Source organism: Pseudopodoces humilis, chromosome 22, assembly GCF_049639895.1.
Source record: "Pseudopodoces humilis isolate 2021_Gansu_Grassland_sample_001 chromosome 22, ASM4963989v1, whole genome shotgun sequence".
Taxonomy (NCBI): domain Eukaryota; kingdom Metazoa; phylum Chordata; class Aves; order Passeriformes; family Paridae; genus Pseudopodoces; species Pseudopodoces humilis.
In genome coordinates this window covers 4,729,747-5,005,574 of record NC_142221.1, presented here as the reverse complement: position 1 = coordinate 5,005,574, position 275,828 = coordinate 4,729,747, and the positions used below count along the sequence as shown (strand labels likewise).

General features: G+C 51.7%; 9 protein-coding genes across 15 annotated transcripts; 7 read left to right on the top strand and 2 right to left on the bottom strand.

The window, feature by feature from the left end:
* Positions 1–1,228: 1,228 nt before the first annotated feature.
* NCS1 (neuronal calcium sensor 1) lies at positions 1,229–22,731 on the top strand. Its single transcript, XM_005527274.3, has 8 exons — positions 1,229–1,589; positions 14,627–14,651; positions 16,166–16,304; positions 16,777–16,855; positions 16,966–17,054; positions 17,356–17,433; positions 17,754–17,870; positions 18,539–22,731. The coding sequence occupies exons 1-7, from the start codon at positions 1,526–1,528 to the stop codon at positions 17,850–17,852; spliced, it is 573 nt and encodes a 190-aa protein (XP_005527331.1). The 5' UTR covers positions 1,229–1,525; the 3' UTR covers positions 17,853–17,870; positions 18,539–22,731.
* A 2,189-nt stretch (positions 22,732–24,920) lies between these two features.
* Positions 24,921–57,497, top strand: HMCN2 (hemicentin 2). The gene is made up of 79 exons (XM_014256351.2): positions 24,921–25,193; positions 26,109–26,179; positions 27,096–27,254; positions 27,470–27,592; positions 27,687–27,858; positions 28,208–28,314; positions 28,515–28,635; positions 28,722–28,994; positions 29,137–29,281; positions 29,536–29,657; positions 29,741–30,013; positions 30,121–30,262; positions 30,825–30,952; positions 31,112–31,225; positions 31,355–31,504; positions 32,165–32,359; positions 32,557–32,652; positions 33,004–33,128; positions 33,395–33,539; positions 33,648–33,760; positions 34,004–34,160; positions 34,341–34,503; positions 35,789–35,916; positions 36,044–36,152; positions 36,433–36,602; positions 37,150–37,245; positions 37,355–37,531; positions 38,569–38,688; positions 38,852–39,013; positions 39,224–39,505; positions 40,055–40,222; positions 40,387–40,500; positions 40,676–40,762; positions 41,260–41,445; positions 41,830–41,997; positions 42,366–42,479; positions 42,588–42,730; positions 42,875–43,025; positions 43,255–43,473; positions 43,715–43,828; positions 43,895–44,082; positions 44,260–44,356; positions 44,620–44,781; positions 45,158–45,271; positions 45,377–45,502; positions 45,984–46,121; positions 46,222–46,381; positions 46,686–46,810; positions 46,896–47,079; positions 47,224–47,321; positions 47,587–47,859; positions 47,958–48,148; positions 48,220–48,301; positions 48,545–48,681; positions 48,788–48,929; positions 49,133–49,280; positions 49,527–49,654; positions 49,776–49,932; positions 50,050–50,171; positions 50,374–50,538; positions 50,626–50,733; positions 50,811–50,945; positions 51,220–51,354; positions 51,464–51,648; positions 51,922–52,135; positions 52,299–52,433; positions 52,504–52,694; positions 52,782–52,863; positions 52,999–53,268; positions 54,041–54,190; positions 54,402–54,539; positions 54,715–54,836; positions 54,930–55,167; positions 55,292–55,354; positions 55,448–55,576; positions 55,677–55,997; positions 56,201–56,320; positions 56,569–56,695; positions 56,801–57,497. The coding sequence occupies exons 1-79, from the start codon at positions 24,965–24,967 to the stop codon at positions 57,138–57,140; spliced, it is 12,171 nt and encodes a 4,056-aa protein (XP_014111826.2). The 5' UTR covers positions 24,921–24,964; the 3' UTR covers positions 57,141–57,497.
* Positions 57,498–58,588: 1,091 nt separating this feature from the next.
* Positions 58,589–84,379, top strand: ASS1 (argininosuccinate synthase 1). The gene is made up of 15 exons (XM_014256245.2): positions 58,589–58,617; positions 61,050–61,161; positions 61,607–61,675; positions 61,900–62,088; positions 63,996–64,052; positions 64,470–64,544; positions 67,399–67,469; positions 67,832–67,862; positions 71,408–71,498; positions 73,315–73,399; positions 74,421–74,485; positions 78,337–78,468; positions 81,715–81,871; positions 83,509–83,574; positions 84,081–84,379. The coding sequence occupies exons 2-15, from the start codon at positions 61,054–61,056 to the stop codon at positions 84,133–84,135; spliced, it is 1,251 nt and encodes a 416-aa protein (XP_014111720.2). The 5' UTR covers positions 58,589–58,617; positions 61,050–61,053; the 3' UTR covers positions 84,136–84,379.
* An 11,766-nt stretch (positions 84,380–96,145) lies between these two features.
* On the top strand, positions 96,146–135,710 carry FUBP3 (far upstream element binding protein 3). 5 transcript variants are annotated; one of them, XM_088065689.1, is made up of 19 exons: positions 96,146–96,279; positions 103,581–103,686; positions 109,807–109,857; positions 110,336–110,366; positions 111,954–112,003; positions 113,542–113,613; positions 114,317–114,374; positions 116,937–117,099; positions 117,956–118,054; positions 119,991–120,095; positions 120,485–120,587; positions 121,225–121,325; positions 122,571–122,712; positions 127,275–127,435; positions 128,121–128,194; positions 128,699–128,775; positions 132,443–132,514; positions 133,189–133,316; positions 134,338–135,710. In XM_088065689.1, exons 1-19 carry the CDS (start codon positions 96,187–96,189, stop codon positions 134,344–134,346), a joined length of 1,695 nt encoding a protein of 564 aa, XP_087921815.1. In that variant the 5' UTR covers positions 96,146–96,186; the 3' UTR covers positions 134,347–135,710. The 5 variants fall into 5 exon arrangements, with proteins under 5 accessions (XP_087921815.1, XP_005527333.1, XP_087921816.1 ...); XM_005527276.3 differs by having other exon boundaries at positions 110,333–110,366; XM_014256315.2 differs by lacking the exon at positions 96,146–96,279 and adding an exon at positions 103,175–103,250 and having other exon boundaries at positions 110,333–110,366.
* Positions 135,711–145,315: 9,605 nt separating this feature from the next.
* Positions 145,316–152,756, top strand: PRDM12 (PR/SET domain 12). The gene is made up of 6 exons (XM_005527277.2): positions 145,316–145,373; positions 145,411–145,641; positions 146,436–146,626; positions 147,607–147,762; positions 151,341–151,452; positions 152,374–152,756. Exons 1-6 carry the CDS (start codon positions 145,316–145,318, stop codon positions 152,754–152,756), a joined length of 1,131 nt encoding a protein of 376 aa, XP_005527334.2.
* Positions 152,757–154,902: 2,146 nt separating this feature from the next.
* EXOSC2 (exosome component 2) lies at positions 154,903–158,995 on the top strand. Its single transcript, XM_005527278.2, has 9 exons — positions 154,903–155,042; positions 155,122–155,223; positions 155,297–155,342; positions 155,601–155,690; positions 155,800–155,865; positions 156,012–156,080; positions 156,923–157,099; positions 157,270–157,398; positions 158,240–158,995. The coding sequence occupies exons 1-9, from the start codon at positions 154,918–154,920 to the stop codon at positions 158,318–158,320; spliced, it is 885 nt and encodes a 294-aa protein (XP_005527335.2). The 5' UTR covers positions 154,903–154,917; the 3' UTR covers positions 158,321–158,995.
* A 5,085-nt stretch (positions 158,996–164,080) lies between these two features.
* ABL1 (ABL proto-oncogene 1, non-receptor tyrosine kinase) lies at positions 164,081–241,479 on the top strand. Of its 2 annotated transcripts, none has more exons than XM_005527279.3 (11): positions 164,081–164,911; positions 218,695–218,868; positions 219,602–219,897; positions 224,985–225,257; positions 229,069–229,153; positions 229,517–229,694; positions 231,826–232,010; positions 234,143–234,295; positions 234,913–235,002; positions 235,350–235,514; positions 237,844–241,479. In XM_005527279.3, the coding sequence occupies exons 1-11, from the start codon at positions 164,776–164,778 to the stop codon at positions 239,541–239,543; spliced, it is 3,435 nt and encodes a 1,144-aa protein (XP_005527336.2). In that variant the 5' UTR covers positions 164,081–164,775; the 3' UTR covers positions 239,544–241,479. The 2 variants fall into 2 exon arrangements, with proteins under 2 accessions (XP_005527336.2, XP_005527337.2); XM_005527280.3 differs by lacking the exon at positions 164,081–164,911 and adding an exon at positions 209,081–209,637.
* Positions 241,480–246,374: 4,895 nt separating this feature from the next.
* QRFP (pyroglutamylated RFamide peptide) lies at positions 246,375–247,806 on the bottom strand. 2 transcript variants are annotated; one of them, XM_088065891.1, is made up of 3 exons: positions 247,765–247,806; positions 247,151–247,273; positions 246,375–246,760 (listed from the first exon to the last, which is right to left on the bottom strand). In XM_088065891.1, exon 3 carries the CDS (start codon positions 246,758–246,760, stop codon positions 246,389–246,391), a length of 372 nt encoding a protein of 123 aa, XP_087922017.1. In that variant the 5' UTR covers positions 247,151–247,273; positions 247,765–247,806; the 3' UTR covers positions 246,375–246,388. The 2 variants fall into 2 exon arrangements, with proteins under 2 accessions (XP_087922017.1, XP_005527338.1); XM_005527281.2 differs by lacking the exon at positions 247,151–247,273 and having other exon boundaries at positions 247,765–247,805.
* Positions 247,807–250,881: 3,075 nt separating this feature from the next.
* On the bottom strand, positions 250,882–264,000 carry FIBCD1 (fibrinogen C domain containing 1). The gene is made up of 7 exons (XM_005527282.2): positions 263,903–264,000; positions 258,631–259,107; positions 257,601–257,760; positions 256,784–256,920; positions 252,055–252,151; positions 251,714–251,893; positions 250,882–251,446 (listed from the first exon to the last, which is right to left on the bottom strand). The coding sequence occupies exons 1-7, from the start codon at positions 263,972–263,974 to the stop codon at positions 251,187–251,189; spliced, it is 1,383 nt and encodes a 460-aa protein (XP_005527339.1). The 5' UTR covers positions 263,975–264,000; the 3' UTR covers positions 250,882–251,186.
* Positions 264,001–275,828: the final 11,828 nt, after the last annotated feature.

Genomic DNA, 275,828 nt, shown 5'->3' with positions numbered 1-275,828 from the left:
ACCACGGGAGTCCAGGCATGCCCAGGCAGCTCCAGCAGGGCCCCATTGCAACACAGGCGGGAAGAAAACTGTATTTATCGTGTGCATCGGCACAGCTAATGACTGCACAGACACCGAGCTGCTGTGGAGGCACAAAGCCCTGCATGGGTTTGAGGTGGGGAAAAGCCGAGTGCTGATGCTTTTAACACCTGTATGGTTTCCTGGCTGCACCACAAACCTGCTGTAGGTTGAGTTTGTGGGGCTTTTGAAGTGACTGAACTTCATCCCTCTATGTACACGTTGCAGACAGTGAGTGAAGGCTCAGTGGAGCCCTGATGTGAGCGAATGGTAGTATCACAGAAGGGTTTGGGGTGGAACAGACCTTAAAGATCATTTAGTCCAACCCTCTTTCCAGGCAGGGACATCTTCCACTAAACCAGATTGCTCAGAGCCCCATCCATCCCGGGCTTGGACACTTCCAGGGATGGGGCAGCCACACTTGTTTGGGAAACCTGTGTGAGGGCTTCACCACTCTCAGAGAGAAGAATTTCTTCCTGATACCTAATCTAAACTCTGCCCTGTGTCAGTGTGGAGCCATTCCCCCTCTCGCTCCCTTCCTGTCCCTTCATGACCTTGTCCAAAGTCCCTCTCCAGCTCTCCTGGAGCCCCTTTAGGCACTGGAAGGGTCTCTGAGGTATTCAGAGAGCCTTCGCTTCCCCAGGCTGAACAACCCCAGCTCTCAGCCTGAACATCCTGAGTTGAAAGGGACCCACATGGATCCGACTCCTCCACGTGGGGAACAGTCCCCTCTTCATCTGGAGAACCCAGATGGAAAATGCTTCTACAACTGGAGCTGTTGCTGTCCCACCAAGGTCACCCCCGGACTCTGAGCTCAGCCTTTCTCCAGGCTCTGTGCTCCCACCGCCAGCTTCCCTTCTCCTCATCCCCACCCCTCCCCTGCTGTCCATCAGCTTTCCCCCCCCACCTTCAAGGAGGACTCCGATTCCCGGCATTTCCCTCCGCGTGTTCCCGCTGATCCCTGCGGGGCGGCTCGGGATTGGGGGGGAGCTCTGGAATCCCTCTCCTTCCCGGGTCCTCCCGCCATTGGGAGCGGCGGGGCCGTGCCGGAGCCTCATTCCCATCCCCATTCCCATCCTCATCCCCATTCCCATCCCGCTCCCGCAGCGCGGGGCGGGGCGCGCCGCCCCCCCGCCCCTCCGCGCCCCCGCGGCCGCTCCGCGCCCGGCGGCGGAGGGCGGGGAGGGCGCGTGGAGCAGGGGACACGGACAGGGACACGGACACGGACACGGACACGCACACGGACACGGACACGCACACGGACACGGACACGCACACGGACACACAGCGCGGCCCCGCAGCGCAGCTCTGCGGCCAAACCCCGGCCAACAAAGCCCCCTCAGCTCCCCTCGCCGCCGCCCCCCGCGGGATGTAGCCGGGCCAGGAGCCCCAGCGAGGCAGCGGCCCCGCCGCTCCGTGCCCCGCAGCGAGGCCGGGAGGCGGCGGGCTCAGAGGCGCTGCCGCCACCATGGGCAAATCCAACAGCAAGTTGAAGCCTGAAGTTGTGGAAGAGCTGACCAGGAAAACGTACTGTGAGTGCCCGGGGGGCTGCCGGGGGGATGCCGGGGGTGTGATGGGATCCTCACTCCCCTGGGTCGGTGCCGCGGAGAGCGGCGGCTCCTGCGGGGCCGCTCCCGGGGAGGGCGCAGGCTCGGCCGGGCTTTGTTGGAAGAATTCAGGGATTGGCCTGGGAGGAGGAAAAAGCCCATAAGGCAGCAGGGACACGAAGAGGGGCAGCGAGCCAGAAGAAAACGCTGTTTTTTTACAAAATCCATCCTCCGTGGCCTATTTCTGAGCCTCCGGGAACGGCAGGGCCAGGGCCTCATCCTGCCCACCGGAGCATCGCGCCCTCCCTCGCCGCCCCCCGCCCCTGTTCCGAGCATCCTTCCCCCGGCTGCCCTGTGCCAAGGGCCCCCCGCGAGGATTGTCCTCCCCGCGCTGCCTCCCCGGAGCCCGGCAGCGGCTCCCGGAGCAGGGTGCCGAGCGTCTGGGTGGCTTCCAAAGTTTGGGTGCGTACTTGGAGGGGTTCCCTTTGTTATTGCGCTCTGAAGTAGAGAGAAGAGCCCGACACCGGCGAGTTCGATGTTTTTCTGAGTATCTCAGTATCGGTTTAATAACCTGATTTTCTGAGCGAGTGGCTTTCCCGTCTGGACCTCCACTATAATCTAATTAACGTGGCTGGTGCCTCAGCCATCCAGTTTTAGCAAAATCATTTATTTTTCCTGAAGGATGCACAAAGGAAACAAAGGCTTTGCTGGCTCAAGTTTGCTTCCCCGCTTGCTGGCCGCAGATATTCCCCAAACGTGCGGCAGACCTGTGAGCTCTCCCCTCTGTCATTGCTGCAGTCCCACGGCAGCGCTTACCCAAAAAGGCAATAGATTAGGATGCAGCAAGTTCTCCCATATGGAGAAGAGGCAATACTGGTGCATTGCACAACCCTACACGCGGGGTTGCTCTCTGCCGTGGCACAGGCGGGAGGAGGGCAGGTGGTGGGGGCATGTCCGCATCGCCAAGCCGGGTGTGATGGTAGGAGAGGCTGGGGTACGCCGGCTGGGCTTCCTCAAAGTGCTCAGGGGGAGGAAGTAGTGAGAATGTGGCAGTGCCAGGTGGGCACAGCCTGGGCTGGAGCTGAGCTGGGTTTTGGTGTCCTCACTGCAGCTGTCGCCCACGGCGAGTGCAGCCGCGCTGGGCCAGGTACCATTAGTGCTGTGCTGCAATCGCCCGCTCGCTTTGAGCCAGTGACGCCCTGATCTCCGATGGAGCCCCAGCACAGCCTTGTCTGCTGATGATCTCCTGTGTGCTGGGCTTTCTGCACACCTGGGGTGGCTCCTCTGCCCAGGAGGGTGCCAACACCATTGAGTGAACACGGGGCACACAGGCGGTGGTGCCCCATGGCTCACAGCTGAAGCCAGCCAAAGGCAGTGCTGTGAAACCAATGTCTTTGGGCACAGGGATATCTCTTTGCTGGATAAGGCCAGCAGGTCATTGCTTTTTTTGAATCACTTAATTCCCAACTTTCTGCTCCTCTCTTTTGGGTACCCTCCCCTTTCCAGTGTACCCTTTCCAAGAAAGATTGTGGTCCTCTGATCCCTCTCTCAGTGGGTTTCCAGTCTGTCTGGAGCTTTGCCTGCCTGCTCTGGACCTCTTGCTGCCTCTTTTTAAAGACCCCTGCACCTGTGCAGGTGAGGCAGCAGCACCCAGCAGCACCCAGCAGCACGTGGCCCTTTGCGTGGCTGGAGTCTGGTGCAGCATCCCAACGTGCCCCAGCAGTGTGTGGCTGGTGGTGTGGTGCCTGTCAGGGAGAGATGTTGCTAATTCCAGGGTCTGTTTGTTGATCTCTGCTCATTCCTCCTCTTGTCTCTGGGACTAATTACTTTTGCTGAGCACTTCTGCCCCTTTTCTGCAGCTGTCAAGGCGAGAGTGCATTCCCTTGTCTGGTGAAGCACTTCACAGGGCCCTCCCAGGCACGGCTGAGAGCCTCTGATTTATCTTTAGACCATGGGAGATTAAAAGATACCAATTTCCTTCCATGTTTTGCCAGGCAGAGGAGAGGCAGGTAGGAGGGCAGGGCTGTGCTGAGAACGGTGGGAGGAACTGATCCAGACCCCTGTGCTGTGGCTGGTGGAACAGCTGGAGCAGGGGACAGTCATACACACAAATCCATGGCCTGCTCAAGAATTTCAGGGGGCCTGCTTGGAAAAGGTTTGTTTTCCACAGCATGTTGATATTTAGGCACGTTTCTGGCAGACCCAAGAGCATTCCTGGCCTGTGCTGCCCATCCCATTTCCTGGCTGCCACATTACCAAGCAAGTGCTGTCCCTGCCTTGTGTGTGATGCTGTTTCTGCTGTTGCTACAGCACATCTGGGCAGATGTCTCCAGCAGCCCAAACTGATGGGAACCTGCATTTGTCCCAGGGAGGTTCCCGTGGCAGCGTGAGCCGTGGCTGTGGTACGTGAAGGGCTTCTCCCACACTGGGATTTCCTTCCATTGCATCATTTTCTGTTTGTATGAATTTCCATACAAAACAAAGCAAATATCAAAAAGGCCCCTCTCAGTTCTGCAGGATCAGAGAGAAATGTCACCCCCTCTCCCTGCCCCACACAGCTTTTCTGCTAATTTGTCTCATCCATGGGACACAGATGACCTCTGCTTCCCCTCAGTGCTCCTCAGAGCCTGGTGGCTTCTTGTGTCTCTTGTCCTCTCTGAGCTCTCCATCTCCTATTTGTGGTGTTTCTCTGGCCATGCCTCAGTTGCAGCAATCCTGGGAGATGGGAGCAGCCAGGAGAGGAGCATGGGAAGGCTCAGGTGCCAGGGCAGTTGTGGACAGGGAGGTTGAGCTGAGGTTGCTGCAGGGCTGCCATCAACAGCCTCTGTGAGCTGTGAGAAATGATTTCCTGCATGCATTCAGAGCAGGTTGTCCCAGGCCCTGCTGGGAACTGGACATGGAAAAGCAGGAACCTGGAAACCTCATCTCTTGGCTCCCCTCCCCACTCTTCTCCTGACTTACAGTGCTGGGGGCCAGATTTTAATGGTACTTGGACACCTAAAGGCACAGAAAGGCTTCTTTGGAGTGCCAGCTGCCCAAGTCCTGTTGGTTTGGACCTATCTCCTTGTGCCTTTCTGTGTCTCTGGGCACCTGAGTGCCCAGGAATACCTGGCAATGCCAAGCTCCACTGTCTGCCAGGTGCTGGAATAATGCTGGTGGGGACAGCCAGGCTGCAGGGCTGTTTAACCCTCCTTGGAGACTGGGCTGGTGCCACACAGGAGCCTGCAGGAGAAGTCAGTGCTGAGTGATAATAATACTGAATAATAAATTATGTAATTCTTCGTACTTTCATAGATCCTTTCATCAAAAAGCCCTCAAGGTGCTTTATAATAATTAATTTATTAGTCCTCCTGATGCCTCGTTGGGATAGCTCAGGGATGCAGTTTGGTGTTGTGTCCCACACTCCTGAGACTTGGAGGAACCACCATCCACCCTGGATCACATCTTCATCCATGGGGATTTAAACCTGAGCTTAACTTGAGCCAGGTGCTCACATCTTAGGGCCACAGTGGGATTTGGGATTGTGTTTAAGAGCCTTGTGTGGCCTCACTCAGAGGGTTCTGCTCAGCTGGAGATCTGTGAAGGTCCTGAGGCGTGACTGCGGCCTGAATGAAGTGTGTGAGGTGCACGTGTGCAGTTGTGGGTGCACGATACATGTCCTGGGTGGAAATGGTGTGCACTCCTGGGAGAGAAACTGGGAGAGAAATACAGTTCTGAATGTCCCTACTCACAGCAGCACTCCCAGCCAGTAACTCTTAAAATCATGAAGCAGCTTTAAAAATGTGCACTTGCTTCAGAAGAGCACATTTTAGCTCTTCTTTTTTTTCCAGTCATTTTGGGGAGGATTTGCTTTCAGGGTTCCCTTTGCACAGCTGTTGCCCGTGTCCAGAACCAGCAGTGTGTTATTTTTGAGGCTGCAATAGCTGAGCAATCAGGCATGCTCAGAGCTCTGTCGGTGCAGCAGCGTCGCTCTGGGGCCAGGTTGGGGTCAGGGTTGGTAGTCCCGGTGCTCCTGAGGCCACAGAGGGGCTCAGGTGAAGGTGTGGGAGCCACGGTGAGGCTGCCAAAATGACACCCAAGCTGCAGAGTGGGTGCAAGGAAGATGCTCTTTTCCCAAGAACCACATCCCACCCACTGTGATCTATTTTGTGGATTTTAAACTCACTCCAGCATCATCATTTTCTGCTCTTTCACGATAAGCTGCAAAATTGGCTCTGTTGCTCGACAGTAATGCAGGGAATTAATGGGCATTAGTTTAAGAGCAAACTATAAACATATTGATTTGTAGTTACAGGGGTACGTGGTGGCGGGTGGAATCCTGTGGGAAAGGAAAGGAAATTCTACGATTGCAGCATTTGCAGCCAGGATAATGGATTGGTTCCTTGCTGGCTGAGCCAGGCTGGGGCTTTGCTCCATCATGCCACCCCAGTGCTGAGGAAATGTGCTGGCTGGGGCAGTGGGCAGGAGCAGAGGAGGGGCTTTGTTAGCTCCCCCACTGCTGCTGGTTTATTTTTAGCCTCTGAAGTGTTTGGCCCCAGGCACTGGGTTTGTCTGCTAGGTTGGTTTGTGTTGAAATCCCTCCTGTTGCTCATCCAGCAGAAAGCAGGGTGAGCTGGCCGGGTGGCTGTGGACCCGTTATCCCTCAGTGACAAATACTGGATGAAATTGTCAGTGTGGTGACTTTTAACAGGGCTTGGAGTGACAGGACAAGCAGGAATGGCTTCAAACAGAGAGCAGGGTTAGATGGGATATCAGAAAGAAATTCTCCCCTGTGAGGGTGCTGAGGCCCTGGCTCAGGTTGCCCAGAGAAGCTGTGGCTGCCCCATCCCTGGAAGTGTCCAAGGCCAGGTTGGTTTGGGGCACTGGGTCAGGACGATGGGCAGGAGGTGCCAGAGGGATGCCCAGGGGCTGGAGTTTGTTTGGGGCCTGTTTTTGCTGCAGCCACGTGTAACCAGAGCTGTGAAGAGGGTTGCTGTGCTGCAGGCTCACTGCAAGGTCAGTGTGGACCTGTTGTGCTGCCTCTGGAGGGCTGTGGTGGTCTGGAGGCATCCCCAGCTCCTTCTCCAAGGCAACCCCAACCTGCTCCCAGTGAATCCGACCCAGGGCATCCCACACGCACATGGACCTGGGCCTCCATAGGTAGGTGCAAGCAAAACAAGTTCTGGGGTTTCAGAAGCAAGTTTTGAAGAGTCCCTGCAGTCTCTGGGAGATTCTTGCAGTGCCAGGGTGGGAAGGGGGAGATGTGACCGATGCCCTGAGGGTTCTGTCGGTGGCAGAGCGGAGCAGCCGTCCCCGCCAGCCACGCTCACGCTGCTGCTGCTCCAGCATCACAAGAATCACATTTCATTTATCCCCTGACATGTTAATGGATCTGCTTAACCACTCTCCTGACCTTTGCTGCTGCCGCTATAATTAAGGTTGTGAAACAAGAAGCTCTGAAGGCATCAAAGGAAGCGGCTGCTTCAGGGAGGAGCCTGCGGGAACGCTCGCTCTGTTATCAGGTTGACATTTGTGGGGTCACTTTGTTCCTCCTTCCCCTCCTTGTTCTCCTGGATCTTCTTGGGAGCTGGATGCCGAGGGAAGCCAGGGTTTGTGCCCTGGGCAAGGGCGGCCATGGGTTGCTCAGCCCCAGGGCATGGTCTGTGTCGCTTCCATTGCCATCACTGCCATGGGATCCCCAGTCCGGTGGTGCCGGCACAGGGCTCCCTCCCCACGCCTCCTGCTGGCAGGAGAGCTGCCTGTGCTTCAGCCACTTGTTTTCCAGCATCTTCTGATTGATGGCTGGACCTGCTGGAGCTGCTCTGGCCACCCCTCAGTGCACAGTGATCCCTGCAGGAGACGGGGAGGGCAGCGGAGGTGGCCCTGCTGCCAGCAAGGCTTTGCCTTGAGCATCCTCCTGACATTTCCATGGCTCCAGGGAGTGATGGCTGAGCCAGAGACACTTCCTTTCCTACTGCCCACACTGCTCCAGAGGGGAGTTTTCTCCTCTGCCCAGGGCAGGAATTTCTCCTTGCATTGGGGATGGCGCCTTGGAGTGCCAGGTCACACTAAAATTCCTGTGGCCGAAGGATGGATTTGAGCAGGTGGCAGGACACAGCTGCCCCCTGGATGGCCAGGCAGGGGGGCTGCTCCATCCCTGCTCCCAGCAGCACTGGGAATCCTCTGCCCCTCCAGGCATTGCTGCATTGGCTTGTGGGGAAGCTGGGATTCAATCCTAGGATAGACCTGCCACAGCCACCAGCTCCTGCTGCGAGGTGCTTCAGCCTGATTCATTAATTTCCAAATGAAGGCACTGTCCTTTGCCCTTCCTCTCCTGTCTTTGCTTCAAAGAACAATTGCTGCTTTTCCCCTAAACCAAATTTCCAAAGCCTAATGTCGGGTCCTTAAATATTTAATAAAGTCTAAAAAGGATTTCAGCTGCATATTGGCTTTCCTATTGGTACCAGCCCCGGGGGAGATGAGAACTGCTCATGGACCTGTTTATCCAGTCTGGGAGCAAGGCAGACCACTAATGGCAACCTCCGGCAAGGAGAGTGCCGAGCACCCCGGCACTGCTCCGGGAGTTTCTCCGTGTCTCAGAGGAACAAATGACACCAATAATGCTGTCGAGCTCCAGCTCTGAACGTCTTGGAGGCTCCTGCACCTGCCGTGGTGCTGGTGATGTCTGTGTCTGATGGGGAGAGAGGCCAAACTGGGAAAGCTGAGATGGGGATGTCCTGCTGTGACAGGTAGGCAGCCCTGGCTGTGTTAGTGCCCACGCAGTTTGGGTTGCTCCCAAATCCCTTGGGGATGTTGCAAGGATGGGCTCCCACACAGGGACACCCCATGGTGTGGGTGATGTGGCTGGGAGCAGGGATGGCACGGGGCTGAGCTGGGGGAACAGTAGTTGGGGAAAGCTGGGAGCAAAAGAAAATTACATCAGTCATATTCCAGAACAGTTGTTTGCATGGGGGTGACCCTGGTGCCACAGTGGTGTTTTAATGCCTCTTCCCCAGAGCTGTCCCTGTGCTGCCTGGGAGCAGGAGCAAAGCCCAACCAGGGGTGGTCTGGTGGCCCCAGAGCTGGCAGAGAGCATGGGACTAGGGCATCCTTAAGGAATTCAACCTGAATTTTAATGAGACCAGATCATCAGGACCAAACTACCCAAATTTCCAAAGTGTTGACGTGTGGTGTATCCTAAAAGTTACACTCATCAAACTGGGACCTGAGTGAGCTCTGAGTGCCCCAGGATGGGCTGATGGACAGTCCTGGGGGAGGACTGAGCCTGTGGCAGCCTGCAAGAGTTCACCCTTTCCCTCCACTACTTTGCAGCTCCCGTGGGCGCTGGGCTCTGCACTGGGGGATTGTTGCTGGAACTGGGGCTGTGCACTGGGAAGAACCTTTTGCCCGTGCTCCAGCTGTCCCCAGAGTGCTTCCCCCTGAACCCCCGAGCTGCACAAAGCCACCTGACAGCCCAGGCTGCCAGAGGTGACCCCAGCCAGCCCTGGCATACGGGGCATCTTCCTCTCTCCGCAGGGAGGTGCCCGTTCTGCACCGGACAAGTGCTGCCCAGCACCTGTTTGGGGGCTGAATGAAGTCCCACAGCTACTGCACTCACCTGCAACAGCCGCTGCTGTGCTCCTGGCTGAGTGTTTTGTAGGGACAAGGCCTGGAACATGGAATGACCACTCAGGTTGTGATGTGATTAGCCCAGGTAACTCTGCAGCGCCAGGGGCCAGCACTGGGTCCCCCTGTGCAAACCGATGGGCCCTTGCTGTGTCCGTGTTGGCAGGTGTGAAGTCTGCACCGAGCACCTGCTGCACCGAGCCCGGTGATCGCTCTGAGGGACCAGAGGTGAATTCTGCAGGGGCTGTTCACACCGTGATGCCGATGCTGTGATCCAGGGCTGGCGCGGAGCCGGAGCGAGCGCACGCACACGCTGCCGAGCCGGGCGGGAGGGTCAATATTGACATCGTCACCATGTTGAGAGTGGAGTTTGTATCAGATTTACGTTCAGAAAATTCTTAAATACGTGTTTCGCCGAGACGAGGGGCGGAGTGTGTTCGGCATAAATTGCAGGGTGTGCGGGGCTCACCCCGCAGCAGCCGGTGCTGCTCACATGAGGGGCCCTTCAGCGCACGCATGAGCACCCCAGGCTCTTCCACTTCTGCGCCCAATTCCTTCACGCGTCAGCACCCAATTAACACACACATGAGCTCACAATTAATTTACATATGAGCACCCAGCTGGATTTATGCATGGCTGCCCAGTGAATTCCCGCTGGATCGAGCGCTGCTGCTCTGTGCATGAGCACCCTGGTGGTTGATGCATGAGTGCCCAATTAATTTGCGCACGTGCCTGCAATTAGCTCACGCCTGAGTGTCCAATTCTTGCGCCAGCACCTGATGCATTCACACCTGAGTGCCCAATTAGTGTGCACAAGTGTGTTATCTCCTAATTACACTAATTTACACATGAGTGCCCAATTAGCTCGCACAGGAGTGCCCAGCGAATGGGCGTGTGACTGCTCAATTAATCCGTGAATTCGTGAATGCCCACAAAAATGGATGCGTGAGCCCCCAGCTGGTTCGTTCGTGAGTGGCCCTTTCACTCTCGCCGCAGCACCCGGGCAGTTCATGCATGAGCACCCAATTAGCTCACCTGGAGGCGCCCAGATAATTTATGCATGAGTGCCTAATTAGTCCACGCATGATCGCCCGGGGTGTTTTTGCATGAGTGCCCCTCTGGCTCAGGCATGGGTGCGTAAATGCCCCGTTCCTTCACGCCTGAGCACCCACTTGGCTCACGCAGGAGCGCCCATTGTGGGTGTCTGATTTCCCCCAGCCTGGGCGCTGCTCTGAGCGCTCTCAGCAGGTTTAGGCAGCTCCAAACACGATGGGAGCCCCATCTCGGGGTGATGTGCTGGTTCCCCCAGGCTAGGATGCCCGGGGACCCTGTGAAGGAGCCACAGCAGGTCCCTGGGGGAAATAAACGCCGCAGGACTGCCCTGCCATGACCCAGTGTGTAGTGCTGGATCAGTTGCCCGGGGCTGGCACAGCCCATGAGCTGGCATAGCTGGAGTGCCCTGTGGCGGTGAGGGAAGCCGCTTTGTGCCTGGAAATAATTAACTGGTTTCCCTGATAAGGCTGCGCTGCCCACGGAACAAAGGTGCTGTCCTGGCAGATGGGACAAGGGGGGACGTGTGGGGGCTTGGTGGAGACTCCTGACTGCTGCTGCGTGGGGACAGTGCTCGCTGAGCCTTCGGGAGCCCAGCCCCGCATGAGGACAGAGCCGTGCCGTTTTGGCACGCAGGGGCTGGGCTGAGTGCGCACAGTCCTGCCCAGGGATCACCCTGCGCCCGTGGCCAAACCCCTGCCCTTGCACACAGGGGAAGGGATGTCAGCACAAAACAAGCCCCTGTGGGGCTGAAGCATCACGTCGCCTCATGCATCCCACCGTGACCAGGACTCCCTGAACCATTCGAGTGCAGCCACCTCCGGCCCCGGTCCAGCGAGCAGCCAGCTCCCTGCGGCAGGGCGGCGGATGGGGATTTGCAGTCCCGGCTCTCTCCTCTCCTCTCCTCTCTGCCTGGAAAACACAAATTAACAGGCTTGAGCACTGATTAACCAGAGCTGATTCTTGCTGCAGTGGCAGCTGGGTGGTGGGAGGAGAGGGGGCACGCGAAGGGCGGGTGGTGACGGAGCTGTCAGTCCTCGCCTGTGCCACTGGGATTGATGGAGAGGTGGGGGGAGAGGGCTGGGGGGGGAACTTAGGTACCGGCAGCTGGGAGGAGGGGGCTGGGGGCTGCTTGGATGCTCTGCCTCCCTGCGCTGTGTGAGACGTGAGACGCCAAAACCTCCCGGCTGAGGTGGGAGCGGGAAGGGGCCGACCAGCGAAGAAAGAGGGCCCTTGGAAGCGGTTCGGCCGTGTGGGGCAGCTCCTGAGCTGCTCTGGGTGCCTGTCCCTGTCCCCGCAGCCGGCCCTGCCTGCGCTGAGCCCGCTCCCGGCGGTTCCCGGCTCTGTGCTCGGTGCGGGGCTGAGCGCACGGGTCGGCGCCTGCGGGGCTCCGCTGGGGCTCCCGGCTCGGCGATGCCTCTTCCGGAGCTGCGCTTCATAACAAATGACAATACTCTGCCTTTATTCAGCGCCTTTCATCCCCGAGGAAGCCGGGGCACGCTGCTCCTAACGAGCTGCTGCGTGCACTATTTATAGGCGTCCCCGGAGCGGCAGCTGAGCCCGGCTCCCCGCTGGAGCACGGCCAGGGACCCGGCCCTGCTCCGGGGGGCTGCTGGGGGTCATCCGCTTCTTCTGGGGCGTCGGGGGCGCCCCTGGCCGAGGTTTACATCGCTGCAAATTGACGTGTGTCCGCTCAGCATCGCGCCGTAATCGATGCCGCGGGAGGGAGATGCAGCAGCTGCCGCTGCAGGTTCTGTCTGTGAGCTGGGCTCTGCCTGCCGGGAAATGCAGAGCTCAGGGACAGCCTTGTCCCCGCCGTGTGTCCTCTGTCCCCAGCCTCAGGATAGGTGGCTCAGCCACGCAATCAGCATTAGCATTCCTAATTGGTGCCGCTCGGAGTGTCAGCGCCCGGCAGGGTCGGGGTGGCTGGGAATGGCAGCCCTGGAGTCATCATCTGTCCCGCATCGGTAACAGCAGATGCAGGGAGGCAGGGACCAGGGCAGGGATGGTGTGGTTCCCTGCCCTGGGAACGCTGCCCCCGGGCAGAGGGGAGATTTTGTGGCAGTGGAGGGGTGAAGGCAGAGGTGGGTGGTTTTCCAAGGGCTGGGATACGAGGCCGCATTCCCACCTCAGGACAAACCCCACAGATTCCCCAGCACCCAAGGCTGGAGGGCAGGCACCTGTGCCAGTGTCCTGGAGGAGGGATGGAGCTCCGTGTGGCTCCATGCCAGGATGCACACTAACAAATCCCTCATTGGGAGCCCTCTGCTGATTTCCAGCCTGGCAACTGAATGGTTCCCTCCTTAGGAAAAGCCTCTCCTGCGAGCATCACACATTTCTCCTGCGGCACGAGCTGGCTCCGTCCCTCCCTCCTGCCTCAGCCCGAGCGTGTCATTACCAGCATTTCTCCAGTACTAAAAAAAGCACAAATTTCTTAATTGTTTCCTGCTGGAGTTGAAAGGCAGCTCCCGGGCCCAAAATAGCATGTTGGGGGAAAAAGCAGTCGAACGAGAGAGAGCAGAAGGCAATTTGCCTGGAGGGCTGAGATGAGCTCTGACTGCAGCCCTGGCTGCTGCTGCAGTCTGTTTTGCCTGCCCCGAGGGCTCACCCTCATCCTCCTTCTTCCACTTGCTTTCCTTGGTGCTCATGTGTGCTTGGGCCTGCAGAGCTGGTGCCTGGGGGATCCCCTGGGCATCCTCAGGATGGAGGTCACGGCTGATGTCTCCGTGCAGGTATGTGCAGGGAAGCCTGTTCCTGTTGGAGATGTCACTTGAGATCTCTCTTTTAGAAGGATGCTTCTGTGTAGCCCCTTTCTTTCTTTTATTTTTTTATTTTGGGATGGGGAAATCCCTTGGAACTGCTATGACTGATGTTTTAGCCCACCCCAGCTTGGCTGCTGGATGCAGTGTGTCCTTCCTGGCTCCCTCTTGCCAGGAGACCGCTGTCTGCCCAAAACAAACAACCCTCCAAATCCCTCCTGTGGCACTGCCAAAGCCCTCAGTATTCTCCAGCCCAGATGCTGAGCATCCCTGTGCCTGTGTCCCCTCTCCTGGGGAGCTGTGATGGACACCCCACCGTGCTACAGTGGGTGCTGTTTTTGCTGAATCTCATGGGAAGTGGGGGGAATTGGAGTCTCTGTCCCTCCAGTGACCCCTGTGCTGGGCTGGAGGGACCCTCCAATGCATGGGGACAGCTTTGGGCACAGTAATTCCTGCTAGCAGGGCTGCTGGAGAAGAAATTTCACTGGTGATGAGGTGAGGGCTGTTATGTGCCCTCTCGGCCACCCCAGCCTTCACCTCTGAGCTCTGTGCCTTCTGCCAGGCACGTTACAAACATTCCTGATGGAAAACTGCTTACTTTTTCTTTCTTGCCATCCAAGGTAATTGACATCTGTTGGTGTGTCTTTGGTCTCTATTTTTATCAGCCGTTTGCACACTGACATCTCCACTCTCCTCATCATCCCCGCACCGTTCAGACCTGTGGCTTTTTCATCATTATTTAGACGCACGACACAAGGGAAATGACAAATGAGGCTGTTCCCCTCTGTGCCCACCTGCTGGCACCCAGCTCCCCTGTGTGGGGAGGCACAGGCACAGCTCCTGCAGTGGGACACGCAGTGACAAGTGCCAGCCCTCTGCCCGGCATCCCTCAGAGCCTTTCCTCTGCTGAGGACATTTTTCATCTCAGCAGCTGTCCCTTGGCTGTGGACACTTGGGGTTGTCAGTGCTGTTTTCTGGTTTGTCGTATTTTGGGGGTTTTTCCAGAGCCTGCTGAGGCTCCCCAGGGTGTTGGGATGGGTTTGAAGATGTTTCTCCAGAGGCAGCTGGTACATGGGGGGATGCCAGCCCTGGGGCTGTGCCTGTGCCCACGCTCAGTGTGTCAGGGCAAGTCCCTTCCCTGAGCTGCCTCCAAGCAGATGTTTTGGCAGATGTTTTGAGGGATGTTTTAGTTCTGGGAAGATGAAACAGCAGGGCCAGATCCTCCCCTGGCATGATCAGTTTGTCCCCTTCATGGTCCATAGCATCTTGCAGCTGTAGTTCTGCACTCCCTGAGTGCAACACAAAACATCTTGTGAGTCTCCCTGGTTTCAGGGGTCCCCAGCACTTGCAGCTCTGCCCCCATGGACCACCTGGGCTGGCCCAGTCTGTGCCTCAAAAGCAGTTTCTGCCACATGGGGACCATGTGGGGAACACCTGGCAGCTCATGGAGCCAGTGAGGCCTGGGCATCCCCCAGGAAAGTCATTGTTGAGAGCCCCGGGGTGTTCCCCAGGGAATTCACTGATGGGGAGTGCAGAGGAAGAGCTGCCACTGCAAAAGTACTAAATTTCTGTCTCTTTTTTTCTCTTTTCTCCTGTTTTCTCTTGCAGTCACGGAGAAGGAGGTGCAGCAGTGGTGAGTGCCTGCCATGGTGGTGAGCTGGCAGGGGCATGGGGCTGTGGGCAGGGGACAGGAGCTGGTGGCATTCAGTCACTGAGAGCAGGAAGGTGCAGGAGCTGTGGACAGGTGCACCAGTACTGGGGTGCAGGTGCTGCCTCATAGAGGGGAGACCAGAAAATGGATGAGTTTTCTTGCACACCCTGTGTAAGGGCTGGATTCTAGTGGCTCTTCCCTCCCCATACAAGCAGCCAAAGAACATGGGGACATGGGGACTGGTGTCCTGGTGCTCTCCACGAGGCTGGTGCTGTCCCAGCATGTTCCCTTTGGCAGAAGGGCCTGCAGAGGCTGGGGTAGGATCCACAGTTTCTTGCCAGCAGCACGCTCTCGCTCCATCCCCTCCACCCCACCGAACACAGCGCCCTAGAAAAGCCACTGCTTCCCTTTCATCTCGCTATCCCACCAATCAAGGTTTGCTTTCTTTATCTCTTTCTCTCATCCTTCCCCCCCACCCGATGAGTCATAGCTGCAGCATCGTGAAAAAGATGTCACCGGCACTTCGGTTTCCCACCTCACCACCCCCTTCCCCTCCTCCTCCAGCCCTTGTCCCGCTGCAGCGGGCGCCTGACAGATCTGGGCGATGTTGCATAATATTCACGTAGCCCACGTGATCCCCGTGTGGTCCCACATGCTCCCTTCACGCTCCCTGCGTGTGCCCACACCCACGGAGCCACCGAGCCCTTCCCTGCGCCCTCCGGTGCAGCTGCACTTTCCAGCACCCAGGTCCAGTCTGGAGCTGGAGCTGAGGCCTTTTTGGGGTGTTTGAGCATTGATGGGTTTTGGAAGTAACCTGGGCTGTGCCACCTGAGGACACAGGAACCCCGCTGTGCCCCCCCCAGCTCCTTTGAGCAGCTTTCACTTGGGGTCGTGCAAAAATTGTCAGGGAATATCCCGAGTTGGAAGGGACCCACAAACATCCTCATAAGTCCAACTCCTGGCCCTGCACATCCCAAGAATCCCATGTCCCTGCAAGTGTTGTCCAAACACTTCTTGACCTCTGGCAGGCCTGGTGCCATCACCACTTCCCTGGGGAGCCCGTTCTAGTGCCCAACCACGCTCACAGAACTCAGTGGTCATTGTGCCATTGTTTCCTGGCAGGGCATGGCTGCAGCGTGGCATCGCTGTCAGTCCTGGCTGGGCAGTGGGTCCATGTCCCCTTCCATCTCCCACACAGTGCTCAGCACAAGCCTGGTTGTGGCCCTGTTGCCACTCTTGGGCTGGCAGCAGGTTGGCCAGTGCAGTGGGCACCGCTCGGTGTCACTGGTGCCACTTGCTGTTTGTCCCCTCTGCCACCCTCCCTGGGGTGCCCGCGAGGACCTCATCCACAGGGCTGGGGTGCTGTGGTGGGTGATGGGAGTGGCACAGGGAGCACCTGGGGACCTTCCCAGCTCCAGGCCACTGCAGCACTGGGGAGGAGCTCCCATCTCAGGGGGGAGACCCTCCTGGGCCCATGCTCTGCCCTCCATCCGCAGGTACAAGGGCTTTATCAAGGACTGTCCCAGCGGGCAGCTCGATGCCGCCGGCTTCCAGAAGATCTATAAGCAGTTCTTCCCCTTCGGTGACCCAACCAAATTTGCCACCTTTGTTTTCAACGTCTTTGATGAGAACAAAGTAAGTCTGGGATCCAGAGGCATGGGCCAGGGCGGTCAGGGCGGGGCCTGTGGCCATGGTGGGATGGATTTGGAATGTGTCTGCCTGGGACTGGAGGAGCAAAATATTCCAGTGCTTCCTGGGGCGTGAAACTGAAGCAGCGCAGCTGGAGCGAGCCCCCACACTTGTTTCAGTTGAGGAAAGTCACGTGGGGAAGGGTGATGAAGTGGCAAAGCAGGAAAGGGGGAACGTGGTGTTTTGGTGCCGCTGACAAGAGCCCGTCCATGCATTCCAGAGCTGCTCCTGCCGGGATGTTCCCTGGTGGGCTGGGCACCAGCAGCTGCATCACAGTGCTGGAGAAAAATGAGCATCACCCCTCCCTCCCTCCCTCCATCCTTTTTGGATGTGCCCCCTCAGAGGGGATACGAGGGCAGGGAGGACTTTCCTGGACAGGAGTGGCAGCAGCACCTTGACCCCTCCTTTCCTCCCCCAGGATGGGAGGATCGAGTTTTCGGAGTTCATCCAGGCACTGTCAGTCACCTCCCGGGGGACGCTGGATGAGAAGCTGAGGTGTAAGTGCTCCCCAGGGGATGCTGGTGGGCTCAGCCCCACGAGGGTGCTGGGGTGTGTGTCCAGGGCAGGGACCACTGTCCCAGCCCCTTGGTGTTGCTCTGTCTTGCAGGGGCGTTCAAGCTGTACGACTTGGACAACGACGGATACATCACAAGGAACGAGATGCTGGACATTGTGGATGCGATTTATCAGATGGTGGTAAGAGGGGCAGGGGGTGCACGGGGTGAGCAGCCCCTGGGGTTCCCTGCTGGACTGGAGCTGGGCTCTGTGGGAATGCTGAAACACCCCCAGTTCCTTCTTTGGCCTTTTTCAGTGGGGAGTTGTGGCCATTGTGGCCAGGGCAGTGTCTGGACCTGGCTGCTGAGGGTGGTTCTAGTGCCAGCACTGTCCCCTTGCACCCTGTCCTGATGTGGGGCGTGTGGGGACAATCCTGGCTTGGGGACAGCCTCCAGACAGGGCACAGAGGGGTGTGTGACCTGGTCCTGTCCTGCTGCTGCAGGGAAACACAGTGGAGCTTCCTGAGGAGGAGAACACACCAGAGAAGAGGGTGGATCGGATTTTTGCCATGATGGACAAGGTGAGGATGCTTGAGGGTTTTTTCCCTGTGGCCAAGGGATTTAGGAGGTGCTGTGGGTCCCTTTGCTGCATCTTGGCTCCTGTAAGAGATGTCCCACCAACACAAGGTCAGCTGCTGCCAGGATCACTGTGGGATACTCACATCCCTCTGGGATCCCTGTGTGCATTTCAGGCTCTCCAAGGTGGCATTGTCCCCTCCATGGCTGCAGGCATGGGTGGCTCTCTGGGGGAACCGAGGCTGAGGCAGTGGGGTGGGGAGGATGTGTGGGCTGCTGTGGATGTGCCGGGGTGAGGCGGGGCAGTAACAGGAGTGTTTTGCAGAACGCAGACGGGAAGCTGACGCTGCAGGAGTTTCAGGAGGGCTCCAAGGCCGACCCCTCCATTGTGCAGGCGCTCTCCCTCTACGATGGGCTCGTATAGTCCCAGGGCTGAGCGGCGGTGAGTGCAGTGCTGGGGGCTGTGGGGGCCCATCTCCCACCTGCCTCGTGCCCTTCCCACCTCCCCCAGACACAGGCAGCTGATTCTCCTCTGCTAAAGCACCAAAACATGGATATCCCCCCCAAATCCAGCCAGAGGGAATGCTGACCCCATTCTGACAGGTTTCTCCCAGTCCTCCCCCTATCACAGAGCCCCCTCAGACTTCATCCCGTGGAGATGGAAATGTTTGTCTGCGGCACAGCTCACGCCCTCACCAGCAGACCTGGTTGCAGAGGAGGCAGGGAGGCAGCTGGCGAGCTGGGGGCACGGGGATGCTCCAGAGACAGATTATATTAAATGTTTTATTTATCTTACACCTTATTATATTATGCCCTGGAGCTGGGTTTGGCACAGCAGTGTCAGGGACGCTAGTTCACAGCATCATACAGATGCTGGGCTGGGCACCCTGTGGTCTTTGCTGTGCCCTGTGGAGCTGTGCAGGGTCCCTTGGAGCACTTTTGGTTATCACAGTCCAGGCAATGTCCTGGGGTTGGGTTGTTTTTTAACCCCACGGGAGCTATGAGATTTTCGATATTATTCTGTTTCCAGCTTTGCCCTGGTGTCACAGCCACAGGGATTTCTGCCCATCCTTCTCACCCTGTTTCCCTTCTGCCCACCCTCTCCTGCAGATGTCTGGGGGAAGATGCTCTCCGTGCCATCCAACCACCGCCGCGTGAAGCTTGCCTGTCCCTCCCGGCCTTCCTTTCTGTTCCGCGAGCAAGGGATGCCCTCGAAGCGCGAGCTCACTCCCCCTCTCCGCACTCCAGCCGCTGCCATCCGCCAACTTCTGCTTTTCCCACAAAAACCCCGCGCCAGACCCAGTCTGAGCGGCAGCGAACGCCCAGGACTCGAGGGCCGGGGGAACGGGTCGAGCATCGCCGCAGGCAGAGCCCCCTCTCGGCCTCCTCGCCCCCTTTGCTCCCTTCTCCTACATTTTCGGATGGGACTGCGGATGTGCCGGCGGGGTTCTCTCTTGGGAACCGGCCGGCCCGAGACGGAGCCCAGAGGTACCGGGGGGCTGCACCCCCGGGGAGGCCGGGGAGCCGAGGCACCGACGGCGATTTGGAACAGAGTCCTGGTGTCACCCACCATGCCGCTGGCAGCCCAGCTCGGCTCACTAGGGATATATATTATATTATTATTATTTTAATTTTTTTTTTTTTTTTTGTGAGACAGTATTGTGCTGTTTTGTTTTTTGTTTTGTTTTTCCTTTGGTGGAAAAAAGTGAGGCGCTTTTTTTTATATGCCTATCTCAACGATCGATATCCTTATTTATTTGTTGTAAATGTTGCTGCTGTGTTTTGTCTCTCATGTGTGTGTGTCCACCCACCCAGGTGAGGATTTGTAAGGTTTACATGCTCGTACACTATTGCGGGGACCCAGGAGCCTGCAATAACAATGAAGCCAAAAATCTGCCTTCCCCCTCCCACCCCCTGTATCCCAAGCTCTGTGGGCTGGCTGCTGTTTGGAGGGGATGCTATAGCTTCTTCTCCTCTTCCTGTTCCCAAGTTCCCTGCCTTTTTCTGTTCATCCCTCCCTTTGGGAGCTCAAGGAAGGCTCACCCAGCGCAGACTCTGAGCAGACCAAGTTCCATCCCTCAGCTGGGAAGGGTGAGGAAACTGCTGGCCACCAGAACGTCCCCATTTCCTTCCTTTTATTCATTTTCTCACTGCATGAAAAAGTATTAATGGAGCCCAGAGTTGGGTTTTGCTTCCAAGCAGATTCCTTTGCTATGTTCTGCTTTGCCAACAGTGGGAAGTGTTTGGTGGTGGCTGTGAATCATCCTGTGTGCTGGAGGGGCAGAGGGGGAGCCTTGCTCTGTCCTGCTCCCCATCCCAGCTGGGATGAGGTGACAGGGGACAGCCAGGCTGGGCTGTGCACAGCTCAGGGTGTCTCCTACCCCGTCACTCCCACAGGACACGGGAGGTTTTGCTGTGAACCCAGGGCGTGGCCCCTTGGGGAGCCGCTTGCGCCCACCTTGGCTGGGAATACACATCTGGGGACACTGGGCTGCAGCTCCCCCGTCATGAGCGAGGCCTGCATGGCCTCTCCAAACTCCATCAACACCCAGCACCCTCTGGGATGTGTCCCCAGCTCAGCCCCAGCAGCCCCCACACCGTGGGACGCAGTTGGCATCTCTGCTGGAGAGTGAGCGTTGCATGGGTGATGCCTCAGCTGCCTTGGCCCCTGCTCTGGGAAAGGAGAGCCGTGCATTCCCTCAGGAGCAGAGTGCAAGAAGCCTTTGGGGCCCCTAAAGCCACCTTGGGGCCTCACCCTTCCATCTCTGGTCCAGTTGAAGGCAGCAGCATCTTTCCACCCGGCTGCCTCCCAGCTCCTGTGGCTAAGCCCAGACAGAGGAGTGTCCCCACAGCGGTGGGAGGTGACATCTGGATGTGGAGGACAGTCTGACAGGTGTCTCATGATGCAGGAGACAAGGTGGTGCTCAGTGCTCCCTGAATCCTCCCAGCAGGGCAGCGACAGATACCCCAGCCGAGGGATGCTGGCTCTTCACCGTGCAGCCCCACTCCCCAGTTTTGGGATTTTGTGCTTGTGGTACTTCTTGATGCCCATGAAAAACCACCTTTCCCCATCCCCAAGGAGACTGATCTCACGTCCATGTGCAATATTTCTGCCTCTTCTGCAGTTTCTGCCCCTGAGGATCCGCATGTTTCACTGTGGGGGTGCTTCTGGAGGGTGTCCCTCACCCACTCCCATGGAAATCTCCTTTTCTTCGTTGCTCTGTGGCCAAAATGCAACTCTCTGGGGTAGGTTTTTGCAGTGCCTGCAACTTCCTGAATGCTCATCTGCCAGACTGATCCCCTCCTGGTGCCAATTGATGTTCCCAATGAATGTGACACTGCTGTGATCACCTCTGCTGATGAATGATGGGCCCTGCCACGTTTGACACAGTTCCCAAGAAAAGGCAAACCTCATTTGCTCTGACACTTTTCCCCTGGAAAGCTTTTAATTTTTGGAGGACTTGTCATGGGTTGAGCTCCATCAGTGCTCACAGTTGTCTCCCGAGGGAGTCAGCCCTGCCAGGGCTCTTAGCACACTGAGTGTCCCTGAGCAAAGCGCTTTGACCCCAGTGTTCCCTCTGGCTGCAGGTTTGGGATTCTGCCTTGGATGCTTGCAGTCTCCCTTTTGGGGAGCACCGAGGGCCCCTCATTCCTCCTGAGCACCACCAGGATCTGCATCGTCTTGGTATCACTGAAAATAAGGCTTGGAGCATCTTGTGCTTGGGAATGTTGGCCTTAACCTCCTCGTGCCTCAGTTTCCCCATCAGTGGAGGGGCTGGGGTGAGCCATCCCCCTCTGGAAAGCAGTTTGGTGTCTGTGCCCTGGCAAGCATGAGTGCTGGATACAGCTCAGGACTGCGGGCACAGGGCAGGACCCACGTGTGGGAAGCGCTGGGGTGGAATTCACATCAGCGAGTCTTTAATTCCAGCCTCTCTTCACACCTGCTCGTGATGAAACAGCCAGCAAGGCCTGGTTTGTCTCTGTTCGTACTCGGGTTCCTGGTGCCTGTCCAAAGCAGAGCCCTGGCCGTGGGAAGGGGGCCCAAAGCACAGCCAGGCAGAGGTGAGGGTCCAGCCCCGGTGACTGTGGCATGTGCCCCCCTCTCATTTGTCCCTGTCAGTGTTGCCCCATTAAATGCCATGTCTGTACTTTCCTTTCTTTTCACTTTTCTGTCTGTGTGCTGACTGTTGCTGCTTTGTATCCGTCTTTCCTTGAGCTCTGGGGCTGGGCTGGGCTGAGCTGTTTCCCCCAGGAGCAAGAAGGTGGGAGAGGGCTCTGGGGGCAGATTCCCCCTCTGCCCTCTCCTCACAGCACAAACCAGGACCAGAGAGAGAGAGAAGTGAAGGGTTTTTCCTCTGGAGCAGGCTTTTAATTAATTAATGAAATTTATAATGACACCAGGCTGGTCCCAGGAGCACTGTCATGGAAGGGGATGTTTATTTATGGGGGACCCCAAATCCTGTTTGTGCCAGGTACCAGCTGCATCTCACCCTCTTTCACAGAATGCCTGTTGGTTCTTCCTGTTGGATGTTGGATGGCGAGGCTGAGGTCCTGGGAATCCCAGCCCAGTCACTGCTCCTCAGTGGGCAGGGGTGCAGCTGCCTGGAGGGTGGAATTGGCCTGGAGTCTTGGGATCTGGGTTTGAACCCTGCTTGGAGCAGGGCTGGCTTTGAAGCAGGGCCAGGCATGGCACGGTGGCAGCTGAAATCACTGGCAGAGCTGCCCCCTTCCCATGTGTTTGGGGTTGGGGGGGTCATTTGGGGTGGGTGAGTGACCTGCAGCCAGCTCACTGTCCCCCGTCCAAGGAGGAGATTTGGGGCAATTACTGAGAGCATCTATCACCTGTCCTTCCTGAGGGGAGGGTCTGGCTGGGACAGAAGCAAGGGCTGAGGACAGAGGAGGGAGCTGATGGCTCTAGTGTCAGTGCACAGTTTGGGGTGCAGCACTTTTGGGGTCTCAGTTACGCGTGTCAGCCCTGTCCATGCAGCAAAGTCATCCTTCCCTTCTCTCTCTGCTCCAGTGGCCGCCAGCCCCGGGCTGGGTGCCCTGTGCTCCAGGTGTGACCCTGCTCAGGGGGGTGGCCCAGCCCCGGGCTGAGAAGCAGCAGCTCCAGCAAGAGCCCTGTTTGTGAAGATGAAGCCTGTGTGTGCGTCCGTGCCGGTGTCTCGGCTTGCATGCCCCGCTGCCTTGTCTTGAGATGAATTCAAGAGCAAACCAAGCAAATGAAACAATTTAATAACAGAACGAAACAAAACCCAGGAACTTTGTGACAGTGGAAATAAAAGCTTAACGACAGTAACGAAGTGGCAGTGGTCTGTGATGTGCTGCGCCGGGGGGGTCATGGGGGCCCCCAGAGCTGCCCTGGCACCCAGCAGGGCTGGCAGCTGGGCTGGGGGGTGTCACTGTCCCCTGCCCCAAGCACAGGGCTGTGGGGCACCAGCACAGATGTAAATAGGGATGCTCTGGGCTCTGTGGGCAGGCAGGCACTGTGCCCACACCTGTGATGAGCTGTCAGGTCTCAGCTCCAGGCATCCCAGGCACCCTGCACCCCCAAAACGCTGCTCCTCCCACCTCCTTTCACCCAGACACAGTTTGCCCTCTGCCGGGTCCCATCCTGACACAGTGCCTGCATCCCCTTTTCCTTTTGCAATGGAGACACAGCCATGTGCCCATGGGCACCGTCCCTGTCCCCTCTGAGCCTCCTCATCGATGCAGCGGGCTGGGAGCCGCTGGGTCACTTTTGGCACACAGCGGCTGCAGAGGAATCTTGATACGAACATTCCATAATTGTGTCTCGCTGCCCGGACCGGAGGTGCCCCTTGGCAGCCCCCCCTGCCCTGGCAGGGCTCACAGAGGGGCTCACAGCCTGGGCTGGGCTTTTCACGTGCAGCAGGGTCGCGTTGGCCATTCTGCACTGCCAACTCTTCCGGAAACGAGCACTGCGAGGCCTCCCTGCCAGCCCCTGTCCGTTGTGTTTGCTCTCCTAACGAGGATGACTAATTATTTTCGGGAGGCCAGAGGAGATGCCCTAATGGTCCAAACAAGGAGGCTGTGTTTGTGCAGGGGGTTTTGTCCAGAGGTGCTTTGTGCCAGCACATGGTGGGAGCTCCCAGAGATTTCTCCCCTGTGCCATGGAGTGGGCAAGGACAGGCACAGGCTCCAAACCAAGCTGGTTACCCAGAGGCTGTGCCTTAACCTCCAGCAGGGAAGGGGTTAAAGCATAGGTGCTGCTGGGACTGGGAGCACTGGAGAGTGTGGGAAGGGCTGGCTGGGATTAGTTTGGTGATGAGGAGAAGCAGTTGAGGTTTCCCTGTGCCAGAAATGCTGGCGCTCCCTGCCAGGGTGCAGGATGGAGCTGGGATGCAGGTTGGTGGCTGGGGATGCTCTAAGGGAGGTTTTGTGGCACTGTGGTGTGGGGGACTCCCCTCAGCTCTGTGGGGCTGGGAATGCAAAGCCTGGGGGAGCACAGGCCTGCTTGTGGGACAGGAGGGGGACAGGCCACTGGCACAGGGGCAGAAGTGTCATTGCCCTGCTGTAAACAGGGGGATGTCCTTGCCCGCTCTGAGGTTCAGCTAAGCTGAGCCCACGCTTGCAGGGACAAAGGAATGCACAGGATGGTCCCACCGTCCTGTGCGTGGCTCATGATCCCCAGGGTCCCCCAGCTCCCGTGTCTGGGAGGAGCAGGGATGGTGCTGGGGGTGCAGGAGGTGCACAGCTTCACCTGGAGCCGACTTTTGGCCGTGGCTGCTGCCCGGGTCCCGCTGCGGGGGAGTTGAGCAAGAGCAGAGCATCCCTGTGGAGCAGCCATGAGCTCAGCACTCCGTGTCGAGGGGAGCCAGGAACCGCTCCGCACCCCCAGCCAGCGCTCCCGGCCAAGCGCTGCCTGTCCCAGCCCATGTCCTGGGCTCTGTGCTCTGCCTGCCTGTTCGCTCCCTGTTCGTGGGGTGGCTGCGTGGGTGAGCCCAGCCGAGCCCCCCACAGAGCTCTCTGACCTCCAAGCCCCGCTGCAGACCCCCATTTCATGGCCCCCTGCCCAGCAGAGGGGAATTTTGTTTCCTTGGGGCTCCTTGCGCAGCTGTCTCTCCCCCCGCTGGGCTTTGGCAGGGTTTCCTCACAGGTGCTCAGCTGTGACCCCCGTGTCCTCCCCTAACCCCCTGCTCCCCCCAGCAGAGCAGGGTCTCTCTGAGCCAGGGGGTCGGGGCTGGGGAGGGGGCCTGGGCAGCGTTTCTGACAATCCCGTGGGCTGCAGGATCTGCTTCCCAATCCCTGTATCTCCGTCCCGATCTCCTCCAGCTCCCACCCACCTCTCTGCCGAGTCGCTGGCTCCAAAAGTCCGGTTTTTCCTCCCGCCCTCCCTCCTCCCTGCCAGAAGTTGAACGCTGGAGGAGCAGGTCCGCAGCTGCGGAGGGCCGGGCGTTCCCTGCCCGGGGTCCCTTCTCTGCGGCCCCTCGCACGCCGTGTCCCTCCCCGGGCTGCAGGAAGGGCAAGGACAAGGACACAAGGGGGTGATCCTGACACCTGAGCGTCTCCCCCACGATGCCACCCCACGGAGGGGTGTTTGTGGGTCTCTGGATGCTGCTGGCCCTCAGTCTGGCCCAGAGCCCCCCAGGGTGGGCCACTCTTGCCTTTGTCTTTGATGTCACCGGCTCCATGTACGACGACCTGGTGCAGGTGATGGACGGGGCCTCGCGCATCCTGGAGAGGACGCTCAGCAGGAGCACAAAGCCCATCAGTAACTATGCTCTGGTGCCCTTCCACGACCCAGGTACGTCCGGGACAGGGTGAGGATGTGTCCTGCCAGGGATGGGGCTGTGGGGAGCTGGGCTGTGGTTCTGGCTGGGGCTGGGGCTGAAGCATGCACTTCACAAGTGCTTGCACTGTCTCTTCTCCTTGTTCTTGGTGACTGCTGTGATGGGGATGGCACCTCAGCAGCTGGGAGCTGCACTGGGGCTCCTCTCCCCAAGCCACCCAGTGTGGATGGGCTGTTTCCACTGCATTAATCCCAGGGTGCTGACACCTTGTTGTGAGTGGCTCTTCCCCTTCCATCCTGCTCTAATCTCCATGGAACAGTGAGGGGGGATATTTCTGTACAAGTCCACAACGTGCTTCCAGGTCACCTCAATAAAAACATCACTTGCTGAGAGGCTTTGGTAACTTGCTGTGATGCCAGAATAAGTTCTTTCTGCTCCTGTCTTTGTCCTTTTCTTTGTGCACGCCCATAAAAGGGCAGCTGTTCTCCAGAAGAGCCCTGGCCTCCTACAAGGAGAGTGGGACCCAAGCTTTATTTTCAGCAGAAACACTGAGTTGAGTGAAAACCGTTAGAGCCGGACAGGGAAGGAGGCAGAGGCAGCAAATTGATTCCTGCATCGTTTTGCTGGGAGCCTCCCCCAGCAGAAAAGGGCACTGGGTTTGCAGCTCACCCTGGCTGGGACCACCCACCACGTTGGGAGAAATTCCTGGGCGTAGGGATAGTTTGCTGAAGTGGTCAAAGTATGGGCACAGGGGTTGGTCTGCCCAAATCCGCTTCTCTCCTGGTGCCAAGGCAGGCCAGGTGCTGGACCCCAGGTGTCACAGGTGTTTGAGCCAGGGCAGATGCCAGGAGCACAGGCAGCATGGGTGGCATTGGAAGAAGCTGGTGCTGGGTCAGGGGGCTGAGGTGGTGGTGTCCATGTGCTTGCAGAGGTGGGACCTGTCACCCTCACCACGGATCCCCAGCTCTTCCAGCAGCGCCTGCGGGAGCTCCATGTCCAGGTAGGCATCCTCAGCCCCACACTGCTCTGCCAGGCCTGGCTTGGTGCCTGCCCCGTGGGGGGAAGCCTGGCACTGCATGGTGGAGGGTTCCAGGAGCAATCCCTGAACCCCCCACAAGTGTGATGGGGGTTCAGGCTGAGACAGACTGGCTGGAGTGGAGTGGATGGGTAATGTTGATGCTGTGTCCCAGAATTCTGCAACAGAGCAGAGAATTCCCAGTCTACAGCTCTTGTCTCTAATGGAGATGCTGTTCCCAGGAGAGTTTGCACAGACTCTCCATGGAACCAAAAATTTCCTCTTCTAGAACCACTGCTTGATAATTGAGTTTTTAATTTCTGGCTTTTTTTTTTTTCTTTTTTTCTTTTTTTTTTTTTTCTTTTTTTTTTTTTTTAATTATTTCATCTGTTTTCTGCCAGCCAAAATGTTCCCCAGGAGCTTAATCCTGCTTTATCCATCCCCACTTTTGCCCTGCCTCCCATGAATTGCTAAATCCCTGTGGCGTTTCCCTTCGGATGCAGCTGTTTTGGCAGGAGGTGTAACGCTGAGGCTGCAAATGGTTTCTCAGCCCTTCGGGGTGCCAAGCCCTGGGAAAATGAGAGCTGGTCCTCTCTGTGTCAGGAAGTTTCCCGGGAGTGGCTGGCTCTGCAGCCACAGGGGCGGGCACAAATGTGCCCACTAAAGGTATCTGCAGGAAACCAGCGGCTTCTGTGAGCATGGACCCCGAAATTACTGCTTTAATTATCTTTAGTGAGACAGGGACGGGTCTGTGAGATACTGAGGGTCCCTGAAGTTCCATCCCGCTGACTCCAGAAAAATGGGGTAGTTCCTCCTCGCGAGCATCCCCCGGCTGGGATCCTGGCAGGAGCTGAGCGCTGTGGCTCGGTGCCTGTGCCACGTCCCTGGCTGTGTCCCTCAGGGCGGGGGGGACTGCCCGGAGATGAGCGTGGGAGCCATCAGAGTGGCCGTGGAGATCTCGCATCCCGGCTCCTTCGTTTACGTCTTCTCGGATGCTCGGGCCAAGGACTACGAGCAGCAGGAGGAGCTGCTGCGGCTGCTGCAGCGCAAGCAGAGCCAGGTGAGCGGCCCTGGCGCTGCCCGCAGCGCTCCTGCGACAGCGGCTCGGGGGATGCAGCAGCAGCAGCACATCAGTGAGATGCAGCCATAAAAACCCCTGGGCTGGGGGGGAGTTTTGCAGCCCCCGGGCGGATTCCATGTCCTGGGATGCTGGTGGGTGCCAGCTGTGCCCCTCCCGTGGGTGGGTGGGATGTGACGGGGCCCTTGCCGTGGCAGGTGGTGTTTGTGCTGACGGGGGACTGCGGGGACAGGAGCCACCCCGGGTACCGCGTGTACGAGCGCATCGCTGCCACCAGCTCCGGGCAGATCTTCCACCTGGACAAGCAGCAGGTGACAGAGGTGAGTGGGGAGACCTGGCCCCTTGTGCTGAAGTGAGGCCGTGCCTGTTGGTGAGGGGAGATCCAAGTTTAATCCTCCCCCTGCCTGCCTCCAGGTGCTGAAGTGGGTGGAAGAGGCCATCCAGGCTTCCAAGGTCCACCTACTGTCCACGGACCATGAGGATGGTGGGGAGAACACGTGGCAGGTCCCCTTTGATCCCAGCCTGAAGGAGGTCACCATTTCCCTGAGTGGCCCTGCCCCTGGGATCAAGGTCCAGGATCCAGCAGGTAGGAGCTCAGGGAAGAGGGACAGCAAGGGGAGGCAGGGGGGTGATGCTTTGTCCCCCAGAAAGACCTCAGGTGAGGACAAGCAGGAAGGGAGCTCACCAAACCCTGCCCTAAAACTCAAATGAAAAAGTGATGAGCTGCAAAGCCCTCAGTAAACGCCAGCACATGTCCCTGCTCCCCTCCCAGGCTGGCTTTGCCTCTGGCTTTGAGGGTTTTGCCTGCTGCCCTGGCTGTGAGCTGTGATGGGATCTGCACTACCCTGAGCCCAGAGGGAAGCGACTCCTGGCTGCTGTGGGATCCAGGGAATAGACCTGGGTTGCCCATCTGAGACATTCTCTTACTGTTACAGGAAAGGTCCTGGAGAAAGGCCGAGGTCTGAAGGAGCTGCTCAGCATCCCCAACTCAGCCATGGTGGTGGCCCTGGAGCCCTACGAGCCAGGGACGTGGCTGGTCACGGTAGGCTGGTGGCAGACCTGCACATCCTCTGCCTTTCCCTGATGGATGTTTGGCTTGCCAGGCTTTTCCAGCTTGGACTTTCCATCTCCGGCCAGGCAGAGGATGTTTGAGCAGGCTGAAAGGGGCCAGCTGCAACCTGTCCCTTCCCATCTCCTCCCCCTTCCCCTGCCCTCAGCTCTTGGGTCTCAATCTGCTTCCAGACCCGGAGCAGTGGCCGCCACTCACTGAGGATCACGGGCATCAGCAACGTTAATTTTCAAGCCAGCTTCTCCACGCAGCCGGAATTTGAGAGCAGCCAGCCCGGAGAGCGGCCGGTGCAGGGTGAGGGTGGTGCTGCCCGAGGGGCTGCAGGCTGAATCTGGACAGCCGGGAATGCGGCTGGTGGTTTTTCCCTCCCCGCTTTCCAGGTCTGCCCATCTCTGTGCTGCTGAACTGCACCGGTCTGAGGCCGCCTGGGCGCCTGCAGGACATCGAGCTCCTCAACACCTCGGGCCACGTTCTGCTCTCGCTGCCCGCCCAGCCCCTCCTCAACTCCTCCTCGGGCTCCAGCACACAGCTCTGGGTGGGTTCGCCCCTCTGGGTCCCCCCGGGTGACTTTCTGCTGAAGGTGAAGGGTGAAGATGGCCAGGGCCACCCCCTGCACCGCCTCTCAGGGGTGACCTACACCAGCGTGGTCCCCGGTGAGTGGAACCCACGGGTGCTGAGCAGGGACCAGAGGTTCCAGCACTGCCTCTGCTTTGGTTTCTCCTCGGTCATCCTGCTCCCCAGTGCAGCTCCCAGTGAGCTTCCAAGGGTGTTGTACACGTCCCCAACCCCTTCCAGGTCTACCTAAAGTGAACATCTCCAGCAATATCCAGGCTTACAACCGTGAGCCACAGCTCATCTCCTGCTCTGCATGGAGTGAGATCCCCTACCGCCTGCAGCTCAGCCGTGGCAGGATGAAGCTCAGGGAAGAGCAGCTCTTCAGGTGAGCCTCTGGTATGGCCCAGTGAGCCCTAGGAGGGACCCATGTGAGTCCCTGAGCTGTCCCAGCTGAGGGGGTGCTGTGTGCTGGGTGGGTTCTGAGCACCCCAAGAGGAAAATCCTAAGGGGCAGGTCTGCAGTAACCGGGGCTGCACCTCTTTGCCTGACTTAGATGAAAAAAAAAGCCCTGGGGAATAGGACTAGGATGGCAATCCCAAGGTGGGAGTGATCCATATTCTCGTTTCTCCCTTTTTGCAGGGTTTCAGGGAACATCAGCTGGTTGATCCCTGCAGTGTCTGAGAGTGATGAGGGCTTTTACGAGTGCACGGCCACGAGCAAGGTCGGAGTGAGCCGGGCTCGTGCCTACGTCTCTGTCTCAGGTGGGGGCTGCTTGTGCCAAGCCTTAGAGCCCTTTCCATGGCCGGGCACGGGCTCCTTTCACCCAGGCACCCCGTGTTTGTAGAGCCACCACCGCGTCTCATCGCCCCGGGAAACATCACGGCTTCACCAGGCCAAGACGTGGTCATGTCCTGCGTGGTCCTGGGGGACGTGCCCTACAACCTGAGCTGGAGCTGGGATGGGAAGGCGGCACAGCCAGGGGACGGCCGGACCCGTCTGCTGCAGAACCGCTCCCTGGAGATCAGCCACGTGCGCCCGGGGGACGGGGGCCTGTACGAGTGCGTGGCACAGAGCGCCCGTGGCACTGCCACCGCCTCGCTGTGGCTCTTCATCCAGGGTAGGCTTTGCCCCTGTGTGGGACCCTGGCCCGGGGGATATTTTGCTGCCCTGTGGGAGGGTGGTGAATGGCACCCAGGGGCTGAGCCCTGCTCCAACCCCGTGCAGAGGCGCCGTGGGTGAAGGTGGACCCCAGTCCCCAGCGTTTCAGGAGGGGCCAGGAGCTGAGGCTGAACTGCACGGCCGGGGGCCACCCCCAGCCCCACAGCACCTGGAAGCGCTGGGGCTGGGCACTGCAGCAGGATGAGAGGTAACCCCTGGGGACCCAGGAGCCTCCATCCTGCCTGTCCCACAGGGATGGTGCTCCCCTTGCAGGGATGTACAAGTTGAGGGAGGGAGGATTGGGGTTGCCATAGCTCTGGAAAGAGGGAGGCATTGCAGTATCCCAGCCCATGCTCCTGAGATGCTTGGCATGCTGCTGGCCTTAATTTCCTATATTTATTTTTAAGCTTTATCCAGGTCACCGTCCCCACTTTGCACACCTGGTGTAAGCTCAAGTCTCAGAATACTCCTTGTACTTCCCTTTAATATCTTCTGCTTTTTTGCCTTTCAACTCTTGCCTGTGTCAGGCTGTGAGTACCGGAGTTGACTTTGGGGAAGACTTTTGGACTTCTGAGATGAAAAAGCCCAATTCTCAGTGCTTTTCCCTGGTTCAAAGCAAAGTCCTTCCCTGCAGCAGCTGGCTCTAAGAGCTGACCCACATCCACCACATGCCCAGCATGGCCTGAAACCCGCTCGTTTATATCAACTCATTTTCCATCAGTCCTGTTTTCACAGGGCTCATTTCTCCCTTTCTCTCCCATTTGCTACAGGGTTTTCAGGGATGCTGAGGGTACCCTGCACATCAGGTCTGCTGTCCCAGAGGATGCAGGGAATTACAGCTGCTATGCCAGCAGCACATTGGGCTGGGATGAGCAAGTGATCACCCTGGAGTTCACTGGTACCTGCTCCCTGCTGACGGCAGCACACTGGGAATGGGGCTGTGTGTGATGGAGGGCGCTGGGGGACAGCTCCCAGGGCTCTGCGCTCCCCTCGGGCTGGATGGCACCGCACCCAGCGCAGCAGAGAGTGACCAAAAACATCTCTCCCCGTGGCACAGAACCTCCTGCCATCCTGGCAGTGACGCCCAGCCTGAAGGTGCTGGTGGGAGAGGATGTGACCCTGGAGTGCTGGGTTTCGGGGGCACCCCCACCTCACGTCGTGTGGTACAAAGGTGAGCCCGGGAGCACACGCTGGGACCCCTCCGCTGCCCCGCAGGGACAGGCACGTGGGGTCCCCCGGTGTGACATCAGGAGGGGCCCACAGAGGCACACAGGGTGCTGATGTGGGGGTCTCGGGGCAGGGGAGCAGGCCATGGCCACGTTCCCAGCGGGCGCCCAGCGCGCGGTGCTGCGGCTGCAGGCGGTGCGGGAGGAGGACGCGGGGCACTACGGCTGCCAGGCCCTCGGCGAGGCCGGCATCGCCTTCGACAGCACCGTGCTGCATGTGGGCTGTAAGTCCTGCTGGCTCCTACCGGGTGCTCAAGCCTGTTCCACAGCTCTCCCTTCCGGCTCAGCTCCCCTTTGCTGCTTTCCAAGTCTCCTGGGGAGAGATTTTCAAAGTCTCCTCCCCAGCAGGGAGGTGTTGGTGCCTGGTACAAAGAGGCGGAAGCCTGGCAGGATTTTCAAGCTTTGGGAAGATGCAGGAGGCTCAACAAGTGGGAAAAGACAAGGCAGTTGTTATTGCAGCGGGACATGAGGGCTTGGGACACAACTGAGGGTGCAAAGTGCATTCAGTGGGATTAGGCAGAGGTGGGGGCTGACTTTTCTGTGTCTGAAAATGCAGGTGAAAATCTTTTGCTGGAGGCAGAAGGGATGAAAGAGCATGAGGAGGAGGAGGAAAGGTGTTGAGGGCAGCAGGTTTAAAGCAGTTAAAGATGGAAAAGTGCAAGTTATTTTGCTGAGCCAGGGGTCAATGACTGTAACTGGAAGAGATGAAAGCTGCAACAGCTCTGACAACTTTGGAAAAACACCAAGTGCTTTAAAGTCAGTCTTGTAACTTGTCAGGGAACCTGGCTCATTGGTTTTGCAGCCCCATCCCTTCTCCAGGCCCAGCTGGGGCAGCTGGGATGCTGGACTTGCCTGAGCTCTTTCTCTGCTGCTCTCTCCTCCAGCTGCCCCTCACTTTCCTGAGCCCCTGGGCGACATGGAGGTCAAGATTGGGGAGAGTGTGAGCCTGCTGTGCCGTGTGGAGGGATCTCCCCTGCCACAGGTCACCTGGTCCCGGCAGGACGGGAAGCCCGTGGTGGGCTGGCAGGGACCACGGGGTGTTTCCAGCCAGCTGGAGGCTGCCCAGCTCCTCATTGACAGTAAGAGCTGAGTGTGCACTCATTTATTTGTGTTTGTAACTTGTGCAAGCTCAGCTGTGCAGTAACAGCCTGCAAGCACTGAGGGGTCTGTCTCCATTGGAGGTGGCAGTGGGGCAGGACAGGGTGCTCCCTGGCCTGGAGCTTGCCTGGGGCTCTCCGGCCCCACCAGGCTGAGGCTTCTCCCCACTGTGCTCCAGGTGCCTCGCTGGATGACCAGGCCATCTACATCTGTGAAGCACAGAATGAGTTTGGGAAAATCCACGCAGAGGTCAAGCTCACAGTCACTGGACAGGGTTTGTTTCTCTGTGCTTTGGTTGGTGAATCGATCCAGCTGTGCTGGCAGTGAGTGAGTGGCAGATCAGAGCAGCTGTCTCTGGTCCTGGGCTGGCCACAGTGAATGCTCAGCAACCCCAGGGCAGGGTCTGGGCAATGCCCTTTCAAGCCCTCTTTGGCTTCATATGCTGACATGGACCCAAACTGCAATCCCAGTATCCCCAAATTCCCGGGGGAGTGGGATTGGAGCTGGCTTATGCTGAGCCAGGATCTAGACCTTGGAAGAAAGGTGATCTAGATCAATTCTCCTGAGCATTCCTGGCCAGTTTATCACTGATTAGTAGTGGTTCCCTTTCCCCTCTTTCAAGCAGCCCCAGAAATAGCTCTTGCATCCCCCGTGGTCCGTGCGCTCCCAGGCCAGCCCGTGTCCCTGCCCTGCGTGATCCTGGCTGGGAGCCCGTTCCCAGCCCGCCGCTGGCTGAAGGATGGGCAGATGGTGAGACTCCCATGCCTGCCTGCTGGGATGGAGGGTGGGTAGATGGACACCTACCCTCTGGTGGGGCTTCACTGCAGGAAGGGTCCCCCAACCTTTGCTGGGGGAAGAATGCAATGGAGCCTTTGTGTCGGGAAGGTAACGTGGGTTTATCTCCGCATCAGGATGTTGCTCAAGGATTCATTTCTGGATGTGCCCTGAAGATGCAGGGATATGTTGGTGTTTGACTCTGCCATCTGTCCTGCTTTCTGCTCTCTGCCCATGTCCAGGTAGCCCCAGGTGAACACTATTCCATCCGGGCTGATGGCAGCCTGCACGTGGACCAGGCATCACAGGGGGATGCAGGGACGTTCACCTGTGAGGTGACCAATGCCCTGGGCTCGCACAGGCAGGACGTGTCCCTGGTCATCCACGGTGAGTGACAGGTGTCCCCACTCGGCAGTGACACAGGGCAGGTGCTCTGCTCTCTGTGGTGGATGTGGCCCTGGCCACGCAGGATGAGCGGCTTCTTTTCCTTCCCAGTTCCTCCCAGCATCGAGCCTGGCCCTGTTCTCGTCACCGCCACCGAGGGAGCGGCTGTCACCCTGCGGTGCAATGCCACCGGCGTGCCCACCCCTGCTGTCACCTGGGCAAAGGTAGGTGACAGGGACAGGCAGGCTGCTGTGGCCCTGCCAGCCAGGCTTCTTCAGGGCAGTGTGTCTGAAGGGGGTGTAGCTCTCCAGTGTGGCTGTGGCTGCTGCGGGAGGTGGCACTGACTGCCCTGGGGAGCTGGGACCAGGACATGGCTTGCTCTGATGAGTCCAGAGCTCTCTTCTTGTCTTTGGGATGCTCAGCTCGTGGAAGAATCTCTGCCTTCCTCCCTTCCCTTTCCTCTGTAGGGCACGGAGCCCATTTCACTGAGCTCACACTACCAACTTGACCCTGATGGGACCCTTCTGATTCCTTCGTCGTCCCCTGGGGATGCTGGCACCTACTTCTGCACAGCCACCAATGCAGCAGGATTCTCCAGCCGGGAGATGCAGCTCTCCATCAGCAGTGAGTGCTCAGGACAGCTCCAGAGGGGACTGGCAGGGAGAGAACGACCTGGGAACACTCCTGGCTTCCTTGGAGCACCAATCCAGGTGCCAGATGGGTTTGCAGGATGGGAAGAGAAGTGGTGAGGGCTGTGGGGAACCTCAAGTGTCCCTGCACCAGCTGCACTCTCTCTCCATCCAGCCAAGCCCAGGATCAGCGTGAACGGATCTCAGGCATCGGAGCCTGTCACCATCCTGGCTGTGCTGGGGCAGGAGACCACCCTGCCCTGTGAGGCCCAAGGATATCCCCCTCCCCTGGTGGTGTGGAGCCGGGAGTCCCAGCCACTGCCCCTCGCCACCACCAGGTAAGGAGGGCTGTGGGTGCTGGGGGCCACGATCTCCTGGGATTTTGTGTCTCTTCAGAGGGATGTCAGGTCCATGAAGGGTCTCAGCTGCTGGGCAGGGAGATGTGAAGGGCATCCCTGGCATCCTGTGGCCAATGCTGAGTGCAGGAGCTGAGGCAGCCAAGCAGTGCTACATTAGCTCTGTTCTCCTTGGAGAGCACCAGGCTTTTCTCCCATCCTCCAAACACCTGCTGGGACCAAGCAGCTGCTTCCAGTCACTCATGTGCCTACCCTGGACAGAGGGCTGGGGTTGGGAAGGAAAGGCAGCTCCAGCACAGCTCCTCACCCCGCTGTCTGTCTGCCTTCATGCACATTCCTGCCTTGTGCTGTCACCAGGTCAAGGATGTGCCTGGGGATGGTGGATTCCTCTGGGAAGTTCTGGAACAGGGCTTGATGCTTCCTGGGATGACATTTGGCACAAACAGAGTTTTTAGCCCAGCAGTGGCTTTGTCTGTACAGGGATGTGGGGTTTTAGGCCAGTTTTGTTCCAGTGAGTGACTTCTGGAGGGACAAATCAATTTGTTGATGGTGTTGAAGCTGAAGCCATGAGACAGTCATTTAATGTGAGGTGAGGATAAACACATATCCAACCATTCCCCAGATTATCTGGTGTCTTGGTCTTCCAGTGTTTTCTCCATATGTTAGCACCATGTTGGAAGGGACCCCCTAAAGTCACAGGCCCCAGTCTTGGGGTTAAGCCCCTCTTTCTGTGTACCTGACGATTGCTGTGGCCTGGGGAAGCAGGAAGGTGTCTTGGTTTTCTTCTTGGGGGATGTATTGCCTTGTTGTTCATGTCTGATTTGCCATGGTTGTTCCTGGCTGACCTGTGCTGCTCTCCACATCTCAGCTGGCTTGTCTGTGCTGGATGATTTATGGGAGCACACCAGGAGGAATCTGCAGCCGTGGGCTGAGATGATGTTATGTCTGTGGAGCACAGATGAGGCTGGGAATGAGAGCGTGGCCAGCTCCAGCTGCAGGGACTGTGCTCTGGGGGGACCCTTGTGCTCCTTCATCCCCCTGGGCTCATGTGCTGCCTTGTGCTGAGCTCGTGCAGGGGCTGAGCAAAGGGGATTTTCCCCCATGGGCAGCTGTGCCACCCTCTGTGAATGGGAGGTGGCTGTGGTGACCTTCTCTTGGCTGTCCCAAGGTGATGGTGATCCCTCAGCCCTTGGCTCCTGTTCGGGGTTGGGTGATGGATAACACGGCTGTTTCTCCCATCCAGCTTTTCTGTTCCTTCTCCCCCAAGGTACAGGGTCCTCCCTTCAGGATCCCTCCACCTGGCTGAGCCCCAGGTGATGGACACCGGTCTCTACACCTGCACGGCCACCAACGCCGCGGGGAGCACCTCACTCAGCTACAGCCTGCACGTCCAAGGTTCAAACACCCCTCCCCGGGCTTCGTGTGCCTCTGGGATCCTGCACCCTCCAAACCCCTGGCTGCTCTCACATCCCTGTGCCAGGATCCGAGGGTGATCCCAGCCTGAGGTCCCCTCTCCCCCCAGCTCCCCCTCAGCTGTGGATTGGAGATGGGGAAAGGCACCTGACAGCTGTTGCCAACACCTCCCTGAGGATTCACTGTCACGCCGTGGGCAACCCCCCACCCCAGATCCAGTGAGTGCTGCAGAGTGGTGGGTGCTCCCTGTGGTCCCAGGATGGGTGATAGGGGCCTCTGGCTTGGGGTGTCCCTTAGGGTGGGAGGCATCCATTCCTTCTCCTTGTCTCTGGTGTCTTCTGCTCAACAGTCCTCTGCTGGCACTGCCAGCCCCATTCCAGGTGATGAGGGGACAGTCCTTGCTGCCAGCACCCCACTGTTCACCCTGTTGGTGCGCAGACAGGCCGTGGGTGGTGGCAGGACAGACCAAGGACTTGCTGCCTGTCCCCTTCCTCGCAGGTGGCTGAAGGATGGGCACCCTCTGGAAGGGCAGGATGGCGTGGTGGTGTCCAAGGATGGTGGGACTCTCCTGGTCACCCGAGTGGGGCTTGGTCACGAAGGGCTCTACATCTGCCAGGGCAGCAACTGGGCAGGGCTGGCCCAGGCAGAGGTGCATGTTTCAGTGCATGGTGAGCGCAGCATCGGGGGTGAGATGGGCTACCCATCCCATGTGTTAGGAAGAACACGGCTGTCCAAAGGGGTGGGAGCTCTTGGCCCAGTTTTTTGGTAGCTGCAGGGTCACTGGCTTGCACCCTTGGGATCTTGTCCTTTGTCAATGAAGCTGAGAGGTGATGGCCACTGGCACACTGGCAGTAAATCCTTGACCGGTGTTTCAGTCCTCCCTCCTGGGGTCCTCCCCCAGCCCCATCTCCACCAGCAGGATGTGACTCTGAGAGTGCCAGGTGAGAAACCAGGCAGGGAATGGCGATTCCTGCCTGGGAAGAATGAATCTGACTGGGGCAGGGACCAAACCTGCTGGGTGCCTTGGGGAGCAGTGGTGGCACCACGGCGTGTTGTGGTCCCCTCCCAGAGCTGTGGATCTCGGCTGCTGCCCTGCCAGGGCTCGGTGTGTGCCGAGAGCCATCGGTGGCCTGGCTGTGCCCCAGGGCCCTGCACTGTGGTGGCTGCAGACAGCCTGCTCACACTGAGCCGATGACAGAGTGTGCTGGATTGCAGTGCCTCCAAACATCGAACCCAGCTTGGTGGATCTGGCCATCCTGGAGAACAGCTCGGCATCCCTGGAGTGCCTGGCCTCGGGGCTGCCTGCTCCTGGTGAGTCAGTCCTGTCCCTCGGCTCTTGCTGGTGAATCCCTGGGGTTTTCCCTGGCTGAGGGGGGCAGCAGCATCGCTTCTCACAGCTCAGCTCTCTGCCTCCCTCCAGACATCTCCTGGTACAAGGGGCACGAGCTGCTGTCGGCCGGAGCAGGACTGAGCCTGTCCAGGGATGGGAAACGCCTGGAGATCCCACGTGCCCGACTCTCCGATGCCGGCAGCTACCGCTGCGTGGCCTCCAACGTGGCCGGAGTGGCCGAGCTCTGGTACAGCCTGCAGGTCACTGGTGAGTGCAGCTGTGGTTTCCTGAGAGATGGGGGCTTCTCCCCTGCAGTATCTCGCGTGACCATGGCATCAGTGGGGTTCCCAGCCCTCAAGATACATTATGGAAGATGGCTCTAGCAGACCCCTATCCTCTGCTTCATTTGCAGTTCCCTGAATTCATCCCAAATTATGTCCTGGAAAGCCATGGTCCTATGGATGGGTATTGCCAGGTCCCCGTTATGGGGTCACCTACCCATCCTGTCCCTTTTGCATCCTGTGTGCCTGGTGACATTTCTGTCCCCCCTGGACTCAGGGAACTCAGTGGTGACTGCTGGGCTGCCGCCAGGACAGGCACCGGATGCTTTTTCTCATTTGATCCAAGCATCCCTGCAGCCTCCCAGACCACTCAGCATGTCCACAGCACCGGGGGCTGAGCCAGGCTCTGGCTTTTCTCAGGGATGCTCTAGGCCAGTTGGTGGAAGTCCTGCAGGCAGGTGGCCAAGGAGTGGAGAAGGTCCAGTTCTCCTGCTCTGGGCTTGTTCCTGCAATCTCTTCCCAGGGAAATGTTTGCACGTCTGCCGTCCTGGCTCGGGTGGATTGTTTGGGTTCTGCTGTTTTTGTTTTTCAAGGGTTTCTGGGTGTTGGGGCTTTTGTTCTCCAAACTGATATCCCTCATGGGAAGGAGTTACCATTTTCCAGCCAGCTGTATTTAGGAGCAGCTGAGAACAACATCCAATAATGGAAAGACTTGGGTAACCTTCTCAGTGTGCAGGGCTGCCTAATAAGGCTGTGTCTGGCCAACCTGACCTTGGCCTGCTTGTGGGATGCTTGGTCATCCTCTGCAGTTGGCCACATGCAATTAAAAGCATCCCTGGCTTGGCTGGAGAGACAAGATGATTGTTTTCACATGAAGCCAGGGCAGGGGAATGTCACAGAGCTTTTTGTGGCACCCAGCAGGGCTGTGGGGGGTGTGCATCCAGCAGGATGGAGCTCCAGTGAGGACCTGCCCTTCTCTTCTTGTCCAGTGTCATCAATGAGCTGCTCCTCTCTTCCCTGCAGTGCCTCCCTCCTTCTCCTCGCCAGAGCCCGAGACCGTGTCCATGCTAGAGGGAGAGTCTGTCCAGCTGGCCTGCGAGTGCCATGGGATCCCCCTGCCCACCCTGAGCTGGTGGAAGGATGGTAAGGCCCTATTCCTCAGCCTCATCTCTACCCACATGGGTTGAACAACTTGTTGGTCTCCTTGGAGCAAGGAGCACTTTTTGTTGAGCAGCATCCAGCTTCTGGGTGGGAATTTGTCCTGCTGGGAGCCTGAGGGGAAGCTGCTGTCCCCTTCCCTGGGCAGGTGAGCCCCTCTCCACCCAGCCAGGGAGTCCAAAGCTGGTGTCCCCAGGAGGGAACATGGTGTACATGGAGAAGGTACAGCTGCTGGACCAGGGGACATACATCTGTGAGTGCAGCAATGCTGCCGGCAGCAGCAGCAAGGAGCATCACCTGGAGGTGCACGGTGAGCATGGGGGACCAGACACCAGTGGGGGTGGGTGGAGGTGTTGTGACTTCTCTCAATGCAAGGTCCAGCTGGTCCCAGAAGCCATTGCCTGGTGCCTTGGATATTTTGGAAGGGATGCTGCTACCTGTGTCAGCTTTGCCCCTCCACTCGTGCATGGCTGAGGGAGGTGCTGCACATCCCCTCCACCCTGTGTCCCTCTGCCCACAGCACTGCCAAGGCTCCAGGGCAGCAGCAACGTCCCAAGGAAGGTTTCTGTCATCGAGGGCGGGGAGACAGTTCTGGAGTGCGAGGCCGTGGGGACAGCACCACCATGGGTGATGTGGGCGAAGGACGGGCAGCCCGTGGCTGGTGGGGATGGGCTCCTGCTTACAGAGCAGGGGAGGCGGCTGCACATCCCCAGGGCAAAGGTGGCCCATGCAGGACACTACACTTGCCTGGTCGCCAACGCAGAGGGGCAGCAGCAGAGGGAGTTTGATGTTGTGGTCCATGGTAAGGACATGGGATGGGGCTGGTGTGGATGCAGGCAGGACAAGGAGGGTGGTGATCTGGAGTAATTTGATGTGGAGTAGATGCTGGACAATCCAGCCTGTAGCAGGTCTCAGGGTCAGCAGGGCTTCAGGAATAGCTGTAGAACTGTGTCCGTCAGGCAGGAGTTTCTTTCCAGAACCATCACAGCAGATTGTCTCATATAAAGTGCTCTACTACCCAAGGACTTGGGGAAACCTCATGGGTGAAGGTCACTTGAGTTATAAAAGGTTATTCTGAGGTGGCTCAGGCTGTGTGGCCATCCCAGTCTGACACCTGTAAGCCTGGGCTCAGGTGTGCAGGTAAATAGCACATATTTACTGTGGGTCCCATGGCACCTTCAAATCACCATCTTCAGGTGATGCTAATGGTCCTTCTGGATTTGTGTCCTAAAGCTGTGCAAAGCAAGAAGGTGGGAAAAACCAGGTTCACCCACTTCTCTCCTCTTTGCTTTGCTCCTTTGATGTCCTGGCTGCTCTGCACATGGATGTCTGTCTTTTTCTGCATGCCCAGTTCCTCCTGAGTTCATTCGAGGATCAGGATTGACAACCAATGTCAGTGTTTCCCTGCAAGGATCCCTGACGCTGACGTGCGAGGCCACCGGCATTCCCCAGCCCACCGTCACCTGGTTCTGGGAAGGCTCTCCTGTCACCCCCAGCGAGCACACACACGTGCTTTCAGGTCAGGGGTCTGGGTGCTGTGAGAGATGAGTGCTTTGGGAGCGTGTTTTGCCCCAACACTGATGAGTTCAAACTCATGGTGGAGCTACAGCCCCACAGGAGCAGAGCTGGGATGTGCTGGCACCTGGATTAGGGCCCTGAGACCTCTCTGCTCTGTGCTTCCAGGGGGCTGGCTGCTGAGGCTCACCCATGCACGAGCCCAGGATGGTGGTCACTACTCCTGCCTGGCCAGCAACGTAGCTGGGGAGGCCAGGAGGCATTTCTACGTGGAGGTCCTAGGTAAGGAGGGGTCTTCTGTCTGCTGCAGGATTCCTGGTGGGGTTTCAGAGCTCCACCCTTGCAGGACCAGACATGAGTTAAGACTGGACATGCTGGATGTGCTGGAGTCCTTATGATGTGAGCTCAGAGGCCAAGCTGGCCAGCTGCTGAAGTCCCTGGGGCCTTGTGTTCCTAGTTCCTCCCCACATTGAGAATGCGGGTGAAGAACACACCTTCAAAGTGCCTGAGGGTCACCCTGTCACCTGGTCCTGCCTGGCTTCAGGTAAGCATCAAGTGGGGAAGGGAGGTGGCATGAGCAAGTGGGAGATGGGGCTCAGGGACAGACCTGAGTCTCACTTTGGGGTGCGGAGCAAATGGATGGCTCCTGTCAGAGATATGAAAACAGCTGAAATTGGCTGCAGAGCTTTTTTGAGATGATTCCTGGCTCTGCAGTTGTGCTGTCCGGGAAGCGCTGGGGAGGGGACGCCCACATGGGGAGCCTGTTCCACAATGTAAGCTCCAATCTTTCCCAAATGGAGCTAAAATTCCTCTAAATCTCATTTCTCCTTTAGTGATGGGAATAATTAATCACCTCCCACTCAGGACAGTTCTCTTTCTTCTTGCTGGCTCATCCAGCAGCTTCTAAAATCCTGATCCAGATCATGATAATTTTGATTTGGGATGATGTCCCTGCTTTCCAGAAAAGCTCTGACCCCAGGCTGTGCTCACACATGGAAAAACTTCACACGAAGGCCAAAACCTGCTTTCCATCCCTCACAGGCAACCCACAACCTAAGATCACCTGGCTGAAAGACAACCACTCTCTTCCTGGCACGTTCTCCATCTCCCCTGATGGCTCCTTGTTCCACATCCCCCAGGCCTCCCTGGCCCATGCTGGTCGCTACTCCTGCGTGGCCTCCAGCTCTGTGGCAAATCAAACCAAGCACTACCTGCTGGATGTTTTGGGTATGAGATGCCTTTGGATGGAGGCAGGGTCTCAGGTGTGAGCAGACTTAGTGGGTTTCACTGCCCCAGGTAGGTGGGGAGGATCCCTTAGTCCTGCAGCTAAAGCATGGCATGGACCTGTCCCAAAGCCCTTGGGAGTCCTCTTGGAGGAGCAGAAACACCTGCTTAGTGCAGGATCCACCTGTGATGGTGGCTTGTGGGAAGGGGGGATGTGTCTTCTGGATCTCTGTGTTCTTGGAGGGCAGCAGGACAGGGCAGAGTCTGAAGCTGGCACGTGCCAAGTCCAACTCCCTGAATTTGGATCATTCTCTCTGGCGGGGGGATGAAGCACTGGGAAGCCAAAGTGTGCTAGTGCTGGTCTAACACACAACCACGTCTCTGCAGCCAGTCCCACCTTTGCTCAAGATGATGCTGCTGCAGAAGAAGTGACAGTGATCATCAACAACCCCATCTCCCTGGTCTGTGAGGCTCTGCCCTACCCATCTCCCAACGTCACCTGGCTCAAGGATGAGGTTCCTCTCAAAGCATCTAGAAATGTCCTCCTGCTCCCTGGTACAGTGCTGCTGTCCACTGGCTCTGCATGACTGTGGTGGCCCCTTGCTGTGTATGCCTTGGGGATTGGGAGTGGGGCTTTTTCTTGGTCTGGCTGGGGTTCAGCACAGTGGAATGTGAGAAGTCATCATGCTGCAGGACCTGAGGGCTCAGGCCATCAGCTGGATGCTTCTCTTCCAAGCACTGTATCTTCTGATAATAATTAGAGCCTCCTCAGTGTTGGTTTTTATCAGCCTGGGACTGGGCTCTGGAAGAGCATTAGGCTGGCAGGTGCTCAGCAGGTCCCTTGAGATGCCTTCAGGTGCTGCATGGGGAGAGAGAGCTGTGGCTGTGAGCAGCAACCCCCTCAGGAGACCCCCTTTGCCCAGGTGGCCACGGGCTGCAGATCCTGAATGCCCAGGAGGAGGACACGGGCACCTACAGCTGCATCGTGGCCAGCGAGGACGGGGAGGCTGTGAAGAACTACGCTGTGAAGGTCCTGGGTGAGGGAGCTCCCCATGTCCTAATTCCTGCAGTGACCCCAGCACGGTAACTGGGCCAGTGCTGCTTCCTTCTGCTGCCTTTTGCCTCTGTTTGTCTTTCCCCACTAGTTCCTCCTTGGATTGCCAGAGAGGATCCTTTGGGGGAATTTGCTGTGAAAGAGGTAAAAACCAGGGTCAACAGCACGGTGGTGCTGGAGTGTGAGACCTGGGCTGTGCCTGAGCCGACCATCCGGTGGTACAAGAACAAGCAGGTGAGGTCCCAGCTGTGAGCAGGGAGGAGCTGCTGGGTTTGGGGACTGTCCCAGCTGGATGGAGTGGGAAGATATCCTTTATATGGCGGGCTGGGCTCTGCCCCACTCCTGAGTGCAATTTGCTCTTCTCTTTCTCCCCTTCAGCTTCTGGCAAGCTCTGAACACCTCCAGATCCTCAGTGAGGGGCAGGTCCTCCAGATCCAGCCAGCTGGTGTCTCAGATTCGGGGCACTACACCTGTGTGGCCACCAATGCTGTGGGTGAAGATGACAGGGACTTCATCGTGCACGTGCAAGGTGAGCTCTGGGCAGAGAGCCAGCACCCAGAGCAGGGGCTGTCCCAGGTCAGAGGTCCTGAGCAGGGGTCCTCAGGGGTCACTGTGGGAGCAGAGAAGGGTGAGCAGGAAAAAAGTTTAAGCGTGCTGGAAAGCAACATCACCTCAGCTCCAATGAGGGCAGATGCTGTGGATGCACCTGGGGGTCAATGTCCCTGCTCCCCACAGCTGAGCACAGCCTGTCCCCGCAGTGCCCCCCATCTTCCAGCAGCAAACAAGCCCCAAAGAAGCCCTTGAGATCTTCTATCGGGAGGAAGACCAGGACGGGGAGGTGACAGAGCACCGACAGGCTGTGCTTGGCCAGCCCACCGCCCTCTACTGCGACACCAGTGCCATCCCACCCCCCCAGCTCACCTGGTACAAGGATGGGGAGCCCCTTTCCCCTGGACTGGGGGTGCTGATGCTGCAAGGTAACGGGCGGTGGGTGTGAACCCCCACTGTGGTGCTTGGGGGTGGTCCTGCAGCAGCCTTGTGGGCTGAAAGCATCCATAGCATGGAGGAGTTTGGATCCTGTTCCCTCCCTCCTGCCAGCACACACAGCACCCGTGGGACCTCTGAGTCCCTGGGGCTGTGCAGGGCTCTGTGCAGGGCCTGGCTGGGGGGTTGTCCCACAGACCCTGTGGCCTGCCCCAGCCCTGTCCCGTGTCGCAGGGGGCCGGGTGCTGCAGCTGCAGGAGGTGCAGGAGGAGGACAGGGGCAGGTACACCTGCGAGGCGGCCAACGCTGCGGGACGGGACCGCCTGCACTACGAGCTGGAGGTGCTGAGTGAGTACAGGCACGGGGGGACACTGGATTGAGGCACACGGCAGCCCCATAACCACCTGCTTCCAGCTGCCCCGGCCATCCGTGGTGGCACAGAGGAGCTGCTGGAGGAGGTGACAGCCACCATCAATGGCACTGTCCGCTTTGAGTGTGAAGCTGCAGGGCACCCAGAGCCCACAGTGTCCTGGCTCTGGAATGATCTCCCCATAGAGGCTGGCCCACGGCACCAGCTCCTGGAGGGTGGCACAGTCCTGCAGGTTGGTGCTCCCCTAAGCAGGTGGCTGTGCTGGGGAGAGACACAGGGGGCAGCGGATGGAGGGGATGGGGCATTCTTTCCTCCAAGAGGAGGCTGCCCTGATCTCACCAAGGTCCCCATGCGAGCCCCAGCATCTCCCCAGCTCAGGGCAACCCTCAGTGGTGCTCCTCCTCTGCAGGTGGCAATGGTGGAGGTGGGTGACAGCGGGAGTTACACCTGTATGGCTGAGAACCCGGCCGGGTCAGCTGAGAAGCACTTTGCCCTCACTGTGCAGGGTAAGGCATCTCCCCTTCCCTGGGTCACTGATTTACTCCCCTCCTCCTCTTTCTCCACCAACTGGAGTTTCCTGTGGCTCTGGAGCTGCATGGCTGCCTCTGTCCCTTTGTGCTGGTCACGCTCACCCTGTGCCAGGAGGTTGAGGTGCCACATGCTCCGAGCAGGCGAGAGGCTCGGTGCGTGTTTCCTCCTGCCTGGGGAGGCATCGACCTCCACAATGATGGCTCCCCTTCGGCATTGTCTTTTGGGTGCTCTGGAGCAGAAGCTCCTTGGAGTGTGGGGACAGACCCCGAGAACATCGATGGCGTTGTCAATGGCAGCGTCTCACTCGTGTGTGACATCCAGTCCCACCCGGATGCGGAGATCACCTGGTACAAGGACGGCCACGTCCTGCAGCTCAGTGAGGAGGTGACTGTCACCCGAGGTATGTTAGGGTGAGCCAGGATGATTGCCTGTGCCCCAGCTCTTGACAGCAAGCTCTAGGTCCCCATATCTCCCTTTTTGGATGCCTCAGGTGGGTCTTGAGCTCAGCCTTTGTGTTGTATGACACACTCATGACACACTGCTGAGTGACCAAGGGCTGCATCCTGCACAGCTCCATGCTGCTGCTTCCTGGGAGCTCAGCGTCCTTTCCTGCAGGGCACAACAAGGCTTTGGACCTCAAAGATGAGAATTCCATGGTCAGACTCCTTTAGCATGGAGCTTGGCCGGGTGCTGGGGGATCAGTCTGCTTGCTGGCATAGTGGCCCAGACCTGGTTCTGCTCCAGGCTGTTGATTCCCTGCTCTCCACTTCTTCCAGGCTCTCGGGTGCTGCAGCTCCCTCACCTGCAGCTTTCCAGCTCAGGCACATACACGTGTGTGTCACCGAACGTGGACAGCCAGGGTGAGAAGAGCTTCATCCTCACCATCCATGGTAAGCAGTGCTCAGCCAGGAGCTCTGTCCCCCGAGCACACACTGAGGAGCTGACAGTGAGTCCTGGTCTGTCTCACACCCCCTGTCCCTGCTCATCCTCCTCAGAACCCCCAGCCATCCAGGACCCACAGCAGGAGACACTTGAAGCTGACGTGGGGACAGCCCTCACCCTGACCTGCCAAGTCACTGGTGTGCCCACTGTCACCTGGCTGAAGGACGGGCACCCGCTGGGTGTGTGCAGGGGAACGCTGTGCCACGCTGCCACCCCCAGCCTCACTGCTGCTCCCCTCCAAGCAGTCCTGCCTCTGTTTCCCAACTTCTAATCCTGCTGCAAGAAACCCTCAGGGCTGCACAAGGAGGGGATAGAGCGTGAAGGGGCTGGCCTTTTCCCTGCATGCTTTTGAGAGACCTCAGGTTCATTCCTGAGGCTTGAGGCAATGGGATGTGGGCACAAGACGTGATGGAGGAATATGTGGGGGCCTGAGCTGTCTGGGTACCCTTGAGGTGCTTGCTGGGACAAGGGTTTGCCCCCAAACCAGTGGCTCTTTTCTCCTGTAAAGCTCCAGGAGTGAACTCTGCAAAAACCCTGCTTTGCTTTAACAGTGTCCCCAAACCTGGGTCCCGATGGGGGAAGGGGGAAGCATGACAGTGAGCCTGGGGAGGGCTCAGTGGAGGAGCACTGCTCAGCCCCCTTCACTCTGTCTCCTTGCAGAGATGAGCCCAGAGCAGGGTCTGGTGCTGGGGGGGGCCCAGCTCCAGCTCAGCCCCCTCCAGCCCTTCCACCAGGGCCGATACACCTGCCTGGCACAGGGGGCCGAGGCACGCAAGGACTTCATGGTGCTGGTGCGAGGTAGGGCTTGCCCGAGGCAACCTGGTCCCTGCAGGCTCTGCTTCAGAGATGAGCCTTCCTCCCCCTCCTCTTCCTCAGCCTCCCTCTCTCCTCGGTGCAGTGGCCCCCCGGATCAGCAGCTCAGGGGACCCCAGCGAGCACAGCGTGCTGGAGGGCAGCAGGGTGAGGCTGGAGTGCCGGGCAGAGGGACAGCCCACCCCCCACATCTCCTGGCTGAAGGACGGGCAGCCCCTGGGGCTACAGCCCCCCTCCCACGCCCGGTGAGTCTGGGGGGACACCCAGGGCCAAAATTGCTGGATGAGACAGGTTGAGCTGTGCTGCTTCTTCCTGTTGCTTGGTCTGAGATGCACTCGTGCCAGCTCTTTGCTGAGGGAATATCATCCTGGGTTAAACCTTGGAGTCTGGGAGGGTCACTGTCACCCTGGCAGGGTCCCACTTGATGCCTTGACCTTGCAAAGTGCCCCAGAATCCTCATCCTCGGCTGTGAACTGAGCACAGAGCGCTTCTGCCCCACGGGCACGTTCGGGATGAGCACGGAGGTCACTGTCCCATCCTCCCCATCAGGCTGTCCCCGGATGGCAGCACCCTGCTCCTCGAGGGGCTGCGAGCCGCAGACTCCGGGGCTTACACGTGCCTGGCCCGGAACAGGCTGGGCGAGGACGCGCGGCTGCACACGCTGAACGTGCTGGGTGAGCGGGGCTGGGACCTGCGGGACAGCGCCGGGGCCACCCCCGCCCCCGACAGCCCCAGCAGCCCCTCTGTCCCCCCGCACAGTCCCTCCTGCCATCGAGAGAGCTGCCGATGACTCGGAGGTGGTCAGTGGAGCCCTGTCCGCCGCCGTGACCCTGCAGTGCCGGGCACGGGGGTCCCCTCCGCTACACGTGAACTGGCTGAAGGACGGGCTGCCCCTCCGCCTGTCCCCTCGTGTCACCCTGCTCTCGGCCGGGCACATCCTCCGGTGAGAAGTGACCCTGGAGCCCCGGGCTTTGGGGCTGGTTTGCATGAGGGTGCGGCCCTGAAGTGGCTGAGTGTCGCCTTGGGGACCAGGGTCACCCGGAGCTGATGTCTGCTCCCCATCCCCGTGTCCCATCCCTTGCCTTAGGATCTCCCAGGCACAGCTCTCCGATGCCGGACTCTACACCTGCATTTTCTCCAGCCAGGCAGGAGTGGCCGATCGCAGCTTCGTCCTGCAGATACAGGGTACAGGGCAGGGGGCTGGGGAGGGCAGAGCAGGGGACACCCGGACACTGGTTTTGTTGGCAGAACACACGTTGTGCATTGCAGCCCATCCCCAAGCAGGGTCCTGAGCCATTCCTTGACTGCTGGGGTGGGCTTGGACAGGATGGAGCAAAGCAGAAGCAGCCTGAGAGCAGTCCTCAGGCTGAGCCCACTCCAGCTGCTCACAGGACACCGGGGAGTGGCAAAACCCGGCCCCAGTGTCTGGGGATCTGACTTTTCTCCCCAGTGCCCCCTGTCCTGGAGAGCCCAGAGAGCAGTGAGGAGCAGATGGTGGCTGAGGGCTCCGATGTCTCTTTCACCTGCGAAGCCAGTGGGTCCCCAGCACCATCAGTGACCTGGCTGAAGAACGGAGAGCCCCTGGGGCAGCAGAGTGACCAGGTGCCTGGTGGCCAACAGCTGAGCCTGCTGGCCGTGGCACCGGCCGATGCAGGCATTTACTCATGCCTGGTGGTGAATGAAGTGGGAGAGATCAGCAAAGCCTTCCACCTCGTGGTGATGGGTGCGTGTCATCCCTCTGGGATTTGGGAAGGGCAGCTTAACCAATTTTTTGGGGGCAGTGAGGGGATGAGCCCTCCTGCCTTGCTGTGTGCCTTGCAGAGCCACCACGTGTTGAGGCTGCATCCCACCCCACTGAGATATCCATCGCTGTGGGCACCCCTCTAGAGCTGATGTGTGTGGTGACCGGTGTTCCCATGCCCACTGTCACCTGGGAGAAGGATGGACAGCTGCTGGCAAGGCCCTCACTCGTGTCAGGGAATGAGAGCATCCTCCACATTGAGAGCATTGAGGTAGGAGCTCCGCTTTTTTCTCCTTACCTGAGTTTTCTTTTTGTGCCTCAATTTTTGCCTCTCCTGTGCAGGTGGCTGATGCTGGCTTGTACACCTGCCTGGCCACTAACCCTGCAGGGGAGGACAGCAGGAGCTTCCATCTCAGCATCCAAGGTAGTGTGATCCCAGCAGTGCAGTGAGGAGGGGGCTAGCAGGAGCATCTGAAGGATGGTCCAAGCCTTGGGGGACCAGAGAGACAGAACATCATTTTTTGGGGTTGGTGTGGGCTCCAAAAGAGGGATCTGGAGCACAGTGGTGGTCCTGCAGAGTCTGAGCCTATGGATGATTCATGGGGACAGGGACAGAGGTGTCCAACCCACGAGGGACACCCTGACCCCCCTGGCCTATGTCCCATAGGACCCCCCAGCACCGCCAGCGCCGGGGAGATCCCCATCATCACGGCTGTGGCAGGGGGGCAGCTCCTCCTGGAGTGCCCAGTGGGGGCTGAGCCCCACCCCAACATCGAGTGGCACCGGGAGGGCTCCCAGCTGCAGGTACCTGTGACAGGACCGGGCTCAGGGACTGCGATGCACCAGCGGCATGGGGCTGGTGCTGGCCTGATGCTGAGGATGCTGATCCCCGGGGTCCCGGGGGTTTTAGGAGGATGCCCGCAGGCAGGTCCTGGCGCAGGGGCGTTTCCTGCAGCTCCGGGCGGTGGCTGCGGAGGATGGTGGCGAGTACAGCTGCAGGGCCACCAGCCCTCCTGGGGACACCGGCCCGCGCGTCCGGGTGCAGGTTCACGGTGAGTGCTGCCCTGCCCTGGCCCTGAGCGCCGGCTCCTTCCCGGTTAAACCCAGGGTGTGGGGTATCATAGGGTGTCTTTTGGTCGGGTGATGGGATGGCAGCGCTGGACTACGCCCAGCCCCCGGTGCTGCTCTGGGCTGGCGTCCTCCGTCCCTGAGCTTTATTCCACACTCTGGGTGGTGTCTCTGGGTGCTGCCGCAGTGGCCCCGGAGATCCAGGCGGGCCCCGAGGAGGTGAAGGTGCTGCTGAACGCCTCGGCTGTGCTGCCGTGCCTGGCGGAGGGGTGGCCCGTGCCCCGGGTGACGTGGCGGAGGGACGGCCAGCTCCTGCCCCTGCCTGGCAGCGACAGGTATGAGGCTGTGCGGGTTGGTGGTACCAAGAGCTGGCGCTCAGATCATGCCGCCCTCCACAGCAACAGGTGGTTTAGTGTGCCAGTCACCCTGCGAGGAGCTGTGCTCTGTCCTCACACCAGCTCAGTGGGCGTGTGCTGCATGTGGCTGCAAAGGCACTTGTCACCTTCCCAACCCCTGTGCCCTGTGTGATGCAGCCTAGCCATGCAGAGCCCCCACAGGGATCACTTGCTCTTCCTCCTCAGGCTGCAGCTCTTGCCTGGAGGCTCCCTGAAAATTTACCCTGTCCAGGCGCAGGATTTGGGCCATTACCTGTGCATGGCATCCAGCCCTGCTGGCTCTGCCTGGCGAGGCCTGGACCTCCATGTCCTGGGTGAGTGGGAGATGGATCCCTCCTGGGCTCACCCTCCTGCTACCCACCCCTGCTGGGCTTCTCTCATCAGTGCAGTGATGTGTCACTGTCCTCTGCTCATCACTGCTGTGCCCTCCCACAGTCCCTCCTGCCATCACACCTGGGCCCTCCGACCTCACCCTCCTGGCTCAGCAGCCAGCCACGCTGGGCTGTGACGCCTGGGGGTCCCCCGAGCCCCTCATCAGGTGGGAGAAGGATGGCCACCCCCTGAACCTGCACCTCCCACATGGCACCTACAGGTACCTGCAGCACCTGCCACCTTGTACACCAGTGGGTTCCCCTGTAGGGTGGGGTTTGCCCTTCCTGCTGTCCCCCGTGGGACAGGGGTGATCCTGATGTGTGCTCTGCCCACCCAGTTTGCAGTCCTTAGGGTCACTGCTCATCTCCAGCCCGGGTCCCCGGGACGAGGGGCAGTTTGAGTGCATCGCCACCAACGCTGCTGGAGAGGCACGGAAGGTGTTCCTCGTGTCTGTCCATGGTGAGCTCCTGGGGCTGGGGGTCCTGCTGAGAGTGGCTTTCCTAGGATCTGTCACCTGCAAAGGGTTGGATCCCCACTCAAGAACTGGGCTTGGGGGTGGACAAGAGGGGAAGAGAAATACTCGTGCCCATACGAACAGTGACAGAAACCTCTTCAACATTTGCCATTCTGCCGTGCTCACCTCCCTCCCTCCTTTCTCCAGTGCCCCCCACCATTGCTGATGACCTTACAGATGTGGTTGTCACCCGGCTGTCCCCCGCAGTCCTCACCTGCTACACCTCGGGCGTGCCCCCACCCACGGTGTCATGGAGCAAGGAGGGGGCTGAGCTGGGCAGCAGAGGAAGGGGCTACCGTGTCCTGCCCAGAGGTACAACACAGGGCAGCACAGCCCTGGTGGGGACAGGGCATCCCTGCCAGCCCTCCCACCGCCTCCCCTCTGCCTGCCGTTTTCCAGGAGCCCTGGAGATCCGGCAGGCGCTGCCTGCACACACCGGCCGCTACACCTGCACAGCTCGGAATGCCGCGGGCACGGCCAGGAAGCACCTCTGGCTCACGGTGCATGGTACACACAGCTCCAGGGTCCTGCTGCTGGGGGTCCTGTGCCCTCTTCCCAGGGTAACACTTCTCTGCCCTTCACAGAGCCCCCTGCCTTGAAGCCCCTGCCTGGCATGGTGATGGTGATGGTCAACACCAGCGCGGTGCTGTCCTGCGAGGCCACAGGTGTCCCCCAGCCAGAGGTCACCTGGCAAAAAGATGGTGTTGGCATCACTGGAGGTGAGCAGGAGTGTGCTGGGGGCTGACAGAGCCCAGCCTTTACCTAGAGGGAGATTTAGGTGCCAGGAGTTTGTAGGCATCCCAGCATGGTGTGGGATGTCACTGTTCATGGGTTCTCCTGGCTGCTGGCCTACGGGGATGTGGTGGCCACTGGAGCTGTTCCATGGACAGTCCTTGGGAAGAGGCACTTCTGTGGGGGAAGCAGTCCCTGCACATCATCCATCTGTGCCTTGGCTCAGCTGTGCTGCCCCATCCTGTCCTTCATTTCTGCCAGGTTCTGGGCTGAAGGTGCTCCCCAATGGGCAGCTCCGTCTCCTCCGAGCAGCCCCAGAGGATGCAGGTACCTACCTGTGCATGGCTCGCAACCCCTCGGGCACCACTGCAGGGAGAACCAGGCTCATTGTGCAAGGTACAGCAGTGATCAGAGCCCCAGTGCTCACACCTCTGCTCAGCACCTTCCCCAGCTCCTCACTGCAAATGTGGCTGTGAGCAAGTCACTGCCCTTCTGCCCCATCCAGTGCCCCCCGTCATTGCTGCCGGCCCCCTGGAGCTGGTGGTCCTGGAGGGGCTGGAGGTGCTGCTGCCCTGTGCCGCCCGTGGTGTCCCCGAGCCCCGTGTGTCCTGGAGCCGGGAGGGAGCCCTGCTGAGGGGTGGGAAGGCCACTGTCCTGCCCTCTGGGGAGCTGCTGCTCCGCAATGTCCAGGTGAGGCTGGAGCACTGAGGGACAAGTGTCTGCTGCTGCTGAAGAGCATTTGGCTGACTGGGGATGTATCTGGCACAGGGAGAGCCCCGTGCAGTGCTGTGCCACAGGCTGGAGGGTTGGGGCAGTGTGAGATTGTTAATGTGGGCTGGAAAAAGTGGATCTGTCCAAACTGTGGCTTTTTAGATGCACAAAAACCAGCAGAGTGGTAGCTCAGCGAGCCAGGGCTGCAGCTGGAGCCCAGAATCAAGATGACTCCCTCTCATCCTCACACAGGAAAGGGATGCTGGCAGCTACTCTTGCACCGCGGTGAACTCTGCTGGGAGGGCCGTTCGCCGGCTTTCCCTGTCCATCCACACCCTGCCCACCTTCACCCACTTGCCCACAGACATCACCCTGAGCCCGGGCGAGAAGCTGGAGCTGCTGTGTGCCGCAGTGGGCAGCCCCCAGCCCCACGTCTCCTGGATGGCCAACGGGCAGCTGGTCACTGGTACCTGGGCAGGGGCAGAGGATGCTGAACTTGGGGGAGAATGCCATCCTGGTGCCACCTCTGTCCCACCTTTTAGGGTCCCCGGGGTGCCAGCATGTCTGGCTGTGCGGGGTTGTAACCAGCTGATGGCCAACCAGCCTTTTTGGGGGTTTGCACCCTGCAGATGGTGCGTCAGGCCACAGCGGGCGGAGCGTCCTGCGGCGGGAGGCAGTCGCACCCACGGACAGCGGGACCTACGTGTGCCACGCCGAGAACAGCGCCGGCGCCATCAGGGCCACTGTCCTCGTGTCTGTCAGAGGTAGGTGCTGGCAGGGAAACTGGGCTGCCCGGCCAGCCCTCCTCCTCTGCCACCCCTTTCCCTTTCCCAGAGGCGCCCGTCATACAGGGGGATGCCAGCATCTACCAGGTGGAGCACTCCGGAGGTGATGCCCTCCTCGACTGCCATGCCCAGGGTCACCCTGAGCCCCTGATCCGCTGGAGCAAGGACGGGGTGCCGGTGGTGGCCCACGGGCGCCTGCACCAGCTGCAGAATGGCTCCCTGGCCATCCGTGATGTGGGGGTGAGCAGGGCCTGGGGGGTGCTGGCACGTTTCAGGGTGCTTTCCTGGCAAAGCGAAATGCTGTGCTGATGCTGTTGGTCCTCCTAGAGCACCGATGTGGGGCAGTACCGGTGTGTGGCGGAGAACGATGCGGGCACAGCAGCAAAAGTTGTCACCCTGGTTCTGCAGAGTGAGTGTTGGCCCCCTCCGCACCCTTCTTTTAAGGGACTGCAAACCACGTCACCTCTCAGCCCCTCCAACTACCCCTGGTCTGTGGGGGGTCATCATATGCTGCATCACCTTCTGCATCCCTTTCCCTGCCCAGGTGCCCCTGTGGTGACAGTGACACCAGCAGAGGCGAGGGTCCATGCTGGACAGCAGGTGCTGCTGCACTGTGTGGTGTCAGGGGAGCCCACCCCCTCTGTGGAGTGGCAGCGGGATGGGGAGCCACTGCCTGAGGGTCCCCATGCTCGTGTCCTGCCCAATGCCACCCTGGTCCTGCCCTCTGTCACCCACCGTGACGCCGGCAGCTACTCCTGCCTCGCCCGCAATGCGCTGGGCTCTGCTGTCGCCCACACCTCCCTGGATGTCCAAGGTGGGTGCCTGCCCTTGGTCCTGGGGGTTTGGCTGGCTCGGGGGGCTGGGGCTGCCTGCACTGCTGCTACACCCTGGGGCAAGGCCTCCAGCATGGTGGTTTGGAGTGATATCGCCTTGCTTGTTCAAACCCCTGTGATTCACTCTGGTTTGTCCTCTCCTCTCTTCCACCGCTCAGCTGAAGGCCTGAGCCCAAACAGACCCAATCCCAGGCAGCCACCACATGCCAGCCCTCACTTGCCTCTCCTTGACCTTCCTGCCTTAGTTGCCCATGACTGAATTTCTGTCTCCCAGGGGCTCTGCTGAACGCACAGACACATCCTTTCCTGCTGCCCCGTGGGAGCAGAGAGCCCTGCTCTCCTCTTCCAGGCAGGAGCAAGTGCCAGATGCTCTGTGTGCCCTTGTGTGGCTGCTGGCATTTCGCTGCCAGGCACGCTGGAGAAGCAAATAAAAGCTTGGGGCTATGCCAGGACCTTGAGGTTGATACAGTGCAGGGTTTGGGGGTGTCAGTGCCTGTTGGTGTGACGAGGCACAGGGCCACACTCACAACATCCCTTGTCAACATGGCACTGTGCCTGGAGCCACGGGGTCTCTGGGGACTGTGCTGCAGCCAGGCAGGGACCCTGCCTGCCTTGATCTGGCTGCCTTCACCTCCAGAAAACAAGATTATTTTGGACATGCAAGTTAGTGAGAGGGGAGTCAGGCAAGCACCCTGCTCTCCCATGGGAGTGCAGTCCCAGTGCTGCTGCCTGACCTCATCCCATTGGCCCCAGGGATGCTGCAGCAGGTGCGGGGCAGCCTGGTCGGTGTCATCAATGGCTACAAGCTTGGTGTGTCCACCCTTGATGCCAGCATGCTGGGTGACTCTCAGTCCAGCACTGCCACCCTCCAGAGCAGCATTGGGAGCATTCCACCTGCCATAGGTGGGTGGACATTTCTACTCTCACCCTTGTGAGTTTTGACCTCTGTCAAATATGAATCTTGTGGGAAAGGTTTTTATTTCTTTTTTCACCCAAAAAGCAAACCTTTTCCCCCCCAAACCTCCAACTGTGGGCGAGGAGGGATGGGCCAGCCTGGGCACCCCCCAAGGAGGGTGCTGGCTCCATGGTGGCACCCTTTCTTCCCCATTCCCAGGGCCACTGATGCGGGTGCTGGTGACCCTCATTGCCCCCATTTACTGGTCCTTGGCACACGCCAGCGGGGCAGCCCAGAGCGGCTTCCTGCTCACCCAGGGCACCTTCCAGCACGAGTCACTGCTGCAGTTTGCCACAGGTGAGGGGTCTCTGACAGGAGGAGCTCCTGGGGAGCTCCATCTCCCCCATGCACCATCCCTGATCCAAGAGTGAAGCTGAGTCTGGGGGTGCTGTGGGATGCTGTGGGGTGCTGTGGGATGCTGTGGGGTGCTGTGGGGTGCTGTGGGGTGCTGCTCACCGTTCCCCCCTGGCAGGGGAGCTCCTGCGGGTCACCCACCTTGCCCGGGGTGCGGATGGTGCTGGCGCTCTGCGGCTGGACAGCGTCATCAGCGGCTCCGTGCCGGAGATCTTTGGCGATGCTGTGGTGCTGCCACAGGTGCTGCCATTGCCCATTATCCCCAAGGGATCATGGCTCCCATGCTGGGAGCACGGGGGGTCCATGACCTGACCCCTCCCTGCCTCTCCCCAGGACTTCAGTGAGCGCTATGTGCGGACGGGCGTGGGGCAGCTCTCCGGGGGCTCGGTGCAGAGCTTCCTGCGGGATGGGCGCCTCGTCCGTGCCCACTGCAATCACACCATCGTGTTCGACCCCCCCGAGGGGCCACAGCCCCCCCGGGTGCAGCACCTCCGGGCCAGAGCCATCACAGCTTCCTATGACCCAGCCAAACAGGAGCTCCACTTCCAGCTCCGTGCCTCGCTTGATGCAGGTAACCAGGAGAGCTCCCAGGATGGGGATGGAGATCTGCTGTCAGTTCTGGGTGTCTGTGAGGGTGCAAAGGCCATGTCCCTGCAGTGGGACAGCACATCTGATTCTCTCTGTTCAATTCACAGGGGCTGATACAGACCAGTGCCCACTGGGATTCATCCCATCCCCTGGGCAGCTGTACTGCATTGGTACGGACCCATCCTGAAGGGCCGTGAGGATGGCAAGGGGCAACTGGCGCTGCTTCCCTGTCTCCCCAACCCTGTTCTGTCTCTGCTCCCCAGATGTTGATGAATGCACCGAGGGGTCCCATGCCTGCCGCTACAACCAGATTTGCCAGAACACCGCCGGGTCCTACGGCTGCTCCTGTCCCCCTGGCTACAGCACACTGGGTGTTGGCTGGCCGTGCTTGGGTATGAGCAGGGCTCTCAGGGTCCGTGGTCACCCCCCTGCCCTGTTCCAGCCTCAGTTTCCCCCATCCAGCTGCAGCTCCCCACCTCTTTCCTCCCCTAGATGTCAATGAGTGCCTGCAGTTTCCCCCACCCTGTGCCTTTGAGTGCCGCAACCTGCGGGGCTCCTACGAGTGCCTGTGCCCCGCTGGCAAGACCCTGCTGCCGGGCGGGCGGTGTGGCACAGCAGGGATGGAGGGAAGGGACACAAGGAGCAGCGTGCCCTGGGACACTTCCCTGCGCCGGCAGGGGCCCAGCAGCCGCCCACGGGGACGATCCATCTACACTCAGCTCGCCCTGCGCCGCGTGGCGAAGGATGCAGGGATGGCTGCCCGGGCCCCGCCCTGCCCCATGGGCTACATCAGGAGGAATGGCACCTGCACGGGTGAGCGTGCATTGGGGAAGGGTGTTGGAGGCAGTTCAGAGACTACTTTGTCCCCAGAAAGTACCTCATTGTCCACCGCTTTGTTTGCACCCTGTGGTGTTTGCTGTGCTGGGAAAGGGAAGTGAGAGCCAGGCTGGACCAAGGCAGTGGCACCACAGGGGACTGATCCTTCCCCTCTTGCCTTCACACCTCTCGTCCCATAGATCTTGACGAGTGTCAGACACTGAACCAGTGCCAGCACGAGTGCAGGAACAGCCTGGGCACCTACCGCTGCCTCTGCCCCACTGGCTACCGGCTGCTGTCCAATGGGAAGACCTGCCACGGTCAGTGCAGGGGTGCCTGGGGGTGCCCAGTCCCCATGGTGCCCTGGGTGTCATCTTTTTGGGGCTGCAAGTCATTACCCTTTCTTGGGACAGTTGTTCCCAGTCTCAGCTCTCTGCAGTCTGAGTGTTCCTGTCTCGCTGCCTCAGTGTCCAGGCAGATGTAGGGAGGTGGGGGAGCTGGGGATTGAACCCCCATCTCAGCCATGGGCACCCCAGCACCCTCAGACCCGGCCCCTCCCTCTCTGCAGATGTGGATGAGTGCATGGAAGGCACAATCCAGTGTGGCTCGAGCCAGATGTGCTTCAACACCCGTGGAGGTGCCCGGTGCACGGATGTGCCGTGCCCAGCTGGGTACCGGAGAGGCTCCAGCCCAGGGTGAGTCGTGCCGTGGGGCTGGGGGTGCCCATCCCGCTCTCCTCACGTCACCATGACCCCGGGTGTCCTGCCCACCACATCCCACGTTCCCCATCTCTCACTCAGGCTGTGCGTGGGTCGCTGCCCCCCGTTCTGTGGTCTGGCCGGCCCCACGCTGCAGTACCAGGCGCTCCCCCTGCCCCTCGGCATCGCTGCCCACCGGGACGTGGTGCACCTCGCCCCGGCCACCGCCCTGCGCCACCGCCCCGTCTTCAGGCTGCTGGAGCAGGACCCCGACAGCCCCTTCGCCCTCCGCACCGAGCGGGGCCAGGGCATCATCTCCACCCTGCGGCCGCTGCGGGAGCCGGGCACCCACCGGCTCAAGGTGCAGGTGCTGGTCCCAGACGGGCAGCAAGCACCCAGCATCTTCCTCCTCCTCATCTCTGTCTCCCCCTACCCTTACTGACACAGCCCAGGGACAGGAGGGGACTCAGGGTCATTTCTCCTCCTGTCCCTCCCCACCCCATCAGTGGGACACGTGGCTCAGGGAACGCTGAGCTTGTACCTCTTCTGTCCCTCCCAGACCCTCACCTCTCAGCTGTGTTCCTTTCACCCAGGGCTGGGCCCTGACTCAGCAGAGAGTCAGGATCCCGGTGGGGATAAGATGTCCTGCCAACCTCTTGCAATCGGGTCCCAAATCCCAGAACAAACACAGCTCTGGATGGCTGTGGTTGCTATCAGTCCCCAAATGTGACAGTGGCCAGTGAGGGTCTCACCAGGGTGCAGGGAAGGATTTCCTGGCCTGGGGAGGGTGTGGGGCACCCCAGCATTAACCTTGTATTAAATTGAAATAGTATTTTTTTGTTTGTTTTTTTTTAAATCTACTTGGTTTCTGTGCACTCTTATTGATTTATGAAGGTGTTTTGTGACTAAATATTAGCTGTGCCTGCAGAAGGCAGCTTCCTTCAAAGTGTGGGAGAATTCCCATGGCTTTGGACACCTCCCTGCGTGGCCTTGGACCATTAAAGGGAGGTTGTCTGGATGTAGCAATGCCAGAAGGCCAATGTCCAGACCCTGAAGGTCCAATCCTGCCCCAGGGGCAAGTCCCTCAAGAAGCAAGAGCAGGATCTGGCCATGGTGAAGATGGAAGCCATTCCCAAAACACTGTTTCAGTCCTAACTGATGGTGTGGGATGTGGGGTGCTGGCCCCAGGAGACACGAGCCCCCAGGGCTGGGCCATAGAGGCTGATGGTGGCTGTGCACTTTCCTGATCCTGTCACTGGAGCTGGCTCTTGCTGCGCCTGTCTGAGATTCCCCTTAAAGTCTCTGTCCTGTGGGATGGAGCTTTCCTGTCCTCCAAAGCCAGGTCTGCTGTGGGGCTGGGGTGCCCTGGGCATGTGCAAGGGGGAAAGGTGAGTTTGGGCCCATGTACAGCCCCCTGTCCTGTCCCCTCCTGCCCACCCTGACTCCTTTATTGCCTCCTGATGGAGGTTCAGATAAATCCAGCCTTGCCCCTTCTTCCTGGTCCAGGGAGGAAAGACGGGTGCTGCAGAGCACCATCTCTCCTCTGCCCCCATTTTCCCACTCCTCGGGGGCAAGGTAACTCCGTGGAGTCCCCACGAGGGGCTGACACCCGTGGGTGCTCTCTGGAGGTTGCTGAGGAGGTCAGGAGTGGGGGGACAGCTGTGGCAGCACCCAGAGGGGCCATGCAGGGGATGGGGCTGGGCACTGGTTCCAGCCCGGCCCGGGGGCAGCTGCGCCCCCTGTTCTGCCGGGCACCCCGCGGGCAGGAGGAGCGCAGGGCCTCTCCCGGGGACGGTGCCCAAGGGGGGATTGTCCCGCGGCGGCTCCGCCTGCCCACGCCCGGTTATAAAGGAGGAGGAAGGGGGGGATGCTCCAGGCTCCGGACCAGAGTACGGAGGGCAGCCGGACACCGGGAGTGTGTGAGTGCGGGCACGGCACAGGGGGAGAGGGGAAAGCGGGAGCCTTCATGTGCCCTCATCCTGTCTGTCCCATATCTACCCACCCACGGGTGTCCCCCACCCCTGGGTGTTGGAGCAGGGCAGTGTGTTCCCCACCCCTGGGTGTTGGAGCAGGGCAGTGCGGTGCCAGCCCTTTCCCAGCGCTGTGCAGACTGCCCTCAAGCCCTTCCTAGCTCAGTTTGGGATGGGCGGGGGTTTCCAAGCGAGTCCCATTTCCTTGAGGGTCTCCTTGGCCACCCTCAGGGACGGGATCTGAGACCTCAGCCGGTACCACCTCGTGTCCTCTCCGCTCTGCTCTGGGGATTTTGGGGGGCAGGATGAGACCTCCGCGAGGAGGAGCGATGCTGAAGAAAACCCCAGCACTAGTGAGCACATGCCTCTGCTGCTGGAAAGGCTGCTCCTGTCCCTCCTGCCTGCCCTTGCCCCTCCTGCCCGTCCCTGCCTCTCCTGCCTGCTCCATCCCAGCCCACAGGCAGCAGCCCGGCTGTTCTTCCAGCCCGGCTAGCGAAGACAGCTCCTCTCTTTGGTAAAGTTTCAGTCTTTTTATTCTCCTCCCTCTTAATATTTATTTCTTGGTTTTAAAACCGAAAGCGCAGCGTTCCTTTGGCACAGCGCAGTCCCAGTCTCTCCAGTAAAATCCTTGCCCCAACTCACACGGAAATTGCTACGGAATAATAATAAGGGCTGAGAAAGCCCCGCCGCGTTCCCCTTCACCGAGCTTTGTTTGCTCTGATTTATTGCCACGGAACGTTGAAACTTCGGGGCTCTCCCTTCCTGGGCAGGCGGCTTTGGCACGAGCCTTGTTTCCAGAGCTGGGAACTCTGGTGGCCGCACCCCTGGGATGCAGGATGCGTCTCCAGGACAAGGTGCCCCCAGGCCCCTCGGGCATTGCGACACTGGGACATGTCTGAGCTGGCAAAAGCTGGAGGCATTTCCCTATGGCCCTGCTGGGCCACTTGCAGAGCGAGTGTGCCTGGTCCCGGAGGCGCTTACTCAGGCTGGCAACCGCAACAGCGATGCTGGTGGCCACAGCGGGGATGAGTTTGGGACTAAAGGAGGGAAGCTGTCTCTAAAGGAGCGGCAGGCGCAGCGTCGGGGTTGGGCTGGGCCGTTTTGGGAACTGCGACTGCTTTCCTGTAAATGCCCCGGTGAGGAAGGGACGGCTGGACCTCGCTGGGCAGGGACCCAGCTTGGCACAGCCACCAACAGGGAAATGCTGCTTGCACAAGCCTGCGTGGCAGCCCGACGGGCACGGGCAGGCTCGGGGAGCCGGAGGGAAGGGTATGGGGCTGCCAGACCCCTTTGTTCCTCGGCAAGAAGCTGGCAGGAGCAGGGCAGAGCCTTCCCCTGGCTGGCTCCAAGCCTCACCCCGTGGGATGCTGGCTCTGCACCGCGCTGGCAGGACCGGGGTGCTGGGGCACACCCCGGCATAACCGCATCCCGCTGGGAGAGGTGCTGGGTGGGCCAGCCTGGAGCAGCCCAGCACGGCGCCTTCCCGGCCTGCAGAAGCAGGATTGTGCTGACTTGGCAGCAGCGGTGTCAAAGTTGCCCAGGATAGGGTTTGGCCGGCTCCACTGTTCGCCTCTCCCGGCCAAGGGTCAGCTGGCATCGCCTCTTCGTGGGGCCCTGGGATTCACAGCCTGGCCCAGGGACTGCAGGGACAGGCCAGAGCCCCTTCCTGCCCAGGACCCCCAACCCTCCCCTGAGATCCAGGCTGCTGCGTCCTTCACCACCTCCTGCTGTTGGCTGAAGTCCTCGATTTCCTTGGCTGGAGGGTGAGGGGCTCTGAATCCCCACATAGGTGTTTTGTGCTGGCAGAAAACACGTGCAGCATAATTAGAACAGATGCCCCGTAAGCATTAATTAGACTTAGGGCTGGGCTGGGCTCTAGGGGATGCTGCCAAGCCCCCCAGGCCTGCAGCCATCGCTGTCCTGATGGGCACTGGGGGTTGAGCCCGTGGCAGCTCTGCAGACAGCCGGGATGTGCTGGGTCCTGCCAGGGCAAGGCATTGAGCTGTGCCTCTGCCTGCGCCTGAGCCCCGGCTCCCCAGCATTGCAGAGCACGTGCAGAGCGTGGGACAGGCTGTGCTGGGGCTGCCAGCACAGAGAAAAGGTAAGAGCAAAACAGCCCTCCTTGGCTGCCCTGGCCTTCTCTGCTGCCCAGCCAGCACCGGGTGGACAGGTTGGTGCATGGGCAGGGTGTCCTCCCTAGCTGGGAGCCACAGCCCCGCCATGGTAACTGTGCTGTGGCTTTTTCCTCTTGCCCCCAGCCCTGCCCTGGTTCCCTGCAGCCTCCTCTTGCTTCAGCCGATCCTTCCTGATGCTGTGGCTGATGGCTGCAGTAAGGGCAGGGGCTGGTGGTATCATGACCCCATTTTCCTTTGCTTTGGCAGCACCATGGCTCAGTCCAAGGGCACAGTGGTCCTTGCCTACAGCGGGGGGCTCGACACCTCCTGCATCCTGGTGTGGCTGAAGGAGCAGGGCTACGACGTCGTCGCCTACCTGGTGAGCTCTGAGCTGAGGTTCCTGTCACAGGAACCCTGTCCCCAGGGACTGGCAGTGGAGGGGCTGCTGGGCCATTGCTCTGGGGGGGCTGGGCTGGCTCTGGGGTCCTGGTGTGTGTGTAGCTGCAGTGGTGACCCTGCTTGCACTGATTAACCATGGTCCAGCTCACTGCTGCTCTGCTGAGCTGCCAGCCCTGTGTGCCACAGCCTGTCCCTCTGCTAATGAAGACAGGGAATCAGGGCAGAGCCAAAGGGCTTGGCAGAGGAGGGCAGATATCCACCTCAGGGGATGGAACTCCCCTCCTGCCCATCCTGGGTGTCTCAAGCCCAGCCACCACAGGCTGTCATGCCTTTCATGATGCCCTGTGCCGAACTGGGCTTGCACTGGGTTTTGTGGTCTTGTTTCACACTGAGTCTTTTTTTCTTTTTTTGTTACTGCTTCCCAGGCCAACATTGGGCAGAAGGAAGATTTTGAGGCAGCACGAAAGAAAGCCCTGGCACTGGGGGCCAAGAAGGTAACAGTGTCCCTCCCCTTGCTCCCCACCACAGGGATGAGCCAAGGGTCCCACACACCCCAGAGAGGACCGTGCCAATAAGAAATCCCTTCTCCAGAGGTTTTGCCCCAAAGCCTTTTAGCAGCATTTAGGAAAAGGGAGACAAAGAGACTTTTCACTGAAACTCCAGAGGAGCGGGTTTCCCTGTAGGAACCCTTCCATCAGGAATATCCCTCCGCTGGCAGGTTTACATCGAGGATGTCAGCAGGGAGTTCGTGGAGGAGTTCATCTGGCCAGCAGTTCAGGCCAATGCGCTCTACGAGGATCGGTACCTGCTGGGCACGGCGCTGGCACGGCCCTGCATCGCCCGCAAGCTCGTGGAGATCGCCCAGCGAGAGGGAGCCCAGCACGTCGCCCACGGGGCCACAGGCAAGGTGAGAGGGGATGTGGCCACCGGGCAGGGATGGCTGGAGGCGCTTGGATGGGGCAGCTGGTCAGTCTACAGGTCAAGCTCTGGGTGCCAGGAGGGGTGTTCAGGGTGTTTTGTGGGGACTGTGCAAAACTCAACCGTGTTTCAACACTTCCCTCTCACTTCTGGGATTTCTGTGCCCAATTTCGGTTCCGTCTCGCTGTTGGGAAGGCTGGGGTCACAGCTGAAAGCTCTGTTTCTGGCAGCAATTTCAAAATGCTGAGGGTTCCCGAGCCAGGAGCCGGCTGAGACTGAGCCAGCGCAACCCGGTGTGATTAGGGGTGTCCTGGAATAAGTGCCACTGTCCCAGACTTTGTCCCTATTCCTGTACCTATTCCCACTGTCCCGGTCCCCTCCCCAGCTCTCCCGGCCCCTGCTCCCATTCCTGACCCTATCCTGGCTGTGCCGGTCCCTATCTCGGTTGCTCCGGTCCCCGTCCCCGCTGTCCCCGCTGGCCGCAGGGAGGACACTTTGCCGCTAGAGGCAGCCAGAGACCGTGGAAAAGGGATGCTCGTGGCCAGCCCCTTCCTGGAGAGGGGGAATCCCCCTCGGGGAGCGGGGGACCTGCGAGACGTGACCGTGGCTCACCCCCGGCACCTGCAGCCGCTCCCCCGTGGGGACACCTGGGGCAGGTGAGGGCTCAGGGGGTGAAGCCAGGACCTGCCGAGTGCCTCCTTCTCCTCTTCCCACAGCCCGTGCCTTGGGGTAAGGCGAGGTGACTCCCTGGGGGGATCGCAATGCGTTTGGGGGTCCCCACGGTGGGGACTCTGCGAGAAGGGGGACAGGAGGCTGCCGAGGGACTCGCCAGCCCCCGCCCCGGGAGATGGGACAGAGGGGCAGATGGCGGGGCTACGGGACCGGAATAACTCTCTCTCCTGCTGCAATCCTGCACCCCTTTCTGTCCATCTTACCCATCCCCAGCCGGCCTTTCTTGAAAGCTCCGGCTCAAAGGTGCCCTAACACAGCCCCAGTGCGATGCTGCTCCCCCTGCTCCCAGGTGCCAGCAGCCATCCATCCATCCATCCCTCCATCCATCCCTCCATCCGTCCCTCCATCCGTCCCTCCATCCGTCCCTCCATCCGTCCCTCCATCCCCACTGCCAGGGGCACCTCGCTGCCCGCACTCCCCAGGCCATTAAGCCACGGGCACTGGCAGGGACTGACTGCGGGTAACTCGACCCGGCTGAGGAGTCTTAAATGGGACCATCTGGGGTGTCCCCGCTGCCGGAGCAGATGGATGTGTTTTGGGCCTGTGAGGGAAATGAGTGCTTTGCTGGATGTACTTGCCTGTGTGTAATAGTCCATGGGGAATTCCCAGCCCGGGTGTAAATGTATCCTCCAGGCCGATGGGAGGGAAGTGGGGGATCCTTACGCCCCTTGGTAAGGGTGAAAAATAGCTTTCAGTGAGTGTTATTCCCTTGGAAGTGCTTGTAATTCCCAGCTTTCCTACTGCTCCTTGCCCTTTCCCAGCTAGCTGGACTCATTAGTGGCACCTAATCAGCAAGGGCCAATCAAGGTAAAGGGAGGTTCTGAACTATTTAATTATGAGCTGCTGCATCCCTCTGCTCACTCTGGACTTACCCCCACTTTGTCCTCTTCCTTCTTTGTCCTTTGATGTCTTGGGGGGAAAAAAACCACCCAAATCTGGTTTGAGCACACAGCCATCAGGAGCTACAGGAAAGGTGGTTTGGGGTTCAAACCAGCTGTGGAGAGGGACCAGGAACTCCGATGGGACAGAGGATCCTTACCCTCTGTGTCCAAGGTTTGCAATATCAGCAGGGGAGCTGTGACTGGAGCCAAACAGAGGCTGCATGTATGTGTTGTCACACCCTGGGCTGGGGTGACCCCTCAGCACCTCCCACTCATGTTTCAGGGCAATGACCAGGTTCGGTTCGAGCTCAGCTGCTATGCCCTGTGTCCCAAGATCAAGGTAAGGCACCCCAAACCACCCCCTGCCTCCCCACAGGCTCCTGCCTCTCTGCAGCTGGTGGGAATTCTGTTTTAACACCGATGCAAACGGCCCTGCTTCACTTTAACAAGCCACCAGCTGCACACAGCGACGTTTTGGCATTTCAGGGGGCTGTAATGATGCTTAATTGACCTATTTTTACCCCAAACACCATGAGCACACAGAGGAGACAGTACTAAGGCAGCTGCTGCCTGCTTCCCTTTTGCATCCAGTGCCTGGTTAGGGTGGGGGTTTGGTTTACTTCCACCTTGTGCTGGGAGATTAAATTTCAGCTGGGGGACCACCACCCTGTGGGTCTTGGCTCCCAGGGGCAGAGGGGGCCCAGGGGCTACAAGAGGACAGGAGGCTCCTCATCTCATGCTCCTGCCCTGCTGCCAGGTTGTTGCACCGTGGAGGCTGCCTGAGTTTTACCAGCGCTTCCCTGGACGCCGTGAGCTGATGGATTATGCCAAGGTAGGAGCTGGCATGGCCAGAATCCACAGGATGCCCAGGGCAGCAAAAGGTGCTCAGAGTGGCTGTGAAAGCTCAGGGTAGCCATGGGATTCTTGGAGTGACCATGGGGTGCTCAGGGTCACCACAGGATGCTTACCATGACTTGGTAGGTGAGAGCAGCACACCCTGCACAACATCCCTGCAGCACCACTTAGGAGCCTCCTGGTCAGGGTTCCTCCCTGCCCCCCTCCTCTGTTGTTTTTTTTTCTCCTTCCTTTCTAGAAGCCCCCTAATTACCTGGCTGTTAATTGTAACCTGCTTTCCAAGGAAACGGGTCCCAGCTCCCTGACTTGTGTAACAGACAAAGCAAATACATTCACCTTTGTTGTCCCTTCCTTTTTGAAGTACAAGTTACAATAAAACATATTAGAAGTTTTGCATCAGGTTTTTACATGCCCACCAGGGTACCTTTCTTTTTTAGCGACTTCATGGAAATGCTTGACAACTCAGCTCAATCAATCAAAAGGGAAAAGTCAGCTCTGTGCATAAACCAGAAAATTGCTTCAGTTTTTAAATAGCTGCCATCAAAGCTGCCTGGGTAATCTCTGGGAAGGCAAGGTGTGGAGCTGGAAGGATGTGGTGTGGGGTGAGGAGCCCTCTGAGCCCATTAGGGAGGGAGAGAGCAGCGTGTTGAGGATTGTGTTTGCCATCTGCCGTTGTATTATGAAGGGGAGTTTATGAGAGCTTTCCATATGTTGCCAAACAAATTGTCAAATAAGGGAGTTATTAAGAGCACCACGGTTTTATTATATAGAAAATGGAACATGTGTTTTGGGTTTGGGGGTTTTGTTTGGTTGTGGGGATTGTTTCGTTTGTTTGGAAGGGGGGAAAAGGGAAATGAAATGGATTTGGGCCCCATTCCAAGAGCAAAAGGTTGTGGGGTGAGAGTTTGAGTATTTCTCAGTCTCTGGTTATCTGTTACAAAGCAAAAAGGTGGTTCCCCTTCATTTTCATCCTCAGGAAAGGGAGATGCATGGCCAGGTCACTTGAGCACAAACATGTGCTCACCTTGGTGCTGGGGAATTAGAAAATGATGATGTTTGGGGCTCCATTGGTGACAGGAAAAGAGGATTTTTCACTGTGGCACAGCTCTTTCCATGGATTTGCTACCCAGGGGCTGAACCCAGCCTTTCCCTGGCAGCAAATCTGTGCCAGGGGCTGCTTCATTCTCACACACCTTAATGAGAATGGCCAAGCTCTCCTGGATGCTGCTCCAGGATCAGCCTCGTCACAGGCAGAGCCAGGTGGGACAGAAGCTGATAATAAAATCCCTTTCTGGTTTTGGTACCTTTGGATCCAGCAAAAGCTGCCTAGGCTCTGAAGATATTTGGTCTGGACTTGGAGGATCCTCTTTGAAATGGGGTGAGGATGGTTTGGGGAGCACTGGCTTCCCCAGCTGCCAGGAGGAGGCAGTGGCAGGACAGGGCTGGCTGAGGGCACAAGTCAGCTCGAGATTACTGGGTATTCATGTCTGAAAGATGGGTTTGTAGCACCCCAAGTGAGATGGTGGGTCTCTTCTTGCAAATACAAGATAGAAGAAGAGGAAATGGCTTTAAGTTGTGCTGGAGGAGGTCTAGATTAGCTAATGGGGTGTCCCATCAGGTCCAATGCTGGAATTATGGTGGGGAATCAGCAAATGAGAACCCATGAGCCTGAGAGCGTGTCCCCCCAGGAGCAGGGCTGAGTCAGTCCCTCTGCAGCATTAGGAGATGTCAGGTGATGGTTTGAGGGCTGTGATGTAACAACCACAAGCATTTCCTTCTCTGTTCTTAGAAGATGAGGAATGTCTGCTCAGCCCCTGCTCTTCTGTCCCCATCTGAGCCCTTGACTGATGTCCCTGCTGTGGTGACACTGAAATGCCAGAGCTGCCCAACAGCATGGGCTGTACAGACACATCAAGGCTCGGTGGGAGCCGCTGTCCCCATCCCTGTCTTGCCACGGCCACCCCACAGCTGGCACACTGTAGCTCAGTGTCCTGGCAGGGTGGATGACGTCCGTGCTGGCTCCAGTCAGCCTGCTGCTGTCACCTCTCCCACCAATTCCCCCACGTATTCACCTCATCTTCACAGGCAATTTCCCCCATTGAAATGTCAGTGGATAAATGAGCACGCTGGTGACCTTGCTGGGGAGCCAGGCTCAGTGCTGCACATCGTGCTGGGGGGGCAGCTGGTGTGTGGCCTCATGTCCCTGGGCTTGGTGTGCTTGAGGTGCCCAGGTTCAGAGGGACACTGCCACCTGCTTGGGGTGTATCTGCTTCACCATGTGTTTGCACAAGGCTGGGAAGATGTGTTGCTGTCCCCTCATGACAGAGCATTAGTCCTCTTTAGGCTCTAGAGCATCCTGTAGCTTTGGGGACCTCCCCTTGCTGAGAAGCCTGGCTGGGGGAATCATAAAATTGTGGAATATCTTGAGTTGGAGGGGACCCACAGGGTCATCAAATTCAGGTCCTGGCTCTGCAAAGAACAGCCAGGAACAATCCCACCACATACCTGAGACCACTGCACCACCCTGGATCCAGGGAAAGCAGACAACATCTGTGCTGGTGTCCCCATCTCTGGGGTTCATGGGGTGCTCTGGGGCCCTTCTCAGCCTGTGGCATTCTCCTCCCAGCCACACTGTCCCTGATGCTCCTGGTGAGGTGGCCCTTGTGGTGGGAGCTGATGTGGGTCAGGGACGTGGGAGTCCGCCTTGCTCTGTGCTGCTCTGCTTGTGGCCAGGGTTGTGCCTTTGTGTTTTTGGGGCTGATCCTGCTGGGAACCAGTATCAATGAGGTTCCCTGCAGGCTGTCTTACCCCCTCTCTCCTCCTCCCGGCAGAAACATGGGATCCCAGTGCCTGTGACACCTCAGACGCCCTGGAGCACGGATGAGAACCTAATGCACATCAGGTGAGGAGCCCTGGGATCTGGAGCCCCAGTCCCTTCCAACCTACATGTCCAGAGCAGCTCTCTGTACCCCCATTGTCCCAGGCTGCCCCACCACATGCTGACCATGGTTGACTCCAAATCCTCCATCCTCCTTTCTATCTAGCTGTCCGTGTTCCAAGTGGCAGCATTCATCTCCTGGACTCTCCTAAGCCTGGCTCTCCCTTCAGAGTTGCTGCTAAAATGCTCTGGAAATCCGTACCGTGTACTTATGTCCGTCCTCATGGGGTGGGTGGGAGCGAGGGTCTCGTCCCGGTGGGTTTTGGGGTTGCAAGTTACAGGTGCTGCAGTGACTTCTCTCTCCTTCCTTCTCCTTCCTGCTGCAGCTATGAAGCCGGGATCCTGGAGAATCCCAAGGTAATCGATCACGGCCACCCTGCCAGCACGGCAGCCACGGGGCCGGGGGCGTCTCGTGTATTTGCAGCCTAATTGGAAATTTCACGGCGGGGCCGTCCGTGTATGCGGGGAGGCTCCGCCGCTCCCCGGCCCCTCCGCCTCCCCCGGCACGTTAATTACCGCCAGCTCGAACAGGGGAAGGGACAGTTCCAGGGTGACACCGGAGGGGACAGTGGCGCCGGGCAGCGCTAAAGGAGCAATTAGACAGACGCGGTGCTGGTGAGAGTCAGAGCTGGTGGCGAGTGGCAGAGATTCGGGGTGTCCCCTGCCCGTGTCTGCAGCTCGCCCAGCGCTCCTTGCTTTCCCAGCCCGCTATCCGTGGGGGTGTGGGGTAAAACCTCCCCTTGCATGGGTGGTGTTGGGGACCCATGGGGCCACCAGCTCTGGCTACCAACAGGGACTTGCGGAGCGCCAACATCTCCGGCCGCTCCGAGCCGTGCTGCGGTGCCGCTGGCCCTGCCTGCGCTGGTCACCGCTCCCGGCCGCTATTTAAACCATCCATCAGCCCTAATTAGACAGCCCGGGGAGAGGAGGGGAAGGCGGGCAGGCGGGCAGGGAGCGGAGCCCCTGGAGCTCCGTGCCCGCAGCCGGCTCCCGCAGCGGGGCTGACGCGTGCCCGCGGCGAGAGGAAGAGGAAGGTGGAGAGGGGGTCCCGCTCCTCCTTTGTACCCTCCGGAGGGGCGGCTGTGGGTTTGCAGAGCCGGGTTCCCGTGGGGTCTCCTCCTCCGGGACAGTGGCTGGCACCGGGATGGGTGTTCACGTCTTTAGCTGGAGGTAGCATGGGACTGACCCGCACCCAGCACCTCTCCTCTCCTCCCCCGCTCCCCAGGCTCTGCCAAGCCCGTTCCCTTCCCAAATCCAGCTGGAAAATGAGGCTGAGCGGTGCCCTGTCCCCATTCCCGAGCATCCTCTGCCCGGGCACCTATGACAGTGCTGGGAGGTGGCTTTCCGGGGCGCGGTGTCACTGCTGTCCCCGGTCCGGGACGCGGTGCTGGGCACACGGTGGCCGTGGCAAGATCCGGGGTGCCAGGCACGGCGGGCTCCCCTCCCCGAACCCCCGGGACCTGCCAAAGGCAGGGATTTGAAAGCAGATGGTTGAGCTATTTTCTGCCTCTGTGAGGCCCGATTGAAGGGCAATGAGGCAGCTAATGTGGAGAAAGATAGAAATTTACTTGCTTTAACTTCATATGGCACTCTGAAAGAGTTCATTCAGTCCCGGGCACAACAATATCAGCCGGATGAATAAACCATTTGCGGCATCGATAGCTCTGCATCATGGTTTACTTCATGGACCATTTGCTTCCAATTTCTTCTCTTCTTGCCCCGTTTTTCTTGCTTCTTTCTTCCCCCCTCCCTTTCGCACTTTCCACACACTCTTCCTTTTTTTTTTTTCCTTTTTTTTGCCCCCCTTTTTTTTTTCCTCTCTCCCCTTTAAAGATGACATTGCAGGACTAGCCCCCCTGCGGGGAGGGATAAATAGAAGGCATTGATACACTGCAACAAACTATTTGTCATTTGAACTGTGCTTTTAGGAGAGAGAATAAAAAGAGGACAGACTCACACCGTAATGATGGAATGCAAGCCAAATGTCACTTTTATTTCTATTTAGTTATTTTATTTAATAGGGGTTTTCATAGTTGGCTCGGAAAATTGGAAACTACCTGACTTTGACTTTCAATGTTTAGTAAAGAGTTTTTAATACTTTCCAGTATTTTTTCTCCCACCCCCCTGCACCTTTTCCTTTTGAACTCGAAGTTTTTCATCATTTCTCACAGGTTCATCTAGTTAATAAGTGTGATCAGGGCTAGGAAAGGGCAGACGATGTAAAATTGAAATCCACAGCCCGTGTAATCTGTGCGTGGGGGCACAGGGGAGATGTGCCTGCCTGCCAACGCCTCTCCCTTAAAACGAGGGAAAGGGGCAAAAATTACATCAAATGGGAACTGGGGAGGGGTTTGCTGCAGTGAGTGCTTGGGCAGCTATGTCTGTATTCACATGGTTCAGCTGTGGCTGGTGTTGGGATGTGCACCCCGAGGTTTGGGGTGAGGCAAGGGGTCCCCTCCCAGTGTGGAGGGTGGGATGGGATGCTTGCAGCTGTGTGGGGTTCTCTCAGGTGCTGGCAGTGATCCAGCAAATGTAAATACATTTGGACAAAAATAAATGGAATTCTCACTAAAATTCTTATTGCCTGTCAGGAAAAAAAATTAGATTAAAATTTCTCCTGTAGAGAAATTAATTTTCCCTTTAAAAAGTGTAATTTTTAATTTTTTTATATATATTTATTTATATACTTTTGGTTGGATTACTATGGGGCTTTTTTCCTAACTTGCCTTATATCTCATCAGTTTTTTTTCTTGCTGGAAAGCAAGAGAAAGAAGGAAAAGGGACATTTAAAGGTCCCTTCCATTCCCAAACTATGCTATGATTTGATGAAGTGAGCAGAAGAGCTGTGATTTAAAATGGAAAAGAGGAACAGGGAGAGCGTGGGCCAGGCATTGGGCAGGTGGGTGCAAGGCAGGGCCCCCTGCCCAGAGATACCCAAAGCTCCAGCTCTGCCCAGCTGGGTTTAGTGGGGAAATACCAGTTTGCCACCTTTTAAAAGGCTGCTTGACTCTCCATGGTGCTGCACGTGCCTTGGGTGCTCTGTGCCTCCATTCCCCTCCACCTCCTGGAGCTGTGGCTAGGTGGGGAGTCCCTCTGGAGGCAGGAGCTTACAAACACAAATCTGGAAGTATTTTGGGGTCAGCCTGTGCAGTCGCATCATGGGTGAGTGCTGAGGGGCCATGTGAAATTGCAAAGCATTTGCTCTCCGGGACGGAAAGCTTTTTTATATTACATTCCCTCCCCCCCTGCTTCTTCTGGCACGCACTTCAATTGCAGCAATTCACCATCAGCACCCGAGCCTCTGCTGGCCTGGCTCTGATGGAGATAAGATGCCTCTTCCCTATAAATCTCAGAAAAAAAAATATATATATATACATAAAGGTTGATGTGCTCTGAAATGGGTTTTTGCTTTGCTGCTCTATTTTCCCCTGTGTGTATTAACCCCGGGGACACCATGAAAGAGCCGGTGTGCTGGGAGCACCTGCTGGGGTCAGGCCTGCTCATTAGTTTTTTCGGTCAGTGCCGAATAAGCCCGGCCGCGGTGCGGGGACGTGCGGGTGCCTGCCTGCCCTGCCGCTCGCTGCCAGCGTCCTGCTTTTCCCTGCCTGACTTGCTTCTCCACAGCCATCCCGCCTCCAGCTGTGGGGGCGTTGGAGGAAAAGATGAGATCAAGTTGAGGGGAAAAATTGGCTGATTCTGCCAACCCCTTTGTTCCCGGGGCCCCTGGTAAGCGTCGGTGCTGTGCTGTGCTTTGGGATGGGGGGATGCACCCCTGGCAGGGGGATGTGTTTTGGGATGGGGGGATGCACTCCTGGAAGGGGAATGTGCAGGGTTTGGGGCTGCCAGCAATGTTGGCCATGGCAATGCCACTGCCTGTCCCTCTTCTCTCCCTCTCCCTGCAGAACCAGGCTCCTCCAGGGCTCTACACCAAGACCTGTGATCCAGCCAACTCTCCCGACACCCCAGATGTGCTAGAGATCAAGTTTGAGCGGGGTAAGAGCCTCCTTGCTGACAGACCCTTGGCCCTGGGCCCCCAGGACAAGACTTCCCAGCCAGGACAGGGGTTCTCTGGCAGCTGGGAGCATCCCCAGGGTGGGGGCAGGTGGTGACATCAGGGCTGAGGATGGTGCCTGCAGCACACTAGGGCTCTTTGAGGTGTGCAGAGGGTCTGGTTAGATCTCCGGGGCTTTCTGGGACCCCCCCCAGTGAAAAGGGGGTCTGAGCCCCTCACCTGCCATCGAAGTGCAGTGGGCACAAGGACCTCTCTGCTGCAGGTGCCTCTGAGGGCACACAGGTGATGCTGGCCAGTGTAACAGCTGGGGACACATCCGGCACGGTTTGGCTGGTGATGAAGGACACGGGGGTGCTCCATTACATCCCTGGGGACACACGGCAGGGCCCAGCCTCGGCATCATCCCTGAGGAGGCATCTCCACCTCTGCCAGCCATGGCCATCCCCGTGCCACCATCCATCCTGGCAGCAGTGGCGAGCCCAGCACAGGTTGGGGGGAGACCCTGCTGGGAGGGGACACCCCCTCCCCACCGCCAGCCTCCCCGCTCCATTATAATGGTCCCCCTGCAAGGAGCAGCCCCCCTCCCGCCAGCCCATTCAGCCCCTAGTTAATTTATTTGAAGTTTTAATCTAATTATTAACTATTTCAAAGGCTAAGCAGCTTTCAGCAACAACAGCCCCGACAACGTCGGCTCTTGGCTGAGCGGACCCCGGCCAATATCCCGGTGGAGGATGCGGAGAGAAAGAGCCGGGGCGAGGGGAGGGCGCGGGGTGGGGGGGCCCACGCCGAGAAGCAGCTTAAGGTTCATTATTGCCGCGAGTTTACATTTAATAGCAATTTACAACTGAGTTTATAAACCCCTGGAAAATAGGGGGTTTAAGGGGGGGGCGGTGGGGGGGAGCTGACAGCCCCCATCACTAGACAGGGCTCTTGCGGGCGCCTATATAATAAAGACTAGAAAGGGAGGCATTGAGGCTGATTGGCAACTGATAGTGCGTTAAATGGTAATGAGGAGGGCAGATGGAGGGGGGATTAGCCTCCAACTCCGCACCGCTTTTCTCTGTGGGCCCCGCAGCCCCCTTGTCAGCTTCCTAATACATTTATTGCTCATTTCACACCGCTAAAGAAAAATGCCTCTTTCTATTCAGCATCCCCCCCCACCACCACCCCGCTCTGCTTTGCTCCTGCCCGGTGCCCTTAAAAAAAAAAAAAATAAAAAAAAATATATATAAATTAAGCGGGGCATAAAAAAAAAGGTGCAATAATTAAATCATGGCGGGGAGCACCCCGCCGCGGGGTGCGTGTGCGTGCGTGTGCGAGCAGCCGTGCCCCGGTGTGGGGGTCCCCCCCAGACACCCTCCGTGCTGGGGAGGGGAGGAGGGGGGGGGCACACATTTGTCACTCTGTCCCCCCTCCCCGGCAAGGGCTGGTGGGACAGAAGGTGCTGCGCTGTAAGACAATTGCGGAGCGTGAAATTCAATTAGTTAAGGGCCTGGTTGCAATTTCACAGGCCCTAAAAAAAAAAGAGAGGGAGGAGAGAGAGGAAAAGCGGCGGGGGGGGGGGTGGGGTGTGTGTGTGTGTGACGTTTTTATGGCCTTCTTTATTTATTTATTTCGCTTGTCTCCCGAGGTGGGTCCCCCTCCCCTCGCCTCCCCCTCACACCAGCTTGGATATGCCTTTTTAAGAAGTTATTTAGAGTTCATATCTGTCACATCTATTTAACGCCCGCAGGATGATGTTCCGGGGGGATCCTGACGCTGGCTGATCCTGCCCATCCTCTCTCTCCGCCTCTGCAGGTGTCCCAGTGGAGGTCACCAACACTGGGGATGGAGCCACTCGTTCCTCGGCCCTGGAGCTCTTTGTGTACCTGAACGACATCGCGTGAGTGCCACCCTGTCCGGCTGGCAGAGGGGACAAGGGCAGCATCCCCTGGGCACCCAGCATGGTGTGGAAGCAGGATGCTCACAGCAGACACGTCCTGATGAGCCCAGGGATGATGGTCAGCGATGGAATGGCCCCAGTTGGGTCCCAGCTGTGCCACAAATGCCAGCAAGCAGAGCTGGGCACCAAGGCCAGGAGCACGAGGGTATAAATACCCCAGGGTTTTGCTCGCTGTGCTTGAGGAGGATTAAAAAGGCCTCTGAATGTTCTCTGGGCTGCCTGTGTTCCCCAGCTGCCCTCCCACTGCAGGGCTCCCTTGACTTCTTGTCCCAGCTCAGTCCTGGACTCCCTGCTCTGATGTCTTGCCTTGCCCTGTCTCCCCAACAGTGACCTTTCTGTGTGGAGAGTTGACTTTTTTGGGGCATGAAGACCTGGAGCTGGCCAGGTTCATTGCCCTTTCCTATTCCTGTCTCCACAGCAGCATCTCCCTTCGGGTTTTCTTTCCATGTGCCACCCCATGCCTGGTTTCTGCTGTTGATGGCACAGAACCATCCTCAGGAGTTTTCCCAAAAATACTGCAGCCTCCATGAGGGCACCCACTCCTCCTAAGTGCCACCCAGCCCCTGGCCATCCTCCTCTGTGCCTCCGCCTTTATCCTCCTGGTGGTGAATGGGCATGATCCTTTACACTTAGTTCACTTTTTAAATGGTTAATAAGTGGTTTTAAAATTAATTTGGGAATACAGCTGTGGTGTGTCCTGTTTCCTTGCCCAGTTTGTTTTCCAGTGGCCTAAGTGCCACAGCTGCCTGTAGTGCTGGTGGCACCAGTGAGAGACTGGTGGAGACAAAAAGCCATTCTTTGTCACCTGTCTTATCTGGGGTCTCTACTGATGGTCAGCAGTGCTGCTTAGAGGCTGGCCTGCTAAGCCCTGTCATTTGGAGTTTTTCTCTGACCCACCTTTCACAGCCACCTGTGTCCCACTGAGGGACTGGGGCTGCTGCAAGCTCCCTTCTCCTCACAGGGGCAAGCATGGGGTTGGGCGTATCGACATCGTGGAGAACCGCTTCGTTGGGATGAAGTCCAGAGGTGAGCTTGCCCTGCCCTGAAAAGGCAAAAAAAATGGGAAAACCATGGTGGGGTCTGGTGGGTGCTCAGTAATCCTGGGGTGGTTTGGTTCAGGTCACACCAGCAGCCCTCAATCTTTCCCTTCTCATCAGCTTTTGGCAGAGATTTCCCTGTGACAGGGACTCCTTGTTGCTCTCTAATGACAGTGGCTGCCCACTCGCTGCCACTGTCACCAGCCCTGGGGTCCCAGTGCCTCCAGGTGAGACCTGTCCCACAGGAAACACACCAAGCTGTGGGCTTGTGTGGGGATATGCTCATGGAAGGTCCTGGATGGTCCAGACTCTCCAATACCTGTACAAACTACAGGTAACTGATGCAAGTTACTGTTCTGTTTGTTTTTTAAAACAAAGCAAATATTTGATTTATCTACACACTTTTGAGTCCATGCCTCCTAATATTGATCTTCCATTGGGATCAATTTCATTGGAAACCTCTGGAGGCAGTGAGCTGCCCTGTGCAAAACTAAGTAAAGAGGTGACTTAGCATCATTTCCCAACTCCTTGCTCCAACTCTTGTTTTAAATCTCATTAATTTTTAATTAGATGCTTCCTTTCTTTAAACTTGCCCTCTGTTGTCCCCTGTGCAGGAGAACAGCAAATATTTTGGTAAGACTAAGCCTGCGGTGTTCCTCCCCACCACAGGCCAAGAAACAAAACCCCAAATAATTTGATCTGAGTTTGAATAATCAAATTAAAACCACAAGAAGGAAGAAAAATCCCCAACCCGCACACTCGAGCCTAAGCATTTGCATGCAGGATGCTGAGTAATTTGTCAAAATCTATTTTATTTTTTTAAGAGCCGCTGACATGCTCTAGTGACCCTTCCAGCATTTAATAATTTCTCTAAAGCCCATTTAACTGTCACGTCTGTCTCCTGTGTGACATCGCCGAGCGATCACTGCCATGTTTGTGTGCCGGGAGGACCGGGGGGTCTGGGGACAGCACAGCAGGGATGAGACCTTGGGGTAGTCTCCCCCTTGCTTTGAGCAGGATCGTGCCCCTGGTTGGCTTCTTGGGATTAAGAGAAACCTGCCAGGAATCTGCTCTGTGAGATGTTCTGTGGGAGAGATGGAGAGCTGGGATGGGAGCAGGCCGGATCAGGAGGGTGCTGTGGGTACCTGCTCTCTTCCAGGGTTTTTGGGTGTGGAGCAGCTCAGGGTGACTGCACCACTGCCTGAAGCATTTTGGACCCCAAACGGATTTAGGATCAATGGTGCAGGAGATGGGGAGCTAGGCTTGGAGGAGACAATCCTTTAAACCCCAGAAGTGTGAGGCTGCCCTGCAGATTTGGGGTTCTGCGGGGGAAACTGAGGCACAGGCAGCAGCATGGCCAGACCCTTCCCTGTGGTGGAGGTGGCAGTGAAGGTGCCTCCTCTCCCTCATCCCCCAGACCCAGGAAGTCAGAGAAGAGGAAAAATTCATTTGCATTGATTTTTACTAAGCTCCTAATTGGACTTCGTTAAGGCCTAATGGGCGAGGGGCGCAGGGAACACACTCGAACCAGCCTTTTAAGCCCTATTAACTCGGGTTTGCCGTATTTGTTTTAGTGGGAGGAGGGTGGCTAATTACGGGGTGCCAGGGAGTGCTGCTCCAGCCGCTCGGGGGGCAAGGCCTGGCCGGGGGCTCCGGCCTGCAGCAGGAGCACAGCCCTGCCTCCCCCTCCCTTTCACATCCTCATTATCTAATTATCTTTTTAACTCCGAAGGGGGGCTAATTAAGTGAAGTAAATGAAATCAGTGGGGGAGGAAGAGGGAAGGAGGGGGACGCCTGCTGCCAAAAGCCGAGCGCTGCTGTTGGCTGGGCCTTTTCCTCCCCTTGGCTCTCTCCTTTTTCCCTTTCCTCCTCTGGATGCACTGAGCTGATGGAGGAGGAAAGTGGAAATCCCTTTCCCTGCACCAAACACATACCAGGCCGAGCTCGGCCTCCAGGCTCAGCCTCAGCCCTGGAGCAGGGGTAGAAATTTTGGGCAGCAGTTTCCCATGGGCACAGCATTGCCCTGCCCTTTCCCTCGGGAAGGCACCACATCCCTTCCTGTCCCGTGGCTGACGTCCGGACTGACAGCCTGCACTCAGCACAGCAAAATTGCTCGGATGGAGGTGAAGTGACAGCCGAGGTTACAAATTAGAAAATTTTAAGTAGCGGCAGCTGTCTCCTTCGCTGCCTCCCTCCATGTCCCCCCTGCTCCGGTCCCCCCTTCCTTAGCAGTAATTATGGGGTGATTGAAGCATCATTGGGCTGCAGTGCTGACAACTGTCTTTTTCCTGTAAACATGGGGAGATGAAAATAGACACTTGGAGATGTTGCGAGTGTCACTTTGAAGGTGTCTCTTGTCTCCTCGGCAGTGGTGAGGCTGGAGAGTGGCTGTCAGCTGCCCTCCCCTCGGCCCTCGCTGACATGCTCGGGTCCTGTCTCCCAGCACCCGCAGATGGGCTGGGGGTCGAGGCATGTGCCCGAATCTTCAGCCCAAACTGGCTTTAACATCTCCTGAGGGGAAGGAGATGGAGTATTAATTGTGTTAGTGGCTGGCTCAGCTCCACAGTCAGGGGCTGGAGGGGACAAAGAGCAGCTCCCTGTGCCCCCGTGTCACTGCAGTGCCCATGGGGAAAGCTGGGGTTTGGTGTTAACTTGGCTGTCTGCTCCCACAGCCCTGAGGGAATGGATGCTTTGTGAACACCTGAGCTGCCCCAGGGACTGGGCTGCATGATCACTGGGGTGACTGGAGAGCAGGGGTTGGCTCTCCTTTGGGTCAGTCAGATCGTGGTCTGTGCCTGTGGGGTGCTGAAATTATGGACACTACTTGGGATGAGGTCTGATGGAAGAGGCTTGGGCTGCTGGTCCTGTTGTATCGGTGTGACTGTGGCCACACTGGCACAGTCTGAGCCTGTGCCACCCTCTAGGGCGTTGAGAGAGCAGAGCCTGGTGAAGTTCTGAGCCCTGTGGGCTCCCCTCAGCCTCTCTTGGGGTTGGGGACACATTCCCTTCACTGGGGACAGTTTCCTACCAGGTTTCTTTGTGCCCTTTGCCATTCCCATGACTGCACCATGGCAGATGCCCAGCATTGGGAAGTGACATGCTGGTGGAGCAGCCCTGGCCGTGGACAGGTTACAGCCTTTCCCATCACATATTCAGACCAGCTACCAGACCAGCTCAGCATTTCTTCACGATATTTCCACCTGCATCCAGCATGGACGGGAGCGCTGCATGGCCGTACTCGTATTTCAGCACCAAATAACCGTGTCATGCACAAAACAAGCCCCGAACGGCTGGAACAAAGGAGCAGCTTGCCAAAATAATTAAGCATCCTTCATCCTCAGGCCTTGTGCAATGAGGGGGCAGCAGGAAGGGACTGGGGGGGCCCTGCCATTGCCCTCCCAGCCCCCAGGTAGCCTCATTGCTTCCCAGCGGATGTGCGGGGCCCCTTCTCGCCAGCCGAGGGGAGAGCGGGGTATTTCAGGCCCTGCGCTCCCCACGCCTGTGCCCCGCTCGTTCCGTTAATTACAGGTTTTCAGCTGCAGACCGTTGGGCACGGATGGGTGGGGGGATCGGTTCCCAAACCCTGTCATTTAGCCTCGTCAGAGTGCCTCTTCAAAGAGGGGAATCTAGAAATTTTCTCCGCAAGGTGCGGAGTGGACTGTCTCGGCCTCAGCGTGAATATAATGACAGATGCATTTTACAGCGAGCTGAGACTGAATGCGCTCGACCACGGCTCCTTCTGTCAGCCAAGTCATTATTTTTTGTCATTTGCTGACAGTTTTGGTCTCATTCGTTTCTCTCTCTTTTTCTGCTTTTCCCCCTGCCTGGAAAAATGGCTAGGTATCTATGAGACCCCAGCAGGGACGATCCTATACCATGCGCATTTAGATATTGAGGCCTTCACCATGGACCGGGAAGTGCGGAAAATCAAGCAGGGACTCTCCTTGAAATTCTCAGAGCTGGTGTACAACGGTAGGTACAGTCCAGTCCTGCCACAGCAGCTCCTCCCAGCCTCCCTCAATGCTCCAGGTTTCACTTGTTGCAAAATTGAGGTGTGGATTTTGAGGGTGCTCTTTGAGAGAAAGGTGGGTTTGGACTGAGGAAAGCCCCACACCGTGCCTGCTTTCCTGGCGAGGGAGCTCCGTGCCTGCCTCTGGGTGGCAATGCCATATTCCATGAGGGCTTGCTCATGGCATCTCTCCCAGCCCAGTGCCACCACTTCATCCCAACCAGCACATTCAGATGTAATTCACCGTCCTTTTCCCCCCTCTCATATCACCTTTTCCCAGGTCTCACCTCCAACCCCTTCCACCTCTGCCTTTGCCTCATGCACACTGGGTTATGGGGCACCCAAACTTTAAACTTGAAGCCCTGCCACGGTGTTTGAAGCTGGAGAGCCGTCCCTGTGCCCTGGCAGTGTGGCACAGGGGACTCTGGAGGGGTGGAGGGTCCTGGCTGTGCTATGCGGTGCACAGCCCACACAGGGGCACTGCGGGTTGGGGCTCCTGCTCTGGGACAGGACAGCACTGCCTGCAGAGGCCTGGGAGCCATCAGGGATGAGGGGATACTGCCTCACCCCAGCAGTGAAGCCCTGTGTCCTTCCTCCTGTGGAGAGGCAGCAGCACCAGGTTGTGGGTTGAGTTTGAGGGGTCACAGCTCAGCGTTCCCCCTGTGCCACTGGGAACAGCTCCCTGGGCTGGCAGGAGAACCAGCACTGCCCTGGGGGTTGCTGTATGGATCCACCCTGTCACAGCCTCTGGTGCTAAGCTGAAGGAAGTAGGATTAGCCCAAGATGCCCTAAGTGGGCTCAAAACCCCATTGCCCACACCTGGGTGCTCGGTTCAGAGCTGTCATCCCTGGAGGCCCCACACCAGGAGATTCCTGCCCCATGGCCAAACATTTGTCATTTACAGGCCCTGATTTCTCATCCTCCCAGCTCTTCCTGCTATCACTCTTCAGCCACAAGGGCTGGGATGATTCCTATCGGGTCTTCCATGGGAGGATACCCTGGAAATAACCTGATTCTGGGAGCTCAGGCTTTGGGCAGCAGCAGATCCTGGGTCAGGCTTTTCTCCCCTGCAGTTTCTGGTGCCAGTGCTTGTCACCTTCCCCTCCAAGGACATTCCCTCTTGCATCTTCCTCAGCAACTGGCATTTAATGCCTGAGCCCCTTTGCTGCTTAAATCATATTTTAGGGCCCTGGCAGGGGCTGCAGAAGCCTTTGTCACCTTCCTCTTGGATCACAGCCCCTGCCCTCATTCATTCTCTGGTGCCACTCTTGCTTCTGGCCATTTTTATTAGACTTTGACCTGGGCTGCCTGTCTTGGGCTACTTATTTTTTATTTAGTTCAGGCATAAACCTGTTTGTTTGTTTGTTCCTAACTACTCTCTTCTTTTGCAGCCACCAGGTTAAAAAGCCACTCAGGAAATCATGGTTTAAATTCTCCCTCCCCACTGTCTGCCAGGCACAGGCTGCTGTTTCCCTGGCTCCATGTGTTGAATCCCCAGGGATTTCCAGCTTGGTCCTAGACTTCCCTGCCAGCCAATCCCTGGTCCTAGGAACTTCAACAGGGTGCAATAAGCACCAGTGGATCCCCGTGCCGGAGGCCAGGCTTTCAAGCTCACCTTCCTTTAACACCTCATTATTGCAGCTAGTCCAGTTTTTAGGAGAATTAGTGTTTATCTTCCCCCTGTTCCTATTGATCCCATTGTGGAGGGGTGGCTTTGAAGCCAGTTTCCGCCCTTTCCAGGTGCAGAAATGCCATTGTCCCCCTGCCTGTGCCATGATTAGGGCAGGATGGTGGGAAGGTCATTAAGGGGGATCGCTTCCAGTGTCTGCAGTGGGGGGTCGGGAGGGGGGGGATGCTTTCTCCCACCTGGAGCTGTCAGAGTCAGGATTTAAACAGTTGGTTATTATTTTAATGTGTCTGGGGTTTATTTTTACAGGGATTTTTACATCAATCCTGCTATTTGAAGAGTTGAACTTGGAGGGTGGGTAGCAAAAAAAGGAATGTATTTGCCTGGAGCCGGGGTTCCTACTGGCATGGCAGTGCTGATTTCAGGGAAGGGGTCTGCAAGCCCCCTGTGCAGTGGAGCAGCTCAGGAGGGTCAGTTCAGGGAGGTGGGTTTGGTGGTCAGGGGCTGCAGGGCCATGGTGCTGTGCCACACAGACCCCGGGGACAAGGCTGCAGGATACGGCCCTGGTGAGGCCAAACAACAAAAGAAATTGTTTGTTTCTTTAATGGCTTTGGCCCCAGAGCCCAGCTGGGAAGGGAAAGGTGAGAGGGCACCGGTGTGAGATGAGAGAGATAAAACCCGGGATGACTGGAAGGCGGTGAATGGGCTCTTTTTTCTCCACCTCTATCTCCTACATCTCCCAGGCTTTATTCCAGGTCTCGGAGGACTCCCTGGCTAATAACCCTGCTTAGGGACAGGCAGGTCATGGGGGTGGCAGGCAGGGCCACGGCCCCTCCGTGCACCTGCAATGCCAACAGCTGCTCCCCCAGGATGTGTTTTGGGGGTCGTGGTGTGACTGCACATCACCCCAACACCCAGCCTGGGCTTCAGCTCAGGGCATTTGGTCTGCCAGGGGCACTGGAGCCAGAGCAGGCATAGGCTGGTGGGGATTAGATGGAGTTTTCCAGGGTGCCAGCACTCATTCCCTGTGTCCCACCAGCTTCTCAAGCTGGGACCACAGTGGGGACAAGTCAAACTTCCCCACAAGCAGCAGCAGGGACAAGCTGAGCCTCACTGACCCTGGGGGGGGCTGGGAAGGTGGAGAGCTCACCTGGGGCTGCTGACACACCTGTGCCCCAAAGCTCAGCCAGACACAGCCCCAGTGTCAGCCCAGGCTGTGTGATCTGGGGGGAGCACTCTGCTCTGCGTCCCTCTGGGGTGGGGAATGGGAACTGCTGGGGGGACTGCCCCACTGGGACCCCCATTCCTGAGGGGGTTTCCCTTCCCAGAGCTGCTGGGGGGTGAAGTATTCCTTTGGGGCTGCATCCCCCTGAGCACAGGCTGTGGTGGGCCCTTTTGGGCAGACCCCTATCCTGCCCATCTCAGGGGAGAAAGCCTCATCCCCTTCTTGGGGGGCTGGGAGCAGATCTGCCTCCATTTCTGTGTCCATCTGTCTGTCTCCACCTGGCCCTCCCAAGATCGTGGTACCCAGGTCCTTCTGGCTTTCCCCAAGCCCCTTGCTGATCCCATCTCCTGTCCTCAGGCTTCTGGCACAGCCCTGAGTGTGAGTTCCTGCGGGAGTGCATCGGGCGCTCGCAGGAGCCCGTGGTGGGCACCGTCCGCCTGTCCATCTTCAAGGGCCAGGTCTACATCCTGGGCAGGGAGTCCCCACGGTCACTCTACAATGAGGAGCTGGTGAGGTGAGTGGGGCTTGAGGGCATCAGGGTAGGCAGGAGTCAGTATCCCATCCCATCCCACCTTGTTGCATCCCATTGCATCCCACTCCATCCCACCCCATTCCCAGTGGCACAGGTGACACCATGGGCCCAGCCCAGCATCCGGCCGAAGCATGGGCCATGTTTTCAAGTCAATATTGGATTTTTCCCCTCTGGCTTTTCCCTTTTTCTCTGTGTTGTTTTCTCGCTTGCTCGCTCCCCCCTCAGCCCTCCCTCAACTCCTTTCAATCTCTCTAAACACTTTATAAGCCATAAATACACCCGAATGAGTTTAGATCAGTCGGAGTAAATGTCAAATTATCTTCTCTCTTTCTCTTCTCTGGCTTTTTCCCCCCCACCCCCTCCCCCTCAAAATCAACAGCTCCTAATAATCCGTCCCAACCCTTCATTATGCTTCGCACTCTCACTTGGAGGGATTAAATGAATAAAGTATTAAAAAAAAAAAAAAAAGGAAAAAAAAGAGGGAAGAAAAAAAAGGAGGATGGAGGGGGGTGGGACGGAGGAAAAAGAGAGAGGGAGAGAAAAGCAGGGGCACTTATTCTCCCTGCGTCTCCAACCATTTTCCTTTTCTTTTTGATTTCTACATCGCTGGTTTGAAAGCCTTTGAGTGACGGCGTCACAGGAACCCGAGAGAAAGCTGTGAGAGGCAGAGCTGTGTGGAAATGCCTCTGCACAGTAGGTAGAAAGTAACGTAATTATAGAGCAGGTCAGAACCACTCGAATGAGCAAAAATAAAAGCACAGAGGTTTTTCTGTAGCCCGTCAGGGGAGGTAAAATCGTTGTAAACTCTATTTTTATTTTTTTTTCCTCTTCTTTATTTCCCTCCACTTCCTCCTTTAAGGTTTGTGGTTTCTGGGAAATGAGCCGTGTGTTTTGGGGATGTAGGAAACTGTTGGAGTTGGGATTCAGTGGGTGGCTGCTGCCTTGGGAAAGGGGATGTGCTCAGTGTTGCACCGAGGAATCTGCCAGCTCCATAAACACCCTACACCAGTGTGGAGATGTCCCTGCCTGGAGTCCTGTTCGTGCCTGGGGCAGTGTCTCCTGCCCAGGATCCCACCCCTTTTCTAGAGCCTGCCACGGAACAGCCAGACTGTAAGATTACTCTGGACCAGGGTGAACATCTCTGTGGGTGCCAGAGCATGGGAAGGAAGGGTGATGATGCTCGTGAGGGACCAAGAGGGAAATTTGGAGCTGTGTCTGTGGCAGGGCCTGTGGAGCCTGGGCATGGCTGCTCCTGAGCCATGTGCCCCTTCCCCAGGGGCTGGCAGGGACCCTGACCCGAGCCCCCTGCAGCCGCCAGCAGTGGGAGCAGCCAGGCCTGGGGTCCCATCTCCCTTCCCAAAGGGCAGCCCTGATTCCCCCGGGAATCCCATGGCAGTGCCAGTCCCGATTCCCCCAGGAATCCCATGGCAGTGCCAGTCCCAATTCCCCTGGGAATCCCATGGCAGTGCCAGCCATGATTCCTTCAGGAATCCCATGGCAGTGCCAGTCCCGATTCCCCCAGGAATCCCATGGCAGTGCCAGTCCCGATTCCCCCAGGAATCCCATGGCAGTGCCAGTCCCAATTCCCCCAGGAATCCCATGTGCCTTTCTCTCCGCAGCATGAATGTGCAAGGCGACTACGAGCCCGCCGATGCCACCGGCTTCATCAACATCAACTCGCTCAGGTCTGTGGGGCCCGGTGGGACCCTCCCCGATGGGGGGAAAGCCCTCAGCACCCTGGGGATCTTCCCTTTCCTCACCCAGGCTCTGGGGGTGAACCAAGCCCCCTCTGCAAGCTCCCCCTGAACAGTGGGGTGCCACCAGCCCCCCCAGTACCAGCCCTGTTTAATTGCAGCCTTCCCTAGCACAGCCAGCCTCGTTATTTTACTTATTTCTCAGACCCCTCCCAACTCCAGGGCTGTAAAACACACTGCATTTACATAATGGGCTCTTAATTTTTCCATTGCCTGTTAACTGCTTTGTTCTTCCCGGATCCTCCGTGTCCCCCCGACTTCTCCAAGATTAATTACATTATCTCGTGGGGAAAAAAAAAAATAATTAAACTGTACAGGCCTTAACAAACGCCTGCTCTTCACGCCCCCTCATTCTGCTTAAATTAATTGAAAGGAAATGTGTGTTCTTACTGTTAATTTACAATTAATTTTTTTTTTTTTTAAATCCCGGTTTCCAGGCTGAAGGAATATCATCGTCTCCAGAGCAAGGTCACCGTAAAGCAGGATGAATAGCAATCAATCGCACGCGAGCCTCCCGCTCCCCTTTCTAATTTCTCTAAGAAGTAGCACTAATTGTGGTGGCAATTTGTAATTGTAACTCGTCTCCCTGGAGCGGAGTGGCGGCGGAGGTGACGGCTTTGTTACTGGGCTGCAAGTGAAATGCAGTCAGGGGAAGGAAAAAATAAAGGTTTGTCCATCGGAGGAGAAGTGGGGAAAGAAATAAACCCCCAGCCACGCGCGGGGTCTGACATTGAGATCCAGGCTTTATTCCTGCCTCGTTTGTTCGCTTCTCTGGCCCAGCGCTTCCCCCAGCCCAGCTTTGTGAAGTTGGTCATAGATTAAGTGGCTGTGAAGGACGTGGGGGGGTTGGTGGTACCTTGTGGGAAAGGTGGGGAGCGAGGGGCTGCAGGGGTGAGCTGGGTGGTTGAGGGTCCACTGGGCCTGATCCTTTCTGCTGCGTTTTGGTGACTTGGGAAGGACACAAATGCAGGGGATAATCCTCTGATAGTGTTGCAGGAGGCGAGGAGGAAAGGAGTGCTCGCTCCCAGCGTGCCTGAAGGGGTGCAGGTCCCTGTTCCTGATGCTCAGGCTGCACACCTGGCTGGGAGGCAGGGATGGCTCAGCAAGAGAATCCTGGAGCTGTGGGAGCAGAGGGGAAGGAAAGAGAAAAGGAAAGGACTGGGTTTCCTAACCGTGCAAACGCTCAGGATGTGCTGGTGTTCAGCACTGCTGAGACTGGGAAAGGACACGGTTTGGGATGTCCCCACATTGGGTGTCCCCAGGACAGGAGCAGAGATGCTCCCTGGAGCTGGAGTGCACCAACCACACCTCTTCCTTCCACTGCAGGGAGCTGGGGAGCCCCATCCCAGCAGCAGGAATGTGCCACTTCCCAACGTGTTTGGGGAGCAAAAGCAGAGCTGCCATCAAAATGGGGCACATTTTAGTCAGGCCAAGTGGCCATTTGGGGACGTCCAGGCGTGCCCTGCTCACACTGCTGCCGAGCCAGCTAGTGTGACAAGCTCTGACATCACAGCTGGGAAAATAACATGTTATTTTCCCAGCTTGGATGTGAATTTCCCTGCTATTACTGGCAGCGACCATCTTGGGAGGAGAAAGCAGCAGAGGGCTGTCAGGAGAGGTGAGAGAAATAGTTTTCTGGGCTGGTGGAGCCAGTGGGCTATGGGGAGGCAGGAATGCTCTGCAGGGTCACCTCATTCTCTTAATCCCACTGCTTTCAGCTGCAAGTGCAGCTGCACATAGGGGATTGCATGAGCCCACAGTGGGGCTGGTGGTCAGTAGGTTGTGCTGATCAGCCGCCCTGGTACCTAGTGTTGAGCCAGCTGTCTTCATCCCACAGCAGCCCATCCTCAGGTGGGGAGAAGGGTTTGGAACCTCATCAGGAGCCTTCTCCTGGGGAATCATTCAGAAAATGATGGGAACAGAGCTGCTTCCCTTCCACATGCCAAAGATGGATGCTGTGCTGGCCCATGAGACAATGAGTAGCCCTGGAAGCTGTGAGAGTTCCCTCCCATGCCCATCCTTGACTATGGTAGAGCTCTCCATTGGAAAACCGGAGTTTGAAACAACTTGATGCAATGAGAAGCTGATGATGTCTTTTATTTGGGGAGGAAAACCCCAATAAAACAACAACAAAACAAAGTGTCTCAGCAGAAGCTTCTTGTGCCCCAAAGCTTGAGAAATGCTGGAAAAGCTCTGTGAGGGCTCATTGGGCCAGCTGGGTGCTTAAATCATCACCTGAAAAAAGCCATTTAACTCCCAGTCCTGGAATATCCTCCAGCACTCACACCACAGCCCTTTAGAGCCCAGATCTGAGGGGGGTCATGTCTGCCCTGTCTCTCTGCACACTCTGGAGTGTCCAGTGAGGTTTTTGGCTCAGGGTGGAGGATGCTCCACCATGGCAGTTCCAGCTCCTTGGGAAGCACAGGGATGCTCTCAAGAGGCAGTGATGAGCATGACACATCAGCCTTTGGAGGAGCATCGTGTGTCAGCTCCCAGCTGCTGCTTCCAACTGGGCTGCAAGCAGATTGTGCTGCTAAGGCAGAGCTTGGAGTGTTCAAAAAGCCAAGTCAAACCCAGCGTAAGTCTTGGAGAAGGGAAAAAAAAATCTCAGAAATCACGGGTTCAAAGGATAGAAGAAACCCACCAAAGTGCCTGCACTTCCTGTTGGGGCTGTGGTGATAGGATGCTGCGAAACAGACACCACGTTTAATTACTTTGCTACCTTAATTGCCATCAGCCCTTCCAGTTCCCAAGATTTGGTGGTTTCTCAGTTTCCCAGTGTCCTTCCACCCTGTTGTATCTCAGGGAGGTATTTCAAGGACTGGGGCTACCAGGAGGGAAAAGCAGTGGGTGAGGAGCATTCTGTGAGCACCTCCTGAACCACCTGGAACTCCCCAGCAGAGATGTTTTGGGGGGAATATTTTGGCCTTTCAAGGTGATAAGCTTGTTTCTGCAACACCCACCTGGCTGTGAGGAAAATAAACAGCTATAAATGTAGTCCCTCCAAAAAACCAATTCCTGAACGAGTCTGAAGTGATGCTGGGACATCCAGAGCTCTGGTGATGCCTCTTCCTGAGGCAGAAGCACCACCTGTCAATGTCTCCACCCATTCCCAGGGCAGAGCTGCACTGGAAAGAGCCCACAGGGACACTGGGAAGGGACCTGGGTCACTGCTGGGCTTTGAAGCTCTTTTGTGCTTCCCTCCACAGCATCACCCATTGCTGCAGCTCTGAGGCAGCCCCTCGCCACCCTGGGGTCCCTAGGGATGCCTTTGGGGAACTGCACCCCCTCTTTACACCACAGGTTCTGCCGTGGGGCTGCTCTGCCACCCTCCCAGGCTCCCGTGAAGGGCTTGTCCGGGGTCACTGCAATCGATATCTCATCTGCAGGCTCTCCTAGCGGAAGTGATGGTATATTGGAACATGGTAATGGGTCTTGTCTAGTGGAAAAGGCTAATCTTCCCCAGCTGTACAGGATCTCTGCAGGTGTCCTCTGGCTCTCCCCGCTGCCACCAGCCCTGCCAAGGAGCACACATGCTTCTTTAAAGCTGTAGCACTCCAATTTACTGCTGTCCTGGGGAGGGAATGCTGCCTCCAGCCTGGCTCCATGGGGCACTGTGTCTGGGGCTTCCCAGTGAAGAATTGGCACCCCCGGTGTCACCACACAGCACAGGCAGCCACAGCAGCTCACATTGCCAGGGTCAAAGAAGAGAAAGTGGTGTGTTCTCCAGAGTGACATTTCCACAGGGAGAAGAGAAGGATGTGGGGATGATGCCAGGAGAGATGTGAACCCCCAAAGTGCCACCTGCATGCGTGGGAGAGAGACAGGGAAAAGCAAGGGTGGAAGCTTCTTTGGCATCTCACTTGCTGCTTGGTGAGACTCCCCACCTGGAACTTCTCCTGTTTTGCACATCCCTCAGGATTGCTGCAGAGCCAGGTCTCCCCTTCCCCTTCCCATTGTGTGTCACACCCAGATGGGCTCTGGGCCCAGGGGGTCCTGTTTTTCCAAGCTGACCAGCCATCTCTGGCTACCACATCCTGCTGCATCCTGGTGGCATAATCCATTTTCCTGTTTCTCTAGAGGCAGAGGTAATTACCAGGTGTAAGGTTTAATATGCATGTGGATTTTAGCATGAATTACCAAGAAGAGCTCAGAACAATGCACAGGTGTGGGCAGCTCAGACATGGCCATGGTGTGTGGAGCCCCCAGATGTAGGCTGTAAAATGGAAAGCACAAGGGCCCATCAGAGGCTTGAGTGACCATCAGATTCCACAAAAGTCATGCCAAAGGTTGTGCTAACCTTGTTGGGGCAGGGATTTTTCCTGCAAAAGCCTGTGAGGATAGGTGGATTTTAAGAGAAAATTCCTGGAGAGATACAGCAGTTATGGGGCTGCTGATTTTTTTTTTTGCTTAAACTTTATTTTGTTGGGCAAAGAAATGCATCACTAGGTCCATGCAAGGAAAGAACATGATGTTTTGCAGGAGGGAAGCAGGGAGGTCGTGTGTGGCTGTGCCTTGTGGGACTGTGCCCCTATCACATCCCTTCCTGGGGCTCCATCTCCCATCTGTGGGTGTGTAAGAGGGGACCCTGGAACATCTCTCCCAAAGGAGGGACAGAAAACCTTCTCATGCTACCCATCATCGCATCACTTTGTGCAGATGGCGTTCCCTGGCTCTGGATGACGTCCCCTCAGCAGGGACACTGGTGGCAATGGCGCACTCTCGGGAAAACCACAGGATTCCCCAGGATGAGTGTCTGGTTCCCATTTTCCTTTGCAGATGTGGCTTCGAGTGGTTCATGGGGGCACAGAGGGCTCCACATACAGGTCCCAGGGCTGCAGCTCAGCACAGCTGTTAAATGTTCCTGTCTCTCCAAGGGAAAGCCATCCTATCGGTGAGGTTGGGAGTCGCCGGCCCTGAGCTTCCCAGGCAAGGGGGAGATGGTTGCCTTTGTAAACCCCTTAACAAGGTGGCTTTGTGTCTCCATTTAACAAGAAGCTCCCTTGCTTCTTCCCCGGGAGTTTCCCAATGCCGGGTCCCTGAAAGCCAGCTTTATGCTCCGGCCGGGGACGCGCTGCTGTGGGGCCGGCAGGGATCAGAGGGACACAGGGGCCCTTCTGCAGTGCCCTGACAAAGGCTGCCCCGGGGGGACAGAGCGTCAAAGCTCTGCCGGCTCAGGGAGGGACAAGGGACCCACAGAGGAGGCCGCGGTGTGAGCCCAGCGTCCATCTGGTCACTCGATCATGGCAGGCAACGACCCCGCAGTGCTCGGGGAGGGTCAGGGTGTCCTTCTGCTCTGTCCCCCCGGAGAGGGGGCAGGGGGGGTGGCAGGGAGGGGACAGGTAGGTTTTGTTGGCCGCAGGTAACAGGATCCGCAGCCGTTGGTGCCTTCCTGCCCTCAGCTCTGGCTTTGGCGGGGGGGCGAGGGATGGGAGGTGGGAGTGAGGAGATGAGGGCTGCAAACTGAGACCTCCATTCAGCAGGGGTGCTTCTCCTCATCTGGAAACGGGTTTGGAGAAAGCCTCGAGGCGTCTCGGCTCCGGCACCCCTCAGCCCTCTGGTCTGGACCAGGCAGGTGCAGCAGCAGGAAGGGACCACTGGTGATCCTCAGCTATGAGGGCACCCCAGTCACACAGAGGCATCACCCATCCCCGTGTCAGTGTCCAAGCTCCCCTCTCCCACCTCCTCTTCTTTCTCTGGGGGCTTTGCTGGCCTCTGCTCAGTTTGGGAGCTCTTGCCCTTCCCTTGTCCCACCAGCAAGAGCCCTCTCTCACCTCCCCCCTCCAGCCATCTGCCTTTGGGCCCAGATTTACTGTCACGCCTTAAAACCAGGGCTCAGTGCCAGGGTCAGCGTGTCACAGCGGCCCCTCATCGATTTGTTTTACCTCCCCTTGGCTAAAGCACTTTGGCCCTGGCCCCTGCCATGGCGTAAGGGGCTTCCCAAGGCCCTCAGTTCTCCCCTTGCCCATCCTGCATAGCCCGACCCCGTGGGCAGCAGGGGCCCAGCTGAGCTGCTGATCTCCTGACCCTCCCTGGGGCACCTAATGTGTCTCCCTGGTTTATCTGGATCAATATTTCTGCAAGAGCAAGGAAGATCCCTCCAGGGAAAGGAGGGGATGGGGGGATCCCGCTTGTTCACACAGCCCCGTGGCTGGTTTAATGCTTAGCTGGGCTGGGTCATTTCTGGGGACTGGGAAGGGAGGAAGACCCTAAATCAGGGGTGCTCAGATCAAAGATGTTTGGGGTCTCCTCCTTCCAGTTTGGGTGTCACTCTCTGCACTGGGGCACAGTGTTTGGGATATCTTTGTGTTCAAAACCGGAGGAGCTGGGATGGGTTGAGCCTTCGAGCCCCCCCAGCCAGATGGTGTGGGGCTGCTTTGGAGGATCTGCTTCTTGCTCATGGTCTTTCGGCCTGGATGAGGGATTTCTGAACTGTTCTATTTGGTGCTGGGGATGTTTCTATAGAAGTGACAGTAAAGGATGATCATCAACTTAGTAAGTCCAAGCAGTGAGAGACCTGGCCAGCACAACAGCCTCCAGCCCTCCATGCTGCACACTGGGCAATGCCCAAGGCATGAGGGCTCTTGCTTTTATGGCTCGGCTTGGGGAATCCAGCTAAAGAACACATGGACAACACTCCAACGGCACCTGACAGGCTCCATCACCCCTGCTAAAGGCACCATATCTCCAAAACCCCTCCTGTCCCACAGAATCACCCCCAGAACCTCCACAGCCATGCCCATGGGTCCCTGCGCTGGCAGCCGGGGCAGATGCCCAGCAGCTCAGGCAGCCCGAGGAGAAAGCGGGGGGCTCTTGGAAACTCTGCCTTTTGCTTTCAGCCTCGCCCTCTCGCTATTTATTGGTGACTTTTGTCCTTGGCCAGCTTAGCGGCTGAAAGGGGCTGTATTATATCACATGTAGGCAGCTCCTGGGGGGAGAGGGCCGCGCTTTCTGCAGGAACAAAGCGCGGGTTGGCTAATTCCCCTCTCCTCCCGCGGCACCCGGGTCCCATCTGGTTGACACAGTTTGCTCCAGTGTCTCCTGCTATTAAGCCCCCACTTGCCTGCTTGAATCACTGGCGCTCCCCCCGCCCCTGTACCCTCGGCCCCTTTTTCTTGCTTTATTTTTCATTTTCCCTAAAGCCAGGCAGAACTTGCTCCGTGGAGTGATGTCAGATGTGTGCAAAGCAGACCAATAAAACCTAATGCATCCCCTTCTTTGTCTGCCGGCCTCTCCAGCGCCTCACATTTTCCACTCAGAAAGCCACTTTAAACACATCAGCAACAATCCCTCACAAAACAGCCACTTGTTGGCTAATTGTGCCAAGGACCGGCGCGCGCCGCATTGCGCTTTCCTGCCAAGGAGGGTCTAATGCTGCCAGGGACCATGGCTCCCCAACAACCCAAGGGTAATGGGAACCCTCAGCATCCACCAGGATTGGCCCTGGGGGTCTCAGCTGCTCTTCAGGTTGTGGTGGGGCAGGGGTGTGGGATTGGGATGTTTCCATTCTCCACAGCCTTTGGTAGGTCTGGATCGGCTGGAGAGGATGGTCACAGAGCCAGGAGTGGGGCTCTGCTCAGCCCTCACTGCAGCAGGATGGATGAGCAGATGGACTCAGCAGAGCTCCCTGGATTCTGTCCTACCTGCTAATTCCCTCCTGGGAAGGAAAGTGGGCAGGAAGGCAGCAGGCAGCTGCAGTGGAATGGGAGCTCAGGGGGGAATGAGATGGGTGCCACCCTGCCAGACTGGTGACTTTTAGCTCAGTGATTCTGGGCTGATGGCTCTGTGGCTGAAGGCTGGAAAAGCTGTCTGCCCCGTGCTGATGGGAGAGAGCTTGGCTGCAGCTTAGCGGGATGCCAGTGGGTTTCACTGGAGTGGGTGGAGATCCAGGTGTGTGATGGAGGGCTGGGAGGATGCAAGTGAGAGATGCTTCAGTGCTGGAAGGGAGGCAGAGAGGCTTGGACCTCCTCTCAAAGGAGAAGCATCCAAAAGTCCATCCTGAGGAATCCTTTCAGCCCTTTGGGATATGGGAAAGAGATCAGAGGGTGGTAAATCTCCCCCTCTGCAACCAGGGGACCCAGCCTTTCCCCCCAGCAGAGAGACGAGTATGTGCAGTAGCTGCATTTATTTTTCTGCAGAAAAACTTGGACAGCTTCTCCTGCTGGCACCCCCGGCATGCTGGGAGCAGGGCAGAAGCAGCGTGCCTGATCTGGGGGCGGGGGGAACTGTCACGCTTTTTATCTTAAAACCACCCAATCACACCTTGGTTTGGGGCTAATTTGAGGCAGGCAAGGAGGATCAGAAACAGTGCCAGGTAGTGGGAGGGCTCCCTGTGGGCGCTGTGCTGGGCTGGCAGCCCAGAGCCCTCCCTGCGGGCACTGAGCACACCTGCCTGTGCTCACCTGCCCACATTCACCTGCACAGTTAATTGGCACAGGGCAGAGTGGCACAGGGGACAGCACGGAGCACAGTCCGAGTGACCCACGGGGAGTTGTGCTGCTGCTGGCTCGGTGACTAGGCTGAGCCTCTGCCACGCTGCCCCAGCAGCAGCCAAGGAATGAGGCAGTGGATGCAGTCAGCTGCCTCCCATTCCCATTCCCTTTCCCTCGCTTTGCTGCCAGACTGGGCCATGGGGACCCTGTGGGCTGGCTGCACCCCACACCAGCCACACACCTGGCAGAGTGCGGGTGCTGGGGAAGGAAGGGGTTAAGCAGAGCCAGCGGCGGCAGAAATCAGAGGATTACAGGTTTGTTGCCGGACTGTCCCATCTGTCACCAGCACAAAGACGAGCCCTGTCTCAGGCTGGGATGTCAGCGAAGAGCCCACCACTACATTAGGACTCCATTAGGGGAGGCTGGTGGTGGGAAATGGCAGCTGTCAGGGCACTATCATTTCTCCTGTAATTCCTCCTGCTCCTTTCTCAACTGCACTTAAATAGCAGGTCTACCCACTGGGCCAATTTTGCATTTTCTTCCTCCCGCTGCTCCTCTTCTTTCTTTAAAGCTGCAGCTCCTGTGGCCCCTTCCCTGCAGCCTGCTGGTGCCAGTGCCAGTGCTGCCTGTGCCTGGCCATGGCATCTCCACAAGGAGAAGGGCTAGGGAGCATTGGCAGCATCCTCACTATATCCTCACTATCCTCACTCACCAGATGCCAGCCTGGTCTGCAATGGCACTGCTGCCGTGGGACTCACTGGCTCCTGACCTCGGCACAGCGAGGAGAGGAGGTGGATCACAATCTCCAGGGATGGGCAGTGTCCTTCCCATCTCCCATCATCTGGGGCTATCTATGAGCTGGAGAACGTTTCCCAGTCTGTGCTGCCCTCCTACAAAAGGCTGGCTGCTGTTGCAGCCCTGGCCCTGCTCTGCAAAGTGGGACAGAATGACAGGTGGTGAGCGGGGCTGGGGACCATGTCCAGTGATGTGGGCTGTATCAGAACAGAGCTGCTTCTTCCAGCCACAATATCTGTCCAATCTTTCAGCATTTGGCAGAGACTCCTGGGTCACACTGGGGTGTGACAGTCATGGCCACCCTGGGGTGGGATGATCCCCTGGTGCCAGGCCTCTGTCTGACCCAGAGATAAAACCACGGACAGAAACATTTCCTGATGGGACAACATCACCTGGAAACTCTCAGGACCTGCAGAAAGGCAGCTCAGCAAGCTGGGGGACCATGATGGGGGTCTCTGTGTTCACAGCTTTGCCAGGAATCCCTGGGTCCTCCCACACCCTGCCCTGCCCTCAGCACATCTCCAAGCGGACCCGGCACTGCTGTGGCACCGTCACTCCCTGTGGAGCCTCCTTTTCCAGCGGGGGATCAAAACAAACACTTGTGTGGGGAAGTGCATTGCAGTGGTGCTCGAAATAAATAACTAATTTCTCCCTACATGATCTCAAGGAGCAGGAGAGGCGTGAATAGCAGGGCCCAGTGTCGGGCTGACTGGACTCCCTGGTGCGGTAATTCAGAGGATGACAAACATAAGCCAAAGAAAAATGTTGAAAAATGGGCACTTCCCGCAGCCCTGAGCAAAGGAGCTATTGCAGGGTTTGGAAATAACGAAGGCAAAGAGAGGGAGAGAGGGGAATTTTCTCATTGAGACCAAGTGAAGTGCCAAACAAGCTGCTATTACGGTGGCTTTGAGAGGCACAGGGAGGGGGTGGTGGGGAGGAGAGTAGGGGGAAGGAGAGGAGGGAGGTGGGGGAGAAGAGAGGGAGAGAGGGCTGGAGGAAGGGAGAAGAGTGGGAGCTGTGGGGAAGATGGGGATGCAAGGAGCCAAGGTGTGAGGTGACACAGGGGAGATGGAGAGAGGACCAAGGTATGTGGTGGTGGCAGGGCCACCACATGCCAGCACCCCACCCTTCACCCAAGGTCCCCTACATCTCCCCATCCTCATTTCCAGCCACCTTCTACCCCCCACAACCACCATCATCACAAGGGAGGGAAAAAAAAAAAAAAGGAGAAAAAAAGAGATGGAAAGAAGGAAAACAAAATATCTACAGTTGTCGAGACAAGGGGAGAAAAATAGAGGCAAACATCCATAATTTTCTCTGTGGGGCTTTGCAGTAATTGAGCCATTTGGATAAAAATAAAGGCAGCAGGCCCTTTAGGTAAGAGGAGCTTTTGCAATCCAAGAAGCCTGAATTATGCGTCTTGTATCACTTGAAACCCCCCACCACATAACCCCCCTCTGCCTCCCCCATGCGACACCAAACCACTTTCCATTTTCTTCTTCTTCTCCTTTTTTTTTTTTTTCTCCTTTCCTCCTCCTTTCTTAAGTAGCCTGTCAAACAGCATCCGATGAGTGGAGAATTTCAGCTGTCACAACTAATTTCAGCGCGTGTGTGTGCAAAGGTGTGTGTGTGCGCCTCGGGCGGGGGGAGCCGGGGGATGGAGGAGTAGAATCACTCCCTTGCTTTTTTTGCTTTTTTTTTTTTTTATTCCTCTAAAGGAAGATTTACATCAGAAATTTGTTTCTGGACGTGTTTAAGGCCTGTAATTTCCCTCTTTTCAATTGCTGCCTGATGTCTTCTTCTTGCCAGCTCCAGTGCCGAGGCTGGCTGTCACCCTCCCAGCAGCCGGGTCCCTCAGCTGGTCCTGCCCAGTTGCCAAGGAGGCTTTTCTGTTTCTTGCCAGGGCTTGGGGCTTCCAAAATTCAGTTCTCACTGCCCTGAGCACCACACTGGGTCTGGTAAGGAAGGTTCCAGCTTCTCCCTGCCGGTGTCCCAGCACTGGTGGCTTTAGGCTTCAGGTTTGGTCACCTCTTCAGCCACTTTGAGATTGGCATTGGAGGGTCAGGGGGTGGATCCTGCTCAGAACAGGGTACCCCTGAGAGCCAAGTGGGGTGATCCCCCACCCAAGGTATGCCTGGGGAAAGGGGCAGCTGGAAAGAGGCTGGTGCTCAGCACACTGAGCCTTCCCAGCCAGAGTCAGGAGGGGAAAATTCCCTGAATCCAAAGTCTCTGGGCTGTTTCCAAGAGAGGAAGAAGCAAAGCCCTGGGCATGGCTGGAGATGTTGCCTCTGCCATGTCCAGAAGATGATGGGATGGCTGTGGTGATAGAGATCATCTCAGGTGATGAGGTGCTCCAGGCCAGGCTGGATGGAGCTCTGAACAACCGGCTCTAATGGAAGGTGTCCCTGCCAAGGCAAGGAGGTGGAACCAGCAGAGCTTTAAAGTCCCTCCAACCCAAACCAGTCTGTGATTCTGTGGTTAAAATATTTCCCCCATGAGCTGTGTCCCTTTTCCTAAAATAAATGGACTTTTGCTTAAGAAAGAAAAGAAAGAAAACTGGGCACCTCCAGAGCTCTAGTTCTTGGCAGAGCTTCCCAAGGCACTCTGTGGCCAGAAGCTTTGTGAAAAGTGTCACCAACACCATGGCAGTGTCCAACCATGGCCATGTGAGTCGGAACATGGTCCTCAAACACACGGACTAAACGAAGCAGGAAACGAGCGCCGTGGGAGGTGTGTTCCAGGGAGGGGTTAAGTGAGGATTCTGGTGGAACACCACAGTAGGGATGGAGGGGATGGCACAGCCTGGCTTGGGATGGCACAGGCAGGGATGGAACGGCACAGACAGGATTGCATGAGCAGATAGAGGATGGCCACAGGTAGGGATGGAATGGAACTGGCAGGGATGGAACTGGCAGGGACACGGCAGTGCGGACAGGAATGGGATAGAGCAGGTGTGGATGGGATGGCACGGCCAGGAATGGGATAGAGCAGGTGTGGATGGGATGGCAGGGTCAGGAATGGGATGTCACGGCGGGGAAGGGGTGGCAGGGGCAGAGCACGGTCCGGCACAGCGGCGCTCCCGGTCCCCGCCGTGTCCCCAGCCCCGTCCCAGGGGCGGGCGCGGGGTCTCGGGGGGGCGTGGCCTGTCCTGGCCCCGCCCCTCTCCCCATCCCCACCCCAGGGGCGCGCGAGTGGCCCCGCCCCGCGGCGCGAGCCCCCCTGGCCCCGCCCCTCCGGGGCACTTCCGGCGGAAGCGGGGGGCTCCTTCCCTTTCCGGGCGCGGGCCCCGGGCGGAGCGGCGGGACGGGCGCGGGCCATGGCGGAGCTGGCGCAGGGGCAGAGCCAGAGCGCGGCGCCCGTGGGAATCAAGCCCGAGGGTTTCGTGGACGCTCTGCACCGGGCCCGGCAGGTGAGGCGCCGGCCGGCGGGCCGGGGGCGGGCGGGAGGAGGCCACGGGGCGCCGCTAGGCCGCGGAGCGGAGGCGGGGCAGGGCCGCGGCCCCGCTGCCCCTCTGCCGGGAGAGCGGAGTCCCGGGGCTCTGCCCTGAGGAGGCGGCGGGGCTCTGACAGTCGCGGCCGTGGTTGGTGTCAGGTTGGCAGCGCTGCTGTGCGGGAGGGGGCGGCCCGCGGCCGTCTGGCCCTGGGCTCTGGGTGGGTGTGAGCTGGTGCCATTCGTGTTTCAGACGGGGCCTTGTGCGTGGGCTGAGCGATTCATCGGCCAGAGATCGGCAGCGGAGCTGGGGAAGGGTCTGGTGTGTCCTATGAAGAGCGGCTGAGGGAGATGGGGCCGCTCAGCCTGGAGGAGTCTCGGGGGGGCTTTATCACGTTGACCAAGCACCTGAGATTGTAGCCATGTGCCGGTAGGACTCGTCTCCTAGGCAACCAGCGACAGGACAAGAGCGCTCAGTCTTAAGATATGCCATGGAAGGTTTAGGTTGGCCATTGCAAGGAATTTCTTCACTGAAAGGGTTATTAGACATTGGAATGGGATGCCCAGGGGGGTGGTGGAGTCACCATCCCTGGAGGTGTTTAAAGAAACACTGAATGTGGCACTCAGTGCCATCCTGTGATTGACAAGGTGGTGATCAGTGACAGGTTGGACCCGATGACCTCAGAGATCTTTTCCAAGCTGATTGATTCTGTGAATACAAATTTTGGCAGAGCAGGAGCTTGGCATTCCCTCCAGGGAGAGAGGGAGGGGGGAGCGAGGTGCTCCCCAGAGGAATCCATGAACTTACACAGTGCTAAAATGGGAAGTTTCAGTGAAAGTGCCCAGACCTGCCGGAATCAACACCTCACCTTCAGTACAGGATATTCCAGGTGTTTATGTGCTCCTCAGTTGGTGGAAAGTGGCTGCAGAACAAGAAGTTGCTGCTCACAGCACAGATATGTGGCTGTTCTTCACATCTCCTGTTCCATGTCTGTCACAGGTGTTTGTTTCATCTCTGAACAGGTTGCACTTGTGCTTAGTAACTGCACATTAAGGACCTGTAACACAGCTGAGTACCAGGACCAGAGCCCACCTGGTGCTCAAGGACCCTGACTTTATTCTCTCCAGTTTTACAGGCCAGGTGGAAGAAATCCCTTTCCGTTGTCAAGACAGATATTTCACTGACAAACTTCAGAGGAAACTAAGCTGAACCCTAAGACCTCTCAAGTGCTCTCTGTAGTGGAACTGAGCTACTCTCTCCTCACTCTCAGCTTGCTGGGGAATCAGTGTGGCAGCCACTCCATGTTCTGTGCAGTCTGCAGTGACCTGCACAGAGGCACCCGGCAGTGTAGATCCACAAACTGCATCTCCCAGGACACCAGGAGCTGCTCTGGGGCCATTGGTTTCCTTCTCAGCATAGTTTGGTGGGGTGTGAGCTGCTCCAGGGTGAGCCAGGCCTTGCTTCTTTCAGTCACTGTGAAAGTGCTGTGTTCTTGAAATGTGACGTCTGAGCACCCAGACAGGGTTATGTGCTTGACGCAGTTAAATTGAGAGGTGCTGCAGCTGTGTGTTTGTCTTGACCTGGTTGTATCTTACTGAAGGCCTGTCATTGCAAGAACATCTTATTTAAATATCTGATAATGCTGCCACCTGTTAGCAGTTGAATAAGCCATTTATGTAAAAGAAAATAATTGTTGTTGAAGTGCAGCTTGTTGAAATTATTTTGTGGGTGTTTCAAGTCCAGAAAAGGCCATGAAGAAGATCAGGGGTCTGGAGCAATTGCCCTGTGGAGACAGAGTGCTGGGGCTGTTCAGCCTGGAGAAGAGAAGGTTGAATGGGGACATCACAGCATCTTCTGGGATCTGAAGGGGCTGCAGGGAAGCTGGAGAGGGACTGGACTCTTCATCAGGAACTGTAGTGACAGGACAAGGGAGAATGGGTTTAAACTAAAAAAGGGGACATTTAGGTTAGATACTAGGAAAAAATTCCTTCCTGTAGGGGTGGTGAGGCCCTGGCTCAGGTTGCCCAGAGAATCTATGGCTGTCCCTGGATCCCTGGAAGTGTCCAAGGCCGGGTTGGATGGGACTTGGAGCAGTCTGGGCTGGTGGAAGGTGACCCTGACCATGGCAGGGGGTGGAACAAGATGATCTTTGAGATTCCTTCCACCCAGACCCTTCTGTGTTGAAAGTGCAGCTGTGTGTACCACTCACGATCAGTAACAGGTTAAAGGGTTGCTTCTGAGGATCCTGGGATTAAACACAGCACTGACTGCAGATGGATCTGAACTGGAGCTGGCTGACTGCTGTCAGCATGTTTGTAGGGGGAATCTGTGGGGCCCCAACACATGCATGAGATGGAATAATAAGTAGTAAATAATCCTGTGCCCTGACTGTGGTCACTTACTTGGTTTTGTTGTTCTTAAGTTCATTATACTTGCTGCAATTATTCTGTACGTGCTGGGTTTCCATAAGCCTAAAACTTGTGTTAGTCTAAACTGGAAGATCCCAGCAGCAACCTTCTGGCTGTCTCTCACCCTGGAAACAAGTGTGTTGGGAAATGTGGGCTCTACATGTGTTTGTGAGAGAGCAGTGTCCTACATTTTTGTGCAATGAGTTGTTTGCTGCCTCTTGAATGTGACTTTTTCCCATTAGTGTTTGTGGGATGAAAAGGGCTGTTGGAGTGCTAAAATATTTCCTTCCCCTGTGAAAGTACTTGTTTTAATTGAGTTCTGTAAAGGCTGGGTGAGAGAGCAGGTGGTCTTCTGTTGTACAGAACTAAATTGTCACTAATGACTTGTTGCCAAATGTCACTGGAAATGCTGTTCATCACTCAGGTGATGGATATTTGCCCCACCATCCAAGCAATCTGTGATGGAACTTCCTGGTTGAGAGTCAGGGGAAAATGAAAAGGCAGCTACACCTAATATTTCTCTGGAGGTGATGGCAGAGCTTTCACCAAGGGTGTTTGGCGTTATATTGTCCTGGGCTGTACTGATCTGGTACAACTTTTGTTCTGGCTTTGGCCTTTTTGGAGTATTCCTTTTGCTCTAAGGGAATGAGGGAGTGGAGGAAAGAAATTCAGCCATAGTTCTTACTTTATGGGTTGATCATCCCTGGCTTGACATTTGAATCTTTCAAGGTTTTGTGTCACATGTAAGACCAGTAATCAAATTTACTGAATTCAGTTCTCATGAGAGCCATAACATTATAATCAGGCCGTAGAATACAGTGCTTGGTTCTGAATATCTAAACAAGGACATAACTTCAGGACAAGGAAGACTTTCCTGATTAAAGGAAAGTAGCTGCATTCCTCAGAGCCACTGGGATGTGAGATAATATAAGACTAGGAAACCTGGAATATCTTTGAAAGGAATTACTTTACAGTGCTTTCAGTGTTTATGCTGGACTTGCATGGATTTTTTGTGGACTCTGAAATATTTAGGATTTATGAATAATTACTTTTTCAAGGCAGTGCTGGGACTTTGAGTTGCTCTGTCCTGCATCTTCTGCACCACATCTCAAGTGGATTGGTGGCTCTTAGGTGAGGACTGATCTTTCCAGCTGCTCCCAGGCAGGGTGGCTTTTCTATGGCATTTTGGAGTGAGTGAGAGTGAGAGAGATGTTTGCTCCCCTTTTGAATAGTGGGGTCAGAAAATAAGCTGAGCTGCTTGTACTTTGGACTAAAATGAATTTCTCTCAGACCATCCTTACGTTTTGTTCTTACTGTCCAAGCAGTGTCTTGCTGGGTGTTCTGGGAATGCTCTGGAGAGGAAGGGCTGAGGCTTGGTGAGCCTGTGATGTGCCATCCTGGCTACCTCAAAAATGGGGAATATCCTGAGACTGACAGAGTCAACAGGCTGTCTGTTCGAATCACTTTCTATATCATGCTCTAACTACTATTTTCCATGGTGATGGAGTGCTCTTGGGCAAACTTTGCTCCCTTGCAGAGTCCTTTTTCAGTTCTTCCTCAAATAGATTTAGGCTTTGCCAATTACTCTGGTATTTAGGAAAAACCACTTGTGATATGAAGCTTAACTGGTTGTGGATGGTTTTATTGCTTTCTACAGAGCTCTGGAGAAATGTGTGTCACCCCAGCTCAAGTGTTCTGAGTGAATGAGAGAAGCAGAACAAGGACCAGAATAGTCTGAAGGGTCAGATGACAGTGCCTTATTTTTTAATTTTTTTTTATCCTGCTAATACCTAGAATTGGTGATTTTTATCTGTTGCTGTTCTTTGCAGGGCACCATGGAGAGGTTTTTCGTAGAAGCTGGGCCTGTTCTCTTGAAAGCTGAGTTCTGCAGATATTGGTGTTTGAGTGTGCTTAGCAAAGAAGCTTCATGTATAGAAGTGGTTTTGTATTACTTTGTATTTTGTACTGTCATTTTTCTGCCTGTTAAATGTATATGAAAACAGAAGTGGAAGGTATAGAAAAACTTGTATCTCTCACACAACTTAGTGGATTCATTTGTTTTTCTTGGCTTTGCCATTGCAATTTTTAGCTGGGGCTTGTGTTGTGTCCTTTAAAGTCTTTGCTTTAAATTTAAATTTGGGGAATTTAGGTGCCAAAACAGTGATGCTTTTTTCCCATTGTATTTTAAAGCTTGACAAAATGGATGTATTTGGTTTGGGGAGTGGGGGGAAGGAGGAAAAAAAACCTAAGGCTGACATAGAGCAGGACAAAAGCAGTGGCTAACAGCGGTGTATTACTCAAGGTCATTTAGGCTGATAAGGGCTGGGTCTGCTTGCTTTTGCCATGTCCTAATTTTTTGTGCTTACCTCCCTGCTGAACCTATCATAAAAACTGTGTGTCCTATTTTAAGCTGAACCTGAGATGCTAAAATGTATTTTAGCTGTTATATGTACTTTAAAAGCTCAGCTCTTAATTTTGCAGGTTGTTTTTTCCTGCTGTGGTGAGGTGGCACCGTTATCTGCCTGTAATCCACTGGCAGCTGGGAGGCTTTAGAGATAAGGGTACAAGTTTAAATAAAAGGGGGGGAGGTGTTGGGGAAAGGAAAATATCCTAAAAGCTGATAGTGTAAAAATTGCTTTAACACTCCTGCTTTCCCCTTTACTTGGAGGATTCTATGCCAGGGTGGTCATTGTGTGCTCAGTATGAGCAGGGGTTCACAAAGCTCCCCTGAGTTGGGAGTAGACAGCCTTGATTCCAGCAAACTGTTCCTGAACACCTTTGTACTTCAGGCTGCCTTCCTTCCCTAAGCCAGCTTCTGCTATCTACAGACTGTTTTTTTTCTTTTCCTGGAGTTTGTGGTGGGTGATTTCACCTCTAAAGGATCATCCATAACTTGTAAGTCACAGTAAATAACAGAAAGAGAGTTCTTGAAGAACTTGTTAAAATCACATGTCCCAGAATATGTCAGGGTATGTTATACCTGACACTGTTCCTTTTGGTCTATGTTGCAAGTTACTATAAGAAAGCTGTTAATAGATTGCTGTAAAATATATTTTAAAGTTGATTTTTCAGTATTGAAGTAGTCAGAAAATATCTCTGCTCTTTGTATTTCGTTAAAATTCTCTTCATCCCAAACATAAGGGGAAAGTATGTGGGCAAAGGGCTGAACCCATGGATACAGAACAATTTAACAAAAGAGTAAAGCATCACCTGGCCCTCCCTCCTGGAGAGAACAAGGTGTGCTAATGCTTTCAGAACCAGCTTTCTGGAGACTTATTGGAGATGTTGGTCTACAAAATGCTCGTCATGGAAGCTTCACTACAGGATTACAGCTGGTCCCAGAGGAAGATTTTATTCTCTAGCTCTGACATTTCTAACACAACAAAGTTACTGACTTTCCAAAAGGAGACAGGACAGAATGGACTATAAGGAGAAAATGGTCCAAACTTGGAGCCCTTTCCACAGAAGTCATTGAACAGAATGTTTACTGTTCTCTTTCTAAAAGCAGTACTCTCAATCTTTCAAGGTTATTTCAAATAGCTTTATTGCAGTACCCTGTGGCTCTGCATCTTGGGCAGTTGTTTGTTCCACTGCAGCAGAAGATAGTAACAACAGCCAGTTACTGTAGATGTCTTTCTGTTGCAGTGAAACACAAATTTTAGAAATCTTTAGATATACTGGTCATTGAAAGCATATCTTTGTAAAATGCTTTTTCATCTGCTCCTGTTGCTTATTCTCTGGTGAAATCCATTTATAATGGAGTGAGATCAGTCTCTTGGTAAAGATTCAATTCAATGATTTTCTTTTTGCTGGAAAAGGCAGCAAATGCTCTAGCATACAGTGTACTCTATATTTGCTCTGTAACTACTTACGTTCTGCACTTGCTTATTACAGCAAAATACTTTATGTAGGCAATGGGAGCTGTGAGACTGCAGTTTGCCTGTCCCTGGGAGGCTGTTAAGTGGGGTGCAGGGAATGCACCTGGGTGTTTCTAGGATGGGTTTCCATCAGTTAGCTCAGACAGCAGCTGGAAGAGCTCATGTTGTCAGCACCCACCTGTACAGCTGTCCCCTAAATGTCACTAGAGATGATCTTAACTTTTCACTTGTATTAAGTGATGTTACTTAGTGTATCACACTGCTACTGTGATACCTGACTGTCTCCTCTTTCCTGTGAATAGACTCCTTTTATCCTGGCTTGGCAGGGAATGGCAGTTTCCCCTCTGGAAGGGTTGGAAGCAGAGGCACAAGGCAGCATTAGTCGTGTTTGTGCTGTACTGACCACTGCAGGAAATGGAAATGCGTTCTGGACTGATAGTTTACCCACCGGCTTATACCTCACACAGTAAACAAGCGTGATCCAGTGTCTTTGACAGGGAGTTCCCAAACCTGTCCTTGTGCTGTGTGTTTTCACTCTTTCCCTCTGCTCCCTCATGGATGTGTGAGTGTGCATTTCTGTGTGTCTGGATCTGCACAGATGCAGGAGGAAGCACATGTCCTCCCACACAGCTCTGGTGGTGCCAGCTTCTCCAGAACAAAGTTGGTGGGTTAGTTTGAACCCTCCTCCTAGCAAGATTTAGCTTGTCAGCTATCCATCAAGCAGATAGTCCTGAATATCATGTCCCAGAGAGTAAATGTCTGCTTATGATCAGGAAGAGGAACTGGGTGAATATAATCTTAATTAAGCAAATATTAAAAGCAAGCAGAAAATTGTTTGCTTTACAAGTGAAGCACCTTGTTACAAATCCACCTATATAGTAAATACCTGAGAGGAGATTGGCCTGGGGTCAATGCTTTATTGGGAGAAAGAGTGTTTAGTTGTGGTGGCTGAAACTTCAACTTTGCTGATAATGCTTTTATTATGTTTTTATAGATTGCTGCTAAAATTGGAGATATTCCTCACTTGAATAATTCTACAACGCTTGTGGACCCGTCAGTCTACGGTTATGGAGTGCAGAAACGGCCCCTGGATGATGGAGGTAAGCTGGCTGTGATTAGTCAGCCTTGTGGATGTGGCTCCTGAAATTCATCTATGGAGGCAGTTGTCTTATTTTAAGGATGGAAAATGCAGATTTCTGTGTATAGAAATATTATACAAGATGCCATGTGCTGTTTACTCTTACCTAGATTGCACAGTGTTCTTAGGCATTAGTATTAATGTGAAGCAATTCTTTGTTAGTTCATGACCTTTGGGAATTAGCAAACAAACTGTGTCATTTAAATCTTGGTCTATGGTAGTTGAGGGAGGGAGGAGGATTTGCTTATCAGGCCTGTGCTGGAGCCTATGTATAGAGCACCAGGTGTACACAGTACACAGTACATGTTATTCCCAGTTAATGGGTAGGGACAATATTATATGTGTTCTTTCCATCTGTGACAATAGTCACAGCCCAGGAGCCGAGTTGCTGTCAAGTTCTGGTTGATTTATACATGAATTCTAAGGAGAAAAGGTATTTAAGGAAGATGATGCAAGTTAGAAGGAAACTTCCTGTATTAGCTCAAGCTTTCTCCATTATTATTTGAGAATTCTGAAATCTCTGAAGAATTTAAAGTTGGCCATAACCAAAGGATAGTTTATTGCATGGACCATAGCTGGTAACTGTCAGAAAATATTGTGTGAATCGTTACAATTTTAAAATAAGCCACTAGTTTCTTATCTTTGGTAACAACAAAAATGTTAGAACAGGAGTTTTTTAGGTTTTATAAATCTAATTATATGTATTGTTACAAGAAGTGTTTAAACTGTATTATCTGCTGCTGTATAAATGCAAAGAGTTTATCTTTTCTTGTGAAGAAATAAAAAGCATGATTGTGTCTTCTTTTTTTCTATTTCCTCCGGTATTTTTCCTGACACTCACAGCCCTGCAGGGTGATTCTCTCCCCCATGGATATGTTCATGAGTACTGAGGAGATAAGCCAAGCTGCTGCCTAGCACTTCTTTTTGAAAAGAATTTTTTTCTGTCTGATACAAAGGCTGAAAATAACTGCACGTCTGCTCCTCAGTCTGAAAAAACCTGCTGGTGCATGGGGAGAAGTTTCATGTGGAGCCTCTGCTTGCTAACGTTACTGTTTTCTGAACACATGCCACCACCCACTTCTGTTCTCTGCTCTTGGCTCTATTTGAGCAGCAGGTTGCTGCTGCTCCTTTAGTTTGGGATTTCAGGAGAGAATGTATTTATCTGGGTGAGCACCCACACCTTATATCTTGGACTGGAGCATCCTTTTGTTGGAAATCCAGAGATCTGGCATTGCTGGTGTGTGCTGGTTCTGCAGGGGAAGGTGCTGGGCTGTCACAAGCTAGGCAGTGTTTGGGAATGCTGGACAGCTCTGGTCTGAATAGCTTAGGGTTGTGGCTGTATGTGAAAAGGAATAAAAATAGCCTTCTGAGAACCAGTCATTCACAGCATTTGCCCTGCCTGTATTTTTCATTGATTCATCAGCCTGAACTTGAGATCTGACCTCTTGACAAAATGGTTTTTAGGAACTAAGCATGTTAGGAGCTAACACGTGAAATGGTCATAGTGCTTTAGTGACAGGTCGGACTTTATACTTAAACTTGTACCGACAAGCCCTAGAACTTGGTGAGCCTTGTTTGTGTTGACACAGACCAATGTGTCAATACAGCAGTCTGGGCTATAAATGTGCATCACTGCTGGTTTCTCGTGCTGGCAGATAACTCCATGGAGTGGGTATTGTTCCTGGGAGACCCTTCCAGAGTGGCTGTTCCTCAGTCCTTGTTCAGCAGTTGTTCTGCTCACCCTGTCCTCAGCACTGGACCTTGTCTGTAAATGTTTTTAAAGTAGCTCCAATGCTGTGTTTGCATTTGGGTTGTTCATGTACATCTGTATATAACTTTGTCAATTCCCCTCGCAAAAATTTGTCTGTGAGATCTTTGAGGAGAGGTGACAGAAGTAATGTTTTAAAGGGCTGGAATGTGATGAAGAAGCAGGAATACTCAGGGCAGGGTTAGGGTTGTAGCACTTCTTTCAGCTTGGGTCATGTTGGGTTTTATTTCTAATGGTATTGGTAAGTTGTGTACTGAGATGCAGCCATGTGATGAGTTCCCCCCTTCACGTGGGATCCTCCTGCACTGTTCTTTACCTGCAGCCTGGCAAAGCAACTCCTGAAGCTGTTGGTGCTTCTGGCTCTGGATCTCTTTGTAGTGTGATCCATCTCTTAGTATTTGGCTACCTGCTCTTGCTGCTATATAGTTAAATGTCTATAATGCAGCTTTAGCTTTAAACATCTGGGAGATGGAAGTTGCTTTTAATAGGACACTTAAATTAGGAAAGCATTTCATATTTGGATGATTTTTTAGTTCTCTGTTAGCTGCAAGCAAGGGGTGTTGGAATTGCATGCCCACACTTTTCTCCACTTGTTTGTGAACTACAGTTTGGAGATGTTGTCAAGAAGTGATTATGTTGTTACACATGCTCTAGAAATGTTAGTGTGTTGATTTGGATATACTGTACTGCTCTGGATGGGTTGGAAACAAATCTGGTGGGAAATTTCCCTCCTATACTGAATGCTCACAGCTGGGTGCAGGTCTCACTGCTTCCTTATCCCCATGCAGCTCTTGGAAAATTAATGTTCTTCCTAATACTGCTGAAAAAATTGTCTCCAGAGGAAGTATTTAAGGTGACAGAACTATCTGTCTTTCAGGACGATCTAATTCTTCCCATCTGATTTTATAAACAGCTGCTGCTGTGGCTGCCTGATGCCAGCTGAGGAAGTGGTCTTAAGACAGGTGTCAGTACATTGACCAAAACAAATTTATCTGCTTTTAAAGCATTTCCAGGAAAAACTGGTTTGTCGTAGTTTGGAAACCAGGATGTGAGTGCTTTTTGCACTTTCCTTAACATAACCCTCATCTGAACTGAGGGTCAGCAGGATCAACCCTGGTAACTTGGCTCTTTGGTGTTAGATGTAGCTTGAGACTGATTATTTCTCTTTTCCCTGGCTTTCCCCCCCCCCCCTTTTCTGGAAACAACTTGAAAGTAATCCTGCAAACATAGCTGTAGTGCAGGGGAGAGATCAGGTTTATTTGTACTGCTCCTGGGAAGTCACAGCTGGCATTTCTGTGGCCACTTGCAGGGGTTAATGTTTCTCAGTGAAGGGCAGCACTGGGGACAGGTGAGTCTGAACTGGAGAGAGACCTGGTGCCATCTTGCCTGTGGACAAGGACAGACCCCAGCTCTCCTGTTCAGGGCCAACTGCTGCCCCTGGCCTCCATTCTAAGTAAAACATCCCTCTAATTACCAGCACAGATTAATAAGTTTGTTTAATGCTCAATAACCTTTAAAGAAGCAGCCTCCTTTTGTTCAAAGGAAGCAGGGTTCTAGTCTGCTGCAGTGGGACTGATGGACAGAACATAACCTTTGTTTGCCTTGCTTTGGGCTGCTTTAAAGGAGTGTCCTGTGAGATCTATAGGATTAAGCAGCAGCATTGCAGCTGAAGGCTGGGGCATCCTTTGAGTCTGGGAAAACAAAAGTGAGAGACCTTGGAGAAGCCTCACATCCCCCTCTCTCCACTCCTTTCTCCTCCCGAAGCTCCTGTGGTACATCCAGATCTGAAGATGACCTGCTCTGGTGTAATAAAACTTGACTGTAGTAGAACTAAGGGCTTAAACACGACATGATCCTGGTGTACAGAGTACTTTATACTTTTCCTCCAGTGTGTTTTCAATGAAAATAGCAGTGGGCAGAAGGGAATTTTAGCCTTGTGTGATGAAAGTCATTACTGATGCTCTTTGACACATCTGCAGCAGCAGTAGGACCAGGGCAAAAGTCCAGCTCTCTTGGCAGAAAATTTCATTTAATACACAAAATGCCACTGTTCCTCAAAATTATAACTTTACAGATGGCTACTTTTTTAAATAAGGCAGTTTAGGGGAGAGGAAAAAGCCTCCAAAGATTTGCAGTGGAGTCACACACAAAAATTATGAGAGTTTGACTATTTAATTCAAGGAAAAACTATATTTAATGATGGAGAATTAGGATAACGTTCTTTGTAGCTTTCTAAAATTTATGATGATCCCATTTTGGCTCTAAAGTATGAAAAGTAGCCCTCCTTCAGTGTTCCACTGCTCTCAAGGAGATGTGTTGATCTGATTTTATTCTAGCCATGAAGGTATTCCTGAAGAGATTGTATATTCCCATCATGCACATTAATTTAGTGGGAGGCACTGCTCTGTTTTATGGGGTGGAAGAAAAATCCGCGTTTGTTTTGAGTGTCTGTTAGGTAGAATTCAGTTAAGGTGAAGCGTAAAGCAGAATGAAGAGTTATCAACCAGCAGGTGCCATTAATAGGAAATTGTGCTGATTTTATTCAGTATTTTTCCTTATTTGCAGTAAAATGACTGCAGTTACAGTTAAATTATACTGAATAGATGTAAAGGGGGGAAATATGTATGTGGCTTGTCAGAGTTCAGCCCCCTCCTTGGTGTGAAGGGAGACAGTGGAATGGTACATCAGCTTTCAGTATTGTGGCTGCCCCAGCCATGCCTCTCCATTAGTCCCAATTTTTCAGAGAAAAATGGGCATGTTGGAGAAGGAATGGACCTTGAGGTTGGAACAGGGAGTCACATCATTTTTTCTTCCCTAAAACAGAAAGAAATCATAACTGATTTGGAGTAAATAATTTCCATTTCTCTCCATTTGTCCTTCAGTCTCAGTTTTTTGAGAAGTTATCTGTGAACTGTGGAAGGAATAGTCTCTCACATAAGTTATTGTGGCATAATTTTTCCATGCTAATTTGTATAATAAATATGGATTAAGGCTGATATCTCCCTGTGAGGGTGAATGGCTTACTCTGGATAGTACTCAGAATGGGTTGGAGAGACATTGTTACCTACACCTAAAGCATTAATTCCCTGACTGATTTAACTTCCTGTGCTTGTACAGGTTTCCCCTCAGAAGTTGTCTTTTTCAAGTGTAGGATTGTGTTACAGAATGAAGGCTCTTCCCTTCCTTGCATGAACTTGGGGAGTTGATTATAGGATGTGTATCTGTCTCATAATTTGTGGGCAGCGGCTGCAGCGGAACAGATTACTAGGAGAGCTGTTCTGGGGAATTGAAATGCAAAGTGGAGATTTAAATACAGCCTTTGCAGAGTTAAAACCACTCTTTCTGGCATCTTGATAATGAGTGGCCTTGGCTGTGGCAACCCCACGCTACACCAGAACCACCAGACCTGCATGGAGTTAAAATATTGAGTGCAGTTTGGAGCAAGATTCTGAGTTTGGTTGTATTTGCTCAGCTTTGTGGTAGAAGCTTATCAGCTGGAGCAAATATTCCCCGTTACATCACCCACATTTTTTTAACTGCAATATTCATAGTTATCAAATTAGAGCTTTTCACATTCAGGGTGAGAATATGCAAAGACAAATCTAAGGGAGTCAATTAACACAGCAGTTGTCTTATTGCTGAGCTGGGGAGAGTAATAAAATAGATATGCTGTCGATATTTTGGTCCTGAAATATCATGGAGGTATTGACATGCAGCAGAAATACACTATTGACTCTCTTTGTCTATTTTCTTTGAATAAAGTGTTTGGCCACAAACTTGATGCATTTTTCTACCAGATTTAGAGAGTGTGGGATGCATCCACTTTCTATCCCTGCCAGCTGATTGCCAATTTATTTCAGGTCAAAGAATGTGCAGCTTGCTGCAAGGTAGTTTGAAACAGCATCTTTATTATCACAGCTCACATGTTGGCCAGTTTCATTTGTTTTGTTCAGTGCCCTCCAGGCATGCAATATAATCTTTCTACTGGTTGTTAGCACCAAATGGTCTGGTTTTTAGCTGGTTTGCTGCAGGCAAAGTCCAGTCGGAAGCCCAGCAGGGCTCATGTTCCCACTTTGCATGAGTTGATCTAATGATATTTTCCCTATTAACATTTGGAAGAAAGATCTAATCTGTTGGGGCTGGGGGGAGAAGTCTGTCTCAGGGTTGTCAGTAGGGAGATAATTGCTAATCATAGATGGACCACCAGCTAACATGGCAGAAATGCCTGGAATGTGTTCAAGAGCATGTGTTTTGTTGGGTTGAAACACTGTTTGGGTGCCACGAGGTTACTTAACAGCCCTATTCCTTTAACAGGTCTCCGTGTAAGTGGGCTCCATGGAGCACAGATCAGAGACACAGAGAGAAGTATGTGCCAGCGGTGCCTAATGCTTGGACTGAGGGAATCTCTGAGGCTGCTCAGCTTTTATTCTTGTTTTTTAATACACACTGGTCTCCTTCAAATTTCTCTCCCTCCTCCTCCCTCCCCCCCTTTTCCCTTTTTTTACTACTTTGGGCTTAATTTGGGAAGGGGGGAGGTTAGTTGCAGGGATTTGGATTTGGGCAGGCAGGATTTTCTCCCATGACTCTCAGCATGGGGAGGTACAGATCAATTCCCTATCCTGTGTTCAGCTGGACACTGGGCTATGGTGTGTGTTGATCAAGAAATCCCCTCCTGTTTTGTACCACATAATGCATTCATTTCAGCCACTGAACCTAAATTACTGTTTTGCTTTTCTTTCTTTTTTGATGAAACGGTAAGAACTCTTTTTCTATAGGGATGAAGTTAGTTTATCCGTGCTAATGCTTTGATTTTTTTCCCTTTTTTCTCTCTCTGCCACAGTAGGTAACCAGTTAGGGGCCCTGGTACATCAAAGGTAAGCAGTGGGTTATGTTTTATTATTTATTGATCAATTCTAATTGTTTATTGATCCACCATCTGTAGTAGTGTTAGGAAGTCAGAGGTTGAGAATGTGGAAAAACTGTCAGCTTGGGTTTTCTACAGCCTGGGTAGTTTGTTCTGATGAAAAAAGATGAGTTGATCTGAAACTTGGATTTGGTCCCTGCAAATCTGGAGGACTGAAAAGAATAAATTCTTTCTCCTTTCCCTTCCCCTGCCCTGGCAGGGGGCAGGAAAGAAAAAGTGAAAAAAGGTCTTGCATTTTGGCAAAAGGTGGAAGTATCCAACAGACACATGTTGTTGTTGTTGTTGTTATTATTTAGTTTTGTTGGTGTAATATGACCTGTGAGGACTCCTTTGTCAAAGATTGTTTGGGAAGACTAAAGCAAATATAAGTTGTCAACCAGCATGTCTCAGCATCCAATAAAAATGTAAAATTCTCAGTTTTTCTCAAATCCTGCTCTTGAGTTTTCTGTGTTGTTTTGAAGGGAATAGCATTTCTAAAGCTGGATTAGCCTGAAGGTGAATAATAGTGCATTTCCATCCTAACCAGCTGTTTGGGGCCTCAGCAGAAGGGACAAACAATGTGCATGAAGGCTGTAGAACCTTAAATTTTTAATGGTTAAGTTAAAGCTGATGTCCTACTGGAGCATCCTAGAAAAGGGTAGGCAGTGTTAGTACTTTATCTGCAGCTTAGCTAATCAAGTCTAGTGTGTATTTTATATCTTTCCTAACTGACCTAAAGCAAAAAAATGAGAATATTTTAATATACCTCCCCACAAAACCTGCATTGAACTTACTGTGCTGGTGTTCTGTTGCTTTTGAGATTGTTAAACAAAATGTATATAATGCATATTTGCAAATTCCGTATTCATGGTGTTATGTTTTCCACAAGACATAAACAGCTCAAGAAAGAAACAGTCCAAGTTAATTCCTTCTACTTGACTATGGTCAGGCCTTAGGAAACTGCTTGGAGTGATTTGTTTTGAAGCAGATGCATTGAAAATGTCCAAAGAGCAATAGGTATGGAAGTCTTGAGATAAGAATTCAGAGGATAATTGAAGACAATTTTTATTAATTCCAAGGAAAAGAATAATAAGGACAATCAGGGGAAAAAAAAATTCCAAAACACCAAACCTGTGAATATCAGAAGGGGGATTTCATGACAGGACTGACTTTGGTTGGTGTCTCCTGGGAAGATAATATCCAGAAGCACTGGGCAGACACTGCTGCTAGGAAGGTCCAGGCTCAATGATAAGGAAACTTCACACTTTTTTTAGTTAAATCTGTCTGGAGCAAGAATGACAAAAAGAGCTTCTTCCATCAGCTCCATTCAAGATACTGGAGATAGACTGGAAATGGATCCAGCACAGCAGGAATTGTGTGACCATGAGAGGTCCCTTCCAATACAAATGATTTTGACACTGATGTGCTTTTACTTGTGTGTGCAGAATCCCTGTGCTGAGCCCAGGCTCTGTGGTAGGGGTGCTGTTTCTTCCAAATTGTTCTTTGTAATGACTTTGATGGGGTTTTCTTCCTTTTTTTTCCCTTTGTTTTTTTTTAGGGCTGTAATAACAGAAGAGTTCAAAGTGCCTGATAAAATGGTTGGATTTAGTAAGTACCTTGGATGCTTTTGATGCTTCTTGATGTGTTTCCTGTGCAGGAATGCTGTTGATTCTCACACAAGTTCTTGTGCTTATTAGCCTTGGATAAGCCTTGTTTAATGCTGTCTTCATGGGGAACAGAGGATCTATGTTTTAAAATCCAGATGCAAATTTCATGGAAAAGCTTGGTGTCCCAGTAATATGAACAAGAATGTTTGGTACAAGTTACTGGGCATTTTAGTGTTTTTCTCTTAAATTCCCATTAGCATAGTACATAAACAAGTCAAAAGTGAATTTATTTCCCTTCATTGCAGCATTTTGCTTTGCGTATGCAAAACTGTGAGAGTTGAGGAAGAAAAACAACATTTAAATGTTAAAATATGAGTTGACTAAACACAAGTTAAACAGAATTTTAAATTTCTCACACATTTGCTGCAGGGAAACACAACCAGACGGGAGTTTTTCCTATATTTGCATTCCTGATACTGTTCTCTTTCAAACCCTTGATCCTAATTTCTCTCTTCCTCTTAATGATCATTACTCTGGCTTTCAATGGCACCTCCTGCTGATGTGTTACTGCAGTGATTGCATAGACTCTTCCACTGCTGGGTCTCTGTGTATCCCTTCCAATTTGATATATGGAGACTGAAGAGGAAAATAACAGGCCATGGTAATTACCCCATAGTGCGCCAAGTTTTGTCCCGACTCTAAAGACACTGTAAGACTGTAACTCAAATTCCTGCAAAGGAAAGGCTCCCTCCTCTCCTGCCAGACCTCTTCATTTACCAGTGCTGGTGCTACACATAGAGGATGTTGGCCCTGGGAGACAGGAGCTTACAGGCATCATCTGTGTCTCACCCTGATTCAGGGGCAGACAGATACAGGGGGATGCAACCCCATGGCTGAGATGCTTCTTTGGGAACATCCTGAGCCAGGAGTACCTGGTTGACTTGACAGCTTTGCTGGTTTTGCAGTCTGGGAAGGGTAGGAATGGTGATTGGCACAGTCTATGCTCTGGGTGTCTTGTTGTGAAACAGCGATGTGTCAACTCTGAGAGTTAAGGGAGACGGATATTTGTGCTCCCTGGAGGTTGATAGAGCATTTTGGGATGTGGCTCTGTCTTGAGTGCAGACAGACCAATAGCATGCCCATTCAAAAATAGCAGTGAAATAGGAATTATAAAGAAACAAGTCTACCTTTTTTAGTACCCCAAATAACTGGCTTATTCGTTCAGGCTGAACAAGATGTACTTAAATTACTCTCCTAGCATCACCCAGACAAGTGCCTTATTTCTTTTATACTTATTTCTTTCCATTCCTGTGCAAGACAGGCTTTTTTGGTTTGTTTTTCCAAACAAATAGAATAATGTTCAGCAGTGTTTTAATGGTTGTCTGCTATGATAAATTTGGTCATGCTGTGGATGCCTCTTCTGCAATCCTGGAGTAAAACTGTTCCTTTATAGACAGCTGCAGCGGAGTAAAAGGGGGAAGGTGCTCTGCAGTTTCCAGGAAAAACAGTTTGTTCTGATGCTTGTTGAACTCATTTCAGTAATCGGCAGGGGAGGAGAACAGATCTCACGAATTCAGATAGAGTCTGGCTGCAAAATTCAAATTGCTCCAGGTAAGCCCCTCTTTGTGTGGTGGGTGAGCAGGTTTTAATGTCAAAGGGTGTTGTGTCCATTAGATGAGGCACTTCCCATGCTCATGGTGTGTCATCACCATTAACATGGATACAGACAGCCATGGGAGAGCTGTTGTGGGACCCACCTCCCAACCAGGGTGGGAAACAGGTTTGTCAGGTGGTTTGGGGAATGGAACAGTGAGGGAACTAGCTTTAACCAGCAGATGATTGCAGAGCAAATGAATGATCCATGTTGTGCTTAGACCCGAAGCTGTTGGATTTTCTCACTTTGCTCAGCTCTGTGGTTTGCTTCTGACTGATCTGGTCAGCTCTAGCTCCTGGCAGAAGATTTTCAGGAGGATTGGCAGCAGTTCTCCAAACAGCTTGCTTTGCATCATAAAAATGAGACCATTCATCCAAATGGGATCATTTGGTGCCAGTTTGCTTTGGGGAAGACTGTGCAGGGAACTGACAATCAGTATCTGAGTTTTTATCCCTCCTTTAATTGGTGGGGAAGGCTTTAAAAGAATGCAGACATCCTGTAACTCGTTTAAAATATGTTGATCCTGGATGTCTTTGAATTCTTTAGCATGCTATGTGTGCAGGTGGGTGGTGCTTCCATAGGGTGCTTCATGGTCACTGAAATAGCTGCCACATTTTTAATTCCGTGTATCACAAGTTTTTCTCCTTGTATCCTTTGCAGACAGTGGTGGCATGCCTGAGAGGCCCTGTGTACTCACTGGGACACCAGAGAGCATTGAGTGAGTTCTGATTTCATTTCTCTCCTTTTTCCTTCTTTCTCTTCTCCCTAATGCTGTGTTCTGTCAGTGGTGCTACTTGGTTGTTAGCCACACCAGCAAATGTTGGCCTAGAGAAACTTGAGGGTCTCTGGAGCATAGAACCTCTTGGTCTGATGCTTTAAACTGTGCACCTCAAAGGCTTTTTTTCCACTTGCAGTTTGAATCCTCTGCAGAAATTTCCTTGGAATTCCCCTCCGCAGGGTGAGGTTGCTCTTAGGGCACCTAGGATGCAGTTTTGTAACTGCAGCTTTCCAGGATACTGAGCTAAGCTGTTGAGGGGCACTTCTCTTCTCCCCTTTGCTTCCCTACTCCTTTTGAGATGAGCATCCTTCCAGCTGAAGAAGGGCTGCATGAGGCCTCTAAAGCCTGTGGGTGCCACTCCAGGATACCCTGGAGGTGTTGGTGTTGTTGCAGAGCAGCATGAGGCCCACTGGGTGCTTGTTTCTGCATTGCTGCCAACAAGAAGCAAAGGACTGAACCCAAGTCTTGATTCTGCTCCTTGCATGGTAGAGACACGTGGCCAGCCAGCAGGGATTTCTATCTTTAGACCTATAGAAACTTTAGGGACAGTGTTTCCTCCCTCCCCCTTCCCAGGAGCTGAGTTTGAGACTCTCACAAACCAGTTGAGGACCTCCTGCTGGAACTGGATCCAGGATCCTCAGGCTTACAGGAACACACTTAACATATGGAGCTGCTCTTTCTCTCCCCAGCCTTTGGGTAGGTGGGTTTTTTAAAATCCATCTGGAAATCTTTGAGTTGCGTTTGAAAATACATTGGTGCAAAGACTGTCTCTCTAAAGAGAAGACACTCATCATTCTTCCATTCCTAAAGAGATCTAAGGGTACTTAAATCTCCTTATTCTACCATAATACTGCAAGCAGTGAGTCAGAATAAATATAATTGGTAAACTTACATTATAGGGCAGGCAGTGTATTCTTGCTGATATTGAAATGGTTTTTCTCCCCCTTACAAAGGATATTTAAGAACAAGAGCAAAATAGTAAAAAGCTGGGATACCTCATGAGATGCAGTTGTGGGAAAATGGGGGAGAGGTGTAGTTAAGACTTCCTGGTTCTAAAATAAGTAGTTAAATGTACTCGTGTCTAAGGCTGTCTTTAAATAAAACATGAGTAAACTTTAAAAGTTAGACAATTATTAAATTTGTGAAACAGAATGTAGACATAGCATTAAGTGAAATTTAATTTACTTTTGTGATAAAATCCTTGACAAATTGGTTGTTTGAACTGTTTTTTTAAGGCTACTTATGAAGTAAGGAAAGCATTCTAAGTGTCAGACTTCTTTGAGAAGGGTTTTGTGAGGAATATTTTCACTAGTTATATGCAGTGACAAGCTAATAGGGTTAATTTCCAAGTGACCCCTTCTCATCTGAAATACGTTATGTAATAACTGTTGTGATCTCTGTATTGTCACTAAAAGAACTTTGCACAAAATATGAAGGCAGATGGATAAAACCTCTTAAGACTTTTCCAGAATATTTAAAACGGGCTTCCAGAAATTCCACCTTAGCTTTTGTTGTGAGAAAGTCAAGGGCAAGCAGTGCTCTGCTCTGATTGCAGCCTTAGAGTACCACCCCCTGAGACTGCCCTGAGGGAATGTCTGCTTGAAGGGATGACTTTGTACTGATTCCTCAAATCTCCAGACAGAAGTCAGTCATCCTTAGGGTGCCTGATATGGCTTGGTGTGAAGTGGAGAGAGGGGAAGATGCTGCATTAGGCTGTACAGGGAACCAGTGAATTTCTTCTGCTTTCAGAAGGGTTGTGGGACAAGGGCAGGAATGGGATGTGCTAGTATAGGGCTCTTCAAGATGAAGGGAAACCCTGTTAGTTACCTCTGACATGCTAAAGATTTTAGAGAAGGGATCTTTAATCTCCCAAATGCTTCTTTGTGTGTCTCTTCTCACCAGGAGTAGAAGAACCCAGTCTTTCACTGGTGGCTGCTGCAGTATCCCTGCCTCGCTTCGCGGTGTAGCTTCAGCACCTACTGCTTGGAGCAGAGGCTGTGTTAGGACAGTGTTCTGGTGCTGCTGGTAAGAGCAGGTAGAGAAGAGCTAAGCAGTTGCCTGTGACTGATCAGAGAATGGTTAATCCATGGGCTGTGGTAGTATCAGAGCAGTGTGTGTCTTTTTGTCTTGACTGAGAAGGAGAACAGAGCTTGAGTTTTATTATTGTTTATGTGTTAGAAAAGTTATAACCTAGAGCATCTTCATTTGAAGTAAGCACCCCAAATGCTGTAGTTCAGCTGTTGTCCTTAACTTCCTAAGAGGTCAGAGCATGCTGCTGCTCTTCCTTTTCTCTTCCCCTTCAAAAATCAAACTGCTTATAAGTAATCATGATAGGGGAAAATAGACACCAAAGAGTTAAAAAATAGGCAAACATTGTGCTGACTATGGTTTCCTCCATCTTTCCACTTCTCCTCTCCCCGATCGCTCTCCATTCCGATGGGTCCTGGTCTCTTGGTGGAGCAATGTTGTCTAATGGTTGTTTCCCTCGATTCTTTTCCAAAGACAAGCAAAACGGCTACTGGGGCAGATTGTAGATCGCTGTCGGAACGGACCTGGTTTTCACAACGATGTTGATGGCAACAGTACCATTCAGGAGATTTTGATCCCGGCATCCAAAGTGGGTCTAGTCATCGGCAAAGGAGGTGAAACAATAAAACAGTTGCAGGTGCGCAAGATGCATTTCCTTTAGGGCTCTCTTCCCTACTGCAGCTTCTCTAGGTCCACTGGAACAGGCTGAAATGGAGAGCCTTGAATGCTCTAACCTTCTCTAGCAGGGACTACTCTTCTGCCTTCGGAGATTGGACTCAAATCCAGTCTTGTGTTACAAAATCAGTGTGGCCCCAACTACACAAGTAGTGGAGTGTTGCCAGAACTGTGGCAGAAACCTGTGTGCTGTAGATAACACCTGGTGCGTGCTGTTTAGGAGGGGATCTCTGTAGCCAAGGAAGGGCCGTGTCTGCTCTGCTCTGCAGTATTTTTAATGCCAGCCATGCTCTTGTAGAGTGCTCTGCTTCTCTTTTGTTGCTGATCTGTGGTAAAGCTGCCATGTGTCATCTCTTTTTCTCATCCCACCCCTTTCTAATTAAGTGTTGTGTTATGTATAAACTGTGTTCCTGGATGTTCTTTATTCCTCCATCTGGTACAAGTTTTTAAATAATAAAAGGCTATAGCAAAACACCTAGGGTCAAAAATGGAGGGGTTTTGAGTGCCCTGATTAGACCTCTGTCACGTGGATTGGAAGCTGGTCACTTAATAACTGTTACATGCAGACAGCTACAAATTTTGGAAATGGCTGAAAAGTCAGTAGTTGAAGTAGAGGGGGTTCTTCTTGCAAGGATTTCAGCTATTTGAGAACCTCAGGAGCAGCACAATTTCTGGTAATCCCTTACAGTCTAGGACTGTTCCTGAATTTGTGCATTCTGTAACGGTGCTGGTTTGACCTTGACAATGTTTAGTGACCAAAATCTAGTCCCTTGTTTTAGGGACTCTGCTTAGAAAATTGCTCTGTGCTTTTTCTTCAGGAGCGAACAGGTGTGAAAATGATTATGATCCAAGATGGTCCTATGCCTACTGGAGCAGATAAACCTCTCCGTATTACTGGAGATGCATTTAAAGTACAGGTATGTAACAAAAGCAAACTGGTTGCCCAAGAGAACTAAGGAGAAATTTAAACCTGAGTGTATTTGTGAGCATCTAATGGAGTCAAATCCAACTGTAAATGTAATAATCTTTCCTGGTTTTGTTGGTTCTGTAAGGTTGAATAGAGCAAGTTAAAACACCAGAGTAGTTTGTTTTACATCATAACTTAGGAGCTGTCACTCCACATAAATACTGCACATGGGTAGGAGTGGAAATGAGGAGGAGGGTTTGGAGAAAGTACTTTTGAAATGCTTTCCAGTCTGTGTGACAGAAAATGAGAGCTCTGTGTCACTCAAGAGAATGGGTTCTTAGTGAGTGACTGAATCACACATTTGAGACAGCAAACATTTCACAAAACTACCTCAGACAGCCAATCGACGCAGGTAATTAAAAACCAATCCCACAACAACTCCTGAAACCAAGGGGTTTGCTTAATATTGGTGCCTCAGTCTCCTTATGTCAGGGTTTTGCAGATGTGGATGTACCTGCAGTTCAGAGAAAAAACCTCCATCAGCTGGAGCCTGGGGGATTGCACCAAGATGGGAGTGCCTGAATTAGAGCATTCAAGTTCAGCCACAGCATGTTCCACTTCTCAGCAAGTGCTTTTCATACCTTGCTAAGTACCTAAATCTAGCTTAGTATTCCTGTCTCCAATAAAAGTAGTTCTGTTTCATAGGATCTCCCTAATCATGCAGTGCTGCAACAGTTGATGTTGCTCAGGCATAGTGTTTGGATGGTATTTTTCAAAGCACTTATTGCAAGTTTGAATTTTTTTTTTCCACCCCCCCCAAAAAAAAAGTTCTTACTCTGGAGGTGTAGCTGTGCAAAAGGAGTTTAAAGACAGTCTGGCTAATTTTGACCAAATCATGCTCTCAGTGTTGCCACTTCTCAGGTAGTTTCTGCTTTGCAAGATTTGCTGTTGTCACATCTTTCTTTCAAGGAAACATGGAGACTGCACAGGCTGGAAGATCTTTGAGGCACTTAAAGCTGAGCACACTTAGGAAGTGTTTAAGAAGTGTGATGAATCCTTGGGTCTGGTGGGATTCTGTGGATGCTGCAACAGTGTTTCTTAACTCTCAAATCCCTATGAAATCTCTCCATCATATTTCTGTCTTGGCATCTCTGAAATGTCTTTGAGTTGATTCTTTCTGTTAAAAATACCTTGAGGACATGGAAAATACGTAAAAATGAGAGAGATTCACCACTGTCCTCAAGCTTGGAAATAGAACCAAGATGTCAAAAGCTTGACCGGTAGTAGTGAGAAACAAATGCTCGGGTTTGACATGTAGGCTTTTTTTATTTCGTTGGTGACTACTGTTGGCTGATTTCCAGGGTACACTTTCACTAGCTGGGCTACATGGAGGCTTGTGAATGGCCTTGAGTGCTGCCAGTAGGTAGGAAAAATATTCATTTGTCTCAGAAAACGTCTTGCTGGATTGCTGCAGACTTGGGCTTAACTTTTCAGAGTCAGTAAGCTCAGTGCTGCCCAGCACCCTCCTTGGTATGTGCTCTGTAGCTCTTAGTGGGCATGATCTCTTCTGCCATGCTACCATCAACTTCTACCTTACTGTGTTGGTTTCAGTTGTATGAGTAGGAAAGGGCTTTCACTTCCTCTAGTTCAAAAACAAAGCAAAAAAGAAATCAAAGATATTTTAAAAGTTAAAGGGTGCTTTTGAAAGACTGGAGGAAGCAACTGACCCCAAGAAACTGCCACCTTGTGCACCTGGCAGTTTTTGTCAGACATAGAAGATGCCAGTAAGAACAGACTGTGGTAAATCCTAAATCAGACTGCTGTTGCCATTCAGCAGATGGAGATCTCTCTGCCTGAAGCCTGACCATTACCCACAGCTGAGGCCCTAACACCAGGAGGGCAAGCAGAATAATTTGAAGCTAACTGTAACTTCTTTCCCCATGTAGCAAGCGAGGGAAATGGTACTGGAGATCATCCGAGAGAAAGATCAGGCAGACTTCCGAGGCGTACGCAGTGATTTCAGTGCTAGAATGGGAGGAGGCAGCATAGAGGTACGTTTCCTTCACAGTGCTCTGCTAACCTCCCTGTGGGATGGGTACTGGGGGGAGTCATCCAACTGCACTTGTAACCTGTAAGCTTTTCTTTAAATGTGTTGTGTTCTTTTGCCAGAAGAATTGAGTCTGGCTCTGCAAAGAGGAGGAGTTCTCGTGGACTCCCAGATGGCACTTTATAATTGTCCTTTTTTAAGCTGCATTCTTGTAGTGCAGAGTTCGTTTAGTGGGGAAGGAATTTGTGGCCACGTGTTTTTCTCAAGTGATGCAGTTCTGTAGCCTGGAGGTGCCTAACATGGCCTGTCCTCAAAGTTAAGAGCATCTCCTTGTAAAATCAGTCATTCAGTCTAGTTCTCTGCGCTTTCATACTCCTTTGCCTTTCCCATCAGGTCTCTGTGCCCAGGTTTGCTGTTGGAATTGTGATAGGAAGAAATGGAGAAATGATCAAAAAGATTCAGAATGATGCTGGAGTTAGGATTCAATTTAAACCAGGTTTGTGTGAGGATGGAGAGCCATTGCTTTCTGACCAGTGTTTCACTTTTGGGTTCCAGCAGCCAGGCTTTCCTCATTTACAGGTGCATTGTGTCTCTTTCTGAAACCCACTTAAATATGATGTGCTGCCTCCTCATGCACTTCCTGGTTTTCAGAGAGTAAGATTATATACAGCTCATTTGCAAACATTAGATGTCACAACAGTCGTGTCGTGAGTGATAATTATACAGATAAATAAAATAACAAAAATCTTTTATTTCCTGTTAAAGAATTCTCCTTCAGGACATTAAAGCCTTTGGGGATCAGGAGTTGATTAATTCTGAGTAACTTTCTCTGGGTCCTTGGCTGTCTGATCACCTATCAAACCTGCCTTTTTTCCTCTTAAAATTGTATCAGTCTCTTTCATGGTTTTTTGACATTTGAAAGTGTTTTGAATGTTGTTCCCTCTGCAGTGTGGGTTGGGTTTTGTCTTCTTTCAGTCCAGGGAAGAGGGGCTGAAGGTGGAGGGAAGCAGTAGCTCCTGGGATAGTTCTGTGGTGTGAAAATGCTGCCAGCAGTGGTGGTGCTGGAAGGAGGCTTTTGTTGGCAAGTGGATGTTTTCTGCTTTTAATTTAGTCTTTGCCACCTCTCTCCACAGATGATGGGATTAGCTCTGAAAGAGTCGCACAGGTCATGGGGCTCCCTGATCGGTGTCAACATGCAGCACACATCATCAGTGAGCTCATCCTCACGGCTCAGGTGGGTCCTGGAAGTGCTTTTTGGGAATGTAGGCTGCATGCAGGCAGCTGATGTAGAGATGGAAGCCATCTTCTGAAAAGCAGCAGTGTTCAGTTCTCCCCTGGCAGGCCACACATGCTGCTGCCCAGAGCTGCTGGATTTGAGGTTTATTTGTTTATGGTGGAAGTTCTTTTAATGTAATGTGGGCTAACTGAACTGTGGGAAGGTCTTCTATTTCCAGGCCTATGAGGCATCATTATAGCTCCAAATCTATCTCCTTCTTAGTTGTTGTTAAGTTTGGGAACAGTGACCTGATGGAATGGAGTCCATCAGCATCAGACAGTGACTGGAGCCTCTGCTTAGACAGCAGAACATTGCCAGTACCCAGTGGTGCTTCATCTTCCATCTTCAGACTCCCGTCCTTTGGTTTGGTGGAGGCAGAGGAAGGTGCTGACTGCTCAGGTGTTGTGTCACTGTACTCTAAGACACACCAACACCTTGCATTACACAGTAGCAAGAAGTACAAAGATGGGTGAAGTACTGGGGCAGACACTTGAAGGAGGTTGTATATTCCCTTTGTATTATGAGGAATTAAAACTTCAAGCCATTTCAGAAACCTGAACATAATTTGTCCAGCAAGGTCCATAATTTGTTTATCTTGATATCTTTTCTAGCCCCAATTTCTGGTTTGAGTACTTGATTTCATAATTTGCTGTAATGATTCACTTAAATGTTGAAGTCTGTCATGATAGTCTCTGACTGCCCATGGCATTTGCTTTGGGAAAATCACTTACCCAAAATAGGTATGTCCTATAAGTGTCTTTGAACTTAAAAGCTTCCTTTGGAAGTTTTGGAAAATGTGCATTTCTGCTGAGTAATTCCAGCAGGATGACACTTGAAAGGGTTTGAAAGCAACTTTTGTGTGTGTCAGTGCCAAGATCCATTATTTGCTCTAAAGAGATCCCCCCATCACAAACTGAAAGTCTTTTAGTAGTTGATGTTTATTTATAGGTTTCTTTCAGCAGATGTAAAGGCATGCATTTATAAATAAGAATATCTTCCTAAATCAGGAAGGCAACTGTAACCTACATTACTTGGCATTTTTCTAAAGTACTTCAAAACCTTGAATGTGAAACTGAGGTCCAGGAATATCTCAATTTCAGTGCCATTGATTATGAAGCAGTTTAACTGACCTGGCTTTATTTTGTTTTTAATGTGCATTGGGGCCAGCATAACAACACTGATACACATGTTTTTCTTTCTAAGGAACGTGATGGCTTTGGAAGCTTGGCTGTTGCCCGAGGAAGAGGTCGTGGCCGTGGGGACTGGAGCATTGGAACACCTGGAGGCATGCAGGAAATCACCTACACTGTTCCAGCTGACAAGTGTGGCCTTGTTATAGGCAAAGGTGGGTTTGGTGACTCCAGACACCACAGCTTGCAATCCTTCTCTCTCAGGATGGCCATGTTTTTGCTGCCTGACAGAGAAGCTTTGGGGTTTTCTGTGATTGTAGGTGTTTAGTGCCCAGTGAATGCAGCATAGGAATAAGCTGTAAGCACTTGTGGATGTTTTCTTTGTGATGTTTTCACTCATAGTTGTATTCTCCAGGCCCTTGTTCACAAGCTGTAAGAGAGGCTCTTAATGCAGAGCTGTCAAATAAGCTTGTTATAACAAGTAGCTGGCTGAGAAAAGGCAGGTTCATTTGTGGATTCTTTTTGCAGAGAATTTGTTTGAAGGACGGATTATCAGGGACAAACAGAACAGTCATTTCATCATGCTGGATTTCTGTGAGTGCTGTGTGAGGAAACAGAAGCTCTCTGAGTGTGGTAATAACAGTAGCTGCTTCCAGCCCTGTACCTGAAGCGTGTGATGAATGAAGTAGGAGGATTTCTCTGCCTCTGTGCTGGCACCTGACCATGCACAGAAGCCTGGTGCACCTTGTGCCACTTGGCTGAGCATGTTCACTGCCATGGAGGACCCTTGGCTGCTTGGCCAGTGGATCTCTCCATGCTAAGGAGATGAATGAGGAGTCATCCTCTCAACCAGAACAACCCCGTGATGGTTATGAAACTAAGCAGCAGACAGGTTGTCACAGAGCAGGAGCTGCACATGGAGCAGTGGCAGGATTTAGGGTGGAATCAGGAGCAGACAAACTCTCTAGCTCTGAACTGCTGCAATGTGTCTGAGCTAAGGCAGTTTCATTTTTCTATCTGCTTGTTTCAGAAAGAATGACATATGCCTGAACTAGAATTTAAGTAATCAAAGCTGGCTTTTAGCCTCAGCAGAGGATAGAATAGGGATAGATAAGCTGCAGCAGAAAAGGAAGCAGAGACTTGAAGGCATTGGGCCAAGTTTCAGTGGCTTTGAGTGTTCCCAGCAGGAGGGAGCTTGTGGTGACACTTGTTGTGGCCTCTTTCCCTGCTGCCCATCCCTGCTGTTCCCTGCCATGGACCTGTCCCCCAGCACCCTGAGCTCCTGCCCTGTTAGATAACCAGGGACACAGGCAGGTCAGCCCTGTAGCTGCAATTGTTTTCAGATTTTTTTTGCCACAAGCCTGTTCACAAACCTGAAAACTTTTTTCAGTATGAAAAACCACCTGCTTTCTCCATTATGCAGAAATTGCAGTGATTATGCTTGTCCTCACTGAACAGTCCAGTTGGCCAAAAGATCAAGCGAAGTAAATTTTAAGCCCACAAGTGAGACTTATAAGTACAGAAAAATCAAATTATAATGAAACTTTATTGCTGTATCCATTAGTCATCTTTAATAAAGGATCAGAAAAGGTCACTTGTTCAGCAGTGCACTGAAGTGGAGCATTTGTGACTACAGAGAGCACTGTGTGCTGAAAAGATAAATGCAGGTAGTGGAGTGAATGTCCGAGCATTCAAGTGCAGGGCCTGGCACAACCTCACTGGGGGGTGAAGGGTGGCTTTTAACCTTTGTTTCCACAACAGCAAAATAGAGATTCTTACTTGGCCAGATCAGAAGCTTTCTGGAGTGACTAATTACTAGTTGTATGGTGATTTGAGTGCTGGTAGCATTGTAATACCACCTTGTAATCAGTGTTCTCACAGTGCCTGTGCTTTTAGGCTGTTGCAGCCTTCACTTTTGTCAAGTGAGTGATGGCTGTAGCGTTGCCTTTTGGGGTCTGGACCAGCATGGATGTGCTACACTCTCCACACATTGATGCAAGACAGGCGATTCTTGTTATTTCCTCCCCCACTGCCTGTGGGGCAGTGCAGGGCAGAGGGGATCTTAGTGGGGTTTTCTTAACAGTGACCAATTAGAAAACCCCTGTGCTCCCTGACAGTTTCTGAGCAGTTCCCACCAGTTTTTCCTTGCTGTGATACAGGATGGGGCTGTTTGCCTTCTCTGTAGAATCTGGCTGAGGAATCTGGGCCGTCAGCTTGGTCTCGAGATCAGCACCCGAGCCCAGGGTGCTGACCCTGCCCTGGACACCCAGGTGTGGTGTGTGTGATCTGACCTGGTAACTGCTCCTGTGCTCCCAGCTCCCTCTGACCACTCGAGAAGCAGGAAAAAAAAGGGAGGCTGGGAAGTTTCTCACTTCAGTTTCTGCTGCATATGTGACAGAAGAGCTGGTGCCTTTTTCTTGTGGACATCTCAGCTTGGGAACGTGAGCATTTAGGAGCTGGCGGGGCTCCCTGCAGATCCTGCGCGTGGCTTTTTCCCCTGGAGGGTGGGTAGGTGCAGCTTTTCTTTCCCAAAGGCCCCGAGGAAGGGTGGAGGCGAGCGCCATACACATGTCAAAGTCTGTCTGTGTTTGGTGGTGCTTGGAAACAGCCACCGCCTCCCTGGGCCCCCCTGGATTTCCATGATAAATACGGCAATCCTGACAGATACCGCGGCCGGCCTGGCTCTTGTCAGCTCGGCCTTTGAGCAGGTTTGATTAATTGCTTTAGGATTTCACGTCCAGCCGGGAGGCCGCTCCTGGATCGCTCCTGCCCCCCATCAGGTGGAAGAATGGAGCAGGATGAATGCTCTATAGACAGCCACCATGTGCCGAGCTGCTCGCCTCACCGTGGGGAAGAGAACTCCTTCCGGCAGCGGCGGCTGCGTCACAGCATTTGCATGGTCTGGAGGCTGGGTCGGGGTGGCTCGGCTGGGAGGGAGCACTTTGACATGTACCAGGCTGCAGGGTGAAGAGGACAAGGGCACCGAGTCCTTCTGCTGTGGGGGTAGGAGCTTGCAGTCTCCCAGCAAACCTGGAGAGGCAGCTGACTTAATTCTGCTGTGTGGTGTAGGAGGGAGCTGCTGTAGAAACAGGCCCAACAACCCACAGGCTTGGTGCTGAATGCTAAATGGGGCAATGATTTGAAATCTCTATTCTCCTTGCTTCCAGTTTGAGAATGCTTCGATTTTTAATCCCCTTTTGGAAGGAGAAACTAGTCTGCAGTGCAAGTAGCAACCTCTGGTTGTGCCTCTGTCACCCAGTAAAGAAGTTGTGCCACTCCTTCAAATTGTGTTGCCTGAAAGGGTCCTCTGTTTTCACTAAGCAAATGAAATGGCTGTTGATTCAGATCTCACCTCGATATGTAAAAACCAGAGCTTCAAACAAATCTGCAGCAGACAAAAGCATGACACAAAAAAAACCTTCTTGGTTTTGAAACTTCATCTTACTCCTTTCCCATGCTTGACTGAAAGTAAGTGGGTTGGCTTTTGGCTGCACAATACAATCCCAGTTGTCTGCCCAGGGATGTGACATGATTATCTTTTGTTAAATGCATCTTCAAAAATTCATTTAGAAAGAGTTAATTGCCCTTTGGCAACTTTTCCTCCTCCCTTCCTCAGGAAGGCTTTAAAATGTTAAAAAGGTCACAAGTCCATTACAATGAAATGAACAAGTGTCTGCAACATCCACAGTTTGTTTTGAAGTTGTGCTGGATGTATAGAGATGGAAATGTGAGCAAAATGGAGGCGTTTATTTTTGGAGATGCTTTTTAATGAAAACCAAACAAAAATCTCTGATTAGTTTCCTTTGCTGTCTGTCCTGCTTGCTGTCTATCTTTTGAGCTGGTGATTTTTTTGTTTGTGATTTAAAAGTTGTAAAACCCCTTCCTTACCCATACCCTTTAATTTCTCCAGTTGAGTGGAGCTGGTAAGTTGTGTGAGCTTCCAAAAGAAGAATTGAACCATTGTAACATTGGCTGAGGCTTTTGTTAAGCAAATTTCATGAAGAGACCAGGACCTAGCAGGTCTTGAGGAAATCAGATCCACTTTGACTGGCCCTGCTGCATCCTGCTGGAAGTACTCCTGTGCTCTTGTGCATCCAGATGGCAAACGAGCCAGACATGGTCACTGCATGCACAGCTAACTCTGAAATAGCAGGAGACAGCCTGGAATTGTGTGCTGCCATGGCTGTGGAGGGATGTGTGGCTGCAGGGCGAATAGGAAGCCTTGTAAGCAGAGGCTGCTTTAAGGCAATAACCTGTCAAACAGCTCATGTTTGGGAGAAGGCTTAAGCTTTGTTACGTGGCTGGTGGCTTTTTTCCTTAGTGATGGAAGAAAAGAAGAAAAACCAGCATGCTTAGATTGCAGGTGACCTTCATTTCATAGAGGACTTGAACAGCTGTGCAAAAACAATGGAATTCAGTCAGTGCAGGTTTTGCATGTGCTTTGTCAAAGTGTGTCCCAGTCATGCTGCATCTTGTTGGGAGCCTGGCAGTGGGCACTTAGTGGGGCTTATGTGTTCTTTAAGCAGCATCATCCATGACCCCAAAAACTGTTACAGTAGCTCAAGGTTTCAGGTTATGTTTGTGAGGAAGATTAAAGGAGTAGCATGAGGTCAGGTACTGCAGGTTTTTTTTGCTGCTGCCATCCTCTGCCCACCTCTGCTGAGGCACACAGAAGGTGACTGAAACTGTAGTCCATTTCCAGGATCTGACTTTGATATGGTTTTATGGAAAGAGATGCTGAATATCTGTCCTTATGTCTTGGCTTTCTTCTCTTCAGGTGGTGAGAACATCAAGAGCATAAATCAGCAGTCGGGAGCTCATGTGGAGCTGCAGAGAAACCCACCCCCAAACACAGACCCTGGCGTAAGAATATTCACAATCAGAGGGGTCCCCCAGCAAATCGAGCTCGCTAGACATCTCATAGATGAGAAAGTTGGTGTAAGTTCTGTCTCTGCTCTCTTGCTCTGTCCCTTTCAGACGTGCTGTTGTCACTCTTGCGTACATGTAAGCCTGGACTCCAGGATGGCACGGAATGCGCGTGCTTGCATTACTCAGCTTCAAAACCATTTGCCTCTTAGCAGCTGGCTTGAACTTGATAGCCCTCCAGCATCCATTTGGTTAATTTTTGCTGTGGTCCCAGAAGGATTTGACTGTTGACATAGTCCTGGGGAGTGTATACAGCTATGAGAGAGGGAAGAACAGCAATAAAAGGTATGAAAGGGCTGTCAAAAGGAGATTTTTGAAAGGAAGACAATAGTGTCATTGTGTGAGAATGACAGTCCTGGCAGCATCATCCCGAAAGTAAAACACTCAACTCCTTGCTCAGTAAGTTCAGGATGACTTATATTACACTTAATGCAGTGCTGTGGTATTGAAGCTTAGTAAGGTCAGGCTTCAGTACTACTGAATGGGGAGATTTCAGTAAAAATGTATGGAAGATACTGAACTGGGGCATGGCAAAGCTGAAAAGCTGCCTTCATGCTGAATTGCTTGAGAGGAGAAGGCTTAACACCAACTTCAGGATCCACGTGTCCCAGGCTGTTTCTCCTTTCTTACTACTCATAGTAGCTGCCTCCACCCCGTACTTGGAGCTGGCATTAAATGTTTGTGGATTCTGTGACAGGGTACCAGCATGGGTGGACCTGGAGGATTTGGTCAAAGTCCGTTCAGCCAAGCACCTGCTACACCTCATCAAAAGTAAGCTTCTTCATCTCCTCACCCATGGGCTGGGGGGATGACTGGGAGCTAGAAAGTGCTGGGAGAAGAGTGGAGGGCCCTGAAGGGGTGGGGTGTGAGTGGAGTCTTTAAAAGATTGAGCATTCAGAAGCAAAAGCAAGAGAGCTCAGTCCTTTAAGCTTGACTACAGGAAAGATTTCATCTATTAAATGACACACCAGGTAGGTATTGGCATCTCTAGAATTCCTATCTTTAGTGCAGTGAGAGCATGGGAAGAAGCCTGAATTGCATAGAGCACAGAGAGTGCTATTCAGTGTGATGTATCTTCACCTTGGCTTCATGAACGGACTGATACCAAGGCAGGACATTGCACTTCCCACCTGCACAGCTTCCCTTTTGCTCCCATGTTCATATGTTTGTTCAGCAGCTGCTGATTATAAGTGACAGCTTCTCTGGGCAGCTTCGTGTCTGTGGCCTGGTAAGTATTTTATTGTCTACTTGAGCATGGCTTTTTGTCCTCTGCAGTGGTCCTCAGGCGTTCATGACACAGGGCTGGGGCAGTACCTACCAGACGTGGCAGCAGCCTGGACAGCAAGTCCCAAGTAAGTGCCAGGACCTGGGTTGGAGGTGGGGTGGTGTTCCCTTTGTGGTCTCTGCTTTGTGCCTGCAAAAGGCAGGTTCACCCATGAGACCACGTGTGTGAAAACAGCAGAATGATTTCCTGAGCAGAAGAGATGTGTGGAGGCACGTGGTGGTGGCTGAGCTCAGAACAGGCTGAAGGTTGTGGAAAACTTTTGCTTTTTGTGTGTTTAACTGCTTATTGCCTCTTTTTGCTCTTTGGGTAGAAACTTGGTCCTTGCTGTCTGTTCCTCTCTAGCAAAAATTCCTGTCTCCAGCTCTCTTCTCCCAGGATTCTCCGGGCAAGCACTTGCCCACCACACTTGCCCCTAACAGGCACACTGTTGGTGCTGAGCCCTCCCATCTTTTTGTTCTCGACCTTATAGTTTCTTGCTTATTTTCTTATTCAATTGTTCTTTACAAGCTTTTCTCACTGTTCAAATTCCAGACTGATGGAACAACAGGGGAGATGCATGCAGGAAATGGAAGGAAGGTTAGGCAGGGCTCCTGTAGTGATCATTTTTTCCTGAAATCCTGTTGAGTCAAAACTGAGCATTTTGGAATGGAGAGTCACCTTTTCAGAATAATTGAAGTAGCAAATGCTGGTGGTGATGCTGTAGCTGCATCATCCTGTGTCTCCAACAGCCAGAGGAATGGTTTGCCCTGAACAGAGCAGATTTGTGTCTGCTTGGTAATCTCAAAGCTCATATGATGGTGGTAATGTCCTAAGGACCCTTGCAGTCACAGTTTTTTAAGAAATATGAGCTTTTAAATGGTCTGGTCTCATTACCTCCCCCCACACCTTTTGGTGCTTAGCTTTAGTTTAATTTTAAAGTGTTTTAATGGCAGATGCTTTTCACTGCTAAGGCTGATTTAGCAATGAAGTAAATTATGAACTTTGGTATAAATTTCCACGCTTTGAGGTTCCTGAGGTCGGGAAATCATTGGAGGGACAATGCCTGCAATCCCATTTTGTGATTCCTTGTAATACTGCTCACCTTTGGGTGTTTATGACATTGTGAATATGTGAAGTTTGGAAATCTCAGTGCTGCTTTGTTAACTTGGTGCACTTCTGAAATGTGTGCTGTGGTGGCATATGGCAACCCTGCATGGAAGTGTGTGTTAAACTTTGTCTGAGTCCTGTCTCTTAGCAATTACAGTCTAGAAATGATGGCTTTCCCTTTGAGCTTTAAGGTCCTGGAGAAGGTCAGCAGTTGTTCTGGTTTCAGCACGTTAAAATGCACTGGTGGGCTTCAATTGACTTTTCTTCTGTACCAGGAGTGAAATAGTATGGTACTGAAGAAGAGTGTTTTTTCATTAACTCGTTTTACAGGAAAAATTGTTATTCTGCTCCTTTGCTTTGCACCCCCAAGGGCTCTGAATTTCCCTGAGTTTTGGAAAGCAGAGCAGTCAGTGCAGCAGGGAGAGCTCTACAAAAAAAAAAACTTTTATCTTCCATGGAGCCATGGAATAAATGCTTACAAAACTGCATTGCTCTTTGCCTTGCAAGATGGCTTTAAACCTTATCTTGGTAACTTATTTTTCACCTTCCTGAAACATCCCTTCATGCTGCCCACCAGTCCCTGGGGAAAGAAGAATCTCCCTTCCTGCAGCAGATAATAGTGCCTCAGGCTCACCCCTCCTGGCTTTGGAGCCTGGTGTAGGAAGCACAGCCCCCTTGAGCCCCCTGATGACCAATAATTCAGTTCATACTCCAGTGATGACAATTTTACACTGTCAGGTTTCAGGTGGCTCCCAAAACCCCTGGAGCTTCCTGCCTTGCCATTGCCCTTCCCCTGTGTGGGTTTAGCCCCACACTGCCGTCTCTTGGAGGCAGATGTTTTATTCCTGCTGTTGAGTGTGATGGAAAATGCTGGCTCCCTAACTCCATGTGTGCTTAGGATGCTCCCTGTTCCTGTTTGTAGCCAGGCACACTGAAGGCAGGCTGGGTGAGGAGAAGGGACACACACATAATGCTTTAAGAACCTCCACCACTCTCCTCTGCTGCACTGGTGCCCAGGTGGAGCTCACCAAGGTGTAGGAGGAGTGTTGTAAGAAATTGGTAAATACCTGCTTTTGTACTTTTTAATTTGAAAACAGCCTTGTGCAGGGTCCCTTGCCCGAGTGCTGCAGCCCGTGTGTCACAGCTCTGTCAGCCCTGTCACAGCGCCAGCATCCTGGGGACAGCCTCGAGTGCTGTCCTTGTGGGAGGAGGGGCAGACCCCCACCCCCTACACATGTATTTAGATTTTAATTACTTCCCCCATCTTAAATAAATTAACTGGCTGGGGAAACATTTTGCTGTGAAATGCATTTAGCTGCGTGTCCTTTCAGCCTGCTGTGGACTGTAATTCTCCGAGAAGAAAAGGCATTGAAGGAGGTCCTTTGTTGGCATTAGCAGGTGGACAGTTGAGGCAGCCTTGACCTCTGCCAGAAAAGGTCCTGACTTGTAGCGTTGGTCAAGTCTTTTAACCCGCTTTTATGCCCCTGGACAGGACACTGCTGCCCTGTTCCCTCCACCCACTTCACACTTGCAGTGTATTATTTCCCCCTTCCCCCCACTTCAAAGCCCCCCTTGGGCCGGTGTCAGGGCTGGGCTGTGCCTGGAGCTGGGATGGGATAGGAAGCGCTCTGCTCCACGCGTGTCCTCTGTCCTTGCCTGCTCCTCTTGTCTGCAGGGGCTTGTGCTCCCCGCTCCTGCTGTGCCTCTCTGCAGCTCCCAGGTGCTGTTTGCTGCTTGTTTGCCCTGTGTCTCACTGGGGGCTCTGTGCTGCCACTGGGATCCAGGGAAGTGTGGGAAGGGCAGGTATCCTGCCTCTGTCCTGCTGGCCGTGCTCTCCCTGCTATAACACTTGGATGTGTTGGGTTGAAGATGTCTTAGTGCTTCAGAGGTGGGGACTCTGCTGGGTGGAGCCCAAGGTTTGGGATCTGTGAGGGACTGGCACCGCTTCCCTTGGAGCAGTGTAGGAACCTGGAGATGACACCATGAGCTAGCTGTGGCTGTTCAGGGATGTCGAGGCTGCTGCTTCAGTGATGCCTGGGCTGTGCCCTGGGGGCAGTGGAGCAGACTGTGCCCTGTGCAGGGCTCTTGGCACCTTGGGGAGCTGGGAGCTGAGTGGCTGCCCTGGAGTTGTGCAGCTTGTGCACCGGAGGCTCCTGTGTGTGCAGGGTGTATGGAGGGGCATTGCCCACAGGGGTCCCTGAGCTCTGCTCCACTGAGAAGAGCAGGGGTGAAGGATGCAGCCCCTGAGAAACAAGTGAGGTGACTCAAAAGATGGCCATTCCCTTGGCAGCTCTGTGGAGGTGATGGGTCTCGGCTCTCCTGCACTGAGTGCAAGCAGACTGGGAGACCAGGGTGGTTGATTGCAGACCGGGCAGCTCACAGCCACGTGCTTTGGCTTGAGCAGGTCCCAGCAGGGCCACATTTGGCTTCATGCCCTTCAGCAGATGAGGTGAGATCAGGAACTCAAGCTTTTCCTCAGCTTCCCCTGAACTGAAGATGCCCAACAGTGCAGAAAACTGGAAGCTGAAGTGTCAAGTCTGGGCATGTGCGGTAGACCCAGGGCCTGTCTAGTGGAGAGTTAGATGTCACTGGCTGGAAATTGTCACCTGTTCCATACTGACGTGCCCCTTGTTGTCATCTTTGCACAGGCCAACAGAGCCAGCAGCAGAACAGCCATCCTGATTACAGCAAAGCATGGGAGGAGTATTTCAAAAAACAGAGTGAGTGAAACAGGCTTCCTGGAGATGAATCAGCTCTTCTTACAAGGAGTTAACTCTAATCTGATGACTTGCATCTCCATCCCTGCCATTTTTAGCTTACAGTCCTTTGGTGATGGTGCATGTAGTGCTGCCACAGAGAGCTTTCAGTTGTGCTGTCGCGCCTCAGGAGAGCAGCTCCCAATGAGCCGCAGTCCCCTCGTGCCCACGCCTGCAGCCAGCCTGCCTGGAAAAACACAGCATGCAGGAACTGATGCTGGCAAAATCCAGAAAGCTGGAGCTGGTTTGTGAGAGAGTAGGAGAGCTCATGGAAAGTCACAGGCCTGGCTCTCTCCACCGTGTTGCAGAGTGCATGATGCCAACCTCTGGACTTGCTTTGACGTGGAGCTGCTGGAGGCTTTGTGCCTTTGAGGATGAGGAGTGTGCAGGCTGTCAGCCTGTCCCTGCAGCTGCAGGAATGCTCTGGGTGCTTTGTGCCTGCTCTTGGCTTGTCCCTCACAGTCCAGCTTGGAGCCCATCCTGCCATCCCACGCGGCAGAGCCGGCGTTGCTCTGTCAGGTGTCTGCAGCAGATGGAAGGGGGCTGGCTCTTCTTTAAGCTTGACAAAAGGAGATCCTAACCCTGGGCTTGGACTTCTGTAATTGCTTATCTCTCCCTTTTTTCTTCTTTCCCTCTAGGTCATGCTGCCAGTGCTGCTTCTCAGGCAAGTTCCCAGCCGGACTACACGATGGCTTGGGCAGAGTATTACCGACAGCAGGCTGCCTACTACGGGCAGACACTAGGGCAGGCTCAGGCCCACAGCCAGGTCTGTATTCACATTCCCCAAACCCCTCTACTCCTTCTCTTGGGCAGTTGGGTATATTGCCCTTGCCCTAGTGTAGAGACTCTCTGTTGGGTTCACACAGTGAGGCAGAGATATTTTGTGGCTGAGAAAGTGACCACAAAAGCGTTGCCTCAACATCAGAGTCTTATTTTCCTGTATTGGGTGGGTGAGGGGTTTTTTGGGAGAGGACTGGGAAGTTACTTGTTTCTTCTGGGAGCCTTTCTTTATAGTCCCCAGGCAGTTGTTTGGCTTTGGGGAATTAAAGTAAAAGGATGATGAAACCAAGCTGATGAGGCAGCTCAGCACTGACATGTCCCGGAACTGTGAGTGCAGGCACTGCCTTTTATTGTGCTGGGACAGGAGCTGTGTGCTCACCAGCTCCCTGTCCCAAAAGAAACCACAACTGCTGAAAAACAATTTGTATTAACTTGCTTTTGAGTAAAATCTCCCCTCAGCTGTCATTCAGCCCACCTGAGAGTTGTGTGAGATTTATCCTGATGGCGCTCAGTGCTTTCCCAAGCACTGGCTCCATGGAGCAAACAAAGCAGCAGAAACTTTGTGCAGAGCACAGGGGCACCTTGCTGTGGTCTGACACTTGTCCCCACGGCTCCACATTTAGCTGTGGCTCTGGGGAGCAGAGGCTGCTATGGATGCCAGCCCCCAGCAGCTGCTCTCCCCTGCTCTCCCCACTCACACCGGCGAGGTGGAGCCGGTGCCGGCGCTCGCCGCGGGCGCTGGCCAAGTGTGACCTGGACATGATGATAAAAGAGCTTCTCTTCATTCCTCCCCCAGTCTGCCCTGCTAGAAAGAGAGATCTTGTTTGGTGAGGGGCAGGAGAGCTCTGGGACAGCGTTAGGGCAGAGGGCTCCAGTGGCAGCTCGAAGCATCCTTTGAGCTCAGCTGCAGCGGGGACAGACCTGTGTCGGGGGAGGAGGGCTCGGCAGCTTTGATAATTTGCTGCTGCTCAGTAACTTTTCCTTTCTCCCTCTCTCTTTCTTTCCAGGAGCAGTAGAACAAGGTCCTCGTGGCAATTTTTTTCTCTTGGAATCCTTGTGGAAGAAAACCTTTTTGTAACAGAGGTTTTTAGATTTGCAACATTTTGATGAAGACTTTTCTGTTTGTGAAACACTAGCTGTAGGATAATCTATACTGAACTTTTCTAAGAATCAGGAACAATTAGTAATGTACTAAACGTATGGACATGCTGGTAATTTTGTTTCCAAATTTATATCAAAATAAAACCTCCGGGATTCTTTTTGGAGAGAAGCCAGAGAATTTCCAGGCACCAAAACGCACCCCAGAGCTGTGACATTTCAACATGTGGGTTTTTTTGTGTGGTTTTTTTTTTTCCTTTTAGTTTTCCATCTTTTCTGTTGGAACAGAAAGAGTGGCTTGGAAGTCTTAGGTGGTATGTAACAAATCTTAAAAAGAGAAAAAAAAATTTAAACAGTATTTAAATATTCTTAAATATGTAAATTCATTAAATGTTTTACTTCTAATTTCTTGTATCTTGGCTGTCTTTGATTTTATTGCATTTTTAAAAAACTGAACTATGATATGTATTGTAATTAATGATATGATTTCTGTATTTGAAACAGTTACTGTTTGCAAGTTCGGGGGGGCATTTTGTAGGGTTTGTATAATTTCTAGAGTCTAAAGGGGTAATATAAAAACGTGTTAATTTTTTTAGCAATACATGTTTTCATGTCTCCATTGCTAGTTGCATTTATGTATCTAAGACCTCCAAGCTTGTTAAAAAAAAAAGAAAAAACAAAAAAAAAAAGAAAAGAAAAAAACTTCTTCTATGCTCTCAGAAATATAAATACTGTTATTTTTAATATTAAAATGAATCTGCTATTAGTACCTTTAACAAACACTGTGGAACATAAAACCATATAAAAGGTAGTAACTATTTTTTAATTCCAGGGTGTTTTCTGCTTTTTCATTTCTTTTAAATATTTTCTTATCTAATATTTGTCAAATTACCTAGAGAAATAAATGAATCTAGTATTAACCACAGTATGCGCTAAATAATTTTGATTTAATAAAAGGGATAATATGATTTCTGATGTTTACTGTAGTGTTTCTTGTACAGATAACAGTGTATTTTTAAAGGAAAAACGGAATTGAAGCTATTTTTTCTTGCATTTTTAATTGCCCTGCGGGACATTCCGTTTTTAAATGTACTGAATTACTGTTCTTGGGTTCTTTCCTTATTTTTCCTTATGCTTGAAATGTCTAACTATAAAGAACTGCAATTGGATAATGTTGAGCATGGTGTTTAAAAAAAAAAAGTGTTCTTTTTATTTGACTGACAGTTGCATTTTACACTCTATATAATAAAATTTCCACAAGGTGTCTTGTGGGTGAAGTATTTCCCGTCTGTTGGACTCCGTTGTTTCCTCTCCTCTGTTCCCAGGGAGTTTGGGGTGGTCACTGAGGGCAGCATCAACGTTAATTCTGGAGAAACTCCGTTCCTGTCACATCCTCCTGGTGCTGTGACACCCGAGCAGTCCCGTGCAAGTTTCTGTGCTTGTCACTGTTAGGAGGATCCCAGGAGCACCTGTGTGAACACCGGGAGGTTTCCTCTGCAGCCCTGTAAAGGTTTTACTGCTGAGGAGTTGGCAGCCCCTGCTTTTAATACTCTGAACTTGTTGCTCTTTCCCAGCTTTGTGGCAGGATCCATGCAGGATCCATGCCTGCAAGGGGATTGCTGGAGCAATCAGCATCCCGCTCCTGACTGGGAGAGGAATGGGAGGGATGTGGCTCCAGCCATTATCAGATGTGTTAAGGGCATCAACCTTTAGTTGTGCCCAGACCAAGTTTGGCAATAACTGTAGCCCCTTCAGGGATCCTTTTCTCATAAAATGTGAGTTTTTGGCTCCTCCAGCCTCAGCTCCAGCCCCTGCTCCCAGGCAGCCGCGGGGGTTTATGACGGGGGAAGGGAGGAAAGAAGATCCCATCTGCAAAGCCGGGAGCGGGAGGCACATTGAGAGCCGGAAGAAAAGGAGATGTAGCATCTCTAAATATACCTCCAGAGAATCAAGAGAGACATTGAAAGATGGGATAGTAAAAGCCACTTGGAAAGAGGGGAGAGGGGGGAAAAAATGGCTAGAGGAGGGCATAAAGGCTGCTGATGGGAATTGGGAGCGGGCATTACCGAGAAGACTTCCTTCTAATTCATCTTCCAAGCTCTGTGCCAAAACAGCATTTGGCATGGTTCACAGGGAGCAATTGTGTGATAATGAACCCTAAGGTGTCCCTTAATTGAAGACTGAGGATTACAGATTGTGCCAATAGTCGTAAATGGCGCAGGATTGTGGGAGGATGCATTTTCTTAAATGTATCTGTAAGTACAGATGAGTGAGTCTCCCCAGTGAAATGCCCATACTATAAATTATGGAAATATCTCTTTCTGATGCAACCTTTTATTGAGGGGGTGGGGCAGCAGGACAAGAAATAGTTTGCAAGCCTTTGAAATTTGGCCTGTCATTAAGATGGTGCCTGCAAAGCTGGGGTTTCATCAGCAGTCTGGTGTCCTGGAAGGATGAAGTGCTTGAAACGTTCCCAAGTTCACCAATTTGTTTTCCATTATTGCTGCCTGCTCTGGGCGGAGATGCCACTAATGTTGAACTGTTGTGAGCCCGTGATGGGCTGGAGAGGGGCAGGGTTTGAGACAGAGATGTCTCAGCACTTCATGAGGAGCTGGTGGCCTTTGGGTTCCTCCAAGCCCTCCTCCAGCCCTGCTGCTTTTCTGGTCTCTATCCATCCAGGAGGTTCTGGGACTGGTCTGACACTCAGTCCCACCCCAAGGCTGGACAGGCCCCCTCACGTTTCACTCCAGGGTCTGCAGGCAGCTCCTCATGTCCCCTGGCTCGGGCATGTGGTGCAGCCCAGAAGCTGCTGAGGTGCCTTCAAAGCCAAGTCTTGGTGTCCAGGAGAGGAACCAAATCTCCTCCCCAGCTCTGGGCAAATTTAACCCCTGGTAATGTGGATTAATAAACCCTGGCTGCACTGGGTTTTGAGGCAGGAAGGGTTTGTCTGTCCCTTTGGCGGGAGCTGGGTGCTGCATGGAGCAGGAGCAGTCCCTGAGGGCTGTGCAGGTGGGACACATTTGGGACTTTGGGGTCCATGAATGGTGATGGGGATGGTGCAGCCTTCTCCTCACAGGGAGCCAGCTCCCAGCACAGGGGGCATGACAAGACAGTATCCTGATGGGCAGTGAGGTGATCCCATCAGAACACCTTCAGTTTGGGGAAGGCTCAGCCTCCAGAATGTGGCATTTGGGAAGAGCAGGGCTGGAGTCAATGGCCCTGGCAGGAAGTGCCCAGACCCTGTTCTCTCCTACCCTTGACAAAAATGCTCCGTCCCTCAGTCCCTCCCCAAAGTCCTTGGCTCAGGCACACACCGTCTCTGCTCTCCCCAGGATTAATCCATCTCACTTCTACCCAGCAGCACAGCTTTGCTGGGTGTGTGTGGGTGTCTGGACCATGTCCTGCAGGATCCCCCAAGCTGGCAGCCCCCACCCCACTCTGCAGGCAGAGCCTGAATCCTGAGCAGACATTAACTGTGGTCCTTCTGCAAATGCTTTCTGAGCAGCAGCCCTAAAAACACCGTCACTGAAGCATCTCACTGAGCCCAGGATGACTCTGATGCTCTCCTGTGCTCTCTATTCAGTGAGCCTGAACAGGAACAGCTCTTTTAGGAGTGGGAGACTTTGAGATAGTCTAAAATACTTTCTTTAATTTTGCATGATTTGAGAACAAACTACATTATGGCCATTGTGAGTTAGACTGAAATGACTGTTGAAAGAGACAAGAAGATGTGGGACCTTTTTTTCCCCCTTCTCCAAGTATTAAATATTTAATTGCATTAAAGGAATGCTGTATTTACAGTAATAGGCAGTGTGGTCAGAGAGAGAGCTCCTGGTGTTTAACATGGAACTTTCCAACAGGATTTGAATGTTCACAGGGTCCCACCTGTGCTGCTGCTTCTCCCTTAAACCCACCTGGTTCCTCCCAGTCTCAGGGGGGATTTCAGGACTGTTGGTGTTTGTAGGATTGTGGTGCAGGGCGAGGAATGAGGATCTTGCAGTGCCAGTGTATCCTGTCAAGCACCACGTGGGTGTTTATTCCATGCAAGGAGCTGTTTATCCTTCGTTTGGCTGGTTTGGAGGTTTTTCACTGGATTTGCTGTGGGTAGCAGCAGTGCAGGGTGCCCATGGCAGACAGGAATTCTCTGTTCTCATAAGGCTGGAAAAGACACAAAAACTTTCCAGAATTTTAATGGTGGAAATGAGCAGAAATTGGTGTTATGTGATGTGAAGATGAGTTGAAAGAGCCACAGCTCCCGGCTCTGCTGGCAGGAGGAGACAGTGGCCCCCAGAGCTGAGTGGGAGGGCAGTGAGCCCCATCTGTGTCTGGGCAGCTCCTCAGCGGCTGCTGGGGATGGAGGAAGATGGCAGAGGGGAACCAGCCATCCCTGGGATTAAGGATTTGGGACAGTGGATGTGCAGATCTGCCCTGCCGCTTCCCTCCAGGTCTGGGGCACCACCCTCAAGGCAGGTGACCCAAAAGAGCATCTCTGGGGATGATCTGGGGGCAAGTACCAACAGCCCCCCCGATTATCTTCCCACCCTGCCCCTTATCACTGGAGGAAATCCTATTTCAAGGCCACTCTAATGAAGCCTCTGATCTTTGCAGAGCCCGACTTGCTCCCCTTTAATCCCGGCCGGGCCGGGGTGCAGGTGCCGCGGTCCCGGGGATTAGACGGTCCCAGCTCTTTGTGGGAGCCGTCACTCAGCGCAGCCTCCTTGTTCCGACCATTCGCCAGGGAATATTAAACTTTGCTGCCGTGTAGTCGTTGCACGGGGAGGCCGGAGCTGCTGCTCTGTTTGTTTTGGGCTGGTGAAGGGCAGGAGCTGCCGGAGGACGACTCAGCCCCACACCGGGGTCACCTGTCCCCCTCCCCTGTCCTCCTGTGCCAGGGCTCTTCCAGCCCCGCGCTCCCGGCCCTGGGGACGCTGCCCAGCCGTGGAGCAGGGATGCTGTGGCTGGGTGCTGAGATCCTGGTCCTGCCCAGCCTCGGTCACCGTCTCCCGCTGTCGGCTCCTGCGATTCTCCCGGCGCAGCCGGCCCGTGCGTTTGGCAGCTGCCGGCGTGGCCCTGGCTGAGGGCAGCAAAGCAGGGCAGGGGCAGCAATGGGGCTCACGCACAGCCCCACACACCCTCCCCTTAGGCACCTCTCCCGGCTGATGTCCCAGCGCAGTCACCGCTCCGGGTGACAGCCCGGCAGCTGCGCTGGAGCTGGTGCTGCAGGAGGGATGGGATGCGGGACAGACGCTGCTGGGATGCGGGAGAGACATCGGTGGGATGCGACTGTCCCATCCTCAGATCACTGCCGGGAGGGAGGAAAAGGCGCAGAGATTTTCCTGTCTTTGCTGTCCACATCCCCCCTCTGTCCCTGCGGCCACCCCGAGCCACCGGCCTCTGTTCCCGGGTCGCGCTGGTGGCCGAGGAGTCGCCACCGCGATTCGCCACAACCGCGTTCCCTTTCGAGACCGCTTGAGCTCGGACGCAGATGGGAAGGTGATTTTCTTCCTCTCGCTCTTGCATGCCGCGACACCCTTCCCGAAACGATCCTGGAAATAATACTTAAAAGAAAGGAATGGGGGAAGGAAAGGCAAGGAAGCGAGGGAGAGCGGAGGGGAGAGCACTCAGCATCTCTGCTCGGCTCCGCGGCCTCCCGCAGAGTGAAATGGAGGCGAATAATGCCCTAAAGCTCCTTCCCGAGCAGTGCAATCAGCCCGCGGCTCCGAGGGGCTGCCGTGCCCTGTGCCGGAGCATCTGCCGGGAGGGTCGCTGGGCATCCTCCCTGCCCGGAGCCGCTGGGCATCGCCGGGCACTGCTCGGGAGCACCCGAACCCTCCCCGCTGCTCCCAGCCCCGGAGGGCAGCAGGGACAGGTCAGCAGTGCGGGGTTTGGAGGGAAGCAAGAGGCCGTTCAGCTCCGTCCATGGATGCGGCACCTTGGGGACTGTCACTCTCTTTTTGCCCCTGGGGAGGTGGCATGCGTTTGAGCCTGCCTGTGCCCTGTGTTGGCACTGGGATGCCGGGGGCTGCTCTGAAGCAAGGGGTGCACCCATGGGGACCCCTCCGGGGTGTCCCAGTCCAGCCACGGCCCCTGTGGTGAAGCTTCCCGAGTGATGATGCAGGGGTGCTGCACGGGGTGGGTGAAGGCACAGGTGGGAAGCCCCACCCTATAGAGGGAACATGCGAAGGATGCAGCGGCCCCCCTCAGCCCAGGCTCACCCTGAGCATCGCCTCATCCTCCTGCACTCCCTGCCCCGCTGGCGGGAGCGTTCCCGGGCGCAGGTAACATTTGGGCACATTCCCATAACCGAGTGTCACCAACTGCTGCTGCGGCAGGCCCGGAGCCCCTCTCCAGTGCTGCTGTTTGCTTTGCAGCCTCCTTAGCCCCTATTGAGGCTTTTCAGCTCCAGCCCCTTCAGGGGGTTTAAGTAGGTAAAACCTGAGGAAGAGGCTATTTTCCTCCCTCCCTTTTGAGCCCTGCCTTGTGCCCAAAAGGCCCCCTTGTTTCACGCGTGCCAGTCACCTGGCTGGGCCCCCAGCCCCTTTCTCTCCCAGCCTCCCTTTTCTTTCTCCTTTCTCTCTTTTGACTTTTCCAGGAGCCCTCGCTCTCCAAACGAGCTTCAGATTGGATCCAGATTGAGGTCCCTTTGTCTTTCAAGGGTTGTACTAAGCTAATTAAATGTGATCCCAACAAATAAACGCAGATCTCCCCATTACATTCAGGCCTGCCTTTCAGGCAGCACCGGGCGGCCCCTCGCCCCCGCCCGCTCCGCGCAGGGTCCCCCTCATTGAGTCCCGGCCATTGAAAGCACTGCCAGGATTTCTTTTGTGCCGGGGGTCTCCGAGCCCTTTTTCCATCAGAAAAGACCCCCAAACAGCAGCTCGGCCTTTGTGAGTTTGCAAGCAAACGCCAAAGAAAAGCCCCCTGAATGCTTTAATAAATGGCACATTTAGCAACTTCGGAGGCGCCTGGCTCCTGCGGCAGCCGCAGGGGTGCGATGATCCCTCCTTGCCCCGGCTCCCCCGGCTCCCGCAGGGGTGCGATGATCCCTCCTGCCCCCCTTTCCCTCCGGCTCCCGGGGCATTTGCAGCCCGTGGAGGCGCAGAGGTTTCGGCTGGAGCAGCTGACAGCCCCGGCTTCCAGCCCGGCTCTCCGCAGTCTCTTTCCCGGCGCTCGGGGGGCGCACGGAGCAGGTGATGGGGTCGGCACCGGGCACCGGGCACCGGGCACCGGGCACCGGGCACCGGGCAGGGCACGGCGGGGCGGCCGGGGCCAGGGGGATTTTGGACTCAGACGCCACGGTCCCTTCCCCTCGTATTAGCGCTGGCAAATCCAAAATCGTTTTTAATGACACATACTACCCCCCCCCACCCCACCCCGGATCGGGGGCTCCGCTGGACTTTTCTCAGCCCAACTAATATCTTTTTAATGACTTTGGGAGGGGGCAGAGCCCGGCTCTGCCCTAGAGCCTGGATTGCTCCAAACAGATGTTGGGGCAGAGGGAGGGGGATGCTCTTCCCTGCCAGGGACTTTCTTCTAAAGTTCAAACGAGAGGGGAGCTTTCAATCACCGCTAAAAATGTATTTCTTCCCATTGAACAATGGGCTCCTTTCTACGCCCGAGGGGACTCGGCTGCGATCGCGTTTCTGCTGCCGGAGAGGAGAAACCTCCGGTTTTAGCGCAAGAAAAACTCAGCCTCGAAAAGGGTTCTTCCCTGCGCCGGTTATTTTCGTAGCTCTTCATCCCTCCTGCGTTCACCCTCTACGGAAAAAAAAAAAAAATAAATAAAAATAATACAAAATTGTACAAACGAAGCACTAATCCCCCTTCCGCGCTGCAGCCCTGAGCCGCAACGCAGGAGCCGCCGCGGATCTTTGCAGCGAAGCCGGGCAGCGAATGCGGGCTTTGAGGAAAGAATCGCGGCTGCACCGGCCCGGGGCAGCGGAGGCTCCATTCTCGCATCCCGGCTCCATCCCCGGCGGCCCCACAAGAGTTAAATTTTAAAGCAAATCAAATTCCCATTGGCCACTGTATATTATCTCAGCAGTCTTCATTTGATACCTCTTTAATACAGAAAGGAGCTTTTCAAACCCCTTTTCTCTCTTTTCTCCCGCCACTCTTTAAGAGCAATAAATGTTCAACTGCAATAACTATAAATCAATCTCCGCTCTGTTCAAATCCTATTCATGCGAAGGGCTGGAAGAGGGGAGAGAGCTCCCCCCTCCCCCCCGCCCCCCAAAAAGCAGCTGCTGGGCTCTAATCTCCTTTCTTGCACTGTCATTCACCCTCATTTTTCCTCCATCACCCCATCCCTGCAATCTTTTCTTGTTTTGCTTTTCTTTTCTCTCTTTGCTGCATTATGATCCCATGTCTCCCCTCATCAGACCCCAACCTTGTCCAGATCCTGACCATCCCCTTGTAGGCTGTGAAAGAAAAGAAGAGTCCATGGATGTCAAATTGGTCTCAAAAAGACCATGAAAGATTGATTTGCTCCACTTTTCTTCTGCCTGACATTATTTCTGAGGGTCCTGAATGGGAAACCAGAAAGTCTGGGACTGGAATAAAGATGTTCTCTCTGTAAGGGGGAGACGGGGGGGAAAAATGCCCATTTACTCCTGGCCCATCAACCCTGCAAAACAGAGCAAAAGAAAAGAGGACTGTGGCTATTCAGAGTCAGACCAATATGTACACCTCCCAACAATATGCCAATATACTGAGGGCTTCTCTATTAACACCCATGAATATTAAAGTGCTCACTAAACGCTCAGAAGGAACTTTGGGAATATACACATGAAAATACAAGCAGCATTGTGCGGGGCTCAGAACAATGGGGCGGCGATAATGGCCCTTCTCTATTAACAGCCATGAATATTAAACTTGTTTCCTCTTAAATGTTAAAAAGGAGGGATAGCTGCGATATTAAAAAAGAGAAATGAGTAGGGGGTGGAAGGGGAACACGCAGCAAAGCACCTTCCTAGGGCCGGGAAGAAGCTTTGGGAAACAGCTGGGGATATTTAAAACCACGTAGAAAATGGAAGATTTTTTTTTTTCCACCTTTTTCATTCACTCCCCCCCGCACCGCCGAGCCCCCGCAGCCGGGAGCGGGGTTCAGCACAGCCCGCACCGGAGCCGCAGGGGGTTCAAGAGAATCTATTATTTTTTTGTCCCGGAATAACTTGAAGGTTGAAGGGTTTTCCTGGGGAAAGGGGAAAATAAAAAAAAAAGCAATCCGATGGCTGGCTTGCCTTGGCGGCTGGAGTGAGCCGGTGTTGGGAACCTTTCCACCTGATGCGTTATGTTTAGCAAGGCTGAAATATTCTGATGGCTCCTCTAGCCAAAGTCCAGAAAAACAAACTTATTTTTTACGCTTATTAAACCCCAAACCAATTCCTGGCAGGTTGTTAACCTCCTCTTTCCAGCGCTGCCTCTCTCGGGGCAAAGACCCGAAGTAAGCGCAGATTTGGGTGGGTTCCGGACATCTGCGTTGTTTCTTGATTGGATTAATAGAAATAATTGCACATGGGTTATAGCATCGTTTCACCCAGGCCAGAAGTCACTCCACAGCTTCACCCCATGAAACATCCACCCAGGGGATAGGGTGGGGGTTTGGGCTGTGCTTGGCTGCTGCTCCGGGAGCGGTGAGACCCGGCGGGGCTTCCCGGGACTCCGGGGTGCGGGAACTGGCCTTTGAGGATCCTGGGGGCCCAGCCTTCTTCCCGCAGCCCTTTACAGCCCCTCGTCCCCATGAAAATCAAAAGAACAAGGCTAAGGAGAGGGCTCTAAGCTTCGACACAGCAGGATTTGGTTTAAATCCGGGAAAGATTAACCCTTTGCTGAGCCGGCAAAGCTCGGGCCCGGAGGGGAGCGCTGGGTTTGGGGGCTCCGCTCTGATGCCACCTTGTTGGGAAGCAGAGATGGCTGCGGAGCCCCTGGGCTCGGCAGGGCAGGGATGGGCGCTGTGGCTGCCCGGGGAATGCCTTCGGGCGCGGGTGACACGGCGGCGGAGCTCCGGAGATACCGCAGCCTCCCCGGGGCCGGGGTCCGGCTGGGGGGACACGGCAGGGCATGGTTGCTATTGCAGGGAGACGGGGGATCCACGACCGGTCCGCGATCCACACCTGGGCACGATTCCCACGGGGCTGTGGGGTTGGGGACCTGCCGGGCTGGTGGCGGCAGCCGGGTGAGCCCTGCCTTGGGGTCAAGCGGGGATCGGCCCTGGGAGCGTCCCACCCAGCCCGTGCTTGGGGACCCTCTTCCGGCATTTGGGGGAGCAGCCCCGGAGCCTCCCGGTGCTGCCGGTCCCGGCCGGGAGAGCCGGAGGTGCGGGAGGCAGTGGGGAGCCGAGAACGGTCGGGGCCAACTACGGGAGGCTCAGCCCGTTCCCCCGGGGCTGCGAGGGCCAAACGCCGCAGAGCACCGGGAGCTGTCGGGCTCGAGGCCGCCAATTTCGTTGTGGTGCTCAGTGGCCCCAAAGAGCAGCGTTTCGGTCTCAAAACGAGCGCGGGGACCAGGTGGGGAGCGGAACCACGGCCAAAGGTGCGGCCCGTCCGTGGAACACCGGCGGGGACAGCCGTGCCCGTTCCGCTGCTGTTCTGCCGTGCCCGGGGACAGGTGCCCGGGTTTGGGTTTGCCCGGCCGGGAGGTGCGGGGGGCCGAGCCGGTGCGTGTGTGTGTGTATCCGAGTGTGTATATGTGTGTGTGTATCCTGTGTGCGTGTTTCTGTGTGTGTGTGTGCTCGCCGTGTCCCTCCCTCCCTCCAGCCACCCCACCCCCGGGAGGGGAGGGAAGGAGGAGATGGGAGGGGGGGGCTCCGACGGCTCGCCTCGCTCCGGCAGCCCCAGTCTCTCCGCCAACGTCAGGGAGGTCATTAATAACCAATTAGGAGGGTCAATGAAGCTCATATATAGCCGGGCGGGAGCCGCCGAGCCGAACGGAGCCCAGCCCGCCGCCCGCCGCCCGCCGCGCCCGGCCCCGTCGCGCTCGGCCCCGCCGCCTCGCCCCCATGATGGGCTCGGTGCTGCCCGCCGAGGCCCTGGTCCTCAAGCCTGGGCTGAAGCCGCAGGGGCTCTCGCTGGCCGAGGTGATCACCTCCGACATCCTGCACAGCTTCCTCTACGGCCGCTGGAGAAACGTCCTGGGCGAGCAGCTCTTCGAGGAGAAGAGCAGCCCCAAGACCGCCTTCACGGCCGAAGTCCTGGCTCAGTCCTTCTCCGGAGGTGAGTGACCCCCCCCCCGGACCCTCCCCGATCCCCTCGGTTTCCCCCATCGGCCCCGGGCCGGCTCCCGGTGCCCGGCGGCGGGATGCGGTCCCGGCGCCCCGCTCTCCCCAGGCGTGGGACTAAGGGAAAAGGGCTTTAAATTCATTTGGTTAACTTGGGCTTGACCTGAGAAAGTTCCCACTTAAACCGCGGGCTGGGGGGGCCGGGGCCGTCTCGCATTCAGCCGCCCGGGACAATATCTTTTCTCTCGCCCCGGCATCGCCGGGGCGTCCCAGCTCCCTTTTCCCCCTCTCGGATTTCTGTTCCTCTCTTAATTTACCATGAAGGCTAATTCCATTTCCATTCACGATATGTCAACCATCTCATCTCCCCATTTTGTAAGAGGAATTCCTGGGCCCTTTTAAACAAGCCCTCGCGCCATTCAGGCACAATGTACCGCTACAGCATTCCTAAAGGACTAATGAATTTAGAATTAGCAATTTCTTTCTAGTTGAGTTTAATGAATGCAGATCACTTTAACAGCATGACAAATTGCTGGATGGGCCGAAATAGACACCATTTAACCTCCTTTCCCAGCCCCGCTCCCTCGCCCAGCCCGGGATGCTTTTCCCAGGTACCTCCTCAATGCCCCGGGGGAACCTTGTACCGCTTTGTGGGAGCCCGGCTGGGCGTTTAAAAGGCTCAGCCCCGGGGTCTGCGCTGGGGCCGGGGTTGGGCGGGGTCCCCGCCGCTCTCGGTCCCCCCCCTCTCCCCCAGCCCTGTCCCTTTCTGAGCCATCTCCCCCCTCGCAGAGGTGCAGAAGCTCTCCAGCCTGGTGCTGCCGTCGGAAGTGATCATCGCCCAGAGCTCCATCCCCGGAGAAGGGCTCGGCATCTTCTCCAAGACTTGGATCAAGGCTGGCACCGAGATGGGGCCGTTCACGGGCAGGGTCATCTCCCCCGAACATGTGGACCTGTGCAAGAACAACAACCTCATGTGGGAGGTAACGACTCCCCTGAACCCCGAGCCCGAACTGATCTGGAGAGAAGTAGGGACAGGGTGCCGGGGCTCTGTCCCGTGCCTGGGCACCATCGGGCACCATCCTCGTGCCTCAGTTTCCCCATTCATGCAAATATCTGGGCAGGTGGGTTTAGGAATCCCTTGGAGGAAAAGGATGAGGTTTCCTCAGCCCTCGGGGTGCAGCCAGCCCACAGAGGAGCCCCAAAATGCTGTTTCTCGTGCCCCGTGCAGCCATATCACACCCTGCCCTGTCCTGCCCATCCTGTCCTGTTGGAACACCCGACTGGTTCCTGCCTGCACTGGCCACAGTAGGCAAAAACAGCTCTGCCCTGTTCCCTGCTCCCTGCTTTGCCCCAGCCCTGGTGAGGTCAATCCCAAATCAAACTGTGGAATTTGGGGGGATCTGAGGAGGACAGGATATTGTGCACTAATGTACAGTCAATAGAGAGGGTTTTCCTATTTTTTAATTTGTTTGACTCAGACTTGCACTTCTTAATTATTGTTAATTATTATTATAATTTTATGCCTAACAGAAACTTGCCTCATCTTTCCTGGCACCCTGCCAAGCATCATTCCAAGCCTGGCATGCACCTTCCCTCTCCACCCAGGGATTCTCCCGCTCCCACGGCAGCTGCAGGAACAGCCCCTTCCTCTGGGGCTGAGCTGCTGGTGGGGCTCTGATGAGAAGGGAGATTAAGGAAGGGAGCTGGGTTTTCCAGGGAGATAGGGGCTGGCAGGACCAGCCATGCCAGTGAGAGCTGAGCACATTCCTCAGCCCCGATACAGTCCAGCACCATGAGAAGGAAGGGTTTGGCATCTCCTGGCTGCTGCCAGGATCTCAGCCCCGAGGCTGTGCTAGCTTTGAGTTTGTCCCTGTCCAGGGGCTTTACCCCAGAGGCAGGAGGTGGAGGGGCTCAGCCCACTGAGGACAGCATCGCTACCAAGTGCTCTCTCCCCTCGCAGGTGTTCAATGAGGACGGCACAGTACGGTATTTCATCGACGCCAGCCAGGAGGATCACCGCAGCTGGATGACCTACATCAAATGTGCACGGAATGAGCAGGAGCAGAACCTCGAGGTGGTCCAGATTGGGAACAGCATCTTCTATAAGGCCATTGAGGTAAGTGGGGCTGAAGGGCAGCCGAGCACCTGCAATAGAGGAGCAGGGTGGTGGGATCCACCATCCTACAGACTCTCCCTTCCTTGTTCTTTGGGTTGTTGGTGGGGTGTCTGTGGAAGGACACGGCAGCTTTTCCATCCTTGGAGCTCAGATCCACCAGCAGAGGTAGAAACCACAGGGAAGGGCCATTGCATGGCCTTCAGAGAGTAGTAAAGGTCCCTTCTCCTCTCTGCCCCCTTTCTGTGGGCTCATGGAGTGATGTGTTAAACAGAGGGAGAGTAGATCCTTGTTTGGGGTGTAAAGCATGAAAAGAGCTGCAATTCTGGCCCATGCGGGGCTTTGGGCAAGGACGAGGCTTGCATGCTCTATTAAAAAAGTGGGATTTTGTGCAGAACCTTCTTCTTTATAGCAGGGTAAAGTTTGGGGGTGTCCTGTGAAACCCAGGTGCTGAGCACAGGCTGTGCCTGGCTGCACTACTTTGCCTGGGCATCACACTCCAGCTGTGCAGGGAACCACGGAGTGGGCAGGAAGTATATTGTGCTCAGCACTGGATGAGGTGCTGGTCTGTGCTGGTGTGGCACACGAGCAGGGTCCCAGGGGTGGTGCAGCTGCTGTGCAGTGAGTGGGGTGATGGCTGAAGGGTGCCCACATCTCCCTACAGGACACTCTGGGATGGAGGTGGGTGTCCGGTTCCCTGGCGTTATTGATGACATGTGCATAGAAATCACACAGTGCCAGAGCAGGGGGAGGGTGGAGACCAGCCCTGCTTATGTGCAGTGTCCCTGTAACCCAACGCTATTGCAGGTGGAGAAAGGTGGTGGCTTGGGGAGGTGGCCCTGTGTAGCAGCTTTGGCTTAAAGAGTCACAAGAGGAAACACATCCCAATCCATCCCAGACCAGCACTGTGGGATTTTCCCTCTCCAGTATTGGGTTCAGAGTCTCACCTGAGGAGCATTTGCAGTTGGGAGAGGCTCTCAGCCGGGAATGACCGTGAGTGCCTGCTGGTTCCGTGGGCATGGGCAGCTCCCAGATCCATCCAGGCTCCTGCACTGGTTTATGGAGGAGCACAAACTCAGGTGATCCATGGCACAGGACCACAGCACAAGCAGCAGGGCTGGGTTAGGGATTGCTGCCATGGGGTGGCAAAGGAGAATGGGTGGGTGGGAAGACAATCAGATATTCTGTCCTAGTGCAGGAGACTCCTGTGTGCCCCTTGGGCTCTGCCACCTTTCCCAAGTGCTCCAAACACTTCCCTGCTGTTCTCATGCTGGACACCCCTTCACAGGCTTCAGATGTTTCTAGTTTTAAGACCTGATATTCTTGTGGACATCTGTGCCTATTGTGATAGCAGCTTAAGTGCTTTTACAATTGTTCTTAAATTATGTAAATGAGTAGAATAATTGCAGGTAGCCATGGTGTAATTAGGAACATGACTGTGGTTTTTACACCTTGTGGAGGCATGGACAAGGAGGTGGGTGAGGGATATTTGGGTATAGCCATGATCCAGCTCTAGGCTTGTTCCTGGGGCTGAAGCAGTGAGCAGTGGAACAGGATGAGTTTAATTCTCTTGGCACAAGCAGTGAATTTGAGATGCTGAGAGTGCTGAACCCCAAGCGATGTGTGGGAGGAGGTGGGCACAAAGGGTCCCTGCTGTCACGCTGCTCCCCAGGACACGCACACACCGGCCCGAACTTGAGCGCTGTCCTGCTCAGCACCACAGGTGTCCATGTGTGCCATTGTCACCCTCCATCCCCCACCAGCCCTGGTGGCTTCCCCATCTCCTGTCCCCCTGCACAGCCTCCTGCCCATGCCCGCTGTGCCCCTGTAGCAGTGGCACAGTGAACTGCCCGGTTCCTATTGCTCTGCACCCAGCTCTGCCGAAGCAGGGCTCCAAAAGCATCTCTTTGGATGTCTTTCTCACCTTCATTCCAAAAAGTCAGATTTATTTGGTGCTTTTTTTTCCTATTTACCTTTGATATTTTAATGTGTTTTGCCCATTCCTGCCCTAATTTGCTGGTTTGTTTTTCCGATCCCCTTTCTCAGCAATACCAAGTTGCTGCTGCTGCAAAATAAAGTGAGGGCAGGAAGTTTTGGCTTTTAAAGGCCACAAGATTCCTGGGGGCAATTTGAATTTGCTTTGGGGTGTATGCACATGGGTGCTCACCCACTGCTGGTGTGGCTGCAGCAGCTTCAGCAGAATAAAACACACACCCGTGTATACACCCATGCAGATTGTTTTATCCTTTCAACAATATTTTATTTACTTGTATTAAAAATGACTAATTTTCTGTTAAGAGTAAATAACCCCAAGAAACGGTGTCATCAATTTGTGATGCAAAAGGATATCGGCTTCCTCTGCCTCCCAAATTCCTCCTCTGCAGCCCAGTGAGGTCTTTATGCAGATAGACAAAGATAAGAAGTCAAATTACTATTGATTTCAGATGCTTAAAATTCAATGTATTTTCAGTGTTGAAATGATTGAACTTAGAATCTGTGTTTCATGTGGATGCTTGAATCTAGCATGCTCAGTGTACAGAAAACAAAAAATCCTCCAAAACGTAGGACATTCCTATTTCTAAATTAGGTTCTTAACAGTAGGGACTGCTAGGGAAAATATGTAATTTTTTTTATAAAGTGATATTGTTATTAGTGTTGTTTGGACTGGTCTGAGAAGATCCATCTTCCCAGCCACAGCTGCTGCACGAGGGGAGCCTTGAGTGGCGTTTCCTGGCTGCTCGCCCCAGCCATGCGGGACCACGACAGGAACAGCAGGGACAGAAGTGCCATCACTTCAGGGAAATGGGAGTGTGGATGATGCAAAACCCCTGCCCTGCTCCTGTAACTGTCCTTGGGCTGTTGCAGGCACTGCAGCTCTGGTGGGAGATACAAGCAGTGTTTCACACCTGAGCCCTGGTCTCTGACAGCAGCCCCGAGCTCTCCTCTGCTCCACGGGCTGATGAGCCCTTTGCTGGTGGATCTGCATTTCCACCTTCTAAAAGCAGCTCTGGCAGGGGTGGGTGGGAGATGCTGCCTGTGCCCTGCAGCTGGAAGGTGCTGGTGGCTCTGTCCAACGACAAAATGCTCTCCTGGAGCCCTGAGCCAGGGCTCCGTGTCCCAGCTCCCTGCTTTGGTCTCTGTCACTTGTGCTGGTTGTGGCTCCACAAATGGTTTATTTCTTCATGTCTCTGTGTTTCATCCTGTCCTGGTCTCCCTGCATTTCTGGGACCTCTGGGTCCTGCACTCCAGAGACTCCAGATCTGTCCCTGTGCTCTCATGCTGGACACCCCTGCATATTTAGCTGCATATTTGCCCATAATCCCATTTGTGTCCCAGCGTGGGGAAGAGCCTGGAATGGGTCTGTGCTGGTGCTGGGTGGTGCTGAGCTGTGCCATCACCTCCAGTGCTGCATCCTGGGCTGTTCCATGCCTGCCTGTGGGTGTTGGGGACTGCTAGATGGTCCCAGATGGCAGCAGAGTCTCACAGAAATGGGGCACAACCAGGGTAGGTCCAAATGGATCAGAGCAGGGATGGATGTTCATTGCTCCTCCCAACTACCCTTTTTCTATCTCTCTTTCTAGATGATTCCTCCAGACCAAGAGCTGTTGGTCTGGTATGGGAACTCCCACAACACCTTCCTGGGCATCCCAGGTGTGCCAGGGCTGGAAGAGGAGCAGAAGAAGAACAAACATGGTAGGTATCAGAAAGAGTCAAGGGCACAACATCCCTGCTGGCTCATCCTGTGCCCAGCTCTGAGGCCATTGGGTGGGCACAAGGCAGGGACACCCCAGGGGTATGGCAGATATCCCAGTACTCTGAGGACAAGCACAGAGATGATGAAATGATCCATACAGCTTGAACAGGTCCACAGTAATTCAGGGCGATGCCTCCAGGCCAGTTTGCCCACGGCTGCTGCTGGTGGGGTGTCTGGCAGTCACTGCCTGACGCAGCCAGGCAGGGAGGAGCAGGGCAGGGTGCGAGTGTAAGGCAACCCCAAAACTCCACGAAACACCAAGTGAATGCATCTACATTCCCACTCTGCATTTAAGGGATCTTAATCACCAACACCGGAGGCTTTTCTCTCTCCTTGGGCTTTCGCTCTCTGCTTGTCTCAGTGGCTCCCCGTGGTGCTTCTCTGTGGCACAGCACAGCTCATGCTGTGTTTGGAGCCACTTCTGTGATCCCCGACTCTGCTCCCCACTCTGAGAGAGCCATGTCTGAGCAGAGCAGAGTGAAGGGAGAAGCTGGGATCAGGGCAGGGGCTGGACAGTGTGGTTGGGGGTTCCTGAGAGTTCCTGCACCCACCCCCTCCAGCTCTGCTGCAGCCCAGGGAGGGGAAAATTGATTTCATGTCCATCTGCAAGGGATTCATTCAGATCAGCTTGAATGTTCCCCTTACCTAAATCTGGCTGAGCCCATTCCCAGCACTGGCTGCATCCCAAAATCCTACGAGCCAACCTGGATGCCAGTCTCTCCAGGATAGGTGACCTCAGCAGCAGGGAGCCAGTGAGAGGGCACTGGGAGCTTTCCAGGGCACCCAGCACCCCAGGGACTTGGGGTGAGGTGAGCTGCTGTGCTGGAGGGCAGTGTCTGACTGTCCCCTGTCGCCCCCAGAGGATTTCCACGCGGTGGAGACGGGGGCCAGCACAACGGGCCGCATGCGCTGCGTCATCTGCCACCGCGGCTTCAACTCCCGCAGCAACCTGCGCTCCCACATGCGCATCCACACCCTGGACAAGCCCTTCGTGTGTCGCTTCTGCAACCGCCGCTTCAGCCAGTCCTCTACCCTCCGCAACCACGTCCGCTTGCACACGGGCGAGCGGCCCTACAAGTGCCAGGTTTGCCAAAGTGCCTATTCCCAACTCGCAGGGCTGCGGGCGCACCAGAAGAGCGCCCGCCACCGGCCCCCCAACGCCTCCCTGCAGGCCCACTCGCCCGCCCTGCCCGTGCCCCACCCTGCCTCGCTGGCCCATCACATCCCCACCATGGTGCTGTGAAGTCCTGGTGTGGCAGCAGGATTTGGGACTGATGCAAAGACTGATGCTGAGACATGCAATGAACTTGGGGGGTGGCCCTTGGCTGAGCTGCTTTGTGTCTCGGAGGAGTGTTGGGTTGTTTTTGGGCATTGCTGACTTAGAGGGTTTGGCAGGAGGGGAACCCCCAGCTCTTCAGCTGAGTTGTGTGGGGTCATCCCCAGGGAGATGTGGCAAAGGGTGGGCTGGTGGCCCCTGGGGTTGGCAGAGGAGAAGGGATGCAGTGGGATGTCCTGTGTGAGTTTGCCAGTGGACTGGGGGAGCCGAAAAGCTGGGCCTGGATCAGTCATGGCTGGGTTTTACAGATAATTTGGTAGAAAGAAAAATTCCTCTTATCCATCCTCCTCTGCTCTAGCAGATATGTTCCCTATTGAAAGGCTGGCACAGCCCTGATGCGACCACCCCAGTCATACCTGTTTGCCCCGGGAGTGGCTTTGGCCCCGGTGGCTCCTTCTAAGGGACACCTTTCCCTCCCTGGGAGACCTGAGTTGGTGAACATTTGCATTTTCCAGCACCTGAGCCCCCTCTGCCCACCCTGCCTCAGCCCGAGCCCTGTACTGGGGTCTGTCACTGCTCCAAGCGATGCTGTGGGCAGAGGGGACGAGCCATGTGCCATGGGGGACACTGTGCCAGCTGGGAGTGCCCATCCACAGGCAGGTTGTGCGGGGAGCCTGAGCTCTGCCGGGCTGTGCCTGTTCCAGCCCTGGCAGCTCTTCTCCCCATCCCTTTCCCAGCTGTGAAGGAACATTTTGGTTGGAACTGCTGCTGCCCTCTGGGGACAGAGAAAACCTGTCCCCGGGCCAGCTCTGTCCCCAAGGACAACTCTAAGCGCCCTCTGGAGTCGCCACACTGCGGAGGAGGGCTGTGTATCATAAATCTTAAAAGAAGGTATTCTAATATTAATTATAAGTCAGAGATGTATAAAGTTCTCACAAACCGTGTTTCACTTCCAGAAGAAAATAAACAAAAACAGAAGAAAAAAACCCTGTCACTTTAACTTTGTAAATATTTATGTAAACATTATTTACAAGACTTTGATATTATATATTATTTGATTGTATATGTACACAGTGTAAATACATTTGTACCTCTCTTGTATTCTAAATAAAAATTACTTGGAACATTTATCATTTAGAAGAGGGACAGCATGGAAAGCTTTATTTTACGTACCAGGGCAATGATGTGGGTACTGGATGAGTGAAAGCCCTAACTGACACAACAATCTGTGGGTGAGGAGATGTGGTGTCATCTGTTGGACCAAGAAGTGCATCTGGGAGGGGAAGAAACCCAGGTTTTAGCTAAAAAAGCCCTTTTTCAGGTCTGGAAGCTGGGGTAAGTGCTGGCTCACTCTGGAGCGGGTGGTATCTACTAATTCTACCCCGCCAGTCCCTTTTCTTATGAACTTGTACAGTCCCTCTTTGAAGCCATAGCTACTGCTATCCTTTGATACATTCCATGAAGCAGTGCCCACATTTTGGCTGTGATGGCATATAGGCGCAAGCCCTGCTGGAAGGAAGCAGCATACACGCTGACTGTCATCACGGGCTGCTTTTCCCGTGGCATTTCCTCCACAGCTCTGAGAGCCGAACCGGTGTGTGAATGGATAAAACTTTTCCACGGATGTATCAGTTCCTGCTGGCACAGGTCGGCCGAGGGGAAGGGGTCAGTCCCGAGTCCCGCGGGGATGTTTAAGCCAAGCGTGAGCACCGGCCAGCTGAGGAGGGCATCAGAGGATTGCCCTCAGGGGGACACCTTGTATGAGGGACACCCAAACTGGGGGTGCTGCTCCCCGCCTCGAGCCGCAGCACTGCCGCCCACCGCGGGCTGCGGGGCCCGGTGAGCCCCGGGGCAGGCCCGTGGCGTCCCTCCGGTTTGCCGGTCGGGTGCTGAGGGAGCCGGGGGCTGCCCGAAGAGTGGCACACCTTGCCCGCACTAAAGATGGCCGCACCCTCCCCTTGGGCTCCGTCGGGGCGAAGCCCAACAGTCCCTTCGCTGCCAGAAACAACCATGGCTGCCCAGTCACCGCCTCCACCGCCCTCACTCAAGATGGCGCCGCCGGCGGCCTCAGGCGCGCTCTCGCCAGCAGCCAACATGGCGGGCGGAAGGCGCGTGCGGCGGGACCAAGATGGCGGCGGTCACCATGAGGCTGCCGGCGGTCCGCGCGCCCCTGGATTCCAGCGCGCCCCGGGGCGGCGAGAAGCACCTGGTGGCACCGGGGGACACGATCACCACGGACACGGGATATATGAGGTGCGGGCAGCGGCGGAGGCGAGGCGGCGGCGGGGTGGCGCGGCTTCGGGCTGTCCTTAGGTGGCCGCTCTCTCCGCAGGGGCCACGGTACTTATGTGGAGGACGAGAAGCTGATCGCCTCGGTGGCCGGCGTGGTAGAGAGGGTGAACAAGCTGGTGTGTGTCAGGGCGCTGAAGGCCAGGTGAGCGCGGCCGGGGTGGGTGCGGGGCCTGGCTCGGCAGGGTGAGGTGTGTGACCGCCGCTCTCTGTCCCAGGTACAACGGCGAGATCGGTGACATCGTGGTCGGGAGGATTACGGAGGTAAAGTCCCGTGATTGCCGCGCTGCCGAGGAGGAGGGTGGTCGTGGCTCCATCCGACTCTAAGCGCCCTCCTGGGATCCTAAAACATTGATACACATCAGTGTCCCTGCGCAGGGTACTGGGAGCGTGTTGATTTTAACCATGATGAGGCTCGAAGAAGCCAGAAGAGCTGTCCCCTCCTGCAGCTTGGTGAGCTGCAGCTCCCATTCAATTTTTGAGTGTGTATCCATAAGTTTGGGTGGTTTTTTTTCCCCTTAGGTTCAGCAGAAGCGATGGAAAGTGGAAACAAATTCCAGGCTGGATTCAGTCCTGTTACTATCGTCTATAAATTTACCTGGTGGGGAGCTGGTGAGTGTAGCTGGTTGTTTTGCATGGCATCCTAAGGTCTCCCACAATGAGCTACTGATGGATGTTTTCTCATTCTGGGCTACATGTAACTTTTCTTGTGATGTTTCAGAGAAGGAAATCAGCAGAAGATGAGCTTGCAATGAGGGACTACCTGCAAGAAGGGGATCTCATCAGCGTATCCTTTTGCTGCTCCCACTGACAGATGAGCCAAGGGCATGGGAAGAACAGGGAGAGCTTGGCTGGCCTGGCTGGGGGTGAGAGCTATGGTGGGGTGGCACTGGGAAGCCTTAGGGACCCTGTTTCCTTAAGTGGCACCGACAGGCAGAGGTTCAGTCTATATTTGCTGATGGGGCTGTATCGCTGCACACCCGGAGCCTGAAGTACGGGAAGGTGAGTTATTCCAAAGGCCTTGATCCGGGGTTAATTCTGCACCACCTGACTTGTATAAGGCCTTTTGGAGGCTTTTGTAAGGAAAAAGCTCTGGAGTGGAGAAGGATGTTGTTATAACCCATTCCTGCAGGACAGGAAGACTCTCAGCATGGGAGCACCAGGTAGAGTTTCCCCGAAGCAGAGGAGGTGTCCTTGAGTTGCCCTTTGATCCACTGCTTCCCCTGACTGCAGTTTCAGCCTGCTAGATCTGTTTTCCCCACTAGCCACTTGGGAATTAAATCCTGGGGAGAGATCTCCTCACTCCTCTTCAACTGGCTGTTGCCCCTGTGACTTGTTCCTCTCCCCAGGGCTCTATTTTAGGCTTTGTGCAGTTGGCATTTATCTCTGGTTTTGTGCATTGAAGTAAGCCAAGGGGCTGTTGGAGCGTAGGCTGCAGTTTGGGATTACCAGACCGAGGGTATTAGCACTTAAAAGATGAAAGGAAAGTGTGCTTATTGCACAAAGGGTGAAGGACAGTGATTGGATTACCAGGGAAAGTGTTCTGCTAAATTGGGCCACTGACTCCTCATTTTTCTGCAGGGATGGTTGATGTGTAGTTACAATCAAGATATTATTAACATTCATGCTAAGCACTTAGAGTATTCTTCATCTTCAAAGGGATGCATTAACTAATCCTCCCAGCACTCCCAGAGGCAGGCAGGTTTTATATTCACTGTTTCACAGGCAAAGATGTTAAAACAGAGTTGTTCCTAGGCCAGGAATGGAGTGTGTGTCAGTGACTTGGTGTTATCTGTGGTGGCTCATGATGTCTCTCATACTGAGCCTCATGGTCTGTTCTCCAGCTTGGCCAGGGTGTGCTGGTTCAGGTCTCTCCCTCCCTTGTGAAACGCCAGAAGACTCATTTCCACGACCTGCCCTGTGGTGCATCCGTGATCCTCGGCAACAATGGCTTCATCTGGATCTACCCAACTCCGGAGCAGAAGGATGACGAGGCTGGAGGCTACACCGCCAACTTGGAGGTGAGTGTTCAGGGAAGGTTGGCCTTCTTCTACCAGTGATGGTTTTCAGTCTGACATAGTCAGAGGCACGTGAGTAACCTGAGACTCTCAGGATCTTGTAATAGGTTCACAGCAAGGCTTTTTTACTTATTTCCCTCTGCATTCATCCCTTTTCCTCTGTCCTTCCTCAGCCAGTTCCCTTGTCTGACCGGGAGGTGATCTCACGGCTCCGAAACTGCATTGTGGCTCTGGTTACTCACAAGATGATGCTCTTTGACACCAGCATCCTGTATTGCTATGAAGCATCCCTTCCTCATCAGGTATAGGAACCAGTAGTGTTTATTCCACACTGAGGGGAGGGAACAGAAGGGCTGCATCAGTGGCTGCTGAAGTCAGAGTTTCCTTTCAGCTTACCAAAACATCCTGTAGTAAGTGACAGTACAAACTCTCACCTTCTGCATAACGTAAGTTGCCTTGCACAATTTCAGGGATAATTTGAAGGGTTCTGCCTCTGGCAAAGTCTAGCTATTCCTACAGAGAGATCAGTCCCTTTTTTGATAGATGTTGTGTATCCCTTGCTGGGATTATGGACCCTTAATTCATGTGAAAACAGTGTTAAATTTGGTATTGTATGAGAGTACAGTGCATTTTATGAAGCAATGAAAAAGTAAATGTCATGTATTGTACAGAGTGCACTCTCATGTCTGTATCCACTGCTGGAAGGCTGCCTCCAGCAGCCTTTGACCTCTTGCTGTACAGCTTTTCACTGTGATTCCTGCCAGCACGATCATGGGCAATTCTCTTCCCATAAATAAATGAGATCTGAATTGTCTTCCGCTTTCATTCTCAGTGAAGTGTTCATTTGAACTATTACTGTGTTTAAATCATTTCTGCCCTTCCCAAATACAGTGTGTGTCCTTGAAGGAAGATGAGGAGGGTTAGTAGCCTCTTCTTTGATTTCCTCTGGTCTCTGTAAGAATTCCCAACTGGCAAAGTTAATTTTGCCTTGGACCCACTGCCTCTGCCATAGGTCTTTTTTTACCACAACCCTCTAAACTTCCTTGCTGGTCAGTGCCATGTGTCAGGGAGCTTTGTTTCCCCACAGAGTGCAAAAACAGCAGTTGATTCCTGGTGCTCATATTGCTCTTCTTTCCACTGCAGATCAAGGACATTCTGAAACCAGAGGTGACAGAGGAGATCATTTTGGAAGCTCGACAGAGGTTGCTGGATTTGGAGGGATAGAGCATATGGCCAGAAGCAGTCATTTGAAATCCCAGCATGGCAGCTTTGAGTCTCAGTATTACATGTTTTTTCAGTGTTCTAGTTCCCAACATTCATTCCACACTTCAGAAACCACTGAAATTCCTCACTATTAGTATATATCCTGTGTCCTTTTAATACAAAGTAGTACTTAAGTACAATGGCCTTTTAATGCAACGGCCTGAAAAGTTGATATCTGACCTTTATAAAGATGCAGATGCAACTGGGACATGTCTCCTAGCACCTGTTGCTGCATCTAGTGCCCCAGAACTTTGTGCAGAATGACAGAGAGGAAGGGATATGTTTTGTAATGTTTCTCTCTCCCCAGAAGGTGATTTGGATTTTAATTTACTTGTGATACAGATCTGCCAGTCTATCCCCTGAGATTCCTCATTTTTCCAGGCACATGTGTTTAGAGAACAGAGTATCCACACCCTTGCTAACCACAGTTTGGGTCTGGCTGTTCATGGCTTGAATATCTCAGGGGTATGAAATGGGATGTGGCTGTCACTGTCCATATGAGCCAGGAGCTGTGGACTTGCAGTGTCCTGGTTTGTGTTATCCTGCTGGTCTTTTTTTTTTTATGCCTCTTCTGAGGGGGCACCAATATGATTTTGTATTAAGTATTTTACATTTCAATAAATTTTTTGAAACAAATCAGTCCTTCAGCAGTGTGTGCATTGGCTTGTTTTCAGTCTAGCTTGAGAGCTGTGGTTGGCTCAAGTTTCCTTGTGCCAGGACACTTGGAATGGTTACACTGTCTTATCTCCCCTTCAGCTGCTGCCCTTCATCCCAGCAGGATTTGACCTTCCTCTTCAGCCCTTACAGGTTCCTCTGTAAGGATTCCTGGTGTTCCCAGTGGCTTTCCAAGCATTGCCTCCCTGCAGGATGCCTTGGAGAGGTGAGTCAAGCAGAGGTGACCCCAGTGACAGTGGTTAGAAGTGGACATTTTGAGCCAGGTGTTGGCAGGCAGTCAGTCACGTTCTCTCTCAGAATGTGATGCTTTCTCTGGAGAATCCTCTCAGCTCCAGGTGCTATATTGGAGCTGTTTTATTATATATGTTTTCTATGTGTATTGCAAATCTATCCTTGCACTGCAGCAGTGTAATTTTTAGAAAGGATGATAAAACATCTGCCCCAATTGTTCCTGAATCCAATTGCACGTTACAAGTTCGCACTCTCGCCTCAGGCACAAGGGAAAATTCTTTGCTCTGTGTTTTCCTGGGAAGTAGAAATTCCTTTTGTTGCTGTCCCTCCAGCTCGGGCTGCTTTCCCTGTGGTCCCGAGCAGGCACTAGATGGCACCTTTGGATCGTGTTTGTGGCACGTCCCTTCGCCAGCAGCTCCACCACGCTGCCCTGCCAAACAGCAGGGCCTGGATGGCTGCCACCAGCGCTGCTGCCCAAATCCTAAAGCATAACAGGGCTAAGGACAAGCAAGGACATGGCTAATCCATTCTGTTGCTGCACAGCTGCCCGTGCTGCCTCTGAAAATAGTACTGAACTTGCTGAGGGTATCGCTGGAATGTTCCAGACGTGACGTGGGAATTGTTGAGTTTTAAGAGGATTCCCTAGTAAGTGTTGAAACAATCACATCCTCAAGATGACTGGGGAGAATTGTAAACCAAGGCTTAATGGTGACAATTTCAGGTCTCCATGAGGCTTCTGGTGGCCACATAACACATACCTGCATGGACAAAACTGGTTCAAAAAGGCTAAAAAAGCTTTAACAGTCTGCATCTATTACTTAGAAAAATACTTTTCTTTCCCCCCCTTACCCAATTGCTGTAGTTTAGCAGCTTATTACCACAAGGGGAGATTCAGGGATTTCTGCTAAAAAAAACCAGCTCAAGATCTGGACTGCTGCAGCTCTGAGCTTTCTGATTCCTCCTCCTTGCTGCAGGGTCCCTGATATTTTGACATTAACCATGTGTTAAATGGGGGAAGCATGTGACTCATTCAGTTCCCTTATTCCTGAATACCTGGCACTTTTGGTTTTAAACCCAATAAGAGAACCATCTGGTGAGGTTTGGTTGTGGATCTCTCTGATGGGAGGGAACCAAAGGTCTCAGCATTTTCCCCTGTGACCATGCACATTCAGCCAGTGCTGTTCCGAGACCTAAATTCTGTAAAAAGGCTTCAGCAAGGTCATTGCTGGCTGTTCCTGCAACCACATCCAGCACAGCTCTGCAAACCAGCAGGTAACAAGAAGCCAGCAACAGCAGTGTCCCTGTAAATTCTTCAAACAGTCTGTGGGATTTTGCTGGAAAAAAATCTTCTAAGCAGGAAGGGTGAAAAGGAGGAAACTATGGCTTCTCTGGTTTAAGAAAAAACCCCCAAAACAGTAGTTGAAAGCAGGATGAGAAAAACCTAGTGAGTGTTCATTTTTATACGAGGAACTAAAAGGCCCATGCAGGCCTTAAAACAGCTCAGACCAACCCAATTTCTTTGTTCACCAGTGTCTGACACTGTTTGTAAAGCAGCTGTAGCACCTCCTGTGCTGCTTACTCCAGGGTTGATACATGGTGCAGTTGTACTCAGAAGTGGAGTTGGTAACTAGTTCCCTTGCTGGTGAGTGTTGCCTGTAGGAATGAGAGCACATCACTCATCTGCAAAAAGAATTTTCTTGTTTCTTGGTGCCAGTGTTCATGCACTAATAGGAAGAATTCCTTTACTCCTAGGAATAACCACTGAGATTTAAAATTTGTGCTAATGGGTTATTAATCCAATTACTGCTGCTTATTGCATTACTTCTGTACCATCCGTGCACAGTTTTGCTGTTCAGCTGAGAGTGGTACAAATAAAAAGCTTTGCACAGACCTGAGAAGAGACTGAAATCCCACTGAGATTAGAGACATCTTGAAATGGTTCTCAGGTTCCGAGGACTGTTAATTAACATGCTAAGTTTTATTATTTGGTGAAGAGGTTGAAGCTTTTAAGATATTGTTATGGAGAAAGCGTCACTGCAACTGTTGGGTGAGAACCCACACTTAATGGGAGGTAAACAGAAAAAGTACTGAAGTATCTCTTAGGAAAAAAATAAATGGTAGGATGTATGCGGGTTTGATTGAAAAAACACTCTAGCTTTTTTTTTTTTTTTTAAACTTATTCTGTATTCCCACAACTTTTCTGTCTGTGTCTTCTCTAACAATTTCTGAATTTACTGGGCAACTTCCAAGTTTAACACGAGAGTCATGTTCACAAGAACTGGCAGCAGGGTTGGGAGCAGAAAATGTAATACCCTTCAGGAAGGGGAAGAAGGCAGGTATCTCACTATGACATTTGGGAGTGACCAGCTGACTCATCTGCCTGTGTATTGTCCCACATTAACTACAGCAGTGCTCTGGGAAACAGGAAATGCTTTTGGAGAAACTGCTGAGTGGAAGAGGCTGGGAATTGCTGGCAAAGAACCTGTCCCACTGCTGCCTACAATTGCACAGCATCAGAAGGAAAAGCTGCCTGTTGGCCTGAATGATAAATTCATCTGGTCTGTTAAATAAAAAGTGCATTCATCTACACAGTTCTGTGATTCTATGAGGTCTTGCATATTTGCAATTACTTTTGCTTAATTTGGTGAAGGTTTTTCTGACTATTGTGGACCCACGGTTGTCTTCTGGAGTTTACTCTGCTTCAGCACTGCTGTGGCAGGAGAGATTATCCAGGATGCTCCAGTCACACCCAGAAGAGAGTGACTTTTTCTGTGAAGAATGGTTGGTATTGGGTTTTGTAACAAATTTCTCTTGGGCTGCTTGGCCTGTGCTGACAGCTTCATTTCCTCACTTTCCTTCAATCCATGGGAGCAGAGCGGGGGTTATATCACCTTGGTGAGAAGCTGATCTCTATTACTGAGATAAACCTGGAGAAATTCTGCAGAGTTCAAGAGATGTGACCCTGGATTTGTCTCAGCACGATGTACCAGAATTTCTCTCTCCTGTGTGGGTGTGTGTGCAGCACAACCAGCCACAATACCTGCAAATTGAGCCATTGATGGAGAAATCCAAAGGAAATGGTTTGAACTCAGTCTCCTGACTAAGAATTAGTGATGTAGCAGCAGCCTGGCACAGCAGAGATGGAGGATCCCACAGGGCTGTATGAAGTGCTACATTTTGGATGCTATTGTTAGAAGACAAAAAATTCAGGTCTGCCAGAGACTTTGAATATGGCATAGGAGACACAGAGTGTGTTTGGATTTGTCACAAGGGAGGAGTCAGTATAAACAAGCTGCTCTGTGTCCAGATGGTTTCCCTAAGCAGGAGGCTACAGCACAGAATTGCAATTGTGTGTTCTCCTGTTGTCGAGTGGGAGCAACCACAGACCTTTGACCAAAACACCCTGACCTCAAGCTGCTGCCTTGACCCTCTTCTATCCCCAAGGTGAACTGGAGAATGTATGAAAAACTAAATATCTTCAGCACCATGGTCTGCTCTTCAGCTCAGGGAACTCTCAGTGCCTGCCGAAGAATTCAGGGGTTTAACTCCATCTTTGTACCAAATGGTGCACAAAAATAGATCAATAAAATATTTTTTCAATTGTCACTGGCCTCTATAGCTGGTTTTGGTATCAAGTTCTGTGTATGCTGAGAGCATTCATAAAGAAGTGAAGTCCTTTGTGCAAGCAAAGGGTGACAGATTCCTGGCTGTGCACACAGCTGATCCAGTAAAGATATCTTCTTCCCTGCCATCTCTGCAAGTATCCAGAGTCCAGAGCTGGCCAGAGGCTCTGAGACCCCTGCAGTCAGATCTGCAGCCCTTCTAAAGAGGTGAAGGATTTCGCATAAGCTTTTTGAGGCCTTTTCACAGGTTTTTTTCACAAAATCACAGATTATTTGGGGTTGGAAGGGATCTCTGGAGATCATCCTGTTCAACCCACCTGGAGCAGGTGCCATAGGAAGGTGCCCAGGTGGGTTTGGAATGTCTCCAGAGCGGGAGACTTCACGCCCTCCCTGGGCACCTGTTCCAGAGCTCTGCCACCCTCAACCTAAAGAAGTTCTTCCTCATGTTGAGGGGGAACTTTTTGTCTTTCAGTTTATGGTCATTGCTCCTCATCCTGTCACCGGGCACTGAAGAGAGTCTGACACCATCGTCGGACTCAGCGGGGAGATATTTACATGGATTGCTGAGATCCCCCCTCAGCCTCCCCTTCTCCAGACATACCCGGCCCAGCTCCCGCAGTGTCTCCTCATCAGAGAGGTGCTGCAGCCCCCAGATCCTCCCTGTGGCCTCCGCAGGACCCTCTCCAGCAGCTCCTTGCCCATCTCGTCCTGAGGAGCCCAGCACTGGGCACAGCACTCCAGATGTGCCTCACCAGGGCCGAGTGAAGGGAGGATGCCCCACTCGCCCTGCCGGCCACGCTCCTCACAGGCTTCTCCCCGCCCGGCCGGTCCCCGAGCGGGAGCGGGGCCGGGATCGGGCAGCGCGGGGCGGGAGGCGGGGGCGGGGGAGGAGGAGGGGCCGGAAGGGGATGTGACCGCCCGCCCGCCGGCCCGGGGGTTCCGGGATCTCCCTCGCCGCCTCCGCCGCCCCCCGCCAGTCCCGCAGCTCCGGGGAACCCGCGGCCCCTCGCCGCGCTCCGCCCGCCCGGCCCCGCTCCCGCCGCCCGCCCGGGGATGCGGCCGGCGCGGTCCCCCCCGCCTGCCCTGGCCCGGCTGCTGGGCAGGAACCGGCCTCCCGGAGCTCCCCGGCCTCACGGCTCCGCTCACAGCTCCGCCTGAAGCAGCGGGCACGGGGCGCCGGCCCGGCCGCCCCAGCGCTGCTCTGACGCCGCCATGGCCCCGCCGGGCCCCCCGGCCCCGAGGTAGCGGCGGTGGAAGGAGCCGAAGCCCGGTGACCGAGGAGCCCCCGTCCCATCCCCCAAGGAGCGTGCGGAGCCCGCCCGGAGCTGCTCCTGCTTCGCCTGGAGGGCTGACATGGTTCCACTGCTGACCCTGCTGGACTTCAGCGATACTTGAAGCCAAATCCGTGGCTCTTTGGCCTTTGCTAACTCAATGCTATGCAAAAGAAAAGGAGGAAAAAAAAAAAGAAACCTTGACACTAGTTGTGGTGGGAATGGCTGTTTCCTGCCCTGGGTGAGCCCACGTGTGGTTTCTTGCTTGTGAGATGAACTAATTCTCCTTTACCCGGTGGAAGACACACTACATATGGCAACCTGAAACTTAGGTAATGCTTGGTCATTCCTGAGCGATTAGAACTTCTACTCGTTTGTTGTTTTGGTTTTTGGTTTTTTTTCATAAAGACACCTAAGGAACCTTGTTGCTGTCTTCAGGAGCATTGGAGGAATTTGTCTTAATTCACCTCAAGTGACTTTATCCCCACTGTGAGTGCAGCCAGTGCACCCACCTGAATACCTTCTCCTTCAAAACTCCTTCCCAGCCTGGAAGATCAGGGATCACAGACTTCTTCGAAAACTTCTCGTCCTGGGAAAGGCTGCCCATAGTTACTTTATGGGGCAACAGCCTGGAAAAGTTCTTGGGGACCAAAGGAGGCCAAGTCTGCCTGCCCTGCACTTCATCAAAGGAGCAGGGAAGAAGGAGTCATCGAGGCATGCAGGCCCACACTGCAATGTCTTTGTGGAACATGGTGAGAAGTTTCTATTGGTATTTGGTTGAATTTCGGTTTGCTGAGCTAGCTGCAATATGGATTTATTCAAGACCATGGAGCAGATACAGACATGTACTTTATAGAAGTCTTGTTTTCTTTCTTGCAGTCTTGCTGTTTAATACAAATGTTCTGTGATTGTTTATTAAGAAAGTAATTGTGTCAGATTGCTTGAAATCTGAGGAGAGGTTATTGTACACTTAAAGGTGAAATGCAAAGGAAGTAACTTCTTAATGTTATGAAAGTTTCTCATTTCTGCCTTGGTTATGTTCTGGTTTGCAGTCTGGGAAAGTGTCTGATCCTTTTTTAGTACAGACCAGCCTCAGCCAGTGGTGATGCTGTGGTCAGGGACAGGTATTCTTTAATTACCTTTTCCAAAGGGACTTTGCTACTTGGAAGCGAAAAAAAACCAAAACCCTTATTTTGGAAAGTTTATGCACTTACTGCTGTTGTGAAAAGAGTTTCTTGGTGCATTTGGAACACCTTTGCTTGGTGGTTTCTCAAAGCTGGTTAAACCTTCGTCCTGTGCTGTGATGGATTGAAGTGCTTAAGGCCAAAAGTTTGGGGTAGAGCAACCCTGTCACTTGCTGGGCTTCTGCAAAGTATGGGGGGAATTCAGAATCTCAGGAAAGAAGCCAGATGAAAGTTTCAGTAGGACTCAGAGGTAGCTTTGGTGACTGCATCAAATTCTTCATTAAACAACAAAAACCAAACCAACAAACCCCAAAACCAAAGAAACTGTAAACTAAAGGCATTTCTACAGAAGTGAGGTGCAGAAATGCATTGTTGTGCTTAAACTCTTTGGAGTAATCCTTGGTTTTGCGCAACACTTTAAAAATTCTAATGTTCTTTGAGATGATGTGCTGCTGGCCGCTGTCTTTGGCTGGAGAATGTGATTTTGACAAAGCTTCTGCAACCGTTTTGTCATATAGAGGAAGTTTATCTGTGAACAAAACAAAATTGCATCTGTAATCTTCATATAACTAAAAATTGATATATTTGCTGTGTCTGAGAACACAATCTAGTTAGAGGAAAAGTTTTGATTTGGTCTTTCTTTCTAAGGGCTTTGATTTCAAACTTTTTCTCATTCTGTGTTTTTAGAAGGCCCCAAGAAATTCTCTGCAGTGTTCAACAAATACGCAGAGATCCCGTGTATGGTACTGCTCTGCTGAAATATTGTTTTGAGTTGCTTCAGTGTTTTATTTTCCCATACAATGTTTCTGCACTGAAGAAACTTGAGGTAATTAAGGGAAGGTTAGAGAATATCAGGGCTAACTTGGCCCTCTGATGTTAAACTTGCTGCTGGATTTTTCCTTGCTTTCTGTCCTGTGATATGCCCACTTCTTCACCCCCAGTTTGTTTCCTGCTTTTACTGCTTTGGACAGAGTTTCAAGGTCAGATGCGATACAGCCAGACCACTTGCTGCAAGCAATACAATAGTCTTAGTCCCTTTGGTGTTTTGCTGCAGCAGAAAAGCCAGAAATGTTCTTTTTTGATCATCTAACAGCAATAAGCAGATGGTAACTTCTTGCCAGTGTGACCTGAGGTCAGCAGATCCCAACACATTCAGGAGGAAAAATGGCATCTCTAATGTCCCTGTGCCATATGTCCACGAGAGACCTTGGTGTCCTGATTTAGAAAAGAATAAACTTGAAAGAGGACATCAGAGCTAGGATGCCTGTTAAGAGAACTGCAAAAGATTGGCCTTGCTTATACACATGAGGAAAAGGTTCTTCCTTTGAGTCGATGAAAAGGTTCTTCCAAGTACTGGCAGTAGAAGGCAGTACCACCATTGTTTATTTAGCTTTCTTCTGAGTTTGGGCTGCTTCTGTCCTGAAAAATGCCATATTAAAAACCTGAACAAATTAAGAGGGAACAAAGTTCATTTAAAAAGTTCTTCCTTTTCCTTTCAATAATTTGCCTTTCAAATACATAGACTGACATACTTTATAATTAATGAACAGATCAGTATTTAATACCTTTAGTCCTATTCAGTGATTGTGCCATGGGCTGTAGTTCACAGAAATAAGATTGGTGTTTTTTCAGGGCTTAAATGTTTGCATGTTTCCCTTTCATTGCCATTACAGAGTTTCTTCTAAATACTAATCACTGTATCTGGTTTCTCTGTTGCACTGTGGGAACTAGTTTGTCCCAGGAAAATAATGTTTCTGGCTTTTCATAATTAAGAAATGCTTAAGGAGAAATTCCATAGTGGACCACTTAACCCCCTAGAGACAGGTGAATTCTTAAATGTGCTTGTCTAAAGTTCTTGTATATTAAAGGCCATGATAAAGGAGACAAAAGAAGTGGAACTTCTGGGAGCAGGGCTCTCCTTTTAGGGTTGTGTTTTTATAAAGATATTCATGATGCTGTTTTGGTGGCACCATTACCCGTGAACTTCTGCGGAAGCTCATTCAGCAGGCATTTAGTGGAAGATCTGGATTGCTTCAGAAGTATCAGATTTTGGCTGAAAGGGTTAGTGAATAATATCAGATACTAACAGTGTAAGGCAAAATAACTTTCAGGAAAGTAATTCCATTTCTCGGTCATCGCACTCTCCGTAGCACCCAAAGCAACACATCGAGAGGCTTCTGAAAAGCCAAGGAGGCAACTGGCCAGAAATCAGCTCTGCTGGTGCTCAAATGTTCTGTGAGAATAATGCAGAAAACCTCTAAATTTTGTCATGAGCTGACAATTGAGGAGTGCCTTAAGGGGAGAAAAGTAATCTATGGGCAAGTTTTGGGCTTCTCTCTTTGTGCTGTTACTTTCCCCACAGAGGGAGTTTCACAAGCTGGAGTTCATGCTTGTGTCGTTACCCTGGGCAGCAAGAGTAGCCCTTGCTGGGATTTTACAAATTTCACCCTGCTGCAGATTACTCTAGCTCACAGTTTGCTTGCAAGCTTGAACTTGAGAGGAATTATAAAGGCAAAGTTTTCTTCTTTTTCTCTGCTTTTCTTGGTGAGAAATGAGTCCGTAGTCACTGCTTTTTGGGGATATCCAGCTGAGAAAAAGGTGTGGTCAGTAGATGGTTAAGGGGAAAGACTCTATCCCTGCACCTTGAAATTTGCACACTAGTGTATCTTACGCCTTTCCAGGATGTTAATTTCAGCAAAACTCAAACTTCTGAAAAGAAAGGTATGTTCTCAGAGGGCTCAGCTCTGATCCCAGAGTTGGCAGGAGTTGACTGGAGCAATTGGCAAACACCACACCTTCTCTGACTGTCTCTTGGAGGTGGTGCTGTGCTGAATGATGAGCAGATCCCCTGAAGCATGTTGGTAGAACAGTATCTCCAAGCAAAAGCAGCACTTGAAGGCTTAAAAAATGAACTCTAATCATTACATACATGTAATGATGCTGAGATGAGGAAGAGATTGATAAAGCACTCAGTCAAAAATGGCCTTTTCATAGTCTTTCTTAGTAAGATAAAATGCAGTCTTAGAGTTTCTCTTCCAGCAGGTGAGTGATAGGGAAGCTTAAATGAGCTGTTTACCTCACTGTAAAGGGAGATAAACTGCAGAACTGGATTCATTTTTCTTATACATTTAGTGCTGAATATAGCTGAAGTCAGCCAACTACAGTCTCTGTCATATTAGATCTGAATTCTTCTTCTTACAAGGGTGCTGAAAGTTTTACTGCTTTAATTAGGAAGCAATTGTGCAAAATGGATCTATAGCACCAGCTTGCCACAGCTTCCAGTTGGAGATGTGCCCTATACAGTTCACTGTGAGGAAAAATCCCAACAATTAAAGTTCCATTTCCTATATTTTTGATTAAAAATAAATTTTAAGGGTCTTTATGTTTAATAATCTATCTTGTTTTATGCTGTTAAGTTTCATGTTTCAAGTACTTGAATTGCGAAAATTAATAAATGACATTATAATCAGTTCTAAGCATATCCTGGGCTCATCCCACAGTGTGTGCAGCAGGGCAGGGGGGCAGATTCTCCCCCCAGTACTCCTCTGTGCTGAGACCTGACCTGCAATGCTGTCTTCAGCATGGGAAGGACACGGAGCTGTTGGAAAGAGTCCAGAGGAGGCCATGGAGATGCTCCAAGGGCTAGAGCCCCTCTGCTCTGGAGCCAGCTGGGAGAGCTGGGGGTGTTTCGCTCAGAGGTGGCTCCAGGGAGACCTCAGAGCTCCTTCCAGTGCCTAAATGGGCTCCAAGAGAGCTGGAGAAGGACTTTGGAAAGGGTCTGGAGTGACAGGACACAGGGAATGGCTTCAAACTGACTGAGGGTAGATTAGATATACAGAGAGTATCACACTGTGAGAGTGAGGAGGCGCTGGCACAGGTTGCTCAGAGAAACTGTGGCTGCCCTGGGATCCCTGGAAGTGTCCATGGCCAGGTTGGATGGGGCTTGGAGCAACCTGGGGTCGTGGAAGGTTTTGATACAAGATTATCTTCAAGGTCTGATTTTTGTACTCATTATCCTTTATCCTACAGGTGAGCTCAATATGTCTTCCTTATATGCAATATACATTTGTTAGATAGTCAATTGTCCATACATGGAAATGATTTAAATGAGACTCCTTCCATAGTAGAACTGTTTCTTCAAACCCCTGTACTTAAAACCCCTGCATTTATCTCTTTCCATTGTACCTCAGGGCATTTTTATACTCTGTCTCTGCTTCACCAGCTGCAAAACCTGAGACTTCAGAGAAACTGCTTTACTACTCCTGACTCCACTTTAGACCATTCACCTGAAGTTGGGTCATTAGCACTGTCCCAATTGGAATTCATTTTTTAGAGTCTGCCTTCAGTATTTCAGGTTTTCATTCTGAACTGACAAAGGTTGGAGATTTGGCAGCTCCCAAATTTCAATTTCCATCTCTATTAGGAAAGACTTATCCCCAGCTTTTGGGATCATTGCTTATGTATCCAACTTCACTGTGCCTCAGTATTAGCCTGGTTAATGCTGACATCTGCTGCATGCTGAATGCAGATTTATTTGCTGCTTCTGGCTGTATCCCTTTTCATCATAAAAACCACTTGCTGTATTTTTTACTGCTCCAATTATCAAATACCACTGGGTTTTGCTAAGAAGCTCTTCCACAAAACTTGATCTATGGTTGGAGTATGTTTGGAAAGAGACCTAAGACTTTTTAAACTGCTTTTCCACAGGCCAAGGTGGATGATGATGATGATGATGGAGAAAGACTAATCCCTTTCCTGGGCAAAAGCAGTTCTGTTTTGTGCACTGAGTAATCTTTGATAACTTGCCATATTTAAGCTCTTGAGCTCCTTCATGACAAATAGGTAGCAGTTGCTCGTATGCCAGACTCGCATTAGCAGATTATGCTAGTTCTGCATTCTTATTTACAAATTTTAATAGGAAGGCTATGGTAGGAAATCAGGATAGGGAAGCAAGAGAAAGCTGTAGGGTATTAGCATAGAAATCTTTCCTTGTAGGCGATCATCTCTTTCAGCACACTTCAACATTTACCATCAAACTCGCCGTATTTTACTTGAAAAAGTTTAAATCTTAAGCTTGAAAGTGAGGAGTTGACACAGTGCTGTTGCTGAGCGTTGAGAGTCCCAAGTTGCATCCCTGGTGCTCTCAGTGTCAGACTCTGTGGCATGTGGCGAATCATGAGGCTGCAGAAAGGTGAAAATGGCCTTGGAAAGCCTTGTCTTGTTGACTCTCACTTCAGGGTGGGGATGCTGTTGGGTTGTGCCTTGGAACAACAGGGATGTGCTTGTAGGAACTGTGATAAAGCAGACAAGAAATAATTGGGAAAGTGTTTTAATAGCCCTGGTGTGGATGGGACTGTAACCAGCGCTGTGGCAGGTGCCAGGTCAGGAACACTCTTAGCTGACACCAGGCAGTGGGCATGCAGAGCTGCAGGAGTTAGTCCAGCTCTTAACACCCATCTGATACCAGTGTTGTGTTCAGTGAAGGTTCATAGCATCCTCCAGTGAGTTTTGGGCCTTGTTTGGAGTGTTTCAGCATTGCCAGGACATCCCTGCAGCTCCATCAGTGTACTTGATCCACCCTATAAAATTTAAAACCTGGCTGTGGCACTGTGTGGGTGGACATTGGGTGTGTTGCAGGTGCCACCTCTTTCAGCTGTATAAAACACTCTGATTTGCATTTACAAAGACTGAAAGAAGTGTTTGAAACACTAGTGACCTTCTGGGGTATTTTTGCACATGGACTTTGCTTTCCTTTTTCTTTGGCGGGGGAAGGAGCTGCCTTCTCTCTGCAGTGTCTGTTAAGAGCCGTGTGAGGAGCACCAGTGTCTGCACCCAGCATCATTCTGTCAGTTCAGAACAGGGCTGAGCTATTCTTGTGAGAAGTAGTTAGTCTCCTTATAAAAGGTCTGCTGTGAGTCCCAGAAGTCCTGTGCTGTAGGAACATCCAGAGTAGTTCCAGCAGAAGTAAGAGAGACTCTTCTTTGCTTCCAGGACTCTCTTATCAGTCAGCTCTTACTATGCTCTGTGTTGATTGAAGATCAGTCTAAACAATCTGTAGAGGTTATTAATCTGCTTTCCAGAGTGTCCATTTAATTGGTTTAAGGAGGATTCTTGGGCAAAAAGGTAATGAATGTTCAATTTTAGTGAGTAAAGCTGCCTAAGTCAATGCCTTTCCTTAGTTCTTAACTAAATTAGTTCTTACTTAGCTCTTAACTTTGGTCTTTGTTTAAATGTCTGTGTTTAATGCCAGTGTTGCACTTAGATATTAAGCATAATTTTTTGTGAGATGGCTGGAAGTTTCATTACGCTTGTGGCAAAATGTGATATAATTCTGCTAAAATGGTGTGTTGTACTCTGGGAGGAGTCCCTTTCTACACATCTCCTTGTAATGCCGAGGCAAGTGTGTCCTGAATACCAGCTTGCTTTAGTTTTTACTTAAGTACTTTCTGAAATTAGTATTGAAATTAGATTTAGGGGGTTTTGTGAGTGTTTTCTTTTTCCTCAGCATTTTTTCCTGGCTGTTACCAGCTGGGTTGTGAAAAGCAGGAGCTTGCTTTTATGCAGAGTGATTGTTGCTAATTTACATGGATGCGAGCAAACTCATCATTCTTTCATGAGTGAGGAGACTGCCTGATTTATGTTGTGTCATCTCTGAGCACTGTTTTTACCTAATGAATAGAGTTTCACAACAGATTATTAATCATTAAGACTTTGGTTTCATTGTGTGTATTAAAGAATCAATATTGCTACATGTTGCCTGCCTTGAGAAGCTGCTTATCCATTAGTGCCGCTTTTCTAAGGCATTTTGGTGCATTTATCATTTTGGCTGACTTCAGTTCCTACCTTATTCCTGCCACGTCTTCCCAGGGCCTGAGCTGTGTCCAGTCTGCCTCTCTATAGATTCCTCCTTTGAAGTGCTGTCTGAGCAGCAGCAAATGTTGTTTGGTCCAGTCTCTCCTTAGAGCTCATAAAATAGTAAAATGCTGGACCTTCCTCTGCTGTGGTTTGCACTCCACATTTGCATCAAAGAGGGAGTGATGGCGTCAGAAACTGGGAATAATGTGTGATGAGAAGTATATTGAATTACATACTCTGCTGCCTGTTAAATGCCTGAGTTTTGGATGGCAAGGCTTGCTGGAGGACAGGATTCCCCAGTTCTCTGACCTGCTGTTTGTTCCCTGTCCAACATCCATCTCTGTTGGAAGTACAGAGTGACCTGGACATGTTCCCTGTGTTTCCCATCATGCTGATGCTGTAGAGGAGGAAATTTCCCTTGCTCTATGCATCCAGAATCCAAAACACACTCACATGAGCTCTGTCAGGTTTGTTAGTGACCCCAGTGAACTGATCTCCTGCCACTCCACACCTGGGGGAACTGATGGCTCTTTCATGACCTTTTTATTGTGTGTGTGTTCCCAGAATAAACAAGATTGTTTTTCCAGAGGCTGAATGTGTGAATGGTAGTGGGATAAGGACATGGAAACTTTAAATAGGAAATTCCTTGGGCTTTCAGGAAATGTTTGCTCTGTCATTCGTGTTCAAGTTGCCCAAATTCAAAGGCTGCTTGTTAGGTTCTGCCTCATTTAACATACCTGGGGAAGGGCTGTTCCCAAGTTCTCAGTTCCTGGCCTGACCACAGAGGGTTATCACAGGGCTGTAATGCAGTAAACACGACTGTTTTCACTTGTGTTTTTGTGAATTAAATTATTTAATTAACTTAAAGTGTTAAAAAATATTTACTTAAATAAAATTTAAGCTTTATTACAAATGTGTAAAGCAAATGAAATTGTCATTTGGTGCACTGGCCACCAGATGTCTTCTGTGACTCTTCACTAACTTGCTCTGATTAAAACAGTCCCCTCAGTGAGAATCGTCTTGGAAATGAGTAAAAGTTTAATGGTGAGAACCAGGGTCGGAAGTGACAACTTCGAATTTCAGAAATGGTGGCTGCCAAGTCTTTTTAGATGCTATTAGAACCTGTAATCTTTGTGTGCTTGCTTCTTGATGAAAAAAAGGTTGGTAGGTGATGTTTACTTTCACTGTTAATGGGAAAATCTTGCTCCCTCATCTCCTCAAGCTCCATTTTAGCCCTTTCTTTGTTTAAAAAAGAAAAGAAATAGTTCAGTTCTGCATTCCTTTTCACTTATTGATGTCTTCTGCATTTGATCTAATTCCTCTACTTTTGTTATGATGCACTGACTTTTTAAAAATATGAATACTTTCCTAATATTAAATATTAGGTTCTTCTCAGTATAGAAATTGATTTGGTAAATCCTCTTGTAGCATTGAGTTCAACATATGTGAAAATGAGCTTTTTATGGCAGGGATGCTCAGGGAATATCTGGAAACAAATTCAGCCTGTGACCCTTATTTACACAGTTGTTGTTATCTGAATGTCAGAATTGCTCTCACAGAGCTAATTGTGGAGTTAAATTGTTATGAAGTCATAACAATGCTTACAAAAGCAAAGCTGCAATTTAATAATACTCCATTTTACTCAAATCTCTTTTGGGTGGGAGAATTTTACAATAATGAAGAAGATTTAGTATATCTGGCAAAATAGTTTAGGCTATAAATATGTATGTGAGAATGGGGGTTTATTTTTATTATTTTTATTTGCTCTAAGTTCTTTTCATTCCTGATATAAATCTGACAACACATAATGTTAATTTAAAAACTACATCCCATTTTAGCCTGAATAACTGGAACAGCTATTAGAGCTATTGTTGTCTGGCTACACCTCATGTTTGCAAATAACTTAGGAAAGCTCAAATGAAAAGTTTTGAATAAATGCCAAGCTGTTATTTCTTCTTTAATATATTTAGCTGGATGGATAAGAAGCTGCATTTAAAAGTCTCTGCAATCAAACTGTTACTTCTTAAAAGATTTATTGATGGATTGCACTAAACGTGTTTGCTGTATACATTCTTTTTTTTTCTCAACGTGCAGCTGTTTAATAGAAAATAGATGTCCTTTACAGGAAATGTGCTGGAGGGAAGACAAAGCTCTTCCCATCATTTGATACTGTTGATGTTCATATAGAAGCTGTAATTTCCCTGGGCTCTGCAGATTGTCTGTTATGTCTAAATAGTGCCTTCCACGCAGAGGGTTGGATGTCAAGGTGCTATCATGTTCCAGGTATTAAGTAGTAATTATTGTTATGAGGTGATCACATAAGACAGTGTAAGTGTTGCTCAGCCTTTCAAATTCCATGTCATTAGGAAAAAAAATGTGTTGGGGAAATGTCAGTCTAATTTAACCCTCCCTGTGAGAACTGCTGGTGGATTTGACCTTGCTCTTGCTGAAAAGCGGGTTAAAAAAGGCTTTTCATGACCACAGGTACACCACCAGATGTGGTGTGGGTTGTTGTGCTTGTGAAATACAATTTGGAGACATAATCTGGGAATTAATTCTGGACTTGCTGCAGCAGCGGGTCTGGAGAGGGCCAAATCCTGAAGGCTGTGGCTGGTTTGGCAAAATGTACTGAGCTACCTCTTAAGCAGGTAATATTTAAAGCCAAGAAAAAAAGAAGAATTAGAATAATAAAGGTTGGAGGCAAATGCTAGCTTGAAATGCTAATATAATCATCTTGGTGACTGCAGTTTTTCCTCTGCAAAGCAAAGGCAACACATGACATTTCATTGAAGACCTGCTGCAGTGTTGATAAGCCGACCTCTCCTGAGAGGAATCGTGAACTTCACTGAGCAGCAGCGTGGCTTTGTAATGGTGGTTAAAAACACAGGATTTGAAAAACGTTAAATGAAAATAGATCAGTGTTGCATTTATTATCAGGTAAGGATTCAAAGAACCATGAAATGTTAACTCGAAACATTTGCATTCCACTCATAGGAATAAGTGGTACAAATTGAGTGAGGTGTTTTAGTTGTAATTTGTTAACTTGGGCTACTTTTCCCCAGAAAAGTGAGTATTGCATTGTGGTGGCCGTGTCCACATCATTTAGTCTTGCCTAACTACAGAGGCATTAAAAACATTGAGGTGAAAATCACAGGCACCAACAGAGCAGTCGCTTTCCAGCTCAGCCATCTCTGTCATCTGCAGTGTTCCCAAATTAGGAAGCGGTGGGTTTCAGCAGGACTGGGGAGCGGGATGATGTGGAGCCTCTGGAATGAGATTCATTCCATGGCCATGGGCAGTCTTGAATCACCTGGTGCTGAGGGTGCCTCGTCACCCCCGTGCCCTGAGTCACGGCGGCTGTGGCAGAACTTTGCTGGGAGATAAAAGGTGGATGTTGTGGCTGAAATGGGGAGATCACCAGTCAGCCACTTGTGAAATAACTACACCGTGTGCTAGCCAAAGTGCTTGGTTGGGCTGAAATATCTTGGCCATTCTACCTTTAAATTGTTCCATGGATGTCATGGTTTTTTAAATTCCAGTTTTGGAAGGAAGATGGCTCTTCTGTGGTTATGAGGCTTTCATCTGCTGAAGTTGTATTTCAGAAAGTTGATGTGCTGCTTGTGAAATGCTCCCCTAAGGCAAACAAGCCCTTTAGGGAGGGGGACTGAGGGATGGAGTGAATCAAGCAGGCATTTTACATTTCAATTATTAATACAGTACTTTTTATGGTTCTCAAATTGGAATTGCTAGCAGCTGAATTTTAAAAATGTACTAACTTCTGAAATTTTTAGGAGTAAGACTAACCCTGTGCATGTAAAGGTGCTATCTTCTACTCCAAGACCTCTTTACTACAGCCTTGCACAATCACACTTGGATTTGAGTTCTCTTTATCTTACTGCAGTGTGTTCTGTTTGTATCCATGGTCAGCCATGTGGAGGTGTCCATAAGGGATGAGTCGAGGGGAGCTCTGCAGCCTCCTCTGGAGGGTGAGGTCTTACCTGAGAGGACTCACACTCAAAAGGTAATTGCAGGGTGCATTCCTGACTTGTAATCAAATTCTGATTTATTGAAAATGGATCCAAATAAGCAGTGCTGTTAAAAATTAGTATCACAAGGATGCCGAATGCAAAGCTGAACAAATGGATTTCTTTAGACTACAAGAAATTGGATTAGAGTATGTTGGACAGTTCCCCTTGTGCCTTTCTCCCCATCAAAAAGGGTATTTAAAAAGCCAATCTGAGTGCAATACTTTAGGCAAAAAAGGGATAGAGGAGGAGGTCTGTGAGAGAGCTTTTGCTGAGAAGTTCTGTCAGTGCACCTACACCTTGACTTCATGTCGTGGTGGGGATGAACTGTGTGAATACAGCTCCAAACAAAGCCCCACAGCAGCCAAGGATGCTGGAATTCACCTCCTTGTGCCATGCAGCACTTACAGCTCGTCTGGAGTACGAATTCCCTGCCCTGACTCTTGATTTCAGAGGCTGACACGTCAATCTGAGCATCCAAGGTTTGCAGCTATGGTGAGGGAATTGCTTTTAGCCTGGGATCATACCTGGGATGTTTTATAAAGCTTTGGCTTGAGGAGCTGGCCTTGCCAGGGGTTGGCCTGGGGGTGTTTTATGAGATGCACAAGTAAAAGCAGATAACAGGGATGGGGGAGTAGAGCCATGGAAATGTTCATGGCTTCTCCAGGGCTCTTCTGCCACGTCCTGCTGCGGGGGTAGCTGCAAGCCAGCCTGGGTGACAGAGCTCCTGTTACTGTGAGACCACAGATAAACTGCAACAGGGACTTTGGATCCTGCTTTTCCTTGTGCCACCTCCACTTTTCCTTCCACATCTGGCCCTTGCACACAGTAGCCATGTGCTACCAAAAGCAGACCAAATAATACAGAAAGAAAAGCAACTTTTTCTTTGCACCTGGCATCAGTGTTATGTTGCAAAGAATAACTGAAATTTTTTTCAATAATTTCTCTTCCCTGTTGGGGTTGTCCATGGATAAATAAAATGTATATTTTCAGGCTGGGTAATTGAGGTGTGTGTAGGCAGTGATTCCAGGGATGCACTGGTGCTGAGGCAGATGAAATCCTGCGTTATTCCTTGTAGCAGGGAACAGCGTCACAGTTAGTTAAGTACCTGCTTGGATTATTCCTAAGTCAAAACCAGATCCTTTATCTATGTTCTCTATTATCATAAACCTGCAACTTCTTGCTCTATAACCCATATAAATCAGTAATAAGATTTCTTCATAAGAGGGGAAGAGGGTTGAAAGTGTGGAAGTGTTTGAAGGTCCTCAGAGATGGAATAGTTTGTGTTTGCTGGTTTAAATGGGAAGCTCTGCATTTCGTACAGGTACTGATACCAACATGGAATACTGTACAAGTTTATTTGGTTTTGATTTATTCATTGGAGTGGGGAAAAGATTAAATTCTTCCTGGATAATGCCTCTAGTAGATGCCTATCCTACAGCCACCCAAATTTGATCCTTTTTGATCCTTGAGAATCTGTGTTGTATATCCCTGGTATTTCACACTCATGTTGTTAGTGCTCACCTTTTGTCTTCCAGTGTGCTAAAGCTGTTTATTTTCATTTGTTTTGATTATTTTGGCATTGTTTGTTGTTTGCTTTCTTTGTCTCTATCAAATTGTTGCTTTTTCTCTTTAAGAAATAGCTGTCCATTTTCAAATTGGATGCTCTTGCAAGGTTGAGTGATTGCTTTGTATTGTGTAAGACTATGGAAATCCTGCTGTTGAGCTGAAGCAACTGAAATCCTTGTTTAGAAAGGAAGTAATAATTTCTTACTGCCTGCTAGAAAAGCTTTTGGCCTGCTCCTGCAGGTGACCTGCCAAGGATTTAAGAAAGAAAAATTGGATTTTATCCTCTTTTTTCCTGGTTTTAAGATGGTCAAAGCTGGCATGAAAAATGGTGGTTTTCAGAAAGGGGCTTTGTCTGCCCAAAGCAGCAAAAAAGAGCAAACCTAATCTTGTTTTTCTTCTCAGGTCAGCTTTTAAGTTGGATATATTAGCTTGCTATTGAAAATAGTATTTCTTTCTGCCCCTTTGAGTAAAGGGAGATGGCTGCTTTGCCTACTCAAATTGATATTTTGGCATCTTTAGTTGTTCCTTGTGTGTTTTGGGAGGACGGTCCTTAGAGACTGGCAGTGTCCTTTATGGGACAGCTGGACTTGAAAGGCTGGTGGCACTTGGGTAAGGTGGCATCCAGACGTCCCTGACATCCCTGCTCTCCTCTCCCACCACAGCCTGTGACCCATGAGCTATTGATCACTGCTTCTGTAATTAAACATGTGAGTTGGTGTAACTCCTGAACAGCCTGATGGTAGAGAACACTTTTGCAGTCTCTAAGGCGCAAACTACTACCTCCAACAGCTCAGTGGAATCAGAAAATCAGACGTGTTCTTGGGAAACTGGCTTTTCAGCTTTCTTGAGGAGATGGATCAAAGCTTTTAGCCAAACTCATCTGTATGACTGGATCCCGCTGTCTGAACGAAGCCTGAAGGATTATGTGGACAGGAGGCTGTTGTGAGTTATAACAAGAAGCTTTGTTTTGAAAACCTGTGTTTTTCTTCTGCATTGCAATTACAGGGGATGGGGCTTAGATTTCCACTTTGTTCTCACCAGTTGTTGAGGCCTGACCTGGAGCTTGCTGGGAGGTTGTTGGTGTGATTGCAGCACTTTGGAGCAGGACAGACACTTGGGACTTCCAGTTCAGACACTTCTTCTCATCCAGCCTGCAGATTTTTATCTCTTTTAACAAACAGTTGCAGAAACTGAGCAAACAATGCACAGGTTCACGTCTCAGCAATTTCTCTTCTTCCATGAACCCTGACCAACACAGCAATGGGAAGGAAGGAACATAATTGTAGCAAAATGTTATCTGTGTCTCCTTCATTCTGCAAAGCCTATATTTTAGGGAAGATTGTATTGCTGGACTCAATAGTCCAGAAACATTGTCCTTCCATTTCCTCTACATTGTCTCTTTCCTTCAAGTATTATTTCCATAAGATGCACTCTGAATTAATGCCTTTTTAAAAAATATATGTCTTTTCTGTGTCATAAAATAACCATTCCAGCTGAGATCGAGTTCATCCTTCAGCATCCATATTCAAAGGAAAAGTCTCAAGGATTATCAGAAAGCTAAAGCTGGAGGAGGCCATCTTGCCTTCATGATCCTTCGGGCTTTGAGATTTTGGTTCGGAGCATTTGGTATTTTTTTTACCTCATGTCTGGGGACATTTTATCATCCTCCTCTTTCCTGTTCCAAGCAATTACCATTTATTTTATCTTCAAGCAGCAGCCTGTGGCAATAAATTTTAGGAAATTCCTTCCCGCCCTTTATTAAGCCCTACATAATAGCTTCCGCTACTCACTCATACATTCATTAGGAAGAATTAAACGAGTGCTGGCGCCCATTAGCAGAACGTTTAATAACCTCTCCAAGGGAAGGTGCAGCAGATTGGAATAAATGAACAGGAGCAAAAACAAATGAAATAACTTCAGAGAATATGCTCAACTAATTTGTTCTTAGAAAAACTACTTATTTACATGAACATAGCACTTCAAAAGGTGTCAGTTTGGAACCCCTGGCAGAAGAGTCCCTGAAGACCTACAGGCAGTGGCAGTGAGAGTGCGGCTGTGGTGCCTGAGGGAAGGGTTCTGGGTGTCTTAGGGAGAGAAAGGGCATTTTAGTGTATCCTACCCCACTTCCCCAGCTGCTGATGCTGTCAGCAAGGCTGATGGCTGTGCTTATGGACTGCAGGGAGGACATCTGTCCTGTAGGAACTGGGCCATAACTAATAGCTCATCTCATCTGGTAGCAGCCACACCAGAGTCCTTGGATGCCTGTGATGGCTGATCCCTGCCAGGATGGGCTACGGGGAAAACACAGACCTTGTACCAGTAAGGAAATTACCCCTTCTCCATTGGTTCTTAACTATTATTTTAAAGAACATTCATGCTCAGCTGACAGTTGGCATAGGAGAGATCAGAGTCTGAATACTCCAAAGTGGCTTTTCCAGAATAAAGATAGTATTGGGGGCATTGCTGAGATTTCCTTAGGAAATCTCAACTTGTAAAGCACCAGGACTACAGATAGACCTGGAGATGCATGTTACAGGCAGATTTTTGCCACTAGTTCTAGTACTTTCCATTATTTGTCAGTATTTTAATTTTTATGTTTATGGTCTGATCCATGCAGATGAAGGAAAATTGCCCAGGACTCATGTGGATCCAAGTGCTCTTTTGCTGGATGTGCATTTTCTCTTGTCTTGGTGGAAAACAAGCAGAGCTTTAAGATCTACTCCTGTGTGTAACTCGTGATAGCTCCATACCCTGGTGTAAAACAAACATTGTACCCACAGTGGGCTTGCAGTGTCACAGTAAGTGTCTCTCAGCCGTGTTCAGCAGCCTTTCCTCCTCCAGGATCTGATAATGACACGTTGTTTTCACACACTTCAAAGCTTCAGACTGATTCTCTCTTGAAAAAAAAGAAAAATCCTAGTAAATAAAGCAAATGAAAACTCTACAGTAGCAGTTTTTATGGCTAACATTTCATAATGGTGGTGCTGACAACCTTATTTTCATTTTGCTCTTACCTGTTTTGGAGACAAAAATGTCATTGTTCAAATGTAATTCAGGTCTTGTGGATGACAGATTTTTTTTGAGATTTTGTGTTGTTGGGTTTTTTTCTGCAGTCATTTCTGATCTCATTTGAGGAGCTCAACGAGTTGAGAACAGTGACACAATAATTGCTGTTATTGAACCAAAGATGCAGTTTAAGACTTTTACCTGGATCACTACATTTGATTGATATTTTAATTTGTTTTTCTGGCAGATGAAAGATAATGAGAATCAGCTTGCAGTTGGAAATGTTTGCACTGGAGAATTCCTAATTTTTTTTTAATTATTGCTTTTTCCCTGCTTATAGTACATGTGCAAGTTTCCTGTCTAAGACCCCTCATTATATTTCAAGCATCAACAGTATCTGAATGGAAGGAATCTGCACAAATCATTTCAATGTGCTGCTAATACACTCAGAATATCTTTTTCTAGTCTCTGTGCTGGATAATAGCTCAGATAACAGCTTTCAGACACGTAAATAACATTGCAGAGACATGGTGCAGACTCCTTAATGGATAAACCTATTTATGAACCTGGTTATTTGCATTGCTTTTTAAATGGTCTGATCACCCTTCATCTGAGGGAAGAAGTAACTCCTGTAGATTTTGATCAGATTGGTTTTGGCTGTGTCTCCTGCTGTGATAGATGGACAATGAAGTGTTACTTTGAGCAGAACTGTACCTGCAGAAGAGCAGGGTGAAATGCTGCTGATGAGCTGATTTATTCCTGTGGGGTCACTCCCCTGCTAGTAAATAGCAGTGTTGGTAATTCTTGCAATTTTCTTGCAAGTTTGTGGTATTTCCTAGTTGAGCTCTGGCTGCTGGATAGAGGCAGTAAAAGCACTGATCACAACCCTCCAGCAGTGTTCCCTCCACCTCCAGCTTTTCCTTTTCCCCCACTGCTTTCCTTGTGGTGCCAGTTGGTGATACTGGAGGAGATCTCTTTCCATTTTAATTACTCTGGGAGCTTTTGTCCTGCATTTGAGAAACTTGCTTAAAGGCACAAAGTAGATCGCAAATGGTTGCCCTCATGCTAATATAAGCTAAAAATTGTAATAATATCTTTATTGCCTTGGAACAATTCCCTGCTCCTTCTGTCCACTCGAGCAACAGAAGCCATTCAGCGCTGTGATATTTGATCAGGAGTTCAGGCAGAGAGGCAGCTTGCTAATGGATTTCTGATTGTTCTCTTGGTCCATTCTCCTGATGAATGGTGCTCTGGCAGTCCGGGGAGCCGATAGAAATGCTCTGCCATCATGTCACTACCTTTTTCTGGGAGAGGACAAGAACAGGTTTCCTCTCCTGTCCCTGTAGCTTGCTCTCCTGCTCAGTTAGAGAGATAGAGAGGAGCTGACTCCCTGTTTAAAGCTGAAATTAGTTTTACAGCTTATATTAGCTCTTTCCTGGGTGCCTGGTGGAATCCCTCTTTGCTCTGGGGAGGCTTGAGCAGGCTTTCCTATGGCTGTTCCACTCTGTGAATGCCTTAAAGTGCTGCTGTTACAGAGCTGTTTGTGAGAGGTGTGTTTTGGGTGGGAGGTTTCTCTGCCTCCTGGACAAAACACCTTTTTATGCCAAACCTCTCCATTTCAGGCCAGGGAAGACACATTTGCCTGGGTCGTGTCAACATGCAGGGCCCCCCTGCAGAACTGACTTCAATAGGGCTTTTATGCAAGGAGTTTTAAATGTGCTGAGACTGTTGCTTTAATGACTCAGAGTGTGTGGTTTGAGATATCTACTTGAGGGCTGGTGGGAAAATTCGGGGTGATCTCTTTATTTCAGTTGTTACAGGACAGCAAACCTTTTAAAAATAAAATAACACTGTAGAAATAAAAAATTATACTTAGGAATGATTAATGAAAATGTTTTTATCGACTTAAGATCAGCATTTGTGGGCCCTTTAACATCACCAAGAACCTGAACCAGCTCATTTCTTTCTCTTGAAGGATTGATTCCCTTCCAACAACTCCCAGAGAGCCATGAAAATGAATTTTGGGCTTTGTAATTAAGATATCTTGAGTTATTTCTGATTTGTCGACATGACTGATGAAAGGGGTTATGCATTTCTTTTCCTTTCACTGATTATACTCTTGCACATGGAGACTTTCTGGGGGCTTTGTGGGTGTCAGTCTGCAGAGTGCCAGCCTGCAGACTTCGCTGCTGGAGCAATGGCACAGCTCTGCCTGGGGAGAAACCCTTCAGGCTGTGTACCCACACATTTTGTTTTCTGGAAAACTCCAGGCTAATTCAGCCTGTTGAAGACAGCCAGTGATAAACGGTGTTATAACAGACTTACATAACAAACATTAATAGTACCTTGCAGGATGTTTTATTTCCTGTGCATCTGAGAAATACCTGCTGAGTGATCTAGATCACATTCCAGCAGAAATTCATCCCCCCTCCCTCCCCCACCAGTTTTAGAAAAATTAACTAATGAATTGTTGGCTTAGCTCAGTTTTGTGACTTAGAAGTTCAGGCTGTGCATTTCTTTACGTAACAATCTCATTATATCCCACAGCTGCCTCTGGCCTAGTTCAGATAAACAGTATTAATTTGTATTTAACCCCAAACCCTGTGTGCATAGGCTGTGCTGCCTTTCCCTTGCTCAGGTGATTTGTACCAAGGTAAATCCTTTCCCTGGAGGCAGCTGTCCCTTGGGAGAGCTGATGGGCAGTACAGGAGTGCCCCACCATCTGTGGGTTTTCAGGAGCAATTTTGATTGGACTCGTCTTCTTGTGAGGAGAATACGCTTTTCTCAGGACTTGTTGTCTTTTGGTAGCATTTTGAAATGATGCTCTCATAGTTCTAAGAAGCTTTTCACCAAGATCTTCCTGCTTCTCTAGGAAGGAGAAGGCCAGTTTATCCTCCTCTCTTTCTATTACTCACTTGTTTTGACTGGTATTATTGCTCTTCCTGGTTGTTTTTCCTGTTTCCATGATGTTTCTGCCTCTTTGATGTCTTGCAAACCTAGTAGAGCTTATCAAAGCCATCAAATACGGACCTCCTGGGCTCCTCACAGGACTGGGCAATGTTCAGGCCACAATACCTGACGATGTCACATTGCCCAGTCCTGTCCCTGCTGAGATGTGCAGCTGGAGCTCCCCTCTCTGCCCTTTTGTTTGACTCCTCCATAAAAGCAAGTTGATTATTTCAACTTGTGATAGTTATACCCATGTCCTGCAGAGACAGGCTAATACCAGGTATCTGTACAGGCTTCCATTATCTCTTCATTCATAGTGCAGAAAATGGGAAGAAATGTGTGGGGTTTTTCTCCTGTCAATCTGTAGTGCTTTGGTTTAGTAACTAGTTTGGGGCCTTGTTTGCTGTTTGAACTACTCCATTTGATTTTTTTAGTGTTTTTTTGAAAGCATGCCATCAGAACAGCGTAGTCAAGTGTTTCCAAACTTTCCCAATTACGCAGAGAATAATCACTGTGCCAGAACCACCAGGAATCTTTCTTATCATACATGTTTTTTTCCTTTGATTACAGTCTTGCTGAAAGACAGTGTTTAGGCAAACATTCCTCTTTGTGTACCCTGGGAAGGGCTGTCAGTTTGTTAGGCTTCCAGCAGTCCTGTTTATTCACGTGTGCCTTTGGAAGAGTTGTGACACAGCAGGCCCATTTTGCCTTTGTTCACTGCTAAATAATTAGAAAATAATTTATGGCTTTGCTTTTGAATCTCCTAAGAAGATGATGGCATATTCTTACCCCAAGAGCTACAGCGCTGAGCCCTTTGCATCAGAGAGAAGCTGTTCCTCATCTGCGTTGGCACAGCATTGGGGCACTCTGCTGATGATTGGGCCATTTGCCTGTTACTTAGAATTAAATGAATAATGAATTTTCCCATTCATCCAGAACCGGGTAAGTGTTAGAAGTGATGTATGTGTTAGATCCCTGCCTGGGAGCAGCAGTGACTGAAGAATTGTATGCAGTTCAGGCAGGCTGGAGTATCCATGAGTGTGTGGGATCATTAGTACTTTAGGGTCCATCTGCCCCCCACTCGCAGGCAGTTGCTGTGTCTAACAAGCAACTGAGGTTTTATCCTAACCCAGGAAAACATTCACGTTGTGGGTATGGAATTAGCACCTCGGTTTATTGATCATCTAATAACGTTGTCTTGGGCTGTTCAACCTGTTGAAGGTTAATTAAAAAAAGGAATGGCCAGCACAGGGGCCTGATTGTTAATCTGAGTATAACTGCGCAGAAGCAAGTTCTTTATGCACTGAAATTGGTTTATAAGCCTTTTCTAGATTGCTTTCCCTCCGCCTTCTGCTCTGTGCCTGGCATTTTTTTCCCAGCCTGACATAAATATTTGGCTAAGGCTAAAGGGATGAACAGAATTACATACTATCAGCAGAATTAGAGGGGGAAAAAAGGTTATTCTGCCAATCACATCATGTGCTGGGTAGAGCAAAGACTTGACTTAATGCATCTTATTGTATTTGGCATATGCTAAGCAGGATGAGGATCCAGTGGGTGCAGGTCATCGCCCACTGCCAGTTTCCCAGGCTTTGGGAGAGCCCTTCATCCAGGAGTTTCAGGGAGTTGCGGGCTGGAACGAGTGGCATGTGTCGGTACCCGCTCTGCAATGTGACCTCTGCTGCATTCCCCAGGCTCATTCCTGGCATAACTTGGCTTCTCCATCCCCACCCCCTGTCCTGGCTGGTTCATGGCCAGGCTGGAGAACCACGGTAACCCCAGAGCCAGACGTGAGGCCTGCTTAACTGTGTGCCTAGAGCCTAGAGACCAGCTCAGGGTCTGAGCCCACCATGGCACAGCAGGAATGATGTGACAGGAGTGGTGGCACCTAGAAAAGACTCACCCTGTGACTGATGTGCTAAACCAGGCAGCCAGCACTGCTGTCCCAGCAACACAAGCTTTAGACATGTGTAGTCTTCGCCATACAAAGATACTTAACCTTGTTAAGGATAGGGTAACCTCTTCCAAAATAATTTAAACAGAAAAAGAAATCTGTAATGCTGGAGTAAGTGTAAATTACTGGGTTATGTGTCTGTACGTGTGACCTTTGGATTATAGCAAAGTGTCTAACAGGCAAGACCTTTTGCCTTGGGTTTTCTTCTAGAGTGTGCTCATCAGCCTGAGAACAGCTGCGGGTACGAGATATAATTAAGGTTTAATTGGAGATGTCCACTAGGAGAATAGAGTGAGGAACGCTGGGAGAAAATAAAGAGAATAAACTGTGAAGGTTGAAATGAAGAAGAAAGTTTAAAGAATACTAAACTGAGAAATGGGAGCTGATGCAACATTGGTGCAGTGGAGGAGAAAAGGAAAGGGCTGAGGAGCCACACTGGAGCCAGAGGGCATTAGAACAGCTGAGCTGGCAGAGCAGATCTCAGAAGTACAATTGCCTGAATTATTCTGGGATGGAAGAGAAGAGGAGCTGAGGAACATCAGGGCATGAACTTGAAGAGCTTGAAAGTGAAAATAAGTGGGTTTTAGATGGCAGAAGTATAAATGTTGAAGGGCAGGAGGCCTGTTGGGGTGAAATGATGAAGTGGAAGGTCTTTTGCTGGAGGGCCCTGCAATTCTTGGAGAACAGATTGTAATGGTTCTACCCCAATGGATGAGAGTGTTGAATTACTAGCAAAATGCCTTTTCTTCAAAATATCATTGTCAGTCTCTCTTAGTATCAGTGCTGTGTTCAAATAGGAGTTTACAGCCCTCGCTTTTGTCTTGTCAGTGTTTCAGAGGGGATTGTTTATGTCAAGCACTTTGGCAGTGGCACAAGAGAGGTGAATTGCTCTTCCAGTGGTTGGTGTCTCTGGGACAACACCACCAAACATCACAAATCAAAAGCTCTGCAGCCCATCCAATGCTTCAGAGCCCTGCTTAGCAGAGCAGTTTATCCACAGAGAGTGGAATTGTAGGGGTGAGTTGCTACCTTCCTTGTGGTTCTGCAGGATCAGAGGCCTCAGGGAATGCATTGGATTGTCCTTGGCTGCGCAGGGAATCCAGCTTGGGATGAATTGAAGGCTGATGGCCGTTATGGAGTGCCTGGGATGTTTCACCCTATAAATTCTAGCCAAAATGAAAATAGTTCCTTTAAACAAAATATTTAGGCAAGCTCTATTTAAACATCCCCTGCAGTTTCCTTTCTTTTATATTGCTTGCCTAAGTAAGTTTGAAATTCTGCTGTTGAAAATGGAAAACTCCACATTGGCAGTTTCCACTGAATCTTCTAATTGTGAGCATGTGCACTTAGTGCTTTCAGATTTTCATCGTGCCCTTTAGCAGGGTTGCTTCAAACTCATTATGGAGGGAAATGCCTTTTCCTAAGAACCGGGGAATGTTTGAAATGTTGAGAACAGATTTAGTATCTTTTGATGAGAAGGTTAGCCTGGTGCTTAGAGCAAAGTCCTGGGAGCTGTAAAAGTGCGGGGCTATTACGCCAGCGGAGCCAACTGACTTTCCTCTCTATACGACCTCCAGCCAGTCCTCAGACCTCTTTGCATATCATTCAACCCAGCTGGAAAACCTAAGTAAACAGCAGGAACCTTGCTTCAAGCCAGAAGCCTCAACTGACTGAGTTATTCTGGGGAAATGGAATAAGTCATGAATTAGAATCAGGTAAATAACTTGGAGATTGGATTGCTTTAAAGAGAAAATAATTTTGTAAATGTCCAAAAACAATTTAATTTGGCTTAGTTTGAACAGGTGAAGTGATTGCTTTGTCCTACTTTACAGTAAAGGAAAAAAAAAAAATCCACTTACTTGCAGTTTCTGTTTTCATCAGACTGTTTACAGAGTCTAGAAATCGAGTTAATCAATATTTCTATTAGATACATCTTTGGGCCCTATGCCACATGCACACATTTTTTTATCCCTTCAATCTTGTATCATTTATGGAGATGGTATTGTCAGAAATAGTACTGTAAATAATTTATTCTGCTGCTAGTGCTTTTCTAAAGGTCTCTAGGCATGAGGCAAGATTTCCTCCAGGAGCTGTAAAGCTTCCAGATCAGTTTGCTATGGCAGAAGGATTTATTTTTTTGAGAGAGACAAGAAGGATGGTGGAAATGATGGGTTATTTTAGGGAGTGGCTGGCAGCTGTTTCTTTTGCATCATTTTTGGGATCTAGAGCAATTAGTAAAGTGGATTCATTGTTTTGTGGGTTCTGTGGGACAAGATGGGTTCCTCAGTGCTCCCAACCTCCCAAATCCGCAGATGTCCCTGTCTGTGTCACTGCCCTGGAGTGTGAGTCTGATGGGTTACCTGTGGCTGTGCCAGCCAACTGGTGCTGGAAGCAGCCAAGGGGCAGCTAAATGGACCTGTTTTCAGCCCTGCCATGAAGGTGTGCTGTGCTGTAACAAATACCAGGCTCAGCCTGGCAGGCTGTGGTTTTCACTGCATTGTGCTGCTACAGCAGAAGTGCAGAGACTCCCGTTTGCAGATTTGATGTTTTCCTCTCTCAGGTGATGCTGTTTTTAACTACACTGCTGGTTGCAGGGGAAATGTGGCACTGTCTTCTCTTTGTACTGTTCAGAGCAATTCTTTTGTGGGCAGCTGGTGAATCCAGGCCCATTGCAGCTGGGCCTGCCAGCCTGGAACAGAAGATGGAAATCTGTCACACTTCTCTAACTTCTGAGAGACAGGAACCTTTGTTGATTGAAGAGAAAACCCTACAGCAGGCCTAAGTAAACATCAGCTATGTCCTGGGAGGATTGCAAAAGAGTCACTACCTCAAATTTACTCTTGAAAATCTTTACAGATCTTTAACTGTTTTGGATTTATGGGTAATGAACAGAGACTGCAAAGAAAATTTCATGTAAATTCACTTGGTTTACTCCCCGAATAAACTAGAAGGTGAGTTTGTAACAGGAAAGCAGGCACAGGTAGCCTAAATTATTTCCAAGCTTCAGAGCTTGTTGACCCTTATGGGGCCCTTCCAATTCAGAATATTCTGTGATTTACTGCAAGTTTAGACCTAGAGAGATGATGTGGCTTTAATGATGGTGTATCAAAGCTCTTTCTGAAGCACTGACAGCAGTTGTCAAGAGACTACTTGGATATCACGTGCTCCATCATTGTGCTCTGATGGTCTCTGCTCCCTGGATATAGTTTGTATATAAGCAGTAACCCAGAAAGATTGGTTGTTGTTGTTGATGTAAATCTTGGTGGTTTCTGGCAATGCCCTTCCCTGTCTTTACTCACCTTCAGTTACATGTAGAGAAATCAACATCTTCAAATTAATTAAGCTTGGGAGCAATTTAAAAGAGGAACTGTGACATTTTGCTTGGAGGAGGAACAAAAATTACAGCCTGGCTACTGTTATAGTGCAGATGGCTACTCACAGGTATGGGATGAAACAAATCAATCCTGTACTTCTGTATGGATCACAAGGTGCCTGATGCAGCTGAGGAGTCTCCCTTCCCCGTGGGTGCAGTGGTAATGCAGTTTGCTAACAGCTTCACCAGCTAGGCTCCAGCTTGATTAATAGATGAATCCTCAAATGCCTGCTTTGTGTAGATGTATGTACTCTTAAAAATTGCCTTTTTGTAGTGCTTTGGGAAAACACTAAGTATAATAGTTAAAAATAACTTGTATCACTTCATGTCAGGTATAAAACATTACATTTTGACTCAAACTGCAGATTCAAGTGGGAGGCTGTGTCTTTCCTTCTTTTTGTTTTACAGCCCCCAAGGTGGCTGTTTCACATGAAACAGTGTCATCAGGCTTTGTTGTCAGTGATTTTTGTGCTTCAAAGGAAAGGATCAGAAACTGAATCTACCAGGTTTTTTTACTGGCAGAACAAACCTCACAGTATTTGAAGTTTCCTTCTGTGACAGTTTTTTTCCCCATGGCTTATTTTAGTTTAGTTGCATGATCTATGCAAACATTTCCCTCAGTGTGCTGAGATGTCTTGGGACAGTGGGTTTTTGGCTGTCTTGCTCCAGCTGATGGTGTGTTTGCAGCTCTGCTGACCTTGTGCAGCCGTTCAGAACTCTGCCACTTGGTGACAGTCTTCTAAAATAAAATCATCACCACTAAAGGGAAGGTTTGAGTTCAACTGACCAGTGTGTGTTTCTCCACAGCAAATCTCAGAGTAAAGAAGGCTGGACTATAGGGATTTATTTGCATGTGAAGTAGAGTGCAGGGATTCAGCTCCTCAATGTCAGTTTGCTCTGAATACCAGGTTATCACTTCTCATTAAATCACTCCCTGCAATATCACCTGCTGGTAGGACTTTCTGGAGCAGTCAGACGCAGTAAATGGCAGGTGTCCACCACTGCAATGTGTCTCAGGTTGTCACCAGGGGTGACACATATCCACAGGTTCACACCTTGTGAGCAGCCTCTTAAAGGCTGTTCAGACCATGCTGCTCATCTTTCCATGGAAAAGCACAATCCTGGTGCTGGTGAGATTTTTGCTAATTTATTCTAGACAGTGAATCTGTTAGCTAGACTTTTTTCAAGTGAAGAAAATATGTTTCAGGCCGGTTTCCTGTGTAGTGTCTGTGTGGTAGCTGGTCCATATCTAATAACTTGCAGCCAAATTTAATCCAGGGATAGAGGGAGAAGCAGGGAAAGCTCATCTGTCAATCTTCCTGCATAGTAGAAGCTGGTCAGACGAGCACTTATGTTGTACTGGACTAACTACAGAACACCTTCATTAAATCATTCCACTTTATCTTCTCTTTCCATTCAAATTTGGCAAAATGTTCCCAGAAAGTCAGAGCAGTAGAATAAAATAAAAAATTGTTTGCTCTTTTTGTGTTACTCTATGGCAACACTTTGCCTGTTGAAACATTCATGAACCCATCTAGTATTAAGCTATTTTAGTGGATTTCATGCTGCTGGTGCCAGGAGAACCTTTCTAGTAGCTACAGTCCTGAAGCAAATCAGTAATCTCAATAATTTGGGATCAATTTTCTTGGGTTCTGAGTTCTGGTGTGCTGCAAAGTGAGATAATTTGTGTTGTGTTCAGTTCAGTGCAGAACTGTGGAGGTACCTGGTAAAGTCAAAGCACTGGTGCTTTTCACAGAATTATGGAATAGTTGAGGTTAGAAAAGCCCTCCAAGATCAAGTGCAGCCATTAACCCTGCACTGCCAAGGCCACAACTAAACCATGTCCCTTTTAGTGGTTCTTTTATTAATTTGCAGCTATATACCAGGATTATAAAACAGATAGGAAAAAAAAAAAAGGTAAAGGCTAACTTCCTCTAGAATAAACCCACTTAATGGGGTTGCTGAAGGCAACAGAGAGATTTTTGACACTGGGCCTGCTCCTCACCTAATGCAAACTTGGAATAAAAAGTTTTGATTAAACATTACAGTGAAAGTTTCCTTATTGTATTTTGCTTGTTTCTTAAATTCCCATGGTGGGAGCATTGTTGTTACAGAAAATGATTTTCCATTTTCAGCATCATGATACCCCAGAGCTGTTTCTGAGCTGTGTGACCAGGGACTGCAGGTACTTGCACATCACTGGCTGGGTGAGCAAGATTTCCCTTAGCTGAGGGCAGGTGAGCAGGAGAAATCCGGATTTTGGAGCCACGACAGCAATCCCCTTATGTTTCCATCTTTTTTCCATCTCTCAGTTCCAGACAAAAAGTCATTCCCAAGACAAATTCTGAGGGATACTTGTTTTTGTGCAACCTGAGCTGCAGCAGCCTGTCCGGGTGGTGTCTGCTGTCTGTCTCTGACACAGGAGGACAGCAGTCTCTCTAAGCCTTCTGTCTCCAGCAGCAGCAGATCCTCTGTCTGGGCAGAGGATCCTGTCTGCAGTGCTGCCTCAGCTGCTGCTTTCAGACAGTGTCAGCTCTCACCTTCTGATTCTTAATGGTCTGGAGAGGATGGAAGTGGGAGAAGGGGGCAGAAATCTTCAATATTCACAATTTTGACACAGCACAATTGGTAGAGCTTGTTCTGTGTTTAAGGCAGGGCATGGTTCCCTTCTGTAAATTCTCTGATGCAAAGAGAAACACTCAGAAAATTCACCTTTCTTACTGCAGGTGTAGGATGCTTTAGGGTTACATTGTTAAGCTCCAAGTTTCCAACAGAATACAGTGTATTTCTGAGAGCTGTGGATTAGCAGCACCAAGGGTCTGACCCTCTTTCACTAGGCTGGTACCTAGTTTTGGATGATGTAAGTAATTAGTTTGGGACCCATAGCACAGAACCATAGCCACAGGACAATATACTGAATTATTTAGATAGCTTGATGTGCCAGGGACATGAATTTTGACTTCATTCCTTTCAATCTCGCTCATACACTAGAGGAGCAGGGGAGCAGCTCCAGCAGCTCCAAGCTGGCCTACTCCAGCTGCCCCAGAAGAGCTCTTGGTTGTGTCAACACTGGAGACTCAACTCTCTTGGAACCCAGGTCATGAAGGATAGCATGAGGCCTTTTTTTCTGAGTTCTTTTCCTTTTCTGCAATTCCTGAAATATTAATCAGCCTTTTTGAAATAACTGCCATCGTTTTCCAGCCTGGGGGTGTCTGTGAAGCAGTGCTCCATCACTGGCCATGATGACACTGCTTGGCATGAGTAGCTGCCAGGTGAGTGAAAGTTGATCTGGAGCTGTGGAGCGAGTGGAAATAATGTGGCCCGAGACATGTGTATACAATTTGTGCAGATGATTCAAGTGAGAGCCATGGCAACTGAGATAAACAGAGGGAAAGATACTGGGAAACCAGCAGTGGCTTCATTTTAATAGCACAGCCTTGAATCCAGACAGCTCAGATGTTTACTAGAAGAGCTCCATCTTCCTGCATCTCTTCCTCCCCACCGCCCCCACTGCTCTGCATGCACTTAGTCATGAGATCAGAGGGCTGCTTGGATGAAGCACTGCAGGCCAAATTCCGCTGTTCCTACTTGAGCAAAAAAAGCCATTGCCTGTCTTCAAATATGGACTGCAGAATTTCTCTCTGTTTGCACACCCCTGATTCAAAGCACCCTCATAAAAATGCGTCTTAGAGCTTCCCGTGGGACAAAATGAACTTTCTGAAAGCGTTGAAGATTATTTGGGCGAGTGCTGAGTTTGGGATGTGCTTTTGCTTGATCTTTAACTGTTGGGCAAGCTCAAAGCCTGTTCTGTCTAAAGGTAATGTCTAGAATGGAAAGAGTGGAGGACACCAGGATTAAAGCACAGCAGTGCTGCTCTTCCCGTGTGAAGTCAGAGTGAAGCTGGCTGATCTGTGGCTGTTGAATAACAAACAGCTCTTGAGAAGATCAAGTCCAACTTCCATGCCAGGGCTCCATCGCGTGCTTGGCAGCGGGGCTGTGCTGGTGTGTGGGCTTTGGGCAAGAGAAACCTCAGGCTGCAAGTGGAAACAACCCAGCGAGAGCAGCAGGCGCCTTGTGCTGTTCCGCCGGGAGAGGATTGGGAACGAGGACCTGAGTTCTGTCTCCAAGTAAATGATCCTATGCTTGCTGCCCAGGGTTGTGTAATCTGGCATGGGGCTGCAGTTTGGGTATGCTTATCCCAAATCCACCCCCCAGGGGAGCTGCTGGTGATTCACCTCTCTGAATCATAATTCCTGATGCTTTTCTAATCGCTGTCCTTAGTGTGTCCTTGGTTCATGGGCTGCCAATCCAGTCTGATTGGAAGAAAAGAGCTTTCAAGCAGTTTAAAAGTTTGCCAACTTCCTACACAAATGCATTAATCCACGTCAAGACTCTGTGGCTCGTTTCTTTTCTCTGTTGCTTTAAGAGTGAAGCAGAAGACGCAAAAAAATTAGAAAAAGAAGTTTAGTTAGCTGTAGAAATGTGATAAATTACCAGTAATTTGATTGTGAGCAAAAGCATTCCTTGTATGCAGTTTTCAGTTCACAGTTTATAAAACAGAGTGTGTTTGTCTGTTTAGAAAATCTGCTCTTTTTGTTAAGAACTGGCAGGATCCTCAATCCTCTTTCCAAGACATTGCAAATACTAATTAAAAAAAATCTATATCTAAATAAAGTTGTTTGCATATATTAACACTAGATATCTTTTTCACATATGGTTCAATATAAAACTCCCAATTCTGTACAGAGAATATGAAGTTTTTTGGGTTTTTTTTTTAAATTTTTAAAAAAATGAATGAATGACTGAAAATAAGGATTAAAGTAAATTTTGCAGGTGCCCTCCAAGTCCTCGTTTTGCAGTAGGAATGGAGCCAGGGCACTGATTTCTGAACTCTTGGCCCTTGTGAAGCTATCCTGCACTTAGCACATGCATGCTCCAGTCTGTGTGCCTGCTCTTCTCCTGCTGGCTCCAAGCCCCTCATGTGCTCCAGATCGTTGGTCTGGGATATTGCAGTGTTTGTGGTAACATGTGTTACTCTGCAGTGTGAGGAAATGAATGTTAGGTGCTCCCCATGAGGCAGGAATCAGGAACCCTCTGCTAGCAAAAGGCTTCTGCCTTTCTGCTCTAGAGAGTGACTTGTGAACAGGTTTGTCCTAGACATTTCCTTAACTTGGCTTGAATGGATTGAGCAGGCTATCCAGCAAGAAGGCCTTTCCCCTAAGATGTGTATTACCAATGTTAGTGGAGATGATAAAACAAGACACTCATCTTTCTCTCTGAATTTATTCTCCACTTCATTATTCAGTTTTACATTTTTATGTCACTTCCAGTTCTCTTATCATGGTGAAATCTTTCAGAGTGGATAAAAGCTGAAGGCTACAAGCAGAAACCAGAATTTTTCTATCAAGCTGCAAACATCAGTCAGAAGCCTGGTGTTTCTTTTGCTTTTGTTACCATTCCTGTATTAAAAAAAATGTACATAAAAGGGATGTTTGCTGACTTGCAGTAATTGGGAGAACACAAAGAGCTGAGTGAAGGAATTCAGAAGGAAGAGAAACAGAGTTCAGTCTTGAGTCATGGCAAATGCTTTAACCAATCCAGTGTTTTTTGCATGCATCTCTCCCTGTGGTGGTTTCAGGTCTCTTCAGATAGTCCACCCACGAGCACGTGTGCATAACCTGTTGGAGTGTTCTTTAAACATTCCCTCCTGGAATAGATTTTCTCTTCTTTTACCTGCCTGCCCTTGCTGGGAAGATAGAACCTGAGAAACTGGGAATCAGCTTGGAAAATATAGTGTGATTTTGAATCTTCAGGGTGTTCTGAAAAGGGTGCAGCTTGAGAGCAGAGGTTTGCACTCAATAATAGAGCTGGAACTACAATCGCATGGGAGAAGAGGCTGAGCTGCATGGGTCAGAGGAAGTGGTAGACCAGTGCTCACAGGTGTTCTGTCAGGACCAAAATATGTTCCACAGGATTCAGAGTGGAAACTTAAGCTTTCCTAGAAGTATTCCCAGGGAGAAGAAGTGCCAGTGATTAATCTGTCTCCAATAAGGATAGGAACTGAAGTTTGTCCCCTGCTTCATGTGTTGATGCCTGTTCAGGAGGAGCACCTAATTTCCATGGTTCTTTGGTGGCCACTTTCTGCCTGGAAATGTCTGGAGCCTGTTTTGAAGCTGTGCAGAAGAGCATGCTTGCGTCATCCAGAGAATGCTGTGAGTCAGTGGAGTCCTGAGGGAGCTGTAACGGCTCAAACAAAAACTTGGAAAATGAAATGGGGATGGATTTAAAGATACAGCATTTGTGGCTGCTGCTCTGTTTAGAGATGGTCTGCACTCATCAGAGGCATTGGTGCGGAAGGGGTTCAGCAAGGACTTTGCTGCTGTAAAGTACAAGTGGAGCTTTATGAGCGATCCACCTGGGACAGGGTGTGGAACTTGGAAGAGGGTGTTAAGCAAGTTTTCCTTGTCATTATACTCAGTAATTTGGTATTCAGGGAATCTCTATGAATTCTTCATTGATATGTGTATTTTGGTATGTTAATGAATAACTTATGGGGATGGGCAGGAAGGAAGGTGGGGGCAGCCTCTTGGTTTGGCCCCCACTCCTCATTTTCCTTTATGTTTTCAACCGCCTTCAGATTTGGGATGGTTTCCACAGCATTACAAGCTGTGTGTTGCTGCAGTGCAGCTGTGTTGGGATTGCTCTTGGCCCAGCTCATCTGGCCCAGGAGATGTCCCAGGTCCTGTCACAGAACCCAGTATGAGTTCTTCATAAGGACGTGCCCAGGTCCTCGCTGGGCTGTGTCACCACCATGGTGCTGTCAGTGCATGCTGCTCTTTCTTTTTGTGTCCACCCACAGCTGGACAAAGTGGATATGGGATCTCTCCTTCCTCCAAACCGAGCAAGGATCCACAGCAGGACATTTCAGAGATTAGGTGTACTTTCCTTAAAATGCTTTCGGTTCCTGTCATAGATGAAATAGCCAAGGTCTGTCCTGATACCATTGGTGTGTTGGTTGTTTTATTTGAAAGCTTTCAGGGGTGTGAACCACTGTAGTTTCTCAAACCCACAGATGAATTCATCTTTGTGGTCTGTTTCTGGAGGGAAAAAGTACAAAGAAAAGAGGAGAAACGGCCTAGCAGTGAAGTCAAATACAGTGTCTTGTGCTTACGTATTTCCTGTTGGTTCTGCTTCAGAATTGAGAGTTCGTTTTCCTCATTTACCAAACCAGCAGAATGAAGCTGTTCTTCCCAGCAGAAGTAGTAGAACACAGCAAAAATCCTGAAAAACTTCTCCTCCAGGGAGGCTCTTTCCCTGCTGGGACAGAGTAGCTGGAGATGCTGAACTTCGTTGGTTTATCTGAGCAGGGCAGAGTAAGAGGCATCAAACTGAGCTGGCCCTTTACAGGTAAGATGAACCTCTAGATTTCTGTAAATAAAAGAACCAATTTCTGGAGAGCCAAGAATGAAGAAAAATGAGAAAACCTGGCTTTGCCCATTCATTTGTGTTTTTTTGAGCAGGGGCAACTCAGTCCCTGGGTGCCCTCAGAGCTATTCTGACACTTTATTATCAAGAACAGAAAAGCATTTTGTGACTGTGATGTGTATGCACCTCAGCACTACAGTTTAGCTGTTTTATTCAGACCAGGAAAGCTTCATTAGTTCATGTTGATTGAAGTGATATGGTCCCCAGCCATCCTAATGCAAATTGATGACTCATTTATATCTTTAGAGTTTAATTTAAATTTCTATAAAATTTTAGACTTAGGCAAGTCATTGCATTACAGGTTTTTGTGGCTTCTATGAAAAATGTATTTTTTTTTTTTTGCACCTAAGGCCGTATTTCAAACCTGTGACCTCATTCCCATAAAGCAAAGCTATGTCATTACATCATAGCTGTGCAATTTGCCTTCTGATAACTGGCATATACATTTATGTTGGATCCATTAAACTTGTCCACTTAAAGAGCTGTCAGGCATTAACATGTTAGCATGTAAATATTAATTTAAAAAAAATTAAAACTGCTATTCTTTTGGCCTTCTTGCTGTCAGTTTTGTTGAAAACGAATGAATTGTAGTTTTCCCTTCCATCATCATCCTTCTTGGTTCCCAGAAAAAATGATTAATGAGCTTTAGCCTTTGCAGCTGCAACACTTGATTGCAGTCTGGCTTCACTAGTGATGAATACGGAAATATTTCTGCAGTTAATTGGATGTTATCAAATCCACAGCAGGTGACTAAGACCATACTTAGATGTAATTGTTGCAAGGAGCAGGATCTTTGAGGGCAGGTTTCCCTCCATTGCATTTTACCCCTTGGTATAGTGATACCAGTTCACACTTTATATTAAATAAATACTTGAGGAGCTTAGTGTCCAAGATTTGCTCTGTTCCCTTTGCTTTGGAGGAGCTTAGTGCCCAAGATCTGCTCTGTTCCCTTTGCTTTGAGGCACTGAGGTTCCCCTGCTGCTCTGATTAGAGTTAAGTTTCAGATAAGTTGGATGGATTTAGGGTGGGAAGGGATCAACATGTATTTGAAACAGTACAATGTGTCAGTCTCATACAAGATGCCCATTTATAGGCTCCACATAAATGTAGAATATTTTATCTTAGTTGATCATTGCTAAGGATAAATACTATCTTTGAACCCCCCTGAATTCCATGCTGAAATGGCTTGAAACGTATCTTTTGTAGCTCTGCAGCTTTAAATTGCTTTTTTTTTTTTTGTTTTTCCTTCTCTGAGCCTCTTCTGTCACCTCTGTTTTGCCAACAAGTCTTGTGAAAGCAGCATCCGTTGTGATTCAGATCAAATGACTGTCTGGCAGCAGAATGAGGACCCTCCTGTGGGGAGCAATCCAAGACCAGACCCCTGCCCTGAACCCCTCACTGCTTGGGGAGAGGATGCTCTGTACATGGAATTGAGCAAACCTTCCTCCCAGGACACTGGGAGAGGGTAGCACCAAGATTAACAGGAATATTTCCTTGGCACCGCCAGTTTGGGAACTGTGGAGTTAAATTCCTTCCTCAATCTTTCCCCCCTTGGTAACACCTCCAACACAGTGATGTTAAAAACAAAAACAACAAAGGGATAATTGCCCAAATTTTGTAAAATGGCTATTTCTGCACATTCAGCCTCAGATGGCGTTTGACCCTTAATAACAGATGGTTTCACTTAATGTATTTTGTTTCAACAATCCTTGTTCCTGGAAGTGGTTTCAGAATAGGCTGTTCCTCATTGCTGTTCATGTTTGCTTTTTCTTATGATATTATAAGAAGCTTGCAGAGAGTGGATTCAGAAAAGGGCAGTAATCAGTGTTCACAGGCATTTGTGGAAGCCTTTGTATTTTCCAATTAATACAATGTTGACTCCTCAAGCTTTCAAGACTGGAGTGGTTTGGAGCACTTTTGTCCTCAGGCTGTCGAGCTCCCTGTGCTTCTGCTGTTCCTCTGTCTGTGCTAAGAGACCCCAGGGAGTCCCAGCACATTTCTGTGGAGCAGCTTTTCATCTGGGATGCCTGGTTTTCCTCCTAAAATAGGCTTCTTGGTGCTCCAACACTTGAAAACCTCCTTTCTCTTGGATGCAAAAAAGTGTTTCTGTGCAAAGGGAGAAAAAATGTCTGTTGTGCTTGGAACTGTCTCCTTTTCATGTCTGTTAGAATTTCTGCATGTGCAGACATTTCGCAGGTGATGCAGGGTGTGTTGGTGATACTGAGCACACCCTGAGTGAGCTGTGAAAAGCCTCCATCAAATTCTACATCAGGAGTCTTAAAATCCTGCCCTGTGCCACAGCCATGAGAGGCAGCTCCACTTGATGGAAAGAATGTGAGTGCCCTTGAAGTACATGAGAAGTGTGGTTTCTAAGCTGGAAGTTGGTGTGTTGGGTGTGTTACTGAATGTTTCACATTTGTGTGGTACCTTCTAGCAGTGGATCCCAAGGCTGGGGTCTGATTTGTAGATTGAAGGTTCGTAGTAGTTACATTTGGGAAAAAAAAAGGATATGCCAAGTCAGTTAATTGTTTATCCACAGTAATAGGAGAAGTCTAAAGAAGAGTTGGAAATAAAATTATGGCATGTCTATTCATATGATGAAGCAGAATAGTTAATTTTCCCTTATTATATTTCTTTATTTTTCCTAAAATTATTGTTTTCTTAAAGTCCAGGCTCTGCTTGAGGGGTTGACAGTGTAAGCAAAAGTGACCCAAGCTATCATCAGGTCTTTCCAAAACAATAACCTGCTAATCCTCCTGGTGGCCTTGTGATGTCCTTTATAAACACTTCAGGTAGAATTAACAAATGAGAGACCACATGCTCTCTGGGGTTTTTCCATTTTATAAATGGTGTGTTTCATGGCTTAAAATCCTTTTGTGTCACCTTCTCAATATCCTCTATAGTCCATGCAGTGCTCTTGCTTCATGCCCCTTGACTCCAGGGCTGCTGAAGATTTCTAGTCCTGATTCTTTCTATGAATGTTCCTTCACTTTGAGATTAATTTTAAAATAGGTTCTCCTGGCACCCTGACTGCTATACGTGTGGGAGGGAGGGATTAGGAGAACACAGCAGCTCTTTCACCATCTGAAAATCCTCTGGTCATGCTGGACTTGCAAAGACTGAGCTGAACCAAGGAAGGGAGGAAATCAGGATGTGCGACCCAACAAAAACCAGTTAGTTGACTTTTGCTCTGGGTATTCCCACCTGATATCAGCTCAAGCCGGAGCCTTCCTTCTCTGATGTTCCAGGCTGCTTTTGTTATTTGTAGTCTTTATTGCAGTAACTCAGTATAATATCTCTAACTTGGCTGGGCAGGCAGAGGAGCTTGCATATTGCTGGCTTGAGACCTCAGTATGGACTGGCAATCAATAAGAAATAGGAAAAGCTGTGAGTTAAATTACAGAGTTGTGGTATCTTCTGTCTGAAACTTCACAGAACAACCCAAGAATCAGGAGAGGCTTAGAGTGGAACTGCAGAGGAACTTCTTGCTCCTGAAAGTTTCTCACCAAGCTGTGTTTTCTGGGACTGTCTGTATTGCAGCACTGCTGCATATCTGGGTATCTGTCAGCTCTCTAGGAATTCAAGGCATTGCATTCCCTAGATCCAGACTGGAGTGCAGCCAGTTACTTGAGGCTGGACAAAGTACTCCCATTTCAGGTGGAAGCATGTCTCCCAGCATGGAATAACTGTGGTCTGTTTGAGGGTCTGTGAATGATTGATGAAGTCCATCTATAGCTGGTCTAGTTCTATATTCACATTTGCTTTTTGGGATTTGTTTGTACCTCTCTCAGTAGGAAAGGTTGGTAAGATTAAGCTGTTTATGCAGCTTGTCAATACAGATGGTTTACTCAGTATTTTGAATTAAGGACCAGCTTTGCTGGCCCCCTCATGATGCCAGCACTGTTATTTGTGTGAACATAAACACTGATGAGACTCTTCACATTCCTGAACTGGCTCACCACATGGTTGTGTGAGCACCAGTGCCAGCAAGAGGGAGAAGATGGGAAAGGTGGGACCAGGGCACTGTGTGTTTAGATGGGGTTAACTGGCTGAAGACCCTCACTCAGTGTCAGCAGGATTTCTTTCCAGCTCATCTCCATGTTTGTCTGTAGCACTTTCCTGCTTCCTGCCCTGCTGCTCCATTGTTCAAGTTTTCAGAGCAGTCACAGGTGTTTTAGTTTTGTGTTTGCTTGTTTAAATATTTGTGCACATTGTCAAGATCCTCTTCTCTCCCTGAACAGTGAAGTGACTCAGCTGAGCCTGACATGGAAAAAGTATCTAGCTCACCCTTTGGAGCATGGCATGGCTTGGAAGGTGCCAATGGTTGTTATTCCTTGATGCTTGGCACTCCTCCCTATTTTCTGTCTGGTATGTGGGCAGACAGAATCAGAGGGAAACCTCAGACCACATGTTACATATCTGCTCTGGGAATGGCTCCGATTAATGATGGGCAGGTAAAGAGGGAGTGAATACAAAGGAACTTCTTCGGTTACTGGAGATGAGTAGCACTGATTTCTTTTTTACACTTTCCTTTATATTCCCACTTTTGCCTGGAAAGGCAGAAAACGTGCAGAGGTATTGCACAGTCTTGTGCTGTTTTCTAAATCTAAATTCAGATATGACATGCTTGATTAAGCATACCAAAAAACCTCATTCTGAAAGAGCTTAGCTTAATAACTTTTGCCCCTTATGAATTCAGCACCAGTCTTTTGCTTTGTTTTAATGATGCAACCTAGGGAGAATGTTTCCTAGCTTTTCCAAAAAAATCCAAATTAAAAAGCTTCTTTCAATGTGTTTTTATGTTTAGGAATTGGAAAAAGAGTGTTCAGCCTTTGTGAGAGTTTAGCATTTGAACTGCATCCTTCTGTGCTCAGCAGTGCATGAGTAAACTAGAGACCCTTTTCCTGCACCCCTGCTCCAATTGGACCAGGGCAGAGGTGTATATATACATTTTGATTTTGCATTTCCTCATGGTGAAGTAGCTTACTTCTGTCTGAAGTTTCTTCCTGTCGCCCCCAACCTTCACAGGAAAAAATACCGGTCCTGCCTTTGCGTCATAGTCCCAGAAGGACTCTTAAAACTTCTTATGTTGTGTCCTGACAACAAAATAAAATGCTGAACTGTTTGGAGGGAACCATTGCTGCAGGCAGTTCTAATTAACTGGAAGCTTTTCCTTTCTGGGAGCATATATTTACTTTCTTACACTGGGAATAATAAGCAATTAGTGCTATGGAGCACCAGGCACTTACCTGCACATCTGAGGGAGGCTGAGAGTAGATCCTGGGGGTGGATAAGTAGAGTAATTCAAATCAAGTGACTGTAGGTGGCTTTATATAGTGGGTTTTATGCTTTTGTGGATGCTTTTTTATTTCTATAGTTACAAAGGGCTTCTACTACTACTTTCTCAAAATAATATGTATTCCCCTGTGGATGAATTAGTGACGTCTGGAATTCCTGAGCAGAAGGCACTGGACTTTGGGGCTTTGGGTTGATTTTTTGAGGGCTTTTTCCCTTGGTTTAAAAAAAAATAATAAATAAAAGAAGAGAAAAAAGCACACTCATTGCAGTGTCAAAACATCTCTATGTTGTAAAGATTTCTGCCCATTGATATTGATAGTGTTCAAGGGCACTAACTGTCCAGGATTAGGTCTCTAGAGAAAAATGATCTCTGCAATCGAATTTATCCTATTTCCTAGTGGCTCTGTGTGTGTTACTTGAAATTTTCTGCATTTCAGCAAATTAGGATAACCTTTGCTGAATTCAGTGCTGAAAAAGCTTAGATGAGTGAGTACAGAAATGATGTGTGGCTGGGAAGGGAACCTTCACCTGCCCTGAAATGGCTGTGAAAATGTTAATACTGCTGCGAGACCTCCTTTGTGTGATCAACTTCAAGGCAAATTGCTTTGATGGATTATTTATTTGTGCATCATTATTTGCTCTGCATGGCTTTTATCCATTTGCTTTTCATGTCCTTTGGTGATTCCCACACCTGTGGCCGCAGCAGGACACTCCCATAGATCCATGCCCCAGACTAAACTCTCCAGCCAGGAGAGAAAATGCAACACAACCACTTTGGGTGGGGAGAGGCAACTGGAGAAAGGAGTTCCAGCTGGTCCCATCACTGGAATTCCATAACTGATGCACTGAAGCTTTTCCAGGCTGGCCAGGGCTCAGGACAGGGGAATGTTGAGGTGTGGGCATGGATCAGGCGTGTGTTTACAGCCAGCCCTGGATAAACCTCTCCTTCTCCATGTTTCTCCTGATCCCTGCTGGGTCTCATGCTGCAGTGGTTCAGTAATACTTGTTTTCTTTTCTTCTTCTCCCCTTCCACCCCCTCCTCATGTGTAATTTGATCTCCGAGGCCTGCTCTTCTGCTTTGGCAGTTTTTTCTGCTCTTGAATGGAAGAAATTAACCACTTAGTTACTGCCAGGACTAACCCCTGTTCACTGGTCCCTCTGGCTCTTCCTGCGGACGTGCTTGGACTTCCACAAGAAAAGCCCACAAAGTCATCAGCTCTGAGCTTCTCTTTTAACCTTTACTCTTACCTTTACTTTTTCATCTGCATTTCCTTGCCCTTTCATTTAAAACAAGTACGGAAATGCTCCCACTCAAGGTCTGAGTCAGTACTTGGCAAAGATATTTCTCTAGAATTTGTTTGCTGATCCTTTCCAGGCATGTATGTTTTCTGATTGTGTCCTGGCTGTGATTCCTCCTGTCCCTGGGCTGGGAGAAAATACGGAACTTAGCAGGATCCCTGAACTGCTGGAATTCTACCTAATGCACAGGAACTTCCAGTCCCTGCTACCTCTTTCACAACCTTAATAAATTGCCTGGACAATGGAAGTTTAGTCGTTAATAGTCAGTAGGAATTTATGCTATTTTTGTGTCTTTAAGGTACACTGCTATTTCTTTTCAGATCTGAAAAGTACAAGAAGCTGCTTTTTTTTTTTCTTTCTTTTCTTTGCAGATGTTTCAAAAAGTGTTCAGTGGAAGAGGCCCAAAACTTTTCCAGTGGTGGCTGATGAGCCCCTTTGGACTTGAATTTAACCTTGCAGGCTTCAAATGCTAATACTCCAAGCAATTCCCTGCAGAGCTCATGACCTGTCTCGTGTTTTTACATGAGTACAGTGAATACAGATCACCATTGCAGGAATTTAGTAGTGCCTTCTGCTTTGTTACTGCCTTAAAAAAATAAGGATTCTGCTCTGTTGCTTGAAAAGAATTTCAAATAGTTGAACATTCCATCTCTGAAATCCCACCACTTCCCAGCCACCTCCTTTGCTCATGAAAATTGCAAATAACAAACATCTGTTAAATCAAGGAGAAAAACCAAGAAATGTACATGCTTTATTGCAAATTCCTTGGCTTTTCCGTTGATGTATACAGTGGACTTTTTGTAACCTGGCTTTTCTTGGTTTTTTGAAGTTTGGACTGATAAGAGTGGGACTTAGTAAGTCCAAGTACCAGAAGTGTTTAATATCTCCCTGTACATGCAGATACCTCTCTGTGCTCTTGCAGGACTATTCCAGCTGTGCTGGATGGTGACTGAAGGAAGAAAAACTCTCTTTGTTCTCAGGTGCTAACTTGCTTTTGTTCAAATTCATGTGTGGGGTTTTTTAAAAATTTTATTTACAATAATACGTATTGTAGAATGGTCAGAGTAGTACCAAGAAGCTTTTGTTTTTAATATGCTGTTTTAACTAGCTGTTGTAAACGTGTCAGCTAGATCTAGAGAAGAGCTTGAATAGGAAGATAGGACAGTGGTCTCTGAAAATGGTTTGTGTGTGAATTGGAAAAGGAGAGACAGAGGTTTCTACATAAAAAGCTGGACGAGAGACACTGGCAGCACTGGTGGAATTGTTCCAAGTCAGGGCAGCGGTGAAGAAAGGCTGACATTTACACACATCTCTGGCACAAAGGTTCATCTGGGCAGAGTGGTAAAACCACTTGAGCCCTGTTTATCTGGGTGTGCATTCCTAATGCCAGTGGTGTTACAGATTCCTAGAGCTCACCAAATAAGCAGTAGGTGTAGATCCCTCAGTGTCCTGGTTGCTTGGGCTTTCTCCTGCAGTGTGTGAATACACTTGGAGATTTTACCAGGCTGATATAGAGCACGTTCTGTGTTCTCAGCCTCTCCTCATTACATGGCAGATATTACAAATGAATCCCAAATGTCATTGCCTTCTTGTTTAGTGCTATCATAGCCAAGAAGTGAAGAACCTTGGAGTATCCTGGAAGAATTAATTGTTTTCATTTGTCTTTTGGAGTAGCTACAAGGTATCTGAACAACCACTTGAGACTAAGAGGTGATGGACTCAGGAGTCAGTTGTTTAAATCTGAGGTGGCTTTTAACTGGCTGAGTGTGGGATGTGCACTCACCTCTAACCCTGCCAACCTTGGGCTCACCTTCTGCTGTGCTTTCTTTGGCAGAAGGAATTTCTCTACCATAACAAAGCTCTCATGACTCAACATGCTCGACTCACTAAAGTTGTTGTATACACTGTAAACAGCTCTACAAGACTCCACCAGAGTTTTTGTGCTGCACGTGTCAAGAAGGTGGTCCCAAACATTTGGCACTTTGTGTCTAAGAGTGGATGAAGTTGTTTAAGGTGGAGGATCTGAAAATCCAAAGGAAAACTGGAACCTGTCAGACAAAGTGGGACTAACCCCCAGGAAAGCAGGCAATGCTGCATTTGCTGTCGGATCAAAACCCAGCTTTGTTGCAGCTGCATCTGTAGCCTGTGCTGTGGTCATTTATGGATTTCAACGTAGGCATCTTTGATTATTTGCATATACACACACACACATTTTTTATCAGGTAATGGTGTTAAGGTGTGTTATTGCACTATGTGAAAAATGCCATCAGAAGAAAGCTGTGTAGCTGTGGGAGTGTCCTGTGGCATGGATGTATTTTTAATCCTAAAGACAGTGACTTATGAATGCCCCAAATCACATGGAATATTACCTAAGAAAAATACATCTCATAAATTCTGTGATTCTACATTTTACATTGCTCCAGAGACAGAAAATTCTGTTTTACAGCTGGCACTGAGTTAGTATTTATCACCTGTGTGGAAATTCTCAACTGCATTTATAGAAGAGAAAGGTAATGCACAGGTAACTGCAACTGTAAGCAATAATTTATTCTTTTTCTGGTACACTTCTTTAATCTTTTGCTTTAACCACTGGTTTGTGATACTTCCATTTCAAGTGACTTTTTCCATCCCAAATCAGCTGAATGTGCCTATCAAAAATTGCCCAGACTTTGGGACTTGAAACTTTCCATGTTTCAGAAGAGGATTTTAAACCAAAATTAAGCTCAGATTTTAAATGGGTGACAAACACTCAAGCTGTTTTTAACAGTATCGCAACAAAATTCACTCCAGCTGCTAACATGTGAGATCATGCCAAAACTCACTTTCTGTTCATGGAGTCCAGTCCTTTTGCTGCTGCTGTCATATGTCTGTGTGATCATTCTCTTTTGGATAAAAATCATCCTCATATTCTGGGTGGCATTAAGAACATAAAGAATAAATATCTGTCTGCTAGAAGCAGTTCAAACACAAAGGCCATTGGCTAAATAGGTTTATGCTCTTGTAGGAGCATGAACAATAAAGGCTAATGGATACTGGATTGCATTAATGAGAGCAGAGCCAGCAGGTCGAGGGAAGTGATTATTTCCCTCTTTTTGGCTTTTGTGAAGCCACATCTGGAGCTCCTTCCCCTGCAGCAGATGCTGAGACCCTGGAGGGAGCTGGCAGGGGCTGGAGCCAGCGCTGCCCCCAGGGGCCAAGGGAGAGAGGGGAGGGAAGGGGTCCCAAAGCTTTCATAACCACCCAACTGGCGGCTGAAAAGACTCTTCTCAGATGTGCACAGCAGAAGGAGGAGAAACAACACTTAAAACTAGCAACAAGACCAAACTGGGTAGGTGTGAGAAGATAAAGTGTTTAACTGCCCAGCAGACTCAAAGTTTAGCTGCATAGAGCCTGGAAAATCCTGATGTAGGGAGACAGCCTCCCTCTGAGCAGGAGCTGGAACTGGAGACCTTCTGAGCCTGCTCCCAACCAAACTATTTTGCCATTCTGTAGCAGAGAGCCTGAGCTGAAGGTTGCATCAGTCACTGCAGTCCAGAAATCTGCACATTTAATGACTGATCTTGTTCTAAGATGCGTATATGACCAACAAATGTGAGAGGGATTAATAGCTGACAGCAGTGAGAGTGGCAGAGGTTGTGTGACACTACCCGTATGGCTTTTATTTCTATATCACTAGTTAATTTCATGGCATTCAGGAATGGCAGAGGCTATTTGCTCAAAGTATTTACAGCCCAGTTTGCCATGACACAAAAGAGGAAATGTTGAAGGATGATGTTTGGAGCACAGGGACCACACAAGCGTGTCTGCCTGGAAGCATAAAGGGAATTAATTTGTTTATCTACAGAGGAAGTTATTCCGGATAGCTCTTTCTGTTTAACTCCCCAAGTGAATGTGTTTCTCCTGCAGTGAGGTTCTTCTGCAAGCGGGTTAATTTAATTTGAGATGAGGCATTCTTCTTCAGGAATAAGAACCCCAGGAGTTCATCAGAAATGTAATCCGCATTAATTCTGCTGGCACTCATTGTATTAACCTTGATTGTAATGGCTGGGTGGTGTTCATGGGGAGCAGCCTTTGTACTGCAGGGAATGCTTCGGGGATACTGTGTTCCTAGAGCTGCAGGAGAAGTGGGCTAGGGATGGGGATGCTTGTGTTTAAGGAAAAGAAGTTGCATGCAGGATGCTTGGTCTGCTCTTAAAACTTCATTTCATCCCAGTTCCCTAAACATGACACTGGACTGAAACATGAGAGGACTGAGCTCCTCCTGTGATTTATGTAACCTTTTTCCTCCAAAACTGTGTTTAACTCCTCTTTTTTTTTTTTTTTTTTCTGGTTGTTTTTGTTTGTTTTTTTTCTCTCTCCCAGTGCAGTTGCACACAAGTTCCCTGTTAGGCAGGCAAGGAACAAATGTTGTTTTTTCTTAAAACTCTGGGGCTTTCATAAAATATAAATTATCCAGAAGTGGAGAGAGGATAGGATAGAGTGGGGAGAACTGTATTGTTGTTTTCCCAATATCCATGAAGGCTGCCAACAGTGGGGATGGGAGCCTCAGCTCTTTGCTGAACTGTCTGAATTGAGGAAATGTTGAAGTTCTCTACCTGCTTTCTGGTGTATTAAATGGGAATATCCGTGTTCATGTTTTCTGAGAGAAAGGTGAAAATGCTTCGAACATGACGCTGTCCTTACTTATATTTCTTTGCTAGAAATGTGACTTGTGGTATTTAAAAAAACAAAAAAAAAAGCGACTTGTCTTATTGCAGTTCACTATGGGTTGAGAGATCAAGGATTTTTTTCCCAGTTGTCTTTCATGTTTTCACCCCATGGATCAGAAGACTGAGGCAAAGTGATGCTGTAAAATAATGTTTAAAGAGTCTGAGCAATGTTTGCTGTTTCGGAGGCACAGACCTCAGATGCTGGAAGCATGCAGAGTTTCCCCTAAAGTATTCAATGTTTGAAAACGTTGGAGGGCAAAAGAGCACAAGCACTAGTCAGAAACCTTGCCAAAATAAACTGTCAGATGTGAAGGCAAGTTTTCAGGGACAAAAATGAAGATCTGCTGCTCTGTTGACTCTGTGTGTGACACACCAAGGGTTCCACACGTTGTGGTGTGCTTTGTGCTAGGATCAGCTTCAGATCTGTGTTTTGCACCCCTGATGAACCCTGCACCCTTGAGCACCTCTTGCTCCGTGCAGCAAAAGCACCCAAGCTTTGGGAGGTGAAAGGGGATTTTTGAGTGGAAATAATGCAGTTGTATACGTACCCAGCATGCTGCCTCCTTTGGAGATAGATAGGTAGATGGATAATATGTGTCTATATAACAAAAATTATGCTTGTTTAAATGGGAAACACACAATAATGCCAAATAATAATCTATAAAAAATGTATAAGCAGAGAGCATTAATTGGTGTGTAGCCTTGAGAAACATGCAGGGGAAAAGGGCACAGTTTGCAGGGGAAAGGAATACTGGGTGATGGGAGAGTGAAAACTTCTGGGCCCTTGTGCCAAAGGAGCAGCAGTAACCGCATTAGCCGAAACCCGAAACCCTGTGCCTGTAATTAGCGCAGAGATGCTCAGACAGGATCCCTGGGCAGGAGCTGCGGCTCCCCCGCCGTTTTTATGCCGGGTTACAAATGGGCATCGCTCTCGGGTTGCCTCTCCCCGCCGCCGGCCGTGTTTGAGCAGCCCCTTCATGGGCTGTGGAATGACGCGCTTGGTGCAGCCTGTGCCGAGCGGCCGCTGTTCCCCGGGCGCTGCATCCCCCCCCTTTCCTCCGCTTGCCCAAACCCGCTGCTTCCCCCTCGGCCTCGGCGGCGCTGGGAGAGGCTCAGGCAGGAGGAGGTTAAGGATCGAGGGCGTTGCTGGATGCCTGATGTCATGGAGGCCGGCGGCGGCTGAGCGAGGGGCCCTTTGTTGGCAGCGGAGCCCCAGCAGCGCCCGGCGGCTGCCGCGCACGGCCGGCTCCGCTGACTCTGCCCCAGCTTGGTTGCCTTCGCTTTTTTTTCCCCCTTCTTACTGCTTTTATTATTTTTTTCTTTTATCCCTCCACACCCCCCCCTCCCCCCCCCCCTTTCCTCTCTCTCCCGCCAAAAGAGTTGGGAAGGAGGGAAGATGGCTGGAGTTAACTCCCCGGGAGAGGAGGCGCGGGGCCCCTGGATTTTCCGCCTCTCGGGCTCGTCCTTGTAATGCTTTTCGGAACGCTGGATTTGGTCTCATTTTCCTGGATATTTCGTTTTAGGCTTCTCCTGGATACGTTGTTTTAGACTTCTCATGGACTTTTTTTAGACTTTTACCGGATCTTTTTAGACTTTTTTGGTTTAGTCCTCTAACGGATAATTCCACATAGAAGAAACTGAAGGAGGGGGGAAGGGAAAACAGACAGCCGAAGCCAAACTCTAACAAATGAAAATGTTGGAGATTTGCTTGAAATTGGTGGGTTGCAAATCGAAGAAGGGGCTTTCCTCCTCCTCCAGCTGCTACCTGGAAGGTGAGTACCCTCATGGGCCGGGGTTGGGACGTGCTCCCGGGGGGCACTGCCCGATCCCATCACCAACACGAGTTTTATCCAGTTCCAAGCTGGGGCCAGGTCTGGGGGGATGTTTGGAGCCGGCCGGGGTCAGATCAATGCGGGGTGAAGAACCGAGCGGTGTCGGCGGCGTGCGGACCCAGGTGCCTTTCATTACTGCAGTTACAGAGGGAGCGCGGCTCTACCATTTATGGTTGTAAAATGTCAAGTGATCTTATTGCCGAGCCCCATAAACAAACCCCTATCTTCAGGCCTCAGCTTTAGTTTCTTTTTTCCGGGGGGACGGGGAAATCTTCCTTATTTTGGACGTGAAAAAACCCAACTCCGTACTCAAGAAGAAAATTTAGATGACTACATCAGTAAAGTACTTTCAGCGTGTGTTAATATGTAACACTTTGATTATCCCCCTTAGTGTGCTTTCCACAGGCATTCGTTTAACTAAATTTTCTTGCATGTTTACTTTTAAAAAGTGATTTTTGAGTCACACCCATGGTTACTTGTAGAGATGTTAAACATATGGACTCAACTGGTGTGGATGGAAAGCTTGGGCGGGGGGGACTTTGGGCTGAGGTCTTGCTTGGCGTGACCTCAAGCAAGATTTGCACCCTGCCGTGGCTTCACACCCTGCCTGTGGCACAGCCTTGTGCTTCCTCCATTCAGCCTCCTCTCTGCACTCCCAGGGCTCTGTCCATCCCACAGGTCCCGGCTCCTTCAACTTCTTTTGTGTTGCTGGATGTTGTTTCAGTAAAAATAATCCTCCTGCCAGGAGGACCGTGCTAACTCATCAAATCAGAGGCACGAAAGGCAGCAGCTGATTTCCAGGGGCCTATCACAAGTCGCTGTTGCTCAACTCTCAAATATTCAGTGCAGAAACGGCCCTCGGAAATTCATAGGTTAGGAATCTCAAAATCTACAAATGGCTGCTTGAGGCAAACTCACTTGAAGAAGTTTTGGATCAAAAGTCTGTATTTATTGGATACATTCAGTGATTATGAGGAATTTTCTGCTCTTTGAAACCAAAGAACAGTTTCCAGAGGACTTTTTCTGCTTATTTAAAGTTTCAGAAACCAAATGGTGGGCAGATGCATGAATAATTTCGATGTTTTTGTGTGACTGAATTCTTCTGTGATCTTTTGAGTGTAGAAAACCTCTGTCTGTGTCCCTGCCTCTGGTATTGCTCAGGGCACATGTGGAGAAGGAGCCCCAAACTGTGCTGGGCCTCCTGTCTGTGCTGCTGGATCTTTCAACACAGCCCCGGGAGAGCAGGCAGAGCATCTGGGGCCTCATTTCCCTCTGCAGAAATGAATGCTGAAGGATGATGTTACAAGGGTGTTGCCCTGACTCTTTTTTGCAAGTTTTCTCTTTTGTGTTCGTTTACAACCACTCCCCCCCCTCCCCAATTTGCAATGCAGTTTCATAATAGGATTAGAGCATAGTTTGACTTGGCCGTATAGGCAGTGTGAGTTAAGAATGTCGGACACAATTGATATTGTAGTATTTCCACCTTCTGCTTCCCTGAGACTGTGGTTGCATATTTGTTTTTGATGATGGCATGGGAAATGCATGTTGAAACGACTTTTACTCAATCTCTCAAGGTAGCTGAGTCTCACTTCTCAACACAGCATGGGGCAAACCCAAAGCCAGTGCCAGAGTGGATGTTAAAGGTGTACAAATGTGGCAACTGCAACCTTAATGTGGCAGTCGTGACATAGTCCATAATTAGCCCAGAACCCCAATAATTGATTTGGGAACTCCTGGAGAGCAGGGTGAGATACTCATCTGAGGAGAAAGAAGTTTTTAAAGAAAAGGATTTTCTATTACTCCTTTCTAAAGCTGAATGTATTCCTAGGTAGCTTTCTTATAAACATTACTATGAGGTTGAAATCATTGTTGAGGACTCCTCCAAAAGAATGGTGATGGCTTGTCCCAAACTCCTGAATTCCAAGAGCACAAGTGAAATCCATTTGCTTGTGTTGCCCTTAAGAATGTAACAAGTTTATGCATATGGTTTTGTTATTTTAAGCTTGGCAGATCATGAGAAGGGGGTAGGGTTGTGTCAAGGGTCAGAAACTCCGGATCATTGCTCCTGGATCCCTGTGAACAGCCTGTGATGGTCAGGCCATTTCCATGCACATCCCTCACCCTCTGTGAAGCTTCTGAAAGAATTAATGAGATGATGGTGATCACATTGGAGGATTTAACTCTGCTGTTGTTATTTTAGTTGTCTGGAAAGCTGAAAGTTTCTTTACTGTAATAGAATAGGAAACGTCAAATATAACTGCTTAAAGGCTGAAAGGTCCCTTAGGTGCTTGGAAAACCAGTTGCAACCAGAAGGATAGATGAAATTTTACTTAATTCTTTATTTTTGTATTCATATGTTAACAGAAATAATTCAGTTCTTGGTTAATAGGTAGCATGGGATGTAACAAAATCAAGTCACACCTTTTGAGAATACTGTGCTGTGTCTGGATTTGGTGTAAGGCTGATTTGGTGTCAGGCACATGTGCAGATGGACGTGTCCTTTGACCAAGTAATCAGAAATGTGATTTTCTTTTCATGGTGGTCTCTTCTGAAAGGCTTTTATGGTCTGTTAGTTTGCAGGAATGAGGGTTGTTTGGAGATGCTCTGTGTGTGGTGTGGTGGGCTGGCAGGTGCTGTGGCCCATGGCTCTGTGCTGCTGTGCAAGGGCAGACTGTCCTGCTCCCTGAAAAAAAAATCTTCTCTTAACTTGATCAAAAATAAGTTCAAACTGCTTCTAACAATGACTGAGTTTTCATATTGATGTTTGAGCTGGGCATTTCTTTGCCCTCATTTCTATTCCCACTAGTAAATATTATTTTAAAATGTGACAGATTTGAATTTTTCTCCTCTGCTTTCTCCTTTCTGCCTTTGCCAAAATGAATAATTCCTCACACACTTCACACCAAGAAAGGGTAAAGAGTAGAAGGGAAGAGGCACAGCGAGTACTGCTGCCAATCTGATCAGGAAAACAGAATGTGTTCATGTCCCAAATAGGGGCTGAAATAGTCTTGCTGCCTTTTTGGGCTTTGCTCTACCACTGAAAGGCAACAGCCTTGTTTAAAACCTGTCAGTGTTCTCTGTGAAGTTTAGAAACATTTTGGGGACACTAGTAAAGTCCTTTTGTTTACTGATTGAAAAGACTCCTGTCCTGCCAGCTGTCAGACTGTCTCTTTCCCCCCCCCCCCCCCCCCCCATAATTTATTTCTTTTAGTGTCTCTTGTTACAGTCAGGGTAGACAAGTCTGGGGAGGAGTGGCAGCCTGTACCCATTGCCCTGTTCCTGGAGAGGGATTTTTGTAATGCATTTGGGCAGATATTAAGCCAGACCTAAATTGGCAGCACAGCAACTCATCTGCCCCAGCTTCACTGGGATCAGCAGGCAGGGCTTTGGTCACTCTGTTAGGGAGAGCAAGTGCATTAACCTGGAGTTGCTGCTTCCCTTCTGTTTGTTTCCTCTCTTCCCTGGCTATTTTCTGCTGCTCACCTCATGACCTCTCATCTACCACCACTCAGTAGAGTTCTTGCTGTTATCCACATTTCTGGATTTGTGGTGGCTTCTTAGTTATGTGTTTGTTCCAGTGGTTCTTCTTTGTCCCATCTTTGTTAAAAAATCTGGTTCCTGGTGCTTGCTACAGTTTCCCATGAGATGTGGTGAGGAAAAGTATTACCATTTCACAGGAAGTGGTAACTGTTTTCAGACCTAAAACAGATCATCCACAGATATGTCAGTCCTTCCCTGAGCAGTCTGTGGGACTGCTTAGTAAAACAAGGGAATATAACAGTAAATCGTGATGATTCTTGCTTGGTACTTTCCCTGCCCAGGGCACAGAATCAGACAGACTTCCCTACTTCAGCTTCTTCAGTAAGGAAACAAAACCAAAAGCTATAAAAGTGAGGTTGTCAGAAATACTGAAGTGTCATTGAAGTTCACTTGAATCTAGTTACTCTTCCCCCTTCCTCTCCCAGAGGTTATTGCCTAAGGTCAGGCAGAACTTAGTGGCAGATCTGGGAGTAAAGTTCAAATTTCTGTCTGCCATACGCACAGTTCCACTCCATCCATCTACAGCTATGATTAGCTGGCTGGAGAAAGATGTTTGCCATGTCACTAAGGGGTTATAAATGGAATAAATTCAGTGAATGAGCTCAGGTAGAACCTACAGGTCTGTGTAAGAGTGAACTTGAAGACAAATCCGTCAAAACAACCCACAAACAAACCAACAAAACAAAATACAACAGTAAAAGCCCCCAAATTATGAAATCATCTCATGGAGGAGTGGGAGATGCCGCATCACCAGGGGTGCTCAGACAAGATCCAGCACTGCAGCTGATTGTGAGGGTCTGTTTGAGCCTGGACAAGGCAGCAGGAGCCATGGGTGCCCTTGTTCTATGGTGGTATTCAGCAGTCTTGGTATTAGGAGCAATGGAGATTCCTGGTGTTCCTGTGGAAGGAGCACAGCAGGAGGACAGTGCCTTGCTGGAGGGGAAATAGGGCAGCACAGCTGGGGAGTGGGACTGGATCAGTTTCTGCAACACATCATCTCTGTGTATAAATACACAATGTTTAAAAAGTGGTATTTATCCTCATGTTAGCTCTAAGAAGGTGGACTTTCTAAATATTAGCCAAGAGCAGAAAAAACAGCAATTGTCATTGTTGTAGAAGGATCTGTGGCCTGGGCTGTGGAGTGGATAATGGGAGAGGCTGAGCCTGATCTCACCAGAGGGATGAGTCTGAAATAAAACATGAGTCCTTCCTTCTATTTGGAAAGATCTGGTTTGCAGGTTCTTTAATTTTATATTTAAATCCATGTTCCATCCAGCACAGGGAATCTGTGAGAGCTGCTAAGGAAAAACACTGAAACAGAGAGGCAGCCTCTCCATCATATGTGCTCAGAGTTGGAAACATTTGGAAGTATTAAATCTGCATTGCAGTTCTGCCATTTATCTAAATTTCTTCCAGGAGAAGAGAAGAGGGAATATAGAGAAAGGAGAAGGCCTAGGTGGCATGTGTTGTGCCTCCAAAGAGATTACTAGATGTGTTCTGCACTCCTTTGCTCTCCAAACCTTGTGGAAAAAATGCCAGTACAGTTTGTAAGCCCACAGGATGTTTGTTTTGTAGGGAGACAGGAGGTCTCCTCCTTCCCTTGGGACTGCCTTGAAGTCAGCTATGGGGGAGCCAAGTGTAATTCTGTGCTCCTGCCTGTTTTCCAACCCTTCCCTTGCACTGTGAGGGAAACATGCTTGCGTGGATCTGGACCAGAATTGTTCACATCTGAGAAGTTCTCACACAGCTCCTAACAATGATTCATGGCTCTGTATGAACAGTAATGAGCAGGAGATAGTTACACTTACGAAACCTTTTAGTGTGCAAGCATAAATACCTTCTGGTAAAAACTTAATTTAGGGGGGAAGTGATGACATTCTTATGGCTAATGCCTCAAAATACAAGCTGCTGTTGTCTTATTTCAAAGTCTGCATCATTTTAATTAACAGTAATCATTTAGTTGATGTTAGTGGAAAACTGAATTACAGTGCTGCTTTAGGACTCCTATCAGGAACCCAGGTGTTATCCAGAGCACGGTATGATCAGAGTAATAAATTGCAGCCTTGCTGGGATGCAGCATAAAACAAAGTGGATGTGTGGAAGGAACAACAGTGCAGCGATAACAGATTGAATTACACTCGCTTCCTGCCCCATCACCATGCCAGGATGGCCTCCTGTAGGTACAGCAGCCAAGGTTGATTTATTAGGAGGAATCTGGCCCACTGAAGATCTCTGCAGTGCTGTAAAACTGTAGTTAAAACCAGCAGTAGGAGGTGAAGAAGCTGTGTTGTATTGAAAAAGACCCTCTATAGGTAGGAACAGCAACAGCTAATTCCTGCTCCGAAGGACTGGAATGTCTGGGCGGATTTGCTGGAGAATTGCTCAGAGGGATAAATGCTGCTGACAGCTGGCTGTACATGGCTCCCAGATGGACATGTCCTGACTGCTTCTCTCGCTTCATGGTTTTGTGTCCTCAGTCTGCTGACAGTCTCCTCTTGGGGCCCAGACCTTTAAAAGTGTGTTTTGTCACGGTCCATCAAGCTTCTGCTACACTCGGGTCACCACAATTCTGCTCTTTCCTTTATGCTCTTCTCTGTGTTGACTCAGGGCCTCATCCTCCCTTTCTGGACACTCTTCAAGCTTCATTCACCACTTTCCCCACCCCAGTTGTTAGCTTGGGGTTCTTACCTTCTGGAAAAACCAGCCCCTCTCAGCCCAAGGGCTGTGTCTGGCATCTCCCCATCGTGCTCTCCTGCACAGCATGTTCACACACAGCCCACACCTCTGTTGGGGTGCCTGTGGCTGCACAGGAGGGTCAAACTGGGAGAGACAGAAGGTACAAGCATCCTCTGATTTCACTGGGAGACCGGTGCGGTTTTCCAGCTTAGCAAATTCTCATGTGTGTGTTGAACAGCCCTTGCTCTTGGCGGTTTTTGGTTCTGCAGGCGTTATCACTGAGTCAGTGTCTGTAGGAATGTCATCGAGCAAAAGCAGCCTTCCCTGACTCCTGTACCACAGCTCGTGGGTGTTGTTGGTGGCTGGCACGGTGCTGTCTCACAGCTGAATCGGAGCACATACCTTGGCATCCGTGGGTAGTGAGTCAGTCCCAGCCTCGCCACAGCCTGAGCACGAGGGAGGGATTCTTATGGAGCGCTTGGCTTTGCTCCCACATCCCCATCCCTGTCTGTGCCTGAGCCATCCTCCACGAGTTGGAGGGGAGCCTGCCTTGGATTTCCTGCCTTCCTGTCGAATCAGTGCCCTGTGTGGGAGGCATTTTCCTTCCTAACAGAGGTTATGGTCCATCCCACGGAGCAGGGGGTGCTGCTTTGTCCAATATTTGGAGGAGAGCATCACAGCATTGCTGCTTGCTGAGGTTGTGTGTCTGCCGCTTGCAGCTCTGCTGTGTGTCTGTTCCAGGTGTTCACTGATGGTTTCACTCCTTGGAGTATCACCAGTCACTGCAGTGCCCTGTGTTTGATAAGGGAGCTTAATGAGCTTGACAGGATCAAAGCGTTTTCATGGTAAAATGATTATAGCTTAATTTATGAAAGTGGATTTTCTGTTCCTTTCTTCATTGTCATTCTCGAGGGAAACCCAGGCTATTAAAATATATTCTCCTGCGGGACACAGGAAGAAGAAGCCAGGATGTCAAGGTGCTTTAAAATAACCACCCAACACACTACCACATTTTCTGACTGTGGATTCATTTAGAAAGTGGAATTATTTAACTGCTCTGATTCACTATGGAAATATATCTCCCTGCAGTTACAGTTTGGCTAGGAAAAAAGGCCCAGCAGCGTCTGTATTTGCTATTTTGCTCACATACATGATATACATTTTCCAACAAATACAATAGTACTCATATACATAAATGACCACCCAGAGAGCCTTTACCAGTGGCTCTGTGTGTGGACCAGCACAGCAAGGATGCCAGATTGTCTTTGGGTAATTAGTGGCCACCACTACTATTCACACTTTCGCTATCAAAGATAATATTAGAAAATAATGTGTATTGTTATGATTTGTAGGGTTGAATTTTGAGGGGTTGGTGGGATTTTTTTTTTTAGCATTTCCCCATTGGGAAATAAAATATGTCCCAGTCCACACTAAACTTCCATGTCTCTTCTGGTGCCAGTTGCATCAGTTCTTCACAGTTTACTGGCACAGTTTGTACTGAGTTTCTAAGCCAAACAAATGGTGGCGTTAAAACCATTATTTGACGGGATTGCATCTCTATAGCAGCACAGTGCTACTGAGTATTGTGCTCCCAGGTGACCTGACAGTCTAGAAAACACTTGGCATGGGATTTCTGTGACCAAAGCCCTGTCTGTGCAGAGGAGAGGTTCAGCAGACAGGGGCCGATGCTGTGTAATTTAGGGCAGTTCTGTGGCGCAAGGGGCTGCTGTGACAGTGCTGTGTTTCCTGCCCCCAGAGCCACACTGACGCAGTGGTTTGTGTGTAACACTGTGACCTCACTCAACAAACTCATCCAGATGGAGAATGACCCTTCAAAATACGAGAGTTTCATAGCTTATTGTCCTGGCTCTGTGCCACTGCAGTCAGACATGGCGCTGCCAGCCCATTTGGGGGTAGTGTGGTAAAGAGTGAGGGGGCACAATTATCTGGAGCATTTCTGCTCCAAACTCCACAATCCTTCACTCCAAAGTGAAGGACTTGCAGGAACAACTGCAGTAGAATTCCCTGAGGTATTGGGACTTGCCTGATACTTACTGAATATTACATGCCTATTGTGCTGCGGTGTACAAAAAACTTCGGAGGTTGGTTTTTACTCATCTATTAAGCTCAGTTTTCAGGAATCTGTGTCTTTAGAGGTGTCTCAGGGTTCCTAAAATGTATGAAGTATGCTCAACACTGCTCTGGTTTGAGAGTGATGGGCAGGAGAGAGGGCAACAAAAAAGACACTGCCTTGTCCTCAAATAAGAAGAGGAATGATTAAAAATACGGTGAAGAACAGAAAGACCTAACTCCTTAAATACCATGTCTTATAAATCTTGCCCTGCTTGGCTCCATTTGCTGCACATTCTGGCCATTTCATTTATAGGATAATTAAGGGATTTACCTTTTAAAGGTCCTGGGTTTGTTTTCAGATCTAACCATTCCAGCAGTTAGGTATGAGCCAAAGGATTTACAGGCAGCAAACAGCCTACGTGAGCTGCATTTACTGGAGGGATGGAGAGGGGCTTTCCCTTTCTTGCATTTCTTGAGAGGCAGGAGCTGGGGGCTCTGGGAAGTCTGGGGACAGCTCTGGAACAAGAATGTCCTGCCTTTGTGGGGATCTGCATTAAGGCACTGTCCGTATCTGTCCTGTGATGCACGAGGAGCACACGTGTCACAAAACAATGCAACTTAGGAAGTCGGAGTGTGTGGGTTGGCCAGATGGATTTTATCAGCCAAAATGAACCTGCTTTTTCCTTTCTCTCCCTCTTTCTCCTCCAGAAGCCCTTCAGAGACCGGTAGTGTCAGACTTTGAGCCGCAGGGTCTGAGCGAAGCAGCTCGCTGGAACTCCAAGGAAAACCTTCTCTCCTGCCCTAGTGAAAATGACCCCCATCTCTTTGTTGCACTGTATGATTTTGTGGCGAGTGGGGACAACACTCTCAGCATAACTAAAGGTAAGGTCACTGGCCAGAAATCCACTGGGAGTGTGGGAGAAGGTGTAGGAAGGAAAGTTGTTGTGAAATAATTAAGTTTTACACCAAACCCTATTGATTTTTTTTACTGTGGGAAATTATCTTAAACAAATACAAACATTTCACAAAGTCATGAACTTTTTAGAGGTTATAACTGTCTTTTTTTATTGAACTGGGCAAGAAAATTTGTCAAAACTAAAGTGTCCATTAGGAGCAAGAATTTGAACTGAGAGATTAAGCTGATTTTGGAGGCTGGCCTCTTATTTTCACAGTTCTCCAAAACACAGTCCCTTTATGAAAAATGACTACAGATATAAGGACCAGAAAGACTGAGTAAGAAAACACTGCATGTACTCCAAGTCACATCTGCTTACCATCCTAATTGAAATTTTTTTTTTTATTGTTTATCCATTTTAGTTCTTTCCTAGCTCCAAAAAAGCCAGCTCAGTTCAAATAAAATTTGCTGGATTCATTTTTTAAACTCAAGCAGTATTGGAGCTGGTGCAGAACTGCAGGAGAGCCTAAAAATCTGAAGCATGTGACTTTATTTGGCTTGGAGAGGTCCACTCAAGCTTGAAGAGAAACACATGCTCCCTGCTGAGTCAGATACCTATTCTTACAGGAGATTATTTAATAATCTGTTAGGCAGAAAGAACTTATCTTTGTCCTCAGCTCCCAGGCTTGCCATGTCTAAATACATTTTCTTTTCCCCAAGGTGAAAAGCTCCGTGTGCTGGGCTACAATCACAATGGGGAGTGGTGTGAGGCGCAGACCAAGAACGGGCAGGGCTGGGTCCCCAGTAACTACATCACCCCAGTGAACAGCTTGGAGAAGCACTCGTGGTACCACGGGCCGGTGTCCCGGAATGCCGCCGAGTACCTGCTGAGCAGCGGCATCAACGGCAGCTTCCTGGTGCGGGAGAGCGAGAGCAGCCCCGGCCAGAGATCCATCTCCCTGCGCTACGAGGGGAGGGTCTATCACTACAGGATCAACACTGCCTCTGACGGCAAGGTGAGCCCCAGGCTGTGCAAAACCTTGCTCTGGGGTGTTTGGTCTGCACGAGGTCAAGCGGTAGCAGTCGAACTGAGCGGTTCCGAGCTCTGCTCACGGGGCTCATCATCTGTAGCTACAGTAAAACATGAGATTCTGACATGGGCTGGGACAAAGCAGTTCTATTCCTTTAGCAAACTATGTAATCCAGATCAGCAGTGAAACACTTTAAGGGAGAAAATAGTACAGATAGAGCAGAATCTAATAGATCATTAATAAGAGATTCTGAGAATTCTTGTCCCTTATGTTCAAAAGATAATCTCTTTGACTGTCAAATCAGAAAAGTTAGCGCCTGTTGCTAATAATCCTATAAGTATTAGGGACAGAATGCTTTCTGAGGTATTCTGCAGTATTTTTAACTACTATTTTGATTTCTCTACAGTATTTCAGCGTGATCATTGGAGACGGGTAGGCACTTTCACTTTTATATGGGCTTTGTCCCCAGTTCCTTCATTTTTTCCCTAGATTGTTGTGTGCTGTAGCAGTGTTGCAATGCTGTGCTTTGTGGATGCTGCAGAGAAATGTTAGCATAAAAGTGTAGTTTTCCAGAGATTTTTGCTATAATTTCATGGAAACATTTCTTCTGGCATTGGATTTTGGAAAATGTTGTGTTTTAACAAATCTATTTTAAGCAGTGTCTCTTTAGATCCTGTGCAGAAGTTGAAGTGTGGGTCTGGAGCATGGCTGCTGAGGCTCTTCTTGCCAGCATCTAATAGATGACAGATTCTGTGCCATTAAATTTCTTCAAAAGAAAAAAATAAAAGTAATCAAGCATAGTAGCAGCCCACTGTGCCAAATTTTCCTTTGTCCTGTGAGAGCTTTACTCTTCTTGCAGCAATACTGACAGCAAAACCTTTGGTATGAAAACACAGGGAACCAGTACACTGTGTTTCCTATTTATCAGATTCAGCACTCTAAAACACCCAATAAGATAACCAGATTTTGTTCAGTGATGAAATACTTTTAGTCTGCTTTAGCAAACGTGTTGTAATTGAGGCAATTCTGACTGTGTTATTTAAAGTAACATATTTCCAGCTTATGGCATTTTGATTCTTCCTTCTCCCTCCCATGTAGACACTCTGTGGTCAGCACCAGGTCTGTGAAGTGCTGACATGCAGCATACTTGAAGGGCTACATGGCAGTCTGGAATATTATTCCTCCTCCTGTCTCTGTAGTGGATATTCCTTCTATTCCCATAGATGCTGGCAGATGAGCAGTGCTCACATATGAATGTTTTGAACCGAAGGCTCCTTGGGTTGGTGTAAATAAGCATGTGTCCGTGAGGAGATAGCACATGTTCTCCATTTGAGCTGTAATAGAGTTCGGCATATGAAGGCTTTCATCCCAGCAGAGCTGTTTTTATCCCAGAAAAACAGTTCTGCAGAGCTCCAGTAAGCCATTCAGGTCTCTGTTAGCCAGGTTAACCGTTTGTTTTCCACAAAGTTGCCTGCATTGGTGTTTTTGAGAAAAAGTGCAGGTTGGAACAATTCACTAAAGCAGATTTGCAGCTCACGGTAGTTGGAAATACAAAACTGAGCAGCAGTGACCGAGACCTGTGGCTTTTGGGCGTTGCAGGATCAAGCAAAGACCACAGTCCTCCTGATGCTGTGCCAAGTGCCAGCATCCCTGCAGAAGGGGCAGTTTGCCATGTCCATGCATCATGTGCTGCAGTTGGCAGCCTGGCTGTTAAACCTCATCGGTTTCAATTTGCGTTAATGAGCTGGGCAGTGAATTGCGACATCTTAGCGGCAGATGTGCTGCTGGGCTGGGAACACTGTGCTCTCCCAGCACCCTGTCCCTGGCTGTCGAAGCTGAGGAGCTGGGAAGAGAAACAGCCAATATCCCAGTTTGTCCCTCTGTGGAATGGAGACTGCCGGAGCAGGTCCTGCTCTGAGCTGCTCGCGTTGCGCTCTGTTTATTGCCGGCTTCACAGCAGATCATGGCTGTGCTGGAGGAAATCTCTTACCTTCACTGCCTTGAGCACCTGGGGCCCTCTCAGCCTGCTGTATCATTAGTCAGCCTGTCCAGGGAATTTAATATCTCCCAGTGCTGCAGTAAGGATGAATGGCTTTGGTGGGATCATATCCTGTGCCTGACAGAACACGCTTCAGGAGGAAAAGGTATTAGAGGAACATGTGGAGCAGCTGCTGCTCAGCATGGTGGTGTGTCCTGCATTGCAAAGCCTTACCCAGACTTTTTCCTGGGGGAAAACTGAAAGGACTAGAGAGATCAGAGGTTTGTACATCTTAATTTTAGTACAAATTATATTGACTCCGTTGGCGTTCAACAACTTCAAAAAAATTTTCTCTTTATTTCCCACTTAAATGGGTCATATTTTTCTGGACCACCCTCTAATGTTTTGTTTTGTTGGTTGGGGTTTTTTTGAGGCAGGTATTAAAAGTGACCCTTCTTGATTTGGCTGGCACAGTTCAGCCAGTCATCTGGTAAACCACTTCTGTGGTACAGAGGACTTGGTTTTCCTGACTTGATAATACTTGAGGGAAAACCTCCTATTGAGTAACCCAAATGAATAAACACCCTTGTCCAGACAGTTCTTCAAATTCTGCTGTCCTCAGCAGGAAGGAAGCAGGACTGGGGTCCTGCTTGAGTCTCTTGGATCCTCCAGTGGCTGAATTGGATGCAGACTTGAACCTTCATGGATTTTTTGTTGTGGATGTTCAGTTTTCCCTGCTGAGTGAGGAGTGGGACTGCCATTGGATTCAGGATTGTGCTGAGGTTAGCATGGGCTAGCTTAACCACCTGTGTAAAATACCCCAGCCAGGAAAAAGAGATGTGGGCTGGTGGCAGAAGTACAGATGAGCTGCCCATTTGTGCAAGCAGAGCCCATTGGAACAGGGCTGGTGTTTATGGTTTGTTTGATACACAAAAATTGACCAAATAATGTCTCAACAACATAGCCAGGAAGCAAACTTGAATCCCTACGAAACTCAGGTGCTGGGTCTCTCACCTCTGTGGGAGTACAAGTCAGCAGCACCATGTGGTTTTCTTGTTGGGTGTCATCAGTGAGAGGTTAGAAAAATCCTGCCTACAAAATAATTGCATTTACTTACTGGTGGAAGTTTATCTTAATGTAAATGGAAAACTTCATGAGTGTTAAGGCATGGAGTGTTGTTTTTGTGGCCTGGAAAGGGCAGTCCTGTCCTCCTCTTACTGCAGGTTTTCTCTGAAATCTTTGGCCATTTATTTAGCTTCTTTCTCTCTCTATAACAGGATCATACAATCTGTCACACTAAATACAGATAGCTCTAATTTTCATGAGATATAAGTTGTCATAAAACCATGGGGGAGCTTCCTTCTCCATGCTTCTCTAATGCTTCCAAGTAATCCTGGAGTTCAGCTTTTTCTACGTCCGTATTTTTAGATTTCAGTTCTCAGTGTAGCATGGGAACTGCTCATACCACTGCAAGTACTTCAAGTCATTCCCAGACAGGCATAGCTTGTTTTAAATTTTGGTTGTACTGGCAAATGCTTAGTCACTCACACCAAGTAGCTGTAACAGCCTCTTATGTTGTCACTTTTCTGTTCCTATAACATCTGCTTTTAAGGTGATTTCGTCTGTCTGATCATGAAGAGTGTTGTAGGTTTTTGTAGGGATTTTTTTTTTCTTTTGAGGGGTTTTAGCTGTAGTGTTGAAATGAGATTTGATCCAGTTACTTTACCAATGAATGTCTGATTAATTTTGATAGAGAGTTGTGAACATGCTCCCCAGGAGGTTGCCATTATTTTCTAGTCTTCATTAAAAAGACTTCAATCAAGTTTGAGGGTATTTTTTTCCCTTCCTGCAAATGTTTTTTTCTCTTGCAAACACAGCTCCCTTTTTTTGCTGGGGATACTCTCTTATTGCTGGAGCTTCAAAGATGCATTTTCTTTTTCCATCCACAAATTCTGTCTAGGTGGAAGAAGCAGAATTTGATTTTAAGGCTGGGATTTTTGGATGCCTGGCAGCCCTATTAACTTCCCAGCCTCCTGAAATCCCAAACAGATGGCCACTGCACATGCAGAAACTGTTGAGTACACATCCAGCATGTCAGAAACATTTGGGAAGTTTGATCATAGCTGTTGGCATGTGCTGTGAGCAGTAGGACTAGTGTGTGGACTGGACAGGAATTTGGGCAGCCTAACATGGTGCTGCTCTTCCTGCAAGCTTGTCCCTTACCAAACTTTGGTCCTTTGTGAGAAATGGAGCTCTTCTGTGTTTTAGGCTAGACTAGGATGCAAAATGTGCATTGATACAAAATGTCTCCTTGTCCTTCAAATGTAACCAGGACTTTTCAAATAATGAAATTTCTAGCTTTTTTCATCTTGCCTGGCAGAAGACTGGGCTTGAGGATGAAAACCTGAAACGCACAACTCTGGTGGGAGGGAGTCAGATGTCCGTTATCTTTAGCAGGATTTTAGGCTTAAAATGGATCTTCTGTAGAAGTGTTAAGAAGGTAACAAATATGGGTTATCATGCCTCGCAGCAGGTTTTCATTCAGTGGTAATGATTTTCCTTCTGTGCTATTGATCAGTGCCCATCACAGGGATGGAGCAGACCAGCTCCTGACTTCAAGCTAAACCTCTGCAGAAGCTCAGGCCTAAAGCAGGGAAAACTCTGCTTTGCCCAGTGATGCTTCAAGGAGAAACTAGGCAGGTGAAAATGTCATAACCCAAATAGTGATAGTGAAGTTGAGACACTGAGGCTGACAAACCCCCCATACTCTCCAGGAAATGTCCCACAATCTAATGACCAGGCTTTTGAAAAAAGACATCTCAAGCAACAGCATGTCAGTCTAGTGCTATTTGCAGCCATTTCTGTTGTTTTGGCAAAGTGCATGTATTTTCTCCTGAATCCATGCCTTTCCTATGTAAGCATTGATTGTTCTGGGCTCTGGAGCTGGTTACAGAGCTTGTGAAGCTCACAGTTCCATGGCTTCAGTAGAAGCAGCACCACACTTTGCTTTTACAATTTTATGATTCAGTTCCTGTCTACAAGCTCTCCAGGGACATTACCTGAACGAGCTTTTCCCTTCCCCTTTGGTTCCCAGCTCTATGTGTCTTCAGAGAGCCGCTTCAACACCTTGGCAGAGCTGGTCCATCACCATTCCACCGTGGCAGATGGGCTCATCACCACGCTGCACTACCCGGCACCCAAGCGCAACAAGCCCACCATCTACGGCGTGTCCCCCAACTACGACAAGTGGGAGATCGAGCGCACAGACATCACCATGAAGCACAAGCTGGGTGGAGGCCAGTATGGAGAGGTGTATGAAGGAGTTTGGAAGAAGTACAACCTGACAGTGGCTGTGAAGACTCTCAAGGTAGGTCTCAAGCTCAAAGCGTTCCCCATTCAGCTGGGAGCAAGTTCATGCTGGCTGCGTGCCCTCAGTTCTAGTGAGGTATTTGATGGCAGCCCCCCCTTTGAGTGCTGTGTGCTGGAAATAGAGTGTTTTAAAAAGAGCTTGATCCTCTTATTGTTTATGTGATACCTGTAACTCTCGTATCTAAACAAAGGAGGATGTTAACAGCACAGTTTTTATTGGAGAATGGATGAAACCTTAGAAAAGTAAATAGTGCCGTGGTGTCTCATGTTCATGGTGTGGTAAAGGTGAGCTGTTCGTGGATGAACACACTAGCACAAGCTGCTGTATTAAGGAAAGCTGTGGATTGTGAGTCAGTCAACATAAAATTCAAAGGCTGTGCTTCAGGGAGGCTTTACATGTTTTGATTTTCTGTCTTATGTGGCATCTTTCCCGAAAGACAAGCTCCCTGTGTACCTGGAAGTCTTAAGCAACTGTTCTCAGCTGCTTCTTATCAAAAGACACAAGAGGAGGAAAAATGGTGTGCAAGCTAAGGTATATTAAAATTCATAAGTGGCTTTAATGAAGAACTGGATAATCAGTTCTGTTTCTGGCACTGCTCCCTGATTTCTGCATCTTGGTTTCCTTGTCTCTTGAAATGCAAATAGTGCTCTGTGAGTTCATAAGGTCATTGCTTAATTCATCTATGTTTATAAAACTGTCTTGAGATCTTCTGGCACCATCTGCACACATTGCATTTGATTGCTTAATAGGAGTTTATGTGAACTTGACACCATGTTCTCAGTCCTCGAATGGGGACGTGGTTTGGTCTTGCAGACAAACAGAACCAAGGGTTTAATTTATTTCTTTTTGATTTTTTTGCAATGGAAATTTTGAAGTGGAGAGAACTGTATAGATGCTTCGGTGTCAGGGGAAGAACCTTTCCTTGATTTGGGAAAAATATTTCTTCCTTGCTCTCCGAGCAGCAGCTGCCTCAGTACTTCTGGGTTGCCATGGCTGCAGAAAGTATTTTCATTTTGGCCTTTTCTGTACTCTGGAGGTTCCTGCTGCTACTCCCAGCGGGGGAGTCCAAGTGCTGCTTGCACAGGGAGCGAGTGACATCTAGTGTTGTCCCTGCTCGGGATCGCTCGGAGCGCTGCGGTGCAGGTGAGCTGGGATGTGACCAGGTTCAGCAAAACACCTGCTCAGACTGAGGAGAGCTCAGTCTTTCCTGGAGCATGGCTTGCAGAAACATCTTCCTGCTGCTGGTTGCAGTGTGAGGATTCCTGATGCTTTCAGACTTCCCATCTTGCTCCAAACTGAAGTTGTTGCTGTCGTTCTCTTCTCCCTAAAACCCATCAAGAAAGACAAATTGCATGTTATCCCATCAAATCTGTTTGTGCAGAGGAGAAACCTTAATACAGACCATGGCTGTTTCAAATAAATAAATATTTAATGAAACATGACTAAAAGTGGTTCATAATGTAGTATGGAGCAGCATGTTCCACTGGGGAGTGTAAGAACAAGAACTAAGAAGAGAGTTGAGAAACACTTCAACCTGCAATTATGCACGCTAAAACCATCCTTAAAAGCAAATTTATAATCCACCTTCTTTAAATCCATTAGTCTACTTCCTGACAGGTGGGATTATAGCTTTCTTCAAAGTTTTGGGAAACATTTTAAAATTGCATTTATATCCCAGTTCTACTGGGAAAAACAAGCCTTTTGCAGCTTCTGCCCAAATCTTTGGATGACTCATTTTATTTTCCTCTGAGGGAATGTTTTTCAAAACTTGGTATGATTCTTCTCGCTCCTTCCCCATCTGCCTCAGATACCTCTGTAGGAAAGATAAAGGAGAGTGAAGACTAAAAGAGAGGAGGAGAAAATTCCTTCCAGCATCTTTTTGAATAATGGTGCTTACGAACACACATTTGTTGTTCAGTTTTCAATCAAGTGTCTAAAGATAGCTCATGGCTGGCACAGGACTGGAGAAGAAGCGATTCACATGCTGCTCCTCAGTGTTTACCTGGAGAGGGCAAGACTATGTTTTGGTTATGAGAGATGTTGCCTGTTAAAATCCATCCCTGGCAGCTCTGTGAGTTGCACAGGACACAGCATTTATCAGGGGCTGTTATAACAGGACACGCTGTGAATTTGTGTTTCTACCCCCAAATTGGACAGGAGCACGAGGCAGTGGCTGCAGAGCTCTGTGACCTGCACTGGACCAAGTGTAGCGGTCGTGACTGGCCACAGCTGGTTCTCCTGAGGGCCATTTAATATCTGAGCTGCTGTGAGCTGGTCAGCTCAGCACATTTCTTACTGCTCACCTTGCCTCTGCTGCCCCTAGGACTGCCTCTGCTTTTCCTTTTGTTGTTTTTTTTTTCTCCCTCCTTTATTTTTCCCCCAGCAGAGAAGCCTGTGTTTTAAATTAGGCAGCATGTAACCCTGGTGTCCCTTAATGCCGTGGCATGGCTCTGTGCTGTGCTGGGAAAATGCTGTACAGACAGAATGGTTTTATTTTTGCCATGGTTTAGTATAGTGGGAGCTGGAAGCCAGTTAAAGCTTGGTCCTTTCCACGATATCAGGTTTTCAGAGAGGTCATTGCTACAGTGGTTCTCTGTATGTGTCCTTCCTATTAATATGGTCACTGAGGGGTAAGAAATTTCAAACTGTGGAGCAGCTATGCAAAGGACAAACCTTCCAAGGTTTGTGTAGCATGAGTAAGACAAAGGCATATTTAGGATAATTTTGCAACCTGGATTATTAACCCAGTTTCCTTTGCCAAAGAGAACAGTTTAAGGTTCTGCTCACAAGGACCTTTGGACTATTAGCTTTGACAGTGTGTTGAGCAAATCGCAGCTGTCAATCAAGCTAATTGGCAATGAATAGTAAATGATTGAATGGAAGTGTTGGAAAAATGTTCTCAGTGCTAAGTGCAGAGCAGGGAGCTGGCTGGATCTCACAGTGGCAGCCCACTGTTATCGTTCTCACCAGGAGCAGTAAATCCTTTCCAATCCTTCCCTAAAACACTTTGTCCATGTAACCTGTCAGCATTAATCCATCATTGAAAAAAATATGGATATGGAATGAAACATTGCTTTAGGGATAGATCTGTATTTTTGCACCACTCTGAAATGACCTTCTGGCCATTTGGGGCATATCTGCTTCAGAAAAATATGTCTTTTGAGCAAGATTGTATCTTCCTTGGTTTTGTGCTGTGCCAAGTAACTTTTTGGCACCCAACAAATTGGTAGAGACACGTCTGCCCAGAATGGATACGTCATGGGTCAGGCTCTAAATGCCAGAAATGAATCTGTGAAACCTTAGGCTTTCATTCACACAGCGGCTGCTGTCGGTCGTGCCTCCCTGACTCAGAGAGGGGATTTCTTGTTCCTGCCCAGTGAACCCAAGGGCCTGCCTTTCAGCAGCCTCTCAAGCATTTGATTGTGGTGTATCCTTTCTTTTATGTTCATTCTTGTTCCTTTTCTGTACTTTTTATTTCGTGTTATCTTTTTTTTTCCGTTAGGAACAAGCTTGTTTTTCCTTTTCAGCTCCCAAGCGTTCTGTGAGAGACCCTTCACAAAAGGGATATGGATTTTCTTGCCCCAGAAAGCTCAGCTAGTATGAAAATACAAAAATGTTTATTTTTAAAATCATACAAAAAATTAATGTTTGTAACTCCCTGGCTTTGTGTTGTAGCTACAGGGGAAAATGACTGTGTGAGAACTGTGGCTTATGTTGTCAGTTTGCAGTTCTTTTTGTGTCCTCATACAAAAATATGTTCTTCCTTTGTGTACACTGCCTTTGCCAAAGCTTTGCCATTGTTCTGCAGGAGGATACCATGGAGGTGGAAGAGTTCTTAAAAGAAGCCGCAGTAATGAAGGAGATCAAGCATCCGAACTTGGTGCAATTATTAGGTAAGTGATAAATACCAAGCAGAGGGATTTGAACTAAACCCTTGTGCAGTGATATGGATGTTAAGGAGCCGATAAGCAGCTTACCATGCCAAGGCTTTAAATACAGACACTTATTGTCTGGCAAAATTCACAATTTGTACCACTAATACATGATTTTTAATGATCTCGTCTCCCTAATGTTTAATTTGCCAGAGCCTGAAGCAGAAAATTAAACCCCTCTATTAACCACTTCCAAGCAGAATCCATTCTTCCCACGAGCCAGATTTTTCTGCCTTCTGGAGGTACAAATTGCCTTCGAGGATGAAACCTGAAGGTTCACTGAGATTGTCCAACATTCATTGTGGATTTTATGTTGTTCCCCAGGGGTGTGCACACGGGAACCTCCTTTCTACATCATCACAGAGTTCATGACGTATGGGAACCTGCTGGATTACCTGCGGGAGTGTAACAGGCAGGAGGTGAATGCTGTGGTGCTGCTGTACATGGCAACTCAGATCTCCTCAGCCATGGAGTACCTGGAGAAGAAAAACTTCATCCACAGGTAGGAAGGACAATGAGCACCCTTAAATCTCAAGCACAGAACAATCCCTGATGTATTTTCCTCCCTTTCAGGCAATCCCAGCATTGATTGGTGGCATATATTTGACACACTAGTGCAAATCTGGCACAGTCCATTAACCTGTCCAAAGGATGGGTTTTCTCTCAGGGTTTTTCTCTTGCCTTTGAAGTAGATGCAGGTGAAAGACACATCAGTACTTACATATTTTGGGCAAGGCCTTAAATGTGAATTTAAGCCCATAGTAATGGACTTCTAATGGACCAGATAAGCCACTTCCTTGTTTCTAACAGCCTTTCAAAGCAGCTGCAGTTGGTGATGCTGGTGGTGCGGTCCCCACAGCAGAATCACCCTCTGAGCGCCGCCTCAGCCCGTTCTTATTTGATTCACTTTGTTTTCCACCGCAGGGATTGTTCCATGCTATTGTCCAGATTGTGTATTCACTTTAATAAGCATCTCTGCTGTCTTAAAAGTCTCAGGGACTCTGACCTTTAAAGTGTGCTACAATTATGGCTGGAGCTTTGCGTTCCTTGTCTGCAGAAATGGGCTCCTGGCAATGTAATGACACATCCTGTGCCAGGGCTCGAGAGTGCCTGAGCTTTGTACAAGATGCTCTTGGTGCCGTAGCGTGACCTTTCCTTCCCAATTAACTGGAATGTGGAATTAGCACATGTTTTTTTCATAGAGACAAATATGAAGATCGTGTGTAAAGTTCTAGGTGCTCTTCTAAGCCAGGAGTTGCCTTTGCTGCTTGAAAGGCCTGGTTAAATGCTGCCATCAGTCAATAAATTGAACAGTGATGCTGCCAATTAAAATTTCCAGCCTTTGACTTGCTCTGTTGAAAGGATTTTGTCCCTTCAGCCTGCAGGAAGTAAACTTTAAAAACTCCTTTGTGTGAATCTCATTTGTCTTCTCTGCCGTTCATTTAATTTCCTCTTACTTCTGATGACCCATTTATCTAAAATAAATAGTAGCGTTTTTCCTTATCAGCCACCCCCATAACCACCTACCCAATTATTTGAAGAGTGTTGTCACAATTCACATCCATGGATTCAAATGCTGTGCTCTGACCTCGTTTAATGAATCAGGAAGGAGGAGGAATTTGATTATGGAGAGGAGCTTTTATTTAGATACACATTGTAGTAATCAGCATTGATAAGAAGGTACATTCAAAAACAGTATGAAATTTAAATGGGCATCTAGTAAGATGTACTTTTTTTTTCCTGGTTTTTAATTTATTCCAATTGAGCCGAATAAGCAACAGAAACAGCAGTGTCTGCCTCATATCTAAAGATCTCACAGGAGCTTCCTGGTACAATCAATTTTTAGTTCAATGTGACATACTCTGGAAAAGTGTTTTTAACAAAACCTAATATTAGGAGAAATGTACTTCTGTGCTTTGTTTTTATCCTCCTGAAGCATTTCCAAGGATGCAAACAGCATGTACAAGCCAGGGAAGTGGCAAATGCAATGTGCACATCTCTCACCTGCCAGGGTGAGGCCAGTGGTGGAAAAAAATGTGGGGAAAAAGTTAAATTTGCTTATTGCCCGATCCTTTGAAAATGGCAGCACTGACAGCAGAGGCTTCAGCAGGTTTGCAAAGGCTAAATGCTGTGTTGTAATAAGTGGCACACCTGGGAGGAGGAAGAGCAGGGCTGAGAACTCATCCTGGTGCTTAAGCAAGGACTGGAAAAGGAGTTCTGGAGAATGACTGGTGTTGGCTGGGGTGACTGAAGCGCTACAGAGGTGGGCAAGAAGTGAGGAATTGAAACTCAGTTTATTCAGTGCTCATCCCCAGCTATTGATAACTGACATTTCTTTGAAATATTTTTATCCTGAGGGTGGCAGCTTTTATTGAAAGTGAGGGGGCTTCTTGAAGCTCTCACTTCAAATTAGAAGAGAAAAAAAAAAACTTTGGATGACAGTCTTACGAAGACGGACTGGAAAATAACTTTCCCTCTTGTGTGTGTGCGTGTAACTCCAGAATTTCTGTGTAATATTTGGATCAAAATAATCACACAGGCCCAGGTTTCTTCAGGAACAGCAGGCTTCCTTGCTATCGCTAAAAGTGAGATGGTAAAGACTTCTCATTGCCTATTTTTGGTCTTCTTTTTAGGGACCTTGCTGCCAGGAACTGCCTTGTAGGGGAGAACCACTTGGTGAAGGTGGCGGACTTTGGCCTGAGCAGGTTAATGACGGGCGACACCTACACAGCCCATGCCGGAGCAAAATTCCCCATCAAGTGGACTGCACCAGAAAGCCTGGCCTACAACAAGTTCTCCATTAAATCCGACGTCTGGGGTAAGAATTTGCATGGACAAATGAATGCAGATGATTGTCTTCTTCTCCAGAGCTGTGAAACAAGGCCGGTGTGGAACATTTCAGGAGGGAGCAGCAGGTTCCCTGGTTCGAGCCACGTTGTTCTGTGAGCTTGTCAGAGTGCAGGAACTAATCTCTTGGGCAGTCTCAGAGCAGAGCACAGAGAATTTAATTTATTCCACCTGATTTTAAATATTTGAGTTGTTGGCAAATATGAAAAATAAGGGATACTGTAGTGTTTATAGAAATGTATGAAATTGGGCTGAAGGGCACCAGTGCTGCTGCCTTGACAGAGGTCTGGCACAGAACTATGAAGTGATACACTATTATATAGCCAAAAACTTTCTAACTACTTCAAGGAGTAAAGAATCTGGTTCTTTTTATGTTAAAAAAAAATAAATTATGTGTGTATCTGTCTAGTGATAGCTCCAAGCTTGTCTTTCTGCATTTTAAAAGAATAATCTTTGGAATGAGATGAGGAGAAGTAGTGGGAAAATTTGATGACAAATGGTTATTGAAGAGCCCTGAAGTGCTGGTGATAAGAGCAGGCTTAGCTAAATGGAGCTCTATTGTATCAAATCTGACCACAGAAAATCTCATTGTACTTTTATCAGCCTTTCTTTGGGTTTTATATCTCTGCCATAGCTGTTGGTCAAATTCTCAGAAGTGCCCAGTGACATGAGATAGAAGTTTGTGGAATGTGGTCCCAAAGGCACTTGGAAAATGATATCCTGAGTGTCTTCTATGTATGAACCAAGACAGTAGTGAGGCAGAGATGAAGTTTTCTGCAATTTGGGGGGAAAATGTGTAGAGAAAGTTTTTATGTTGAAGAAACTTTTAGGTAGATGGCTGATGTAAAATGTTTTGTAGATGGAGGAGGAAAAGCCAAAACAGCCTTCCAAGGAGTATGTGATTGCTGACCAAGGTGTTTCTGCTGATTTGGGTTTCCATGTGGTGTTGGCTGCTGAGTATCTGCCACAGTCTTAGGATGTTGCTGTACTGCTGTGGTGGCAGCAGGATCCCTGGTGCCTTTCAATAGCAGAGGACTTGGGGGAGGAAAGATCCCAAAGGAATATGGGGTATCTTTAGTTAGGGTTAATGTAACCTCGGGAAGCAGAATTGGGGCAGTGGACTTTGAGACCTCATCAGAGATCAGCTGTCCCTGGAGGCCAGGGCTGCTGCTGGGCACGCTGGGGTTTAGATGTTTTCACCTCACTGCCTCAAGACAGCAATCAAAGAAAATTGTGCACAGAAATGTCTAATGTAAATTGCCCTTGGTGGTGTTGCCATGTAATGTGATGTGATTTCCTTACTTATGCAGAATTGTAATCGCTTTCTCTTCAGGTTAAGAACAGAATAGGGTGACTGAACTAATTATATGCAGGTTGTTGAACTGGTGTTGGGTATATTCTGTGTGCCTGACTCCTGGGTTAGCTGCCTGACCCCGCTGCTGACCTGCATCCCCACTGACTGCTGCCACTTGAATGCCTATTTCAAGACCCTCTTTGTGCTCTCCCTGTTCCTATTCAGCTTTCCCTGGGACCAAAATGTCTCACCCTCACCATATCTCATTGGTACCAGCTGCTGAAACTTTCCTCTCACTGCTGCCTCCCAGATTCCCCTTGCAGACCACACTGCAGCTAAACAAGGGCACCCCAAAAACACTGAGCTATTAAAATGTGTGAGTCCTCCAGGGAGAGGTTGCAAATGAGAGGAGCTGTCACACTGAGGGAGCGACTGCAGTACAGCAGTGAAGCGGTTTCAGCTAATCCACTGTGAAGTCTCTTAATTGTGCCTCTAATAGGACTTGAAGGATCTCAAGGCATTCAGGTTTGAGACAACTGATACATTGAAAATTAGTCTAATTCTACCCTGTCATATCGCAGGAGACTTGTCTGTGCTGACGGAGAAGCTTGTTATGCTTCTTTAACATTTAAGCTGCTGCTGAGCATGGGATCTGAGCCACCCAGGGCTGGTCTAAGTGTGCAGCACTGTTTAGTGACTACTCCCACTAAACATCCTCTCAAATTCAAGATGAAAACAAAGCTTATTGATTTATTTTTTTTTTCCCTCCCCCTCCTTTTTTTTTGTTTCCCTCTTGTTCTCTACTGCAGCCTTTGGTGTTCTGCTGTGGGAAATTGCAACCTATGGTATGTCCCCTTACCCTGGGATTGACCTGTCTCAAGTCTATGAGCTGTTGGAGAAGGACTACCGTATGGAGCGTCCTGAAGGCTGTCCTGAGAAAGTTTATGAGCTCATGAGAGCATGTAAGTGTTTCTTAGCCCTGCAAGGGTGCAGTAAAAGTGCAGGGGTCTGGCTGTGTACCTCAAGGCATGAAAATGCCCTGCCAGTTGCAGGGAAGGTGCAGTGCTGTGTGGAAGCGTTTGGTTAAAACTGTTTTCTCTAGAAGATGAATATGCTATGAAACCAGCTGTTCATCTCTACTGGCAGCCCACAGGCCCAGAGAGGAGATTTGTTGTGGATCTCAATGCTTCCCTTGTCTCCTTTTGCCTGACAACTTAAAGAAAAGCTTGTGCTCCAAGGATGAAGCTGTAGCTTTATTTGGCTTCTTGCAGGACTGACTGTGACTCTTCACTGTGGCCTTTTGGTACGTGACTCAGTGCTCTGCACTTTTCCCCAGCAGTGCTCAGCACCTACTGTCACACACTGACACCAAAACCTGATTTAGGGAGTGCTGGGTGTCTGCAGCTGTCACTGAGCCAAAGTGGTTGCAGACACTCAGCACCCTGTAAATCAGATTTTTATGTCAGTATTTTATCTCAGTGTACTGGAAGGGAACTGTGATTTCTGGCTCCTCCTGGTGTAGGGTATTGAGTGTCTGCTGCTGGAGGGAAGTTTTGAGTGGTGGTGTGCTTTTTTTCAGGCTGGCAGTGGAGTCCTTCTGATAGACCTTCCTTTGCTGAGATCCATCAGGCCTTTGAAACGATGTTTCAGGAATCCAGCATATCAGATGGTAGGTCTGGGTCGCTGTTGGACCAGCAATTCCAGGGGTGAGGAAAAGGCTGACTGCATCCTTAACTCTGCCTGTTATTCATAGACTGCTTTGCAGTGAAACTGCAGTTTTCACAGTCCTGTGTTATACTACCTGGTGTAAATTATGTAGAAAGCAGTTATTTGCTTACATGTGGGTATTTTTTTTCTGGGCAAACATCTCATTTTAATGGGCCAAATGGCTAAATAACCCCAAGGAACCCCTGTTTTTCATTATTTGCTTTTCTTTTGTGCTATTAATTCCAAACTGAGCAATAGTTTTTTATCTTCAGTTGATTGCAGTGATTGTTTTTCTTCTGTGCATTGCAGAGGTGGAGAAGGAGCTAGGAAAGAAGGGCATGAAGAGTGTAGTGAGCAATTTCCTCCAAGCCCCAGAGTTGCCAACCAAAACGCGAACATCGAGGAGAGCTGCCGAAAGCAAAGATGCCAACGAGGGCTTGGAGACTGCACATGCTCGAGGCCAGGGGGAATGTGGTAGGTTTTAATTAAAGTCATTATTCCTTCAGGAAATACAGGGGGAAACAAAATGCACATCTAGCTCCAGGCCCTCACGTAGGCAAAGGCTGTGCCTAATAACAGGTGCCATCTCTCTGTACCAGCGCTGTGTTTCTGGGTGACAGGCTGCTGAGTTTGCTGTCCTGGGTCCAGAACTCCTTTTATTAGTTTTTGCAAAGGTTGTTAGGTTGTTAATTCTGGAGCCAGATATACACAGCAGCTGGGAGTGTGAATCCTTAGCTAGCTGAGGGACTGGTGATCTCCCTGCTGTTGCTTAGAGAAGCCCTTGGAGTTCTTTTAACTTAATGGCTGTTGCCTGCAGCTCCCTAAAGACCAGAGCCTGAGCACAGAGCTCTCTGATCATATCCTCTTCCCATTCCCTGGCAGGAGCTATCAGTGGGATCTCCCACTGCATCTGAGTGCTGGGTAATCTGCTGTGTTCAAGCCACTTTACACTACCACACTGCATAATTTAAAGCAGGGTGATAGCTTGGGTTTAGCAAGCCCCATAAGGGAGGTTTCTTCACTGTTCCATCCTACCAAATTTGTGCTTGCAGCACAGAAGAGTATTACTCTTGGCAGGCACCAAATATAATTTCAACGAGGGACAAAGAGGTATTTACAGACTCTTCCATAAAATTAAACTTCCAATCAGTTTTTTCAGGCACTTACCTTCCATTCCAAGGTAATAAAAGCAGTGGTAAAAGGCCGAATGAGTACAGGAGATTTGTATCTAGCTCTGTGTTTGAAAAACAAGAATGTCAAATGAAATACAGTGGGGTTTTTTCCAGCTCCTGTTGAGGCTGCCTCTTTTGACCATTCGTGTGACAGACCTCTTTTGTGTGATGTCAGATTCACCCAGTAGTACATGTTTCAGTAACCAGTGTACATCTGGGGGGGTGGGGGAAGAGGGGATTTAAAATATTGGAAAAAGAAAGTACCAGTGACTCAGGAAGGAAGGTTATTTACCATATATAGGAAATATAATTGCCTATTATTACAAGCATTTGAAGTTAAAATAATTTCATTTTAATACTTGAGAGCTTTGAGAAATTCAAGTACAGCAGGCATAATATGATTTTAACATTATGCTGGGAATCATTTCACTCTTTACTGTGGAAGAAATTTTTTCACAATAAAGTTTTATTGCAGTTTCCCTTCCAATTGTCAGTGTTTCCATAGCAAGTTCAGCAGCTGGAAGCTGATCCTCAGTGCTAGCTGCTAGTTTTCTCTGGATTTCTGTACCTTTACTGTGTCTATACTCTGTAAGGCCATGGTCTGGCTCTTCTGGCTGTCCAGGTCCCCCTGAGTCCCGTGGGAATGGTGTAACTGCAGTGTTTCTGTGAAAACATGTTGTCCTCTCTAATATTTTTTTTTTTTTCAAATTGTCTCCCCTCAACCAAAATCCATTCCTCTGCCAAAATCCTACCCGTAGCATGATGGTCACCAATTAGTGACTAAGAAGCATCCTTCCTTATGACTCTGCTTCATCTCCCTCCTTGCTGCCTAGTCAAGCTGTAAATGTATATGCTGCCCTGCAGGCATTCCTCCTTTGGATTAGAATGCCACTGGAGTGCCTGGCCTGGGAAGGAGTCCCTCTGTCAGTCAAACACAGAGACTTCCAGGACTCTGTATGAATTTATTATAAACCATTATTCATTTTTAAGTACCGCTTGTAAGTGGAGAGAGGGTCACCCCATCACTTCCCTCTGCAGCTGAAGGAGGCTGGTACTGCCCCTTTTCTCTGTTGCTGTACAAAGCTGAGCATCTTCGCAGTGGTACGACCTGAAGTGTCATATCTTGATCCTGATTTCTGCTCATGAAACAGTTCTTTCCATTCCCCACAAAGGATGACATCAGGAAAATGAACAAGGAGCCTGGGGATGGAGGTGGGTTACAGAGGTGCCTTAGTAATTCAGGGGTCAGCAATTCAAAAGACAGCAATAGCACAGGGACTAAAGCAAAGGCCTCTTTGTATTTATCTTCTTCACGGTGTGAAGTTTAGACAGGTCTCCAGATGTGAGGAGGAGAATCTGAACACAAACATTCCATGTTTATGTGTCGCTCTTCCAGTCAGAAACCCACAGGGAAAGTAGTTTGGCAGCCACCTCAGGAATGGATGGATGCAGGATCATGGACCACGTTCAGTGCAGGCTTGGGTGTGGCTGCACTTTATTTCTGCTCCAAAGTCGTGTCTGTTTAGAGAACCTGCACCTTTTGGAGGATCTGCACTGGTTTGATCCTGTAAGAAAATGGGTTATTCTGGCTCTCTGAGCAATGCTCAGAAAACTTTCCTTTTCCCTTGCAGACCCCCTGGATCATGAACCTGCTGTTTCTCCCTTGCTCCCACGGAAGGAGAGGGTGGCCCTGGAGACCAGTTTGAATGAAGATGAGCGGCTGCTTCCAAAAGACAAAAAGCACAACCTCTTCAGTGCCCTGATCAAGAAGAAGAAGAAAACTGCCCCTACCCCTCCGAAACGGAGCAGCTCCTTCAGGGAGATGGATGGACACGTGGAGCGCAGGGCAGGCGGGGAGGAGGAGTGCAGGGATGCTGGCAACGGAGCTTTCATTGCCCCCCCTGCAGACACAGCTGACCCCTCCAAGTTCCAGAGCCCAAGCAATGGGGCAGGTGTCACCAATGGGGTTGTGACTGGGAACTCTGGGTTCTTATCTCCCCACTTACGGAAGAAGTCCAGCACGATGAGCAGCAGTCGAGGGGTGGCTGGTGAGGAGGAGAGCAGTTCCAACTCCAGCAAGCGTTTCTTGAGGTCCTGCTCAGCCTCCTGTGTGCCCCATGGAGCGAAGGACACAGAGTGGAAATCCGTGACGCTGCCTCGGGATTTGCAGTCCACGGGGCGCCAGTTTGATTCCTCCACTTTCGGGGGGCACAAAAGTGAGAAGCCAGCGCTGCCTCGGAAGCGGGCAAACGAGGCCAAGGCTGACATTGCTGTCAGGGGAACAGTGACCCCTCCTCCACGGCTGCTTAAGAAGAATGAAGAGACTGCTGATGATGTGTTCAAAGATGCAGAGTCAAGCCCTGGTTCCAGCCCTCCCACCCTGACGCCAAAACTTGGCCGTAGGCAACCTGCTGCCCCTCCTTCCTCCAGCGGGCTCCACAAAGATGATGGAGTCAAATCCAGTGCCTTAGGTACCACTGTGATGATGGACCAAGGTTCTGCTGCCAAACCCAGCCCTGCTGGGTTCGTGGGGACCAGCAAAGCTTCCTCTGAGGAGCCACGCCTGAGGAGGCTCAAGCAGACCTCGGAGTCGGCAGGGAAGGACAAAGGGAAGTTATCGAAGCTGAAACCAGCCCCTCCACTCCCACTGTCTTCATCCTCCATTGCCAAGCCTGGGAAGGTTTCTCACAGTCCCAGCCATGAAGCAGCAGCAGATGTGGTGTCTGGGCCGAAATCCAAACAGTTGACTCAGGTTGGAGAGGCTGCAGGCGGCGATGCTGTCAAGCCAAACCAGTCAGGGGAAAGTGTGAAAAAGCTGGGGATCCCCTCTGTACCAAAGCCACAGTCCTCTACAAAGCTGCTGCTGAGCACAGCAACCCCAGCTGCCTCTTCCTCATCCATACCCTCTGCCCCAGGCGGGGACCAGACATCATCCACAGCCTTCATTCCCCTCATATCCACCAGGGTCTCTCTGCGGAAGACCCGGCAGCCCCCGGAGAGGATTGCCAGTGGCACCATCACCAAAGGGGTGGTGTTGGAAAGCACCGAGGCTCTCCGGCTCGCCATCAGCAAGAACTCTGAGCAAATGGCCAGCCACAGCGCTGTCCTGGAGGCTGGCAAGAACCTCTACACCTTCTGTGTGAGCTATGTGGACTCCATTCAGCAGATGAGGAACAAATTTGCCTTTCGGGAGGCCATCAATAAGCTGGAGAACAACCTACGGGAGCTTCAGATCTGCCCAGCGACCGCTGGCAGCGGCCCCGCGGCCACCCAGGACTTTAGCAAACTGCTCAGCTCTGTGAAAGAAATCAGCGACATTGTTCAGAGGTAGCAAGAAACCAGGCTGAAAAACAAACAAGTGAATCAATCAATCACAATGGGCCAAAGCCAGCTGTGGAGAGAGTAACGTGTGGACTGACAGTGGAGTGGGGCGTTCAGGTCAGGACTGTGCCAAGGACACAGACTGTGAACGGATGCCCCAGCTCTGAAGGCAGGGCCGTGTTCAAGAGGCACTTCCCACCCTCTGAACTCAGATTCCCTGTGTTTCATATACTTGTAATCATCTTATCTGTGGAGTTCTTGCCTTGTGGACTACAAGTCTAAATGCTGATGTCACACCATGCCTTTTTATTAATATTTTATTGTTTTGGACAGACCATTAAGACTGAAGCCAGACTGGTGGACACTGAGATACCATCCTCCTCAGGAGGATTTTGTACTGCATTTTTGTCCCCTTCCTCTGCCCCCATGTACATGTGGATGAGTGTTTGGATAGCAATATACCCACTGCATTTCTTGGGAGAGTTTGCCCAGCACACAGCCCTGGCCCAAGTCTGTCATTTACCTGACACTAATGCAACAGATTTGGTGCTTGGGAGGGAAGGGGGAAAAGTTATTAATGTAAGGTTTTTTTAATGACAGAATGCTACAAGTGATGATTGCCCAAATTCCTCCTCTGATTCCACCCGCTACCCTTTGTTTCTGTGTTTTCAGTAGTTTCTCAGTGTTGTTGAGCTCCAGTGAATTGCTTGGGCTTGCTGTGTTGGAGGCAGCACCCGCTGATGTCACAGCCCAGGAGCCTTTGTGGATCTCCCTCAGCAGCAGAACAGGCCTGGAGAAGGCCTGGAGGAGGCTGTGCTGTGGTGATGTCTGACACTAAGCAGGCTGTGTTTGGGGTGGGGGATCACAGAGCTTGGGCAGTGGGAAGAGACGGCTCGGGGTGAGCTCTGAGACACCGCTGTGCCTCCAGTCCTGGCTGAGCCTGCACATCTCAGTGGGTGAGAGCTGCTGTGTCTCCAGCTGAATTTCCAGCTTTTTGTTTTGTGAAGGAAGATGGAGCCTGGCCACTGCCCTCCTGCAGAGCCCTGTGCTTTGAGGGGCTGTGGTGCCTGCCTTTCTGTGCCACTGGAACCCCCTGGGAGGAGCTCCAGTGCCATGGGGTTAAAAGCATTTCTACCTTCATGCCAGCATGGTTCCATCCAGCATCAAACAAGGATCTGTGGAGACTGCAGACACTTCTCTGGGGTGCATCTCCCGAGGAAACTGCCACAACATGCTGACAGCAAGACTCCTGGCCTTCCTTGCCAAGGTCCTGTGACCTGCCCAATTAATGCTGGGAACTAACTGTGACTTGTGACAATAGTGAAAGAACAAGGTTTAGGGCTATTAACAGTGCAATTTAACTCCTCTTAACAGTTCAAAACATGAGAAAAACACATTTTCCATTTTCTGTTCCCCTGTAACTCATGACCCCTCTTGTGTATCTTAAACACTAATTGCCTTCAATTGTATTTTATGCTGTTCTCTTTGGAACTGTTTGTTTTGTATATGATTTCTAGTAGCTCACTCTTGTGTGTTCATGCCACTTCTCACCCTCACAAACAGCCATGACTTAACACGTGACAAATGTTCAAAAGAAAATACACACTTCTGCCACAGGCTGCCTTTAAAAATGTAAGAAAAAACCCAACCCTTGAATCGTCTCTTTCCTGGAGGTACTGTTTTTACTTTGATAACATATTGTGCCACTATATTATACATTTGTATCTTGTTATTACACACTTTTGTAGACTTGTCTTTTTTTACAGTGTGTAAATAGCTCTGTCCTTCATCTCTGTGATACTTAAGGGGGTCGTTTCCCCTTTAATTTAGTCCAGTACAGATTGTTTCTGTACGTGACTTTCTATTCTTCTCTCTTTATTTCCATTTTTTTGATTTGTTTTTTATTCCAGTCTCTCTTGCGTAGTATATTTAAAAATAAATCAATGTTGAGGAAAACTTGTGTTTGTCTGTTAGTCTTTTCCAACCCAGTTGACTCCCTTTAGACTCTTCATCCAAAACCAGGAGTTCCCTGTTTGGGTGGTTCAGTGTGACCCTTCAGCACAGTGGGATGGTCAGAGCCAGGCCAGCAGCCCCTTCCCATGTTCCTTTGATCTGACTCTGAAAAGTCAGGAGAGAAGAGAGATGCACAGAGTAAGACTGTGTCATCACCTCTTCTGAATCAAAGACTGCTGTTGTCTTCAAGAAGATTTATATCAGAGATTTGACTAAACTTTTCCTCAGTTAATGGTTTGTATTCTGTAATTCAGCTGCTGTTGTGTTTTCCTTCTCCTCTGCTGTGAAATGACCCATGAGTTTCTCTCCTTATACAGTTCCCTTCATTTCTGGTTGTCCATTCTTATTTTCTGTTTCCCTTCAGCCTTTCTAGTAAACCTTGAGGGAGGGACATTTCCAGGTACTGAGCAGCCTCTAAAATGAGCCACTGCCTTGATATAATGAAGATGCTAAAGACTAAAAAATGGATGAGAAGGAAACAAGAGCAGGTGACAGTGTGTGGTGTGTCTGAGGTCCCACACTTCCACTGTGATATTTTAGGGTTGTAGCCCAGTTCTCTGCATTTCTCAATAAGTCCCTGGTGAAATCTGTGAGTCCTGGCACCGGTATCTGCTCACTCCTGGGTTGGGAGAACAAGGCTCATGGGGAACCTTGGCCTGCTGTGACAGCAACTGCATTGGGCTGCTGCTGGTGAGGCTGAAGAGGATGAAGGAGAAGCAGGAGGATGAATATAAACAAAAGAATATAAACAAAATTAATGGCCTGCACTTGGAAAGGCACAGGCACAGCAAAGGGGTCTGCAGTGAGCAGAGCTGCAGCACCCTGGGAGTTCTGGGTGGGATTGTGACCCTGGCAAAGGTCAGTGTCCAAACTTGAGTTTGGTGAGTAACTGTGGAAGATGGAGAAGCTACACCTGCCCCTAAGTACAATCACTCCTGGTGGTTTCCATCTCTGCTGCCTTTGGGACTGCTCTGTGGTGTCGTGGGAAGGCAGAGGCCAGCTGACCTGGCTGGGGAAAGCCCCCAGATCTGCAGTGTTGGGAGTGAGAGAGAGGGGATTAAAGGCTAAATTTAGCTGAGTACAGTAGGAGTTGATTTAACAGATCGATGCATTTAACAGTTTGATTGCTCCAATTTTCAAGGCTATTGAGCTTGAAAGTGAGAGTGCTCTGGGGGAAAAATAGCTGTGTTTGTGGTTTTGTTTTGGTTTTCATGTCTTTTGAAATTACAATGTTCACTCTTTTAAGTTTTCCTTTAATGTCATCTTGCTTTTTGTTGAGAAGTTGCTTGTCACGAGATGTAAAATGTGGTCAGTGTTTTACACTCACTCTTTTTCTTACAAGCCCCACGTTTTTATGGTCAGGCTGGGCCAGAGGTGTTTTCAGGTGTGCCAGACCACTGCCCCAGGATGGTCAGGGACAGCCCACAGCCTCTCCCTTGGCTGGTGTTCATCCTTCCACTACTGAAAAGAGGGGAAAGTACACCTAAGCACAGCGTCACCTCTGAGGAGAGGCTTCCTGTCATCACCTGTGCCTCTAAAAGCAGGCTGGCAGCAGAGTGGGACACACTCCTTGTCCGAGGGTGAGACCTGGCCTGGGTGGGCTGCTGAGAGTGATGCTCCTGGATCAATTCCTGGTCAGTCCTGATGCCTTGGCAGTGCCAGTGCCCCTAAAGCTGTGGGTGAGGGACAGCCCTCGGTCATTTCAGTGTTGAGGCTGGGCTCAGAGCTGTTCTCCCTGGCAGTGCTGCTGCTCAGGGCTCAATGGTACATGCAGCTCAGCAGAAAGCTGACCTGCAAACCAGGCTGTGCTGAACGCTTTCCCAGCAATCCTCAACCCCTGTTAAGGGTTCTGTGTTTGTCCTACCATCTATTCTGCTGGTAAAAGTCCCACCTGTGCTCCTGCAGCCTGCATGACCCAGTTACGATACACAGAGCCTCTTCACGAGTCCCTCGGACACAATTAAAGCAGGCTCTTCCTCTGCAGAGGATCCTGTGTGTTTCTGAGATTTTCTATTCTTGTTGTGTGTTTTTGTAGTGCTGCAGGTGTGCCCGGGGTGGAGGAACCTTGAGGGGCAGCCCATGGATGGGAGCAGATGAGCAGAGGCTAGGGGAGGGAAGGTTAGTGGGGTGTTCCATGGAGAGTGCCAGCAGTGATGGCAATGCCTGCATTGCTGTCTGCTGGCTGTTTGATCCAGCTCCTTTGGGATTGATGGGTGGGTTCCAGCTCTCCACCTCTCAAAGGAGTTTGGGGTCTGGGTGTCCCCTCAGGAGCTGCTCCCCCCATCAGGAGCAGAGGAGCTGGGAAGGGGTGTAGCTTCCTGTGGGAGGTGGGTGGGAGATACCGTGTCCAGTGTGCAGGGATGGGCTTTCCAGCCCCTCAGGGGTCCTTCTTGGCATCTTCCCCCCTCCTTTCTCCCAGCCACACCCCCAGGCTCCAGGCAGTTATTTTCCATTCACTTTTACCTCCCCTCCCCAGCATTAATCGCCAAGGAGGAGCAATCAAGAGCCTGGAATGCTGCCTCTTCCCAGGCACCCCAAGATGTGCTCAGGGGAGTTCAGGGATGCCATGGCCCCTCAACTGCCCCATGTCACGGCCTGGCAGGAACCCCTTTCCTGACAGAGGGTGAGGATGGTGATGGCACTGCCCTGGTGGCACCGAGCTGCCCATCAAGGAGCCCTGAGGTGTGGGGGCTGAGCTCAACTCTGTCCCACCTGCCAAATAAGTGCTCCAATTTTCAGTGAGTTCTACAGAAGTTATTGCACATCAATCAAAGCCTCGTTATGTGTGAGCTTTTATGAGGCTGTTCTGAGCCTGTTCCTCTCTGGGACTTGAGTGCAGGAGTCCAGGCATCCCCGCAGCCACAGCATTGCCCAGCAGGTTTCCTTTCCCTTTCCACAGCAGTCAGTGCCACTTTCCCCTGCAATGATCCATCACAGAAAAGCCAGGGATTTACCAGCCCTCACTAACCCAGAGTTACTCCAAAACTCTTCCCCTTCCTTCCTTCCATCCCTCCCCCCGACTCCAGCGCAGGGTAAAATTGATCAGCGCGTGTTTATTGATGGTTTGAACACTCGAAAGAAAGGGGTGGGGGGAAGTCGTTGCCATAGAAACATCGATAAAGCTCCGTCTCCTCTGTGCGATGCGAGCGCGGCGCCTGCGTCCCGATCCGAACAGGGGGCCTTTGCTGGGGCAGGAATCTGAGAGGATGGGGATGGGTTTGGGGGTGCCCGGGGGCTGTGTGGGCTCAGCCACCCTGAGTGCTGCCGGGGGTCGCTGCTGTGCTCCCCAGTGTGGGATGGTCGGGGCTGCAGGGGAGGAAATGCCCTTCCTCACCTTCGCAGCCATCGCCATCCTCGCGTGAGGGACAAATCCTGGCGCTGTGTCCCTGCGAGCCTGGAGTCCCTCCCGTTCTGCAGCATCCCGGGATGAGCCTGGTCCTGTTCCTCCATGGCTCCCTGGACCTGCTGCCCCACGACTGTTTTCCCCTGGGTTCCAGCTCCTCCATTCAGCCTCAGCCACTGCTCCTGCTGTCAGAACGACTCACGCAACACTGCATTAAGTGCTGTCTGCTTGATGGATATTACAATGCACCTCTTGCAGCCTGATTTAGGGTTTTTTTTTTAAATCTTTTTATTCCCCCAACCAAGTCCTGCCACGGTCTCTGATTTTTGAGGGTGCAATTTAGCGCTTGCAAATCATCTCCCGGCTCATTTTTGTGCCTGCAATGAAATATCAGCAGTGGCTCAGTGTGTAAGTTGCTGTTAGTGCCTGCAGCAGGTAGTTAGAGCTCTGATTGCTGGTACCTCTGGCAGGCACAGAGAAAACTGGGATTGCCAGGGCTAAATCTGCCCAAAAACGAGGAGGGCAGTGGCTGGGCAGTGGAGCTCTTGCTGTGCTGGCTTTTGAGGCTAATGGTTCCCAAAGCTGTACCACAAGTGACTGGAGCACCAGTGACACCGAGCACCTCCCAGTGGTCCTGGTAGGTGCAGGAGTTCTTGTTTCAGTCCTTCTGCACCCGAGTTCCTCAGTAGCTACGGCTGGGATTAGGTGGTGATGAGGCCAGGAAGGCATCAGGAAGGGCCAGGCTGTCAGGCAGGAGCTGGGATGGTGTGACAAGGGCACTGAAGGTCAGGCTTTGCCATCTCACCCTGGTGAGGAGTTTGGGGGCTGGGACATGAGCGGGGCACTGGGACTGTGGCAGGACTGGTGGTGCCAGGGCAGGGTTCCATGCTCACACCAGGGGCTGCTAAGGACAAGATTTTCTCGAACCCCGCTGCTCTGCCCTGGTTTTGCAGGCAGGAGCTGCCTCGTGTAAGAGGCATCTTGACACTAAGCAGAATTTGCTGCCCGAGGGACTTTTCCTTAATAGGCAGGAGAGCAGCAACTCGGTGGAGGGCTCTGAAGGACCCTCTCCTCCCTGACGGCTGGCCCTGGACTACAGGCAGTCCCTGGGGACTGTCACCACCAGGACTATCCTGCTGTAACCCTCCAGCCTCGCTGCCTGGTCCTACTGGCACTGACCATCCTCTTGTGCCATCCCTGCTCTCTGCCAGCGCTGCAGACCCAGCACCAGGCCCAACAAAAGATGTGTGTGATCAGGGAAGGGATTTGGTGATTTCTCCTCAAGGCACCCTCCTCTTCTTACATTGCATGGGTCGGGAGCAGGGATGAGAGATTTAGAGCAGAGCTGGAAGTGGAACAAACGCAGAATCCCCCCCCCCCAAAGCAACCCCAGCAGCAAAACCCCCCCCACACCCTTTTGTCCGAGCAAACCCAAGGGAGACGGAAGGGAAGGACGGGACGGGGTGACCCGCAGGAGGTGGGGAATCAAGTCCAAGCTCTCATCTCCCAAAGCGGAAGGTGAAGCCCCCTTTTTTCCTGTTGTAGCCGTTGAGTTCCTCTGCCAGGTTCCCCAGGGCGCCGCTGCGCTTCTCCCCTGCCATGGTCAGCAGCTCGGGGTCCCCCCGCCTGCCCGGCCCCGCTCCGTATCCCCGCAGCTCCCGGGCGATGCTCAGCAGCGCATCCAGCTCCTCGCTTCTCCTCCGCTTTGCCCCTGCCCTCCAGCCGGGACCCCGGCCCTCCGCCGCCGTTTGCCAGCCGGGAGCGAGCGGAGCCCCTTCCCCGGGGGCTCCCGGCTCCCAGCGCTCGCCAGGAGGGAAGCAGGCTCCCAGGCTCAGGAGGAAGAGGCAGGACAGCGAGTAGGGCGCTCTCATCTGGGGGAAGCACAGGGAGAGGAAGGAATGTCAGTGAAGCATCTCGGGCAGCGGCTGAGGCGGCAGCACGGGCTGCCCTCGGCAGTTCCCCATCCCTGCTGCAGCACCCCCAAACCAGCCCTGCGGCCCCCGCTAGAACCCCCCGAGCACCCACTGCTCCTTCTGCAGCCTCCAGCACCAGCCGGGGCTCTGAGCTCCCCCCGCCTCCTTGAGAGCTGCTGCCCTTCATCGGCACAAATTCCGATGTGCTGGGCTGTGCTGGGGGCTCCGGAGCTGCCCGCTCCTCCTGGAGGCGTCACCCTGAGGGTCCCCACGAGCGGGTCCTGCCCGCTGTGCCTGGCTGGGACAGAGGAAGGTGCTCGGCATCCCTCGGCTTCGTGGGGCTCGGACCTGCACTGGCAGAGGGGTCTGAGTAGAGCAGGAGGGAGTGAAGTCCTGGGCCTCGTGCGATGCCACAGGCAATGGGTGACCTTCAGCAGGGCTGCTCTGCCTCCCTTCCTCCTTCCACAAAGGCTCAGGAAGAGAAAACGGGTTGTATTATTACTATTATTATTATTAATAATAATAATAATATAATCATTATCATTATCGTTATTATTACTATTCCCTGGAGATTTTGCCTTAAAAGCTGCTGCAGGCGCTGGGGGCCAGGCTGGCTGCTCCATGCTTGCCCAAGGGGGCTTTCTCACTGAGTTTCTCACTCCTGTGCCAGACCCAGGTGCACTCAAGCTCCTGCCTGTCCTTCCCAACACCCCACAGCCCGGAGGCTTCACTTCGGGCTCACCCCCACCTTCTGCACACCTCGCCTCTGCTCTGCTCTCCCCTCTTTTTGCACCCCGTTGCCCATCGCGGAGCCAAATTGCTGAGTCCCGTTCTGGGGGTGCTGGTGGGTCCCCAGGTGCTTCCCCCAGCCTTTGGCTCCTGCCTGGCTGTGCTGCCCATCGAGGCAGCGGTGTAAAGCAGGGACAGACAGACAGACAGACAGACAGACAGCGGTCACGTACCTCTGCACCTCGGCGCTGCCCAGTGCTGCCACCCCTGGCACCTCTCCTGTGTCGGGATGAGCGGGCAGCCCGCCCTGGGCCATTAAATAGCCACAAGCGCTGATTGCCATGTCAGCCCTTGGACGTGTGGCCACAGAGAGAAGAGGGTGGGATCCTCGGGGAGGGAGCTGAGGGGGATGGAGGGGTTGGTGGAGCTGCCACAATGGGAACACAGCAACACCACTCATTAACGCGCCGCCTTCATTAGCTGCCTCATTTGGAGGAGCAGCTGGGAGCCGGCCTTGTGTCCCTGGCAGTTGTCATGGAGGATGGAGGGTCTCATCTGGGGACCCAGGTGTGTCCCCTTCATCTGCCTGGTGTGTCCTTGTGTGCAGCCCTTGGGGGTCCCACACACACAGATTTGTGTGTACAGGCACCACTGGAGACTCCAAACCCAAACTGGAGACCCCTGCACCCCCAAACCTGCCTGGGCCTGGCCCCACATGGACATACCCAAGTGCTCCCACCCTCCCTGGTCAACACAGGCAGCCACCAGTGCTGGAACATGGTCCCCAAAGGCACCCTGCTGTCCCCTCCAGGTCTGTCCTGGGCTGTGGCAGTGGAATGTGAAGTGGGCAGCAGAGAGGGGCTGGGGGCATCGCTCGCTGCTCTGTCCATCGGAGCAGGGAGCAGGACCCCTTGGCACAGACACCTGCCACTCTCCCAGTCCCAGCCCCAGGGCCACCCCAAGGTCCTGCAGGGGCTGGTTTGGGCTGGAGCCCCGGGAAGCCTCCTCAGCCCCCTGGGTCTCCCCAGCTCTTGTGTTGCAGAGCGGTTTCAGTGCGGTGGGCAAGTTCCCAAGGATGCCGTGCCACGAGCCCTGGCACAGGGAAGGAGCCAACCCCCAGCACAACCAGGAGCTGCAGTGATTCAGTGCCACTCCCTTTGCTGTCACCAGAGCAGGTCCCCCAGCTGTGTCCCCACGCTGCAGCACGGCTGTCACACGGTGGGTAACGATGAGATCCTTTTATTAAGGAGTTTAGAAAGTCCACATGTACAGCATTGGACACACTCACACACGACCTAGACTTCACAGCACTGCTACACACCATGGCCTGGCCCAGGGCTTCTCTGGGAAGGTTCATGGCCACACCCCAGACCCCTGGTCACCCCTGCCCACCCCTTTCCAGGGAGTGTCACCACAGGTGGGTTTAATCTAATCCGTGGCCATGGAGCAATGCATGAGCTCTTGGGAATAATCCTGGGAAATCCTGCATCTTGGCATGGATTAAATACCTCTCGTGCAAGTCAAAACAAAGTCTCTGGGGGGTCCTGGGTGACACAGGCAGTTACACTGGGGTGTGCTACCGACAAACCAACACACAACGTTCCCACCCCAGCATGGCACAACGCCAGTGGAGGGGTCTGGGGGGATGAGCCTTCCCACCCAACATGTGGTTCCATGTGCATTCCTGCCCAAAGCATCAGAAAACCCAGCTACAGCTAATCCACCAAAATAACTGATTGAAAAGTAACGATGGGTGCAGGCAGGACCCTTTCCAGAAAGGTCCAGTGGAATACAGGAAGCTCCTTGGAAGCTGTGCTGAGAAATGCCACTGCTGAGTTCCCCCAGGTCCCATCGTTCCAGAGAGCCAGCCTGGCCAGCTGCTCTGGGCATGGATGGAGTGCACAGAGCTGAGTGCCCTTCACTCAGAGCTCATCCCCACCTGAGGGCTCTGAAGAATCTCTCTGGCAGGGTAAAAAGCTGCGGTGATCCCAATGCATCATTTGTCCATTTCTCTGTCAGGGCAGACAGACAGGGACTCACCCAGTAGGTGTGAGGGCTTGTCCAGCACAAGATCCAAGGTGGGGAAGGCTTAATAAAAAGAATCACAGAGGGAAGTACAAACCTGGTGCAGTTGGGAAGCTGAGCCTTTGATCTCCCTGTGCTTTAAGCTCCCCTGGAAATGGAGATAGTGGGAGTTTTCCTCCCCTCCTCAGTCCATCTGTAAGTCTGATGGTGCTTCTTGGAGCCAGGGCTCTGCTGTAGCACAGGCAGAAAATGATGTAAAGGGTGGCAGGGTTCTGTCTGTCCCTTCCCCTCCTGGTCCAGAGTCTGCTCACATTTGGTTCTCTTTTTTTTTTTGGACAAAATCCCCCGTGTGAGTCCTTCCAGGGAGCCAGCAGGAGACATCAGTCCCACACCCCATGGCAGCTCCTGCTTGGGCTGGCTGCTGCTGCTGCCCGGTTATCAGGGCCCTGCAGATGCTAAGCCCCACTCAGGGCTTCTTTTTTGCAAAACCTTAACGGGATTTGAGGAAATGAAAGGCTTTGGATATCTGCAGGTGCCGAGCCAGTGCTGCAGCTCGGGCAGGATGAAAATGAAAGCGGGTGCCCAGGCCAACAGTGAGAGGAGAGGGCTCATTGGGAGATGTGGCTGAGCTGCCCAAAGGGTTTGGGGGAAGGTCACAGCTTTTGGATGGTCAAAATCCGATGTGAATCTGAGCAGGTCTGATTGGGAGGGAGGGGCTGTGAAATGCAGGAAGAGCTGTGCTGGGAAGTGAGCCTTCCTCGCCTCCTCTTCCTTGTGCTCCCTGTTTCCCCAGCACTGCCAAAACAGCTCCGTGCCGTGCTCAGTTCTGGGTGTGTGTCCTTGCAGCACACTGTTGTTGTGTTCTGGCTGACTTTGGGGTGTCCTGACTTGCTGGGAGACTCCAGGAGTCAGGATAGGGACAACAGGAACTAAAGAGCTGGTGGTCATCCTTCCCCAGCTGCGTTGCTCTCGCAGGGGCAGAAGAGAGCGTTCTGCAGTCCAGAGAAGGAATTGCTGGCATGGTCACAGCTGACCCAGCTGAGCCCTCCCCATCACCAGTAGCACCATGGGGGGAGCTGGAGCTGTGGAGCCGCAGCCTCATCCCAGTCCTGGGAGTTTGGGGGGCCTGGGGTTCCCCATGACAAGTGTCCCCAGTCCCTTGCCAGCTTGGCAAGCCCACTGCCAGGTGTCAGTGCCCAGAGCAGAGGTGACCAGAAGTGCTCAGCCTGCCTGGGCTGCTGCATCCCTCCCTCCATCCCTCCCTCCCTCCTTCCTTCCCTCCAGGCAGCCCCTTTCCTCCCTTGTGAGTCCCTGCTGGGCACCTCTGCCCAAATACCTGCATCCTCCCTGCCCCAGCCACGAGCACGAGCTGAGGGTCACACTCTGGCCAGGACACCTGTTCTGGCTGCAGGGGAGCCGCAGCAGCGGGAAGCAAAGGTCTGGCAATGTTTGTGGGTGCCCAGGAGCCAAAGTCACTGTCACTGGTGACAGGTGCTCCCCAGGGGCCCCTCAGAGGTGGGCAAGCCCTCAGAGAGGATGGGGAGGATGGCAGCTGAGGGAATGGGTCTGCAGGGTGGTGGGGAAGGGCAGGGGGCTGGGCACGGTGGCGGGGAGGGGCTCATGCCATCAGCTAATTCTCCTCCCGGACGGGCCGGATCTTCATCTCGGTGAACTTGAGGGAATACTGCCAGCCGGTCCAGGAGGACCACTCGATGCCATCGGCGTAGGAGCTGTGGTGGCCCTTGAGGTACTGCCCGTTGAGGTTGGAGGTGTGGCAGTTGCGGTACCACCAGGCACCGTGGTAGAAAGCGGCGCAGTTGTTCTCCGAGTGGTCGTTGTCCAGGTCCTTGGTGGTGAATTTCATCCCGTTGTGCTTCAGGAAGGAGTCACCTGTCCCAGGGGAAAGGAGTCCTGATGGGCTCTTCCTGCCCTTGGGCCGGGTCCCTGCCCCGTGGGGCTCCCCTGGGCACCCCGGTGCAGCTCCTACAATGGGGCTCCTCCAGCAGATGCCCAACCTCAGCCCACCTCCAGCTCCCCAAGGCCGCAGGGATGCAGCCAGAGCCAGAGGACACTGGAACACCCTGGCAAAGGGGTTTGGTGGCCGTGGGCTCCCCCTGCCCACGGGCCCACGTGTGTGCCCCCATCCTGCTGCCCTACCTGCTGTCCCTGAGTAGTCAGCGATGGTGATGGGGTACCCGTCCTCCTCGGGGTCGACAGAGAAGAGCCCCACCCCGAAGCTGCCGTAGTGGGCAAAGGCGGTGCCGTTGTCAAAGTCCTCCAGGTCAATGCGGAGCTCGTAGCTGCCCTGCACCGTCAGCAGGTGGATCCTCTTCAGCCCTGGCAGAGGGAAAGTGTGTGGATGGAGAGGCCAGGGATCCTGCCTGCCCAGACCATCACTCCCAGGGGACATCAGCGCTGTCCAGGGGGGTCTCAGTGTCCCCTCATCGCAAAGGAAACCCCAGGCCTCCCCAGGATGGAGCACTGCCAGCCCCACACACCTAGCCAGTGCTCTCCTGTCAGCTTCCCAAAGCCGTCCCGGTAGGCTTCCCAGCCACGGAAAAAGTTCACGGAGCCGTCCTCCCGCCGCTGAAACACCTGGGGAGACACAAAGAGCATCAGCCATGGGGCTGCTCCCAGCCTGCGTGCCCCAGGCAGCCCCTCTGCTCCCCAGTGTGCTGCCCACCTCTCCCCACCACTGCCTAATTAGACACCGGCACAAATTAAACCCTGTGGGCTTAGTGATGACCCAGGGATGCTGGGGAGAGGTCGCCGGGGAAACGCTGGATCATTGTCTGCCGGCTCCTAGGGGTGGGTGAGCCGGTTCAGGTAAAACCCTTCACAGGATCCTCCGTCTGGAAATGTGAGCAGAGCTCAGCAAAGCCAAAGCTCCTTGGGAAGTCATCGGGTGTCCCTGGAGCTGTGGACACCCTGCAGCTGCCTCCAAACAGCCAGGGTGTGCTGCTGCCCATGGGAGCAGAGACACGGACGGCGTGAGCCGAGCTGTGTCCTGCAGCACGTGCTGCCCTGCTCACTCAGCTCTCCTGCCAACACTGGGTGCTCACAGCTGTGTAAAAACCCAGAGACAGATTTCTTCCTCCTGGATCTCCTTGCTCTCCTGGGCAGGCACCCCATCATAATTCTTCAACTCTGTGACCACCTCATTAGTCTCCCAGAGAAATAATCTGTGAGGCACCGACTGCCCTGAGTCCTGCAGAGCCCCCAGATCCCAGCCAGATCCCAGGGCTCAATGCAGCTTTCCTGCTCGGAGCCTTTCCCTTTTCCTCTCCCATCTGCTCATTGGTGTGTGTGCCCTGTGTTTCATCCCCTTTTATCCATAGTTTTGGGTTTGATTTATTGACAGTGATCCAGAAAATGCTGCTTCATGCCCGACCATTTGAACTTAATTAAGCCTCCAGCCCTGCATTAATTGCATTAAAGTTGGCTGAGCAGGCCTGCCCCACTCCCACCGAGCTCCGTGCTCCCAAGGCCATGGTGGGGACAGCTGGGGCACTCGGTGGTTTAGGCAGAACCCTCCCAGGCTCTGGCAGCCCAGGGGCCAGAGGACCCCATCTTCAGAGCTGGACTGTGTTGCTGAGCTGAGCTTCCAGCATCCCAGGACTGGGGAATATGGATGAGCCCTGAAGTCAGCTGGGAAGCCACCATGCTTTGCTCTCCCTGGCTCTTTCTGCCTTCCTGCACGGAGTTTCATGCTGGCACGTGAAGCAGAACCACCTTGTGAACCTCTCTCTGCTTTGCCCTTCCCCAGACAGGCATTTCTGGGGCTGCGTGTGCTGGCCGAGGCTCTGGCACACTCTGATCCTGCTGTACTTACCTTCTAGAATTAGAGCCTTAATTTTTATCCCCACGTTGAGCACTTGAGAAGCTGTGGTTAAGCCCATTTAAAGGGGCTTTCTTCAGGCTTGCTGGGAAAGGGGGACAGTGTGGCTGGACAGGGGCCTGAAGCTGATTTTCCCCAGCCAACATTGGCTCCGTGGCTGGCGCGTGGGGAAGGCGGCGGATGCAGCACCAGTGCTCCCTCTTAATCGGCTTTGAGCCACAGCTGTAAATAGGCCAATTGCCTGAGTGGTGCCCAGGGAAGCATGTGGGACAGGGCTCCACCTCCTGAGCCTTGACACGGCTCAGAAATCACCCCAGGAGAAGCCTTCAGTGCCCCACTGCCCACCAGGCTCAGCTCCAGGGGGGTTTGAAACCAGGTTGGTGAGTGCTGCCTCCCGAGTCTCCTGCTCCATCCTCATCATCTCTCATGCACAGGCCTTTCTGTGCCTCTTCTGTGCACCCACCACGTGTGGGCAGGGCTGTGGGAGCCTCCTGATCACCCTCTGCAAATGCTGGGAATGCAGGGGTGCAGCAGTGACCTGCAGTGCTCCCAGCCCTGCCTCGCTGCTCTCTTCCTCCTCATCAAATATGCCTCTTAAGCAAAAAGGATTTCCCTCCTTTCTTTAAAGGCAAAGCTGAAATATTTATCTCCCTCATTCTCTGCCTCCCCCAGTTGCCCTTGTGGGGCAGGGACAGGCTTCTGCAAAGCCACAAACCCAGAAAAATGGGTTAAAAGCTGAGAAAAGTGGGAGCAGCAAGCTGTGCCTGCCATAGCAGTGGCATCTTCATCTCCCTCAGCTCCACCAAACTCCTGGTGGCCTTGAAACTCCCCAGTCTGGGGACATGCTCAGCCATCACTTCTCCACCACCACGGTGCTCCTGGTCCAGTTTTGGCAGCCATGGCACAGACCCCACAGCCCTGTCCCCGAGGTGTCCTCTGAGCCCTGTCACAGCAGGGAGATGGGAGAAAACTCAGAGCAGTGCAGAGCCAGTCTCCAGGAAATGCCCATCCCGTGGGGCAGCCTGTGAACACCACAGCAGGCAGCGCTGCCCATCCCAGGAGCTGCTCCTGCCTCTCCCTGCAGGCAGAATTGTCCCCATTTGTGGTGACACATAAAACACATCCTTTGGGAACAGCACGTGTTTCTCCAGGCTCCTCTCACCCCCTGTGCTTTACCCCAGCCCAGTGTCAATGCACCGGTGTCTGCTCAGCCCCATCCCTCCCCAGGACCCCTCCAGCAGGGGTCACCAGGCTGGTGAAACTGTCCCCAGCAGTGTCCCAGCACGGCAGGTACCCCTGGAGCTGGAAGCTGTCAATGTTACCACAGCCCTCATCCTGCTAGCACAGACTTTTCTCCTGCATTCTTTGGCTTTCCCACCATTTCCCAATAACTGCTGTACGTGGAGATGATGCCGAGGCACACAGCACTGCTGCCCACGGAACTGAGCTGCTGATCCCAGAGGATTTTGCCCCAGCCCCAGAGGAGCAATAGAGGCTCAGGGGCACTGTGAGGAGCATGGGGCACTTGCAAAGACATTCTGAACACCACATCATAGGAAAAGGCAACTTTGTGAGCCCTCCTGGGATGCTGAGCCTGCCTTGAGCTCCATCATCACATTGCTACTTTAATAAAGGGGAAGGGAAGGGAAGGGAAGGGAAGGGAAGGGAAGGGAAGGGAAGGGAAGGGAAGGGAAGGGAAGGGAAGGGAAGGGAAGGGAAGGGAAGGGAAGGGAAGGGAAGGGAAGGGAAGGGAAGGAAGGGAAGGGAAGGGAAGGAAGGGAAGGGAAGGGAAGGGAAGGGAAGGGAAGGGAAGGGAAGGGAAGGGAAGGGAAGGGAAGGGAAGGGAAGGGAAGGGAAGGGAAGGGAAGGGAAGGGAAGGGAAGGGAAGGGAAGGGAAGGGAAGGGAAGGGAAGGAAGGGAAGGGAAGGGAAGGGAAGGGAAGGGAAGGGAAGGAAGGGAAGGGAAGGGAAGGGAAGGGAAGGGAAGGGGAAGGGAAGGGAAGGGAAGGGAAGGGAAGGGAAGGGAAGGGAAGGGAAGGGAAGGGAAGGGAAGGGAAGGGAAGGGAAGGGGAGCCTGGGGTGTGCATCCTCGAGCCAGCTCTGGCTGTCTCTGGACTGCTGGGATCCAGCACCTGGTTTGGCTCCTCGCCCAATCAAGGCAGGGCAGAGCCGAGGTGTCTGTGCCACTCCTCTCCCAGATCCTCCGGTGCTGCCGGGCTTAGAATCACTCACTGTGCCCCCTCCCCAGCTCAGCCCGAGCCCTCCCGGCTGCAGCAGCTTTGAATAAGCCTCTGAGTGTCTTGCTAATCACCTTGGGCTGCTCTTCAGGCTTGGCTGGGGCTGGTGGAGGCTGTGCAAACTGTGCATGGGGTTTGCAAGGACCCTCCACACTCTGAGGAGCCAGAAGGGTCCCCTCTCCCCTCTCCCCAAGAGCTGAGGTCCCCGGGCCGTGCTGTGCCTCAGTTTCCCCACTGGAGCTGCTGGTACCACCCAGACACCACAGTTTCCTGCGGCCCAGGGTGGGCTCTTGGAGGTTGAAGGCTCATCAGCCCCTGAGGGCAGGGGGGCTAAGCTCCCTCCTGGCCCTGCTCAAAGCTGCTTAGGGGAATCAGATCGTGGGGATTTGTTTCCTAGAGCGCCCAGCTGGAGGGGTTCTGGCCAACTCGGCTCACCCAGGGTGTTCTCAGGGCAAAGGCTGCCTGCCCACCCCTCCTGGTGAGACCCCTTCTCTGTCCTACTGGCACCACAAGTGATGCCCTACAGGGTGGGGGGAGCTGCTCGCACCTGAGGGTCCGTGGGGCAGTGGGGGGCTCCGGGCTGGGGGCTGGCAGAGCCGTGTCCCCCCCGTCCCCCTGCTCCCTGCCCCCATTACTGTGATTACGGGGCCATCGCAGCTGCTGTGGCAAAGTGAATCGGACAGGGAGTGAATCAGCACAGCATCCCAGGCGCCCCAGGCACCCCGGCCTCAGATAAGGCCAAACATGCTGGGTTTGGGGTCTGCCCTGAGCCCCAGCACTGGCTCAGTGGGAGCACGAGGCAAAGCCACCTGCCCCATGGCACAGCCACAGCCAGGCTGTGCCCCAACCGTACCCCAGCACTGCTTGGAAGGGCAAATTCCAGTGGTAGCATCCAGCTCCCTGCCTGAAACCCCCCTCCAGCTCCAGCCAAGCTCCCCAGTCCAGGGCAGGCACTGGGCTCCAGCTCAGAGTTCTGGCTGGCACCACTGGGAAGCTCTGGGTGCTCAGCCGGGCCCCCTTGACATTTATTGCCCTTTCTGATGACACATCCAAGTGTCAAAAGTGACATCTCCCACCCCCAGCACCCCGGCACAGGGCCAGCCCGTGGCCGGTGGTGGCATCACCCATTGTCCCCAGCATGGTGGCAGCTCACCGTCCAGCCGCCCCCGTCCGTCGTCATGTCACAGTAGACCTGGAAGCCATCAGGGTAGTGTGTGGGGAAGATGGAGTAAATCCCATCCTCTTGCTGTCCACTTGCATAGATGTCAAAGCAGTCTCGGGGCCGGGAGCCTGGAGTGTGGCATTGGGATGGGGTGGGATGAAGGGAAAGCTGGTTAATTCATCATCTAATTTAATGTCTTGCCATTTCTTCCATGCTCCCAACCTTGCTTCCAGCTCTAATTGCCAGCTTGGGGCTGCTTTGCTCTTTGCCTCCCTTCTCTACCGATGCTCAGGGTGAGCAGTGCCAAGGGGGTGCCACCACCATGGGGAGTCCCCAGCAGCTGATAGGGACCGACCCCATGTCCCTGGGCAAGCTGGGAGCCAGCTGGGGACATGGGAGAGCCGATACCCGGGGAGGCTGTGGGCACATGCTCCCAGCTCCAGGACAGACTCAGCTGCATCTCAGCCCTGAGCTCAGGAATGTGAATGTTTATGTTGTGTGCAGGGCCACCCTCCACACCCGATGGATGTCAGTGCTCTCCCTGTGTCCCTGCTACGCTCTGTGGGGAGCACATGGGTTTGCAGGGGCGTGAAGGGGATTTTGGGCTGGTTTGTGGACAACTGGGAGCTGCATGGTGAGAACACCCCTTCCCAGGACACACCTTCCCATCTCCCTCCTTCTCCACCTCCTTGCCAACCCCTGCATTGTATTAAATCAAGGGTTTGCTCCATTCTGGGCTGTTTTCTCCCTCCCATGAGATTCCCAGGCACACCCCTCTCCCCAGGGGCTGACAGGGGTGCAGGCTCACCGTTGGAGCAGCCCCGGGGCCGCGCTCCCCTGGCCGGTGCGCGCTGCAGGTCAGCCTTGAGCCGGGGCCGGGCCCCACCGCGCTCCTTCTGCAGCGTGTCCAGGACATCACTGACAGAGCTCACCAGCCGAGCCATGTTGGTCTGGCTCTCCGAGAGCAGCTGCGGGCAGGGGACACGGAATTGTGGTTAAATGGTTAAATCCCTTCCGCATCCCAGCCCCTTGGCCATTCTGCCTGCTCCCGCTGCTCAGCAGTGCTGGGCTGTGGGCTGGTGGGGACATAAATCCACAGCAGATCCCATAAAATACCTCTGCTGCTTTTTGGCATGGGTTGAGGTCTAAATAATTGCCAGCAGGGAGGAGAATTCCCCAAACCTGGGTGCATTGGTGCTGCCACCCCATGGGATAAAGAGCATCTCTGGGCAAAGGACAGGATGACGGAGGAGGCAGGAATAGCCGTGTCCTGAGGCAGCCGCCAGCTCTTCATCGTCCCCCGAGGTGACCCAGGCTGGGACAGTGACACGGCGTGGCCGTGGCAGAGCAGCAGGATGGGGACTGAAGGGAAGCAGCGAGAAACAAACAGCTCTGGGCAGAAGGAGTTGAGTACCAGGAGGGTCAGGCATGGATCACCCAGCCATGCCCTGGATCTTGCTATGACACCTGGCAGATCCCTGGAATACTCAGGTAAGCATTTCAACACAACTCATTGGCTGGGAAATTTTGGGGACTGCAAAGAGGGGGGGCTGATTGCTGCAAGAACTGCCCTTGAGAAGGTTCTGTGTTGTGTTTGGCTCTGACTGGAGCTCCCAGACTGGATCTGGAGCTGGGACACCCACAGTGTGGGAGGCTGCACACCTGGCTTACTGGCACTGGGGCAGTTTGGCAGGGAGACACTTCCCAGCTTCCAATTCCCAAACACTTGCCTTCAACCCCAGCTCCTTTCCCTGGTAAGCAGCCATGCCCCCAGGGACACAGGGACAGGGAGTTCCATCCCCAGGGAGCCCTGCCTGGCACTGCCAGCCCCAGCTTACCTGGATGAGCCTGCCCTGCTCTCCCTGCAGGGCGCTGAGCTCCTGCCCCATGGCGCTGTGCCCCTTCTTGAGGCCGTCGCAGTCGGCACGCAGCTGCACAGCGTGGGTCAGCAGCTTGGCCACCTCGTCCGCCACTGTGACCAGCAGGGCCTTCTGCTGGCTCTTGGTGGCCTTGGCCTCGGCGTCGTGGTCGGTGATGGCGCGCAGCAGGGAGGTCTGCAGCCCCTCCATGCGCCCCAGGGTGCCGGCAGCGCTGGGGCAGTTGGGGTCGATGAAGATGTTGATGCGGGAGCTGTCGGCTTTCTCGATGGTCACCAGGGCATTGGCCTCCTCGGGGTTGGTGCTGATGACTGGGGGCGACTCGGTGACGGGCGTGTGGTAGTGGTTCATGAAGAGGATGGCCCCCGTGACCGTCACTGCCAGGAGGACGGCCACCGAGAGCAGGACGGTGCACAGGATGTACCCACAGCTCATCCTCTGTAGGCAGAGACACAGACACACCATCAGCATCCCTCTGGACAGCCCCAGACATCCCACAGGTAGGCTCAAAGCCACACGGGCTTTGGGGGCCTGGCAGTGACATTGGGTGGTGGCAGAGGAGGGAGGGTGGGGACCCCAGGGAGCCCTGTGGCTCTGCCAGGGGCAGGGAGGCCATGGGCGAACACAGAGTGAGCAGAGCAGCTAAACCCGCCTGGGAGCTGGCTATGAAATAATAACGAGAGCGAAGGCACGGCAGCCGCCAGCTCCCGCTGGCATGTTTTATTTACAGCCGTGATCCTTGGCTGGAGCAGCCCTGGCTCCCCAGGAGATGTGTGTGGGGCTCCCCTTCTCCTGTGGGGAGAAAAAGGGAAAACACCTCGTGTCCCTCACAGCAGGGACCACAGGGAGAGCAATAGGAGTAGCTGTGGGTTAGTGCTGGGGTCACGTTCCCCTGAGGATCGTGGGGACCTGCTCTGCACAGGGCATGGCAGGCAACGTATCTCCATCCCCCTTGTCACCTCGTTTCTTGATGGAGGGGGCAGAGCTGCACCCAAAGCCTCTGGATCAGTCCCAGAGCTTCCCAGCAAGGGAGAGTTACTGTGGGAAAGGTCTGTGACCCCTCCAGCCCCTCTGGCAGCTCTGCTGCTGTTCAGACCCACTGGCTCAGCCCGTGGGACCTGCTCCATGCCCACCAAGAGCTTTATTCCCTGCAAAGCCCGAAGTCAGTGTGGAGCGAATGAGCTGCCACCCGATCCCATCAGCTCCCAGTCCCCCTCCACCTCCCCTCCTGCTGCACCTGCAGGACAGAGGCTGTGATTTTCCCCTGACCCTGGCCGCGGCTGTCACAAGGAATTGCGGGGCTGGCAGCAAACTGCAGATTCAGAGAGACAAAGACTACTTTCCCCAGAAACGAGGGAAAATTGCTGCATCTGCAAAGATTTCCCAGGCCCTGTCCCCTCCCGTGCACATCTATCTGGAGTGACACCTTCCTTCAAGCACCCTTCATTTCATTCCCACTCACGCAACCATTTGCATTAAGGTGACCCCAGCTGCAGTGGGGCTGCCTGGGGGACCAAGGATGCCCCACCAGCCCCAGGGTGTGCTCTGGGTTTCTCCCCCTCTCCACAGAGTGAGGCTGCAGATGCAAACAGCACTGGACTGAATGGGAAGCCACCTGCAGGGACCTCTGTGAGGAGACAGCCCCAGGCTCAGCCCCTGAGCGCAGGTTAAAAGGAGATATCAAAGGCAGTAAGGGAAACCCTGGCCAAGCAGGGGGTTGAGGAGTTTGCCTGGTGTGTGTAGACACAGAGCCCTGGCTTGGGGGCACAGGGGACACCCAGGAGCAGCAGGATGGTGGCAGACAAAGGTGTGAGATGCCCATTGCTCAGATCCTTACGTGGATACCCAGGACCGGGGCTCAGCTGGGCCCCCAGCACCCTGCAAGCACAGAAGTGACAGGAGGGGTGCGGCTGGACAAAGGTGGTTTGGGATCTACAGGGTGAGCAGGGACCCTGTGTCCCTGTGGTTGTCCTGGCTGTGACAGCACCCTCATCTCCAGGACTTTGTGCCCTCCCATCTTGCTGCTGCTGCTCCCCACGATGCTGACATGCCCAGCTCGAGGGGCACATGGAGGAGCTGCAAAGGCCGAGGGTCCCCTCTGAGCAGTAAGAGCTCCCAGAACAGAGCCATGAATGGATAATGCTCTGCTTCCCATGGCCACACAAATCCCAACTGGGCTGTAGCACACCAAAATCTCGCAGCTCTGCCTGGCTGTACCGCCACACCAGGAGCTGTATCCAGCTGTTTACCAGCCTTCAAGCCCCAGAATCACTGCCCTCCCACTGCAACAGGATTTGGGGACCAATTCCCTTCCAAAATGTTCCCCTCGGCTTGCAACTGCGAGATCCTGAGTGGCGGCAGCTTCATGAGTCCCTTGGCATTTTGCTGGCAGGTTGTGTTACCTGGCAACCTGCAGTGGGGAGGGAAACTCAGCCAGTGGCACCAACAGCACTCCCAACTGGGGTGGGGGTCCCCAAAACCCCTCCAGGGAAGCAACACTGCAGCAGCATGCCCAGCTGCTGGCATGGGACCCTGCAGACACCCCCTGCCACACGCTCCTGCCTCACCACGACCACAGCTCTCATCACCCCTAGGGTTCCTCCTGTCTGTTCCATGACCTCAAGCTCCTGGAATTCTTGCCAAGACTTTTGGACAGCTGTAGAACATCCCCCTGCTCTGGTTATTGATGTTCCCCTGAGGGCATCCATTGGGCTGAAGGTCCCAGTGTCTTCAAATCACTCCTTCCTAAGGAGAGCAGAAGCTGTGAGACTGAGCAGTGCTTGGGATGAGCAGATCTTCACTTGCAAACCTGCTCTGGAGCCTGGGAGGGAGCCCCAGGCAGTATCTAAGGGATGGTTGTGTCCTTGGTGCAAAGCTGAGTTGGGCTCTCCATGCCCTGCACTGGCACAGGCAGTAGAACTATGTTTGGTCACCCATGGGGACCAGGTCCTTGGTGACCCAGACACACTTCAGGAGCAGCTCTGGACTCCATTAGGCCCCTCAAAGCAGCCCCCAGCCCACTCAGCCAGCCAGACTGGCTGTGCTGGGGATGGGGACAAGCAGCTCCAGCACGTGCAGCCTGCGGGAAGGGAAGGACACGAGCTGCCTTGTCCTCAGGGCACCCAGAGGTGGCCGGTCCCTGGAGAGCACGGATGGAGAGTGATGCCAGGGGAGGCTGAGCTCTGCCCTGGGAGATGCTCTAAGATGAGGAGGTCCCCTTGTTCCTGCCAAAATCCCTGCTCTTCTCCAGCTCACCAGACAAGCGCTGCTTGGGATGGCAGGCAGCGGTCCGGCAGCGCGGCTGCCCTGCCCCTGGGCTGTGCCCTCAGCCAGGTACGAGCCAAACCTGTGCTCAGCTTCCGAGGCAAGTGGACATTGTGGTTTGCACCAGGTTCAGCTGCTGGTCCAAACTTTAGTCCAGGTACCCCCACCTTCCTGCCAGGGTCCACCCAGCGCTGCAGGCGCCCCAATGCAGCGAGGGTCAGTCCCCCACTCATTCCGAGCTCATTCCGAGCTGCCTGAGGAGCTCAGTTTGCATCCTTGCTCTGCTCCACTGCCCCATCCCTCTCCCATCCCTGCCCATCCCGCCTGGCTCCGGGCTGCAGCCCCCGTCCCCTCGCCCTGGGCCGGGGCTGTGTCCCAGCCGCCCCCCGGAGCCCAGCTCCGCCGGCTCCCCGCGGGCACCGAGCAGGTGAACTGAACCCCGCTCCCGTTTTCCTGCTCTCCTCCGACCCCCAGAGCCTGCCTGCCACCGCTCCCACGGCACGCCACGCTCTGCGGATCGGGAAGAGGAGAGGAGAGAGGAGGGGAAGGATGGCGAGCAGAGCCGGCTCTGTGGGTGAGCACGCAGGAGGGCTGGGATGGGATTCCACTGGAGCTTGCGGGAGCTGGGATAGCAGCACCGGCTGCACGGCAAACTCTGCGCATCCTTTGAAACCCACCGTGAACCATCCAGCTCCGCGCTGGGTTCTGTGGTGGGGCTCGATCCGCGCTGCCCCGCTCGCCCTCGGGGCCACGGGGGCACAAACCGGGGGATGGCAACTTCAAACGGATGGCGCTGCTCAAATCCCTGCGTGCAGGGGCTGAGCACAGGGAGGGAGCTCTGCCAGGGAGGGGAGGACAGGCTGGTTTCTCTCTCGGAGGGTTTAGGGGTCTCCCGGGGTGCGCAGCCCCTCTCCAGGGAGGCGCGGAAGCTGCTCGGCATGGAGGGGCTGACGGGGAGAGGGGGGCGCGGGGAAGGCTGCGCACAAGGGAGAAGTCAGGCAGGAGCCCCTCTCTTGCCTTGATGAGGGTGTCAGGGGACAGGGAAGTGGCGGAGCTGGGGTCGAGCGTGTCTCACGGCTGCTCCTCTCATCCTTGCCCAGCTCCTGGGTGCCAAGGAAGGGCAGCACTGCCAGCTCTTGTCTCCTTCCCTTCACTCACAGGCTCGCTGGAGATTCGCTGTCCTCCAGTTCTTCCCAGACACGTTTGCCCATACTCCGCACTCCTTCTTCCCACCCTGCCTGCACTCAGCGCACATCCATGCCTGTGCCTATCCCTAGAAGTGTCCAGGGCCGGGCTGGATGGGGATTTGAGCAACCCGGTCTAGTGGAAGGTGCCCCTGCCCGTGGCAGGGGGGTTGGAACTGGATAATCTTTAATGTCCCTTCCAAGCCGAACCATCCTGGGCTTCTCGGGCTCCCTACCTGCTCGGCCGTGCTCTGTGGCTGGCGGAGCTGGCACACGTGCAGCGGGATGTGCAAACAGGCTCCGGCACGTGCCGGATCCCCCGCGTGTCCCCGCAGGCTCTGTCACCGCTCCACCGCACCCCGCCGCAACGCCGGCCTGCCCCCAAAAACCAGCGGGGCTCCGGGAGGTGAAGAGCGGGTCGAAGCGGGAGGGATGGCTCGGGCTGCAGCGCGTAGCTGAGATGCCAAATCCCTTTCAAAGGGTTATTTAAGCAGTTTAGAGCGTGTAGCGGTTCGGCAGAGGCGTGTGGCAGCCCCGGAGCATCGCCCGCCGGCCGGCCGGGGCAGCCCCGGGGCGGGGTGGGAACCCTGGCTGCAGGTCAATAACACACGGATTTGAGGGGGCTGAGGAGGTGCAGCCCGGGGGGCTTCGCACAGGGAGCACTGGGAGGCGGCTCGCCACTCTGGGCTGCACTGGGAGAAAAGCTTTCTGGGGACACTGGGTGGTCGCTGGGACCCCCGGGCTGGCTGACACCCCCTTGCCCCCCGCCGCCCCCCGCCCCGTACCTGTGATTTCTCCTGCTGCCCATCCTCAAGTTGCGAGGCTCCTCCCACGGTTTTCCAACGCTCGTTCCCCATCGCGCCGCCAACTTCCAGCCCAAGTAAGTGCCCGGACCCCCCCAAACCCCCCCAAACCTCCTCCCCGGCGGCGCAGCCCCCGGCCCGCCCGCGCTGCCCGGCTGGCCGCGACGGAGGACGGGCGGCGGCGGCGGCGGTGGAGAAGGAGGAGGAGGAGGGAGGGAGGAAGAGGAGGGAGGGAGGACACGGGCACGGACACGGGGGTGGATCTTCCCTCCTCGCCCGCCCCGATTCCCCCCGGGGCTCCCCCGGCCCCGCTCCGGGCACCCGGCCCGGTGATGCCCTGGGGGATCTCCCCGCCCCCCCCAGCACCGCCCGCCGCTCCCCGGACGCCCCAATCATTCCGGACCCGGAGCCGAACCCCCCCGCTCCAGTCCCGGGGTCCGCAGCTGCCCAGATGTGGCAGCACAGCTGGAGGAGCGGCAGCAGGTAAGGCGGGGGCTGGTACCAGCGGGATCGGGGGTGCTACAGGGGAGCGGGGGGGAGAGCGGGGGATGCCCCCGGAACCCGCTCAGCCCTTTCCCAAAGATACGCCCCTACATCCTCCAGTGGAACACCCCAAGCTGGTGGGGCTCAGTCCCATCGGTGGGCAGGGATGGGCAGGGTGCTGGGCGGGGGAGCGGAGAGGGTGGCACTGGCATCGCCACCCCCCCAAACCTTTGTGCCCAAGGGTAGCCAAAGCGCTGGGAGCCTCTCTGAGCAAATCCCAGCGCACTGTGGGAAGCTGGTGCTGGCGGGGAGAGGCAGCAGCCGTCCCCATCCCCTCAGGGTTACAGCGATGCCCCAACCCCAGCGTTCCCAGCCCAAAGCCTTGGTGTTGCCCTGCGTGCCAGGGCTCCCTCCCGGCCTCATGTGCCGCTACTCCCGTGTGGATGTGGTTTTCCTTCCCATAGCTTTGCCGCACCTCCCGTAAATCTTTTATTTGCCACTTGTCTGACCTGCGGGCAGGAGCGTTGCTGAGAGGTTCAGAGGAGCGTCGTGAGAGCAGCAATGGCTCAGCGCTGCTTCAATCCTGCTGGGGGGAAGGCTGAGTTCTCTCTCCAGGCTGAGAATCCCCTGGGAAACCTCCTGGGCAGCCCTGCAGCCCCTTGTCCTGCAGCATGAGGCTGTCCCCTGGGCAGGTGGTTTCCCCAAATCCCCCTGCGTTTCTGTCCCTGGAGCTCAGCCCCAGTCGGGACCTCCCAGCAGCTCCCGTGTGGCTTCACTGGGGTGGGGGCTGCCTCTCTGTGGGAGCAGGTGTGGCACAGGGGCTGCAGGTTGTATGTGTGGGGGACGAGGGGCCCAGGCAGCTTCTCTCCAGGGCACACACCCTATTTTGGGAAGAGCTGGATGAGTGCTGGACTGGCAAATATTCCCAGGGAGCTCTCTGGGGCGGGGAGGGGAGCACAGGCGTTGCTCCAAGCCATTGGTGCCCGTGGGTGTGTGGGGTGTGTGTGGGGTGTGTGCATTGTCTCCCGGCCAGGTGCAAATCCTGCCTTTGGCTGCAGAGATGTTTTGTGTGGATTTAGCGAGCGATGCTCGTGGCTGGCAGCCCAGCTCCTTCCCCATGGACGGTTTTCAAGGACTTCCCTTTCCAGCTGAGACCGGCCAGCTCGTGCCGCTGGTGCTCGGTGTGCCCGCACCAGCCGGGCTCAGCTCCCCGCTCCGCTCGCCCGTGCTGGAAGCAGGAGGCGCTGCCCCCCGGGAAGCTGTTTAAGATGAACTCCAAACAATAAAAACTTATCATTAAAAAGAAATGCATCTTGGCTTCATGTGGCCTGGCAGCGCGGGGAGGAGTGATTCAGTGGCTTGTCAGCCCTGGGCGTTAGGCACGCCGAGCTGCACAACTGGACACTCTCCAAGTCCAGCAACTCATTTTCTGCAGATGGAGCCGGGACCGCGCAGCGGGCTGACAGTTAATTTGCAATCCAACATACCTTGACATAACCCACAGCCGAATTGTGGAGGTGGTGCAGGATGGGATACCTGGGAGCCTGCTGGCCGGGCTGTGCCCGCAGGGCTGGCCCTTCGCAGCCCTGCCATGTGAGGGGTGTCCCCCTGCACCCTGACACAGGAATCCTGCGAGGCTGCAGGTGCAGGGTCCGGCTCTGCCCGCTCCCAGCGCTGCTCCCAGTTGCGGCTCTTCAAGCTGTGCGGTGAGTGGGATGGAGGTTGCCTCCGTGGCAGAGGGGTCCGTATTTTTGGGAACTTCAATGACGCTCAAAGTGAGCCCTGCCCCGGCCGGGGGCCAGCGGGGACACCGGCCTGGCTCATCACTGCCTTAGGTTGAGCCGTGTCACCTCCTGTTACCTGCCACAGGGTCCGGCTGTGGGACCGGGGAATGGGTAGGGGCGTCCATGGCCAGCTGAGACCAATGGCCCCACAGCCCCAGCTCCACAGGCTGTGTCGGGAGGGCTCGGATGCTCAGGGTGCACCTTGTCTTGGACTCACGGTGGTGGCTGGGCACCGATGGGCACGGACCCTCCTCCAGGGGCTGACAGGGGCTGACGGGGAGGGGGTGAGGAGGGGTTCTGCCAGCAGCCCAGCTCGGATCGATAGGCATCGGAGAGGATGATTCATGTCTCAGGCTGTGGCCCGAGGGCAAAGACGGGAGAGGTTTGATGTGAGGATGCCGGGAGGCTGCGGGTCCTGCTGGGAGTTGCGGCTCCTGGCAGCGTTCCCCCTCTCGAAGCCGGCTCTACCCGCACTGCCCCGGGGTCCCGGCTTGGCCTGGGGGAAGAAAACGACTGAAAGCAACACAGGATCAGACCCAAGCTCTAAACCGAGTCTCTTTAAAACATTTCAGACGCTGTCTTCTACGTTGTGGTCTAAGACAGCGAGTAGAGCTGCAGTGGGGGTGTCGGGCAGAGGCTGAGCTCGGGTCAGCTCTGCCCACCGTGGGGACAGGACACTACAGAGACTGGGACACCGCAAGACAGAGCTCTTTACCCTCCTTGTTGTGTCCAGCCACACTTGGTGTGCATCCCCAGGTGCCAGAGATGGCGAAAGCACCGATGTGCCGTGGGTCCAGCCCAGAGAGCGGCTGTGCGGGGCAGGACTGTCCGAGACGCCGTGCCGGGGCTGGGGAAAGGCTGGGGGGGCACCGAGCCCTCCCCCAGGAACAGCGAGTGCTTTCCTTGGCAGGGAGCCACGGGAGGCAGAGCTGTCGCTGCACACGCTCGGCGTCAGACATCATCACCATATTAATAATGAAAGGGCAGCTCCTTCAAAGCTCTTCGTCCCCGCGCCGGCGAGAGCGCAGAATGCAGAGGAGGAGCGTGAGCCTCATCCCAAGCAGCCATGGGTGCCCGGATGGTTCTTTGCTGCTCCTTGCCCAGGCCACTGACCTGGAGAGACAAAGCTCGGCCCGGTCCCCGCTGGGTGCTCTCCCTGCCGGGGGTTTGGCTGCTCTGGGGGTCCGTGCATAGGAGCAGGGCAGCCCAGGGCGTCCCCAGCTCCTGTTCCCAGCGCTGCCCTGTGCAGGCTCCCCTGTTCCCCTCGTTCTGCAGGAAAGGCCATTTTGGCTGCCAGGGAAGGAGTGTCTCTGCCAGGGGCTGAGTGCTCTGTCCGTCGCTGAGTGACACGGCAGGACATCGCTCGCTGTGTCAGGGACTTTTTCTTCCATGGGAGGAATCGATGGCTCAGACAATGAGACAAACCACCCACAAAGAGGTCTTGGGCTGCAGTTTGCACGGGGTCAGTGACATCACTTCTACACTTCTCCCTGCAAGATATTTGGGTTTCCAAAAACCCTCCTTTAACACCCCCATTTTGTCTGGAGCATCCCCAAGCCTGGTTGTACTTTGTGACGGTCTCAGCAGGACCAGACCAGGGGCTGAACATCTTTTCCCCTCTCTCCCCTCTGCCAAACCCTCTTCTCCACTTTTGCCCCTCTTGGGGGGCCAGAGCTGGGAAGGATTTGCTGAAGTTTCCCTGGTCTGGGGAGGAAAGAATCAAACCCTCTGTGCCAGGTGGAGATAGGACGCCCCACACCCACGCTGTACCCATCCCCACCCCACATGCTCTCCCTGGCACCCTGAGTGTTTCAGAAAGTCCCACCCTGCAGCAGTGTCCCACAGGGGTGGATGTTGCTCTGTCCCCCCCCAGCTTTTCTTTCCCAGCCCTTTCTCAAGCTTTTTTCCCCTCCCTCCCTCCAAACACAACAAAAGCCCCAAATCTCCCACAAATGAGAAACCTCTTTTTGTTCCTGTTTTCCCTTTGCTTTCTGCCACGGCAGAGTATTGATTGGAGCTGATGTGCTGTAATCCGCTGTTTCTGTGAGAAGTTGGCATCCCAGGGTCCCTGGAGAGGCCAGATCCTGCCCTGGTGCAGGTTTTGCTCCTCTGCCAGGCTTGTGGATGACAGGAAAGATGCATCCATCCCCATCCCATCCCATCTCATCCCACCCCACTCTCCCATCCTGTCCCATCTCTGCAAATCCAGGGACTGTACACTTGGTGAGAGGCTCATCATGAGCAGCTGATGGCTCGGAAAAGGCTCTGGTTTGGAGCAGAGCCAGGTCAGATCCCACTGGGATGGATATCCAGAGTGCTGGGCTTCTGAAGGAGCCCTCCTGCCCTTTTGGCAGGGGGGACATTACCAGGTGCTGATGAGAGGGGCTGGTTGGGGGTGTCAGCAGGGATCTCCAGAAAGGAACAATTCCATTTCCTGACAGCCAAGGAGGGCTGTGGAGAGACAGGGCTGAGCCCAGGCTGAGACAGTCTCACTGTGGGGTGCCCTGGCTGGAGACCCCCCTGGGCCCACCCACACACCCAGCTCCACCATGCTGCCACTCCATCTACACTTAATGATGGCAAATGGGCCAGAGAGATGGAAAGTGAGGGGAAAGAAACCCAGCCAAAAATTGCCAAAAACCACAGGGAAGATTTTAATTTAAAACCTTTTCCCACATGGAGAGCAGCAGCCTGGGCCATCTGGAGGAGCATATGCAGGTGAGGGGGGGCAGTGGGGCCTCCTTCAGCTCCCTCACTCTCAGCAGCCCCTAGAAAGGGCTTTGGGCTGGTGAAAACTAACCCTGGGAGGGGGGCCTGGGTACCCCAATCAGCCTGGGGGAGCCCAGCTTTCCCTCCTGAGCTACCAAGACCTCTCTGTTTAATTGCTGCATTTGCTGCAAAAGTGATGATGAATCCCAAAGCAAACTACAATAGCAGCTGAGTTTATTGCGGGAGATTAATTCAGCGGTTTAATTGAAACCACAGGAGCAGGACGGGAAAGCATCGGGGTGGGGTTGGGAGGAGGGGGTCAGGGTCAGCTCTGCTCAGCACCCACATCCACCCCTAGCCCTGGCAGTCAACGATGCCCAAATTAGCAGATTTACCGCTCAGAGGACTCCTCCATTGGCTGAGCATCACATCCAGCATCCCAAAGCCCCAAGTCTCCTAGCAACTCCCCAGCGCTGCCTGTGCCCACCCATTAACCCCTTCCCAAGCCCCCCACGCTGTGTGGAACACACGGTGCTTTGAAGGCGTCGCTGCCACACAGGGTGGGAGCGGGGATTTATGCAGCAAATAAATCTGCAGGATGCTGGGAGGAAGCTCAGGATACTCGGCTGGCTGGGAGAACCGAGCTGGGGCTGGTTAGCCAGGACTGTTTGATTCCAGATGGCACAGAGAAACCCCTCAGGTCTATGGATTGGTGGTTTGGTTTTGAAATATCATGTTAGTTTGGAAGGTTTTATCCTCCTGACTAGTGGAGAAAAGGTCAGGGAACTCCCAAATCATGGCCAGCCCATGCAGCTCCCAGCTGGCATTGGCATCAGGAGAGGCTGAGCACGAGCCAGCCTCTTCCTCCAATTTCAACAGTAAATCAATGACACAGTTTCTTTGAGGATAGGATGGAAGGGAAATTTCGAAGAAAAATGGTCTTGAAAGTGTAAAATCACAGCAGGACATGGTGTGATGGCCAGGCCTGGGCTGAAGGAAGTGGGGCTGCTCCGTGATGCTTTTTTCAGATAGGATGTCCGATACTTCCCTGGTTTTGCCTTTAGAGATCAAAAAGCAGGAAAGCAGGGTTGGAAAAAATAGTAGGGTTTATAGTTGAAAAATAACAGTTGACGTGGAAAAGAAACCAAACAAGTTTGTTTGTTTTGGTTTTTTTTAACTGTCTCAATATATATGGAGTGGGAAATGTGTCCAAAGATCATGTGCCACTGAAAAGGATACATCACTTCCCTCACTTTAATGTGCTTTGTTGGGTTTTATCAGAAACATTGTCATAAAATTACCAAATTGAAATTTTAAGTGGGGGGAGAGAGGGGATATCTTGAGGGTTTGTTCTTGCTTCTCTTTCCTTATTGCCAAATAAAATACAATTAAAGTGAAATTTTGTATGCCAGCCAGCATAGCTAACATCGCTTTTCTGACAACACTTTTTCTGTCAGCCAATGAAAACAAATGATGCAGGATTACCAGGGAGCATCCAGCCTCCGTGGCTGGAGGGGGATGCGGAGCAGCAGGCATTCCAGTTCGAAACAGAAGGATTTTATTCCCGCGGTAAGTGGAAATCTCCAGGGATGTTTCCCACAGAGCTCTCTGCTGCCGCCTGGAGCGAGGCTTCGCCTTTCCTTTGCTCTCCCAGTTGCCACCAGTGCTTCCCAGTATGACCCAGTCCTTGGCATAGCCGCTATCTGGGAGTGCCGAATTAACTCGGGACGCCCTGCAGCACTTTTGGGGTGACCCCAGTGAAGTCACTGTGGGCTGGGTCCCCCGTGGGGTTTATCCCTGGGCCGGGGGCTACCGGCAGCTCAGCTGCTGCCTGCACCCAAATCCCCGTGGTAATTGGATGAGGGCACTGGTTTCCATGAGAATATTAAATCAGAGCCCCAGCCCCAATCCAGGGCGACACGCTTGGGAATATAAAGACACGGTAGATCACGTTACAGAGGAGTTATTTCTACTGCTTTAAAGTCAAAGGTATCACAACAACTTCTTATTTGTCACAGAGTATATTGGGGCATCTCTGATTGATGGGAGTGGGAGGGAGGGGGGAGGCAGAGGGGCTGAACACTCACCACTCATCACAGCAATGGGCTCTGGGGGACTGTGGAAAAGCAGGCTCAAAAAGTTCTTAAGTGCTTTCCAAGCCTGATTTTCCAAAGCCCTCTGAGAAAGCATCTCTGTGATGAGGTGTGAGTGCTCAGCCACTCTCAGGGGACAGCCCGACCTGTGACTGTGGCCACAAACCTTTGTGCCAGTGCCAGTGCAGGTGTTCCAGTGCTGCAAAGGTCCTGGAGGCTTTGTGGGCAGCAGCTCAGTGCCACCATCCCAAGCTCACTCCCCTTGGGACCAGTACAGGGAGTCACTCACCAAATGAGGCCTCCAGTGTCCTCCCAGTTACTGGTTTAGCCAGGTCTCTCCTTGCGGTGACCATCTGGTGGCATCTGCTCTGCTCAGCTGTCATCCACCCTCCTGGGGAAGGGGAAATCCGGGCACCTGATGGATGGGGTAGGCAGGGGACACGTCTTGAATCCAGCAGAGGATTAGGAGCATCCATGGCAGTAATATCCCTGCAGGAATGGCTCCTGCCACAGTGGGGATGGATGGAGGGATGGATGGAGGGATGGATGGAGGGATGGATGGAGGGATGGATGGATGGATGGATGGATGGATGGATGGTTGGACTGACAAATAGACATTTCCCCACCCACAGCATGGAGGCAGGGAGGGTCAGACAGACAGACGTGCCTTGTTAGCCAATGGGGTGGCCTCAGGCGATGCTGACAAGCCCATTAAAGGGGTTTATCAAGGGGACTGGGGCTGGCAGGAGGCTGCTGGTTTTATCTGAGATGATGCTTTTGGGCTGGGAGAGCCTAAGCCTCTGCTTATTAATTAGAAAGGCTTCGAGGAGGTTTGTACTAGTTGGCCTCACTTGTGAGCAGCCATAATATGATGAGCGATTAGGGACTCTGGAGCTTTTTAGCCAGTGTCATTAAGCTGCTGATGAGCTCAGGCAAGAAAAGGTCCTTTTTGGCTGTGCCTGAAACTGGCTGGTCCTGCTCTGACCTGGTGCTTCCTCCTGCCGTGGTCCCCGACCTCCTGAGCAGCACAGTGGGTGAAATGTGTGTCCTGGGGACAGTGATGGCTTCTCTGTCACCCTGTGTCCTTGAGTGGGGTCAGATCTGGAGTAGTTCAGCTCATCAGTGAGATGATGAGCTTGTGGTCACGCACGAGTGAAGCTGAGATGTTCCTATTTTCACTGTCTGCCAGGTATTGAGAGAATTTGGGGATGATTATCTGTGAAAAGGTGACTTTAGACCATTTGTGCATCAGGGAAGAGGACGGTGATGTGTGTCCTGACAATTGCTTTGGGAGAGAGCTCCTTTCCCTGTTATGAGGCTTCTTGTCTGGGTATTGGTGGTGAAGCCTTTTTGCTCAGGGGACATCCTGGCAATGTCACTGTCCCATCCTTCCCTTGCCCCTTGAGGACCCCCAAGGGCTGTGGCAAGGCAGGAAGCAAAATCTACCGGATTTTCTCTGCCCTCCCTCATCTTTTCCTTTCTGCCTTGGCAAAACTTCCCACAGCTCAGCAGCAATCATGCCCTGCCGTGGTCTGCCTGGCATCTCTAGCGCTGTATTTACGGCAGTGTTAATTAAATACTTTCTGCAATCAGCGCCACACATGACCTCGTTCCCGAGCCGGGCTGGGCTGTAATGTACCATCATCGAGCGAGAACATGACTGCTGCCATCCCAGGGAATTTCTAATAGAGATTTACTCATCCCAGGCCTCTCGTTTCTCCATTTTGTGACATTTTGCAAAGTTCAGGTTTACAAAATAAGCCAGTGCACATGAGAGATGCTCCAGCCATTATTTTCACCGCATGTTCAGTTTCCCACTACGCTGAAGATGGTGTCTTCACTTTGTGGTCAGCGGAGTTTTGGGGTGCACTGGCAGCTATCCTTTCCTCCTCTCTGCCCAAGGGGCCGCTGTTTGTGACAAAGATCACCCCAGCTGTCCCCCCTCACAGGGCTGTGCGTGCTGGGAGAGCAGCAGAGTGTTGTCTGTGCTCATTGAAATGCTTGTGGCATCCTGCAGCTCAACCTACCTCCAACCCCTGCTCCAGTCCCAGGGCGAGGGATGGAGTGGGAGAGGGAATCAGCCACAGTGTCAGGGAGGGCCAGGTAGGGCTGCTGTGGTTTTGGGCTGTGATTTGGGATGTTTAATTGCTCTGCTTTAAAAATAAGCCTGTGCTGAAAGCTGGAGGAGAGTGTGCAGGCAGCAGGCTGCCAGGAGAGCCCTGTTCCTGTGCCACAGCCTCCAGGTCTCAGCTACGGGCAGAAAATCCATTTTTGGCAAATCAGTGGTCATAGGAGCTGCCTGTTCCAGGAAGGTGAGGCTGTATGTGTGCTGAAACACAGGCAGGTGTCCATCCCAGAGGCTTCTCCCTCCATGGCATAAGGTGGTGGTCAGTGCCTTTCTGACCCTCTCCCATTTAACGCATGGCCAGCTCCTGTTTGTGGTGGAACCTGGGCCAAACCACCAAGCTGGGTGACCAAAGCTTCTCCTTCTCTTCCTCAGTCTGGAGCTGGCCATCCTGTCTTCCCCGTCCTCCAGCAAGGTCAGCTCATCCCTTTGGGAGAAGGTCCTGCTGGAAACAGAGTGGTGTCCATCTCACAGTACCTCTCCAGGAGTGCAGTGGAGGCAGAGGCAGTGACCCAGCTCTCACCCCAGCTCCTGGGGATGGATGGGGCCACCCTCAGTCTCATGGGTGCTGGAGGCAGGTAAGTGGCTCCCAGTCCCATGCACCCTGTCAAATGCCAGCCTGGAGCGGGGCTGTGGGACATGAGGGGCTGTGGGATCTGGCACACCTCGCTCCTGCCCCGTGCCTGCCTTGTCAGGTCTGATCAGAAGGAGGATCAGTCAGCCCCCTTCCTCGCTCTCCAGATTTAATTAACGGGCCTTTCATCTCTACCCTGAAGGAATCTGCTATCTTCTGTCTTCTTAATTAACGTTCATTAAGCAAATCAGAAGAACATTTTCTTCTCTCCGCCTCCATGGCTTTTAACCCTTGAGGGGTTCCAGGTCTGTATTGGGGCAGAAGAAGGCTCCTGGGCAGGTTGGTGTCATCACAACCTTGGTCACCACATGCCAGAAGTGCTTGGACCAAAGTCCTGGAACAGTGGCTGAAGTCTCTCCAGGTACAGAGGACTTCAGGTGAGGTTGGGCTTTGTTACCAGTGGACCACAGCAAGTGTAAGGTATCTCCTTCAGCAAGGGGAAAACTTGTGCCCCTCACCTGGCAGGAGCCTGGTGAGGGGCTCATCCAATCTGGGGTGCAGCTGAAACCCTGGGAATGTGCAGTTCCTGCTCCAGCTGCAGCATCCCCACCGCTGAGCACGGCAGTGTCACCACCAACTCCCACCAAGCTCTGGCCCTGTGGGCCATCCCCCCACACCCGGTGGGCTGTGCTGGAGGAGGAGCAGGTGACATTGGGATACTCCAGCTTTGCCCGAATCCTACTGCATTCTGAGCCCTGGTTGTGTGGTGTCATCACTCCCTAACGTGGAGCCCTCTGTAACAGGGGCAGGGAAATCCTCTCATGGATGTGTGTTGCATCCCAAGGAGGAGGAGGCAAACCCATGACACAAAAGATTTTTGGTTAGAGCATGGTGTTGATAGTCTCAAGGTCATGGGTTCAGTCCCCATGTGGGTCATTCACTTAAGAGTTGTGCTCAGTGATCCTTTTGGGTCCCTTCCGACTCAGAGTATTTTATGATTCTGTCTCCTGTCTGGAGCTTACAACCTCAGCACCACGGGAAAAGCAAAACACCTGCAAAACCTCATCTCTGCAGGATGCAAATCCCCTTAAAACTGGTGGTGGAAACGTGCGGGGCAATTATTGAGCTGTAAACCCTTCTGTTTCTCCCTGGAGGTTTGACAGTGGGCCGCCCACACCCAGGCAGCTGCTGCACAGCTCCTCGATGCTGGGAAAAATTCACCCTTCCCAGAGGAGCTGGCTCTGGCTGTCAGAGCCTGGGTCAATATATGATAATGGGGCTTTGAAACGGCGCTGCTGTGGGAGCTGCTGCCCAGGACTCTGATTCACAGCTCCCCTCTGGTGCTTTCTCCCGCAGTGTGTATGGGGAAGGAGAATAAAATAAATAAGAGTAGAAGGGAAGCGGGGGGAAGGGAGCTTAAATAATAAATGAGTACTAAGTTTCCAGAGCCCCTGTGGGCAGCTCAGTGAAGCGCTGTGGGGGTCAGAGTTCCCCTGTGCATCCCACTTTTGCAAATACAGCCCCGTGAGGTGTGGGTCAGGGTTTGCCCAGGGGCATGGCGTCGTGCCAGGCTGCCTCTCTCCCTGTTTGCTGTCACCCTCCTGCCTCCATGGGCCAGATCTGGAGGGTGCCATGGTCCCCAGAGGGGATCAGAGCATTACCTGAGAGCTGCTGATGGGGTCTGGTAATGATCTGGTTTTGCCACCCCACGGAGATACCTCCACAGGAATGTGTCCAGGGGACTGGGCTGGCTCATGGCAACAGGCATGGATGGGACCCCCACTCGGTGTGGAGGCATTGGGGTGTCACAGGCCCACAACCCAGGCAGGCTGGTGTAAGTGGGTGAGCAGTCAATGCCCCATAAATCAGTGTGGGGAGAAGAAGGTGCTGAATCTGTTTCAAAGCCTTTCTTTAATCCCCTCTTGATTTTGGGGCTGCAAGAAAAGTGGTGACCCCCACCAACTGAAGGAAAAAGCCTCATGTGAGATATGTACCACCACAAGCTCATTCCCAGGCCTGAGAAATGGAGGAACTTGGCTATATCTATGCAGCTGGAGATGCAAATCCCCAATCCACAAAACAATGGAGACGTCTTGGGGATGGAGCACTGGACGGTCCCATCCCCACGGCCCGGGGACTA

What these genes read in the sequence shown, in the direction of transcription:
- NCS1 (XM_005527274.3), top strand. Translation starts at nt 1,526, where the DNA reads ATGGGCAAATCCAACAGCAAGTTGAAGCCTGAAGTTGTGGAAGAGCTG. An exon ending in GAGAAGGAGGTGCAGCAGTG is followed by an intron (nt 14,652 to 16,165) that starts GTGAGTGCCTGC and finishes CTCCATCCGCAG; the next exon opens with GTACAAGGGCTTTATCAAGG. An exon ending in GCTGGATGAGAAGCTGAGGT is followed by an intron (nt 16,856 to 16,965) that starts GTAAGTGCTCCC and finishes TCTGTCTTGCAG; the next exon opens with GGGCGTTCAAGCTGTACGAC.
- HMCN2 (XM_014256351.2), top strand. Translation starts at nt 24,965, where the DNA reads ATGCCACCCCACGGAGGGGTGTTTGTGGGTCTCTGGATGCTGCTGGCC. An exon ending in CGGAGAGCGGCCGGTGCAGG is followed by an intron (nt 28,636 to 28,721) that starts GTGAGGGTGGTG and finishes CCCGCTTTCCAG; the next exon opens with GTCTGCCCATCTCTGTGCTG. An exon ending in CTTCATGGTGCTGGTGCGAG is followed by an intron (nt 46,122 to 46,221) that starts GTAGGGCTTGCC and finishes TCCTCGGTGCAG; the next exon opens with TGGCCCCCCGGATCAGCAGC.
- ASS1 (XM_014256245.2), top strand. Translation starts at nt 61,054, where the DNA reads ATGGCTCAGTCCAAGGGCACAGTGGTCCTTGCCTACAGCGGGGGGCTC. An exon ending in TGGCACTGGGGGCCAAGAAG is followed by an intron (nt 61,676 to 61,899) that starts GTAACAGTGTCC and finishes CTCCGCTGGCAG; the next exon opens with GTTTACATCGAGGATGTCAG. An exon ending in CGTTGGGATGAAGTCCAGAG is followed by an intron (nt 74,486 to 78,336) that starts GTGAGCTTGCCC and finishes AAAAATGGCTAG; the next exon opens with GTATCTATGAGACCCCAGCA.
- FUBP3 (XM_005527276.3), top strand. Translation starts at nt 96,187, where the DNA reads ATGGCGGAGCTGGCGCAGGGGCAGAGCCAGAGCGCGGCGCCCGTGGGA. An exon ending in TGGGAGGAGGCAGCATAGAG is followed by an intron (nt 120,096 to 120,484) that starts GTACGTTTCCTT and finishes CTTTCCCATCAG; the next exon opens with GTCTCTGTGCCCAGGTTTGC. An exon ending in TCATAGATGAGAAAGTTGGT is followed by an intron (nt 127,436 to 128,120) that starts GTAAGTTCTGTC and finishes ATTCTGTGACAG; the next exon opens with GGTACCAGCATGGGTGGACC.
- PRDM12 (XM_005527277.2), top strand. Translation starts at nt 145,316, where the DNA reads ATGAAGCTCATATATAGCCGGGCGGGAGCCGCCGAGCCGAACGGAGCC. An exon ending in GGCTCAGTCCTTCTCCGGAG is followed by an intron (nt 145,642 to 146,435) that starts GTGAGTGACCCC and finishes CCCCCCTCGCAG; the next exon opens with AGGTGCAGAAGCTCTCCAGC. An exon ending in TCTTCTATAAGGCCATTGAG is followed by an intron (nt 147,763 to 151,340) that starts GTAAGTGGGGCT and finishes CTCTCTTTCTAG; the next exon opens with ATGATTCCTCCAGACCAAGA.
- EXOSC2 (XM_005527278.2), top strand. Translation starts at nt 154,918, where the DNA reads ATGGCGGCGGTCACCATGAGGCTGCCGGCGGTCCGCGCGCCCCTGGAT. An exon ending in GTCAGGGCGCTGAAGGCCAG is followed by an intron (nt 155,224 to 155,296) that starts GTGAGCGCGGCC and finishes TCTCTGTCCCAG; the next exon opens with GTACAACGGCGAGATCGGTG. An exon ending in ATTTACCTGGTGGGGAGCTG is followed by an intron (nt 155,691 to 155,799) that starts GTGAGTGTAGCT and finishes GTGATGTTTCAG; the next exon opens with AGAAGGAAATCAGCAGAAGA.
- ABL1 (XM_005527279.3), top strand. Translation starts at nt 164,776, where the DNA reads ATGGGGCAACAGCCTGGAAAAGTTCTTGGGGACCAAAGGAGGCCAAGT. An exon ending in CAATGTCTTTGTGGAACATG is followed by an intron (nt 164,912 to 218,694) that starts GTGAGAAGTTTC and finishes TTTCTCCTCCAG; the next exon opens with AAGCCCTTCAGAGACCGGTA. An exon ending in TGGCTGTGAAGACTCTCAAG is followed by an intron (nt 225,258 to 229,068) that starts GTAGGTCTCAAG and finishes ATTGTTCTGCAG; the next exon opens with GAGGATACCATGGAGGTGGA.
- QRFP (XM_088065891.1), bottom strand. Translation starts at nt 246,760, where the DNA reads ATGAGAGCGCCCTACTCGCTGTCCTGCCTCTTCCTCCTGAGCCTGGGA.
- FIBCD1 (XM_005527282.2), bottom strand. Translation starts at nt 263,974, where the DNA reads ATGGGGAACGAGCGTTGGAAAACCGTGGGAGGAGCCTCGCAACTTGAG. An exon ending in AGCAGGGCAGGCTCATCCAG is followed by an intron (nt 257,761 to 258,630) that starts GTAAGCTGGGGC and finishes CCCTGCCCGCAG; the next exon opens with CTGCTCTCGGAGAGCCAGAC. An exon ending in CGGACGGGGGCGGCTGGACG is followed by an intron (nt 252,152 to 256,783) that starts GTGAGCTGCCAC and finishes GTGTCTCCCCAG; the next exon opens with GTGTTTCAGCGGCGGGAGGA.